We start from the raw sequence: 246,587 nt of genomic DNA on the forward strand, positions 1-246,587 counted from the left end.
TTATTTTGATTGACAGAAGCCCCCCAACCTATTTGCTCCCCTTACTCTCACTTCCCTCCATGCCATTTGCCCACAGACACTCCCATGACTTCTCTATAGCTAGAAATTGAAACAGTTTTTATCACAGCTGTCAATAGCTTCGGCGTTATTACGTTTCCAACAGAATATTTAGAGCTATCCATATGTAGCAAGAGATCCGTATCAGGATGAAATACATTAACCCATATTTAATAATTCCTATCATTGTCTTTCCCTCTTAATGAGAAAATGCGGGGAGGGATTCTAGAAAATACCAGGGTGGTTTTTTTGCATATTGATGGTTATTGCTTTCCTCTTTAAAAAAAAAAAAATAGAACTGTAATTTATTATTCATTGTTAACATGTCTTGTATTCTTAGACTCCTCGCTTTCTTACCTGTTCAGTATTTAAATCAATTGTGAAACCATGTAAGAGCAATTTTATTACAACGTTTTGTATATTCTCAAGTGAAGATTTTAGGTATTTTGTGGTTGTTTTTTAAAAAATTTGCATTCTGAAGGTAAATTTGACTTCTGAAAAATAACTTGAGTCCGTTTGTTTGTCTGCGTGGGTGTGCTTAGCCAAAAGAGTTAATTCCTTTGAAATCACCCATCAGATCATTTCTCTTCATGAAGTAGTTAAATCTGTCTATTGAAAGAGCCAGGTGGGTTTTAAATGACCATGAAACAACAATGAAAATTCCTGAACACTTTTACAGTGTGGTGTGATGGGGGTGTTTTTTTCTTAGCCAAAGACCTGTTTGTTATTTTATTTAAACTGACCATTTCAACACCAGTCAGACATCCTTCATTTTTTCATTTCTCTTCCAATAACAGCAGTCTGGTGTACAGAAGTTAAGAAAGTAAAGAGAATCACTTTTACTAGGCTGAGTGAAGGGGGAAACTTCCACATTCTTAATTCCTGTTCAAGGTTGCCTACATTTCTTTAAGTCAAACTGCTATTAAAGAAAAGAGGATTAAGGTAATACATATCTTTTTATGTATGAATCAAATTTATAGGCATGGCATAAAGCCTTCAAAATGGTATACAGGGCGAAAACAGAATAAAACAGAAGCACAAGCTCTAAGGACATCAAAATCGATTCAATGAACTTAAAAATATATATAAACCATCCATACAAACCCTAAAAAGGAAATTTATTATAAAGGCGATTCTTACCAAACACCAGGAATAACTTTCTGACAGTAAGAGCTGTTCGACAATGGAACAGAATCTCCATCCATGGAGGTTTTTAAGCAGAGGTTTGGATGGCCATCTCTCATGGATGCTTTAGCATTTCACGGGGTTGGACTAGATGACCCTTGGGGTCCCTTCCAACTCTTAAGATTCTATGATTCTATGACTTCCGGCTCCCTGTCCTGTAGCTACATATAATATTCATTCCTTAAAACCCAACTGTAAAGGGAATTGGGGTTGCTCGTGCGTAAGTGGGCTGCTGCTCTAGGCAACGTTGTCTGGCTAAACCTTTCCCTGGCTGGACAGCCCTTTCTCCGTGGCTGTGTCAGTCACTGGCAGAATCCGTCAGTGGGTGTTTGCTGAACTTCTTCCAACATAAAAGCTGCTTGACGCCAAGTCTCCGCCTAGCTTCCCTGCGTGGAAGTCTTCTGCGCAGAGTGGGCGTGGCCAGCGGAGGTCCTGGGCTCTCCCCGCTGGTCTCTGCGGAAGAGTCTTGGAACCATCTCTCTGAAGTCCTTCCCTGCTCCCCTTTCTTCCTGGTGTCACGCCGATTTCCTTCCCCAAAGGAAGTGTTCTCTCTCTCCCTGCTGGTCCCCTCTCCTTCATCGTTGGCGAGCCTTACCTCCACTCTTGGCTCCGATGGCAGTTCCCTGACACCAACCATTCTATCGTCTATAAACCTGCATTATTTCAATATTCAAACTCCGATATTACCAGTTCATTTTCTGTTTCACTCAAAAAGTCCATAAGAAATTTCCATTCCTTAACAAATGTCAGTAATGATTTTTTTCCCCTTGTCTCTAATCAAGCTTCACCATCTCAGCCAGATCCAATCATTTCATCAGCCATTCTTCTGTAGCAGGGGTCAGCAACCTTTTTCAGCTGTGGGCCGGTCCACCGTCCCTCAGACCATGTGGTGGGCCGGACTATATTTTGAAAAAACAAATAAATGAACAAATTTCTATGCCCCACAAATAACCCAGAGATGCATTTTAAATAAAAGAACACGTTCTACTCATGTAAAAACACACTGATTCCTGGTCCGTCTGCGGGCCCGATTGAGAAGTCGATTGGGCCACATCTGGCCCCCGAGCCTTAGGTTGCCTACCCCTGTTCTATAGCTGTGATGAATTTCTTGCGACTTTCTGGGCATAAGCAAAACCACCTTGTTCCTCCTTTTCAAGGGCTCCTGCCAGATTTCCAGAGTCAGTGGCGTGTGATGGTTATGGTCAAAAGGTCAAACTAGGTAAAGGTAAAGGGACCCCTGACCATTAGGTCCAGTTGTGGCCGACTCTGGGGTTGCGGCGCTCATCTCGCTTTACTGGCCGAGGGAGCCAGTGTACAGCTTCCGGGTCATGTGGCCAGCATGACTTAGCCTCTTCTGGCAAACCAGAGCAGTGCACAAAAACGCCGTTTACCTTCCTGCCAGAGCGGTACCTATTTATCTACTTGCACTTTGACGTGTTTTCGAACTGCTAGGTTGGCAGGAGCTGGGACCGAGCAACGGGAGCTCACCCTGTCGCAGGGATTCGAACCACCGACCTTCTGATCAGCAAGCCCTAGGCTCTGTGGTTTAACCCACAGCGCCACCTGCATCCCTCCCTGTTCTATAGCTATGATGAAGTTCTTACGACTTTCTGGGCATAAGGAAAACCACCTTGTTCCTCCTTTTCAAGGGTTCCTGCCAGATTTCCAGAGCCAGTGGCGTGTGATGGTTAGAAGGTCAAACTAGACCAGGGTTCAAATCACCACTCATCCATGGAAGGCCTTAGGCTAGTCACTCTCTCTCTCAGCCTGGCCTACCTCACAGGGTTAGCGTGAAGATAAGAAATGGGGAGGAGGGAGAAATTGAAACAAAGAACATCAGAAAATAAGAACTTTATTTAACATATATATATATATATATATATATATATATATATATATATATAAGTTTCTTTCGCCTTCTAAATTCAAGCAATCACTCGATGAAAAGTGGACATCATGGAGTGTTTATTTGTGCAGAGAGCTTCCTAGGTGTTCTGGGCCAGCCGATTTTTCTGGCTGCTGAGGATTAAAATTCTGGATCCCAAGGAATCTTTGCTGACTCTTCATCTCTCCTGAACGCAGCCAACAATGATCTCATCGTTTGTGTCACAGGCATGTCCTAATGCCCCGGGGAAGCTGTTTATAGCACGTGAAATAATAGCAGATGTGTGATCCTTTTCGCAAAGTCAGTCTCATCCAGGAAACTGACGCACCTCGTCTCAGATTACTCCAGTAATCTTACTCCAACAAAATACAGTTCCCAGGACTCTGTGAGAGGAGCTGTGACTGTTTAAAATGGTTTGATACTGCTTTAGGTGTTTATTGCAGATAGGCCCATAATATTACGTCAAGCAAACGTTATCCCGCACTTCCCAGTGGATTTTCTATTTACAGCTGTACCTTGGAAGTCGAACGGAATTCGTTCCAGAAGTCCATTCAACTTCCAAAATGTTCGGAAACCAAAGCGTGGCTTCTGATTGGCTGCAGGAAGCTCCTGCGGCCAATCGGAAGCCACGCTGGACATTCGACTTCCGAAAATTCTCCGAAAACCGGAACACTCACTTCCGGGTTTTGATCGCTCGGGAGCTGATTTGTTCAGGAGCCAAAGTGTTTGAGATCCAAAGTACGACTGTATTGCAAAAAGTCAAATTTGGAGGGAGAAGGGAGAAGGAATGTTCTGCAAGACCAAATCGGTTTCAATTGCTCAGCTTGAATTTGCCTGTATGCAAATGCATCTCTCCTGAAAACAATAAAAGCTTGGCGCTTTGCCTTTGGGGAAGGGCCATAGTTCAGTGGTGGAACATCTGTGCTGCATGATGCAGAAGGTCCCAGGTTCAAATCCTGCCCAAAACCCTGAACAGGTGCTGCCAGTGTGAGCAGGCAGCACTGGACTAGATGGACCAATGGTCTGACTCAGTATAAAGCAGATCCCTATGTTCCTATGGAGGGACGGACGCAGGTGGTGCTGTGGGTTAAACCACAGAGCCTAGGACTTGCCGATCAGAAGGTCGGCGGTTCGAATCCCCCTGACGGGGTGAGCTCCCGTTGCTCGGTCCCTGCTCCTGCCAACCTAGCAGTTCGAAAGCACATCAAAGTGCAAGTAGATAAATAGGTACTGCTCCGGCGGGAAGGTAAACGGCATTTCCGTGCGCTGCTCCGGTTCGCCAGAAGCGGCTTAGTCATGCGGGCCACATGACCCGGAAGCTGTACACCGGCTCCCTCGGCCAATAAAGCGAGATGAGCGCCGCAACCCCAGAGTCGGTCATGACTGGACCTAATGGTCAGGGGTCCCTTTACCTTTACCTTTATGTTCCTATGGCAGCGCTCCTTGCCTGCTGCAGCTGCTGCTACAGCCTCCCAGACTACCCAAGATAATTTCTCAGCAAGAGAGATGATGGGGCATCGTAAGCATCAGTTCTCATGGACATTAAAACAGTTTGGTCCAGCCTTCCTCAACCCGGTGCCCTTCGAATATTCCTGGGCTCCAACCTGCCATCATACTTGGCTGTGTGGAGTAGGAGAATCCCTCAATTGTCATTTATCTTGGATTGTCGTTTTTCCAAGTACAAATGCTTACGATTGCAGTGTAAGACTGCACACTTGACCCAGTTAGCTGGGAGTAGGCTCCATTGAAAACAGGGGGACTTACTTCTGAGTAGACAAGTGTAAAGCTCCATTTACAATAAAGGAATAAACACTCCACATACAGTATTTCCTAAGAAATGGCTGGCTGCGGAAGCGTTGCAATGAAAGAATTTAAAGTGGATTGGTGACATTTTCCTTCAAAATTATAGGAAGGCCTTTGTGTGCCAGCTTTACCATTTGCTACATTTATTATTATTATTATTATTATACTGCCCTATACCCGGAGATCTCAGGGTGGTTCACAGAAAAAAATCAAACCACAAAATACGCAATCAAAATAAAAACAACTCAATAACACACACACACACCCCCGGGGGAAAAACACATTTTAAAAGAGCATAGGTGAAGGTATTTTATTTTCAGTATAAACAGGACTCTGTTTTTGCACCTACACACACACACACACACACACACACACACACACACCACTTTTAAATTGTTCTCCGAGACGCGGAGGAAAAAGGAAAACCAGGATCAAAACAGAAACCAAGATGACTTCTGTAATTCTCAAGACTGTCCCCGGAAAATCGTGACACTTGGAGAACACGCTGTAGCAGCCAGATCTCTGGCTTAGTCATCACCTTGCAGGCCTGCGATGCCCAAGAAAGTCTTATCCCATGAGTGCCGCCTCATCGAGAGCAAGCCATGGCCAAACTAGTTATTTAGACAAAGCCAGTTTTCTCAAGCGGTGGGTTGGTTGCCATAATCTTCGTTCCCACCCTGACCCCAACCTCAACTGCACTGCATCATACATCAGAAGTGTGTTACATTAAGCACACGCCCAGAAAATTCCCGCATTTCGACGGATGCCATTAGTGCACCCGTTTTGAACAAAGGAGAGGTGCAAAGAGCTTCCCTCTGTGAGCAAGTAGCTATTGTAGGTGCCTTTCCCCCCATTGGATGGGATGAGTTGATCATTTGAGGTGCTCAAACCACGGTGCGATTTTGTCTCTTTCTCTGCCCTTTGAGATGTGTGAGCCCTGTATACCTGAAGGAGTGTCTCCACCCCCATCGCTCAGCCCGGACACTGAGGTCCAGCTCCGAGGGCCTTCTGGCGGTTCCCTCCCTGCGAGAAGTGAGGCTACAGGGAACCAGGCAGAGGGCCTTCTCGGTGGTGGCACCCACTCTGTGTAACGCCCTCCCATCAGATGTCAAGGAAATAAACAACTATCTGGCTTTTAGAAGACACATGAAGGCAGCCCTGCTTAGGGAAGTTTTTAATGTTGGATGTTTATCGTGTTTTTCATATTCTGTTGGGAGCCACCCAGAGTGGCTGGGGAAATCCAGCCAGATGGATGGGGTATAAATTGTCGGACCTTGTGTTCGACAGAGCTCCTCAAGTCCTCCGACGTGATTAACGACCTGAGCCTTTGATGAGGCTCCAGGCATGTTCCCTCATTACACACGCAGGGAAGGACGAGAAATATGAGCTACATTGCAAAGAGTTTTATTTCTAACTACGCAGACAGAAAAGAAACACCCTCTCTCTGCGAGAGCAGAGAGACAACAGAAAAACAAAGGAACAGGAAACCAGTAACATCACATCCGTCTCCTGTCTTCCGTGAGACTTCCAACAGCCTGGAATCTCTGGAATGCAAAACAGAGTCTTGTGACTCCAAAGCACTGCACAGTGGCATAAACAGAAACCAACATAAATAAATAAATAAATAAATATATTATTATTATTATTATTATTATTATTATTATTATTATTAAGCATTATGCCACTCCCATTGCAGCCATTTTGTGACAGGCGCCCACGGCACTTTGTCCCCTCTGGGCCCAAAAAGGTTGGAGACCTCTGCAGTGTAAGAAAGATGCTCTCTCACTCTTCAAAACAAACAGAGAGAAAGAGTGTGAACAGGAATGGGAGGGGAAAAACACATGCAGGAATAAAAGGCAAAGCAACGCCCCCATTGTGGCTGCAGAAGCCAGCCTGGGAGTTGGGGCAGAGGAAATCCCAGGACCCCATTGCTACCAGTCAGAAGAGGAAAGCGATATTTGCAGTTTACGGGTGACTTCTGCAAAGCGAGTGTGTCTGTGTGGGTGTATTTTATAAAAGCAGTCTATCTACTGCAGATAAAACCATCGTCTAAAATGCAGTAGCGCATTGAAAAGTCACTACAGCCTGACAGACCTAGACCCTGCCTTCAAGAGGCCCCAGGAGGCCCCAAAGAGAGGAGAGGCACTTGTGGGATTTTCCTGCCTCAGCTGCCAAAATAAATGGGCTGGACATAGGGATGGGTGAACCAGTCTGTTTTGGTTTCTCTCCGTTTCTCATTTTTCCAATCTTAAATTCAATTTTCCACGGCAGTTCATGATTGCTATTATTTTTAAATCCTCATGAAAATCCATCAGCCTTTTAAGTGCCCATAATCCTAATACACACATTTTTTATAAAGCATGTTTTACCGAACACAATGCAGTTTTCTTTAGTACGCTCACTGATATATGCATTTTTCTGCACGCTTTACCTCAGCGTGTGCATTTTTGCACACGTTACGTGGCTGGAGAACTGCGCTGCACAAACCGGGGAAGGGCAGATTTCGAAGGACAGCTGTGTTTCGGTTCACATAATGTTCTCAAAGTGAGAATTTGGGGATTTAACTTCTCCCCCACCCCCTGTAGGGGTGCAAATATCCAGAGTGTGGGGGTCAGGTGGGATTGCTATGAGGAATTATAAAATATGCATCAAGCCATTGTGTCCGCAATGAAAGCATTGTGTTGACTGGGTTCAATTCATTGACAATAATTTCTGATCAAATCCCACAAGCATCTGCATCTTTGGCCATTTTCTCTTATGTTCATTTTCTACGCCTGACAGGTACGTGTAAGCATTCTAAAACACAGGCCAGTTACTTCATCAGGATCCTCAGTACATAAAGATAGTAGGTTACTTTGATATAGTTTGTTAATCTTAGGGCCAGTAAATAATTTCACATGTAGGTGATAAAGATGCCTGATCTTTCCTTGCCATCCTTTCTCTCCTGTTTATTGCTGTTTATGACCTCCGGGGTTGCTGAATGCATTCCTCCTTTTTAGTCCTGTTTTATTTACCCCAGAAGTATGCATGCTTAAATTAGCTTTTGTAGTTTAACTTTGTCCCCACGTGGGGTTTTTTGAAATGCTCAGAGAAAATCTGATTGGTTCTTACGAACACTGTGTAAAAAGTTCTTTTCACAAAAGTTCTTTTGTGAGTAAAACGACCTGGGCCAGGGGGTGGAGAGACAGATTATTATACGCACTCCTCCCAGAATCTTGCTGGTCAAGCCTCTGTGTGTATTTTATTAATCAGAGTCCAATCCTTCCTTGCTTTGGGAACGCTACACACCCCAGCTGGATAGAGGGGGACAGCCCTGTCCCCGGTTTAGAGCCTTCTTGGGAGTGTGGGAGTTCCTGCTAAGGCACAACTGCTCAACATCCTCCACTCTTGCCTTCAGGAGAGGGAGAAGAGAAACCTTCCCATTTGGGGCAGACGTTCTGGTTGTAAGCTGAGAATTGCTCATTGAACGCAAATATTTAAACCGTGTGAACCGCCCAAATAAATTTTTGTTGCAGAACAAATCCAAAGAGTTATTTCACACCACCAGAATCACCTTTTCTGTCCCATTCCTCCCCATAAGAACCGCCTTGTTGGACGGACATCACAGGCCAACGAAAGCAAGACAAACATTTGAATGCGCTAGCTAGCTGATGCTTTGTAATTTCAGGCTGGAGTGAAGGAAGTGTGCGCATCATGTTCCAAGCCTGTCCAGAACGTTCCTCTGCACCACGCATGTTTCTGCTGTAAGCACTGCGGAAGGAAGCTGAGGTGAGACATGAGACTTGAGTGAGAAAACCACGGGGTTACAGGTCACATTCAGAGAATGCAAAGATGTATCAGGCCAAGGACCCATCTAGCCCAACTTCCTGTTCCAACCAGATGCCCATTATGGGAAGCCTAGAACCTGAGTGCCACTTATGATTCTCAGCACCTGGCATCCAGATATGTTAGGGGTGTTAGGAGAGGGGTAGTACTTCTGGTGGGGGGCATGTCATGTTCCTTCTGGGGTAGCTTGTCCACCTTTGGTCCCCACTCAGCTCTCACCATGTGGCTCCTAGAAGCTGTCCACACAAGACAGTGGCCACACCCTGGGAATGGCTTTGACTGGTCAACTAAACCAGGTGAGGGTAGCTGATGGGACTCAAACCCTCAGTGAGTTGGGCATGCAAAGACAGGCTCCAGTGGATTGAGCATACGAGACCAATAGTGGGTCCATCGGCCAAGAAGGGGGTTTCTGCATGTGCTGTAGAGGGAAGTGAGAGGCAGATGGGGCTCACCCACCTGAGAAGGGAGCCCATCTAGGAGAAGGAAATATCTGATCCTAAACCTCTACTGCCTTGGGAGAACAACAGGCTCAGGAGTAAATCCTACACAAATCTAGAGTGGAGTCCCTAAGATGGTTGGATGGCGCCTTGCATGCCTCCTTCTGGCAACTCCTGCAGCCAAGCTGGTGCCAAACGTCTTGCTCTGCTTTCCTTTGGACCACATCAGCCAGGCCAAGAAGGGGATCTTGTAATCTGGGTGGCCCAGGACCTCCATACACACTGCCCAGGCTTGCACCCCAGGGAGGTCACTTGGATGCTGCAAACGCAGCCATTTGATTTCACCCCCGGAGGTGTACTCCATTTTCTTTTGAGACAGAAGGATGCCAATAGCAACTGCCATTACTGCTGGTACCCACCAATAGCACATGTGTCCAAATTTATTTCAAAGCTTAAAGTAAAGGTAAAGGGAGCCCAGACCATTAGGTCCAGTTGTGACCCACTCTGGGGTTGCGGCGCTCATCTCGCTTTCAGGCCGAGGGAGCCGGCGTTTGTCTGCAGACAGCTTCAGGGTCATGTGGCCAGCATGACTAAACTGCCTCTGGCGAACCAGAGCAGCACACGGAAACACCGTTTACCTTCCCGCAAGAGAGGTACCTATTTATCTATTTGCACTTGACGTGCTTTCGAGCTGCTAGGTTGGCAGGAGCTGGGACCGAGCAACGGGATCTCACCCCGTCACAGGGATTCGAACCGCCGACCTCCTGATCGGCAAGTCCTAGGCTCTGTGGTTTAACCCACAGTGCCACCCGTGTCCCATTTCAAAGCTTAGATGTGTCTAAAATTATTTCAAAGCTATTCAATTTACTACCCAGCATAGCTGCAGCAGCAGAGTAGGAGATGTGCCTTTTCCCTTCTTCTGGTGACCCCACTGTTTCACCCCTTCCCCATTGTCCCTCAGATTGTAGCCCATTTATTTTGCCCCACTGAACTTAATGGGGGTATGGATAATTCAGGCAGCCCTGATCTGCATAGCCCCACCCCTTCATCTGCATGGCCCCACCCCTTTCACCTGCATATCACCACTTGGCTTGTTCTTGCGTGTTGCAGTGGAACTTTGGGAAACGATGGGTGTTCGTGCATACGCGACAACCCTAACCATTTCCCTTCTGTATGTCTTGCAGCTTAGCCAACTATGCCACCTTCCAGGGCACATTTTATTGCAAATCTCATCACCAGCTGCTTGCTGGGGTTAAAAAAAGGAGCCAAGAGGAAAACGCCGGCGTCCGTCAAAGAGATCAGCAGCTGCAGATAGCCGTGCAGCCAAGTCCAGGACTGGGGTCCAAGAATAGAAATAATCGCCCAGGAAAGCTCCTCGCCAGAGAGAAAATGCAGCCGCCGTTTCCTGGTTTGTACTCTCAGGCTAAGCTGAGACCGCCTAGGCAAGCCAGGCAAGAGAACAAGCCCAGAACTAGCTGGCCCCCTTTAAAGGAAGTGGCTGGAAAAGAAATAGGTCGAAAATATGGCAGCCCTGGACCATTGCAAGATGCCGTATTGATTCTGCAATGCCGGAGTGGAGCAGATGGGAGCCATCGCGAGGCCCCGGGAGGCAAATCGATAGCAGAAAGTGCTCGGGCGGAAAAGAAGCAAAGCCAATTACCCAGCGTCCCATTTCCAAAGCACGGTTCGCATTGGATTAAAACAGCAGGTGGGAGCGGAGACTTGAGAGTATCGGGGAAGAGACAGTTGTTCATGGGTAAAAGCATCCCAGGAGCTCAGGGAAGGAAGAACGGACTCAGCATAGCAGAAAGGGCTGTGATGTTCCAAGGCAACCCGCTCAAAATGAAGAAGAGCGTTCCTGTAGTCTCACCTTTAACATCAACCCCTCTGGAGTCTCCTTCTTTTGGTTCACTGCCCTCCCGTTCAGAAGCACTCAGAACTAGTAAAGCAACTTGTTTTGCCGCTTCAGGAGTTACTGTAGCTGATGCTTCTAGTCTTGCAAAAGGTTCTCTCAAGGGCAAGAGGCTTAGTAGTGGATCTTCCTCCAGAACAGGTGCATCCGATGAAAGACATGCAGAGCAGATTTTGCTAAGAGCTGAGCTCCTTCCTAAAGCCAGGGTTCCACTGCCTGCTTTGGCACCAGCAGACAGCAGACAGAAGCTTCCAGAAGCCAGCAAAGGTAACATGTCAATCACTCTGGCGTGCGAAGAGGCTGGACAACTGAGTCACATCAGCGCTAAACCAACAGAGGTCCACAAGCCCTCCCAGGCGAAGGCTGAATCCTCAGTATATCTACCTGAGCACAAAGGTGAGCAAAGCAATGATGAGGAGATGTTGGGTTCTTCTCTTGATTCAGTGGAGACATGCCTGGCAGCTGACCAGGTAAGTGAGAATTCATGGGAAGTCAGGATTGAGTTCCCCGAAAGAGAAATGCAAGCGGTGATAGACCCAGCAAGCTTGCAAAGGCCAGAAAACCAACTTTATCCTGAAACCCACAACAGTAAGGAGGCAGAGAGTAGAAGGGAGAAAGGAATGCAGGCAGGAGGAGATTTAGACAGCATTGAGACACAAAATGGCATTCTTCAAGAGGTCTCCCAAAATAGCAAACCTGAGGAAAGAGCCACCACTTCAGACGAGGAAGCAGAAATAGGTCATTCAGCGTCCAGCTCACAAGCAGAAGACGCTAAAAAAATGAGTGTTCTGCAAAGAAATAACCCACAAGACTCCACTTTGACTTCCAACACAGCACCATTCACTCGTGAAAACCTGGAACCAAGTGGCCTACTTGCAGAAATAGCCAACACAAATGAAGAGATACCAGGAAAGTCTAGCAGTGACAATAATATCCAGCTTGAGGAAGAAACTTTCAGAAGGACCATCCTTCAGGATTCTAAGCTTCAGGTCAAAGACCAAGAAACATTCGACTCCTGTGAGGTCCCACATTTGACTGAAAAGCAAGTGATGGGAAGCACAAAGGTGGCTATGAAACCTCAGAGCGAAGATGGCTCAGGTGCACAGGCCATCTGCATTAAGGAGACCACCAAGGAGTCTGCTAGAAAGCGAAAGGAAAGGAACCCTTTGGCTCGACTTTTTGCTTCCAAAACTCAAGGCAGAGCATGTAAGCAGGAAGAACCAGCAGTGACTAAGAAAGCACTTAAGACTCAATCTGCCTTGGCCACGCTGTTCGGATATTCTTTGGAGAAAGACAAGATCCCAAAGGCATTAGCAAAACCCACAACGAAAACCAGCAGTGAAGAAGGATTATCACTTGTGTGTTTCTCAAACTTACCAAAGCTGGGCACCTGCAAGGAAAGTGAGACCTCAGGTTTTATTCAAGCAAAAGGTTCAGAAGCAGGCCTTCGGGATCCAGAGGAGAATTATGGAAGCCACACAAGGGATGGGCAGAGAGAATGTTCTCCATCCTTGGACAGTGCCAAAGCCTTCAGTGGTGATGCGCTTCCTATAGAGCTGAGCACAGATATTTCAAGTAGCATTGAAGTGGTGCCTGGAATGAAGGGTCTTGAAGTTCCCAAACAATCCAATTTGCAAATGGAAACAGTGCTCTCGGACCACAACAAGTCCTCACTATTTTCCAGCTTTCAGGATTCTCTGGCAACTCCTACAGAGAACCCGTTGCCATGTTCTACGAGCTCCTTGATGGAAACAAAGACAGAAATCACCTCTAGAGGTGATCCCTATGATCAAGATCTACAAAACTTCCCTAACCAAGCTGCCATGGATGCTCAGTATTTAGAAATAAAGGCTGAAAATGTTTCTTTATTGGGCCCTTCGAGAGAAAACAAGGCTCAGTGTGACTATCAAGTTCCTGACATGCTTCTATTTTCTATGGGGGTAGACAGATCAGCAAGCATGGATGGAAGTGGCCTGCAGTCCAGCTCTCTTGATCTGGACACAGGGAGCATGAAAGTAAAAAATGATACTTGCTCTGGTTTAAGCGCTTCAGAAAACATCTCAGAGGTGAACAACCTGCACCAGTTTTCAGAATCTGAGCCCATTAGAGCAATCACTCTTAATAACAACAACACTCCAGGAACTGGAAATTCTGAGATGTTTCAGAACCCACAATCCTGCCTTGAGCTGAGTGAAGATGTTCTCCTCGGACTCCATGTTGAAAAAGCCACTGCTGATGGTTACTCCACTGGAAAAGTGGACATCCCTTCATTGCTTGGATCTCTCCAGCATATTCCAGAGCTCCTTAGAGATACCATTCAGCGTAACACTGAAGGAACTACGGCTGCAACAGAACAATCCCTAGAAGAGATGATGTCAGCAGAGAAGAGTGATGGGTCATCAGAAAGCCTTCTGTAATGCATCTTGAAATGCAGTGTGTTCTACTCACAAGGCAAGGTTATGGGGGCAAAGTCCTAGCAGAGGTGAGTCTGTGGCTAAGAGCGGCAACCAGCAAAGTCCCCTCTCTGGGGTGCTAACTGGCTTGACAGCCCATAATTTCCCAGGTTAGGGACTGGCAACCCAAGAGAGCCCCCCCTCAAGGTCAAAGGTGCAATCCAATGACCTTTGGCCTACAACTCCCATCAGCCCCTGCCAGCCTGACCAAAGGTGAGAGAATATGGGAATCGGGAGTTCAACGGTTGGAAGAAGGCTGGGTTTTTTTACACTTCACGGCTCTGTGACTCTAGGGAAACCGTTAAAGAACACATTATCTGATTCTCTCCACGTTCTCCTTCCCCTCCACCCCACCACCTTAGTTCAATCAGCCCCAAACTCACAAACAACCAATTTAGTGCGTTCTCAATTGTCTCCCCTCCTGCTCTGGAAAGAAAAAAACCCTTAATGAGCATCACTCTGCAAAAAGGAAATTGCTCTCTCCAACCCCGGAGGGAGGTGAAAAATTCGTTTCCTCCTCTTTCCCTGTTCTTAAAATAACTCATTGCAAGATAGGAGGTCTGAGGATTAATTAGATTTCCCTTTGCCTGGGATTGAATCCCAAGGAATTAGTAACAACACCAGGCAGTCGAAAACATGCTTAGCATCTGTTTTTGGGTACCACGTTAGCCGTCCGTTTTTTTCAAAGTAAAGGAATAGCATTTTCTGCTCCCTTTTCCTTAAGACTGAGGAAGTTTCATTTGGGGGGGACCACACCTGGAGTCTCGTTGTGTCAGCAAAGCAACGACCTATTTTTTCCTTACAAACGCAACGCTTCGCCAATGCACGGAGTATGGCTTGCTTAAGGATTTGTGGATGTTTGGAATATCGTTCGGTCTGATGTTGCATTGACTGAGAAAATTTGTATCTCCCCGAGCTTCTTGCTTGATGGCAATAAAGACAAGAAATACGTAAAAATGTGTTTGATGCTAGGGGGAAAACCCACACAAGTTAAATGCTTGCACAGCCATTAAAGGAGTACATGCGCCATCCCGCAGGCAGGCAGAGTTCAGCATTTTACCTTTCCCATTCACTTCAATGGAGGGGCTCCATTCAAGACTCTGGAACTGGAAAGGCTCCAACTTGGCTATCACTTCGCAGGCAACGGTTCCAGGAGAGCAGAATCGGAATCACACATTTTATTTTTTATTTTTTAAATAATATTTATTAAAGTTTTAAAGGTTACAGAAAGAGAAAGCAAAAAACACCATTTTAAACAAAAACAATACAACACATCACAATAAAGAAAAAACAAGAATGAGAAAAAGAAAGAAAAAACAAAAAAATAAAACCCATTAAAAAAGCAAAAAAGAAAAATACAGCGAATCTTCCCATAACTTATCTTTCATTAGCTTATTTCCTTGACCTCCTCACACCTCCCTTTTTTGTATTCTAGTTCGATTATCTGTTTCAGCAAATCCTTTCCATCTTTTCAAATTTTTGTCCTGTAATTTATCTTAATATAATGTAACTTTACTTTCCCTCCTTTCACCAATTAACAGTCAGTTTTTCCCGAATCCTTTATAACATTTCTGCTAAAGCCACATAACCTCATTCCAACATCCTTCTAACATTCATTAACTTTACAATGTTTCTGTAAATAGTCTTTAAATTTCTTCCAATCTTCCTCCACCGACTCTTCTCCCTGGTCTCGGATTCTGCCAGTCATTTCCACCAGTTCCATGTAGTCCATCACCTTCACAGAATCACACATTTTAACTGAGAAGCACCTTTTGCATCATCTTTCCCATTCAGTGGGATCAACATTGCTGCTACTTCGCCTCCTCTAGGACAGGGGTCAGCAACCTTTTTCAGCAGGGGGGCCGGTCCACCGTCCCTCAGACCATGTGGTGGGCCGGATTATATTTGGGGGGGGGGGGAATGAACAAATTCCTATGCCCCACAAATAACCCAGAGACGCATTTTAAATAAAAGCACACATTCTACTCATGTAAAAACACGCTGATTCCATTTAGAAGGCGATTGGGCTGCATGCGGCCCCTGGGCCTTAGGTTGCCTACCCCTGTTCTATAGCTGTGATGAATTTCTTACGACTTTCTGGGCATAAGCAAAACCACCTTGTTCCTCCTTTTCAAGGGTTCCTGCCAGATTTCCAGAGTCAGCGGCGTGTGATGGTTAGAAGGTCAAACTAGACCAGGGTTCAAATCACCACTCATCCATGGAAGGCCTTAGGCTAGTCACTCTCTCTCTCAGCCTGGCCTACCTCACAGGGTTAGCGTGAAGATAAGAAATGGGGAGGAGGGAGAAATTGAAACAAAGAACATCAGAAAATAAGAACTTTATTTAACATATTCTTTCACCTTCTAAATTCAAGCAATCACTTGATAAAAAGTGCAGATCATGGAGTGTTTATTTGTGCAGAGAGCTTCCAAGGTGTTCTGGGCCAGCCGATTGTTCCAGGTGCTGGGGATTAAAATTCTGGATCCAAAGGAAATTGGCTGACTCTTCATCTCTCCTGAACGCCGCCAACAATGACCTCATCGTTTGTGTCATAGGCGTGTCCTAATGCCCCGGACCTTAGGTTGCCTACCCCTGCACTAGAACATCCACATCTTTGGTCTCATAGTTGATTGTTCTTATTTGAAATAGATGGCCGCCTAAGCTTGCCACTGTCTTTTACTGGCCCTGCTCCTGCGCCTTTATCCGAAGCCTGGGACAGAGAAATGGAGCAAGCTACTCTTTCAGGAGAAGAGTTAAGTCTCAGGGAAAGCTTCCCCTGATAAATTTCTGTGCGCTAGGTTGAAGCCGCATGCGGTTAAAGTCACAGGAGCAAAGCCAGCCCTCCTATGATCAGCCATTAAGCCCCTTCACAGTAAAATCAACAGGGTGGTGGGTGGAATTGTTGTTTTCTTCTTAAATCGCCTCTCTTGGCAGAAAGCCCATCAGCAATTTGATTGCCCCTTTGGACTCCAAAGTTTATCGTTCCTCTGTTAGCAAGTTGTGCATTAACTTCAGAGCCATGGGCCTAAATAAGGACACAGAGAGTGTCAGCGCAATTGCCTGTGCAGCATCTGAAGGCAGCATGATGACCATCCATATTGCTTTTGCCACATTTATGTCTTAAAGGTAAGGTAAATGTAAAGGGACCCCTGACCATTATGTCCAGTCGTGGCCGACTCTGGGGTTGCGGCGCTCATCTCGCTTTACTGGCCGAGGGAGCCAGCGTACAGCTTCCGGGTCATGTGGCCAGCATGACTAAGCCACTTCTGGCGAACCAGAGCAGCGCATGGAAACGCCGTTTACCTTCCCGCCAGACCGGTACCTATTTATCTACTTGCACTTTGACGTGCTTTCAAACTGCTAGGTTGGCAGGAGCAGGGACCGAGCAACGGGAGCTCACCCCGTCGCGGGGATTCGAACCACCGACCTTCTGATCGGCAAGCCCTAGGCTCTGTGGTTTAACCCACAGCGCCACCCGCGTCCCTTTTACGAATGCACAAAGCTGCCTTATCGCTGCTTCCGTGCCAGATGATGGGCACGTCTACCAGCCCAGTAATGTCTATAGAATCTGACAAACCACACCTCTCTAGAGTTTCAAAGGCTCTCTCCCAGAACTGCAGCAAAACTTTATTTTTATTTTTTTTAAATAACCTGAAGGTTGAAAAAGGGACTTGGCAGATGTACAGAACACATGTCACCCAAAGAGTTTTCTAACTGCAAAACCTGGTAACTGGGCCTGGAACTTGAAGCATTGCAAACAAAATGTATGTTTCTCCACTGCTGAAATTATTTGGGGAGTTGATCTGGTGGGAAAGTATCTGCACGCGTTTCAGCACTAGACGTGAGGGGGAAATGCAATTCAGTTCACATTCAAAGTGAATATTGCGCTTTCTGAAACATTCAAACCAAGACACATTCATCCTTCAACACTTCCACTTCTCCAAATTCTGAAACACATTTCTAATGTGTGTATATATTGGTGAGAACAACATGCAAAAATGAATTGTGCTGGAGAATGGTGCATGCAAAAAAAAATTGTGTATGTTAGGAGAAATTCACACTAAAATGCTGGTGAATGTTCACGAGGACTTAAAAAGCAGAATTGCACATTGCTGTGGGGAAAATGTGGATGACTGAACCTGGAAAAATGAGAAACAGAGGGAAATCAAAACTGACCATGTTGCCTATCCTTACCTGACATGCAACGCTGTGGCCCCTCTCCATCTTGTCACCTGCTTCTACCATGTCTGAAACTGCTTTCTCATCACCAGTTTGTGGCTAATTTATACAGTGGTACCTCAGGTTAAGTACTAAATTCATTCTGGAGGTCCGTTCTTAACCTGAAACTGTTCTTAACCTGAAGCACCACTTTAGCTAATGGGGACTCCCGCCGCTGCTGCCGCGCCGCCGGAGCACAATTTCTGTTCTCATCCTGAAGCAAAGTTCTTAACCTGAAGCACTATTTCTGGGTTAGCGGAATCTGTAACCTGAAGCGTATGTAACCTGAAGCGTATGTAACCCAAGGTACCACTGTAAAAAAAAATGGTGGAAAGCACTAATAGTAGTTGGTCAAACTTGCCTGGAAGCTCCCACCCTCTATGTACCTCTATAATCAACAGTACCGTTCACAAGGTCCATTCTGTCAGGGGTCCTTTCAAATATTTGCCAGTATCTTCACCTATTCTTCACTTACTTTTGTTTACAATATTTTTAGACCAGTCTTTGGCAGAAGTGTCTCAAAGGAGCGTACGAAAAAGAAAGAGGGAGAGAGAGAGAGATCATAATATGTTAAAATTAATTAAAAACCAGGGACACAGATAAAGAAGAGCAGCCACAAAATGAAAACAGTGAACCTGGAAAAAGCTTCTATTTTACCAAAAGTGCCGTGTAACATAAAGGTCTTCATTTGCATTCAAGAGGACCAGGTGGATAGAAGCTGCATGAGCAATCTGAGGGAGAACATGCCATAGTTCTGGGGCTACAACAGATAAGCCCCTGTTCTTTTTGGGGGGTGGTATTCAACCTCACCTTGATACAAGATGGAATTTCAAGTAGGATAGATATTAAAGGTTGGGCTGTGTCTTTTGGAAGACTATTCTCCTTGAGATGGTCACCCTTTGGGCTGCTTATGGCTTTATAGGTCCAAAACAGTTGCTTGAATTGGGCAAATGGATAGCCACACACAGATGTTTCAAGACACATGAAATATACCAGCCTGAACCGGTCAGAAAAGGAGACTTTATTTAACAGGGATGGGGAACCTGTGGCTCTCCAGAGATTGCTGGACTTCATTTCCCATCAGCCTCAGCCAGTATGACCCTTGGCAGGGATGATGGGAATCGAAGTCCAATAATATCCAGAGGGCGACTGGTTCCTCATCCCTGCTGGATGAAAAGGAATGGCAATCCTGACTGGTGTGACTGGGAGGCTGTTTTAAAGGGGCACATGACCTGCGTTCCCTAGGTGCATATCTGGATCATTGGGACTTGCAGGGCTGCATGTTTTCCTAGGCAACCTGAGCACGGCGGGTGAACAATCGAGAGGTATGCCCACATCATTTGCCAGCTAAAATCTTCCACAGATGTCCCACTATTTCTTTGGACTGCAAGGAGATGTGATGTTTCTGCTAGAGGTATGTACTGTTTGTATGTTCTTTCGTTTCGCCAGCTTCTTTCTGCGCGGGTTTTCCCCCAAGAGCGTTTTTGGACCTAATGGAAAGGAACACAAATAAACATCACATACAGCAGCCCCCAATTGCCCCCCTATCCTCATCCCCACCCATTGCCATCTCTTCCGTGGAGACTTCCAAGCTGTCACTCTTCTGTGGTCACCTGGGGTGAGCAGAAATGATCACCAAGTGATATTCGCAAGCCAAAATAAACTTGCTTCTTTTGCCTTTCCTTTTCTTGTTTACAGTTTGGTAAGCTGGTTCCTCTCACTGGAAGTGAGAGCTGGACCATAAAGAAGGCTGATCGCCGAAGAATTGATGCTTTTGAATTATGGTGCTGGAGGAGACTCTTGAGAGTCCCATGGACTGCAAGAAGATCAAACCGATCCATTCTGAAGGAAATCAGTCCTGAGTGCTCACTGGAAGGACAGATCCTGAAGCTGAGGCTCCAAGACTTTGGCCACCTCATGAGAAGAGAAGACTCCCTGGAAAAGACCCTTATGTTGGGAAAGATGGAGGGCACAAGGAGAAGGGGACGACAGAGGACAAGATGGTTGGACAGTCTTCTCGAAGCTACCTGCATGAGTTTGACCAAACTGCAGGAGGCAGTGGAAGACAGGAGTGCCTGGCATTCTCTGGTCCATGGGGTCACGAAGAGTCGGACACGACTAAACGACTAAACAACAACAACAAGCTGGTTCCTAGCCTAACAGCGATTTCATTCATTCAAGTCCTACCCGTCAATCATAGGCACGCATAGGGCTTAGTTACAGGCAATTAACAGCATAATTAGTAATCACATTGGGTGTTGTTGTTTTTTAAATTACCTATTGCACAGGGGTGGGGATTGTTATCAAGATCACAGTGCAATAATAATAATAATTTTATTATTTATACCCCACCCCTCTGGCTGGGTTTCCCCAGCCACTGGTTTCCCCAGCGTGTAGAGAGGGGATTTCAAACTTTCTCTCTTCTGCCACAATCTCCATGAAATTCTTTGTCCATTCCACTCGCCCCCCTGCATGTTAATACAAACTTAAGCCTAGGTGCTGACGCCTAGACGCCATGGGGTCTTCAGCCCCCTCCCCAATACAATATTTGAGGGACCCAAGTTGATGGGCACACTACATCATTTGATTGATTATGTATGGAGGAGCTTTCCTCCCCCACTAATATTTCATTCAAGTTGGCCCTCCTGAATTTAAGCTTTCCTAGCATTTTTAAAAATGCTATGTATGGGGTATGCGTGGCAAATTTCACAAACATTGCTGGTCAGGAAGAAAAGGTTAAACTGCAATTTCAATAGCAATGATATTGGGGAGGGGGAACCACCTAATATTTTATTTCTTAAAACACTGAACTCACCCACCATTAACCCTGTCACATGGACTCAGGTCTTGGGAGAAAAACCCATTTTACTCAGTGGACTTAACCAAAAAAAGAGAGACAGCACGCTTAATTGTTAAGCATGTAAGGACAAAAGAAGTAATTATAATTTATTAGTTTTCATGTTATTTTATTCTGTTAAAGCAACTAGAAAAAAAATTATGTTGGGAAGATCTCACACAGATGAAAGGAAGCCGCAGGGAGGGGGGGAGGGTTAGGTTGAATTTGGGAAATAAAATAATATATGGGACAGCAAAGGATATAATAGATTCTTATAGAATAGTAATATATTGTAACAAGAATAGAAGTTCAAAAGGAGAAGTAACTGTATTTTTAGTATTTTCATTATTGTAATAGTTGTTATTATTATTTCTTATTGGTAGAAGGCAATGTTAACTTAGATGTCTTCGTTTTGCTGTCTGTATAATTTTCTTAAGTCAATTAAAAAAGAGAGAGAGAGCACAGAGGCAGGGGTGGAGGAGGCGAGAATGGAGCAGACTTAGTGTATGCAATGTGCAAAAAATGTCAACCTCTTAACTTCTTATGCAGAGCTGTTCTAGAATCCCCTGCAACTCACCTCTGACTGGCTGGGGATTTGCCAGTGTCATCCTGGAGATCTTGGTTCCGTGTCTCAGGAAGGAAGAAGCAGAGGACTCCCGCGGCCAGTGCTATGCCTCCAAAGATCACCATGGGAATCGCAGGGTGGAACTTGTCCAGGAGACCCACAAGCGGAGCAAGGATGCCCCCTATTCTGGCAGCCATGGAGCACAAGCCTAAACTGCTTTGCCTGGTGGAAGTAGCAAAACACAGAGAGCGATGCCTGAGAGGAGGCGCAGACAGGTGCGCCCGGCCAGGGGCAAGTTTCCAGAAGTAAAGAAACTGCCCTGTGCATAAGGATCAACAAACATGTCTGTTTTGGTATCTCTGACCTTCTCATTTTCTTCAGTCTCAAATTCACTTCACCGCAATGCTGCACCATAGAATCACAGAATCATAGAGTTGGAAGAGACCACAAGGGCCATCGAGTCCAACCCCCTGCCAAGCAGTTTACGATTTTGTCATTTTTGTGCACTTTTTCACTTCATTGCATGCAATTTTGCCCAGCATACAATGTTTCGCCGGCTATTTTATCAGTCACGATGCATTTTTAAAAATAAACAAAAATCCTTCCAGTAGCACCTTAAGGTAAAGGTAAAGGGACCCCTGACCATTAGGTCCAGTCGTGGCCGACTCTGGGATTGCGGCGTTCATCTCACTTTATTGGCCGAGGGAGCCGGCGTACAGCTTCCAGGTCATGTGGCCAGCATGACTAAGCCGCTTCTGTTTTTTTTTTATATAAATATTTATTAGATTTTCCAATTTTATATAAACACAAAAAGAAAAAGAAAAAGAAAAATATTAAAAACAGAGCAGCGCACGTAAACGCCATTTACCTTCCCGCCAGAGTGGTACCTATTTATCTACTTGCACTTTGACGTGCTTTCAAACTGCAAGGTTGGCAGGAGCAGGAATCGAGCAACAGGAGCTCACCCTGTCGCGGGGATTCGAACCACCGACCTTCTGATCAGGAAGTCCTAGGCTCTGTGGTTTAACCCACATCGCCACCTGCGTCCCTAGTAGCACCTTAGAGACCAACAAAGTTTGTTATTGGTATGAGCCTTCGTGTGCATGCACACTTCTTCAGATGCACACGAAAGCTCATGCCAATAACAAACTTAGTTGGTCTCTAAGGTGCTACTGGAAGGAATTTTTTAATTTTGTTTTCAACTATGGCAGACCAACATGGCTACCTACCTGTATTTTTAAAAATTTTATCTTCACCGTCAGGGTCACGTCCAACCCAAACGCTGGCAAGATGCACCGCCACTGTCTTCACCTTATTTGAGCAAAATATGTAGAGGATGTTTTTTAGAATACAGTGTGGTTTGTGTAATAGATCCTCACCTGACAACAGTGGGAAAGACTTCTGCAGAAAACACATAGGTGGTTGAAAAGGAGGCAGCCAACGCAGACTTGCCAATAACAGCCAGCACCGTCACAATCACAGGGAAGTCTGGGCAAAGACAGGCAGTGAGGTTAGAAACTAGATCACAAAAAAATGAAGGTAAGGCTTTGTTGAAAGACCACAGGCCTAGCAAAATGTCTAATCCAGTTCTGAAATGTCGCCTGTGGTCCTAGGGATATCCAGAGCTACTCTAACCCAGGAATGTATGGGTAGTTGAAAGGTTTTCTGGTGCCCATTTGCAGAAAGACTCTGGTTCAGAGGTAGAGCAGAGACTTTGCTTGTAGAAGATCCTGGGTACAATCTCTGCATTTAGGAGAATCTCAAGGTGTAGTAAATGGTGCTCTACCCAAGCCCCAGGAGAAATGCCATCAAATGCCAGATATTGCTGCGTCACCACATAATGCTAAGCCATTGCTTTATTTTTATTTTATTTCACAACTGCACAATCCATATTTCAGGCCACCTCCTCATAGTCTTCCCCTATTATGGTGAGATGAGTTGTATTTAAGCTACAGCAACTGCTTCTAAGGGACGCTGGTGGCATGTGGTCTAAACCACTGAGCCTCTTGGGCTTGCCGATCAGAAAGTCGGCGGCTCGAATCCCCGCGACGGGGTGAGCTCCCGTTGTTCGGTCCCTGCTCCTGCCAACCTAGCAGTTGGAAAGCACGCCAGTGCAAGTAGATAAATAGGTACTGCTGCAGCAGGAAAGTAAATGGCGTTTCTGTGTGTTGCTCTGGTTCGCCAGAAGCAGCGTAGTCATGCTGGCCACATGACCCGGAAGCTGTACACCAGCTCCCTCGGCCAGTAAAGGAAGATGAGCGCCACAACCGCAGAGTCTTCCATGACTGGGCTTAACATTCAGGGGTCTCTTTACCTTTACCTTTAACTGCTTCTAAAATTTGCATCTTTATGTATAAACTAGCACACGTAATTGTCATGCAAACCAGTGTGCCCTGTTTTGTTTTTTTCAGAAGTTAATCCCTTGAGAGTCTTGGTTCAAAGAAAGGAATGAGAGGGAAGAAAAACAAGGAAAGGAGGAAATGGATGGAAGAGAGGAAGGACACAAAGTGTAAGAAAGCAAAGTTGAAGAGAGAAGCAGCTGTTTACTCAAGCCATGCCTGCAAGGGCATTGCTAGCTACTTAAAAGTCCTGGCGTTCAGGCTCCAGATTTGCCTGTGGCAAATAACAGGGTGGGTGGGTGCACTTTATAGAGCGTCCAGCCTCCTTGTAAGCAACCCTTTAAAAAATTTAGGAGGCATGGGGCAGAAGATCAGGTCCCCAGTGCAATAGACCCAGAGCCTTGTGGTACCCCATAATAACTCCACCAGTGCCTGGCTGCTGTGTTCTCTTCACATACCTCAGGGGATTCCTGAACACACAGCGACACTTCTGAAACAGTCGAAGGCCTGTGGTTCAGACCTTACAATGAGGGATGTTGAACTCCAAATCCCATCACCCCCCGGCCAAGATGGCCAATGCTCAGGGATCATAGGAGTTGAAGTCGGGCTCCCCTTGCCTGCCTTGCAGTTTGCCTTCCGGGTTTTCTTTCTCAAGCAGCTTTTTGTACCTTTTGGAATAGCAGGGATGAGCAAACACACGACTCCGCTCAGGAGGAGCCAAGCAGCCTGGCATTTCTTCCTCCCCATCCACTGGAGGAGGAAGATGCAGGAGGCTCGAGATGGTATTTCCACAGCTCCAAACACAAGCTGGGTCATGTAGATGTCCAAGCCAAAATCCCCCACATGAAGGCTCACTCCGTAATACACAAGACTGTCTGCAAACCTGAGGACAAAGCAAGAAATTACTGTTCATTCTGCATTTATTACTATTGTTCATTTTAATTCCTGGCTCACAGCAGTGGGATGCAGTTCCACAAAAGATTGCAATAACGCAGCCTTGGGTGAAGAATTCAGTTTCTTCAGACTCTAATTTTTCATTTTCAATGGGAGAGCACATTCCTAGCCCTCCAGGCTATGACAGGCAGTGTTTAGAACTGCTGAAACCGACTCTATTTTTGCTGCCTGAGACTAGCCCAGCTGCCCTTCTGGAAACTATAATAAAACAACAACAAACCAAAAGGTCTCATTCAAGATCGATAAAAACAGCCTAAAAACTCTGCCTATAGCATAGGCCGTTATTTTGTTTTTATATCTGGGACACAGCATACGCATTTTGCCCATTCCCAAAAACATTCCTTTGCATACCCTCTAACATGGGTAGGCAAACTAAGGCCCAGGGGCCGGATCTGGCCCAATCACCTTCTAAATGCGGCCCACAGACGGTCCGGGAATCAGCATGTTTTTACATGAGTAGAATGTGTCCTTTTATTTAAAATGCATCTCTGGGTTATTTGTGGGGCCTGCCAACATTCCTCAGATGAAAATAGCGCATTTCTGACTCCTCAAAAACTGACCCTCCTCAACCCCCCATTTTTTTGTCCCCCGGCCCCCGAGCATTTCCACCACCACCAATGGTATACAAAACCCTCCACCATCATGATAAAACCCCTTAATCCCGGTTTTGTTTTGTTTTATTCTTTGGTAGATTTACAAAAAGAAAAGCACACGCCAATGAACAAATTTTAGAAAGGGGCAAGATTAGACGCATCCACACAAAGCATTGAAACAGAAAGAAAATCAGGACTCCTTGTGCTCCACTCTGCTCCCTGTTTCTTCCGTGCCCTCTACTTTTTGTAATTCCAGGACTATCCCTGTAAAATAGGGACACTTGGAGGGCATGCATTTGTTCTATTTGATGGAGAGATATGCATGCAGATGCCAATGGCTGCTTTCCATCACATTGTTCTGCCTGAAATGTGCAGTCACTGCCAAAGGCCTTCTTCCATCCCTTCCCCATCCAAAGTAAGGTGAGCAGGGACTTGAAAGAGGGGCACCCTCTTTGCCGTACCCTCTCCAAGGAGGCCTGCTTGGCACCAACTCTACTGTGATATTTGACACAACTTTTTGTCTGTAAGGTTGGGCAAAGTTTTCGTTCTGCCCGTTCCACTGATTTTCACGATTCCTTTGCAGGTTGCTGCTCTTTCGTTTATTCGACCGTACTTGATATTTAAGAATTGTTTTCTGGAGCGTGTGAACTACGCTTTCATTGCCACCCACCCTACAGGTTTTACTAAGAGTGGCCTTGAAATATTTCAACCAATGAAAGTTAATTCTCAGTAAAGGAACCAAGCCATTCACGGGTGTAATGGGAATTGGGGTTGCTTGTGGGTAAATTCCAAACTGCTCCCAGCTGTTGGGGTAGCTAAACCTTTCCCTGATTTGACAGCCCTTACAAGGCGACTGTCTCAGTCACTGGCAGAATCCGTCAGTGGGCGTTCCCTAAACTTCTTCCAACATAAAAGCTGTTTGACGCCAAGTCTCCTCCTCGCCTCTCTGCGCGGAAGTCTCCTGCGCAGAGTGGGCGTGGCCAGCGGAGGTCCTGGGCTCTCCCCGCTGGACCCTGTGGAAGGGTCTTGGAGCCCTCTCTCCGAAGACCTTTCCTCCTCCCCTTCTTTCCTGGTGTCACGCTTATTTCCTTCCCCAATGGAAGTATTCTCCCTCTCCCTGCTGGTCCCTTCTCCTGCATCATCGGAGAGCCCTACCTCCGCTCTGCGCTCCGATGTCAGTTCCCTGACAACGGGGCAAGAGAAAACTCTGGCCTTAGACCAAACAGAGCCTCATCGGATAGAAGTCAAAGGTTTTTCTATAAGCCACTGATTATTGTATACCTAGAGAACCAAGAACAAGAAAGCTTCAGCTGGTGGTGCCTTTCCATGTAGACATTGGATTTTTAAAATAAAATAAAATACTGTACTGAATTGATATAGTTTGGAATACTTACCAGACTATGACCATGATTAAAGTCAAAATCCTTAGATGTGGCTTCTTGAAAATATCCAGAATATTCCCAGATTTCACCTTCTCTTCTGGAGTGAGCTTCAAAATGTGGAAGACAAGACACAGAACATCAGCCAGAATCAAGGATGGCTGTTCCCAAACTGGTGCCCTGTGGATTGGACTACAATTCCCATCAGACCCATCTGCCAGGACAGCTGTGCTGGCTTGGGCCGATGGGAATTTTAGTCCAAAACAGCTGGAATGCCAGGTGGGTTAGCAAGTTGAGGCAAGACTGGAGAGATTCCACTCAGCCACAAAACTCACTGGGTGTACTTGGACTAGTCTCCCACCCCCAGCCCAAATCTCACAGGCCTATGAGGAATTAGGGAACCATGTGAGCCCGATCGGGAGGACCATTGGCCCGCCAGGTGTTGTTGAAATACAGCTCCCATCATCCCCAACCATGCTAGCTGAGGCTGATGGGAGTTGTAGTTTCACAACATCTCATGGATGTTCCCCAGACTTAATGTAAGCTGTCCTCCATACCTCCTTGGAGAATGGGTGGGATATATATTTTGTAGTAAATTAAATAAAATGAGAAGGCAGCGGTGGTTTGGAGAGGCAGGTGGACAGCTAAATATAGATACTCAAAGTGGATAAAAATATTTTTTTTAAAAGTCAAATGTGTTAGGATATAGTTCCGTTCCACCTTAAAAGGGAACAGGCTGTTGTGTGTCACATGCCTGTTTACTTCCAGCACTTGCTGGGAACTTCTGTTCGTATATAGCTTTTGCATCTCTGCTGTTTTGCTGGAGACAAAGGGAAGCAGACATGTTTTCCTTTGTTCCTGAACTATGCTGAATAAAATGCTGTACATTATGCTTGCACATCTCTCTGTCCGCCTCTTCTGCTGTGAGATGATTTACACACTCTGCTGACAGAGCGTGCACGGGGCTCTAAATGTATCTGAGGCTCATGTTGCTGTTTGATGCTGCTCCAAGGGAGACTGGCTGCCGGCTGGAGCCAGCTGGGGGCCTGCCTGATGCCTACCTGATGCCCCCGTCTTCCTGGCAGTATCCCAACAACATGCAGTTTGATGAGGGACTCAAATATCGCAGGGCAGGGATCTCTCTTTTTTCAATGGTCTTGTTTTCCCTTTCCCCATTGCACCGTTCGCTTTTTCCATATCCTCCCCAGACATTTTCAGAAAAGGAGCAATAGAAATCCCAGGCTTTGCTACCTGGTTGAGTAGGTCTTCTGAGACGGTTCGTTTGTTAATGGAAGCGGCTTTTCGAAGCTCCTTTTTGGCTTCCTCGACCTTCCCTTTTGTCGCAAGCCATCGCGCAGACTTGGGAAGAACCCTGAAGAAGACAAGAGATTGTGAAGCATGGCCAGTGCATTAACCTGGAAAGGAGCTGAGGTGGGTAGTGGTCTGCTGTGCTCTGGTCTGGTCTGGTAGAAACGGGGGCAGACTTTGGTTATACGGCACCCTCAGCGAGGCCAAAACTTGGCACCTCCAAATGGACCTTCTCAATTATGGATCTTCTCCATTTTGCATTCCCTCGGTGCCCTGTGCAGGGGAAATGCCTGTGCCACCCTAAATCTGGTGCTAGTAGAGCCCAGAAGGCAGCCTTCCTCAAACTGTGCCCTCCAGATGTTGCTGGATGTTGCTCCTTTCATCCCTGGCCATTGGCCCTGATGGATGGGGATGATGGGAGCTGATGGGCACCAGGTTGGGGCAAGGCTACAGCAGAACCCTTGGGACTCCATAGCACTGCAAAGAGAACTTCAGTAAACATTAACAGGCCAGAACAAAATCACAGTTATAATGATGCGATCAGGATCCAAAATTAGATTTCGGCCATTAAAAGAGACAAAACAAGCCTTTGAAGAATATGCATGAAGAAGGCATGCACACGAAAGCTCATACCAAGAACTAACTTAGTTGGTCTTTAAGGTGCTACTGGAAAGAAAAAAAAATTTTTTGTTTTGACTATGGCAGACCAACACGGCTACCTATCTGTAACATGAAGAAGGCTGTTTATTTTATCTAGGTCCCTAAAAGGTAAAGGTAAAGGGACCCCTGACCATTAGGTCCAGTCGTGGCTGACTCTGGGGTTGCGGCACTCATCTCGCTTTACTGGCCGAGGGAGCCAGCGTACAGCTTCCGGGTCATGTGGCCAGCATGACTAAGCCGCTTCTGGAGAACCAGAGCGGTGCACAGAAACACCGTTTACCTTCCCGCCGGAACGGTACCTATTTATCTACTTGCACTTTGACGTGCTTTCGAACTGCTAGGTTGGCAGGAGCAGGGACCGAGCAAGTGGAGTTCACCCCGTCACGGGGATTCGAACTGCCGATCTTCTGATAGGCAAGTCCTAGGCTCTGTGGTTTAACCCACAGCGCCACCCGCGTCCCTATCTAGGTCCCTAGTAGATCTTAAAACACAGGGTAGATAGGAGTTGATGTCACCATTTCACTTAATCGTTGCACGCTGTATATTTTTACATGCAGTCCAACTGTCATGGCCTGGTTGGACGCAGTGTTCAAAACTCCCATTGTTCTAGGCGCATTTTGCGACAAGGAATTTCATTAGCACAAGCAGTTTCTGAGCTCTGGGTGCAGTATTCTGCCTAAGATTTCAGATTAAAACTGCAAAGTAGAAGGAAAGGAGGACCTTTTTCTGCCTCCACACTTCCAGCTACCCTCTGGAGAAGTGCCCCTCTTAAGAATATTAGGGGGGGAGGGCAGGGAAAGGACTAGACCATGTGAAAAATGAACATTATATTTTAGCTGCAGTTCATTCATTTTCTGCTTTGTATTCTTGTTATAAAAAAGCGCACCTAGACATTCCGTTGTTGCGCCCATAACCTAGGTTTAAGGTGCCATTTAACTCCTAGCTTTCACATTTCAGTTTCTAACACTGGTTGGACGCAGAAGAAAGTTGGGAGGAACCAGCTCAGAGCCCAGTTGGTTGGTGATGGGACAATGATGAGTGGTTAGAGGGAGAAGAGAGAGGAAACTGGGAGGTGGAGATTTCGGAAGCTGAAAAAGTAACTGGGTTTAGTGAGCAGGAAGAGACTGTGACAGAGAACAGATCAGAAGCAGAGGCTGGAGAGGAGGGGGGCCAAGAGGCAGAGGTGAGTCTGGCTGGTGAAGAGACATGGATATCTCCCCCTCCTGTTGTGACAAGAACTCCTCCCCCCTGGTCTCCAAGAACCAGGAGAGGCATGAAAAGGGTGGAGAAAAGGTTGGCTGCACATGGGCACCGTCTCTGATTGCTTGGGGAAAGCCCTGAAGAGGAAAGGCCTTAAGCAGCTCTGGGAAGGCGGGGACCTTCAGTCTCCACTGCTTCATAGGGGCAAGACTTACTGGAGATGAGTCACTGTGCTCAGTAGACCCGACACTCCTGTGCAGATCCTGTTTTTGCTAATACAGTGGTATCTCTGGTTACGAACAGGATCCGTTCCGGAGCCCCGTTCGCAACATGAGCAGAATACGATTTGCCGCTTCTGTGCATGTGCATGATGTCATTTTAAGTGTCTATGCATGCATGAGCGGTGAAACTTGGAAGTAACCCTTTCCGGTACTTCCGGGTCGCCGCGGGACGCAATCTGAAAACGCTCAACTTGAAGTAAACGCAACATGATGTATGACTGTAAAGAGTTAATTCCAACTTGCTCAGTGCGATTTACAGCCGACTCGCTCCTGTCTCATTTCTGGTCCTTTTGCACACTCACCATATGTAAAAAAAGAGGGCGAATGCTGGAGCAGAGCCAGCAATCTGGTAGAGTCTCCAGTCACGAATGGCGTACGCCAAGCCAGCCAAGGCCATCTGCCCAAGAGCGTTGCTGCAGTGGCTGATGATCATCGCAAGTGGGCGATAGGAAGGCCCGACCCACTCTGAAGCTAAAAGGGTTCAAGTTACAGTCAGTATTTGAAAATTAGAAGACCCTGCCATTGACAATCACTTGCATTTTTTAAAACAACCCTGATTTTATTATTGGCTGCTTTTAAATAACCACGTAAATTACAAGAGCAAAGTATATTTCTAGGTGGATAAGAAAGAAAAGTAACCACAGATGTTGATGACAGTTCAGAAATGTGGGGGAAACTCCTTGTCCCCCCGCCTTGTCCCCCCAGCGCCATTCATGCAGCCACACAGAAGAGGCTACATTGGTAGCAAGCAGAGGAGCATTTTGACCCATGCAAATTAGGAGTGAGTTTTGCATTTCTTCCAGAAACACATCAGCTGTGCGGCCATAACTCCTGCAGCATGGACTTGTAAGGTAAAGGTAAAGGGACCCCTGACCATTAAGTCCAGTCGTGACCAACTCTGGGGTTGCGGCACTCATCTCGCTTTATTGGCCGAGGGAGCCTGCGTACAGCTTCCGGGTCATGTGGCCAGCATGACTAAGCCGCTTCTGGTGAACCAGAGCAGTGCACGGAAACGCCGTTTACCTTCCCGCCGGAGCGGTACCTATTTATCTACTTTGACGTGCTTTCGAACTGCTAGGTTGGCAGGAGCAGGGACCAAGCAACAGGAGCTCACCCCGTCGCGGGGATTCGAACCGCCGACCTTCTGATCGGCAAGTCCTAGGCTCTGTGGTTTAACCCACAGCGCCACCCACGTCCCAACATGGACTTGTACTCTGAGGTTATTTCTTCCCTAGCTGAGAGAGCCAGGGTTAGCATGTTAGACTGGGAACTTGGAGACCAGGGTTCAAATCCCCAGGTGGCCTTGAAGCTCACTCAGGGCTTATCCACACATTCGTCAGCTGGCGCAACAGGTCAGTGTGTCCAGCTGTTAACCGGAAGATTGGTGGTTCGAGTCCAGCCAAGGACAGCTGTGGGCAAGATTCCTGCATTACAGGGGGTTGGACTAGATGAATTGGCATTTGCTATCCAGATGTTTTAAGGGACGTGGGTGGCGCTGTGGGTTAAACCACAGAGTCTAGGACTTGCCGATCAGAAGGTCGGTGGTTCGAATCCCTTCGACGGGGTGAGCTCCACTTGCTCGGTCCCTGCTCCTGCCCACCTAGCAGTTCGAAAGCTCGTCAAAGTGCAAGTAGATAAATAGGTACCACTCCGGCGGGAAGGTAAACGGCGTTTCCGTGCGCTGCTCTGGTTCGCCAGAAGCAGCTTAGTCCTGCTGGCCACATGACCCGGAAGCTGTACGCCGGCTCCCTCGGCCAATAAAGCAAGATGAGCGCCGCAACCCCAGAGTCAGCCACAACTGGACCTAATGGTCAGGGGACCCTTTACCTTTATCCAGATGTTTTGGACTTTGGCTCACATCACTGTTGTAGCCTAAAGCACCTGGAAGACTCCAATTGGAAAAGGCTGGGTTTTGTTTTTTTATGGATGGCAGGGCCTGAACTTCCCCAGAGAAACTTAAGTGTCTTACTTAACGCTGCCATGCTGATACTGATCCCGGCAAAAGCAGCACCCACGATGAATCTCAAGGCGATGTAGAGGTAGAAATTTGGCGCAAAGCCTGCCCCGACACCAAAGGCACCCATGAGGAGGAGGGTGAGCAATATCATCCGTTGGCTTCCGATCCTGGAGGGGGAAAATGAAATGCGGGAGGGAGCTGAGAACTTGCACCTCACAGGAACATAGGAATTTGTCTTATACTGAATCAGACCCCTGGGCCATGTAGCTCAGTGCTGTCAACGCTGACCGCAAGTGGCTCTCCACAGATTTAAAACACGGGTCTCATCCTGCCCTCTTGTGTTGCTGCACATGAAAAGCTTTCCTATCTGCTAGGCGAGAAACCCATAAGGTACAGTGGTACCTCAGGTTAAGTACTTAATTTGTTCCGGAGGTCCGTACTTAACCTGAAACTGTTCTTAACCTGAAGCACCACTTTAGCTAATGGGGCCTCCTGCTGCTGCCGTGCCGCTGGAGCACAATTTCTGTTCTCATCCTGAAGCAAAGTTCCTAACCTGAAGCACTATTTCTGGGTTAGCGGAGTCTGTAACCTGAAGCATATGTAACCTGAGGTACCACTGTATTTTCATTCAAAAGGTATTTTATATCCATAGTGGCTTATTGCAAGATAGATGCTTTTGCTCGTTTTCAGTCGCATCCTCACCTATGATTCGGTACATAACGCACTTTTAAAAAATTTAGTATGTCTAGAGACAATGGGTAAAACAAACACCATTAGCTGTACTGTTGGGTTAAGTGTTTAATGCTGATTGTATTTGTATTTGTTAAAAAAACTGATGAAAATTGTTTTTTTTAAAAAAATGAGGCAGTTTTATAAATTTTGTTGTCCTTTCTGTTCTTATACACATTAAAAAATATATTTTTTAAAGGTTTTGAGGGCCTTTGAACCTGACATAGCTGGGGTGGGGGGCTCAGCACATCTCAATCCAGCTCTGCAAACTCCACCTCATTTAAGGTGTGCCACAGGACCCCCTGAGAGCCTTTCAGATTCAAGGCACATAAATGTGTCGTGCGATTGCTTCTTGTGTTAAGATTCTGGGAGAAAACAACAGATAACCGGGCCTTCAAACACAACCTGATTTTAGTGCAGCATAACTAAACAGCGAGAGAAGCTCCACGCAGCAACTCAAACTGGAAGGAGCAGGCATGCGAGTTTTGGGTACTTCTGCATTCAGGTGGCCTTGGTGTTGCAAAGTGCCTTCCTTCAGCTTCGGCTCATGGGTCAGCTGCGTCCCTATCTGGACAGGGATAGGCTAACTTCTGTCGCCCATGCTCTGGTAACCTCTGGGTTAGATTACCACAATACATTATATGTCAGACTGCCTCTAAAGATGGTTTGGAAGCTTCACCCGGCGTAGAATTTGGTGGCCAGGTTGCTCACCGGGGTAAGATGGCTTGAAACTATAACGCCAATCCTGGACCAACTGCACTGGCCGCCAATTAGTTTCCAAATCAAAGTGCTTGTTTTGACCTATAAAGCCGTAAATGGTTCAGGAACGCAACACAAGAAGGACTCTCTGTATATGACCCGCCCTTATCTTGAGATCATCAGCTGAAGCCCTTCTTTAGGTGTCTCCTTCACAAGAAGTCTGCAGGGCGGCAACAGGAGAACAGGGCCTTTTCTGTGGTGGCTCCCCATTTCCGGAATGCTCTCCCCAGAGAGGCTCGCCTGGCGCCTTCATTATACACCTTTAGGCGCCGGGTGAAAACATTCCTCTGCAACCAGGCCTTGGGCTAACTGAACCATCTTATTAACTATGAGGGTTATTGTTCTTTGTTTGTTGCTGTGTTTCATATTTTTGTGTTTTTATATTGTACACTGCCCTGTGATCCTCAGGTGTAAAGGTAAAGGGACCCCTGACCATTAGGTCCAGTCGTGGCCGACTCTGGAGTTGCGGCGCTCATCTCGCTTTATTGGCCGAGGGACCCGGCGTACAGCTTCCGGGTCATGTGGCCAGCAGGACTAAGCCGCTTCTGGCGAACCAGAGCAGGGCACGGAAACGCCGTTTACCTTCCCGCCGGAATGGTACCTATTTATCTACTTGCACTTTGACGTGCTTTCGAACTGCTAGGTTGGCAGGAGCAGGGACCAAGCAACGGGAGCTCACCCCGTCACGGGGATTCGAACCGCTGACCTTCTGATCAACAAGCCCTAGGCTCTGTGGTTTAACCCACAGCGCCACCCGCGTCCCTGATCCTCAGATGAGGGACGGTATATAAATTTTAACAACAACAACAGGAGCTGATCAGGTGAAACCCACCAGCACAAAAACACAACCTTTACTATATTTTGAAGTGCAGTGCACTTAGCTGATGGTGCTACCCTGGTTGTTGTCCAAAGCTACCTGAGGTAATCTAAACTAAACTGATGGGCCAGTTCACTAAGGTCATAGTGGATCCATTTCTTCATAAAGTATCAGCAGTGGGTTCTGTCTTGCCCTTGCTTCTTCTAGAAATACGTTTTGCCTCTCAGGCACACCCTGAGAATCGCTGCCCACACCCCTCTGACTGGGCGTTCCAGTGTACAACTGGAAGAACAGGAAATGTTTTTTCCGCAAAGGCACATAGAAAGTGCAAGGAGCTAAGCAGGGCACTGAAACTCCTTCTCTGCCATATTTTCCTAAAATTAAATTGGTACACTGCCCTATAGTCCCAGGCCTCAGGGTGGTTACAACACAAAAACACAAAATAAAAAAACAATATACATAACAAAAACAAAACAACCCAATCTTCCACCAGGCAATGCCCATACATTTGAAAAGCCTTGAGGACCAGAAACTTGGTGGTTGTTATTAAAGGGGAAAGTGAAAGATGGGAAACTGCATTGTCAGCAACCAGCTGGAGATGTCTGGATCTGGGACCTTCTGCATCCAAAACAAGTGTTCAATAAATATAATAGGTAAACAGCCTCAAAGTTGTGGGCAAATCCCCTCCCCTCTAAATGACTGAAATACCTGGTCCCCTGTTCACCAACTGCAGATGGAGTGGCCATTTTCTCTCAGCCGCAACATGAAATCTCAAAAGTTATGCTTACCAGTCGCTCAGTGGGCCAAACACCAAGGCTCCCACAAGAAGACCTGACATGTAAATGGATTGAGAGATGTCTTTTAAGTCCTTTCGGTCGCAGACCAAGTTGAACTAAAGGAAAAGAAGAAGAAAACGCCTTTTCCTTCCATCTCCCAGCACTGCATGGTGTATATTATACGTCCCCTTTTCTTAATTTGACTGACTTCATGAATTACAAGCCACGCTCCTCAAAATTTGGCCTGTTTTCCTTAAGTCACCTAGATCAGCCAAGCTCAGGAGAAAAATTATACTGGATAGCTCTGTTGGTTAGAGCGAGGTGTTGATAACACCAAGGTTGTAGGTTTGAGGCCCATATGGGACAATTGCATATTCCTGCATTGTAGGGGGTTGGACTAGGTTAGGGCTGCCAAACGTCCGGATTTTCCCAGACACGACCGGGATTCGGGCAGCTCTGATTATCTCCCGCTTGGACTATTGCAATGTGCTCTACTTGGGGCTACCTTTGAAGGTGACTCGGAAACTGCAAATAATCCAGAATGCGGCAGCTAGACTGGTGACTGGGACCGCATAACACCAGTCCTGAAAGATCTTCATTGGCTCCCAGTATGTTTCCGAGCAGAAATTCAAAGTGTTGGTGCTGACCTTTAAAGCCCTAAACGACCTTGGTCCTGTATACCTGAAGGAGCATCTCCACCCCCATCATTCTGCCCGGACACTGAGGTCCAGCGCCGAGGGCCTTCTGGCGGTTCCCTCGCTGCGAGAAGTGAGGTTACAGGGAACCAGGTAGAGGGCCTTCTTGGTAGTGGTGCCTGCCCTGTGGAACGCCCTCCCAGCAGATGTCAAGGCAATAAACAACCATTTTACTTTTAAAAGACAACTGAAGGTGGCCCTGTTTAGGGAAGTTTTTAATGTCTGATGCTGTATTATTTTTAATATTCGGTTGGAAGCCACCCAGAGTGGCTGGGGAAACCCAGCCAGATGGGTGGGGTATAAATAATAATAATAATAATAATAATAATAATAATAATAATAATAATAATTTGCAGAATGGCATCTGGGAGGATTTTGGCCGATTTGGCAAAATGTCCTGGAAAACCTGGACGTATGGCGGGGGGGTGCGCATTGGGATTTCTGAGTGCGTGCTGTGAGCATCACTCGTTCTGGTCACTTCTCTTCCCCAGATCACGCCCCCCACTCCGAAAGATAGAAGACGAGAAAGTATGCAAACACACATTTTGCATTTCCAGAGGAAGTAGGGGGAAAACTCCACTCTTCCTCCTTCAGATTTACGTACTTTTCAAGGGAGGAAAAGGTAACACACACACCCCTCACCATCTCATGTGCAAGGGGGAGGGGCTAACACAGGCTTAATGGGTGCCAGGGGGAGATCTGAAGGATTTCATTACGCCCCTGGGCACAATGTGGGTGACTCTTGCTTCAGGGAATGCTGGGCATACCGTGTGACCCTGAAAATGCACTCTAGAAGTCACCCTACAATTCTGCCATACTCCAAGTGTCCTGTTTTAAGTAAGGTAAAGGTAAAGGGACCCCTGACCATTAGGTCCAGTCGTGGCCGACTCTGGGGTTGCGGTGCTCATCTCGCTTTATTGGCCGAAGGAGCCGGCACACAGCTTCCGGGTCATGTGGCCAGCATGACTAAGCCGCTTCTGGGGAACCAGAGCAGCACATGGAAATGCCGTTTACCTTCCCGCCGGAATGGTACCTATTTATCTACTTGCACTTTGACGTGCTTTCAAACTGCTAGGTTGGCAGGAGCAGGGACCGAGCAACGGGAGCTCACCCCATCACGGGGATTCAAACCACGGACCTTCTGATCGGCAAGTCCTAGGCTCTGTGGTTTAACCCACAGCGCCACCCGCGTCCCTTTTCCTGTTTTAAGTAGGACATCCCAAATCACAGAAACCAATCCCAGCTTCTCTCTGGATCCCGGAATGTCCTGTTTTTTGGTCCAGCACTCTGGCACGACCCTGCTGATGATGGCCAGAGTGCATCCCTCCTGATGTCCCATTGGGGAGAGGAAAATACTGGAGGGTGGATGTTTCTAAAGGACCAGGGGAGACCCGTCAGTGTAGAAAAGATCCCCAAAGGGAAGGAAGTTTGAAAACCATGGATCTCTCTCTCTCTCTCTCTCTCTCTCTCTCTCTCTCTCTGTGTGTGTGTGTGTGTGTGTGTGTGTGTGTGTGATGTGTGTGAGAGAGGCTAGGGGAGAGCCACTTCACTCCTCAATTTCTTAGGGTCCTGGAGCCCTGACATTTAATCGCTCCATAGTCCAAGACACTCCAGTCCTCAGAAAAATCTGAATACAGAAATCCCTAAGGACCCTCTCAGGTGTTGAGCATCAGAGGGAGTTCTCTTGGGGTCTCGTAAAGGTAAAGGACCCCTAACAATTAGGTCCAGTCGTGACCGACTCTGGGGTTGCAGAACTCATCTCGCTTTATTGGCCAAGGGAGCTGGCGTACAGCTTCCGGGTCATGTGGCCAGCATGACTAAGCCGCTTCTGGCGAACCAGAGCAGCGCACGGAAACGCTGTTTACCTTCCCACCAGAGCAGTACCTATTTATCTACTTGCACTTTGACGTGCTTACTGCCGACCTTCTGATCGGCAAGTCCTAGGCTCTGTGGTTTAACCCACAGTGCCACGTCTTTACCATCCCCCAAAAGGCAAGGGAGCCACAGCCTGGAAGAGGTCATTCTAGGTGGCAGAACTGGGGAACTCCCTCCCCACAGAAGGTGTGTCTCCCATCTTCCCTGTACAGTTCACCTGGCCTTCGACAGCTCAGGTGTTTTGCCTCGGGAGAACTGTCTCTACTCCACTATACTGTGATATCTCGGGTTACGTACTTAATTCGTTCCGGAGGTCCGTTCTTAACCTGAAACTGTTCTTAACCTGAAGCACTACTTTAACTAATGGGGGCTGCTGCCCTGCCGCCAGAGCACAATTTCTGTTCTCATCCTGAAGCAAAGTTCTTAACCCGAGGTACTATTTCTGGGTTAGCTGAGTCTGTAACCTGAAGCGTATGTCACCTGAATCGTATGTAATCCGAGGTACCACTGTACACTGTTTTGTTCTGAATGGTTCCAGCCTGTGTTTTTAAAATCATTTTTAACTGTTTCACCTTAAAAAATAAATAAATAAAGTTTACAATTTTATTGTTGTAACCTACCCTGGGAACTCCTGGTTAAGAATCGCAAATCGTAGCCCAGTTAATTAGGCGGAGTTTTTACCACTGTATTATCAAAACCTCTAAGCGGTTTCCATCACATGTAAATTATATATTAAAACTGCCAATAAAAATGAGATGTTAAAAAGAAGTTAGCCTATTTTTCCCAAAAAAAATAAAATCAGCAGTTTAAAAAATTTACCTCTTGAGATAGTTGCATGTCAAAATGCATGTCAAAACAATTATCCCCTTGGCTGGCCACTCATGTCAATAATTATTTTGTATTGTTCTTACTTTTTGTAGTGCTTATATGTACATTGTGGTACACCACCTTGATCTTTTATACAATCTTGCAGCTAAAAGACTTAAAGAAGGTGATTGCCACTAGTCTATCCACAAGTCATTTCCTGTCCTGTCAGTTTCGCTATCCAGATCTTTAACTGTAGGGATAGCAGGTGAATACCAATGTTGAAATCGCTTTAAAGCAGTCTAGTACAAATCGCATGTGACACACACACAAACACATCTACCACAGAAGAGACAGGACCATGTTTTGTTAACAAGGAATATACTATACTCACCTCTGTTAGCAACGACGGCTTTGGATCTGTGGGGTAGACCCAACCATCTCGGCAGGCTTCTGTGGAATTTTGTCCGTCTTTTATGATTGAATCGATATCGCCTTCCACAGGAGTAAACATGGAGCATTCCTCAAAAGAGCCATCTGGTTTCCTGGGAACAGTCAAGTTCAGCTGCTGCTCTTGAGTCAGGTTTTGGGTAATATTCAGGATCCAGTTCGTGTTGCAGTGGTGAGGCACGTCCATGACAATGAAGACTTGTCCGAACATGTGAAAGGGAGTCAGGAAATTGGGGATGCAGATCAGCAGCACCAGCCATTTCTGAAACCTGCCGAATTCTCCGATCACCTTCAAGATGTCTCCAAATCTGATCATTCTGGGATCTTTGGCAGCAGGTCTGTATCGCTCTCACATCTGGGGACTGAAATTAATCTTTAAACTTAATTGTGGCTATGGATAAGGTGAATAATTAATCAGGCTTTGGCTTCTGATAAACTTGAGGAATCTATCCTATCACAGCAAGCGCCAAGATTAAAAACATACTTTCCTGCAAACGCTTCCTTGTTGTCGCCTTTTTCTGATTCAGTGTTGATATTGTTTCGATTTCAGTATAGATTTCATCTAACCAAAAAGGAATTGAGCTTCAATGTGTGATGCTAAGTGTACACCGTACTTTTAAAGGACATTTAGAGCAGACCCCCCTCTCTCACAAAGAACTTGGGAACCGTAGTTTACCTGACAAAACTACAATTCCCAGCACCCTTTTGTTAACTAGAATTCCCAGAATTCTTGTGCGGTGGGGATGTTGGACTGGTCATGTTGTTTGGATGCCTGATCATTGTCTTACAAAGCAACTTCTCTATTCCGAAGTTAAGAATGGAAAGCATAATGCCTGTGGACAACAAAAGAAGTTTGAAGATGCTCTCAAGGCAAATCTTTAAAAATGTAATAAAAACACCAGCAATTGGGAAACACTGGCCTGTGAGCGCTCCAATTGGAGAACAGCCTTCACCAAAGGCATCATGGACTTTGAAGACACTCAAACTCAGGACAAAAGGGAGAAACGAGCTAAGAAGAAGGCATGTTTGGCAAACCCTCACCATGATCAACTCCTGCCTGGAAACTAATGTCCCCACTGTGGAAGGACATGTGGATCCAGTCACTTATGGACCCTCTGTTAAGACCATTTTCATGGAAGACAATCTTACTCAGCTACGAGTGATCGCTAAAGAAGAAGAATAGTGATAATTGCAAATTATTGCAGAAATGAAAAACCAGGAAAATGAGAAACTGCAAGAACCAAAATTATCAGATCCTTCCATCCCTGCTCTGGAATAAAAGTCTTCACTGCCCAGAGTCAGGCAACTTTTCTATGACGATGCTTTACCACTGAATCTAGGCACCAGGACTATTCCTGAGCTTTGGATGCAGGAAAAAAGCACCCTGTTTCACACCTTTATCTCTACACACACACACACATAAACCTTTGCCAATGCTACTTACTTCTTAACAGCCGTACCTCCTTCCTTTGCACATCATAGCAGGAAAAAAAGAAAAGGAAGTCTAAGGGGGGAAATGTTCCGTGAAGGAAAGCCAGCAACACTGAGGCGGTTGAGACATCAGTAGGAGGTCAACACACCCTGAATTGGGCACCTCCAAGAGAGATTACCATCTTCGCCGGTTAATGTAAACTTGTGCAATATATCAAAGTACTGTTGCATTCAAAGCAACATATAGAGGAAGAGGCGAGGCAAACCTGTTTGAATCGCAGAATTCCAGGTGATCTGAAAGTCAACCAATGGTGGCTGGTGCTCACTGGAAGCTGGTGCCCAGGGCAACTTAATCGGATGAGTGGCAGTGATGTTTTTCTAGAAACAGAAGGACTCAGCCTTGTTCTCTTAGAATGGCAGTGGCACTCAACGAGTTCCAACAAGTTCTGGCTGAAAAGAAAGCCCTGATGAGCAGGGTACAAATAATAAAGTTATTATTATTAGCCACATAAGCAGAATTCATCATGTGAAAGGCTGGGCTGGATGAATCCCAAAACAGAATTAAGATTGCCAGAAGAAATATCAACAACCTCAGATATGCAGATGACACAACCTTGATGGCAGAAAGTGAGGAGGAATTAAATAACCTTTTAATGAGGGTGAAAGAGGAGAGCACAAAATATGGTCTGAAGCTCAGTATCAAAAAAACGAAGATCATGGCCACTGGTCCCATCACCTCCTGGCAAATAGAAGGGGAAGAAATGGAGGCAGTGAGAGATTTTACTTTCTTGGGCTCCATGATCACGGCAGATGGTGACAGCAGTCACAAAATTAAAAGATGCCTGCTTCTTGGGAGAAAAGCAATGACAAACCTAGACAGCATCTTAAAAAGCAGAGACATCACTTTGCCAACAAAGATCCATATAGTAAAAGCTATGGTTTTCCCAGCAGTGATGTATGGAAGTGAGAGCTGGACCATAAAGAAGGCTGATCGCCAAAGAATTGATGCTTTTGAATTATGGTGCTGGAGGAGACTCTTGAGAGTCCCATGGACTGCAAGAAGATCAAACTGATCCATTCCTAAGGAAATCAGCCCTGAGTGCTCACTGGAAGGACAGATCGTGACGCTGCGGCTCCAATATTTTGGCCATCTCATGAGAAGAGAAGACTCCCTGGAAAAGACCCTGATGCTGGAAAAGATGGAGGGCACAAGGAGAAGGGGACGACAGAGGACGAGATGGTTGGACAGTGTTCTCGAAGCATGAGTTTGACAAAACTGCAGGAGGCAGTGGAAGACAGGAGTGCCTGGCGTGCTCTGGTCCATGGGGTCATGAAGAGTTGGACACGACTAAACGACTAAACAACAACAAAGCATTTTGGTGGCTGAAGTTTATGCTGACTAAAAGTTCCGAACGGTTTTTTTAACAGCAGCCCTACAGAAAACACATTACAGTGGTACCTTGGTTGTCGAACTTAATCCGTTCCGGGAGTCCATTTGACTCCTGGAATAGTTCCAAGACCAAGGCGCGGCTTCCGATTGGCTGCAGGAGCTTCCTGCAGCCAATCAGAAGCAGTGGAAGCCGCGCCAGATGTTTGGCTTCCAAAAACTTCTGCAAACTGGAACACTCACTTCCAGGTTTGTGGCATTTGGGAGCCAAGCCGTTCGACAGCCAAGGTACCAGTGCATAGCCATCTAGCCCGGATGTGAATAGGGCCTTATGTAACTTGAAGCCGCTGGGCAGAGGGAGGAAGATGCCTTGGGTGGAGGACATTGGTTGTAAAGAAATGGCAAAAATGGCTAGTTAATTATTTTTGCATCTTTAGCACCAGAGAAGAGGATAGGTGCTTGTGGGATTTTCTGCATCACAGACCAGAAATAACTTGGCATTGGGTCTTGCGCATTTTCGCTTGGGGCAAGGGGTGTGGCAGCAAAAGGTCTTGAAGTAGCTCTGCTTTCCAAGGTTAATGGGAGGCCAAAAAAAAAAAAGGATTTTATTGAAAGATTCCCATGGATGACAAAGGTGCATATAACATCTCTGTTTTCGGTTCATAAGAGTCTTATCTGCAGGTCAGTTACATCTGGTGTGAGACATTGCTATCAAAGCCATTGTGAGGTTGCCAGGGGTGGGGAGAAAGGTGGGAGAGGGAAGAGGTGCAATCATTTCCCTTCTTTTGCATGGTGTATGGGGCACGTTTTGTGTCAGCATCATATGGGTAAGTTCTTCATCTGTTCATTTATTAATTTTCGTTGGCTCTGAGATTGGGGAGCCCGGGGCATGATTGGTTGCATTCGGTTGATTGCAATGAGTTTTGTATGCATGGGGGAATGGACTTTTTGGGTGTTGTAAACCACTGAGCCTAGGGCTTGCCGATCGGAAGGTCGCCAATTCGAATCCCCACGACGGGGTGAGTTCCCGTTGCTCGGTCCCTGCTCCTGCCAACCTAGCAGTTCGAAAGCACGTCAAGTGCAAAGTAGATAAATAGGTACCGCTCTGGCGGAAAGGTAAACGGCATTTCCGTGCACTGCTCTGGTTCGCCAGAAGCGGCTTAGTCATGCTGGCCACATGACCCAGAAAAACTATCTGCGGACAAACGCCAGCTCCCTCGGCCAGTAAAGCGAGATGAGCGCCGCAACCCCAGAGTCGTTCGCGACTAGACTTAACTGTCAGGGGTCCTTTACCTTTACCTTTTTATGCAGGGCTTTTATTCAGCTGGAACTCAGTTCTGGCACCTCTCAGGTGCTATTGCCATTCTAAGAGAACGAGGGAGGTGTTCGTGGTGAGTTCCATTGCCTCTTTTTCTAGAAAAAGAGCACTGTGATAAAGGGAGCCGCACTGGGGTGAAGGCACCCTCTGTTGTTTGTCCCCATGCCAGTTTCAATTTGTTGGCTAGCTTTTCTAGTTAGGGGTGTTTCAGTGGCATGCGGTCACTGGACTAAGGGGAGTAGGCTAGCCCCTAAATGTTCCCCTGCTACTTCCTTCCCAAAGCAAGGGAAGCTTCTGCCTGGCTTAGGGAGGGAGGCACAATGCTCACACACACAATGTCAGGGTGTCACAATGTCACATGCATAACACACACACACCGTCCCCTTGCAAGCTGGCTCTTCCGGCCCTAACTGTTCCCCTATGAAAAAAAATCATCGCATGCCCCTGTTAGGATATAGTTCCATTCCACCTTTCGGACAGGCATGTGGAGCTGTTGTATGTCACATGTCTGTTTACATTCCAGCACAGCTTGCTGGGAACTTCCATTGTATATTGCTTTTGCTATACTGCTGTTTGCTTGGACACAAAGGGAAGCAGACATGTTTTTCCTTTCTTCCTGATGCTGAATAAAGTAAAGGGACCCCTGACCATTAGGTCCAGTCGCAGACGACTCTGGGGTTGTGGCGTTCATCTCGCTTTATTGGCCGAGAGAGCCGGTGTACAGCTTCCGGGTCATGTGGCCAGCATGACTAAGCTGCTTCTGGCAAACCAGAGCAACACACAGAAATGCCATTTACCTTCCCGCCAGAGTGGTACTTATTTATCTACTTGCACTTTGATGTGCTTTTGAACTGCTAGGTTGGCAGGAGCAGGGACCGAGCAACGGGAGCTCACCCCATTACGGGGATTCAAACCGCCGACCTTCTGATCAGCAAGTCCTAGGCTCTGTGGTTTAACCCACAGCGCCACCCGCGTCCCGATGTTGAATAAACGCCTGTAAATATACTTACATATGCCTCTGTCCGCCACTTCCGTTGTGAAAAGTTATTCACTCTGCTAACTAGAGCATGCTCAGTCTCTGAAGGCTTCTGAGGCTCGAGTCGCTGATTGATGCTATTCCAAGGGGGAACCGGAGTTCGCCCGGCTGCCAGCCGGTGGCTGGAGCCAGCTGGGGTCTACCAAATGCCCCTATCTCCCCGGACGCATCCCAACAGCCCCTGGGCTGTTTCCCATGCGGTTTGGGACCAGTGGTCCACATTCACTCCTGTCAAGTCCCTCCAGTGTCTAGTTATGATGCTCCTAGCTGCTGAGAACAGGTGACTTATGAGTTCTTTGTAGTGTGAATGTGGCAAGTGTAGTGATTTCATGCTCTTTATGCAGCTTGTAAAACAGTGATTGAATTGCGCCCCCCAAAAAAACCTCAGGCTTTTATATACATTATTTACACAATGAGTCCCGTCTGATTGGTTGATTCTGCTTCTCTCCTGGAGCCTGAATGGTCTTTCCTGCAGGCCAATCAGTTGTTGCATTCTGCGATCCTACCAGCCTAACAGGCTGATTAACTTCCTCCTGGAGCCTGATTGATCTTTTCCTGCAAGCCAATCAGTTGTTTCATTCTAGGATCCTACTTGCCTATTGTTCTAGGATCCAAGCTTAGTAGATAACAATGACCCTCAAGAGATCCTCAAGGGGCTGTCTAGGGATCCTGGCAGGGGGCATTCCTAGCCATACTTGGAGTTGCTGGCGATTGAGCCTGCAAAACAGGGACGCGGGTGGCGCTGTGGGTAAAACCTCAGTGCCTAGGACTTGCCGATCGCATAGTCGGCGGTTCGAATCCCCGCAGCGGGGTGAGCTCCCGTCGTTCGGTCCCAGCTCCTGCCCACCTAGCAGTTCGAAAGCACCCTTAAGTGCAAGTAGATAAATAGGTACCGCTTTCTAGCGGGAAGGTAAACGGCGTTTCCGTGTGCTGCGCTGGTGCTGGCTCGCCAGAGCAGCTTCGTCACGCTGGCCACATGACCCGGAAGTGTCTCCGGACAGCGCTGGCCCCCGGCCTCTTAAGTGAGATGGGCGCACAACCCTAGAGTCGGACACGACTGGCCCGTACGGGCAGGGGTATCTTTACCTTTACCTGAGCCTGCAAAACAGGTATTCTGCCATTGCTAATAAGGTAGCAATAGACAACAGGCTTCTTCTTCTTCTTCTTCTTCGGCGATCCCTCGTAGCCGAGTAAGATTGTCTTCCATAAACATGGTTTTAACAATGAGTCAGTAAGTGACTGTGGAGGCCAATTCTGGATCCACGCGTCCTTCCACAGTGGGGACATTGGTTTCCGGGTGGGAGTTGATCACAGTGTGGATTTGCCAAGCGTGCCTTCCTCTTAGCCCGTTTCTCCCTTGCGTCCTGAGTTGGAGTGTCTTCAAAGCCCATGACACCTTTGGTAAAGGCTGTTCTCCAACTGGAGCGCTCGCTGATGACGTAAGAGAAGTCACCTCCCTCAAGTGGGCATTTCTGAAAAGTTCCAAAATGTTTGTAAAAGTGGAGGGTTTTTTTTCCAGATTTCAGCATTTACAAGACATGAAAGTGTAAACACAGACAGAAAGGGTAGAGCGGGGAAACCTAGATAAGTTCATTTGTAATCTCTTGCTTTCTGTACATCCCAGTCCGTCATGTTTTTGTTTCTGCACCCAAAGCAACCTACACTGTTTGCTCATCATGGACCAGAACAGAATAGCATTGGCCAGATGTATATATCCCTATTGGACTCTGCCACCTGCTGGTGGGAAGGACAAAGTGCAGTTCCTGCCCAGCTCATCCACAGTTCCTGTCTGTATTATTGGAGCACACTTACCTTCTAAACAGGACCAAATCTCGTTGGAGTTAGCGGTAAGCATTGTTCGAGCAATGGAGACAGGAGGAGTTGCTGAAGTCTTGTGCAAGCTGGCAGACCAGGCAGGCTTTCGTTCACTTGGTTGGGGCAAATGGAGTCTGCTAAAATTGGTTTGTTTTACTCTGGAATCAGCTGCTGGGAAAGCATGGGGAAAGTGTTATATTTTTTATTTTCCATTGTTTAAGCTTAATTACAGGTTAGGGCATGAATGGGGAACCTGTGGCCCTCATTAGCCCCTCCTTGCATGGCTAAAGGTCATGGATGATGGGAGATGTTCCCCGGTCAACATCTAGAAAACCACAGATCCCCCCATCCCTGGGTTTTGTGAATGAACAGGGTTTGCATTGATTCCAGGGCACCAAATACCACTTAACTACCCTGCCTCTGACTTCATTTTTTATTTATTTTACATTCCACAATATTTTTTTATTTATTTTATTTTTATTTTATTTTACATTCCACAATATTTCAACAAAATTCAATCTAAACAAATTCAGCCTACATTTTCTTCAACTTCCCTCCCCGCCGTCACTGTAGCTCCTTATTTTATATCGTAATCTTACAATTACAAATCTATTTACAATTTTAACCTTTTTAACTCCCTTTAAGTTATTTCTTACTGCTCGTGTAAACGTTTTTAATTGTTTGAAATTTCTCTTCATATATTCAACAAATTTTCCCTATTCTATTTTTTAAAAAGTCTCTCATCTTGATCTCTGATTGGTCTGGTAAGTTTCGCCATCTCTGTGTATTCCAGCAGTTTTAATTGCCAATCGTCTCAATCGTTGGAACCGCTTCTTCTTTCCATCTTTGGGCATATTCCATTCATGGAGTCGTGGTAGTATATATAAATAGGTTTTTTTCCTGATCTTTGGGTACCTCTTCCCCAGTTATACCTAAAAGAAAAGCTTCTGGTTTTTAAACTAAAGTTATTTTCAACATTCTCTCCCCCCACCCCATTCATTATAAATCATTTCCCAGAAGTCAAAGGCAGGGGTCAAAGGCAACAAAGCAATAGCCCCAGTCTTTGACTTCAACCCAGAGCCAGAAACTGTCTCAGGCCATGCCTGGGTAGCAATACAATAGACAACAGTTTTACCAAACTGGTGACATAATCCCAAACTGAGATTAGGCTGGGCCTGCAACAATACCGTATGAGAATGGAAAACACAAAAGCTGCACATCTGAAAAGATGGTCCCTATCTCTGCCACTGTTATTTACTAAGCTTGTATCTTAGAACAATAGGCAGGGAGGATCCTAGAATGCAACAACCTGATTGGCCTGCAGGAGCAGCCCAATCAGGCCCCAAGAGGAAGTTAATCAGCCTATTAGGCCAATTGGATCCTGGAATGCAACAACTGATTGGCTTCCAGTAGCAGCCCAATCAGGCTCCAGGAGGGAAGCAGAATCAGCCAATCAGACAGAACATATTGTGTAAATAATGTATATAAAGCCTGAGGGGTTTTTTTTGGGGGGGGGGGTTCATTCACTGTTTTACGAGCTGCATTAAAGAGCATGAAATCACTACGTGACTTAGAGTATATTTCAGGCACTCTCCTAGCCAATGGTATTGCCGCAAGAAAAAACATCTTAAGTGTCAAAGATATACAAAGCAAGTGGCCACTGGTTCAAACGGAGGTCCCATCAGAACGGTGAGGACCCAATTCAAGCTCCGTGTGGGAAACTAATGCAGCATCTGGAGTGGAAATAGAAGTTGCTGGAGGGACTGGGAGTGAGAATCACAACCAGCAGAACAGGGTATCATCCAACACCATCAGGACGTGACATGAGATATCAATATATATCCTGCAGATAAGAAGAGGAAGAGCTTGCCTGATGGAAACCAGAGCATCTAGTTAACAGTACTCCTGAATGTTTAATAATAATAATAATAATAATAATAATAATAATAATAATAATTAATAATAATAATAATTTATGTATACTCCTCCCATCTGGCTGGGCCTCCCCAGCCACTCTGGGTGGCTTCCAAGAAAATATTAAAATACTGTAATACATCAAACATTAAAAGCTTCCCTAAACAGGGCTGCCTTCAGATGTCTTCTAAAAGACATTTTGCCTTGAAGTTACATGGCTTTAGCAGAAATGCTATAAAGAATTAAGTACAATAGATTGTAAATGGATTAAAGGGAAAAATAAGGTTAGAATGTGTTAAGATAAATTATAGGACAGAAAATTGAGGAAGATGGAAAGGATTTGCTGAAACAATCAATTGAAGTGGAATACAAAAAAGGGAGGTGCGAGGAGGTCGCTGAAACAAGTAAATGAAAGATAATAATATTGAAAATATTGGATGTGTTTTTAATTGCTTTTGTCTTGTTTTGTTATATATATGAAGTCTTTTTGTTTTTGTATTGTATTGTATTGTTATCTTTAATTCTTCTTCTTTTCTTTTTCTCTTTTTTTTCTTTTTGTAATTCTTAAATTCTTAAAAAATATTATTTAAAAAAAATAAAAAGAAAAGACATTTTGCCTTTCAGAGTTCTGTAACCTTAGGAACCCATAATATATTATCCGATACCCTCTGCACCCGGCTTCCCTTCGCCTCCACCACCTCCTCATTACAACAACCCCCAAGCCTGCTAACAAATTGGAGGGAACAACCAATTTGGGACGCTCCCAATTGTCTTGCTCTGAGAAGAAAAATCCTTAATGAGCCTTGCTCTGCAAAAAGGAAATTGCTCTCTCTAACCCCCGGCGGGAGGAGGCAGAAACTTTGTTTCCTCCTCTCTCTCTCTGCCTAAAATGAAACGTTGCAAGGTGGGAGGGGGTGAAGATTACCGTATTTTTCGCTCTATAACATGCACCAGACCATAATACGCACGTAGTTTTTAGAAGAGGAAAACAAGAAAAAAAATATTCTAAACGAAACAGTGGATATATGATTTTTGTGGTTCATGCTGTGGCCACAGACGTGTGATCTGACAGTGAGTTTGGAGTAGCCCAATGCAAAAATCCTGAGGATCCATGTGGATCCATGCTTTGTAACCATGTTTTTGCACCACTGCAGCCCCAGGCAACAGTGGGTGCGTGATTTTTTTGGTGCAAGATGTAGCCATGGACATGCTATGTGATCTGATGGTGAATTTGGGGTGACCAGTGCAAAAATCCTGAGGATCCATGTGGATCTGTGCTTTGTAACCACGTTTTAAGTGGGGAGGGAAGGAAAAGCACTCAAGGGACAAGGAGCACGCATGGGGTGTGTGGAGAAGGATGCTGCTAATAATGCCATTTAGCGAGCTGAGTGGGGAAGAGAGAGGGACAGAGAGCCTGCTTGTTTTAAAGGAGCCAACTGGACAGGAGCCGCTTACACTCGTGTAAGCAGCTCCTCTCCTCTCCCGCTTTGCTCCTTTAAAGCAAGCAGGCTCTCTGTCCCTCTCTCCTCCCCACTCAGCGGCTCTTCTCTCGCTTTGCTGTTTCAAAGCGAGCCACGGAGGAGGGAAAGAAGGGGAACCATGGATCCTCTGCTCATGACTGCAGCAGACACCCCCCCCCCCCCGCCACCCGTAGGCATTCGCTCCATAACACGCACAGACATTTCCCCTTACTTTCTAGGAGGAAAAAAGTGAGTGTTATGGTGCAAAAAATACGGTAATTATATTTCCCTTGCCCAGGATTGCATCTCTAGGAACCAGTAACAACAAAAGGCAGCCTGGGCTCAGAGAACACATTTTTGGCACCGTATCAGCCATCCTTTTTGTATGCAAAGAAATAGCATTTTCTGCTCGTGTTTCCTCAAGACTGGGGAAGTTTCGTTTGGGGAGACCACACTTGCAGAGTCCTGTTGTGTCAGCAAAGCAACGACATGTTTCCTTAGAAATGAAACACTTCCTGATGTATGGCTTCCCTAAAGATTTGCGAATCTTCGTTTTGATTTTGCACTGAGTGAGAAAATTTGTATGTCGTCCCTGTGCTCCCCGGTTGGGTTGGGTTGGGTTGGGTTGTACTGTACTGTATAACTCAATAAACAAATGATGTTTGATGAATTTGCCTCCAGACAAATTGGGCTTGTCTGGAGGTTTAGCCTTCCTCGTGGCAAATGTCACAACTTTTGGCGGATAAAGCATTGGGTTGGCTCTTTAGTCCAGTACAGTGGTACCTCAGAACTTAATTCAGAACTCAATACAGTGGTACCTCAGAACTTAATTCAGAACTCAATACAGTGGTACCTCAGAACTTAATTCGTTCTGGAGGTCCGTACTTAACCTGAAACTGTTCTTAACCTGAAGCACCACTTTAGCTAATGTGGCCTCCTGCTGCCACCGCGCCGCCAGAGCACAATTTCTGTTCTCATCCTGAAGCGAAGTTCTTAACCTGAAGCACTATTTCTGGGTTAGCAGAGTCTGTATCCTAAAGCGTATGTAACCTGAGGTACCACTGTACTGGGATTGGGCTGAATTGGTGCATCACCCCAACCTCAAGAAGGTGCAATCTCAGGACACCCTGTTAGAGGGGTCTAAGTGCCCAGAAGCCAAGTGTGGGGCATATGGACCACACAGCTACCAGCAGTGGCCAGGAAGGCCAACTCAGTTGACTTGCATCTTGGCGTGGTCCATACCCCAGGCATGACCTTTATGCTTCTGCCTGTTAGAATATTCCGTTCCACCTTAAGAACAGATGTGTGGATTGTTGTATGTCATATGTCTGTTTACACTCCAGCATAGCACAGCTTGCTGGGAACTTCCATCTGTGTATAGCTTTTGCTTAAGCTGCTTGCTTGGACATGAAAGGGAGAAGACATGTTTTTCCTTCTGTCCTGACGTACGCTGAATAAACTGCTTGTAAATATGCTTTACACAGCCTCTCCCTGCCACTTCTGTTGTGTGTTTACTCTGCTGAGTTGCATGCCCAGCTTCTGAAGCTTCTGAAGCTCTGGGTCGCAGATTCATGCTGCACCAAAGACTGGAGTTCGATCAGCACGTCGGCCGGTGGGCTGGAGCCAGCTGGGGGCTTGCCAATTGCCCCCAATTCCTTAGCAGCATCCCAACACTGCCCCCCAACACTGCTGATAATGGCTATACACCTGTTGCCGGAGCAAAGGCCTGTCTGAATGTGCAATCAATAAAAATGCAGCCAATTTTTAATCCCAGATTGTTGTCTTGTCAAGTTTGCTCCATCTCACCGTTGCAATTGTTTTCGCCCACTGCTAGCGGTTCTGCACTACACCCGCAATCAAGCACAAATCTGGAAGCAGTCACAGACTTACTGCTTCTCTGGCTGCATTCAGGCAGCACATTTTCCTGTGTTTTTCATGGATCATTCTACCGCCATTCACGTGATGAAATCTGGGGCAGTATTCCACTATATGCAGTTCTTCCCTTGGAGGTTTTTAAGCAGAGGTTGGATGGCCATCTGTCATGGATGGTTTAGCAGAGATTGGAGGTTGGACTGGATTACCCCTGGGATCCTTCCATCACAACAATTTTATTATTTTCATGGGGCAATCATGGGGGAACGGGCACACATGTCTATAGAGGGTGGCAGCATGTCCGATGGCATCCGCTGTTGTGCCACACCATGCCCACTGTGTGACATGGCTGTATAAACAATCCAAAGGGTCACAGTTCCTTAATACAACCACGGGTGGCGCTGTGGGTTAAACCACAGAGACTAGGGCTTGCCGATCAGAAGGTCGGCGGTTCAAATCCCCGCGATGGGGTGAGCTCCCGTTGCTCTGTCCCTGTTCCTGCCAACCTAGCAGTTTGAAAGCACATCAAAGTAGATAAATAGCTACCACTCCGATGGGAAGGTAAACGGTGTTTCCATGCACTGCTCTGGTTCGCCAGAAGCAGTTTAGTCATGCTGGCCACATGATCTGGAAGCTGTACGCTGGCTCCCTCAGCCAATAAAGCGAGATGAGCGCCACAACCCCAGAGTCATCCGCGAATGGACCTTATGATCAGGGGTCCCTTTACCTTTAATGCAGTGTAAAAAGAAAGTTAGAAATCGAGCATTATGGCCAGGGAAACTAATGAAATAACCCCCACATCTGAATGCACCCGCTGCCTCTCTTTCCTCTCTAGAGAGACTGTATTTTAAAAAGGAATCAATCATTACTGATTACCCCAAATAGAGGTTGCACACTCTATTTTATCAACATGCAATGCTATTCCATAAACTTTAAGGAAGGCTGGTGAGTCAGAAGAAACCAAATCCTTCAAAATTCAGCTGCTCTTGTTTACTTTAAGATGACTCTCAAAGATAGAAAACGCCTTTCCTTCTACGGGGATGTGTCCAAATTTCAGAATTCGTCGCAATGTCTCCCATTAGGTGTCTGCCATCTTGGCTACTGTTTGGAACGGAATGTGGAAGGAGGTGAACTCAGGTCTTATTCAGAAAGATCCTGTGGCTCCAAAGGAGTGAAATCTAAATCAGAACCACCCATTTTAACCTGGGAACCCATGTTGCATTAACTTCCCCATTATGTAGGATCCACACTGCTGCTCACTTCATCACCCCCTAGAACATCCAGGTGCATTCTGAGTATCATAGTTGCTTGGTTTTATTTGAAACGACTGCCAACAAAGACTGCCACCTTCTTTTACTGGCCCTGCTCCTCTGCCTTTAACAGACGCCTGGTACGGAATAGAGAGAAGAGATGGGAGAAGCTTCCCCTGCTAAATTCCTGCTTGCCAGGCTGAAGTCACATACCATTAAGATATCACTTTTATGATCGGCAGTTAACCCCTTCATAGTAAAATCAACACGATAGTGGGTGGAATTGTTGTTTTCTTTTTAAATCGCCTCTCCTGGCAGAAAGCCCATCAGCAGCTGATTGCCCTTCTGGACTCCTGAGTTTATAAAGTCCACTCCTAGCAAGTTATGCATTAAATTCTGAGTCATGGGTAGGAATATGAACCTGGGGGATATAGGTGCCAAAGGCTTTATCGTATGGGAAGCTGGTGTGGCAAAAAGAAAAAGACCGCTTACCACTGCATAGCGGTTGCAGCCCAGCATAGCCACGATGGTGCCAGGAAAACCTCTGGCACCAGCGCAGGCATAGCTCTTGGAGAAGACCAGAAAGGGAACTTCTTCCCTCTGGTCTGCTCCCTGACTATATAAGCAGCGTCAAACTTTAGGCTTTCACGTTTCAGCACGCCCTACGCAATGCCAAACTTTGGCGCCACCTCTCTGTTCTAAGTCACTGTTGTGGTGCCCTCTTGGCTCAGTGCCCAGTGCAGGCAAACCAGTCGCACTCCCCTAAACCTGCCTTTAATAAAAGCCAGCTGCACCTTGCTCTCTGCCTTAGCTAGTGCCAGATTTCCCAGCCCTCCCACCCTAAGTGTTACGCTGCAGGTCAGCTGGCAGACAACCAGGCAGGCCCTGCATGAGAGCTTGCTGTGGAAATTTTCAGTCGCCATATTCAGAGCCAAGGAGGAATTTGCCTTCACATGATATTGGGCCTGTCTGGGGGTTTTGCCCACCTCATAGCAATTGTCACAACTTGATAGCAGATATGGCACTGGGTTGGATCCTTAGTCAACGGGGGTGTTGGGAGCCCCATGCCAGTCCAAGGAATCAGCTATGCCAGTGGTTTTCAGCCAGTGTGCCATGGCAACCAGAGGTGCCTTGAATGGTGGTCAGGGGTGCTACGGGCAACACGGGCCTCTGTCCCTCTTTCCTTCCCTCTCTCCTCTGATGTCCTCCTGCATCTCTTCCTCCCAAAGGCTTGCACAGCTGCTTGTTGCAGCAGCCCTGGATACAAGCTCCCAAGGGGAATGGTGCCTCTGGGGCTGGCCAGGGGGTGCTGGTTGCCAGTAGTTGAGGCAGCCTTGGAGTAAGCAAGCAACCAGGTCTTGCTGCTGGGAATGGACAGACAAATGGGAGTCTGGGCAGGCCTTTCTTGCACTGACCTTTCTTGTGCTTGCTGTGTGCAATGCCTGCCTGGGAGCTGAGTGCCTGGGGCTGAAGGGGAACCTTTCTGCTAAGCAGACCCAGCTGCCCCCACAGCTGCCTCCCATGGTAAAGTGCTGGCCTCATGCTCACCTTTGGCCAGTCTCTGTTGGGCCACCAAGGCTGGGAGCATCCTCTTTCCAGGCCCCTGTGGGGCAGTGTGAGGAGGCACCTCTCTTTGGGGCAAGTGAGGGGTCAGCTCAGAGACCAGGCTGGTGGCAGCGGCTGCCCTGAGGACTCCCAGGGAAAGGGGAGAGGAGGCTGAGGGAACACTCCACAAGGGAAGGTGTTCAAAAAAGGGTGAGAGACTGCTAGCTCTGCAGGCAAGGGATGACATAACTGGGCACCGGAGCCCCACAAGGCTGCTGCAGAAAGAATGCAGGTGGTCAAGGGAGCTATGGATTCAAAAAGGTTGAAAACTATGCTATGCTGTTAAGGAGATCCAGGGGTGATGCTTCTGTCTGAATGCCCAGACAGGGGCTGGTGGGCCAAGATGGTGCTCACAGAGAGTCACCCCAATTTGATGTATAGGTAAAGGTAAAGGACCCCTGACCATTAGGTCCACTCGTGACCGACTCTGGGGTTGCGGTGCTCATCTCGCTTTATTGGCCGAGGGAGCCAGCGTACAGCTTCCGGGTCATGTGGCCAGCATGACTAAGCCGCTTCTGGCGAACCAGAGCAGCGCATGGAAACACCGTTTACCTTCCCGCCAGAGCGGTACCTATTTATCTACTTGCACTTTGACGTGCTTTCGAACTGCTAGGTTGGCAGGAGCAGGGACCGAGCAACGGGAGCTCACCCTGTCGTGGGGATTCGTACCGCCAACCTTCTGATCAGCAAATCCTAGGCTCTGCGCTTTAACCCACAGCGCCACCCGCATCCCTAATTTGATGTATGCCATGGGGCAATTCTTCATCTTGGTGAACCAGTAGCTGCTGAACACACACCTAACGCCTGCGCCAAAACCTGCTGACACCTGTAATAAAGAAAGTTGTAGCCCTTTTTATCGCCAAATGCTTGCAGCTTCACCATGCCTTAGCCCCAACTTCCTGCGGTTTCACTGCACCTGGGTCAGCAAATCCATATTGTTGATGCCACGTTTGTGTCTTATGAGCACACAAAGCTGCCTTATTTCATGGGCTCATCCATGAGCCCAGTAATGTCTAATCACATCTCTCCAGAGTTTCGAATTGGTGACTTGGTGCACGCACAGAACATCCAAAGAGCTCCCTAATAGGAGAACCTGGTGATTGGACCTGGGACCTTGAGCATGAAAAAAAAAAGCATGTTTTCCTCCACCACTGAGGTTATTTAGAGAGTTGAACTGAGTGCTCTAATGTGAGCAGAGGAATGCAATTCAGTCTGCACTGAAAGAAAAACCAGCAGAGTTTGCTCTTTTTGAAACAATATGCCGTCCTTTGGAACTCGCAATTCCCTAAATACTGAAATGCTGCTCTCCAGCCAAGCGGAGATTAAACATGCATATATTGAAGTGTGCATAGAAATGCATATATTAGTGAAAACAACATACCAAAATGCATTGTATCAGAGAAAGGTGTGTACAAAAATGTGCGTATGAGGAGAAATTTGCACTAAAGTGCTGATAAATCTTCACGAGGACTGAAGAAACTGGTGTGGGAATGTGAAGAACTAGAATATCGAGAGATGAGAAACTGGGAGAAATCAAAACGACCAATTCACTCATCCCTGAAATCTTTGCTAAAGGTCCTTTGGATCCAAGTGGATTTGTTATTTCTGCTAGAAGCGTGTAGTGATGGCGGCTTCTTTCAGTTGGCCATCTTCTGTCTGCACTGGTCCATTTCCAAAGCTACCGTTGACAGCCTTGTTGGACCTAATGAAAGGGAATATAAATAAACATGACATAAAGTAGCCCTCTATCGCCCACTAGCCTCATCTCCACCACTGTCATCTCTTCCTTGGAGACTTCCAAGCCGTCATCCATCTGTGGTTATGGGGGATGAGCATAAACCATCCTGGCTTCTGATTGGACCCCAAAATGTCCCATTTTTTGGCCCCGTGCTCTTGTGCAAATTAGCAATATTGTGCTAGAGCACCGGACCAAAAGGCACTCGTTTTTTGCTCTGGAGCAAGACCAAAATGATAAGCATTCCAATTTTAATCAGCAGGACGTTGGAGGGGATGGCATAGCTAAGCCTGGCAGGACAGCTTACTCTATGGTGTTAACCCCTTCACACATTAACTAGACTTAAGCATGTTGGTTACATGAAACTGGTCACCCCACAATTAGCAATCACATTTGTGTGTGTTTTTAAACTAAGTATGAGACACAGAAGGGGATTGTTATCAAGATCAGAGTGCATGGAGTGAGGAATGCGTTTTCTCCTCTGCCTCCATGAAATGTCCCCCTCTATGGCAACCAAATCCTCTCTACCCCAATGACCGCTCCCCGCGTTAACTGGGGGGCGGCTTTTGCATGGTCGCGCACACACCCCCTGGGGACTACTAGACCCCCGGCAAGGTAGTTGGCTTCGCCGCCCCCCCCCTTGAGCTGGATACCTGGAGGTTCCCGCCTAGCCTCATCAATCAGCCAATCCTGGCGGGGGGGGGTATTGCCAAGGGAATTGTCCAGGTATAGTTAGGAGCACCCACACTAACAATAGAGGGTGTAACTCACCTGTTGGTCCTCAGTCGGCAAACCCCTGAACACTATTGCTAACTTAAGCCACCCTAGCATTTTCTGAAAGCTAATTTGCTTTCAGTGGGGGGCAAATTTCACAAAGATTGTGGCTTGGGAAGAGAAGCTTAAGCTGCAATCCCAGCAACAACTATGGCAGGAACCTGGTACAAAATTTTCCAAAACATAAAACTCATTCATCATTAATGTTGTCATATGTAAAGGTAAAGGTAAAGGGACCCCTGACCATTAGGTCCAGTCATGACCGACTGTGGTTGCGGCGCTCATCTCGCTTTACTGGCCGAGGGAGCCGGCGAACAGCTTCCGGGTCATGTGGCCAGAATGACTAAGCTGCTTCTGGCGAACCAGAACAGCGCACAGAAATGCCGTTTACCTTCCCGCCAGAGCGGTACCTATTTATCTACTTGCACTTTTTGATGTGCTTTCGAACTGCTAGGTTGGCAGGAGCAGGGACCAAGCAACGGGAGCTCACCCTGTTGCGGGGATTCGAACCGCCAACCTTCCGATCAGCAAGTCCTAGGCTCTGTGGTTTAACCCACAGCACCACCCATGTCATATGTAGTTAGGCCTTTATATTCTGGAGAAAAGCCCATAGTCCCCAGTGGACTTTCTTCTCCCCAAAAGAGGGGCAATGTTTTACCAGGACATAACACAATGGGGTGGGGTAGAATGGAGCAGCCTAAGGGCATGCAATGTACAAACTGTGAACTTATATACTTATTATATTTCTAGAATCCCGTGCAACTCACCTTTGGCTTGCTGGGGAGTCTCCTATGTCGTCCTGAAGATCTTGGTTCTGCGTCTCAGGAAGAAAAAAGCAGAGGATTCCCGCAGACAGAGCTGTGCCTCCAAGTATCACCATGGGAATAGCAGGGTGGTATTTGCTCAGGAGAACAACCAGTGGGGCAAGGATGCCGCCTACTCTGCCAACCGTGGAGCACAAGCCTAAACTGCTTTGCCTGGTGGAAGTAGCAAAACACAGAGAGCGATGCCTAAGAGGAGGCGCAGACAGATGCGCCCGGCCAGGGGCAAGTTTCCAGAAGCAAATCAGCCACACCATGCAGTAAACAATTACACAACGGGAAGGAAAGGACAAATATCTCGGTTTTGGTATCTCTAATGTTCTGAGGGTTTTTCAGTCTTAAATGCAGTTCACCACATTTCTGCAGCAGTTTATGATTTTGTCACTTTAGTGCACTATCACACACATTAGAAGTATGCAATTTTGCCTATTGCACCCATCTTTGCAATCAGTTTTGCCAAACGCAATGCATTTAAAATATGTTGTTTTCATGAATATATGTAGCTGTGTACATTGGATGGTGTTCAACTATGCTTTACTCAGAACAGACTCACTGAAATCAATGAACATGCCTAAAATTGGGCTCATTCATTTCATTGCTAACTGCTCTCTCGGGCAAGCATTTTGGTAAAAGGGTTTACCTTCCTTGGGCTGAGTCATATCTTGGGGCACAACACAATGCTGCCCTTTATTTTGCTTCAGAAGAGCATTGGGGTCAGGTCCAACACAAAATTGACAAGCTATACTGCCAATGTCCTGCACTAATTTATAGCACAATATGTGGAGGATTCATATCTCAGAATTTTCAGAATATGCTTTGTACACTGAAGACCCCAGAGTTCAGGCACTTGAATCTTTTGCTTATACCTCCAGTTAAACGATACCATCGTCACAAACTTTCATCATAAACTTTTTATTGTACAAGCCAGAAGGCCATGGGCATCATCCAAAAGCACCAAGAACCACTACATATACAGTAAAACCACAGTCAAATCTACTAGAATTCTTTGTTACATAGAATAAAAGATAGTTCTTATGCAAAATGTACAGAGTAAAGCCCTCTTTGTTGTCATTATACCTGTGGACAAAACTGCCCAGGTAAAGCTGAAAGTGGAAATTCATTTTCTAAGCCCCTATACCCAAGAGATCCTCACCTGATAACTGTGGGAAAGATTTCAGCAGAAAACACATAGGTGGTTGAAAAGGAGGCAGCCAATGCAGACTTGCCAATAACAGCCAGCACCGTCACAATCACAGGGAAGTCTGGGCAAAGACAGGCAGTGAAGTTAGAAACTAGACCACAAAAAATCAAGGTAAGGCATTGTTGAAAGACCACAGGCCTAGCAAAATGTCTAATCCTGTTCTGAAATGTCACCTGTGGTCCTACAGAAATCCGGAAATATTGTCACCACAAATCTATGGGTAGGTAGCTAGAATGGTTTCTGGGGCCCATTTGGAGAGAAGACTGGCAGTATTAGAGCACTTGCTTTGCTTGTAGAAGCTCTCAGGTTCAATTTCTCCATTTTGGAGAATCTAGTGGTGTAGGAAGTGATGCAGAAGAACCTCTTCTGTGACCTGGAGAGATGCCATCAGTTGCTAATACTGGGCTAGAGATTGCTGTGTCACCACATAATGCTAAGCCATCATTTACTTTTATTTATTTTTATTTCTGTATATAGTCCACATTTCAGGTCACTTTCTCACAGTCTTCCCCTGTTAAGATTTCCAGACCCTCCAAATGTCCCTATTTTCCCGGAATGTCATGCTTTTCCTTGGAATGTTCCCAGTGCTTTTCTTCTCGGGGGACGCAGGAGGACGCATACCCCTAAATATTTTGTGATTCTAACTTTGGCCTCGTTGAGGGGCAGTATTTCAATATGAGTAGGAAAATGAGAGTACCCCTGAACATTTTTTTAAAGAAAAAAAAAGGCACTGGATGTTCCTATTTTCATTGGAGAAATGTTGGAGGGCATGGGTTTCTATTTAAATTTTAGTAACTGCTTCTAGATTTGCAAGCATACCTATATACTGGCAGATGTAATTATGCAAACCTGTGGCCTGTTCGTTTTTCAGAACTTAGTCGCTTGAGGATCTCAGTGGAAAGGAGGAAGCGGGAGGACAGAAATGAGGAAAGGAACGTGTCCCCCCCCCCCTTATTATTAAAAAATGGTTCAAAAAAGAAGGGGCAGAAGATCAGGTCCCCAGTGCAAAAGACCCAGGGCTCAGGCCTTACAGCTCCCTTTAACTCCAACAGTGCTTGCCTGTTGTGTCCTCTCTGCACAAACACAAGACAAGTTCTGAGAATATACAGGCACATCTGTGTCCTTCTGAAGCAGCTCTGTATAGCCAGGGGTCTGTGGGTCACTTCTTACATTAGGGATGGGGAACCTGTGGCTCGCCAGATGTTGAACTTCAACTCCCATCATCCCCAGCCAAGATGGCCAATGCTCAGGGATGATTGGAGTTGAAATCCAGCAACATCTGGAGAGCTGCAGGTTTCCCTTGTCTGCCTTGCAGCTTGCCTTCCAGGTTTTCTCCCTCAAGTGGCTTTTTTACCTGTTGGAATAGCAGGAATGATCAAGCACATGACTCCACCTAGGAAAAGCCAAGCAGCCTGGCATTTTTTCCTTCCCATCCACTGGAGGAGGAAGATACAGGAGGCTCGAGATGGTATTTCCACAGCTCCAAACACAAGCTGGGTCATGTAGATGTCCAAGCCAAAATCCCCAACCTGGTGGCTCACTCCATAATACACAAGACTGTCTGCAAACCTGAGAACCAAGCAAGAAATTACCGTTCATTCTGCATTTATTGCTATTGTTCATTTTAATTCCTGGCTCACACCAGCCCCATCGCTCAACTTCAGTGCTGGTTAGAACCAGGGTGCTGCATGTGATGCAGTTCTGCAATGCCCCAGAACTGGACGCAGAATTCAGCTTCCTCAGAGTCCAAATCATCATTTTAAATCCTAGTCCGCATGGCTGTGAAACTTTATAGGCAGCGTTTGAAGTCTCTGAAGAAACCAACTCTTCTCTTTTTTGCTGCCTCGGACTAACACAGCTGCCTCTTGGAAACTATAGCGAAACAACAGCAAAACAGGTGGTGTCAATGTGTGTCATGAAGACTTATCAAAACAGCCTTAAAAATATCCATCTGGGGCACAGCAAAAGCATTTTGCCCATTGCCCCAAACATTCCTTTGTTCTATTTGACCGGTAGCTGTGTGTGCAGCTACCTAGATGTAGATCTCAATGGCTGCATTCTGTCAGACAGCCCTGCCTGAACCATGCAGTCATTTGCCAAGGTGCTTCTTCCTGGACCACCATCATTCAATGATGGTGACTTGAAAAAGGATCACATCAGAGGCATCGTATTTGCAGAACACGCATTCCAGAAGCAGGCTTGCACGACAGCAACTCTGCTGTCATTTTGGCACCTGGCAAAGACCTTTGTTTGACAAGTGGGTATGGTTTTCATTCCACCCATCCCGCTGATTTTTGTGTTTTCCTTGCTGCTTACCGCTCTTTTGTTTATTTGACAGCTCTTGGTATTTGCAGCGTGTGTGCTATACTTTCATTGACAGCCACCCTGGAAGTGTGACATTAAAATATTTTAATTAATAAAAATTAATTCTCAGTGTAGCAACCAAGGGTAAGAGAAAAGTCCTGCCTTGGACAATACAGAGGTCAAAGGTTTAGCCATAAGTTGCTGGTTGTGCTCATTTTATACATGAAGAAACAATAACAAGGAAGTAGAAACAACTGATCTCTTTCCACACACAAAACTGAAGCCACTTGCATATTATATATTGGTTGCTGAATTAATGTACTTCAGAATTCTTACCAGACTACGACCATGATTAAAGTCAAAATCCTTAGACGCGGATTCTTGCAAAGATCCAGAATATTCCCAGATTTCACCTTCTCTTCTGGAGCCAGCTTCAAAATGTGCAAGACAAGAGAGACACATAACATCAAAGGACAGTTTTCCCCAACCTGGTGCCCTCCAGTGGCTTTGAACTACAACTCCCATCAGACCCATCTGCCAGGGCAGCTGTGCTGGCTTGGCCTGATGTGAGTTTTAGTTCAAAACAGCCAGTGTGCCAGGTGGGTTAGCAAGTTGAACTAAGACTGGAGAGATTCCACTCAGCCACAAAACTCACTGGGTGTACTTTGACTCATCTCTCCCCCTGCCCAAATCTCACAGGCCTATAAGGAGGCTAAAGCAGGGAATGGGGAATGATGTAAGCCAAATGTAGGGGACCTGTGGTCCTCCAGGTGTTTTTGAACTGTAACGCACGGGATTCCCCAGCCTTGGTTATGCTCACTGAGGGTGATGGGAGCTGCAGTTGCACAACATCTGGAGAATGTTTCACACACGGTGTAAGCTGTCCTCCTTACCTCCTTGGAGGAAGGGTGGGAATGGATATACATTTTGTTGTAAATAAAACAAAATGAGTTTGGAGGGACAGGCTAACAGCTTAATAAGGAATGCTTGAGGTGGATATGCAACAGATTTAAAAAAAAAATTCTAATGCAGCATGAGAGACTAGAGTTTTGGATTGATATGATCTATTGTGTTTCTGGGGACGTGGGTGGCGCTGTGGGTTAAACCACAGAGCCTAGGACTTGCCGATCAGAAGGTCGGCGGTTCGAATTCCTATGACGGGGTGAGCTCCCGTTGCTCAGTCCCTGCTCCTGCCAACCTAGCAGTTCAAAAGCACGTCAAAGTGCAAGTAGATAAATAGGTACTGCTCTGGTGGGAAGGTAAACAGCGTTTCCATGCGCTGCTCTGGTTCGCCAGAAGCGGCTTAGTCATGCTGGCCACATGACCCGGAAGCTGTACGCCGGCTCCCTCAGCCAATAAAGCGAGATGAGCGCCGCAACCCCAGAGTCAGCCACGACTGGACATAATGGTCAGGGGTCCCTTTACCCCCTTTACCTTTATTGTGTTTCTATGCCGCTTTCCCTCAATATCCTCCCCAGACATTTCCAGAAAAGGAGCAATAGAAATCCCAGGCTTTGCTACCTGGTTGAGTAGTTCTTCTGAGACGGTTCGTTTGTTAACGGAAGCGGCCTTTCGAAGCACCTTTTTGGCTTCCTCGACCTTCCCTTTCGTCAGAAGCCATCGCGCAGACTTGGGAAGAACCCTGAAAAAGACAAGAGTTTGTGAAGCATGGGTGGGAGTCAATGAAACCAACAGTAGGTGGAGCAAGAGCCAATGGAAGGGCAGGGCCAACTAATTCTAGTTGTGGGCTTCTCCACACTTCTGCTTGTCTGCTGCTTCCTGTTTGTCCCATGCCTTCCAGGCAGCTTTGCCCTTGTCCCGCTATTTCCCCATGGAAAATCCGCTCTTTAGGAATAAATCGGAGCAAATGTCAATCAGGAGAAAAGTCCCTTGATGTTTGCTTTGATTCAGTGGTAAAAAATAGAGTTTCCCAGGGGGGAAACAGCAGGGCAAGGGCAAGTCTGGATGAGTCCTGTATCCTCATTCTCCTCCCTGATGCAAGGATAACACTGAGACTAAGAATCTGGCAGGCAGTGTCATCTTGTAAGAAAGAAGGCCTTAAGTGGGAGCCATCTGAGGGCAGATTGAAATTGCTGGGGATGTGCCCCATTCACCTTAATGAACTAGTCTCCTGGGCACAACAGTTCTCATTCAGTTGCAGTACAACCAAAAGGCATTCCCGCAATAAACCTGTGGGAGATCGCAGCCAACCCTAACTGCTAGTTAGTACATGAAGGGGTTAAGGACCATAGAGTTGTATTCCTAGACAGACTCAGGTCTCAGTCCAAAGAGGAAGTGATGCCTCTGCATCATATAACCAATGAAGGAGGATATGTGTGGAAGCTTGCTCCCAATCTTACAGCATGTGTTTGGAACTATATTCTGTATTTTCTACCTAAGAGCATTTTGCCTGTGTTATCCTTGCTGCTGTATGGAACAACGCACGACTGAGACCTTGAATCTGTAAGTAAATATTTTAAAACTTACTTAACAGTGTGTGATCTGCTCATTGCAAGAGGGGTAGGAAGAGGTCAACTGTTGTGTACAGCTGAAAGGCATAAAAAACGGCATAACAACCTATATTCCTAATGCGAGTTCAGTCTCTGCTGCTGCTGCTGCTGCTGCTCTCTCCCTGCAGGAGAGTGTACAAAGCCCCATGTTTTGAATATAAGCATCCAGCCAATTGTTTTGTTGATCACCCACACTAGTGGGTCCACAGGCATTCATATCTTTTCTCTCAGATCTTAACTCAGGGGCAGCTTGGGTGAGAGGTACTCCTTCAAGTATTTTGGTCCCAAGCTAAATAGAGCTTTATCTTGGTCGCTGGCAGATCATAAAATATGACGGATCTTAAAAGACAGGGTGGTTATGAGCCTATGCTACTGTTACTCTTAATGATATAGTATGCTGTATTGTTTTACACACAGCCCCATTTCTGGTTCTTGTGCACACTCACCATATATAAAAAAAGAGGGCGAATGCTGGAGCTGAGCCAGCAAACTGGTAGTTCCTCCAGTCACGGACCGAGTATGCCAAACCAGCCAAGGCCATCTGCCCAACGCCTTGGAAGCAGTAGCTGATGATCATCGCAAGCGGGCGATAGGAAGGCCCAACCCACTCCGAAGCTAAAAGGGTTCAAGTTACAATCAGTATCAGGAAAAGACCTTACCATTGTCAACCACTCACATTAAAAAAAATGAAATCATTTAACCGCCCGGCTTTATTATTAGGTTATTGTATTTTGTTGGAAGCTGCCCAGAGTGGCTGGGGAAACCCAGCCAGATGGGCGGGGTATAAATAATAGAGATAGAGAGCCATGATAGAGAGACTTAGTGGTTCTTAATGGTAGGTGATGTTGCTGTGTTGTATTATATTATCTATGTACATCGATTTATTTTTTGGAGTTAAGAATAGGACTGGGATAAATTGTGTTCGCTGAGCCGGTATTTTATACAGTCTGTATATGATGTTTGTTTGATAATGTGTGGTGTGCTATGCCTAATAAAGGATTTTGAATTGAATATTATTATTATTATTATTATTATTATTATTATTATTATTATTATTATTATTATTAAATAATGGTGGATTAATGTGATGATGTCAAGGAGGAGGCCGGAACACTTGCAGCAGTTACTGATTATTTGGATTGGGTCCCCAGTTTGAGACACACATTTACACAAACACACAAATCATGTCCATCAGACTTCACCTGATGTGCCTGGCACAGCCTGGCTCTTTCCTTAACTAGGCAGGTGTTGTGCTTTCCACCCACCAGACACACTAGGCTCCATCTGTCCCCCAAACAGTCTTTACCCTACCTCAGTCCCCTTGCAAATTGGCTCCTAAAGTGTCTCAAACAAGTGGGCCGTCTCTGCATCTCATTTCATGGTTGGGATGCTTCTGTACAGAACAATGACACTGTACCTCAACAGGGCCAGATTTAGGTTCGAGGAGGCCCTAAGCTACTGAAGATAATGGGGCCCTTTATATGTCCAGCTGTCCTTTGTCAACAACAAATTGTAGCTGTTTTTTGTGTTGAATATATGCTAAATGGTAATTTATGAACCTAACCGTTATCTAAAGCCATTTGCACATGCAGAATGTAGGCACCCTATATATAGAAATGAGCAAACCAGTGATATTTTAGGGAGCAGGCTAGCAGGCGGGGCCCATGACTTACATCATAGGAGCCTACACAACACAAAACACTGTTGCTGTATGTAGGTTTTATTTTATTTGTTTTTTATCTTATATTTTGGAACTGTACATCCAGGTTTTTTTCCTTTAAATTTTTTGGGGGCTCCCAAGAGAGTGGGGCCCTAAGCTATAGCTTGTTTACCTTATACATACATCCGGCACTGTACCTCAACATTCACCTTTAAGCAATGTTACCTTGAGAGAAAATATTTCTACAGTCATATCTCGGGTTACAGACGCTTCAGGTTGCGTGTTTTCAGGTTGTGCACTGCGCCAAACCCGGAAATACCGGAACGGGTTACTTCCGGGTTTTGGCACTCGCGCAAGCGCAGAACCACTAAATCGCGCTTTGTGCATGCACAGAAGCGCCGAATTGCGACCTGCGCAGGCGCAGCGCTGCAGGTTGCGAACATGCCTCCAGCACGGATCACGTTCACAACCTGAGCATCCACTGTATTTGGGGAGGGCAATATATTCATAAAAAGCAAGTTATGCAGGTTGGGTAGAGTAAGGCAGTGCCCCCAACCTGATGCCCTACAGATGTTTTGGGCTATAACTTGCACTGCCCCCCAGCCAGCAAAACTGTGTTTAGTGCAAAACATCTGGAGGATACCAGTTGTGGAAAGATGGAGTGTGATTCTTTTGACAGCAAGGCCTAAACCTCCCCAGAGAAGCGGAAGTGTCTCACTTAAAGCTGACATGCTGATGCTGATCCCAGCAAAAGCGGCGCCCACGATGAATCTCAGGGCGATGTAGACGTAGAAATTTGGAGAAAATCCTGCCCCAACACCAAAGGAGCCCATGAGAAAGAGGCTGAGCAGGATCATCATGTGACTTCCAGTGCTGGAGGAGGGAAATAATAATAATAATAATAATAATAATAATAATAATAATAATAATATCATCTTTATTGTCATTGCCCCCTCTCAGGGACAACGAAATTACTTGACTGCTCCATAAAAACACTAATTAAAACAATACAGTATAGTACAGCAAGGAAGATTAGATGACTTTCAAAGTCCGGGCTTCCCATTCAGGGCCGAGATCGCTCTGGAGAAGAAGCTGTTCTTAAGACGGCTCGTTCTTGTCTTCATCGTCCTGTATCTCCGTCCCGACGGCAGGAGCTCGAAGAGACAGTGACCAGGATGCGATGGGTCAATACAAGATGGGTCAATCTGCAAAAGGGAGCCTACCTCACAGAGGGCTTATCCTTACTTCTGCCTATACCGTGCCTAGAAACCACAGGTCTGAGTGGTTTCCCCCTTGCCCTGCTCCTTTCCAAGGGAAAAACCGCTCTTTAGTCACAGATTGGAACAAATGGTGCTTCAGGGGAAACCCAAATTGCCGTTTGCTCCGACTGAGTGCTACAAAGAGCAGGGGGAGGAAAGCAGGGGGACAAGAGGAAGTGAGGATAAGCCCAGAGTTCTTGTGGGGATGATGATGATTTATATCGTAAGATCTCAGGGCAGTTCACAGCATAAAATACAGGATAAAAAACAAGCAAATGATTAAAAACAAAACATCAAAACCATGACCCACCCGCCCCCTTCCCAACGGCCTGTTTTCTCCTTGCGCCTAAAAATATATAATTAAGGCACCAGGTGAGCCTCCCTGGGGAGCGCTTTCCACAAACAGGGAGCCACCACAGAAAAGGCCCCGTTCTCGTGTTGCCACCCTCCGGGCTTCTCAATGAGGAGGCGCACGAAAAAAGGGCTTCCGATGAGGATTGCAGAAAAGCCTCTCCACCTCCTGAAAATGGAGTGGCCATTTTCTCTCAGCTTCTCCACGACATCTCAAAGTTATACTTACAAGTCGCTCAGCGGGCCAAGGACCAGGGCTCCCACAAGGCCACCCGCCATGTAAATAGATTGAGAGATGTCTTTTAAGTTATTTCGGTCACAGACCAAGTTGAACTAAAGGAAAAGAAGAAAAATCCTTGTACTTCCCTCTCCTGACACAGCATTGTGTACAGTATATCACAAATCTACACTGTTTCTGGTTTTGTTTGAATAGTATTAGCCTGCTCTTTTAAAAAAATTAACTGTTTCACTTGCTTTCATAATGTATACCATTTTATTGCTGTAACCCGCCCTGGACCTTATGCTGAAAGGTGGACTCAAATTTTACCCCACTTTGGTCAAGTCCCCTCACTTACAAGAATATCTTCCCTGGTGAGGTGAATCTCCTCACCCTCATTATTAGTGCTGAGGCATAATTATTATTTTTTTCCAAAAAATTTTTATTAGTTTTCCAAATTTATAACAGACATATCCACAAACATAAAAATAAGACAATGCTCAATGACCCACCCTTGCATCGTGTTCACCTTCTGTTGTCAGATATATCTGTTTTTATGTCCCTGTGTTTTTATGTTTGTACATATTTTATGGGCTAATAGCCGTAAATAAATAAATTGAATTGAATTGAAAATAAGACACTAACAAACAAACAAACAAACATATATCCTAACTGTAGAAATTCCACTTTTGTTATCATTCTTGGGTGACTTCCTCGAATCCCCCTGGCTGAGTTTCCATATAAATCATTGTAGCAGTTTTCCATGACTACTTTCACATAAAATTTACTTAGTCCATTAACCTCCTTCTTTCTTTTCATTTTGACTTATATCCATAGTATTCTACAACATCACATATTTATATCCTAGGCCAATCTGATACTCGCAAGTAGTTCTATTTAATTCATCTTAACATATTTAACCAAATAATCTTGGAATTTCTTCCACGGGGCAGAATTTTAAAACATTCCCGTTAGCTCCAGGCATTCGGTGGTGGAAAGACATTGTTTTTCGCAACTTTGAGAGTATTTGGTGTGTGTGTGGTTTTTTCCCCTTTTTAAAAAAATTATTGATTTGTTATTCGCCATCCTGGGCTCCTTTGGGAAGGAGGGCAAGATAATACTACTACTACTAATAATAATAATAATCCCCTCTTTGGGGAAAATTCCAGAATGCTCAAAAAGAATTGTCCCCTGTGGAGAGGAGAGACAGAAGAGCCGCCATCTTGTTCCAGCTCAGATGATCTCTCCCTCCCCTAACTGCCACCAAATCTGACTACTGAAACATCATCTTCCCTGAGGGAAGGCGATTTCTAGTTTTTAAAAAGTCTCCCAATTTTTTGCTGTTTTTTAACAGAGTGCTAATGTATGCATATTCCTATGTAAACTGCCTTGCGAGGCTCACTTGAAAAGTGACATGGACAATAACGGATTGGCATAACAAGCTACAAGAATTTGCTGAAGCGGCACAGTTGACAAATAGCCTGAGAGGCAACTCAAAACAAAAATTTATGGAAAAGTGGGATAGATATAACATATATGTTCAAAAATAAAGGTGCACTATCCATGCTGCCATTTGATTGACGTTGGAGAAAGACTGAGTTGAGAAATAAGACCAAGGATATATATTGATATAGGAATGTATTAGATAAAATGGAAAGAAATATACAATAATAAGAGTACATTCATTTGTAAAAAAGGAATATACAACGGGATAGACAGGAAGTCCAAAGTGTTGGTACATATGTGATTTTGGAATAGTTTTTTGTCCCTTTTTTCTTTTTTTCCCCTTTTAGTATATAAACTTTGTATACATGTTGAAATTTATAGTATAATAAGCCTTGTAATGTAATATGATAATGTTTACCAATGTAACATAAGAACTTTAATAAATAAATAAAATGCTGCGGGGGGGAGGGGAAAAAATGAAAAGTGACATGGAATTATCTTCATAAACAAACAGATTAACATTTGCTAGTAGCTTTTAGGAGAGCCTCTGAAAACAGGACATTTCTGCCTCTAATATTCCAAATTTATCTCACGTGGGAATTAGAGAAAAATTAATAAAACTTTCTCGTTACCTCACGGAGGTGTCAAAATGGTTAGAGGACTTCCTCATGACCTACAAGGCCTAAAATTTGCGATCTGGCATAATCTCCTTATTAAAAGTAATCCTTATTACCATGGTATAAAAACTGTATCCTAACCAAAAAAGATCACACAGCGGTTTAAACGTTCGCGCCTTGTTATTTTTTTACCTCATTAATGCTGAGTTTCCCTCACAAAATGGAAACCAGGGAAACCGGAAGCAGGGAGAATTCCTACAACTACAAAGTATACTTGAGGAATGCAGGCTGAAGCCATTAATTTCTTTAAAAGTTATCAACTGAGACCTAGACAATTAACAAGCAATTATCTTTAAGAAACATGGACTATTGACATCCATTGCTGTAAAGTTCTGGAATGACTATATGACGTCTTTTCGTCTCTCTCTTTCTCTCTCTCTGGACTGCTTGAATTGTTTCCCTGATTCAAAATCTGGTTAATAATAATAATAATAATAATAATTTATTATCTCCCAGACAGTGGAGTTTCATACTTGCAGAAATCAGATTAGAAAAGTAAGAATGGGAATTAAATAAGCACATCATTCAACAAGGCTTCAACATCAAAGAGCTTCAGGATAACTATCCCATGATATGTAACATCTGGATTAAAAGAAGAGGAATGCCACTAATCTATCCACATTTTGGTACTTTATCATAGGCTCACTGGCTTTTTTTCTTTTCATTCATTCATTTGTTTGTTTGTTTGCTCAACGCACAACAAAAAAGGACATAATTAGCCATAGTGAAAGTACCATCAGTCACGCCTTACATAGAGAATTAATATAAATTTCATAATCCTTAAACTGTAATGGTCTCTTCTTTTTAAACCCGACTTCACTGGCTTTTTAAAAAAAGCATTCCCTGACCTGTCCATTCCCCTAACCAGGTTTTTCGTTGTAGGGACAGCACCAATGAAATCACTTTAGAGTTGTCTAGTATGGTTATCAAGTGATGTGCGCGCATGGACACACCCTTCAGAAGAGTCAGAACCAAATTATTTAACAAGGGCTGTAAAATACCTCTGTCAGCAACGACGGCTTTGGATCTGTGGGGTACACCCAGCCATCTCGGCAGGCTTCCGTGGAATTTCGTCCGTCTTTTATTATTGAATCGATATCGCCTTCCACAGGAGTAAACATGGAGCATTCCTCAAAAGAGCCATCTGGTTTCCTGGGAATGGTCAAGTTCAGCTGCTGCTCTTGAGTCAGGTTTTGGGTAATATTCAGGATCCAGTTCGTGTTGCAGTGGTGAGGCACGTCCATGACAATGAAGACTTGTCCGAACACGTGAAAGGGAATTAGGAAATTGGGGATGCAGTTCAGCACCACCAGCCATTTCTGAAACCTGCCGAATTCTCCGATCACCTTCAAGATGTCTCCAAATCTGATCATTCTGGGATCTTTGGCAGCCGGTCTGCATGGTTCTCACACCTGGGGACTGAAATTAATGTTTAAACACAATCATGGCTATAGATTAAGTGAATAATTAATCAGGCTTTGGCATCGGATAAACTTAAGGAATATATCCTATCACAGCTACTGCCGAGGCTATACTTTCTTTCTGATTGTTCTCTTCTTATTCAGTCCTGGTGTTCCTTTGACTTTAGTATTTCCTCCAATTAAAAAGAAAGTGAGCCTCGAGGCTATGTATGGCTGAGTCCACACCAAACATTTAGAACACTGCAAAGGATCGTGGGAACTGTAGTTTACCCATAATAATGCTAAAATCCCCAGCACATTTAACAAACAACATTACCCAGGGTTCTTGGGGTGATGGGAGAGACTGTGCTTTAAATGTACGTTGTGCAGGTATGCAACCTTAGATGAGTTATAGTAACAAGAGGGGGCCATTTAAAGATTGTTTGCTGCAGGGCAAAAATGAGCGAGGGGTGTTGGCCTCAAGTCTTTCTTGCTGGCTTGCATTTGGTCCAGCGTCCACTCTGTTCAGCCTAGCAGCTGACAGCCTGGAGTCTATCTGAGCTTGCTATAAATGGAGAGAGGAGAAGGAAGGACAAGAAACCTAAAGACCCTGAGGAAAGAGTCGGGGCCTGTTCCTTTATATTTTTCTAAACAAACCAAGGTCTGCATCCGACACTGAACATGAATGCTTTTAGTCTGAAATGGGGGAGTTGTTAGACATTTTTTCCCTTTTTAAATAAATTCCATATGTATTCTCCTGAGTCCATAAACACCCCCAAAAGCCCTGTTTTGCCTGAAGTGTAAAATGGACCAGCTAAGTGGTGCTTTCCTGCCAACCTAGAAGTTCAAAAGCATGTCAAAGTGCAAGTAGATAAATAGGTACCACACTGGCAGGAAGGTAAACGGCGTTTCCATGAGCTGCTCTGGTTCGCCAGAAGTGGCTTAGTCATGCTGGCCACATGACCCGGAAGCTGTACGCCAGCTCCCTCGGTCAATAAAGCAAGATGAGCACCACAACCCAAGAATCGGCCACGACTGGACCTAATGGTCAGGGGTCCCTTTACCTTTACCTTTACCTTAAGTTGTGCTTACCAGGCAATCTTGTTGAAAACTGGAGAAACCCAGAGTTAGAGAGGTACCAGTTTTGGCAGCACAAGTTTGACAAGGCAGCTGAAGTAAATAGATGACTTTAAGGATCATATATGGTGGAACCGCACCATAATATATCAGTTCCGGCAAACACCATTTGCAGAGACTAGTAACATAGTAAGTACGTTGCAAGCTTCAGAGTACACCTCAACTAGCTTCGTTGCTCCTATTCTATAATAAAAAATGCTGATGTTCCTTACAAGGACTTAAGTAGATTTTTGATGGTGGCGGCTCATTAGCTGATAAGCGAGCACTTGAAAACTGGTCTCAGGTTAACATTATCCAGGTGGCACACAAACATTTGGCAAATTGATTTAGCTGAAAAATCAACAGGAATGTAAAAACAGATGGCTCTGACACCTTTTTGTTTTTAGTTATTTCGTATGTTAACAGGTGTAGTCATACCATAATTACCCCCATCAACCCATGAAGACCTATGGCTTAATCTACTGGGTTTCACAGTGAACAGCAAAAGTACTATGATTCTGTCTTATGTTGATATTTGTTATTTGTATGTTCAGAAAACCCTTCAATAAAAATATTTACACTTAGGTACCTTTCAGGGACATCCAAGTGTCACTTAGTTGGAAAGTTACATTGGATTGTCCTGTTGGTTACGGAATGAATGGCTGACTCTCATGGAGAAACCACCACTCATATATAGTATGTAAGGAAGGGGCAAAGCATGCTTTGTGTTCATTTTGGGTTTCAAAGGCGTATCTGCTTTTTAAAAACCCTGTATTCCACCAGCATGTATTCACAATGCCAATGGCTCAAACTATTATCCATTTAATTATTTGATTCATTCAGATACTGCCTTTCATACAAACATCATAGGCTGGTTTATAGCATAAAAATACAAAATAGAAACACAAAATACATAACATAACAACAACAGCAAACAAATACTCCCCCTCCTTCTACAAACACCATTAGAAGGCCATCGATGGTTTAATCAGCCAAAAGTTTGGTTATAGAGGAATTTTTTTTGCCTGGAGTGTACCTGAATACTTCTCAGGACAGACATGCTATATTGGTGTCTCTTGAATACGTAACAGTTAAAAGTTATGGCCTGTGTTTCTTGGGTTTCAAAAAGTTGCCTGTCTTCCCCCTAAAGTTTTTTCAGACATTTAGCTATGGAAACTGTACAAAACAAACGCGTGCGTGCAAACCTCTGTTTTCCTCAGGTACACTAGAACTTTCAAGTACAAGGATAAAGCTGAGACCAGCAGATCACTTCCCACAGACTTGCAAGGCTACAGAGGTCTCCTGATAAGAGAAACACTCAACTATTTCACATATTCATTTCACAAGAGTATTTACAACCCTAAAACATTCCATCCCAGCAAATTCTCATGTTGGAGAGAACATCGGACACTACAAGTACAGCATTTTGAAACAATAAAACAATTGAAAGCTAATAATCCACCAGCTGTAAAAAAGAAAAAGAGAGAGTGCAATGGTTTTTAAGGAGAGGTTAGATAGCCCTCTGTCATGAATGCTGTAGCTGAGATTGCAGCTTTGCAAGTGGGTTGGACTAGATGACCCGTGGGACCCTTCTACAATTCTATGATTCTGTGTATGCAGAAGGTGTCAGCTTCAATCCCCAGCATCTCCAGGTCTGGCTTGATACAATGCTGATTCTGATGTTTTCTAGAAGTCCTACATTGAGTCCAAAGAGATTTACTCCCATATGTGTGTGAGCATAGAACTGCACCCTAAATTTGCACTGCAGCTATTCTGTAAGAAGCACAACCAGATCTATATTAAGATTATCAATGTTCTTTTAAACATGAGTGTATGCTTTTAATCTGCTCATATTACATTCAGATCTTTCAAACCAAGTTATTTTAAGGGGCACTTAATAGAACTGATTTTTTATTTTCATTTTCATTTAAAAACAATTTTTTTTAAACAAAATATTTAAACCAATTATTTTTATCTGCTGGGCTCAGAGTGGGAGGAGAGGAAATTCACACATTCTTCTTGGCAGCTTGGAGCAATCCACACGGTGGGTTAAAGGCGAGTTACTGTTATCCGTTCAGTAATGTCTTCATTCGGTTTTAAACACACATTTCCCAAACTACCGTTGATTCTTTTGCTGGGCCTATGGAGGGGAAAGAAGGTTAAAAGGAGATGATTAAATTCATGCATACGTTTTCTGCTCCAAATGATTCTGAATGGCAGGTGCATCAAGCAAACCTAGGAATTGGTTCACAGAAGCTGCCTCACACAGAGTCATGAAGAAGAAGAGTTTGGATTTGATATCCCGCTTTATCACTACCCTAAGGAGTCTCAAAGCGGCTAACATTCTCCTTTCCCTTCCTCCCCCACAACAAACACTCTGTGAGGTGAGTGGGGCTGAGAGACTTCAGAGAAGTGTGACTAGCCCAAGGTCACCCAGCAGCTGCATGTGGAGGAGCGGGGAATCAAACCCGGTTCACCAGATTGCAAGACTACCGCTCTTAACCACTACACCACACTGGCTCTCGTCATGGTTTTGGGACCATGTAGGTTAATATTGTCTGTTCTCACTTGCAGCAGTTTTCCAGGGTTTCAGACACAGCCTTTCCCAGCCCATTCAGGTGACGCCACATTAGCACTGATGGTTGCAATGTCAGATGATGCCTAACATGTGTGATTCAGCCACAGTTACTGAAGATCACCTGCCATTCATCAAGGCACACATTCATGTACGTTAATAGAAGGCAAACAAGTGGACCTTCTGCCCTGGAAACTGCATGATCGGCTGAGACATGAGATCTGTTTGTGGCATTAGGTCTGTGACACCTCATCTGCACATGCAAGCAAACCCTCAATATTGTGGACCTCCAGCAACAGCAATGCATGTGTGAAGCAGCTTGAGAGGCAGAGTAATCAAGCGATCCACGATGAGATTCCCAAGTGAGAGTAAAAACCTCAGCAGTCAACCTTCTCTTCTGATAACCAGTTCAATTAACCATATGTATAAATGATTGTAAACAATTGCTTGGCCCCCGGCAGGTGCAAAACAGTGTTTTTAAACCACCCAACACTGTTGCTTTAGCTCTGCATTGTTTTGATGGAAGCGGTTAGCTGCCTTGCGGACTCCACACAGCCAGGAAGCACAACCAGGTCCATAACTCAAGCACAAACACATGGATATGGAAAAAAGGCAAGGGAATAAATAAATGCACAAGTCTTCAGAACCAGGACTTGCCTCTGATAGTGTGCAATGTCATCCATGCAATCCGGGAGTTCCTTGCCGCACGTCTCCGGAAGCAAGCAAGCAAGGAGTCCACCAGCCACGGCTGCACTGCCAAACATCACCACGGGGATAGAGGGGTGGTACTTGTCCAAGAGACCAATCAGAGGCGAGATGATGCCTGCCAATCTGGCTGCCATCTGGCACCACCCCACTCCAGTCTGCCTGAGAAGGAAGGAAGACACGTGTGGCGAGTCTTTCCCACAATCCTCTGGAGACATTTACCCTCACTAGATTCAATGTGCTGCCATCTGCCTTATTGCAGGGCAGATTTAAGGGTAAACCATACGTGGAACGAGTCTGCCCTTGTGGCTTGATGGAAGTAGAAACTGTCTCTCATGCCTTGTTACGCTGCCGTTTCTACAGGGATATACGCTTGGTATTTATCACCCCTGCTATGCAAAAATCTCCAAAATGAACCCAAACTTCAATGTCTAAAATCCCTGGCAGAGGACAAGGATCCTGAGATCACATTAAGGGTAGCCAAATTCTGTGCGACTGCCATAAAACTTAGGGAACAAGCTGTGCTATCATAATGATTAGGGTTTTAAATGATAATTTTAGGTTATATATTAATGACTAAGTTTTAATTTAATTTAAGAAGAATTGATTCTTTTGAATTATGGTGCTGGAGGAGACTCTTGAGAGTCCCATGGACTGCAAGAAGATCAAACCTCTCCATTCTGAAGGAAATCAGCCCTGAGTGCTCACTGGAAGGACAGATCCTGAAGCTGAGGCTCCAATACTTTGGCCACCTCATGAGAAGAGAAGACTCCCTGGAAAAGACCCTGATGCTGGGAAAGATGGAGGGCACAAGGAGAAGGGGACGGCAGAGGACGAGATGGTTGGACAGTGTCTTCGAAGCTACAAACATGAGTCTGACTAAACTGCGGGAGGCAGTGGAAGACAGAAGTGCCTGGCGTGCTCTGGTCCATGGGGTCACGAAGAGTCGGACACGACTAAACGACTAAACAACAACAAAGTTTTAATTTATATATTTTTTAACTGTTGCTATATCCTTATTGCCTCTGTTATACCTAATTGCAAATTCAAATGTATCCCTATCGTGTTTTATGGCTTCCTTGATATTGTATGTGGGCTGGAACTAGTCTGTGACCGAAATAATAAAATTCAATATATCCTCTGGAGGGGATCTGGGGGCACTGCGGGAACTAAAAATGGTAGTTCCCAGGCTCAGGAGGTGGCACTGCTTCCATGTGAGCCAGAGGGGCCACATGGATGTAAAAAGGCAACCCACACAAATGGCACTCTCCCTAGAGATTCCTGAAACTGGGATATAGCCCAAGTGGCTTTTTGATTGCCACAAAGCACAGCCAATAAGCACTATGAACAGCCAGCTCCCCTTGGAAGCAGGAATAAGCATTGGCTTAAAACTCTTAGGCCCCCTCAATGTTCAGAGGGCATTCAGCTCTACCCCTGGCTCCTTTGTGACGTTGGGCACTCGCAATCGACTTTAGAAGTTGGCACCTCTGTTAGGAAAGTGAGTGGAGGGTGGAGATTTCACTTGTTTCTGTCAGTCTTTTCCATTCACCCAGTCTACAAGTTTAAACTTACAATCATTTGTTGATTGTATGGTTGGTTTATAAACACAACATGCAGTGCTATTTTTCTAGAAAAAGAGGTCATCATGAACGTTTTCCTTGTTCTTTTAGAATGGCAATGATGTCTACCTGTGAGGTGCTGGAGCCGAGCTCTGGTGAGCTCCGGCTGAAAAAAAGCCCTGACGGCGTGTGACGTTTCTCAAATTTTGCTAGAGAGCCTGGTTCTCCAGACCTAGCAGTCCCCCACTCTCTTTCCACCATTTTGTCATCAAAGCCCATTGCAGTCTACAAGTGCTTGAATTATACAGAGCAGCAGGCTAACTTAAAAGAGCAGACAGGGTGGTGTTATGGCTATGGCTGCTCATATGGGCAACGTCTATTACGTAACACTGCAAAAGGTCGTGAATTATCCAATTTAAAAACTGGAAATGCAACCTTTACATCTGATATAACTCTTTATTTTAAAAAAGCTCTATTACAGGCCCTCTGCATAAATACACCCCGTTTTTGAGACACAATATTTTTTAAAGTACATAGCAAGCCTCACCGGACAATAGTTGGGAACAGCTCTGCAGAATACACATATGATATAGATAAGGAAGCAGACATGATAAACTTCCCGGTGGTGGCAAACAGTGTTACTAGTATAGGCAGATCTGGGGGGAGAAAGATTGTATGTCAAAGAAAAGCCAAAAACAAAAGCAGTGTGTGTGTGTGTGTGTGTTGTCATGCGACCCAGGGCTTCAACAACCCATGCTCAGGGGAAGAGGCCATGGGTACAAGAGGCGCCATCTATATGGGCATGCCACCAGCCTCAGAAGATGCATCTGTTGCCACAGGCATTGCCTTGATCTCTCAATTCAATCTCCTGCTTAAATTGCTGTGTGGTTTCAAATGGGGTTGTTTTCTTGCATATTTTAATCTGGGGTCTTTATATTTTAACTTCTTGTGTTTTTATAGTTTGTAAACAGCTCATTTTAGCATTAAGAGGTATATGCATTAAATTAAATTATTATTATTATAATAAGATGAATGATAAGCCCCTATAAGAGTAGAGATGTCACTCACGAAAGACAGGACTGCTGCTTAGAGGAAACTGGAGCGCTATTGAATGCTCAGCCTGGGTCGGCTGCTTGCTGGAGCAAGCCGAGATTCCAATCAGAGCATCGCCTGACTTCACTTATCCGAACCTCTTTTGAAGACTGGTTTAAAACAGAGCCCATTTGGCAAGTGTTAGCCCGGGGGATGCTAGCCCATCAGGGGTTGATATGCACCTTTTGGGATGACTGCGATGAGAAGGCAACAAGCTCCCCCCAGGAGCAAGGCGGAAGATTGGCATTTCTTTCTCCCTAGCCACTGCACCAGGAAGATGCAGGAGAGACGACCTGGAATTTCAACAGCCCCAAAGATTGCCTGCGTCAGGTAGATATCGAAACCGAAACTGCCCACGTTCAAGCTCAACCCGTAGTACGCCAAACTGCTGACAAACCTAAAGGCAAAGAGACCATAACCATGATTAAAAGTAAGGAGAGTTTTAAACTGGAAGGACACACAGCACTTCCCAAAACACACCTTTGCGATTCCTCACAGTACCCCGTTTTAACTTCTTTAAAAGGTTTTGTGATAGGAATTTTGAGGTCTTAGATATATGGTAATGTTCATAACCGCACGTACATAGATGAGCACAGGAAGACCGACCTGAAGCCATTTTGATTCCTAAATTGAGCAAATGTTTTCTCTGCAAGGTCAAAGTGGAAAAGCCTCCCCATTGTCTTTTCCTTCACAAATCCTGTCTTAAGGGTATGTCTGTGTTTGAGTAGGGTGTGAGCTTATGACCTGGCCCAGGAACTAAGTATTTATCATTACAAAAGACTGGCCAGGCTCCCCAGGCAATCCAATCAAGTAACCTGACAGACAGGAGATAAACAAGGACAGGAGAAAAACAACATTCAAATTTCTGTTTAGACCGCCTTTTCTGTGATGTAGGTGATGTATCTGAGGGGTAGTCTTAGGTTACACCCCTTCTGTGATGTATGTATGATGTTTCTGGGGGGTGATCTTGATCTAGAGGGTGGCAATTTCAAAAGTCTTTATAAGGCCTTGTGCGCCATTTTTCTGGGTCCCTCCTCTCTCCTGCAGGTGAGGGGAGCACCCTGTTGCAACAGATCAATAAAGGCCAAACCTACAGGCTGCTGTTTTCCTCCAAGTTATCCTGGTTGGTGTCTTTGTTTTTGTCCAAGGGAGCCCTCGGATTTTTCCGTTAACATTTTCTAACCCGCATGGATGGGAGTGCAGATCGTTTTGGAAATGCGACTTGGAAAAGGGCATGTAATTTGGGCAAATTACAGACGCCGAGCTTTCGGTGTGGGCTGATGTATGAATAGGATAATATAAAAGGAGACAAAATGCATGGAGATGCTTTCTGCATAATCAAATCGTTGGCCCTTTGGCCCAGGTACTCTTTCCAATCCCATTCTCTGAGATCTAGGAAATACGCCAAGTTGGATATCTGGTCCATCGGACTCAGTATTGTCCACACAATGGCTGTGATTCTCTGGGGTTTCAGGTAGCGTCCTTGCCAGCCACACCTGGAGATAGCGGAGTTTGAAAAGGGAACCTTCTGCATACAGAGCAGAGGCCAGGAACTTTGCACCTTTGGCCTGCAAATGTACTACTGCAAATAAAGTAACCATAGATAACAGGCTTACCAGACTGCTGATAGGATGAAAGTCACCTTCCCCATGTGAGGGTTTCTAAACAGTTCCCAAATGCCTGCAGACACGGTCTTTTCAGGTTTCAGCTTTTGCAAGACATGAAAGTGAAAACAAAGAGAGAAAGGACGGAGTGGGGAAACCAAGTTAACTTCATTTGTAATCTCTTGCTTTCTGGAAAGCCCATCTCAGTTCACCTTTTTTCGTTTGTTTGTTTGTTTGTTTGTTTCTGCATCAAAACCAAACTATAGTTATGGACCACCCAAACAGTGTTGGCCATATCTGTGTCCCTGTAGCACACTGCCCAACTTCTGGAGACACAAAACCAGGACTCGCGTCTTCCAGGACACACTCCCAGGCAAGTCACGTGACCTGTTCCTTGCCCTTGCCCCCCCCAAAAGCGCTTTTGGGGGTGAGAACACAGTGTGAGAGCACGTGATGCCGAAAATGGTCACCACAATCTCTCACACAAAAACCCCGGATGTTCCATTTTTCCCAGGGCACTTGGCAGGTATTCTGTTGCGCTTTGCGGCGAGTGAAAAGAAGCGCAGTTCCTGCCCAGCTCATCCATGGTTCCTGTCTGCTCACCTTCTCAGCTGGACAAGGTTTTGTGGGAGTTAGGGGTAAACATGATTTGCGCAATGGAGACGTGAGGAGTTGCTAAATGGAGGCTGCTAAGGAGTCGGGATGGCTTGGCTAGATTCATTTGCTTGTTTTCCTCTGGAGCCAGATGCTGGAAAAGCATGGGGAAAGTGTTATCCACAGTCGTACCTTTGTTTTCAAACAGAATGCGTTCCGGAAGTCCGTTCGACTTCTGAAACGTTTGGAAACCAAGGCGCGGCTTCTGATTGGGTGCAGGAGTGTCCTGCAGCCAATCAGAAGCTGCGGAAGCCGTGCCAGACATTCTGCTTCCGAGGCAAAGTTTGCAAACCAGAACACCTACTTCCGGGTTTGCAGCGTTCGAGTTACAAGTTGTTCATGAACTAAGCTGTTCGAAAACCAAGGTACGACTGCATTTCTTTTCTTTTGAGCTTAAGTACACGGTAAGATAGGAATGGTGATTCTGCTGCCCTCTGCTAGCCCCAGCCTGCAAGGCTAGCAGTCAGGGACAATGGGAGATGTTGCCCAACCAATATCTAGAGTGCCACAAGTTCCCAGCCACTGGATTAGATGAAAAGACAGTCTAGGCTTTATGGCAAATACTACTGAGCTACCTTTGCTTCTCTGACTTCATCCTAGAGCCATAGAGCTCCACTCCACTCCATGCCTAGGGTTCCAATCTTTTGATGCTACAAGTAGGAGACTTCAGCAATTTAAAATACATTTATCAGTTTCAAGTTTTGTGCTTTTCATTTTTTCTACAACACATCTGCTTTTGAAAATTGAAGTTAGCTAATTTTTTGTGGGGGGGAAGGGTGCAAGTAATTAGCCCAAGATATGTCTGGCACCCCTGAAATCTCTCACCGTTCTGAGATTGGGGTGTACAAAACAATATGGACTAGGTGAAATAAATGATAATTTTGGAAAGAATAGCTGGCTACAACGCCCGGCTTCTCTTACCTCATCTAACAGCTTCAGTGGGATGGTTCGCTTGTTGACAGAAGATGCCTTCTGGAGAAGCTTCTTGGCTTCTTCTGTTTTTCCTTTGGTCACCAGCCACCGAGCAGATTCAGGAAGAATCCTGAGAAATATTCCAACAGGCAAGCAAATTCAGGGCAGTCCATTACATACCTACTAAAAACAAAACAAGAATGGTACGGTGACCTGGCAGACAGCATAGCAGGCTGGAACCCTTGATATACTGCTGCAAGTCCGGACTATGCAGATTTAGATAAATTAACAGGAAGGATTTGAAACCTGTGGGATCAGAGATTCTAAGAGGACTGGAGTAAATATATGAACTCCAGTAATTGTGATGAACAGATTACGCTAGTAGGTTTGCAAGAAGTTTTTTTAAGGTGGATTGTTTGAAATATTACAAGAAAGACTATGAAAAGAATGATTAGTTAAGGACAATTAAATGCAATATAGAAATTTTAAAATGCTGAAAAAGTGATAAAGAACGGAAAATCATCAGAGGTGTTGATGGAAGTCTAAAATATTGTATAAGATGAGAAGATATGGTGTATGACTGTTGGAACTGATATGTTAAAAATCAATAAAAAGGTGTATATAGATATATAGATATAGATATAGATATAGATATAGATATAGATATAGATATACTGCTGCAAGTCCAATTCATAGAACAGCAGAGTTGGAAGAGACACCATGAGTCATCTAGTCTAACCCTCTGCAATGCACCTGTTTTCAATGTAAGCCACCTTGGGGCTCTTGCGGAAGGCAGGGTAAAAACAAAACAAAACACCACTTCAAATAAAAAATAGGTGGGTGGGTGGCTGGCAGCCTGTCTCTGGGACTTGTCACATTCTGATCCAGCACTCACCACAGGTAGAAGAAGAGGGCAAAAACTGGAGCAGATCCAGCAAGCTGCAGCGTCCTCCAGTCGCGAAAGGCATAAGCCAGGCCAGCCAGGATCATCTGCCCCACGGAAAAGGCTACATGGCTGATAATCACCGTATGTGGACGGTAGACAATTCCAACCCATTCTGTAGCTACAGGTGGTTAGGAGAAATTGATTTCAAAGCATAACAAAAAACCAATCATATGAATAAAGCTTTAATTTTTTTTAAAAAAAACAGCTTTTGACAGGGCAGTCTCACAATTTAAAGTTTTGGCTTCAAGTTGCATTCAGTTCCACAAAACCCTCTCTTGATTTTTCCTGCTGGTAGTGCAAAGAGAATTTGCAGCTATTATGTAGGGCACTTGTCTTGGATGTTCAGTCACACATACACACACTCAGCTGCGACTTACTAAAATATTGTTCCAGATGGAAAGCCATTAAAAAACCTATTCCTAGGGCAGCAATATAATGGGTAATAAACCTTGCCCTAGGTCAGTGATGGCCACACTTGGCTCTCCAGCTGTTTTGGGACTACAACTCCCATCATCCCTAGCTAACAGGACCGGTGGTCAGGGATGATGGGAATTGTAGTCCCAAAACAGCTGGAGGGCCAAGTTTGGCCATCACTGCCCTAGGTCAACTGAACTTGGACGGGTTCTTATCTCTCCAATGGGACAAGGTTGACAAGTGGCTGGGGCTGACCAGCTGTCAATCTGGGGTTTATTTTGCATAGCTCTGTGCGAAGAAGCCTCAACTACCGGAAGATCACCAGGGCTTACAAAGACCCTAGGTCAAGGGTGAAAAACATGGTGCCCTCCAGACGTTGAGGGACTTCAACTCCCATGAACCTCAGCAAGAATGGCCAGTGATGGGAGCTGTAGTTCAACAACCCTGGAAGGGTCCAGGGCCCAGGTCTTATGTTCTGACAAGTGTGCATCACAAATGGAACAAATGAAGCTGCTTGATGCAAGATCAGATTATTGGTCCATCTGGAGGGCTTTGGACTTCCGAAAGACAGCAGATCCCAGGGGGCTCAGGTAGAGAAGGATCTTCCCCTTCACCTGCTATTTGGTCCTTTTGTCTGAAGATGTCAGGGACTGAACCTGGGATCTACTACATGCAAAGCACAAGGCTTGACCATTGAGCTATCGCTTCTGCTCACATGAGAGTCTGGTATATCTGTCTTCAAAAGCCATACTTAAGACTCAGAATGCTGTGCTCTCGGAAATGTGAAGCTATTTGGAGCATAAACACCACTCTTGATCTTTTAAAAAATGCAGTCAGAGCAAAATAAAGGCCTCGCTGATGTGATCCAATAGAAATCAGAGCCATACATTTGGCCCCAGCTTAGCTGCAGAAGTTGCCACCCAACTGTCTTAGGGACTGCACTCCAGATTTGTGTAGGGTTTACTCCTTAGCTTTTTCTTCCCCTGAGGATGTCTCGCAAGGCGGCGAGTAATGAATATTCATAATAAACATGATAAAAATAAACATACACCGCACAAAGAACAGCCAGCGAGTGCGGTGGCATGGGGAGATTTCCGAGGGCCGGGTAGAATGGTATTGAGGGCCTCATTTGCCCAAAGAGGAACCCAGAGACTAGGCTTCCCTTTCTGTTTTGTAAAGCCGCTTCTGTACATCTTACCTAAAGCTAAACTGCTTATCACGACTCCGGAAACAGAAGCACCCACAAGAAATCGGAACGCAATGTAGAGGTAGAAATTGGGAGCAAAGGCCGTAGCAACCCCAAACACGCCTTCGATGAGCATGGACAACAGAAGACTTGGCCGCCGACCAAACCTGGGAGAGGAGGAAATGCATTTTGCCATCACTTTCCTTCTCCTAAGACAGTAGCAGAAAACAGGAGGCAGGCACAAAAATCCCTGAGCACAAGGACATTGGTCTCCAGCTGCGCTCTTTAGTCGAGGGATGAAAACACAGATGGACCGGCAATTAGGGATGATGGGAGCCCAAAATATCTGAAGGGCACCACATTGGCGGAGGCTGGCGTAACTTACATACTCCCAACCTCTCCAAAGTGTTACTCTTGATTTCCAGATGTTTGCCTTGTATACTGGTGTGATAGGAATTTTGAGGTCTTAGATATATGTTAAATGTTCATAAGTGTACCAACCAAGCACTTACATAGATCAGCACAGGAAGACCAGCCTGAAATCATTTTTGATTCCCAAATGTTTTCTCTGCAAGGAGGGAGGGGGGTCAGGGAGCCTTCCCATTGTCTCAGGAACTGAGTAATCAGCATTTTAATGGGTGACAGACTATCAGGAAAGGCAATCAGATAACCTGACAGACAGGAAAACAACAACACCTTTTCTGTGATGTAGATATGAGGTATGGAGGGGTGGTCTTGAGCTCCAGGGCAGGGAATTTAAAATGTCTATATAAGGCCTTGCGTGCAATTGTTCTGGGTTCATCCTCCTTTTCTGCGTGTGAGGGGAGCACCCTGTTGCAACAGTTTAATAAAGATCATGCTTACTAGCTGCTTTGCTTCTCAATATTCTCTGGTTGGCCTCTGTTATTTTCTCCTACCAATAGACACAAGATTTACCCACCCTGGAAGAGTGGCAGATGAAGCTGATGGACTATATGGAATTGGCGGAAATGACTGGCAGAATCCGAGACCTGGGAGAAGAGTTGGTGGAAGAAGACTGGAAGAAATTTAAAGACTATCTGCAGAAACACTGTAAAGTTAACGAATGTTAAAATGATGTTGGATTGAAAATAAGTGGCATTAGCAACAAAGTTAACAAGAGTATGCAAAATTGAACTGAAAATGGATGAAAATATAGAGTTATAATATGTTAAGATATAGAGTTAAGATGAACGAAAGAGGGTAAGGATTTGCTGATTTGATTATTTAAATGGGGATACAAAAAGGGGAGGTGTGAGGAGGCCAAGGAAATAAGATAATGAGTTAGGGTTACAAAAATGGATTTGTTTTTATTCTTCTTTTTCTTATTTTATGTATTTTTCTATGTTTCTTTTATTGTATTTCTTTCTTTTTATATGATCTTTTAAATTTATGTTTTTGTAAAACTCCAATAAATATCTTTAAAAAATATATATATATTTTCTCCTACCAATAGGGAACCCACTTAAGGACTCTATATGGGCTCTTGGATACCCCGTAAGGGAAAAAGGGCAGATTTTGTTTACAACACTGGGTTTTGCAAAAAGTGGGACCTGCAAACAGACATCACTGGTGTTTACTAGAATAATAACTAGAATAGAGATAGACTTGTAACCATTCAAGCAACAAGTATACTAAGGTGCCATGTGCAAAACAAAGCCTGGAGATACTGTAAACATTTATCCAGTCTGTACAACGTTTATTGCACATGTAACTTGTTAAGATACAGTTGTACATTTATCCACTCTATGTTTACAGAAACTCCAGGCTTTGTTTTGCACATGGCACCTTAGTATGTTTGTTGCTTGAATGGTTACAAGTCTACCTCTATTCTAGTAAATTTGGTTTTATACTTATAAGCCAGTTTGTGGTGTTGTTGTTTTGTTGCATTGTTGCTGTTGAAGACACGCCCCAAACCCCATCATGAAATTACAGATGTAACAATTTGTGATAAAATTTGACTCTGTCCATTGAGGTCTTAACTGAGACTAGGGACGTGTCTCCCACTACGTGTGTTAAACCCTCCTAGCCTTGCGATGATGGCCATGTTATCACAAATTATACTACTGAGAATAGTTTATCTACGTGCTTTAAACTTTGTAGATAAATGTCATAAACCCAATGAACCTTCTGAGCTTCATGGCCACACCTCTCCGCTGTCTCTGGTTTTGTGCTTGTGGTAGACTTTAGGAGTCTGGTGACACAGGCAGCAGTGCCACAATCACTTTTACCCATTTTTAAGACACCACGGCACTCTAAGGACCAAGCTACATGCCAAAGTTAAATGCATTTATTTATTTATTTTGCATTTAAGGTGCAGGTTTCTAAAAACTGGAAATTGCATTAGCTTGGGGAATCTAATAATTACAAGCAGGGAGGTAAGCAGCGGGGAATTTAACCCATTCCTCCCCTGCTACTGTCCTGGGTAAAATCCTTCTGAAGCTGGTTTTTGGGGATGGGCAGGAATCTCCTGCTGGCTGACCACATTTCTAAACAGCAACACTTTCCCAGCCTACTGCCCCTTATATTTTCTCTCTTACCGGTCACTTAACAGACCAGACACCAGCGCTCCAGCGAGAAGGCCCAGCATGTAAACAGATTGCGAGATGTCGTTTAAATCTTCCCAGTCACATACCAGGTCAAACTTAAGGAAAGAAAAGGAAAGCCACTTTACTTGAAGGGAATCAGGAGAGGGAAAGAATTAAACTTGTACCTTGACAATGGGCACATCTTTTCAGTAACCAAGGCTTGTGCATAGGAAACTGCTTTCAACCAAGGGGTTAGCATACTAGGTCCTCTTAACCCTCTGTTGCCTGCGCTAACAGCTGTCCAAGAATACAGACCTGCTACTTTAAATTGGAAGGACCAGAACTCATTGGTAGAACAGCTGCTTTGTATGCAGAAAGACCTAGGTTCAATCCATAACATCTCCAGATAGTAAACCCGGAAAACCAGGGGAGCTGTCAGTGGAGAACAGGACTATTCAACCAAGGTCCATTCAGAACTTGCAATGAACTAATTCAGGTTAACTAAGTCACTGAATTACCGTATTTTTCGCTCTATAGGACGCACTTTTTCCCCTCCAAAAATGAAGGGGAAATGTGTGTGCGTCCTATGGAGCGAATGCAGGCTCCTTGGCTTCAGCGATAGCAACGAGAAGCCTCCAAAGCACAGAGGGAGCGCTCCCTCCGTGCTCCGGAGGCTTCTCGTTGCTTTCGCTGAAGCCTGGAGAGCAAGAGGGGTCAGTGCGCACCGACCCCCTCCTTCTCCAGGCTTCAGGGATAGCTGCCTGAAGCCTTTGGAGCGCAGCGGGAACTTGCGCTGCACTCCAAAGGCTTCGGGTTCCTTTTGCGGAAGCCGGGAGATCAAGACTCTCCTGGCTTCAGTGAAAGGAACCTGAAGCCTTTGGAGCGCAGCGCGAGTTCCCGCTGCGCTCCAAAGGCTTCAGGTGGCTATCAGCGACACGCCTGTCATGCGAAGCCGGAGGAGGAACAGAAGGGTCTCCTTCTGTTCCTTCTCCAGCTTCGCTGAAGCGGCAACACCCCTTCAGCGACGCGCCTGTCCTGGCTTCTGCCTTAGCCCTGCGCAGCCTCTTCAGGCAGGGGGAGCCTTCATCCCGCTGCCCTGAAGAGGCTTGGCAAGGTTATCCCAGAAGCCAGAACAGCCACACGGTATCCCAGAAGCCAGATCCCTCTTGCTGTTCTGGCTTCTGGAATTCAGAATATTTTTTTCTTGTTTTCCTCCTCCCAAAACTAGGTGCGCCATATGGTCCGGTGCACCCTATGGAGCGAAAAATACAGTAAATCAAACATCTCTGAATTCCACCTATAATTTCCAAGTGAATTGAATGGGAATTAAGTTCCTTTTGTTCTGTAACTTTGGGTGATTTTTTAAAATTCAATTTGCTTTTAATTTTGTATTTGTGTGCACATATGCACACACAATTTTTTTTGATAGCGGCCATTGCATTTACCGTTTTTACTTGCCTGAAAAATGATGCTGCTGTTTAAGTTTAAAGTTCATAATTTGGTGGGAGGGAGCTGGAAATAGACAGGAAGACAAAGAAATGAATGCAAAGCAATACACTTTCCCTGGCTTGCAAAAACACTTAGGGTTGCCAAATTGTGATTTAGCATCATCTGTGGGGCAGGCACTGGAGCTGGGAGTTGTTGTTAATAAAATTTATATATTGCCCGTTGTCTAAAGATTTCAGGGTGGTTCATAAGATGTTGCTCAACAGGAGTCGGCGCCTATGGCTACAGGTGTGGAAGTGAAATGGCTCTGAATTGCGAGTGTGTGGAGTGCAGCAGGCACCACCTCCTGAAACTTCAGTGTGCTCAAAATGAGGTACCTGGTACCATACACAATGCATGCATGGCTAAACTGTGGAAAAGGGGATTAGACAAACTAATGGAGACTACGACCACCAATGACTGCTAATCATGATGGCAATAGATTGCCTCCAGTGGTTAGCCACTGTAAGAACAGACTTTATTTAGCCCGATTCTAAAGCGCTCTTCCTATATTCCTAGGAACAGGAATTTGGTAGTGCTGGCATCAAAAGGCCAGAGGTGGACATGCAAGGAAGTCTCAAAAGCTGTGAAGTCCGCTCCACTTCACTGTGGGGAGGAGTTGCAGTGGACCACGTGGCCACCCACTCTCCTCCGGGGGCAGGGAGCAAAGTCCCGCATTGCCCGGGAGATCCCGGCCACGTCATCGTCCAGCCAGCCAATCCGGTGACTGGGGGGGCGTGGCCGGGAATATTTAAGCTGGGGTGTGAGCCAGAGGGCTTCCTCTTGGCTCGCTTCTTCAAATTCCCTCCCTAGTTTACAGGTTTTCTGCATTGGCCTTGCTATGGACCTCAGTTGGTCGCCATTGAGGGAGGAATTTTTCCACTTGGCAAAACTGGCAAGGGGCCATTTGGTTTTCGCCTACCTCGTAGCAATCGTCACAACTTTGTAAGGTTTTGCGGTTAGGCATTGTTTGACCTTATGAGGGAGGTGTGGCCATCACCTGCCCCTCCAAGCTTAAGGGTATTCCGTTAAAGGAATCGGGGGTATTGATCTTGTCTGAAGCCCGGGGGCGGGGCTAGGGCCATGACACGACCCCGTCGGGAACACCAGGGGGAGCTCCAGTTGTTCTGCATCAACAGGCTCCCTTTTCTGGTGGTTTACCTTAACGGACTCCCTGCGCAACGGGCAGGAGGCAGATATAGTCAGGTCCATTCAATGCCTAAGCCAATACACAGTCTGTAATCAATAAAGTTGTGGCCAAAATTTGCCCAATAACATTAACATAATATCTGTGTCCTGGTGTCTTAATTCTTTACGAGGGGGTGAATGCGGGGTCTGGACATGCAATTAGGGACTCTTCCCACAAGGGCTCAGGAGCTAGAGGAGTAGGACAAGAGTGATGTTTTACACACCGAAGGAAACTATTGACCAGGACGTGTGGCTGTCAACTCTCTAGCTGCCATTAATATACGGCTTTATGTCTAAATAGGCTTCTCTGAAGCATGACGTATGCTGGGACAATCTTATATAAAGAAATAACCAAAATCAGTCGCTGTTGCAGTCACTTCTAACGGTTCAAAAATCACCTTCAGGAATGTACACTTCGTAATGTCTGCTTCCTTGCAATGCGCTGTCTGTGCAGAATAAAAGTGCTGGACTGCGGTCCTGCCCTACGGTCTGAAGACCCACGAGGCCACCACCTTGTTGAAGCTAAGCAGATCCAGGCCTGGATGGGAGACCCCATCACAGTGGGACAGAAATGTAGGTTGCCTTGGGATCCACGAAGGGAAGGAGACAGGGGTATATAGACTGCTTTGAAGCCATTTTGGCATATATAATTGGTATATAAATTAATAAATAACTTAGGGGAAAATTCAGAAGGGTAAAACACAATTTCCAAACCTGTGTGAGCAAGGAAGGCTCTTGGTTTGAAGGATAAACCCACCCATGCCGACACGTTTCGGTAGAATTAAGTCCATATTGCAGGATGGCATCGAGATCCCAGTCCACTGGAGTGTACATGAGACATTCTTCAAATGTCCCATTGGGCTTTTTGGGAAGGGTCAAGTTCAGCCGTTCCTCTTCGGTCAGGTTCAAGCCGATGGCGTTGAACCAGCTTGTGTTGCAATGATGGGGCTCCTCCAGGACCATGAATAACTGGGAAAACATATGGAAGGCGAGGCTTGGCGAGGTTAGAGTCACGAGCACCAACAACCGCCATTGGAAACGCCCAAAGTCTCCAAGAGTTTTGATGATTTCCCCAGTGTCAGACATTGCTAGCTTCTTTCTACCCTTCCCTTCTGTGACTGCAATCTCCCCCAAAGACCTTTTTCACCTAGCCTCTGGAATTAATGTTTAAACCCAAAATAAATGTTTAGATGGGATTTGGCAACAAGGATGGGTATCCACTGCGATCTTTTGACAACATGAGCGCCTCACATTTCTGCAACACTGCTCTGTAACCCATTAACCCGGCTGCCAACAATAAATGACAATATCAAGGGAAAATGCCGTATTGAAAAAGGGACAAGACAAGCTGTTATTTATTCTAATGTTGGAAATGCCAACTAAGGAAATATTGAAAAATAATGGGGAGATGGGAACAAAGAGCCAACAATTAAAGTTGGGCAGAGAGATTACAAATTTGGTCCAGAACTTCTCTTGAGGAAGGCTGGTGTGTTGTGTGGACATTCTCTTGTATCTAAGCATACGTGTGATAGGAATTTTGAGGTCTTAGATATATGTTAAATGTTCATAAGTGTACCAACCAAGCACATACATAGATCAGCACAGGAAGACCGACCTGGAACCATTTTGATTCCCAAACTGACCAAATGTTTCTCTGCAAGGTCAAAAGAAAATGGAAAAGCCTCCCCATTGTCTTTTCCTTCGCAAATCCTGTCTTAAGGGTATGTCTGTGTTTGAATAGGGTGTGAGCCTGTGACCTGGCCCAGGAACTAAGTATTTATCATTACAAAAGACTGGCCAGGTTACCCAGGCAATCCAATCAAGTAACCAGCCAGACAGGAGATAAACAAGGACAGGAGAAAAACAACATTCAAATTTCTGTTTTAAGATCGCCTTTTCTGTGATGTAGGTATGATGTTTCTGGGGGTGGTCTTGATCTACAGGGTTCCTCCTCTCTCCTGCGGGTGAGGGGAGCACCCTGTTGCAACAGTTCAATAAAGATCAAGCTTACTAGCTGCTTTGCTTCTCAATATTCTCTGGTTGGCCTCTGTTATTCTCTCCTACCAATAGGGAACCTATGTAAGGTCTCTATATGGGCTCTTGGATACCCCATAAGGGAAAAGGGCCATTTTTGTTTACAACATACGACATAACCGTGATGAGGAATTGGGGATATTTGCAAGGAGAGGCAAAGAGAGTATGAGAGCAGCATCATAAGAATACAAACCAACTCCAAAAAGCAATGGACTTTTTTTTTATTGATTAAAAATTAGAGAAGTACATGCAGTAAAATACAAAGTCAAAGGGGGAGGGAAAAGGCTGAATATTTTACATCTTTCATTAAAATCTACAGTACACCAAAATCGTGTAGAGGTTCCTGTTATATTAATACACCATCATCATCCCTAAGAGTATCAACTAAGTTTTTAAAAAAATACCAACTGATTTCTAGGTTCAAGTTCAGAATTTACCCAAAATAAAATTTAAAAAAACCCCTCTGATCCATTAAGGGTAAAAAGGTTAGAAATAATTCCTTACCCCCCCCCCCAAAAAATTAAAATATAAAATAATAAAATCATTGGCACTTTGAACCTCAAGAACAAAACAGTCGTCTAGCACTTTTTAGTATCCCAGGCAAAAAAACAAAAGGAAAAAAAGGAAACTATTACCAAGAGACACGTGCCTAGAAATTTCTAACAGCAAGGGGAGTGAAGGCTCATTAAGACAGAATAAAATAAAATTTCAAGGAGAACGGCCAGCATGGATACTCTTGTCCGCTAGACTTGGGTTAGACAGAGGTGGGAGCAAATAAATAGATACTGCATCATTGCACTGGATTAGGCTGGACTCCCGTCCCAGTGCAGAGTACAACAAGGTTCGCACGGCATGCAGGCAAAAGTGAAGTAATACTGTACCAGAATAATTTGGTCTTCATAGCTGAAGACAGGGTGGGAAGTGGGGGGGGGTGCCTTCTACTTGCCCTCCAAGCTTCGCCCACCTGGCTCCTCACCTGAGGCCCATTTTAGCTCCACCCACCTTTCTGAATCACCATCACACAAGGGGGTGGGGCTTGAGGCAAGCCCTGCCCACTTTAGTGGCATGACATCACAGGCTCCGAAGGGACGCGCCGCCGGCCGAAGGCAGGCAAAGGATTCAGGGAATCGAGACTGCGGCGGAGCCTCCGCCACTCCCATCGATCAAGTGGGGACCCCCACACCCCGGTCAGAGACACGCCCCCCCCTCGGAAACAGTAGTCCCGGGACTACTTAGTGTTACACCCCACCCATGCAGGTTTTAAAAGAAAGTAAGAGTTGAGTGGGGGTGAATGTGGTGCTCTCAGAGGGGGCGAGGCGGACAGAACTAGCTCTTCCAACACAGACACTCAGAATTCGAACGGGGCTCTTTTGTTTCACACTCTGCCTCTTTGACACCACTGCGATGTGGCCCTTTCCTATCCTTTCTTCGTTTTGCCTCCACGCTTGTAGCAGTTTTTGCTCGTGACCTACCGGTAGAGCGAATAAAACTACAGGTTTTGGGGTTTTTTGTTTTGTTTTTATGAATTGTTATTTTCTCTTTAAAAGCAAACATGGCAAAAACTTGTGTGTGAGAGAGTGAAGGAAGCTTCTGTCACTGCCGATAGGGTGAAAATATATAAATATAATTGGTTAAATGGGGGGAAAGATTCCAAGAGATGCCTAACTGAATTGAAACCCCCCAACCAGAGTGGGCAAGTGCACACGTCTCTTCTATCAGTTCCCCCCCAACCTGGTGCCCTCAAGAGGTTTTGGATCACAACTGGGCAGATGGAAATTGTGGTCCAAAACCCCTGAAGGCACCAGATTGTGTGTGCCTTAAATCCCAGTTAAGAGGTTAGATGTGAGGTGCAAAACTTGCAAGCTCCATCTTCTCTTTCCCCAGCTTCTTTCTCGGTCGTAGCCACGGTTTTGCAGAAACGTTAACCAGGATCTGCCTTAACCCAAGTTAACAGAGCAGCTTCAGATGCATGCTTGGAAAGTTAATTCCGGTTAAAGCTGGAGCAGAACCACGGATAAAGCCAAAGAAACAAGGAGGGCTGGAATTTGCCCTGGAAAGAGAGTCAACGAGAAGGAAGGAAGGAATCTGTAAGCCAGCTCCAGAGAGTTTAACTCTGGTTAAGAGATTGGCATTGCAATGTGCCGACTGGGCCAATTCCAAGTACATTGGAAGGCTGTAGGGCGAGAAACGAAAACTCAATTCCTTTATCTGGGATTTAAATTCACCCATCACAGACTGCCTACATTTTCTCTACGCTTCAAAAGCAGAGCAGGGATACACGAAAGGCCCAACTGGACTGTGTTTGAAGTGGGGGGGGGAGGGGAGGCCTGTGAGAGAGGGAGGAATCTACACCATTTTATTATTCACATATTGCATTACAAGTGTTGCTTTTTTTCCAAACTAAAAAGTATAATTTATATGTAGAAATTCAAAAAAAACGAAAAAAAAACCATACACATACACACGCACGCACACACCCCACCAGATACTCATTTCTTTAAAAAATACTAAACGCAAGCTATATTGGTTTCAGTTATATCATCTTGATCAAACTCTTGATGCTCACACTGGAGAGTATAAAAAAAAAATCAATTTTGCAAATTCCAAGCAATTAGTGCAGCAAGAGGGACAAAATTGTCCAGAGCTTAATCTTGCCATGTATGAATCTACTGGCAATCTATTTATTTATCTTATTGCTGTAAAAACAGAATAGGGGTGGTTCCATATGTACCAGTCTGTGCAGGGGGGGGGGGGGGAGGAAAGAGGATGAATGCATTTTCTATCTTGAACACACCAAAGGAAAATTCTGAGAACAAGAACAGGAAAGATTTGCTTCGGCTGAAACACACACACACACACACACACACGTACAGACACAAATACAGAACTTCCAACTGCCAGAAGGCATGGTCAACTTTTGTTCTTAGCAACCATGTACAGAGAACATCTGGTTTTATGAATGCGTCAAACCACACATCTACGACTTTGCACAGTTAAACCACCCCAGCCAAACTTTGCATAATTACAACCTCCAGCAACATAGTCTCCCTTCTCAAAAACGGTTGCAGAGAAATATTCCACGGTGAGGGGAAATGTGTATCATTTGAAGAAGCAACCCAAGCTTTGCAAAAGAGTTCTGGGAATTGCAGCCAGCTTAGCAAGCTGAGATTTCCCTTGCCTTCCTTTTTTTGGCAACACGCTCATCTCCAGAGAGACCAAGATGCTCACCCCCAGGGAATATTGGACTCCCAACTCCCTTCAGCCCTGGACAATGATCAAGGATAACGGGAGTTGTGGTTTAGCAACAACTGGAGGCTTAACAAATTAGAAGAGGCTGGCCAACGCATTCCTAACCACACAACTACAATTCCCAGGATTGCGAAGTCAGGAGGTTTGAAACTCACCCAGTGCTGCCACCCAATGACTGTGTAGATTTGTGGGGACGCAGCAAGCCTGATAACAGCATGGCAAAATTCCTGGGGGGGTTGGGGAACTTCTTCCTCTTTTTACAAAGCAGCCCAATATCTAGAGCTATCCAGTCCCACTGCTCCACCCAATCTCCTTTCAGCATGAGACGCCCATCACAAACGTTGTTACGGAAACCACCCCCCGATGGGAAAACAGGGATTGCAAAGGCCAGCCTTCCCAAACTTCCCAGCGGCCAACGCTTTTGAAACAACGGTGATTTGGGCATGGCAGCAACAGCAGCAGAAGTATGCAGAGGATCGACTCAGCGCAATTCTGGCTTGGCGCTTTAGAGCAAGGGTGGGAAGCCCGCAACCCTCCTCTGGGTGCTTTTGGACCACAATTCCATCCCCCCCGATTGTTGCTCATGCTGGATAGGACAGATGGGAGGTGGGGGCAACAACAGGTCCACCACCCCTCCTCTAGAGACAAACACGTTGGAAAGTGGCCTGACAAGATTGTGGATGGTGAAAAGTAACAAAAAAAGCAGCAGCAACAAAACGATACCCTGATAGTTCCCCTTCCCAAATGCTCTATTTTGCATTAATGTGAAGGGGGCGAGGAGGAATTAAGGCTAATCCATTTCTTTCGTGCCGTAGACCCATTAAATAAGATCCCTTAATGGTTTATTGCTAAGCCTAAGGCTTAAGACTCTCTCTTAAGACTTTGTTGGGTTTGCAAGAGCCCATCCGGATTTCTGACATGCTAGAATAGCTTGCCATTCCTGTAGTTTTTAAAGTATTCCCCCCCCCCAATGCCTGGTAAAGTGGACCCAAAAGTGAAGCAAACCCCCTTTTGCAATGGAGCAACAACCACACAGCCACACAGGGGGGATAAAAACCTGATTCGACATAGAATCAAGAAACGGACAGGCACACGAATCACGCCGGGGTAGTTGTTAAGAGTAGTGGAAGCCCCGTGTCGTACTCTCAGTAGTATTTCTGGCTCCTTCTCTTTCTTTCTTTTTTTGTACTTTAAATAGTTAAGGCAATAATAATAATAATCATAATCATAAAAAACTACAAACATGCAGGCAATGGAAGGCTTGGTCTGCACATCTGGGATGAAGGAAACGTGGCCGAGAAGCCAGCTGTCTGCAATGGTGGTGTCGGTGAGGAGGCGCCGCGATGCGACTCGGGAAACAAACGAGGTTAAAGCTTCTAAGAAAGGGAGCTGTAGTTTGGTTCTTTGGCAGTAGTGGTTTTGCTTTTCAGGTTGACAGAAGCGTTCAAGGCTGCACCCGTTGGGGGGGGGAACCATCGTCTGGGAGTGTCGTTTTAGTTAATGCTGAGCTGGGCAAACCCAATCAGCTTGCTGTCGTCGGGGATATCGGAGCCTTCGACGCCAGATGCCTGGAGAACAGAGGGGGCGGGGAAGTCCAACAGCGGTAAGCATCACGGAGGAGAGAAGCTTTCCACAAACCATTTTCAAAAATCGCAAACCATTAACAACAACAACAACAACAAAACCCCAACACCCTGGAATTCTACGTGAAGAAGAATGCCTGGATTTCGCAGTGCCGAGGCAGAGTCGCCACCCGGGCCAGACAGTCGTGGGTCATAGAATCATAGAAGTGCAGAGCTGGAAGGGACCCAAGGGTCATCTAGTCCAACCCCCTGCAATACAGCTTGCTGTCGATTAAACAAGAATAGCAACCCTCGCCAAAATAAGAAAAGAGCCACGGGAAAGAGAAAATTAAGAATCAGTGGAAACAGTCAAATATAAGTAACCCAGCCCTGCAGTAGCTTTGTGAAAAGTGTGGCCTGTAAATATTTAAATATAAATAGTAGCAAAATGATAAATATATCAGAAAGTGGTTCAAAAAGAGCAGCAGTAGCCGGTCAACAAATCTTTACATAAAGGTAGCAAAGGCAACCTGAACCCAGTCTTTATATGAAGAGTCCCAGGGAATCTAAGGTGTGTTTCTAACAGAAGCAAATCAAGCTTCCATATAAGATGGAAGCTGAACCAGGAGCTCCTCTGAAGATACTATTGCAAAAACCGAACTTGCAGAAACATTTGGCAAAGTTAGGTGACCAGTGTTCCCTATGCCTTCCAATACAGGCCACTTGCGGGGCAGAGTTATGGACAAGAGTGACCTGGGACCACAAAGAATAAGGAAAAAGGAGGGGGGAAAGACCCACTACCTCGAGCAAACATGAGGTCTGCAACCTTGCTTTTAAACAAAACAAAGCAAAAAGAGAACAGCTAGAATATGTGAGAGTGATGCCTCGGTGAGAAATCAGAAGTGTGGGAAATATTTCCGTGCCCCCTCCCCACGCACTTCACCAAAGTGACAGAGACTGCCATAGTCCGCTTCTGTTGCACAGTCACCTTGTGAAGTACAGAGGTGTGGGGAGTATGAATGGGGAGACTGTCACGAGTGCAAACGCTGGTGCATATGGACAAGGAAGCAATTCGCTAAAACAGCAAGCGAGACTCTAGTCACAGCAGACCACACTTATACTTTTTTTTATGTTCTCTGCAGACCAAAATTAAAACTCACATCCTTCTGCATTCCGATGCAGCTTTAAGAGAACATGTGAGACACAGAGAAAAGGGCTAGATGGTGGGGGCAAGTATTTCGAAGTTATCAAATCCTCCTTTATCAGAAATGCTCACCACTAAGCATGTCTAAAGCCACCACATTACATTAAACTGTGCCGTTGTGCAGAATGTAGTTCAATTTGGCATTTGCAATATTTTGTCCCGGGTCCCAGTTGAATTTTCAAAGACGTTTTTCCAAAGCAGCATGGAACGCTCCTGTTCAGAATGCCAGCCAGCCAGCCAGCCAGCCATGCCCTCTTACAGAAACTCCATTTCATTACCCCCGCTCCCCCAGATTTTCTTCTCAAGAGACACTTAGCATTCCAAGCCCTCATTGGGCTATTCTGGGCTATTCCCCCAGGCAAGCTGATCTTTCCACCCTGGAGCAAAGATGATGCCAATCTGACTACAAAAAGACTGGCACATGTCCCCAAGCATCATTCACAGAGGAAACGATATTTTAACCCCACTTTTTGATCTGGGTGTATCTAAATTACAAAGATTAATCGCAACTCAACTGATCCCCAAAGCCCCTGAAAATAGACCCCCTGCCTTATTTCTGCTATGACTGCGTGGGTCCCTCACTAGATACCAATTGTCCAGGGATTACTGTTGAAGAATCAGCGCCCCAAAGAAGCCTAGAGCAGACACACCCTTTTAACACAGACCAGGTTAATAAGGGGGGGAAATAGTAAATATACCAGTTTGAAAGTGACAGATCGATTCGTCTGGGGCTCTTCCACAATTTTTTGTAAGTTGGCAGCAACTGAAACGACAGAGGGTGGACACACTCAAAGACGGAGTACTTAAGCATTTTCATTCTGAACAAGCTTCCCTAAAATATTGGAAAAAGATGTCCTAGTTAACAATGAAGGAATTTCCCCCTCCCTGTCCTGGGAAGGAATACAGCAACTTGTATCCACAAATCCAGTATGGGATTAAGGTGAACATGAAATGCGCACTATTACCTATTACTAAGTCTCTGCCATCGACAAGCCCAGCCGAGATGAGTTCTTGGGATACCCCATCCGCAGTATCTGGAAAGATTGTAATTAAGAGACCATCACATCTGCACACAAGTGGTCTAAAACAAATTCAGAGTTCACAATTTGCAGGCATTTACCTTTTTCTTCTTCTTTTTAGATTGGTTTTATATTATGCATCGTTCTGCATTATATTTTACTTAAAATGCATTGGATGGATTGTATACAGAGACGTGGGTTAGAATAATTTCTTTAGTGAAAACAGAGCTTCTAAGGATCCAACCCTACCTAAAAGTAGTACCTCCTAATCCCAGACTAATAGGATCGAGCTGGGACTTCTCATTTGGGAAGAAAAAGCGCTCTGTGTGTTCTCAGAGGAGTCTGAACCCCAACTCTGATTAAGTCCAACCACTGAGCCTAGGAAGGTCGGCGGTTTGAATCCCTGCGACTAAGCCGCTTGTGGTGAACCAGAGCAGCGCACGGAAATGCTGTTTACCTTCCCGCCGGAGCAGTACCTATTTATCTACTTGCACTTTGAAGTGCTTTCGAACTGCTAGGTTGGCAGGAGCAGGGACTGAACACCGGGAGCTCACCCCGTCACGGGGATTCGAACTGCCAACCTTCTGATCGGCAAGTCCTAGGCTCTGTGGTTTAACCCACAGTGCCACCAGCGTCCCTCTGTGCAACTACCATAAGGTTAAACACAAAACATGCAGGTGGAACATCCGTAGCATGTCTGCAGCCACAACAAAGGAAGTTGCCTTATACCAAGGGAGGCCGCGTCTAGCTCAGATGGGCTATTCTTGCTGCCAGTGGATCTCTGTGGTTCCAGAGTGAGGGATCTTTCCTGCTTGGCGATGCTGGAGATTCAACCCAGAACATTCTGCACCCAAGGTTACTCAATAACTTCCAGCACGTTTCTCTTTCCCGTACCCATTTCTCACCTCTCCCAGGGGTGAACTCGAATCGAATGTCGTTGAGTTCTTTCTTTGAATTCCTGTTGAGGAAGAGAAGAGAGATGAAACACAAAGCCATTTATTGTTTTTACTCTTACTTTTTTACTTTAGACGAAAGCAAGGACGGTGAACGAAAAGCCTGGATTGCAGATCCCAAGCACATTTTATCTGGCCCTAGCAATGCTATGCCAAATACGATAAAAAGGAGGTCTTCCCACAGTTTTGTTTGTGTAGAAGGATGTTTTTACATCCTGTAAGGATGACCCACAATTCAACTTTACATCTCTTTCAGATTTTTCACGTCACACGTAAATGCAAATATTTGTTAGCGAATCATATACCTGAGTGCATATGCTCTTTAGCTGAAGTCCTTAATGTTAGAGCAAATACATTATGGGGCCTGAGCACTTTTCATTAATGTGTTCAGAGCATGGATGGAATGGGCCTGGGCGCAGGCATACACAAGAAGCAGAAACCTATTCTAGATAGTATTACCTATTTCAGTATGAAATGTTCTAAGGATTACCGTATTTTTCGCCCCATAGGACGCACCGGCCCATAGGACGCACCTAGTTTTTTGGGGGGGAAATAAAGGGGGGAAAAATCCCCCCAGGTGTGGGGCTGGGGCGGGGGAAGCCCGAGCTTCCCCCAACCCCAGCCCCCAGAACAGCCTGCTATCCGCTAGTCGTTGGAGAGCCGCGCGGCACACCCCAAGCTTCTGGGTGCCGGGAAGGTCTCTGCTAGCCGTGGGAGAGCCACGCGGCTCTCCCACAACTAGCGGAGCGCCGCGCGAAGCCCGAAGCTTGGGGCGTGCTGAGCTCAGCGCGCCCCAAGCTTCTGGGTGCTGGCGAGGTCTCCGCTAGCCGTGGGAGAGCTGCGTCTCCCATGGCTAGCGGATAGCTTCCTGAAGCCTGGAGAGCGAGAGGGGTTGGTGCGCACCGACCCCCCTCGCTCTCCAGGCTTCAGCGAAAGCCTGCATTCGCCCTATAGGACGCACACACATTTCCCCTTCATTTTTGGAGGGGAAAAAGTGCGTCCTATAGGGCGAAAAATACGGTACTTTTGAGTGGTCTGAACAATGAACATATTTTCATACATTTTTTAAGCACTACAAATATTACAAAGATATATACTCTTTGGGCTGTGGGTGTGGCTATGCATGGACCATCTGTTTGCAGCCCATGTCAATTCTCCATGTGTTCTTTCAGAAGTCTGTTCCATCCCATTTCTACATTAATTTGATTTTTTAAAAAACAAAAAAAACAAAACTGTAAGATATTTCCTTAATAAACACATTCGTAACAGTATTTAGTCTAGAATACGTGTTTTGTATTTCGGGACACATTTCACTTCAGTTTTTGAGCAGAGGGCTTTTATTGCAAAATTTGAAGAAGCACAGAATCCAAAAGGATATTTACGTTCCGATCTTGTGTATTAGTCTGGGTGGTGCAAATCCGGTCACAGCTGGCTTAAAAATGTAAAACTGAATCGACTTTTCCACCACTCCCACGGTGTGGTTTTGTTTTTAAATCGCATCGTTTCCCACAGAAGTCGTGAGGTCGGAGTATATTCAAGCCTTTGACACATCTTTAGGTATGTGTCAGGGAACTGTCATCTGAGACGAAGGAGGTGAAAGGGCTCATGGAGGGTGAGAGAGACCACTCAGCGGAGGAGGGGACCAGCAGGGGGAGAAGTGGAGTTACAAGGGAAAGTGAGTCGGAGGGAGGGCTCAGAGATACTTCAAGCGAGAACAGTGGAGAGGTTTCAGGACCTCCCGTAGGGACACCCACTCCTCGGCGGAAACTGTCACGCCGAGAGTCCAGAAGACGCGTTTCCGTTAAGGAGCTTTTATGCTGGAAGAAGTTCCGTAAACGCCCACTGTCCGATTCAACGAGCGATTGATGGAGCCATGCTTAAGGAGCTCCATCACAGACAGAGGTTTGGGAACTCAGCCAAACTCTGAGGGATCAGGATTTTACGCACAAGCAGCTCACCATCCCATCACAGCAATCGGACAGTCCCTGAAAGCAGCTTGTGCAGAGAGGCATCATGAGCAACCCAGCCGGAGCCGGAGGAGCAGCAGGAGCTGGAGAAGGTCCAACTCTGGAAGAAAGGTGCAGAGTTTTGGAACTCCAGCTAGCAATGCAAACGGCGAGGCTAGAAGAAAGGAGGGCGCAGGATGCAGAAAAGGCAAAAGGCGCTACACTAGCAAGAAAGATGCCAGGAATGGTGCAGAAGTTTGGGGGGGACCCCAGGAACTACCAAGCCTTTAGGACAGAGATGCAGTATGCTCTCGAACTGCAGTTTAACGACTTTCCCGATGAGGCATCGCGAGTGGCGTTTGTGATTGGCCATCTCGAAGGGGGGGCGAGAGACTGGGTCCGGCCCCTGATGGCAGGAAATAGTGACATGCTGAAGGACGCGAGGAAGTTTTTTCGCGCCATGGATTTGATGTTTTCCAGCGAGATTGAACAGGGACTGGTGCGCAGACAATTGATGGCTTGCAAACAGGGGAGCCGATCGGTTCGTGAGTACTGGACTGAGTTTACAATGTTGATACATAAATTGGGGTGGGACCTATCGGCGGAACCCATTCAAATGCTCTTTGAAGAGGGGCTTTCTTCGGCGGTGAAAGACGAACTTTCCCGGGCGCCCAGGGCGGAGTCTATGGACCAGCTGACCAAATCAGCGCTGACCATTGGAGCGCGCCAGGAGGCAAGAGCCTTGGAGAAGCGGGAGGGGAAAGGAGAGTGTTGGAGGGATTTCCGCATTCCAGAGATTCCAGAACCCAGTTTCCCGCCCGGAGAGCCGATGGAAGTTGGAACAGCGCGCGCGCGCGCAGTTTCAAATCCCAGTGAAGGGAGGAAGAAGGAGGGAAAGAGCGCCAAGAAATGTTACCTCTGCCAGCAGCCAGGTCACTTTGCCAGAGTCTGCCCGCAAAGAAAGGAATGGCAAGGGATGGCGGGAGCTGTTGGGGGGAAGGAGGAGGAAGTCCAGGAGCCAGTAAAAGCCAACGCCTGTCTGCCACTGTCAGGGCACTGCAGACAGGCCAAGGAGCAGTAAAAGTGCCCACTCCGGAACCTCCAAGACCAGCTCTAGTAATAGAGGTGCTGCTAGAGCTGGCAAACGGATACCCACTAAAGACCAAGGCGCTGTTGGACTCAGGCAGCTCCTGTAATTTTATGAGCAAGGAGTTTGCAGCTGAACACCAGATACAGACACTCCCATTAAGCAACCCCCTGCAGGTCACCACGATCGATGGGAGGGAGCTGTTGGGGGGAGAAGTTAGCCTACAGACCGTCCCAATGGTTATGAGGGTGGCAAGGCACACTGAAAGGATAGCGTTCAATGTAGCCACCCTGGGAGGTGCGCCAGTCATTTTGGGAATGAGCTGGCTAGCGTTGCATGACCCGCTAGTGGGCTGGCATCAGAGAGTGGTCTCCTTTGGGTCAGCACATTGCCTGGAACACTGCAAAGAGGGAAAGGTGCCAGAAGGGGCAAAAGCCTCCCTAGCAGGGATGGAAGTGGCGGACAAGGGGAAGGTGCCCAAACAATACGCTGACCTGAGCAAGGTCTTCAGCGAAAGGGAAGCAGATAAACTACCACCGCATAGAGACTTTGACTGCCAAATTAACCTGGTCCCTGGGGCCCAGCTCCCCGTGGGCAAGCTGTACGCCATGTCAGACAGGGAAATGCAGGAGTTGAGGGAGTTTATTGACAAAAACCTGAAGAGAGGTTTCATCAGAGAGTCCAGAGCGGTGGGGGGCAGCCCAGTGTTTTTTGTGGACAAAAAAAAATGGATAAACCGAGATTGATCGTGGACTACCGGCGGCTAAATGCCGTGTCAGAACCAGTGACTTTCCCCATGCCCAGGATTGATGACATTTTGACCAGGGTGAGGAAGGGAAAGATATTCACGAAACTGGACCTGAGAGGAGCGTACAACCTGATACGAATAAAGAAGGGGGATGAATGGAAGACAACGATGTTCACCCCCCTAGGGGCTTTCGAATATCTCGTTATGCCCTTTGGATTACAAGCAGGCTCCGCCTGTTTTCAATCGCTCATGAACCATGTACTGGGACCTTTGCTCTATAAGAATTGCGTGGCCTTCCTCGATGACGTGCTGATATATTCAGAGAATGAGGAGCAGCATGTAAAGGATGTCAGGGAAGTGCTGAGCCAGCTGCAAGCAAACCAGTTGTGGGTGAAATTGGAGAAGTGTCAGTTCCACGCCAAGGAGGTGGAATTCCTGGGGTACCGCTTATCAGACAAGGGATTAGCCATGGATCCAGGCAAGGTACAGGCGGTGCTGGAATGGAAGACACCGAAAACGAAAAAAGATGTGCAAAGGTTCTTAGGGTTTGGAAACTTTTACCGTAAATTCATCAAGAACTTTGCCCACTTAACGGCTCCCATCACGGACTGTCTAAGCAGCAAGAAGAAATTCGTTTGGACGGCGGAGGCGGAGCACGCTTTTGAGGAATTGAAAAAGGCATTCGCTTCGGAAGAACAGCTCCTGCATGTGGATTTACAAAAACCCATGAGAGTGGAAACTGATGCCTCAGACCGGGCGGTGGGGGCGGTGCTGCTTCAGCCAGGGAGCAATAAGTCGGAATGGAGACCGTGTGCCTTCTTTTCGCGTAAGCTGAACAAATCCGAGAGGAATTACACGGTATATGACCGAGAACTACTCGCCATTCACGAAGCGTTCCGGAGATGGAGACACTTACTAATTGGCGCACAGCATAAGGTGCAAGTGTGTACGGACCACAAGAATTTGGAGTATTGGAGAACGGCACGAGTGCTCAACCAACGACAAGTGAGATGGGCCCAGGAGTTCTCCAAATTCCATTTTGAAATCTGCTATGTGCCAGGTCCAGAAAACATCAGAGCGGACGCTCTCTCTCGCAAACCTGAATATTTGGAGGGGGAGGGAGCGCCAGAAGAGAGACATATTATCCCAGAGGACCACTGGGTGTGTGGTGCGGCCTGGGTGGGGCAAAGAGAACTGGTAGAGGGAACGGTAAATGATGAGTACGCCCAGGAGAAGCTCAGAGGTTTAAGGAGAGAGGGAGAAGACCCCGGAGGTTTTGAAGAAAGAAACGGGGCATTGTATTACAAAGGGGCGCTATATATACCCGAAGGGGAATTGAGGGGGAGAGTACTCAAACAGCTGCACGACAATCCCACAGCGGGGCATTTTGGGCAACACAAGACCATGTGGTTGGTGACCAGGGGGTTTTGGTGGCCCAAGGTGAGGGAGGATGTACGGGAGTATGTGAGAAGGTGTGACCAATGCCAGAGAGCCAAAGGAGAAAGGCGGGCACCAGCGGGGTTATTAGAACCGTTACCCACACCAGAACGACCGTGGGAGGCGGTGTCGATAGATTTTATGACTGATCTGCCCAAATCCCAGGGGAAAACCGCCATACTAGTCGTAGTAGACCAGTTAACTAAGATGGGTCACTTTGTAGCTTGCTCACATGCAGTCACGGCGGAAGAGACAGCAAAATTGTTTGTAGAACATATTTTTAGGCTGCATGGCGCCCCCTTGAGGCTGGTTTCCGACAGAGGGAAACAGTTCACGTCCAGATTCTGGAGGAAGCTTATGAGCTTGTTGCACGTAGAGGTCAACTTTTCGACTGCCAGGCACCCTGAGACCAATGGGCAGGCGGAGAGGGCAAACGGTATCCTTCAACAATACCTGAGGTGTTATGTCAATGACAGAGAAAACGATTGGGTCGAAAAGTTGGCACTAGCGGAATTTGCTTACAATAATGCAGAGAATGTGTCCACAGGGATGAGCCCCTTTTTGGCTAATTATGGGTGCCACCCCAGGGCGTTTCCAGGGGAAGGAGGAGAGAGATGGAGTGTTCCGGCCGCTGAACCTTTTGTAGAAGAAATGGAAGCGATCCATCGTCAACTCCAACACAACTTAGAAAGGGCCAAAGAAGAATATAAGAGGCAGGCAGACAAGAGCAGAAGGGAAGGTGAAACAATTAGGGTGGGGAGTCGGGTCTGGCTATCAACCCAAGGGTTGCCGTTCAAGGGGAGTTGCAAGAAATTGAGACCCAAAAGATTGGGACCATTTGAGGTCATCCAACAGGTCAACCCAGTGGCTTTCAGACTCTGGTTACCGAACCACATGAAACTGCACCCAGTATTCCACAGGTCATTACTGTCACCATACAGGGGGGAAGGTGAAGGGGTGTCCACACGGGGGCCAGCCATAGAAGAAAGGGAAAGCCGCAACTATGTGGCGGAAATCATCGACTCCAGGTGGAAGGGTAATCAGGTGGAGTATTTGGTCGCGTGGGAAGGGGAACCGGAGTCGGAAAACACCTGGGTGAAGGCAGAGGAGGTCCATGACGAGGTCTTGATCGAAACGTTCCACCAAAGGTTCCCCAGGAAACCTCAGACAGTAGCGAGGTTCCGGAGGGAGTACTTTGGCACCACCGACGATGAGGAGGAACTGGAGGGATTCAGGGAATCGGAGTTGGAAGGGGGTACAGACTCTGAGGAGGAGGAGTACTTGGAAACCGGGAACAGCAAAAGGTGGAGGGAAGTGTTCGAAACTTCGGAAGATGAGGGAGGTTCCTTCAGGGGTTTTGCTCCCTCGCCTCCCGCAGAGGAGGGGAGGGAAGGGGGTGAAGGGGGCCCTAGAGGGGAGGTGGATGTCAGGGAACTGTCATCTGAGACGAAGGAGGTGAAAGGGCTCATGGAGGGTGAGAGAGACCACTCAGCGGAGGAGGGGACCAGCAGGGGGAGAAGTGGAGTTACAAGGGAAAGTGAGTCGGAGGGAGGGCTCAGAGATACTTCAAGCGAGAACAGTGGAGAGGTTTCAGGACCTCCCGTAGGGACACCCACTCCTCGGCGGAAACTGTCACGCCGAGAGTCCAGAAGACGCGTTTCCGTTAAGGAGCTTTTATGCTGGAAGAAGTTCCGTAAACGCCCACTGTCCGATTCAACGAGCGATTGATGGAGCCATGCTTAAGGAGCTCCATCACAGACAGAGGTTTGGGAACTTAGCCAAACTCTGAGGGATTAGGATTTTACGCACAAGCAGCTCACCATCCCATCACAGTATGTGACCATGTTGTTCTATTACTGGGTTCATCAGTTGGCACTGCCTGTTGACAGGCGCCTTGGTTCTCTCTGTATAGTTACTTTAATGAACTGTGTGCTTTTCCGATGCAAAAATTAAGCCTCAGCCAAAGAGTCTTGCCAAATTGCCGTATTTTTCGCTCTATAGGACGCACCTGACCATAGGACGCACCTTGTTTTAGAGGGGGAGAACAAGAAAAAAAATTATCCCTCTCTCTGCTCATCTCCCCTTCAGCGAAGCGGCAGGAGAAACCAAGCCCCTTCCATTTCTCCTCCCGCTTGGCTGAAGGGGAGCTGCGCAGCTCTCCCTCTCTGCTGAAACCAGGAGAGTCTTGCTCTCCCGGCTTCAGCAAAAGAAACCTGAAGCCTGCGGAGCACAGTGGGAACTCACGCTGTGCTCCGAAGGCTTCAGGCGGCTATCCCTGAAGCCTGGAGAGCGAGAGGGGTCGGTGCGCACCGACCCCTCTCGCTCTCCAGGCTTCAGCGAAAGCAACGCGGAGCCTCTGGAGCACAGAGGGAGCGCTCCCTCTGCACTTCGGAGGCTTTGCATTGCTATCGCTGAAGCCAAGGAGCCTGCATTCGCTCCACAGGACGCACACACATTTCCCCTTAATATTTGGAGGGGGGAAAGTGTGTCCTATAGAGTGAAAAATACGGTAATTGGATTTTCTTGGTGTGAAATCTCGAAAAAGAAATATTGTGCTCCAACAAAGAGGTCCAAGGTACTAAGCCCGTTTCCTAGAGTGGGGTGCTGAAAAGCTCCCAAGATTGAAAATATTAACAGCAATGATATACTTACAGGTGAGGAGAATTTAGGTCATACATGGCCATGGAAAGTTCATGAGATCTGAACCCACCTCTCCTTGGGGCCAAGTCAAGCCTCACCCAGTGGACCACAGAGAGAGCAAGGGTGGATGTCATGGTGCCTTTGAAAGATGCTGATGAACTCTAATTCCCCATCAAACCTAAACCAGCAGCAATGCTAGTTGGGACTGATGGGAGTTGCAGTGCAACAACATATGGAGGCTGCCATCTTGGAAACCCCACCCCAAAAGCCTCTCCTGTCAAGGATGGGAGTTGAACAACAGCCAGGTGATTTAAGCCTTTGCAAGAACATGCTTACCTTAACCTTAGAACGAGGCTGATGGGGACTTTCATTTCCTCTTGCGCTGGGGCTGTTGCAGGAGGTGCCTTTGGGGGGAAAAAGAGGAAGGGCCAACTTTTTTAAAAAATAAATAATTTTTTGTTTTTTTTAAAAAAAATCAATGTGCGTTTTGTGTTTTAAAAAAACAAAAGCATTGTAAGATGATCAGGCAGCAAATTTTGGACAGGCAGAGAGCAAACAAATGCAGTGACGCAGAGATGGAACTGATTTAAAAAAACTCCCTTGGGACGACTCGCTGGATGAATTTTATTCAGTGTTTCACGACTGGCAATATCTCAAGCAATATTCCGTAAGGCAGATCTCTCTCCCTGCCCCCTCCCAAAACACAGGCCTCTTGTGCCCCGAGTCAAACTGGCTACTGATCCGGTGGGGTTAATTTATGACTACTTATTATTTTGGCATCTTATTGTAGTACATGGCTTCACTTGTTTGTTTTAATCATTTGCTCCGAAGGAACCTGTTGTTGTTTTTTATGTTTCTTCCTTTATTAAACCATTTTTCCACACGATGGTTTGCAGCTCTCTCAGGAACTAAAGCACAGAGAAATCCGGCGAGGCATTGATCCAACCCAGAGCAAGACAGTCTTCTTAAAAAGAAGCAGCAGCAAAAAAAGCCTTTGCCCCACCAAGGAAAATAAAATCACAATGAGTAAACAAGACTTTCCGCAGAGCACATACTTACTGCAGGTGCTATACTCTAACATGGATTGAGCATGTTCAGCTTTGTACACTGGGGCAGGGGCTGATGGGTGGCTGCCCCTGTTTGCAAGGACTTTCAGGCACCTGCCAACTCTATTCATTTCAACTTACGGTAGGTCTGAAGAGCTTGTTATTGCATCAGCGCCCTCTTCGCTTAACAGCTGATGTAGTTCAGGGATGGAGAACAAATGGCCTTCCAGATGTTGTTGGCTCCAACTGCCACCCAGTCAGAGCAGTTAAATACGCAGGCCAAGTGGACAAATACTTTGAGCTGGTATAAAGCAACTTCCTATGCCTCAAGATCTCCCAGGGTGGTCCCACAACAACTGGCCCAGCCTAGTTCCACAAGAGGAGAGGTGCCTACAAGCTTAGAAGTGGTACCTTGATATACAGGAGCCATAAATGGAGCTGGGGGGGGGGGGTAGAAGAAGATAGGACATGGGTGAGACGCAGCCCACAAATGGCTGCCTAGGTCACAATGGGGATGCGGTTAAGAGATTCCCCGAAATCCTGCGCTGGGGAGCCACATCGCGCTCCCTTGACGTCAGCGAGGCCACAGCTGCCGTACCTTCCAGCTGCTGGGAAGTGGCAGAAAAGAACAACCACGCACATTGAGGGCTTGTTTCAAAGCAGAGGCCGGGGGCTCCCTCAAGCGTTTAATTGCTGGGCCTGCTCACACAGAGAACATCTGCAGACCCTAAGCCAAGTCCGTCCTATTTAATTTCAGCCAGCTGGAATCCAGGAACGTAGGGCGCCAAGGTTTGTCTCCCCAAGATTAATGGGCTGTCAGGGAGAGAACAGGAGCCCTGTGAGCGCAGAGGGGTTTATATATAGCCTCCTTCCCAAAAACCCATGAAAACGCTTCTAGGAAAGACGCTGAAGCCCTCGAGTGTTGCTCTGGCCACAAATCACTGCCGGACCATTCCCAGCAGGCCTATTAGGATCACGGGGTGAGGAAGCTTTCCCCGCCCCTCCAGCCTTGCAGGCCTCACCCCGGCTCCAAGGACAGCTATTTGCTATAATACATGAGCAATCGCCGTCCGACTGCCTCCAGAGCACCCGCAAGCTGTGGGACACGCTCCAGAACGGGCTGGTTTTGGCAGGAGTTCACCCTGAGTGAAGAAAGCCATCTCATTGGCTGCTCCTCCGCCGAGTTCCACGCCCTCTGCAAAAGGCAGGGCTTGCATTAAAACACTTTGTCGCCTGAAAAGCAGAGGACATTGGGGTGGCGGTGGTTTTTGCGGCAGAAAGGTCCTAAGGGCTCCGTCTCTCCAAGCAGCCCTATAGGGTAGGCCAGCTGCTCTCGATCCCATCTCATGGACCAGGAGACTGGTAAAAAAGAGGGACAGCTAAACCACCTACTTTGCTCACGGCTGAAGGGACATTTCGGCCAGGAGCTTTGCAATTCACAGCTTCTTCGCCAGAGAGAATGCATGTACTTGTTTTATAGCCAAAGCAGTCTGGGGAAGGCTGCATGGCCAGCAGCTGCTTAACCCTTTTCCCCGCTGGTCTTATGGTGTGGTTTAGTGACTCAGGGGTCAGCAAACTTTTCCAGCAGGGGACTAGTCCACTGTCCCTGAGACCTTGTGGGGGGCCGGACTATATTTTGGGGGGATGTTTAACACATTTGTGGTGCTGTGGGTTAAACCACAGAGCCTAGGACTTGCTGATCAGATAGTCGTGGTTCAAATCCCTGCAACGGGGTGAGCTCCCGTTGCTCAGTCCCTGCTCCTGCCAACCTAGCAGTTCGAAAGCACGTCAAAGTGCAAGTAGATAAATAGGTACAGCTCTGGCGGGAAGGTAAATGGCGTTTCCGTGCGCTGCTCTGGTTCGCCAGAAGCAGCTTAGTCATGCTGGCCACATGACCCGGAAGCTGTACGCCAGCTCCCTCGGCCAATAAAGCAAGATGAGCGCCGCAACCCCAGAGTCGGCCACAACTGGACCTAATGGTCAGGGGTCCCTTTACCTTTACTATGCCCCACAAATAAGCCAGAGATGCTTTTTAAATAAAATGACACATTCTACTCATATAAAAACACGCTGATTCCCGGACTGCCCACAGGCCAGATTTAGAAGGCAATTGGGCCAGATCCGGCCCCCGGGCCTTAGTTTGCCTACCCATGAGTTAGAGTGCCAAAGTAGGACCCGGGAGACAAGGGTTCAAATTCCCACTTGTCCAGGAAGCTCCCTGGACCAGCCACTGCCTCTCAGCCTAGCCTGCCTCACAGGGTTGCTGTGGGGATACACTGCGAAGGAAGAGAGCTCTGTGTGTCGCCTCGAGCTCCTCAGAGGAAAAAGTGGGATATAAATGCAAAAACGAACTGTTTCCGCTTCTGGTGGGTCTTCCCCAGAGGCTCTTGGCCTTACCTGCGCAGGTGGAGGAGCTCCTGCTGCAGGTGCCTGAGAAGCTGGAGCAGGGACAGCGGGAGAAGTTTGTGCGGGTGCTTGTCCTGCAGGCTGAGGTAGTTGAGGCGGCTGGGCCGGGACGTTGAGCAAAGGGCTTGCCGGCTGCTCCGCTGGCGGAAAGAGCTGCAAGTCAGAAAGGACAGAAGATGGGTATGGGAGATCGAGGAGGGCCCGCCTGCCAGAAATACCAACGATGAGCTGCTTGTTTGTTGACTTATTCAGGCAATTTCTTTTACCGCCTAATTACAATTGTCCCTAAGCGGTGAACAAGTAACAGGGCATTGTGTAAGTAAGTATGTAAGTACATAAGAGCCAGTGGTGGTGTAGTGGTTAGAGTGTCGGACTAGGACCTGGGAGACCAGGGTTCGAGTCCCCACTCAGCCATGAGGCTCACTGGGCCACTGCCTGTCAGCCTAGCCTACCTCACAAGGTTGTTGTTGTGGGGATTGAATGAGGAAAACCCCGTATGCTGCCTTTGAGTTCTTTGGAGAGAAAGGTGGGGTATAAATTCAATAAATAAATAAAATAAAATAAATTCAACACAATAACAAATAAAATAAAACAAATGCAACACACTGAAGGTAAAAACCAGCTACGAATTTGTGACCGAATGAAGCAAAGATAACTCAATTATTATTCCAAAATGCTTGAACACTGCCAGCCCAAGGAACAAGTGATTTAAAGCTTCTTTACGAGTCCTTGCTGTTTATGTATCAACTCATTGCCGCTTATAGCAATTCATATATCCCTACATTTAATGCATTGGTATGCAATACTGGCCAACTCCACAACCCTCTTGGGCTTATGCCTACAGGACAGAAGATGCTTCCATCTTCCTCATCTCCCTTTTTGGATTTGGATTTGAAGAGTTTGGATTTGATATCCCGCTTTATCACTACCCGAAGGAGTCTCAAAGCGGCTAACATTCTCCTTTCCCTTCCTCCCCCACAGCAAACACTCTGTGTGGTGAGTGAGGCTGAGAAACTTCAGAGAAGTGTGACTGGCCCAAGGTCACCCAGCAGCTGCATGTGGAGGAGCGGGGAATCGAACCCAGTTCACCAGATTACGAGTCTACCGCTCTTAACCACTACACCACACTGGCTCTCAGGAGCCTTTCCCCTTTTTTCCAGAAGGGATTTCCGTCCTCCCACTGGAAGGGGAAAATACATTCGCCAGCCCATTGTGCCACACTCCCCCACCCTGAGCACTTGCCAGTGGCACTTAGCCACAATTTATTACTGTCTTACATTCACACCCCACCGTTCCTCTGTCACAGAACCCAAGGCAGTGTGGTTCATTGGCACTCACACATCCAGGCACCTATACCCAGACCTCTTTCAGCTTCCATAAGCTGGTGGCTTTCCATGAACTTTCAGAACATGCTCTGGATTTTGTTACGAACCATAATTTAAAAATGACAATAATTTAACTGGCTTCAGCAGTTATCATTCCATTACTTAAAAGTCGAGATTTGTTTGCAAAAATCGCACGTTGCGTGTATCTATGTATATAAAATGCCGCCTGGCAATTGCTTCAAGCTAGCAACACTTATTTTATTGTTCTGAAGCGTGGCCGCCCCACTTTTAAGCCAGGATTAGTCAGTCTGTAGGTCAGTGCTCTGTTAACAGAGAGCTAAAACATTACCTTAATTGTTACTATTATTTGTGCGCATATAATGAACTTGGCACTTCTCAAAACAGAAGACAGGCCGGTGCTTCAAGATGCATGACTGGTTAATAACTCACCTCGGAATTTTGTGATGATTCTTTCACTCTGGGCGACTAAAAGGGGAAGAAACAGACAAGTGCAATTAGCATGCAACGCCACAACCGATGTCGTGCCCTTGAAACACGGTGAAAACGGCAGCTTTTGGCATAATTTCATTTTAATGTGTTCCAAGTCTAACTGCGGGCAGTAATTCTTAGATCCCAGAAGATCTTTGAAACAGAGGAGCTCAGAGGTCTTAAGCTGGTGAGGGTGTTGCAGCAGGGGTGTCAAAATGGTTTACCATTTGTTTTTAATAAATAACAGGAGTGCCTTCCGTTCGAAATGCTTACTCAACAGTCTTGCTCCTGCAAAGCATTAGCAATGGCTATGAAGACTTAAATGGCAGAGAAGCGCTCTTTTGAAGAGAGAGATTCTCCTGTCCTCAGAGAGGTGGTATGTGTCTCCTCATGTTGCCAGAGTTCATCTTCTGATAGCCACAGCCAGTGTGCAGAATGGTCAGGGCTGATGGGAAATACGGAGATTCCTTGTTTTTTATGATTTATGTATGATATACCTCTGTAAAAATTTAAGTTGAAAAACCAAATAAATAAATAATTTTTATTTATTTTTTTTACTGAGAAACGCTCTTGCAATCCCATCAATGCATTAACTGCACCCTTAAAACAGCTTTCGCAACAGAGATTGTCTTTCAATTCCGGGGCTAATTTTAAGAAGCAAACGGTGACTCTTGGTGCCCACCCTGAGCTGTGAAATTGCCGCTTTGCCTTCTTCACTCTCTTCGTCGAGCTCATCGTCGCTCCACTCCCAGTCGCCATCTTCCGTCTTATGAAGGCGCCCGCTGGAGCCAGGGACTCTTCGGACCTGTATTTCAACAAAGCCACCATTAAAGTCACCGACAGAATTTCATACAGAGAATTCTAGCGTGGCCTTTCTAGTGCAACCAGAGAGCTGGTCAATGGAAAATTTAAGAAGCACAGTTTGCAGATTCCCACTTCAAACTGTTTTAACTCGTACCTTTTTGGCTCTTTCCGTGATGGTTGGGGCTCTCTGCAGCATTTTTTCTTGCAAAAATTCTTTATTCTGGAAAAGAAAGGGAGGGGAATCAAATCGACGCTTTGCAACTCCTGTTCCTCAAAGGCCACCGTTTGGCTCAAGCGTCATCACTTATGTGTGTGTGAGAGAGATAAGCTCTCAAGTTACTTGAAAGGGAACGAGAGGGTTCTTTGATACAAGTGTTGGAAAGCCAACACATTAGATTCTTCCTAAGAGTAGTCCGTGCCACACTCCTTAGAAATTATCCTGAGGTGGTTGTGGAGAGGTGAGTGCGTCAAGGTTTCAACTTCACCACAAGAGTTTTCAAAATCCATACACAGCTGCCAGGAGACTGCAGGCCTCCCCCTGTCTTAAAATGCTCATTGTGTCTTGTCTGCAAGAGCATTTGCTCTGACATAAACCTCCTAGGTCAGGGGTAGGCAAACTAAGGCCCGGGGGCCAGATGCAGCCCAATCGCCTTCTCAATCCGGCCTGCAGACGGTCCGAGAATCAGCATGTTTTTACATGAGTAGAGTGTGTCCATTTAATATGCATCTCTGGGTTATTTGTGGGGCCTGCCTGGTGATTTTACCTGAGTAGAATGTGTCCTTTTATTTAAAATGCACCTCTGGGTTATTTGTGGGGCCTGCCTGGTGTTTTTACCTGAGTAGAATGTGTGCTTTTATATAAAATGCATATCTGGGTTATTTGTGGGGCATAGGAATTCGTTCATTCCCCCCCCCCAAAAAAATATAGTCTAGCCCACCACATGGTCTGAGGGACGGTGGACCGGCCCATGGCTGAAAAAGGTTGCTGACCCCTGTCCTAACTCTTTGCAAACTGTGGGAGAATGCTTGCTTCTGTATGTGAAGCAAAACCTTGTGAGGCCTGGGGCAAGGTCTTCTCTGCCCCGACACCACAATTTCCAAGGTATCCCATTCTGCCTCACAACATTACTAATCTTCAGGTGAAAATACTTCCCCCATTTCTAAATTTTGCACTGTTGACTTCATACATTTTTCTGTGTTGTACAGGAACAGACCTGGTAACTGTTTTGATATTCCCATTTGGGTTACTTCATTTTGAATAAGTGTAAACTGCCTTGAGTGTTAAGTCTCAATCAAAGCCAAAAGAAACTCTGCCAGATTTGCCAACAGATTCCAAGTCAGTAGTTTCATAATCAAGGCATTCTGACTTCTGCACAAGGAAAGGCCTAATGCAGAAGTCTTCAACATTTCGAACTTATCTTAAACATTTGGGGTCCCATTCCCCCCCCCCATTTATTTTTATGGTGCTAGTGGTGCTGGTGTGACTCACTTTAGATCAGGCCACAAGATCTTAAGTCCTGGAAGATCTTAAGGCAGACGAAATTCCACTGGTGAATAAAACCTGGGAGGAATCTCTGCTGTAATCAGCTCTTATTACCTGCACACCAGTAAACTGCTCCTCTCTTCAAATATATTATTTATTGATCATTTGTTCATTTATTTAAAAGGTCAAGCTAAGTTCCTACCTTGGCTTTCTGGAAAAATTTGTGCCTTAGAAGTTCAGCAGCTGTTGGTCTATTAAAAAAAAGAAAAGGAGGGTGTCATTAGAAGACGTCACAAAAGTTGCTTTTTCTTGCTGCGCCAAAACAAGATTGTAGGAATCTTTAAAAAGCTGGGCGCCATCTCTGATAGAAGAGGCCAAATTGGATTGTGGTAGAGATTGCTGTTTCCTTCTGATGTGTACATCTTAGTTCAATATTAACAGAAGCTCCCAAGATCTGGACTTAATGTGCTTTGCTAAGGGGATGGGTATGAAACTGGAACCCACTGACCACGAACAAGTCTGCAGTGGCTGAATTAAAAGTAAGAAGAAAAATGTGCATTGAAAATTAGAAGTAGTGTAGAAAATTGCTTTTCTGCATTCCTTGCATTACAGTGGTACCTCGGGTTGCATACACTTCAGGTTACATACGCTTCAGGTTACAGACTCCGCTAACCCAGAAATAGTACCTTGGGTTAAGAACTTTGCTTCAGGATGAGAACAGAAATCGTGTTCCGGCGGCGCGGCAGCAGCAGGAGGCCCCATTAGCTAAAGTGGTGCTTCAGGTTAAGAACAGTTTCAGGTTAAGAATGGACCTCCGGAATGAATTAAGTACTTAACCCGAGGTACCACTGTACTGTGTCTCCCACTCTCACAAGCTTTCATCAAGCAATGCTGGTTCACAATGGGTGGAAACAAGACGGTTTGCCGCACACCTTTTCTCGGGGTCTTTTTGCAAGCACAGTGAAATCATCTTCCTAAAAGACTTTCCATACTTCTTCAGCATCTCCTTATCCTGCACACCTGTCTCTAGCGAGGGCGGATCGTTCTGTAGCGTCAACATTAAGACCTGAAACAATTGCACCCGTTAGAAGCACCAAGACAAACCTCAAGTTCATTTAGCAGGCACTGTCACTTTGAAAAAGATGCCATAGCCTCTTTGAGCAAAAGGAAGGTGGCAAGTAGCCTATAGCCTTCAGCAGACAAACAAGGTAAGCAAAAGGTTGTGGAAGAATAGGTACATTAAAAAAAAAAAGACTTGCTGGATTCTGCTGGGGTGATGTCTAGTTCAGCATCCCAATTCCCAAACCACTGAGAGGTTATTCTGGAAAATCTCCAGGGAGGCTTGAAAGCAACTGCCCTCCTCAGCTCCAGCATCTGGAGTGAGCAGCAGGAATGTCTTCCTTAATTTATAATTTAGCACCCAAAACGTCTATCCGGTAGTTTCCAAAAAGAGAAGGTCCCAGCTCAAAATGCCCGGCAACTTAAAAATAAACTGCAATTAGATGAACACATGTTTGGGATTAAAGCCCCCCTCCCCCCGCTTTTTTATAGGAATAATGCTTTTGGAAAGAAAAAAAGACATAGGAAAAAAACACACAAAGTGTTAAGGACGGGGAAACCAGTTCAGCCAGGTGAAACCACAACATCAGACATCAGTGATGGAATTAGGGGGTGCTCCTGCTAACGTTACTGTAGTTCACTTTGTTTTGCCTTCTTAGTTTGGTCAAAAGCCTCAGTTGGTCGAGGGTTTGAGGACTACTGCAAGCTTTTGGCGTAAAAGCTAGGTCACCTCCTGCTTTTAAATTGTTTGATTTTATAGTTTTCTCTTAATTGTGAATAGGGCTGTATCGTTCCTAAAGCTCGCTGCTTTAAGGGTTTCCTGAAGGTCAAAAAGCAGCGTATAAATTGAAATATTAATGATTGCATTAATTATTGAGGCAAGAATTCTAGATGCAGCCGGGGAGGGACCATTTGGAGATGCTGGATAAAAGAAGGAAGGTTTGAAGAAAAGGAAAGAGGGAGGAGTTGCGGAAGAGTCTACATGGGAATCCAGTGAGAAATCAAGGACTTGCTTGGCATGGGGAGTAGATTCAGAAGGGTTGAGCTGCTGAGTGTCTCAAAAGCAAGTGATGATGATGATGATAATAATAAAAAATTATTTCCCCAGCCACTCTGGGCGGCTTCCAACAAAGTATTAAAATACACTGGTCTGTTAAACATTAAAAGCTTCCCTAAAGAGGGCTGCCTTCAGATGTCTTCTAAAAGTCAGATAGTTGTTTATTTCCTTGACATCTGGTGGGAGGGCATTCCACAGGGCGGGTGCCACCACCGAGAAGGCCCTCTGCCTGGTTCCCTGTAACCTGGCTTCTCGCAGTGAGGGAACCATCAGAAGGCCCTCAGTGCTGGACCTCAGTGTCCGGGCAGAAAGATGTGTGTGGAAACGTTCCTTCAGGTATACTGGGCCAAGGCCGTTTAGGGCTTTAAAGGTCAGCACCAACACTATGAATTGTGCTTGGAAACGTACTGGGAGCCAATGTAGATCTTTCAAGAAGAGAAGATCAGCAGCAGGCAGGCAATTTTTTCAGGAATTTGACCCACCATCACAAATCTTCTCATTGAGGAACCCCGGATTAGTTTCTGCAAGCCTCAGGGTTTCCTGTTGGTAAAGCACAGTTCCAACCTACGTATGCCATGATGCTCGCTCTGCATTCTGATAATACAGCGTTGCTTCGTGCTTGCCAACTTCCTTCCACATTGACAAAACTCAGGCTTCCAAAGCTCTCCCCACTGCCCCCCCCTGCAGGTTACCGCTTACTTCCAGAAGCAGCACGTTCTAGGATGCTGGGTTTTTTGGGGGGTGGGGAACACAGGTGATTCCTAGGAACCAACACTGTTATCTGAACTAGTCAATCAGTGACTCACCTTCATGGGTGGGTATTTGTGGTAAGGAGCTGCCCCTGTCGCGAACTCGATTGCTGTGATTCCAAAACTCCAGATGTCTGCCTTGAAATCATAACCTCTCACCTAGAAAGTGAAGAGACAGTTAACAAGGCATTTCTTTTCAGTTAACCTACATGGGCCTCCAGGCTTTTCCTGCATTCTTGGTCACAAAACTGATCCAACTCCATGCTAACGGTAGATTGGAATCAAACCTAGAAGCTCTGTTCTGCTCTGCTATCACCAAGCAGAGATAATCCATATCCCAAGAAAGCCGTTTCTTTTCTGGCAATGAGTTATTGCCAGGCATCTTATCCAGAACACTGAGTTTCTCTCCCAACGGCAGAGAAAAGACACTGCGTATTCTCTACACTTCAAGAGTTTTGGCCAAATGGGAGGAATTAACTGCCCCTGGACTCGTCGAAAAATTGACATCTTTGCAAATGCCATAGGAGTGTGTTGCTTCACTAACTCAGCACTGCTCTGGAAGGAAAAAGCTATTTCTTCCACTAAAAGAGTGCTGGCTTCATACTGTACTATGCAGCTGGAATAGGCGGCCGGGGGATGGGGGAGAGAGAACTGTCCCAAATATAAGGAAACGATCCCAGATTCTTCTAAAGAAATATTAACACAGCACCTTCAATGAGCTTCGTATAATAATAATAATAATAATTTATTATTTATACCCCACCCATCTGGATGGGTTTCCCCAGCCACTCTGGGCGGCTGCCAAAAAAACACTAAAATACAATAATTCATCAGATATTAAAAACTTCCCTAAACAGGGCTGCCTTCTAAAAGTCGGGTAGTTGTTAATTTCTTTGACATCTGATGGGACGGTGCTCTACAGGGCAAGCGCCACTACCAAGAAGGACCTCTGCCTGGTTCCCTGTAACTTTGCTTCTCGCAGTGAGGGAACCACCAGAAGGCCCTCAGTGCTGGACCTCAGTGTCCGGGCAGAACGATGGGGGTGGAGACGCTCCATCAGGTATACTGGACTGAGGCTGTTTAGGGCTTTAAAGGTCAGCACCAACACTTTGAATTGTGCTTGGAAACGTATTGAATGCACTTTATCATCTTTATTTCCTTTATTCTCCTAGCTAGCAAGAGCAGTGGTCAGGGATGATGGGAATTGTAGTCCAAAAGCATCTGGAGATCCAGGTTTGGAAACACTGATCTAGTTCGACCCCCTACGATGCAGGAACATGCAGTTGCCCCATATAGGGAACGAACCTGCAACCTTGGTGTTTTCAGCACCACACTCCAGCCAACTGAGCTATCCAGTTGTCTGCCAAAAGTCCTTAAGCAGAAGTTGCAGGTGAATCATTCTGAACAAGGCTTTTCCCTTCCCTACCTGCTCCATGACTTCAGGTGCCATCCAGCAAGGGGTGCCCACGAAAGTTTTCCTCACTTTGTTGCGGGTGATGTCGCCGCCAGTGGCTAAAAAAGCACTAACACCAAAATCTGAAATGTTGAAAAAGAATTAAGTTTTAAGGAGCAGTTTCTGAATGACACACAGACACACGGCACCCTTTGGCCATTTGCACTGCATGCTTCCCAGCCGTCGCTCCACTTGATCTGCGAATGGGGCAGAAGAAAATAATAATAATAATAATAATAATAATAATAATAATAATAATAATAATCTATTATTTGTACCCCGCCCATCTGGCTGGGTTTCCCCAGCCACTCTGGGCGGCTTCCATAGAAAACCAAAAATACACTAAAATATCACAGATTAAAAACTTCCCTGAACAGGGCTGCCTTAAGATGTCTTCTGAATGTCAGGTAGTTATTTATCGCTTTGACATCCGATGGGAGGGCGTTCCACAGGGCAGGCGCCACTACCGAGAAGGCCCTCTGCCTGGTTCCCTGTAGCTTTGCTTCTCGCAATGAGGGAACCGCCAGAAGGCCCTCGGCGCTGGACCTCAGCATCCGGGCAGAACGATGGGGGTGGAGACGCTCCTTCAGGTATACTGGGCCGAGGCCGTTTAGGGCTTTAAAGGTCAACACCAGCACTTTGAATTGTGCTCGGAAACGTACTGGGAGCCAATGTAGGTCTTTCAAGACCGGTGTTATGTGGTCTCGGCGGCCGCCCCCAGTCACCAGTCTAGCTGCCGCATTCTGGATTAGTTGTAGTTTCCGAGTCACCTTCAAAGGTAGCCCCACGTAGAGCGCATTGCAGTAGTCCAAGCGGGAGATAACCAGAGCATGCACCACTCTGGCGAGACAGTCCGCGGGCAGGTAGGGTCTCAGCCTGCGTACCAGGTGGAGTTGGTAGACAGCTGCCCTGGACACAGAATTGACCTGCGCCTCCATGGACAGCTGTGAGTCCAAAATGACTCCCAGGCTGCGCACCTGGTCCTTCAGGGGCACAGTTACCCTATTCAGGACCAGGGAGTCCTCCACACCAGCCCGCCCCCTGTCCCCCAAAAACAGTACTTCTGTCTTGTCAGGATTCAACCTCAATCCATTAGCCGCCATCCATCCTCCAAAATCACAAGTGCTGAGAAGTTACCCAGTTGTTAAGTTTGTCAAGCCAAGTGTGGCTGGGCCAGGGAACAAATTCATGTCTCTGCTTTAGCTGCATAGTATTGCTATCTGCTCTCAGGCAGTAGTCTGGTCTGAAGTGAAACGTGGCGACTTGCACACCTATGATAAAGACGTAGGAAGCCAAAACAAACAAACAACCTCTTCTATTGCACGGGCACCCATCTAAAGAAGTACCATAGAATGAACAAGCCACCAACAGATTTAGGAGACAGGAAGGATCCACTTTTACGAATTTTAAGGTAGCCAAGATTTGTGATTCAAGCAAGCATTTTAAAATGTATCAGTTGTCAAGAACATAAGAAGAACCCTTACTGGATCAGGCCATGCAAATCATTATCAGTTGCAAGAAAAAACACAAGAGTGGCAAATCATTAAACTGTGTGTCAGTGTGAGATGGAGGGAAACCCACCATTTGTGAGTTTAGGAGAATTCAGTTTTGTCAACAAAGGTTTTGTTTTTAAAAAAAGGAGGGGGAAAGGTTTCCATACCTTATGATTCTGGAGACAGGATTGGAAAAATACTGACAATGTCTGAATGAATTATCAAGAGCTGAAGGGCTTGCTGTAAATGCTTTCCAGTGGACAGGGATTGGATTTCAGCACCCAGCACAGCTACTTGCCTCACAACTGGAATGCAAGTATGCCAGAGCATTCCCACTGATTCTGATAAGTTGCTGAGTGAACTCTCCTTCACTGGAGGGGTTTAAGCAGAGGTTGGTTGACCATCTGTCATGGATGCTTTGGTTGAGATTCCTGCATTTCAGAGGGTTGGACTGGATGACCCTGGGGGGTCCCTTCCAATGCTACAATTCCATATGTGCCGCTGCTTATGTAATAGTGTGCGCGCACAAACACTCACCACACACTCATCTACACAAAGGAGGCATCAACAGGCTTGGGGGTGGGGAATGCCAAGATCTTCAGAAGTACAAAAACGTACTTGGAGCTCCACAAAGCAGCCTAATGAGAACTGGCCATGCTCAGCGGCCACAGTATGATGACTGAATGGTTGGGGTGAGGGGGGCAGAAATCAGAACATAGCAGCCCCCATCACATAATTCCAAAATCCCTATCAGAAGCAGTAGGGGGAAGTTTGCGAGCTTGAATGTTTGCAGAGGTGGCAAAAATTCAAGGCTTTTACTCGGTGAAAGCAGGATGTTAAAACTTGAGTTTGGGGCACATAGTACCAACAGCCCTAGCAATAATGCCAGGACCCTACAGACCCTCAGATCCCACCCCTTAAGTGTCACCCCAGAAACCCCACATCATCCGATCACAAGATTTTTGCACTGTTGCTTCTCCGATTATGCACAGATTTATGAAGCTTCTATTGTTTCTAAGAACAAAGAGAGGGGGAGGAGTCAGATATCTTGTTCCGAGACAAATCTGCCTTGCATGGAATGCATGCATTTTAAGCAGCCACACATCACAACTGCAGCATACTAATTACCCTGTCATACTTCTTTTCAGCCAGTTGCAGGATGAAAGAGAGGGCAGGTTTTACAAAGTATTTCCAAACCAAGGGGAAATGCGGCAGAATACTGCGGTGTCACCTTCAGTCGCAAAGGAGAGGGTGTAACCCAGGAAGTGGGTCCTCTCAGCCCCGGCTGGCGATGCGGGGACTTCCTGTGTGGAAAAGAAGCTGGCCAGAGTCAGGCCTTTCCCCTTGACCTTGCTAGGCAGATTCTCTCTCTGATTTAGGCCAAGTTCTGCCTGAGCCACTAAAAAGCTAACACACTACATTATGAACCCCTAATTGGGGTTCCACATTTCTGTTCACTCCCCAAGGAGAACTGCAGCCTTCTGTTCATGGAGCTACAATGGTAAACGTCATAAAATCAGCCATGAGAAGCCCATCATTGTAATGTTAAAAGAAAAAGGGGAAACGGCAGAGGTTCACCAGCGACATTTGAAGCTCCTCAGCTCTCTAGATGCCCACTCCCAAATCTACCAAAGTTCTCGTCGTTTAGCAGACGTCTCACCACAATGAATGGATTTGCTGTTGTGGATGCTACAAGCAAAACTGTCAAGGAGAGAAGTCAATGCTTTGCAGAGAATCCCCCCTCAATTAAGTATTATGCAAGAAGTCTTTTTATAGGAAATAATTAACTCACTTCTCCCTGAAGTGTGGACTTGCATTTACAGGGACGTCTTCAATGCAGAAGAGTTTCCTAATATTTGCACATTTAGACTGTCTAAACGTAAGATCACTTTGACAGCACAAGAAATCAACTTTTATTCCAGGGGGAGGAAACATACAATTTAAAACTGTTCGTCTCGAATGCCTGAGACAACTTGTCAATCCAGTAACTCACAGGAACAAAGGAAGCTAACTTACAGAGAGTCAGACTATTGGCCCATCCAGCTCAGGACCACCTACACTGACAGGCTACACCTCTCCAGGGTTTCAGGCAGCAGACATTCCCATCCTTACCTGGGGTATACTGGCTTTTGAATTGCCACCAAGAAGGACAATCTGTTGCAAAAGCAATATATCCTTGGAAAAGAGCTGAAGAAACTCAATCTGTAGAAGACTGAAGAAACTGAAGAGCTGAAGAAAAGAGCTGAAGAAACTCAATCTGTAGAAGATTGGGCAGTTCCAAGAGTAGAAGTCATATTTTACATCGTCGGATGCTTTTTTCTGTTGAAGTTGCCTGGTGCTGTCTTTGCACAAGGCAGCTTTCTACGTTTACGTAGCCCCTCTCGGAGGGCCTGCCAGTAGTGGAATCTTGTGCATTCTTTATTTCTGGGGATCCACAGATGTCTTTCAACCATGATAGCCAATGGGAATTCACGGGCTGTGGGTCTTGAAGGCAGTAGCAAGATACCAGCATCTTATGATCTTTGTCCTAAGCATTTTGCCAAGGGATGGGAAATCAAGTTGCAGACCAGAGTCCATTGCCCCATCAAGGAGAGCTTAGCTTATGTTCTACAGCTAATCTTCGGCCTACCACTCCTTTAGACCCCCAGGTATGTAGCCAAGAGGCTGAATGAACTTGCTTCGCTCTGAATTAAAATATCCCATCACAAACAGTAACTTCAGAAAACCCAAGGGTTGTGTTCAAATCCTCTGCAGAGACACATGCAATATGGTGCCTGTCACATTCACATCTTTAAACTGAAGGATGCTCTAAAATAGGAATGGGGGACCTCTGGCCCTCCAGAGGTTGCCTCACCACCCCTGTTCATTGGCTATGTTTGCTGGGATGATGGGAGTTGGAGCCCTAACAACCTCTGGAGGTCTGCAAAGGTTGGATGGCCATCTGTCACTGATGCTTCAGCTGAGATTCCTCCATTGCAGGGGGTCAGACTAGATGACCCTTGGGTCCCTTCCAACTCTACAATTCTATGATTGAATAAGTCTACACTAACTCCCTCACCTACCCTTCATGTGAACAAACCTATAACTATACTTAATTCTATAGTTTTGTGTATTCAGACAGAAACACAATTCATGCTAAATGAATTTTGCAACCAGTATGAACAAATGTCCATACTCTTTACTTTTTTTTTTTTTACTGCTGACATACATTATCTTTGCAGCCATGAAATGCAAATAAATAAATAAATTAATAAATGGGGAGAAAAGGAGAAAAATAATCAGGACCAAATTCTGTGGCTTTTCTGAGCTTAGGCTCTATTGTGGCACTCGCACAGCTGCTTAGTCCAACACAAACAGACCCTTCAGTAGGTTCTGCCTTTATCCAAATACAACATGAATGGGGCACATGACTGTTTTAGATAAGATTATCAAAGGACGTGGGTAAGGACAGGGTTATTAACTCTCAACACAAAGACCCTTATAGGGCATAGGCAATAGATTTCCGGTCAAAGCATCATTAAGGATTCAGGAGGTTGCTTAAAAGGCAAATCTAGTTGCTTGTACAATCATTTTGATATTGAGATGATCTCACACGGCTAAGTGATTCTGGAAGAGGATGAAACAAAGAGGCAGGCAGCCTTAATTTATACTGCAGCCAGTGCCCACTGAGTGTAAATTGATAAACCTCTGCAGATAAAAGGCGGGGGGAGCAAAATGCCCCCATTCAGAAGAATCCTTGAAAGAGCTCTGTTGTAATAAACCACAGAAGGTCCATAGATTGGGGGATCAAAGAGGTGCAAGACAAAGCCTTGGTTCATACGCACCCCCCAAAATCCCTGCAATGAGAGGAGCCTTCCTTTCCTTTATTGGAATTCTACGGAGAGGAGGACCCCCCCCCCAAATCTTTCAACACTGGAAACCAGACAATGCAATAAAGTTTTTGGGACCAGCTCTTTTTCATTTCTCTTCTCCTTGCCTCACTATCTAGCCTCCCAAGCAATGTTTACTGGCAAGAACACAAAGAAAACTCTTGCCAGACAAGGTGAGCAAAAGGGGACCCAAGGAAGGAGACATCTGACACAGGCAGCGTAGACAGAGCAAGGGAAGGCTAGCAGCGAGGGTCTTCATCTGACAAAACCGGGCGGACCCAAACTGCTCTCAACAAGGCTTCCTAGACAAGAGCAGAATCGGACAGCAAGCAAGCCACTTCAGATTTTGCAGTTCGAGGGTGTGATGGCACAGCAAGAGTGGGAAAACGTTTTCAGTCCGAGGGCCACACTCCCTTCCACGGAGCCTTCCGGGGGCCACATCCCAGTGGTGGGCAGGGCTATGGGGAAAGTGGGCGGAGCAGCAAATTTTCATTGCTACCCTAACGTGGTAGGCTAGTTGCTACATACAATCAACACACCTCTCCGTACCCTTCATCCAGGTGAGCAAGGGGCATTACTGAAGTTCAAGGACACATTCCAGCCAGGGGAAAAGATTTGAGGTGTGAAGCACAGCCTGTGTGGGGCACAGCCTGGGGAGACTTCCCAAGGGCCTGATAAGAGGCAATGGAGGGCCACATTCAGATTCCAGGTCTAGAGGCTCCCTACCCCTGGTTCACCCTAACAAAGCTGCTCCACGCCCACCTTTGACAACCAACTCTTGGGGTGGGAGGGGCTGATGCAATGCCCTTAAGGGTTGGGCATGATGTGTTCACACCCCACTGACTCCCCGTGTTGGAGGGGGAACCAGACACCTATGGCACATTGTTTCCCCCTTCCTCCCCATGCCACGGTCTTCAGGGTCATAGAATCATAGAGCTGGAAGGGACCCCAAGGGTTTTTAAGCTGTTCTTATTATATTTTGTACATCGCATTGGGAAATACGTGGAAGGCGATTAACAACCAATTAATTATAGTGGAGCTACGAGTTAAGAGTTGGAAGGGACCCTGAGAGTCATCTAGTCCAACCCTCTGCAATGCAGGAATCTCAGCTAAAGCATTCATGACAGATGGCCATTCGACCTCTGCTTGAAAACCTCCAAGGAAGGAGAGTCCACAACCTCCCAGGGGAGTTCATTCCACTATCGAACTGCTCCTACTGTCAGAAAGTTATTCCTGATGTTTATTTGGGATCTCCTTTTTTGTAACTTGAAGCCACTGGTTCGTGTCCTACCCTCCAGAGCAGGAGAAAACAAGCTTGCTCCCTCTTCCATGTGATGTTGAAAGATGGTTGTCCTCAGGGTCCTCTCTCTGGCATGGAAGCAGAGAGCAAACTACATGGCAAATAATAACAACAATGATAATGACAATGATAATCATAAAAAGGTTCACCTGCAATCTGGACCGAGCCATCTTCTCCTAGAAGGATGTTTCCAGCTTTCACGTCCCTTTTGAGGAGCAGGGAAGGAAGAGGAAGAGACAAAACAAAAAGATATACACAGTGAGTACAAGCTGTGAAGTGCCCCTCCATTCTCTCCTGCCACACTCTGCTTCATGATCCAAACATTATCTTCTCAATGCAAAAGGCCATTGCTGAGGCTGTAAATACTCAAATTAAAGTTCTACCCGCAGAGAGAGAGAGAGACCTAAATTTGGCAAACCTGCGAAAATTATGGAAAGCACATGCAACAAGTTTAATTATCTGATAAGGTCTGTTCTGCTTATAGCTCAGCAAATACAGTGGTACCTCGGGTTAAGAACTTAATTCGTTCCGGAGGTCCGTTCTTAACCTGAAACTATTCTTAACCTGAGGTACCACTTTAGCTAATGGGGCCTCTCGCTGCTGCCGCACCGCCGCCGTGCAATTTCTGTTCTCATCCTGAAGCAAAGTTCTTAACCCGAGGTACTATTTCTGGGTTAGCGGAGTCTGTAACCTGAAGCATCTGTAACCCGAGGTACCACTGTACTGCTCACCTGATTTATATGAAATAAGGTTGCCCCCCTGCCCTATAGGCATAAAACCACTGAGCCCCATTTCCCCAGCCCCCTGTAGCTCTGCAGCCCCTTCGGGGGCAAGGAAATATGCCTCCTTCCAAACTTTCACCACCTTCCAAACTTTCACCACTTGGATATCTGCATCAGAAGCCCTCAGTTGAAAACCGTGCTCCAGAGGCCAGCCTATCTCAACTTTGGGTCCCTGGAGATTGTTGGTCTACAACTCTCATCAGCCCCAGCCAGCATAGCCCAATGGTCAGAGGTGACGGGGCATCTGAGGTCCTACCTTTGGGAAAGACTGATCTAGGTCAAGGGCTACCCAATACAGTGGTACCTCAGGTTACAGACGCTTCAGGTTACAGACTCTCCTAACCCAGAAATAGTACCTCGGGTTAAGAACTTTGCTTCAGGATGAGAACAGAAATTGCACTGCGGCAGCGCTGGGCCCCATTAGCTAAAGTGGTACCTCAGGTTAAGAACAGTTTCAGGTTAAGAACAGACCTCCGGAACCCGAGGTAACACTGTATAGCGTCATCTAGTTGCTGATAGACTCCAACTCCCATTGTTTGTCTCTGCTTCCCTCTCCTAACTGGGGTGTTTTTTCTTCTGAGATCAAGCAGGTATGGCCGTTGGAGCAGAAACCTGTCTTCATGCATGCCTGATGATCATGTATCCATTCGTTCACATTCACAAAAGTTTAATTAATTTTCATAAATACTTTTGCTCCACCTTTAAAAAGAAAAAAACCCAAGGCGGCATAGGAAAACAAACAAACAAGTGGAAAGTGCGTAAAATCTACCCCACCAGTCAAACACACTTTAGGATTAAATATACAAGCAACCATGACATTCATTTGATTTTGATCTGGAATTATGCTGCAAAGCGCAAGAAGCTGGTTTCTTGCAGAACCCTGTCCCCTCCCAACCGCTGAATGCTCCTTTTGTGAGCTCAGCGAAGCCGTCGTACGCAGAAAGAAACAGCTGGTCCAACTTTAGCAACCTGGCAACCTCCAGATGTTTCCAGCTACAACTCCCATCAACTTGCTGGTGGGAAGCATAGCTCAAAACATCTGCAGGGCCCCGGGAAGGTGAGGGCCGGGGTAGTTCAGCGCCATCTCCTGTGACTTCTCCTTTAGCAATCCTGTGCAGTGTTCAAAATTCACCAGGCACATTTTGCACCTGGCTATTGGCCACTTGTGACCATGTGAAGATGCCTGGGTGCCTGGATGGGGTCAGCAAACTTTTCCAGCAGGGGGCCGATCCAATGTCCCTCAGACCTTGGGGGGGGGCAGACTTTTTATTTTATTTTTTAAAATGAACAAATACCTATGCACCACAAATAACCCAGAGATGCATTTTAAATAAAAGCACACATTCTACTCATGTAAAAACACAAGGCAGGCCCCACAAATAACCCAGAGGTGCATTTTAAATAAAAGGACACATTCTACTCATGTAAAAACACACTGATTCCCAGACCGTCCGCGGGCCGGATTTAGAAGCCAATTGGGCCGGATCTGGCCCCCGGGCCTTAGTTTGCCTACCCATGGTCTCTACCATCTGGAGGTGCCTGCCTGGGAATTATTGGATGTTGAAAAGCAACACATTCTGGTCATTACTATATGCAGTCATAATGAATTGCAGGACTAAAAAGTCATATTGAAAAATACAACTTTCAAGCCACCTGGCCCCAAAATCGCAACTAGGCATTCCGTTTTAGTGACTGTAACCCTGGTTTAAGGAGCCATTTGGCACCAAGCTTATATATCTGAGTTTCTAACACTGATCCCGGAATCCCAAAATGCCTTCTTGCTCATTTGGATGCAAAGCCGATGAAATGTCCAGCCTTCCCACCATGGGTTTAAAGACACATTTATGGCCAACGCAACGCCAAAAGAGCTTCCAGAACTTGCAGCAAAACTCACTGTGTACAAATTAAACGACGCAAGCCACACTCCAACGAGCTTTTTTTAAATAAAAAACACATGGACCAGCTTGCTTAATATTACACAGAAGGAAACTTCATTGTATCTCTTTGTCCGTGGCCCATCTATTTACTTCCAGCAAGTGCCAAAGAGAAGCAAAAGCTTTTGTCCTCAGAATAATGGCTCTATTATTTGTTTTCATTTTGTTTCATAACCCAGGGAGAGGGGGAGAGCTTGGTTCCTCTCCAGAACAAAAGGGAATTTCCATTGAACGCTTCAGAATTCTTGAGGGAGCACCAGTGATGTCCCAGCTCACCACAAATCTTCCCTAAGAGGTGAAGACACCGATCTTCAAAATTTTGGAACCACTATTCGCTTTTTTCCCAGCATGGCATACTGGCTGCAGGGGTTGTTTTCAGTTACTGGTACAATTTATCAGAACCATTTTTAAACGTTGCTTAATGGTGTGTTGACTTTTATCATCTGCTCTGCTGTTTTACTTTATTATTATTTCTAACAGTTTATTTCATGTTTTCCCGCATCGTAACAAACAACTTTTGGTCTTCTTATTGCAGATGGGTTTTGTTTTGCTTTTCATGATGTGTAAACGATGCTTACAGTATGAGAGACAGTGTGCAAATATTTTAATGAGGAAATCGAGCCGGACCCTAACTAATGGCTTTGTTTGAGCTCCAGAATATGAGACCAGAAGTCACAAAGCACCATCTCTCTCTCTCTCTCCTTAAGTATTTCCCTAAGACATAAGACGAGTCAGGTAGGTAGCCGTGTTGGTCTGACGCAGTAAAAATATATATATATAAAATAAAAATTGTCCAGTAGCACCTTAGAGACCAACTAAGTTTGTCCTGGGTATAAGCTTTCATGTGCATGCACACTTCATCAGATACACACACAACTTATTTTTGTGCATGGACATATGTGTGTGTATCTGAAGAAGTGTGCATGCACACGAAAGCTTATACCCAGGACAAACTTAGTTGGTCTCTGTTATGTACTGAGTTGAATAGGATCCAAACTGCAGCAGTCTGATTGGTCCTAGAACAATAGGATTCAGAATGCAGCAGTCAGATTGGTCCTAGAACAATGCAGCAATATGATTGGTTGGCAGGAACCACCCAATCATGCTCCAGATAGAAGTGAATCCACAACCTGATTGGCTTACAGTAGAATTCCGGAATTAGCCAATCATGTGCAGCCCATTGTGTAAATAATGTATATAAAGCAGATACCTTGAGGGGACTTTCATTCATTCCTCCTCACCACTATGAGCTGAATAAAGAGCATGAAATCACTTTGCGACTCTGAGTATATTTCACTGGCGACGAAGGTGGGATCCCGCTGAGCTGACTGCCACACACAGCACCGCAGCACCGCCACCTGCCGCACCGCTGCCTCGCACCGTGTATCCAGGCTTCAGCTCCGGGACACAAGGAACTCAGAATGGCAACCGACAGCAGCTTCTCGCCGTTCAACCCAGCATCTGGAGACTGGGAAGCGTATGCCTCCCGTTTCACCTTCCTCCTAGAAGCCAAAGGGGTCACCGATGAAGAAGACGCCAAGAAGAGGGCGATATTCTTCAGCGTCTGCGGAGAGGAGACGTTTGAAATCGCCCGGGCTCTCCTTGCACCCGAAGACGTCGCTACTGTTCCATACAAAACAATAATGGAACAGCTGAAGGGGCACTTTTCGCCACAGCCCTCTGTGGTGGCTCGTCGAAATGCCTTCTATGCAAAGCGGCAAGCCCCTGGGGAAACCATAACTGGGTTTGTGACCTCTCTCCGCCAAGCTGCCCGGTTCTGCAACTTCTCAGAGCTGGAGAACATGCTTCGTGACCGCCTCGTCGGTGGCCTGAAGGATGAGAAGCTGCAACGACGCCTCTACGCTAAGAAGGACCTAACGTTCCAGGTCGCTCTGGAGGAGGCCCTGGCAACGGAAGCTGCCGAGAGGTCGACGCAAGAGGCACGGCCGAGCCAGCCGTCCCAACCGAGGGTCCACCACGAAGACCTCACCGACGACTCAGGATCCAACAGGGAGGAGGTGCACCGAGTACAGCAGCGCACTCAAGCAGCCCACATACCACAGCTGCCTCGACGAGAAGCAGGGAACTGCGCAAGCTGTGGAGACAGTCACGAGAGGAGGACCTGCCGTTTCCGCAACGCAGAGTGCAGGCAGTGCAGAAAATTGGGACACATCGCCCGGGTGTGTCGAGCTCGGCCCACCCGACGCCAGGCATCAGATGACCAATCCAAGAGCCCCAGGTCCCGGGGCCCAACACACCAAGGCAACTCGACGGAGCTCACGGACTTCCAGGTATACCAGTTGCCCCACCCCAACGTAGAGAAAATTTATGTAGAGGTACAGATAGAGGGGGCCCCATGCCGCATGGAGCTAGACACGGGTTCAACTCTATCCATAATCTCGGCAAGGACCTTAAGGAAACTGTGTCCTACTGGGGGTCCCAAACTCAGGCCGGCCCCATTCACCCTCCGGGACTTCCAGAAACGTAAGGTCCCCACAATGGGGGTGGGGACCTTCAGGGTGCAATACCAAGGGCGGACGCGGCAACTGGACTTGCTTGTGGTCAAGGGCCCCTACATTAGCTTACTGGGATTGGCATGGTTTGGACCACTGGGGCTAGCCGTCACCGGGGTGAACCACACGAGCTTACAAGTGGACGTGGACGCCATATGCAAGGAATTTCCGGGGGTTTTTGATGGGAAATTGGGACAGTATACGGGCCCCCCCATTGCTCTACAGCTTGACCCCGCAGTACGACCAGTCAGGCTCAAGGCCCGCCGGGTCCCGTTCGCCCTGAAACCCCGTATAGACGAGGAATTGGACCGACTCGTGGAGCAAGGCGTGCTGGAGCCGGTGCCTAATGCCCCCTGGGAAACCCCAATCGTCACACCCGTCAAGCCGAATGGTTCGGTCCGCATCTGCGCAGACTACAAATGTACCATAAACAAGGCCCTCACGGCCCATGCATACCCAGTGCCAGTGGTCAGCCATGTCCTTGCCACCCTGGCTGGGTCGAAAATTTTTGGCAAGCTGGACTTGGCCCAAGCATATCAACAACTGCCAGTAGATGAGGCCACAGCAGAGGCACAGACGATTGTGACGCACAGAGGAGCGTTCAGGGTAAAGCGGCTGCAATTCGGTGTCAGCGTGGCACCAGGCATATTCCAGAATCTAATGGACTCTCTCCTTAAAGGGATTCCTGGCGTCACCCCCTTCTTCGATGATGTGTTGATTGCCGGGCCCACACCAGAGGAGTTTGAGGACCGCCTCCGCACCGTTCTGCACCGTTTCCAGACGGCGGGTCTCAAGGTGAAGCGGGAAAAATGTCTACTAGGAGTGCCTCAGGTGGACTTTCTGGGATTTATGGTGGACGCAGAAGGGGTCCACCCGACTGGGGACAAGGTACGGGCCATTTGTGATGCCCCAGCGCCCAAGAACAAGACTGAACTTCAGGCCTTCTTGGGACTATTGAACTTTTACCATTCCTTCCTTCCCCACAAGGCGGCGGTAGCGGAGCCCCTACACAGACTCCTGGACAAGCGGGCCCCTTGGGTGTGGGGCCAGCGCCAGGAGGCCGCATTCCAGGCAGTCAAGGACTTGCTTGTCTCAAACTCGGTCTTGGCACACTTCGACGAGAGGCTGCCGGTGGTGCTAGCATGCGACGCCTCACCCTATGGCATTGGCGCTGTCCTGGGACACCAACTCCCGGATGGAAGAGAGGTACCGGTGGCATACTTTTCCCAGACACTCAACGCAACCGAGCGGAACTACTCGCAAATCGACAAGGAGGGTCTGGCAATCGTGAAGGGAGTAAAAAAATTCCATGATTTCTTGTACGGGCGGCCCTTCACCGTGGTGACTGACCACAAGCCCTTGCTTGGCTTGTTTGCCTCCGAAAAGCAGACCCCCCAAGTGCTGTCTCCTCGTGTCCTCAGGTGGTCAATTTTCCTTGCCAGCTACCAGTATGCACTGATTCACCGCCCTGGGAAGGCGATGGGCCATGCGGACGCCCTCAGCAGGCTACCACTACCGGAAACAGGCCCCGACCCAGCACCTGCACAAGAGGTTATGAGCCTGGAGCTGCTTCCCGACCGCCCCATTCAGGCACAAGAAGTTGCACACCATTCCAAGAAAGATAGGGTCATCTCCCGCGTCCTGGACTGGGTGTGGAGGGGATGGCCCAGCAGCAGCCCCGGGCCAGAATTCGCCGGCTACACAACCCGCAAACATGAACTGTCGGCCCACAAGGAGTGCCTGTTATGGGGAAGCAGGGTCGTTGTTCCCCAGCCCCTCCGCAAAAGGGTCCTCACAGCCCTACACGAGACACACCCAGGGGTAGTAAGAATGAAGGCCCTTGCCAGGAGTTATGTGTGGTGGCCGGGGATCGACGGAGAGATAGAGGCCTGGGTCAAACACTGCCAGGCCTGCCAAGAATCCCGCCCAGATCCCCCAAGGGCCCCAGTCCAGTCCTGGGAGTCCGCCCGAGCACCATGGTCACGCCTGCATGTGGACTTCGCTGGCCCCTTTCAGGGGAAAACATTCTTCATAGTGGTGGACTCCTACACCAAATGGCTGGAAGTCGCACTGGTACCGTCCACTTCTACGTCCGCAGCCATCCGGGTACTACGCAGGCTGTTTGCAACCCACGGGCTCCCTGACACTCTCGTCTCAGACAACGGGACTGCATTTACGTCAGGAGAATTCCAAACCTTCACAGCGCAGAACGCCATCCGCCACATCCGTTCGGCGCCATTCCACCCTGCCACCAATGGCCAAGCAGAACGCATGGTGCGGACCACCAAGGACACCCTTCGCCGCATGACGCAAGGGGATTGGGAGTACCGCCTTGCCACATTCCTCCTAGCACAACACAGCACCCCCAGCTCAACGACTGGCCGGAGCCCCGCTGAACTACTAATGGGTCGGCGCCTTGCAATCAGATTGGACCGCCTTCACCCCGATAGAGCTCAGGATGAGGTAGTGGTGGGGGAAGGCAGGAACCCCCGGACCTTCGAGGCCCAGGACCCAGTGTACGCAAAGAATTTTGGGGCAGGCCCAGCATGGGTACCCGCCACAGTCACCAGGGTCACTGGTCCCGTGTCGTACGAGGTGCTAACGGATGGGGGGCAATGCTGGCGCCGCCACTGCGACCAGATACGGCGACGATTCCCGGGAGAAAACCAGGAGGAGGAAAGGTCAGAGGAGTCCCAAGGGAACAGAGGGGCAGTGAGGCCCATAGAGCAGGAGGGGCCAGCAGGAGAGGCAGAATCAGTAAATACAGAGAGGACCCGCGAAGCCAAAAGGACACCGGAACCAGAACCACGACTGAGCGAGCCGGTTGCACCTGACCAGACAGGCCCATCACAGCCAGCATCCTTGGAACATGAGCCAGAACCTGAACCCCGGACCAGGGAACACCCCAGGCCGCAACGCACACGTAGGCCACCGGCGTACCTCGAGGACTATGAATGCGACCTCCCGGGCAGGACTGGAACTTAGAGGGGAGGGGTGTTATGTACTGAGTTGAATAGGATCCAAACTGCAGCAGTCTGATTGGTCCTAGAACAATAGGATTCAGAATGCAGCAGTCAGATTGGTCCTAGAACAATGCAGCAATATGATTGGTTGGCAGGAACCACCCAATCATGCTCCAGATAGAAGTGAATCCACAACCTGATTGGCTTACAGTAGAATTCCGGAATTAGCCAATCATGTGCAGCCCATTGTGTAAATAATGTATATAAAGCAGATACCTTGAGGGGACTTTCATTCATTCCTCCTCACCACTATGAGCTGAATAAAGAGCATGAAATCACTTTGCGACTCTGAGTATATTTCAATCTCTAAGGTGCTACTGGACAATTTTTTAATTTTTATATATATTTCGACTGCGTCAGACCAACCCGGCTGCCTACCTGACTCTAGAACCATGGAAGGCACCACATTGAACCGCATGAAGTGGAAGTCCATCAACCTCACAAAGAAACTTGCACTGGTACAGACTGATATCTCCTTTCTGACTAATTGCAAGAACCTGGACATTATACCTAAGGGTCTTAGAATTAAGAACCCTCTACGATCCACCTATCCTAGATATCTGAAGAAGTGTGCATGAACACAAAAGCTTATACCCAGGACAAACTTAGTTGGTCTCTAAGGTGCTACTGGACAATTTTTTTATTTTTTAATATATTTCAACATAAGAAGAGTGTGCTGGATCAGGCTAGCAGCCAACTTAGTCCAGCATCCTGTTCTCACAGCGGTCAATCGGTGGTCTAAGTGAAGATGTTCACAAGCAGGGCCTAAGCACAAGAACACACTCCCCTCCTGCTGTTTCCGGCAACTGGTGTTCAATAAAAACCCATGTATTCAGCTATAGCCATACCCAAATCAGACTGCAACCAGCCCACTCCACACTTCCAATAAAACCCATTTACTTGTTTTCTCCTCTAATCTTGGGGAAAAACAGGGAGAGTGCACTTAGATTCACCAAAAGCACAACACAAATGCAGGACGTCAGTTTTCTTTTTCTTTTTTAATGCTATTTATAGACCAAGGAGAGATAATATGTTCCGCTGCATTCTTAATGGCTGAGTAATTGGCCCCCTCCAACTCCAAACATTACTGCCAAAGTAGCAAAAGCTTGTTAGGCTCTTTCCAATTACAGTAAACCTAGACATACGCCATCCATCTTTCCTGTGCATTGTCTGAGCGCTTAGTACAAATGCACGGCTGTCCAAGTGGGCTAGAGTCATCTGGGCATAATGGCTAATGTATCTGAACTGTAAACTATAAATTTCCAATGGCCTAACTTTTAATTTGGCCAGAGGAAACGATGCCAAGAATCTATACACAGAAACACACGTTAATTACCGTTGTGTGTGAGAGAGAGCATGCTAAAGCCAGCTCCTAAGATGCTGGGCTGACTATCAGAATATCCGGTTGCACTTCTGTGTGACCACAAGACAGAACTCTGGATGGACATTAGAGCAGACTTGATATATTTTTAATATAAAATTTATTAGAGTTTATAAAGAAAAATGCAAAAGATTATTGTCAAATATTTGTTGTTGTTGTTCAAACAAAAACAATCCAGAGGCAAAACAGAGAGAGGGGGAAAACAAAAAAGAAAGAAAGAGAAAGAGATAAAGAAAAAGGAACTGCAAAGGAATTAAAAGAAAGAAAGTGGAAAAGAGAGAAAAAGAGAGAAAAATGAGAGGTAAGTATAGAACTTCTGATTCTTCATCTGTCCACTATATATAAACATTATTCACTTCATCCACTCCAGTATCACACCTAATAAAGCCACTTTCTATAAACAATTATCTTCAGTTCTCAAATCCAAATGTCACTATTTCTTTTTCAGTCTATGAGTGGTTTCTAACCTTTAGTAAATGTTAACAATGAATTTCTCTTATTAAGCATGTCAATTTCGCCACCCCTGAAGCAGATGTGATTCTTGACGGCAGGGGTCACTAGTGGCAGGAGCAGCCCTGCCACCCCAATGGCGCCTGCATGCGCACCCTTTTGCTTTGCCCCACATAACTGAATGGCAGCCATTTATTCCCATGAGGAACAGGAAAGAGCCACACCTGGGGCAGTGTTACAGTGGAGCCAACCATCCAGTTGAACATTGGCTTCTATGCCAGACATCCTTTGCCTCTGCGCATATCCAACCCAAGAGCAACTAATTCTTCACCACACTGATGGGAGACGGAGTCCAGAGTGGCTGGGGAAACCCAATCAGGTGGGCAGGGTACAAATAATAAAATTAATAATAAAATTTTTATTATATCTAGAGCAGGCATGTCCAAAGTCCATTTCGGGGGCCTAAACTGGCCCACCAGTCGGTTTAATCTGGCCCCTGCGGCAGTTTATTTCCTGGGGTAAAATCCTAAAAAACCCTCTACAACTTCAACCCTAAAAAATAGCTCAACTTTTTTTACAACTTTGGGGTAAAATCATTAAAAAGCTCAACAAATTCAGTCCTAAAAAAAAGGTTAACAACTTTGGTTGGCCCTTTGGTCAGCCCTCACGGCCCTTCATTTCATCAAATATGGCCCTCTTTGAAAAAAGTTTGGACACCACTGATCTAGAGGAAACCACATGAGCGAGCCTTGTGCTGGGGGTCTCAGCAGATGGCTTTCAACTGGAAGTGCCAGGGATTGAACCTGCGACCTTCTGAATGAACTGCTCTGACTCTGAGCCATAGCTGTCAACTTTCAGATTTGAAAATAAGGGATCAGCAGCCTCGAAAATAAGGGATCAGCAGCCTCACCTGTCCCGGGGACAGTCTACAGGATATCTAACAATCTGGGATAGCAGCGGGAAACGGCGCTGGAATAAGGGAATTTCCCGCAAAAAAAGGGAAGGTTGACAGCTATGCTCTGAGCTATGGTCTTTCCACAGTCGAAGAGCAAACTTGGTTAGCCTTATCCATAGTTAAGGTCGGTGCCAACACAGCCCTTATCTGTGAGGTTAAGGCCAAGGGGAGGGTGGAAATCCATTCCCCAAGACAAGAGGGGGCCAGAATCAAAAAACCCCATGAACCCTTCAATCCCTCCATCGTGGTTAACATCATGTGCCTACAGCAGCCCCTACGTTTCTCAAGGGCAAGAAAGAGTAACGCTGTTAACTGGCAACAAGTTTCAATCAATTTTAAGCTCTGGAGGCCTTGAAGCAACACTAATAATAATAATAAATTGTGTTCGCTGAGCCCGTATTTTATACAGTCTGTATATGATGTTTGTTTGATAATGTGTGGTGTGCTATGCCTAATAAAGGATTTTGAATTGAATCATAATCATAATCATAATAAATTTTATTTATACCCTGCCCTCCCCAGCCAAAACAAGGCTCAGAGCGGCTAACATCAAATATATAACATATTACCATAAAATCAAGCAACCAATTAAAATACATCCTAAAATCAAATCAGAATCAACGTGAAATCTAATCAGATGGCAACCCGCAAATTAGGGATGGGCACCTTAAATGCTCACCAGGCCTATCTGTTTATACTAATCTTATATGAACCTGTGAGAAAAGTTGAGGGGCCACTTTCATGTAAGTTCTTATGAGGAGAGAGGGGGAGTCAGACTGGACCCCGGCCAAAGGCCTGGCGGAACAGCTCCGTCTTGCAGGCCCTGCGGAAAGATGTCAGATCCCGCAGGACCCTGGTCTCTTGTGACAGAGCATTCCACCAGGCTGGGGCCACAGCCGAAAAGGCCTTGGCCCTGGTCAAAGCTAGTTTAATCTCCTTGAGGCCCAGGAGACCAAGAGAGGAGAGGAGAGACTGGGTTCCACATCCTTATGCCAACCTCCCCACTAATCTTTTCTCCTGACCTCCTTGTTCCCACCAGATTTCTCCTCTTACAACTCCATCTGATGCCGGAAAGAGGATGGGGAAAAGAAAAGAATCGCAGGAGACAATGGTTAACACAAGAGTTGCAGGCCTTGATAGTCTCCATAGCAATTCTGTGGAGAATGGATTTTCCTCTTCTTCAAAATTAAAAACACACACACTCCCAACTGCAGCATCTGTGAGCAATCTTGTCAAAGCATTACTCAGGATCCCAGAAATATGAGTCGGCATCCAACAGGGGAAGAGCCGCGTTCTGTTCCTACGCTTCCGGGGGCCTTGACCAATCTTTTGAGAAATCAAATATTACAGCTGACATTTTTCCAATTTTGCGCAGCTCAGATTTGGAATTTCTGACATGCAAGGAGGAGAGATTGGAGAAAGGAGCGCATTTAAGCAGTGGGAAAATATATATCCCTGCAGGGCTCTTTGGGGGAAAGGGAAGGTTTTTTTAAAAAAACTAAACAATTAAAATAGTATGCATAAATGTCAACACTTTACGACGACAGGAAACTTCATAGAGCAGAATGGAGCGAAAATCGCGATGTCTTGAATTACTCAGATTCTGGAAACAATATTCTTGGAAGGTGTATGTATGCAGTCAGGAAAGGTTTTCCTCTGTCTTCCCTGGGATCACCAGGGATAGCCAGACTTAGGGGAAATATAAAACAGAAAAGCAGCCCTGTGGGATCAGAACACAGGCCAGCACACAGGGCTGGGAATGCTCCCTGCCCCAAAACCTGCAAAGCCGCTAAGCTGGCTGGGCCAATTGGTCTGACTCTGTGGAAGGCAGCATCCTCTGTGCCACTCTGGGAATCTCCAAAGCAGAGCAAGGTGGAAGCAGCCATCCCTAGTGGTCTTCAGCACCCATTAGGCAGAAATATGCTACCACTGTCCAAACAGGGCACAAAGCAACCGTACCTAATCCCAATCCTTTCCAACGAAGCATATGAGCTGGTGATCGATGCCGTGCCTTATGAAGAACACAAAAGCAAGAAAAACACAAGCTTGCAGATGTGCGTCTCCTACAGCCACACATGTTGATGATGGGCTACATCTCCCATTGCCAGGGCTGGGTGTGCCCAGTGTTAGAAACTCTTGATATATAAGCTAGGTGCCAAATGGCTCATTAAACCAGGGTTACAGTCACCAAGGGACGTGGGTGGCGCTGTGGTCTAAACCACAAAGCCTAGGGCTTGCCGATCAGAAGGTCAGTGGTTCGAATCCCCTCGACAGGGTGAGCTCCTGTTGCTCAGTCCCAGCTCCTGCCCACCTAGCAGTTCGAAAGCACGTCAAAGTGCAAGTATATAAATACGTACTGCTCCGGTGGAAAGGTAAACAGCATTTCCGTGCGCTGCTCTGGTTTGCCAGAAGCGGATTAGTCATGCTGGCCACATGACCCGGAAGCTGTCTGCGGACAAATGCCAGCTCCCTTGGCCTATAGAGTGAGATAAGCGTGCAACCCCAGAGTCGTCCGTGACTGGACCTAATGGTAGGGGTACCTTTACCTTTACCTTTTACAGTCACCAAAATGCCTAGTTGCCATTTTGGGGCCAGGTGGCTTGAAAGTTGTATCTTTCAATACAATTTTTTGGTTCTTGAGATTTGCTCTGATAGTGCAGATAAAATACCACAGATAGAATTCTACAGGGTGTGTTGCTGGTGTGTGAAAACAGGCAAGATCCAAGGATCCCCGGACACGCACCGTGTGTTGTCATGCCATGCTGCATGGAACTGATTGATGGGAGCCAGAGTCCAACCGCAGCAGGAGTCCAACAACATCCGGAGCAGCCACAGGATCCCCCTCCTCTGCTGCAAGAGATTTAGGCCCTGAGTCTACCTTTGCTCACTTTCAATGGTACCCAGGTCAGCTTTCAGAATGTCCCAAGCAAACCTCTATATTTCAGCCATGTTGACCGACTTTAGAGAGCACCTGTGTGTAGCCCCAACAATCCGGCATACCAAAAAGGAAAACCTCCCGAAGCTAAGATGCATTTTTTGAAAAACAAAAACAACAACACGCATAGTATTATTGCTTCCTCTCCAAGCTTGTCAAAATATTCAGTTACACAAGAGCTGATCATAAGCTCAAAGGCATCCAGGAGAGAGAGAGAGAATGAGAGAATGAACAAGAACTTCCATCCAGTTAAGCTAACCATGACTGGCTTGTCAGAAAGCTATTTAAAAAAAGAAAAAGCAGCACCACCTGAAAGGGCTTAAGTTTCAAACTCTGCCCAGTAACTTCCCAGCAGCTCTCCCATTTGCTTTGGTTACAGATTATAGAGGATCATCCATCAAGCAACTGGACACATGATAATCCATGAACAAATGCAAAGGCAAGTCAAGTGTCCAGAATTGGGAGTGGTGCAAAATATTTAACACATCAACTGACGCTTGTCACTCAGGCCTGGGAGTGGGTCTCCTTTTTCCCCTCCTTAGTCACAGAACACACTCCGTGGCCTTCAAAGCCTCTGGGATTAACCGCAGTGCAACACACCTCTGGCACACCAGGGCAACCTTTGAAGACCAAGGAAGAGTTTGCAGGTGGTACAGAGTCCATTACCTGGATGCTCAACAGGGATTGCTCACCTGCAGCACTTTACACAGGAACATAAGGTGCTGCCTTCACCTGAGTCAGACCTTTGAACCACCTAGGTCAGGACTGCTTACACTGGCTGGTGGCAGCTCTTTGGGGTTTCAAGCTGTGAGTTTTTCCCAATCCTACCCGGAAATACGGGGGATTGAACCTAGAACTTCCTGCATGCATGGCAGCTTCCCAACTGGGCTGTCTTCCACAGCAAACAAAAGTTCCCAAGCCAAATCTCCCCTAAACCCTTGCCAAAGAAGCTTGGGGGAAATGTTGCTCATGGCAAGAAGCCCAGTGTTAAGGAAGAGAGAAGTCACTTGCATCAGATGGTGGGTAATTCTCCCTTATCCTGTTTAGGGCTGGGCAATATATCAATATATCATCCAAAACCGGTTTGAAGTCCATATTGTGATTGATTTCATAGTTTTTGACCTGGCAATACATTGCGAATCATGATGTGTTTGGGGCTGGGCGATATATCGTCGAACAACCAGCTTCAAGTCCATATCATGATGCTGGTTTCATAAATTTTGACTGGACAATATAGTGTGAATCATGGTGTGTGTGTACTCTACAAAAATCACGATGTGGGGGAAACCATGAAGCCAGCCAATGCTTCTACATACTTATTTCAGACATTGAAACATATCAGTATACTGCAATGTTTAGCTGGTGATATATCGCGATGTTGAAAACCAGATATCGCCCAGCCCTACTTTATCTCAGATGTAGGGAACTGAACTGGGCCAGTTGGCCAGGTTCTTGATTCCCCCACCCACCGAAGGCCAACTTTGGCAGTTGATTGGCGGCAACTGCAAAGCCTTTTTGAAGTTCACTTGCAGGTGTGGCTGCGATCCAAGCTACACCTGAAAGTGAACTTCAAAGGAGCTAACAGTGATCCCTTAAAGATGCCCCTGTCCAAGAAAGCACACCTTCAAAGGCACTTGCTGACAGCACCAATCAGCTGGCTGCAACTGACAGCGAGCTTGCAAAGGAACGATCAGGTGCTCGCTTTAAGCTCTTAGTCGTTCCTTTGTCCTTGCCTGCTCAGAATCTGTTGCTGGGTTAGGGGCAGGTGGCCACGGTTTGGGGAAAACAACCTGGTGGGCCAGTTGGACCCAGACTAGGCCTAATTACACCCACAGGCCCAGCAAGATTTAACTGATTAAATTTGAGGCCGCTCTGAACTTTTACGCATTATTTCATTTGCTGCTGCAGTTTTTGTTGTTGTTCTCTTTTAAATTGAATTACTTTTATTGTGAAAGTCATATGCTATTCTTTGTGACGTGAACCGCCTTGAGAAGGCCAAACAGCCCTCAAAGACAGCAAACAAATACCTAAATTACTCCCCGCCCCCTTTTTGTTAATACCCTGAACTCCTGTAGGAGGCCCAGCAAGTAACTAGCTAATGCAAGATGCTATAAAGTGTACTGGGTCCTACACACCGACACCTTTAAGCTTGTAGTAGGTAGAACTTATACTTCTCCTGCCCTTGAAGGCTTGAGGGAGGGTAGTGAAACCAGTACATTTTTTAAGGGTAAAAAATAAGCAAATATGGCTTAATCTTTGAAAATGTTAAGACAAGAAAGCCACATGTAGCCATTTACTCCATAAACTTATATTTTAAAAGAAAGGAGAGTGTTTGAATTAACACTCATCTGCAGGGTCTTAATGTCTCTCTCTGTCCCTCCCTCTCTCACACAAACACGTCAGGTCCCTGCCGATGCACTCCTTTAACAGCTTGACCTGTTCTTCCCACCATCTCCTCTCAAAACATACGATAACTAAGGGGGAAAGCAGGCTCCACTCCAGAAAGACACTCCCTTCTCACTCCGCCAATAAGCTGGGTGCCAAATTTGGTCAGATGTACTAAAGGCATTTGTCCTGCCTCCACGCCATGGCTCTGATGGTACTGGGCTGCTTTTCTGCTAAAGGTGTGAGCTATGACTCAGGCCTTCCGCTGCACAGGCCCCGAACAATCGTTTTATTGTGCTAACTTGGATAAGCTGCTTGGAGCTTATTTCTTCCACAAAGCCTTGAAACTCCTCTTCCGATTCAGCTCCACGTCTAAGCAGGCAAGCAGACGCACCCCAAGAACAACGTCTGTTTGGAGCTGGTCCGCAAGGGGGGGGGGAAGTCTCTATACAATGACAGCTGTCTTTGGAGGCACCCGTGCACTGAAAACTTAACACATAAACCTGGCAATCGTGGATGCAATTGGCAGTACTTCTCAGCATGCAAAAAGCTGAGAGAGGGGGAATCCAGAAATTATCAAAAGAATGGCCTGACCAGTGGAAAATGAGAGGGTGGAAACATCTTCGAGTTTCAGAAATGCATTATTTCATAGAATTACCGGTATTTTGCAATGCAGGTTGTAGTCAAAGGCGGAAAAGGCTGTTGCTAAGTGGGGAACCACTGCCAGCCAGTGTAGACAGTGCTGAGCTTCATGGACCAGTTCAGCATTTTATTTTATTTTTTAGAAGCAGAGACAATATTAATAAAAAGAAGCCTTCAAACTTCAGGAGGGAAGTGTATGAGGGCAGTAAATGGCTGGATATTAATTCCAGACCAACAACAAGCAAAGGCAAAATGTGTCAGAAGTGCTAAAGTGGGTGCAATGCACAGGGGCACTCCCAAACACTGGGTCCTGTATTCAAAACGTGACCCAGGCTTGCAAGGCGGTTCTAGAAAGAGAGTGTGTCAAGTTTGCCTCTGCCGCTGCTCTTAACATATCAGATGAAAACAAATGTGACCTGCCTCACACACACAAAAGGAACAGACTGGGAGGCACGTTGATCCCACAAGAAGCACGATATAAGACAGCAAGTTATAAATGCAGTAAGAGATCCACCTGTGGATTTGTCCGTTTTTATGCAGGTATTCCAGTCCTTCCAGCACCTCCTTCAGGATCGTGGCTATCACGGGTTCATCCAGCACTCCGCTCTTGTGTTCTCCTTTTGCCACAATGTGCTTAATAACATCCAGAACAGACCCTATATGGAAGGGAAAAAACGTGTTAGTAAAATTGGGGGCAGCGCTTGATTACACCACCAGTTATCTCAAGATATTCATCCTCTCATTTGCGTCCAGCTTCATGTAGTTGATAGGGAATGGGTGACTCGTAAGCCACCTAATGATATTTGCACCTCACTCAATGAATGCTCTTGAACGCCTTTTGATGGGCTTACCTCTGTGTCCCCAGCACTCAGAGTAAGCCCCCACGGAACATAGTTCCTGCACAGCTGCCAGTTTGCATTGGCAAGTCCTGATAAGTTACTTGTGTCATGGCTCAGTTCTAGAACATCAGTGAAACCACAGTTCAAGGAAGCTTTGCCTGCAGTTTGGTGAACAGATGAACAGCTTGCAGTTAGCTGGGAAGCCAGATTCAGAAACCATGTAGGCTGGCAAACTGTGGCCTGTGCCAAGTGTGGTTTGTTCTGTTCAAACATTCTGCCAAGCCAGTGTTCCTGCCATGGCTCTGCCTCCCAATTACTGAATGCAGAAATGGCTGAGAAGAAAGGCAAACAAGCAGCTCCAAACCATGATCTGCCTGTTATATGTGCTCAAACCGTGGTTTGGGTGCTGAACGATGGGAGTATACAAACTACTGCTTGCTATATTTTTGCCTGCATTTGGACATTTGAGTTTAACTATGGTTTAGCCTTGTAAGTATGATCCCAGCACAGGTGTGCGTACACACCCATGTGTGAGAGCAAGGATATTAAACTATGGTTTGGACATAATGCTAAACCATAGCTTAGCTTTCCCTTGGACTGTAGTGGCTGGACCACACTATCGAAAGAGTAAAAGGAGCAAGGAAAGGTTGATAGAAAGGAAAGCAGGGGTGGGGAACTTGTGGCTCTCCAGCTATTATGGGATTCTCAGCTCCCTTCAGCTGAACCTAGCACAGCTCATGGGCAGGTATGTTTGGAACTGGGTATCCCATAATACCCGCAGAAGCAGCAGTTATGCAGCCTTTGAAATAAAGTATCTTGCGTGAGACATTTAAGCAGGTAGAATTAGGGCTGAGCTACCAGTTCTGCCCAGCACCTCCCGTCTCTCTTTCTCTTTCTTTCTTTCTTTCTTTTTCTTTCTTTCTTTCTTTCTTTCTTTCCTTCCTTCCTTCTTTCCTTCCTTCCTTCTTTCTATCTCTCTCTCTCTCTCTCTCTCTCACTTGAATGCAACTTGTGTGATGATGCTACTAAATCAAAGTGTCGGCAACAGTAATTTGTGGAAAGGATTTAGGAAATCCAGCCAGCATCCCCAAAGTGTGCCAAGAGCTGGTCCTAATCTAGCTTTTAAAATATATATATTTAAAAAGGTCAATAAAAAACCTTAGGGTGCTTATAGGCCTCAGATATTGCAGCAGCAATTTAATTTGGAATAAAAGTTACAGAGAGTTCATTGTGCTTAGCCTGGGGATTAACGTTTCACGGTGGGGGAGACTGCCTGCCCAGGCTTGTTTCGGGGAGTTTCAAAAGCCTAGAATCCTTAAGACTAACCCCCATTGAAAATTAAGTTTAAACAGTATTTATTTTGGATTGCCGATTAATCCAGAATGACAGTTAGCACCACTAAGACCCGATAAACATGTATGCAGGAAGGGGAGGTGGCTCAGTCTGGAACCAACCCGGCCTCCTCCTAAACTTTCTACCCTGAGGTGATTTTTTCCTACCTCCTTTCGACTGCTGAGGAATTCCTGCATATCCTCAACCAAAACCCAGAGCACCACACAGCATTACAGTGGTACCTCTGGGTGCGAACGGGATCCGTTCCAGAGCCCCGTTCGCAACCTGAGAGGAATGCAACCCGGGTCTGCGCACGCGCGGGTCGTGATTCACTGCTTCTGCGCATACGCGTGACGTCATTTTGCGCGTCTGCGCATGAGGCGAAACCCGGAAGTAACCCTTTCCGGTACTTCCGGGTCGCTGCGGGACGCAACCTGAAAAGATGTAACCTGAAGCAAACGTAACAAGAGGTATGACTGTATAGGCCTTGCACTGAGGTTGCGTACACACATACACACACTACTTTTAAAACACATCTGAAGCACATTATTTCCCTCCCAGAATTCTGGGCACTGTAGTTTGCCCCTCACAGCAACTATAATTCCCAGCAACTCTTAACAAACCACAGTGCCCTGAATTATTTGGGCGTGTGGAAATGTGTGTCAAAGGTATGGCATAGACAAGACGGCCTTAGTGCTTTCACATAAGCACCCACACACAGCCTTGACCCCCCCCCAAGCGTTCATCAGTGGCTCAGGACTGTGGCAAGACTAACACATGGTGCTGCCAACTGACCCAAGAAAACTGCCTGATTTGCTCCTGTGCTTTTCACTTTGCGGAACGTTTTAAAATCAGTGAGCTGAAACAGCAGGAAACCACCTTTAAAAAAAACAACACAAATGGGGGTGTTTGTTTCTGCCAGTTGTCCAGACCTATTTTATTTGCAATATTTATGTGTTAATCCAACAACCAATTTCTGGGCTGATTATTGTATTCTAAGACATAACTAGTAGTAACACATCAAACCATATTCTCTCCCTTCCTACACTTTCTTCTTGGAAAAGATATTCCCTTCCTCCAGCTGGGGGAACAGGGATATATGGGAGCACATTGTATTTAAGCAGGAAAACTCCAGCTTAATGCCTTGCTTGGGAGAAGGCTCTGAAATCACCCCATACTTAGAATGACCAACAGCTCCTCAATTTAGTGAGCTAGGAGCAAGCCTGGTATAATGAACTATGCTGGGTTTGGAGCAGCAAGATCTGGGTACAAATTCTTGCCCAGTCATGAAGGTCAGCAGGGGGCGCTGGGCTAAATCACTACTTCTAAGCCCAACCTGCCTCCCAGGATGGCCGAGAGGATAAATATGGGATAATCCCCACGTGTGCCACGTTGAACTTCCTGAAGGAGGAAGAGGGTTCAAGTGCACCACTATCCACTGCACTAGTTGAGAGCCAGTGTGGTGTAGTGGTTAAGAGCAATAGACTCGTAATCTGGGGAACCAGGTTCGCGTCTCCGCTCCTCCACATGCAGCTGCTGGGTGACCTTGGGCCAGTCATACTTCTCTGAAGTCTCTCAGCCCCACTCACCTCACAGAGTGTTTGTTGTGGAGAAGGAAGGGAAAGGAGAATGTTAGCCGCTTTGAGACTCCTTCGGGTAGTGATAAAGCGGGATATCAAATCCAAACTCTTCTTCTTCTTCTCTTCTAGTTGTCCCCAATCCAATGCCCTCCAGGTGATGTATGGCCAACAACTCCCATCAGCCTCGTTGGCCATGCTCTTGACTGTTTTGGCTGCGCTTTTTCTGAATCGTTAGCAACTCTACAAAATGTCTTAAGCCGCTCTGTGTGTGTAGATCAAGGGCAGCCAACAAGTGTAGGACTACAACTCCCATAAGCACCAGCCAGCACTGCCCAATGGTCAAGGATAATGGGAGTTGTAGTCCTACATCATCTAGAGGGCACTATGTACATAATTCTTAGATGGAAGTAACAATAGATAATTCGCTACAAGGCAGCCTCTTGTGTTCCTGGTTTGAAATAAACCATAGTGGAACTCCTCAGCCCTCAACCCTCCAAAAATAATAGCTTCAAGAGGTTAATGCCTCAACCTTGCAAGAAGCAAATAAAGCAGGCATCATTAAAAGCATTTTAAAGGGAAGATACAAATATAGATTGAAGGGGAAGATAACCAAGGCATCCAAGGAAAATACTAGGCCATGAGATGAAGCTGGTACCAAACCCAGCCTCTCCTAAGTGTTTGGAAACATCCAGGTTCAAGATTAAGATGCTTAAGAAGTAATGGAAGCATCAGAAAGAGTGCTCCTTAGAAAAAAGATTCAAAGGCACAACCAAAAGCCTCTGACATGTTCTTCACTGTTTTGGGGAAGCTGACAAGATAATGGAATTTCAAAAAAGCCACCTCCTTGCCATGGCAAATGCCATGTGAATCACCAAGAGATAAATGTTTATGCCTCCAGGACCCACAATAACATCTGAAAAGGCGTATTTATGCTGCCTCATGCATCACTGAAATTGCTAGTTAGCCTCCGGTTGCAGACATATGTTGGAAATAAAAATAGGGCAAGAGGCAGCGAGAAGGGGGAGTGTTTGTGTGTGTGCAGACCTAAGTGGGTATTCATGGGCCACTCAGCAGGAAAGCAAGTCATGAGCAGAATGAGAAATGCGAGAGGCCGGAGACTCCTAGCTCCCCCCCACCCCAAAAAAAAGAAAAGAAAAAAAGAACTGTTTGGATTAGGATGTGCAAATGTTGAGACACAGCCATGGATGCAACAGGCACTGGTAGCTATAATAAACGAATGAATGATTAGGATCCTGGCTTCCATACCTGCTTTTCACTAAGGCAACCTGCCCAGTTTAATATGCAAACTGCCTTGCAAAGGTGCGTCTAGACATTATGTAGCCGCACCAAGACACATTCTCAATGAACTTCATCAAGCCCCCTTCAGCCCCCTTAATAATGCTCCCTGAAGGGTTGTTCATTTTCAGTGGTCCAATTATAGGCACTTCAATGCTATTAATCTGTGCAAAGCTGTGCTTGAAATGGGTTTCTCCCTTCTAAAGCCAACCAACAGCAATGACATCAAGTTTCTGGCCCTCATGAATTGCAATTATTTATTTATTTGTTAAAACTTCTTCCAGAACAGAATGGAGTGGCATTTCCAAAAAGTGAAAATGTAAGGTGGATATAAGTATAAATTAAGCTATGAGGCTCAAAGAACAGCCCTATCCAGGAAGTTTATTATAAAGCAGAACCTATCATACCCCAGCTCAAGACATACTTCAACTTAATTTTGTTGAGCCATTCTTTAACTTGTCCATATATTAATCCAGAGAGGCTTCACTTTTCCTGCCCTAGAGAGAGGGAGTTTTACGGAGTAGTTAAAATTCTTTTCCAAGGAGAGGAAGTGACACACCCTGAACTCCCTGTGGGAAAGAGATGATCGCAGTTAACAAGACACACGGGGAAAGAAATGTGATTTAGAGAAAGTTATTAGACAGTCTGCAGACTGAGAGCGAAACACTGCTTTGGCCTTCAGTGACTTCCTCCTTGCTTATGAAGTCATCCACTGACTTGGGAGTTTCATAGAATCATAGACTTGTAGAAGCTTTTCTCAACTGGCAGAAGAATCTCTGTTGTGAAAGCTATTCTGGAAAACTAACCTGCTTATAAAACTCAAGAGGGATTCAGCTCTAAAGCTTTGGAAACCCCAAGACAACTCCCTTCCTCAAGGGAAGGCTGCTTCACACATAGCAAAAATCCTACACAGAAGGCACTTTGATGTAGGGAAATATGTAGTATGAAACTTATATGTAGACCACTCCACTTCAACCTGCACACCAGCTACACACTATTTCCTACACACAGATCACTTTTAAACCAGGAAATGTGCCGAGTTTTAAGTAGCTGATCTGAAGGAACTAATATTCAAGGCTATCTGGGTTAGAATCTGAGTTGATGAGGATGGCTTGCAAGCCACATTCCCTGACCCCTTTGCTCGATGCAGGAGGTCCACAGCTTGAGCATCTCCAACAGCTGGCTGTCTAGCCTTTGCCTGAAGACCACCAGGGAGGGAAAGCCTACCGACCCCATCAGGTTAATCAGTTCATTGTCAGACTGCCCTACCATCAAGACGCTGTCTGTCATGGACAAAGGTTCCAAAGCAGGCAAGTCAATGCAAAGTAGGGTGAGATGGAAATGACCAGCTTGAACACAAATTCTAAAGGAATCAATTGGTGTTCCTCATTGCTAGGCATTAGAGTTTTACAGCAGGAGGGAGAAACAGAGAGAGAGAGAGAGAGAGAGAGAGAGAGAGAGAGAGAGAGAGAGAGAGAGAGAGAAATGAAAGACGCACAGTCATCACTCAAGAACCTTTCCCTTCCCTTCTTTTACCCCTCCCTCTTCAAATGCCAGGTAAAAGAGACTTAACGAGATAATTAAGGGAGAGGAAAAGGTCAATAAAGAGCTGATTTATGACACATGCTGGAAGAGCCTTGCGTGCGTAACTAAGAACTGCACTCTCTCCGAAGACAGGAAGCAACGTTCCTCAGAAAAGGGAGATAGAATCTGAAGTTGCTGCATGCGGGGAGGCTGCCAGCTTAACCTCGTGGGAGTCTTGACAAATTGCAGCTACACCGAGGATCCCAAGCAACAGGTCTGAACACCAAAGCAGCAACAAAAGAAAGAAAGAGGGTCCAAGAATAGGGATGCCAACTGATTGAGACCATTTTCACCAACTAAACTTGTGCCTTTTAACAACTCAAGTTTAAATGCATACCAAGAAACAGGTAGTCTACCAAAAATAAAAAGTGGTTCTTGAAATATCCTACTCTGCTTTCTTCATCCTTTAAAGATGTGAAGAAAAGTCAGGTCTGAAAGAGCATCAGTTCCCCTCATCCCAACCAGGTGAAACAGATTCTCCCTCCTCAGTCACCTTCCCTCAAGCTTTTCTGGATTATCAAGTAATCTATTAATATTCCTGCTATTTTCACAAGATGTCTCTGGCAGGGTTGAGTGGGTAGGTTTAGCTAGGGCAGGGGTCAGCAACCCGCGGCTCCGGAGCCGCATGTGGCTCTTTTACACCTTTGCCGTGGCTCCGGGGCGGATACTAGCAAGGGGAGGAGGCGCACTGTGCGCCCTGACACTCCCCACTGTGGCGGGCGCTGTACTGGCTGTGACGTCGCATAGGGGCGGTGCGTGCGTTAGTCACGCACCGTCCCGACGTCACCTTCCTGGTTTTGCGGCTCCCAGGTTTTTTTTCTTCGGAAACGGGTCCAAGTGGCTCTTTTTGTCTTAAAGGTTGCAGACCCCTGAGCTAGGGTATTATTAATGTCTGCAAGTGAACACAAGCCATCCTTTTAATTTCTACCAAAAAATTAAAGGTAATTGGCCTAGATCCAAAGAGCATCTGGCGAAGTTGTGTTCAAACAGGGCTTTGCAACCTCTCCAGTTTCCTGCTAGAACCAACTGCTCCCTCCTCTGCCAAGAGCCATTCCTGGGGGTTACAGGACTGCTAGTGTCAGGGGTGGGTGGGAGGAGCAAGAACAGAAGTTCTGCTCAAATAAGGGGTCCTCGTACCATGTAGCTGTGGCCATGCACTGCATTCACACATTTCCAAATCACTTCTTGGTTAAGGTAAACCATACTTTATGACATCCAAATAGGTCAAACTTTGGCGCAACCCATAGTTTGTTTCTAAGTCTAGTTAGTAGGCAAGCTACAATTTGTCATTTATGGATGTAGGCAAGCTACAATTTGTCCATTATGGATGTCAAAACAAACTATAGTGTGCCAAACCAGGAAGTGAGGCAATCTCAAAGACTCATGGGTAGTTTGCAGGCCTCAGACATAATAATCATGATCTTTCTTCTTCTTTGGCGATCCCTCGTAGCCGAGTAAGATTGTCTTCCATAAACACGGTTTTAACAATGAGTCCGTAAGTGACTGTGCAGGCCTATTCTGGATCCATACGCCCTTCCACAGTGGGGACATTGGTTCCCGGGCGGGAGTTGATCACGGTGTGGATTTGCCAAGCGTGCCTTCCTCTTAGCACGTTTCTCCCTTGCGTCCTGAGTTTGAGTGTCTTCAAAGCCCATGACACCTTTGGTAAAGGCTGTGCTCCAACTGGAGCGCTTGCAGGCCAGTGTTTCCCAGTTGGCAGTTTTATACTACCTTTTTTAAAGATTTGCCTTGAGAGAGTCTATAAACCTTTTTTTGTTGACCACCAGCATTACGCTTTCCATTTTTAAGTTCGGAATAGAGTAGTTGCTTTGGAAGTCGATAACCAGGCATCCGCACAACATGACCAGTCCAATGAAGTTGATGTTGAAGAATCATTGCTTCAACACTGGTGATCTTTGCTTCTTCCAGTACACTGATATTAGTTTGCCTGTCTTCCCAAGTGATGTGTAAAATTTTTCGGAGACACCATTGATGGAATCTTTCGAGGATACCCAAGCTATGACTAGGGCTGGGTGTTATGTCGCTATATCGTCCAAAACCGGTTTGAAGTCCATCTTGTGATATCAGTTTCATAACTTTTGACCTGGCAATATGTTGTGAATATGATGTGTTTGTGTGCTATGCAAAAATGACAATGCAGGAAAAACTGTGAAGCCAGCCAGTGCCTCTACATAGTTCCATCCTGTCTGAAATATCAGTATAACACGATGTTTATCTAGTGATATATCGCAATGTTGAAAACGAGGTATCGTCCAAGCCTAGCTATGGATTGGCATTAAATGTGAGCCAAGCAACTGTATTTGGGAATCACTCAGGTTAAAATAAATAAAATCTGACAAATAAAATTATCAATTATTTATTAAAGCTCTATTTAGATGCCTTTTTGAAAAAGGGTAGGATATGCTTTATTTTTAAAAAGTGAAAATTGCTACTCAGTGTTAGAAACAAAAATACCTCTTTGAATGTTTTGAAAGTCCCTTTTACTAAATTAGAACCAAAACAACCTGAGAGCACACACAGACACACCTAATAACCTTATACTTACCTCCACTGAGAAGCTTCATCACTAACCAGAGTTCATCTTTCACTACGAAGGAAGTATAGTAAGATACGATGTTCGGATGATGGCACTGACTCATGGCTTGAATTTCTTTCTAAAGAAGGGGGTGGGGGAGAAAGAGAAAACTGCTGTTACTATTGTTGTTGTTTTTAAAAAACCATGTGCTGAGTGCTCTATGCAGAAGTAGTGGAGTGCCCAGTTTTGGGGCAGAGTGCTTAAGACATGTGTAAGATGAACCCAGTCATGGCGAGCAAGTGAAGGGGTCAGGAACTGGCCATAAGAGCTGAGTTGCGGAGTCAGCACAAAACACAAGTCACAGCCCTTGTTACACTCCAGTGCCGGGTTGTCTCCAAACTTGGACTACAACTCCCAGCATCCCTAGCTAGCAGAACCAGTCATCAGGGATGATGGGAACTCTAGCCGCAAAACAGCTGGGAGAACCAAGTTTGGGAAAGCCTGCTCCAGTGCTCCAAGTTGCAGGTAGGCTGCTGCATGTCTGAAGGCTCAACGGTGTTTTAAAAAAGGATCCCCGGATGCAGAAAAACTAGTATATTAAGAAGCATATGAGCCAACTCCTAGGGTAGGGTTGCCATATTTCAAAAGCGAAAATCCAGACAGAAAAGTTGTTGAGTCTTTTTTGGGCAAAGCTGTTGAGCTTCTTGGCAAAATTGCAAGAAATGCCATACACCCGGACACTGGTGGTCGAATCCCAGCTGTGTCTGGGAAATTCCAAATGTATGGCATCCCTATTATATAAACTGAGGGAGAAAATTCATCTGAGTCTTTGAAGGTGGAGAAATCTGGATGAAGAATGCAAGTCGAGAAAAACAGAGACAGAATTCTAGAAATATGGTGCCAAGATTATGCATATTTAAATTCTGCTCATTTGGAAATGTTTTGTGCGGGGTGTGTGTGGCGTCAACGAAGTGTTGCAGTGTCCAGTGCTGCTGTGCAAGAGGCTGACCTGTTACCCAAATACTCCATTGCATTTCCCCATCTCCCCCTTCCAGTTTCCCATTTCATTCATATCGCAGTATGAGCACAACTATTTCCCCCCCACATTAGATTCCCCCCCCTTTAAGTATATACTTCTACTAATCTCGCCTTCCCATCTCCTCACATGCCAACACCTCCATCATGTGCAAGAGTGGTGCCATTTTGGCTCCATAAAGAGAAGCGCCTGCCAAGAACTAAGGTTGCTATTAACATATACGATGTATGGTGCTTGGTTTCTTTGCGATATTATTCTCTTCTATTGGTTTTCTTTTTACTGTTTCCATTCAATCTTCCTTTGAGGTACAAAGAACTTAGAAGAAGCGGAATTTAAAACAAAACAAGCAAGGTTGTTTACAAAACAAAACCAATACGATAAAATAATGATAATAATATACACAGACAGATTTCCCACCAAGGATTTATACTAAGGGTCAAGTGCCTGGGGACACCCGTGTGAACCGGTGAGCTTTTAACCAGCCAGTGAGACATCTGCTCTACAAGTGCCAACAGTATCTCTTTTCAGAGAAGTTGGTGATGTGCTGCAACCAGGGACCCCCCAGGCCCCACCTGGCCTGTACCTTTAAAGCAGTATAACACAACTTAAAACACTTATCGCTTCACCCAAAGGATTCTGGGAAGTGTAGTTTGCTCAAGGTGCTGAGCTTTGGGGAGTAAACTCCCCCATTCCCCTCACAGGGCTACAGTTCCCAGAATTCCCTAGGAAAAATTCCCAGACTCTTAAACCACTCTGAGAATTGTAGCTCTGTGAGGGGATTAGGGGAGTCTCCTAATAATAATAATAATAATAATAATAATAATAATAATAATAATTTATTATTTATACCCTGCCCATCTGGCTGGGTTTCCCCAGCCACTCTGAGCGGCTTTCAACAGAATATTAAAATACAATAGTCTACTAAAAGCTTCTCTAAACAGGGCTGCCTTCAGATACACAAATCTCTTCACCTTTAACAAACTACACTTCCCACGATCCCATGGTCACCAACATTTTTGGGCCCATGGGCATGTTTGTAAACCAGAGGCGCTGTTGTGGGTACCACGCATGCACCCCTCAACCAAGCACACACCAGAACCTATTTGCTCCTTTCAGGCCTGATTTCTTCTACGGTGGGAGGGATGACCACATACTCCGGCACAAGCTTCTCGATAGAAAGGGAAGAGATGCATGAAACAACCTTGAATAATTGACAGTCTTCTCCAGATTTCAAGATCACAGCTAGGTTGACAGAAGAAGTGGGGGAAGTACTGCGGCTATTAGGAAGGAAGAGGCACTTAGCCATCTGCAATAAGGCTGATTCAATAATGGAAGGCAGAGGATAAAAAAAAAAATCTGTAAAATGGAGAAGTAAAGATATGAATTATTAATGGAAAGGATGCTGCCTTCCTTTATTTCTGCAAGACTGACAGAGCTGAACACACGGGGCAAATCTTTCATGGCTCTCAATTCCTTCGGTCTCCCCTCATGAAAGTTACAAATCTTGCAAGGGTCCCAAGGATCACATAAAGCAGGCTTCCTCAACCTTAGGTCCCCAGATGTTGCTGGATGACAATTCCCATCATCTGTTAGCAGAAGGGCAGCAGTCAGGGGGAGAAATGGTTGGCTCCGGAGCTAACCATTCTTCTGACCCCCCCACAAACAACAAGAATCGGAAAAGTGTGCGAATGCCGCCTCGTCTATTTCAGGCTGTAACTTATCACAGCAAACCTAGCGAGGCGAGAGTCTCCAAAAACAACTTTCCTCAAACAACCAACTCTTGAAGGCAGATAGGGTTCCTGCTCCTAGAATGGTCCTAGAACACAGCTACCACAAACACTAGTGAGTTACACTGCATCATGGGTTATATTCACTCTTCTTAACCAGCCAGAATGATGCTTCAGATAATCAAAATCTCAAGCTTACTTCTTAATGCCTATAGGATTGCATCTTTTAAAAATCTATCAGGTAAATAGATTTTTTATTTAAAAAAACCTAAAACTTTTGACGTACTGGGAAAAGGTTCCTGATTAACTGAGCATTAGATCAATAAAAATTTGCACAATTAAAAGGCTTCGGATTGCAAGGACTATCTTGGAAGAGACATCACCTCATGCGTGAGAAAGGATGACGAGAAGGCCTCTCAGGAGTGTGCCTTTTACACCACACCTGCACCACAAAAGCTTATTGTTTTTACTGGCACAAAAATTTGCTATCAGTCCATCAGCTAATATAATTGCTGTCATCGGCTGACTAATCTGAAGGGCTGCAGCTCAGAAGTAGAGAATCTGATTTGCACACAGAAGGTTCCAGGTTCAATCCCCATCATCTCCAAGCAAGGCAAGAATGGCCCCTGCCTGGAACGCTGGAAAGACGCCATCAATATAGACAATACAGATTCAGGTGGATTGATATACTGATTCATATATGGCAGCTTCCTGGGTCCTACTGCCTGTCTCCCACGCAACCTGGCAGGACCTGCTCCTCTGGACAGAAGGAAGAGGCAAATGTAGAACGCCGCTTCCTTGCAGCGGCCGGGGCTTTTCCTCCAGCCCAGATGTCGAGGCTGAGCTATAATAAGAGCAGACATCAACCCGCAGAGTAATTAAGACTGCTCAGGCATAAGCTTCGGCAGACTCGAATCCCGAGGACTCTCTCTGCAGAGTTGCACGCAAGGGATCTCGGGGTTTCTACCTTTCCATCTCCAGAGGCCCAGATGTAACAGCTCCTCCAAAATGAAAAAGCAACATGGAATCTACTGTTGTGCTCAGGGATGCACAAGTCACCCACGTCCGCCAGACATGGATGGGAAACTCTTTCTAGGAATTTTAGCTCTTTCATAGGAAAGGCTGCGCAACCCGAAAGCATTTGCTGAATACTCCCCCCCCCCCACCGCCCCAAAGAGACCAACAGTCGGACCATTATTTTTACGCATTAGTACATAATCTCAGCAGTCCTTGCAAAGATCCAATCTTCTGTTTCAGGTGCACCCTAGATCCTGGGAATAACCGAGCAGAGTTTTCCCCCCTTTGAATATCAGACCCCAAAGACACATCAAACACTGCATTTTAAAAGCCATTTCACTGCTATACGGCAATGGTTCCCAACTGGGGGTCTAATACCCATCAACTTCCCAGGACGTCCCATTTTGGGGGGCCACGACTCATGCAAGAGCACAGCCTGAAAGATGCACATCCCAGATTTGCACTGGGACTTGCTGGAGGGTATGGTGGCACCATTCACACAACAAAAACTACCACATAGAGACTAACCTTTTTCAAAAGTAGGTGGTCCATGGGTCGGCTATTTTGGGAACCATTGCTATATAGCAGGGGGTCAGCAAACTTTTTCAGCGGGGGGTCAGTCCACTGTCCCTCAGACCTTGGTGGGGGGGCAGACTATATTTTTTGGGGGGGGGGAATGAACGAATTCCTATGCTCCACATATAACCCAGAGATGCATTTTAAATAAGAGGACACATTCTACTCATGCAAAAGACGCTGATTCCCGGACCGTCCGCGGGCCGGATTGAGAAGGCGATTGGGCCGCATCCGGCCCCTGAGCCTTCATTTATAGCATGAGACATCAGGATGGAGGAGCTGCTGCTCTAGAAATACAAGTCAAAAGCTCCCTTTTCCAGTGCTCTTCTTTTGACACTGGACACGATCCAGCCTGAAACCCTGGAGAGCCACTGCCAGTCAGTGTCGACAATATTGAGCCAGATGGATCAACAGTCTTAATTCAGTATAAGGAAGTTTCCTGTGTTCTGGCTCCCAAGAATTATGCACATTCCCAACATCAGCCTGAATGCCACTCTTGCGAGAGGGGTGCACTCAACTATCCTGCCCACCTGCAACCCCTACCTTCACATCCTGTCTACTATATTCCACAAGTGTCTGCCACGATTCGCTCCACCCCCACCATTTTGTGGAAGACCATGCCTACACCTCAATGATCTTTTCTTCTTCTTCTTCCCTTTTTCCCCTTGCTCTGCCTAACAGCCAAGGTGTCCTTGAGTTACTGCGTGCATATTTCCATACTAAATCCCCCACGCTAATCCCTGGTGTGGGCAAGCCCCAGCTTTCTAAATTTAAAACACTGTCACTGTGTATGAAGATGGCATTCATCTAGAAATGCACGCCTGTTAATTATAAACACGTCGCCGTCGCAAACCGCCACATGACAACAAGGTGTGAGGGTCACAGGAGGCCGCTCAGCCCCTCGAGTATATTTTGAGACTTTAACGGCAAGTTAAGTGCTTCCAAAAATGCCCAGCAAGCTCTTTTCTGAGTGGGGGGAATTATCATTCCAAGGCAGGCTTTTACAACCTGGTGCCCCCGCAGGGATTATGGGCTGAAACTCCTCTATCAGACCAAGCCACCATGGCCAATGGTCAGGGATGATCTGAAGTGCCCTGGGATGAATCTGAGAACTGTAGAGTTGGAAGGGACCCTGAGTGTCATCTAGTCCAACCCCCTGCAACGCAGGAATCACAGCTAAAGAATCCTGGACAGAAGGCCAACCAACCTGTTTTGGAAGTCCACCACCTTCCAAAGTAGCCTGTCCCACTGTCAAACAACTCTTGCTGACATAGGTCTTCTAAGGAAGGCTGTTTCAAACAATTTGAAGGAGGATGCCTTTTCAAACTCAGTTTCTATCTAACGTTACCTCACCCCTCAAAAAAAGACCCCTATTCTGCATCATACTTGCAGCACCATCAACACCCCCAAGGCCTAACCCATCAGTTAATTTGGTTATAAGCAAGTATTTTTTATAGCTTCAAATCTATGCCTGCCTTGCAACAGTGGTGAGAAACTGCAGCTATCTACCTATCCTTCCTTGCACCCCACAAATTCTGGATGGAAACAAACCCAGTTAGGGGGCAGAGGTCTTAAGAAAGTTAGGGGGAAATGTACAAAGTGCCAGAAGATCAAGCAAAGTCGAAACTGAAGGGAGCCATGCCTGCTGTGGTTGCATTAACTTGGGGCAGCAAGTAATAGTAAGGGGGCCTTAGCTTCCCAGCTGACTGGGGAGAGAGATGGAGGGGATCAAAGCTTTTGCGCCTCCACCCACAACAAGACTTAACACACCCCAACACAAAATCTGCCTATGGTTTCCCCCCCCACACACACCTTTTGGTCTATTTGACCTCCCCAATACATTATTCTCTGCTCCACCCCCACCCCACCCCCCAGCACCACCAAGGTGGAAAGGCCAGGGCTTTTGATGTGGCACAAAAGCTAGGATTGTGTTGCCTAGAAACTGGATGGAATGTGTTGCAAGCTGGCAACTGGGCTTGGATTCCCCCCTCAATCAGCAGAATAAGCAAGGAGAGAAGCACTCAGAGTGCGCAAGAATGGCTGGGCTGTGGAAGAGGCACCAATTCGACCCCTCTCAATTCATCGCTCTCTCTCTCTCTTTCTAGAGTTAACTAGATTGCTCTATTAAGTTGGTGTTTCTTCAAGGCAGTGATTTCCCAAAAACAACGTCTTTAGAATGCATTAGGGCAGTCACTTGATTAAAGAAACCTTGGGTGACGAAGTGAGTCACCTGCTTACATCTGCACACGAGTTAAATTGAAGCCCGCACCACGTTAGAAGAATCATTCCTGCTCGTGTGTTTAATCAAGAGCACTGACCACCTGTAGTAGTTAAGTAGTACCTGCGTGTGTGTTTTTTAAAAACTTTAAGATCCATTGCTCAATCAATTATGCAAACGTTTCCAAGCAAACTATTTTTAATCAGTGTAACCAGGCAATTAAATGCCGCAGTGGAAAATTTTCCAGCACTTTATTTTCCCATGGAAAATGTTCCACTCCATAAATTCATTAATAATTATGAAAGGATGTCAGCTGCAAGTAAAAATTAGGCAAGCCAGGCAGTTTCAAAGTTTTAAGCATTGTTTACTAAACACAGGGCATCAGAATGTTGTTGTTGTTTTTAATTAAAACTCAAAATTTCCAATGCAAATTACTCTAATAAAATAAGGAAAGTTTCCTGGAAAACACTGGAGGCTAATTAACCATTCCATCATGCAGGGCAGTTTCTCTGGCCCAGCTGGCAAGAGCGGTGTGTTTAGAAGAGATATGTTTAAATACACTCACAGCAAACCAAGTGGCTTTGGGGAAGGCTGTTAAATGGGAATACTAAAAAGCAGGAGCAGTTAAGTAGTAGTGTGGAAACTTTGTCCATTCTTTGCCAAATACACCATAGCTGTCTGGTTGCTCAACAATAAAAATACTCTGCACACGCTCAAGATGGTGGCACCAATTTTCGTTCACATGTGCTGGGGATCAGGCTTAGCCCCAGCTCAAACTAAGTCCTGCAACAACCATTCTGCACCATCACGATTGCCAGATCTGGATTTCTTGGAGGCATCTATCCAGCCACTGCTGGAGAAAGAAAACTGGGCAGATCTTTTTTTTAAAATCTGCGTTTGTCTTGATTATTTCACCACTATCATCCATTATCAGGAGGAGGACTGGCTGGCTGGGAGAAGAGACCCAAGAAACTATTGAAGGTGGAAAATTCCCATCTTCCTGATCCTGACAGGGCGCAGCTTGGATGCAATATTAAAACTTTGTTTGTTATGCTTAAGTCACTAGGGGAAGAAAAGCGCAAGGCTCCTTCCCCCAACGAAAAGCCCGGTAAACAAAGCGCGACTGCCCATCAGGTCACCTAATTGGGACCTCTTGAGAAGAAAATGAAGCAATTCATTGCTGCCCCATTCATTAGCCAATGAAATAGGGGGCTGTTATGGAGGACTGGGTCAGCTGGAGATTAAATTATTTAATTAGGAGTTTTATCTGTGTTTTCTGCTGCAGAGCTTTCTGAATGGTTCTTTGAGCCCTGAGCTGGCAAGTGTCCAAGTTCCAACAGTATGTGTGACTACTTTAGCAGGAAGGGACTAAAGAGGAGGGGATGGAGCCGAATGGTACAACGGATGCAAAAGGCATTCAGACAGACAGGCTCGGCCTCTAGGTTTTGGGTGGCTGGGTGGGGGCAGCGTGGCTCTGGGCAAGCTGCTCTCAGCAGCCTCTCCATCAGTGGCATCGTGCCGCCCCGCCCCCCCTTACGGGCACCGCAAATGTGATTCATCTTTACGGGATCGAATCACTTCCCAAACCTGTATACACCTGAACCAGATCTGACCCGTGACAACTTACTTCACAGTTGCAGTGGAACTAAAGCCCACAAAACTGAGTGGTCTCACTCCCTGAGAGGCAGTGCAGGAAACACTTCACAGTCTGGGGGAAGGAATGTGTTCCTCCAGGCCCCTCCATTTGGTCTTGCAACCTTTCACAGGCCCTGTTCCACACTCTCAAGTGCTTTTTCCTGGCAGCAATGTGTCCTTAAAGGGTAATGGGGAACCCTGACCATTAGGTCCAGTCGTGACCGACTCTGGGGGTGTGGCGCTCATCTCGCTTTATTGGCCGAGGGAGCCGGCGTACAGCTTCCAGGTCATGTGGCCAGCATGACTAAGCCGCTTCTGGCGAACCAAAGCAGCGCACGGAAATGCCGTTTACCTTCCCGCCGGAGCGATACCTATTTATCTACTTGCACTTTGATGTGCTTTCGAACTGCTAAGTTGGCAGGAGCCGGGACAGAGCAACGGGAGCTCACCCCATCACGGGGATTCGAACCTCCGACCTTCTGATCGGCAAGTCCTAGGCTCTGTGGTTTAACCCACAGTGCCACCCGCGTCCCTTGAATTATGATAATATTCCTTACTTGCTAAGATGGGGTAGGGGCGCAGAACCCTTTTCCGTGGCTAGGATTAAGGCTGGGCAACATATCTATATATCGTCCGAAACCGATTTGAAGTCCATATCATGATAGCAGTTTCATAATTTTTTGTCCGGTAAATATATGGCAAATCATGGTTTGCGTGTGTGCGCTATGCAAAAATCATGATGCAGGGAAAACCGTGAAGCCGGCCAATGGCTCTACATAGCTCCATCCTTACTTCAGACATTGTGAAAGATCAGTATATTGTAATGTTTAGCTGGTGATATATCACAATGTTGAAAACCAGATATCGCCCAGCGCTCCTGTTCGCCTCTATATAATTCCATCTTTATTTCAGACTTCATGATATATCAGTATAATGCGATGTTTAGCTGGTGATATACAGTCGTACCATGGTTCTCAAAGGCCTTGGTACTCATACATTTTGGCTCCCGAACGCCGAAAACCCGGAAGTGTTTCAGTTTTCGAACGTTTTTCAGAAGCCAAACGTCCAATGTGGCTGTCGGCTCTTGTTTCCGGGTTGCCTGCGCCAATCAGAAGCCATGCCTTGGTTTTCAAACGTTTCGGAAGTCGAATGGACTTCCGGAACAGATTACGTTCTAGAACCAAGGTATGCCTATATTGTGATGCTGAAAACCTGGTATCGCCCAGCCCTAGTTTGGATGTAAGAGCCACATCCACTGCCATAATAATAATAATAATAATAATAATAATAATAATAATAATAATTTATTATTTATACCCCGTCCACTCTGGGTGGTTTCCAACAGAATATTAAAATGCAATAGTCTATTAAACATTAAAAGCTTCCCTAAACAGGGCTGCCTTTAGATGTCTTCTAAAAGTTTGGTAGTTATTTTTCTCTTTGACATCTGGTGGGAGGGCGTTCCACAGGGCGGGCGCCACTACTAAGAAGGCCCTCTGTCTGGTTCCCTGTAACTTGGCTTCTCGCAGCGAGGGAACCGCCAGAAGACCCTCGGCGCTGGCCCTCAGTGTCCAGGCAAAACGATGGGGGTGGAGACGCTCCTTCAGGTATACTGGGCCGAGGCCATGCCAGTGTTTGCCTCTGGCCACACACCCCCATGCCACACAGCCAATACAAGGCTGCTCATGATGGAAAGCGGCCCTCAACGTGAAAATGGTTTCCTACCACTGATCAAGTCGTCCCCCCCTCCATCCTTTTGTTTCCCGCAATTGTACAGCTTTCTCCTATGCAATCCAAGGGTGAAATCCTACCCACAAATCCAGAAAACCTACACACAGAGAGAGAGAGAGCAACCACAAGATTTTAACACTTTTTCAAATGTTGCTTACAGTCATGAGGTCTTCAACTTTTTCCTTAAAACAAAAACAAAAAACCCCCACAAAAACCCAGCACAGTCACAGAGAGTCTAGCAAATTGCCTGCACGGGGGGGGGGGGGGCGGGACTCCTCCGCCAACACAGAGCAACAGTGATTTATAGACCCTAAAATGAATTGTGGAAGAAGATGGATGGGATTTTTGTACCAGAAGCTCATCCATGCTGGTCTGGCATTTCTCAAGGTTGATCCGCTTGATTGCCACCTTTTCTTTCTTCGGACTACAATAGGCTGCTTGCACCACAGCTGTTGCTCCACTGCCTGGCAGAGAAAATACAGAAAAATACAAAGTTAGGAAGAAGCTGCTAAGGATGCTGCCGAAGTAGCATCTTTTTGCGAGGAGAGGTCTGAAATATTGACAACTACATTTTTGAATTCTATTAATTTATTAGATTTATGGGCCCTTCTTTCTTCCAAGGAGCTCAAGGTGGTGCGTGTGCTTCTCCCTCCCTGCAATTTATCCTCACAACAACCCTGTGAGGTAGGTCAGGCTGAGGTCTTCATGACAGAGTGGGAATTAGAACCCTGCCCTTCCAGGTCTTGGTCCAACACTCTTAGCCAATAAACCACACTGGTTTTCTTTGTTTAAATACATTCACAAATAGTGCTGCTTTTGAACACTGTTGGCATATTCAAATTGCATATTCTGCCCACAAACTTACAGGAACCCCATAGTCCTGCTTTAAAATAAAAGATTAAAAAAAAAGATAAATTACTAGCCTGCCAGTAACTCCACCCCTCTTGCAGATGCCAGTTGCACTTCTCTGATGGGCCCTCCATTTCTTCTCCAGTGGCCAGCTCAAATGTCAGCATGCAATTGCTTTTTCAGCTATGGCTACCAGGCCAGAATTTAAATCAGGCATGGGCAAACTCGGCCCTCCAGATGTTTTGGGACTACAGTTCCCATCACCCCTGTCCACTGGTCCTGTTAGCTAGGGATGATGGGAGTTGTAGTCCCAAAACACCTGGAGGGCTGAGTTTGCCCATGCCTGATTTAAATGCAAGGCTCCATATCTCACTTGCTCCCCACTACATCCATTCTTACCCGCCCCCCAACTATTAGGTTGCAGAGCAAACAAGGAGACTTGCTAGGGATGACCTTCTCCAAAGTATTAAAAAAAAAATAATGCAACAAGACACACATGTGAATTCTCACTTTGGCAGCGACTGTGGCACACCATGGATTTTCCAGACCAAACTTAAGGCGGATCGCCAGGCTGCCTTAAGAAAAACGTTAATAAAGGCATAGCTGCAATTCCTGGGATGGCTGAGCTGCTATGGAATTTAAATTGTAACATTCCTCAAGAGAGGCAGAGCAAGTTTGAAGGTATCACTACAGACACAGCATACCAAAACCACATAGCTAATAGCAAGAAGAGTGAAAGGTTACAATGAGGAGACAATGAGGAAGCTGTTGTGAGGCAAGGGACAGTTTTTTGAAAGGGGAGACAAAGCTTCCCAAAGTCTTCTCTCACACCCTTTTACAAGGCCAAGCTGACTTGACAACAGTTTTGCTGCTGAAGCTAACCAGTCCTGACTTATATATACTTCCCAGATGGTCACCACTTTAGCAAAGGAGACCAACACTGAGGCAATGCAATGCGCAAATCTCCCAATGCAAACTAACATGGGATTTGGCGTCCTCAGAACCTGAGTGGGGTTCCTAGCTCTCAGGACTGAAGCAAACACAAAGTCCAGAAACTTAAGTCAGAAAACCCCTAGCAACAGTCCTGCATGTTTCTCATCCCAACCATCAAAATATTTCTCTCCCTCTTGAACTTTCTGCTGCTGTATTCCCCTCTCCACCCCAAAACACTTCCAGCCCACCTTTATATCATTTGCACAACCTCAGGTCTTGAAAACTATTCATTTATTTTGCTCATTTTTATTCTGGACACAGGACTGAGAGTGGTTGCACTGGCTTTAAAGCTGTTTTGATCCATGCCTATTAGGAACGCTAGTATCTGAGAGATGACCTAGGTATACACACACCCCACAACATAACCCTCTACATGTGCCCCCTTGCTACTGACAGCTCTGGAAAGCAGCAAGTGAGAGAGTGACAAGAGCCCTATGCCTTTTGCCACGTGTGTTTATTTACTCGCAGCACTATTAACATGTTCAAATTAGATTTGCCATTTGAAAACGAGCAATTATATTCCTTCCTTTCCCTTCAGCCAGGCTCCCTCCTGGGCCAATTTAAAGGGCACCCAAACTATTCAGCGTTAATTCCCTGGGATGGAGGGAAAGCAATTCTGCCGTCCCATTTCCAGCACACAGCGACCAGATCAGAATGGTACACCATTCCTCCTTAATCGCCTGCAGCTGTCTTGATGGAAGATGCCATAATAAACGCTACGATCACTGTATCCACTTCTCATCTTACTGCGGCTCAATGCTTTTTTATTATTTTTATTATTAAACAGGAACTGCTGTAGTCAAAATGGGATCCCCATTCCTCCTTTGCCTCTGAACTGCCCCTTCTCCAAATATTAGTGGCCAGTTATAAATAATATTTTAATTGGCTAGTGTGCCACTACCCCAGCAGTTTTCAAAACTGTGTCACACTTCTCAATTGCCAAAAGATGTCCAGGCAATGAGCTGACAAACCTGCACCAGAATAAAACTACATTTGTAGTGGTCAGGACTGGATGAACACATCTGAGATTTACTAAACAGGAACTTGTGACCATATCTCATTGGGCTAAGAGAGAAAAATAATAGAGAACTTTGCCTTCTAAAAAATGCTATTAAAACAATAAATGCTGTTCCTTGCAGTGTAGCAGGTGGGCGGACGGGTTAGTCAAAAGCAATGGTTTAAGAGCCAACGTCTCTTTTCAATAAAGAGATTTAAGCAGCTGGGAGTCATTCAATCTACTTTTTCGGAGGGTTACGATATAAAATCATAAACCTGCAACTTCACGGCAAACCATGGCATAAAGCTAATTCCCAAATAACTTTGTAGAAGAGCTCCTTCCACATACCTGTACTGTGGCTACATATATCCAATAGGGCTGGGGGATATATCGTCCAAAACTGGTTTGAAGTCTGTAACCATTTCATCATTTTTGACCATGGCAACGTATCAAGACATATCACAGAGAAAGTATCTTTCAACTGAAATTAAGACGTTTTCATTTTTAATGACAGACCTCGCACAGATTCTAATATGCTAACATACTAGGACTCTGCTTATTGTGTTTCTAAATGCCACAGAAACCCAGCATATCCTTCAGGGATTTCAAGTTTTATGCCATTCTGAAGATACAGGAGCAGGTTAATCAGATTTGCGCCATTTTGCCAAGGCTCTCCAATCTCTCATACGTTTCCTTAGATGTAGGATAAAATCCTTCCAAAACTCTCTCCCCCCCCCCCAAGCAACAATTATCACTAAAGGTATTACACACTGTGTGGACTTTTCAATGAGTCAAACAACACTGGGGTGTTATTTTATGTCAATTTCTCCTCAACTTTGGTCCCGAGAACTGCAAGCCTCTTGTAAAGTTTCCATATTTCAGCTGACAGTGACACAAATCTCTCCCTCTGTCTTGTCACAACATATGTGTCATTGTGCCACACTGTTAAGAAATAATATGCGTCGCATTATTTCTTAACAGTATGTGACTGGAAGAAACGCACACTGATTTGTGTTGGGGGCGGGAAGGAATTCCTGAAGAAATTTCTCAACCCTTCATTCTCTCAATGAGTCGCTTTCCGCATGCGCAGAAGAGAAAATGCTTCTTTGTAAATGTTTTCCAGGACTGGCCCTCAACTCACTCCCCGCTTCTCTACAATCCTCATTTAGCCCTCTGCCCTTAATTTTTGAAAGGGCGGAAATTTCATCTCTCGGGCTGAAGGCCCTTCCGCCCCATCCAAGATGGCTGCCGCCATTTTATAGCCATGACTTCAGAGAAACAGGACAATAAAACGCCACATGACCTCTCACTTTCCCTAGCTTCGCTGTCGGTATTACTCAAATTCCTGACCATGATTCTAGGCTGGTCTTCCCCAACCTGGCACCCTTCAGGTGTTGTCGAACTATAATTCCCATGCTGGCTGGGGCTGAGGGGGGTTGGAGTCCAACAACGTCCAAACGGCGCCATGTTGAGGAAGGCTCTCTTCTAGAAGTTTCCCTTCTATGCTCACCCACTTCCATTAAGTGGAGTTTCAAAATATCAAACACACACTTCATGGTAACCATAGTTTAAAACCATCAGGGCCAGAAGCCTTGAAGTATTTTTAATACACATATTGCTTTATTTTTGCTGAATTGATTCCATAAGCTCTTCAACAGTCCACTCTTAATTATGGGTTATTTAAGCCATGTTATTTAAGATGTGTAAACATGATAATGTCTTTACAGCCCTCCTCAAAGGATCTTGGGAACCCCTCACAGATCTACGATTCCCAGCACCCCCTAAACTACAGTTTCCAGGGATCTTTGAGGCGGGTTGTGCTTTAACTGTGCCTTAAACGTATGGTGTGCAGGCAGCCTAAGAAACTGTTAACATGGCTGCTTTTTAAAATAGAAATCACCTCGCCCTGAGGAGCACAGAGAAAAAGCAGAAGCCTCCTGGTGAGCTGCCATTAGCCAGCTCCCAAGAGTGGCTCCTGCCTTCCCCAATTTCCACCACAGAAGCTTTTGAAGAGCTCTCTTTGCCCTGAGGGAATAGAAGAAACAGATACCGGCTTCGTTTAAAAACAAAAACATTTGTCTTTTCGATTTGACATTCTTGTAACAATGACCATCAATAAACCTCTTTGTAAGGTCCGCGTGAAAAGCAGAATAAAAAGCTTATGAAATAATATGGCTATTCTAATGGCACCTTTGTGGGGTGTTATTAATATGCCAGCATATATTGCGCAGTTTTCTTTATTGCTCATAGCCAGTGCATTATGTACTTTTCTTGACGGGGGGAACCGACTCTTTCCAAAAGCAATTTGCCAGCATATGAGCTAATAATTTTCCTGGCCTGTCACAAGCTGCAAAATGTTTGGGTTTAGTACACAAGTATTTCAAAATATGATGCAAGAGTTCTACTGCCTAATTTCCTTTACTAGATTCAGCTGTTATACATCAATCCTGTTATTTTTTTCATTAGCGATTCTTCTCTTCCAAATAATGCTAGTTTTCCCAGTTCTTCCGACTAGTCAAATACGTTGCTGTAGGAAAATAAGAGCAGCTCTGTTAGATTCAACTTCGCTGAATGCCCCGAGTTCTAGTATTATACAAGGAAGAGAAAAATTATACCCTATCTGCTTTCTCTACACCCGTGCATCACTTTTTACACCTCTATCATGCCCCCTGCTTTACTTGTCTTCTTTCCAAACTCAAAGACACCCCGAATTTCCTCAGCACTGCCTCCCTAAGTAGTACCTTGCTTCCATCCTATTTCGTTTTTTTAAAAAACACATCCACATGCCTGATAACTGTTTTAAAAAATGCAATTACACCTAATGATTTTGGTCATGTTTCACATAAATTAAACCACCAGTTGAAGTATTAATGACCTAGCAGGTTAAGGAAGGGGAGAGATTAAATAAACCCACCAGATATAATAACTATTTCCTGAATGGACAACGTATTGCATATAGAAACATATAAGTAAAGACTTGCATGGAGGGAAGGCAATTCATAGAATTGTCTCCACAAGTCTCCAAAGGTTGCAAACCCTTACACTGCATAGCAGATATTAAATATATTAATATAGATTTCACTTTACGTCAAATAAGAACAAGCAGAAGGAAAGGCGTAATATATTAGTTCAAGCTTACTCACTAACTCCCGCCTCTAATGTGCAGGTTTCTGAAGTATCAGTCAATGAAGTTCTTCTCTGTATTCCCTTGTGCAATAGCCTCAATTTGATTAATTGATCAGAGAGCTGAACCATTTCCTCTTCACATCTACCAATTGCTATTTTAATTCCAGAGAGATAGCTGTGCTAGTCTGCAGCAATTTAGGCCCGATTCAAATGATGCACTTACCCGATGGCTCCCCCACAGCAAGAGAAAATTAATAATAGAATAACAGAATTGTAGAGTCGGAAGAGACCCAAAGATCCATCCCCCTCCAATGCAGGAATCACAGCTAAATAATCCCTGACAGATGGCAATCAAACGTCTTCTTGGTCACCTCCAAGGAAGGAGGGCCCATGGCCGTCTGAGGAAGTCTGTTCCACCGTCAAGCAGCTCCTACCGTCAGAAAGTTCTGTACAGTGGTACCCTAATTCTCAAACTTAATCCGTTCCTGAAGTCCATTCCAAAACCAAAGCGTTCCAAAACCAAGGCATGCTTTCCCATAGAAAGTAATGCAAAATGGATTAATCCGTTCCAGACTTCTAAAAACAACCCCTAAAACAGCAACTTAACATGAATTTTACTATCTAACAAGACCACTGGTCCATAAAATGAAAGCAATAAACAATGTACTGCAGTCACACAATCAATCAATCAGTCAATCAATCAGTAGCTGAACTGGGTTCCGCACAGTCACAAAAACAAAAGAGCCACAAAAACGCAAAATAAATGGAAAAAATAGACAGACCTCAGTGTAACACCCAAAACGGTAGTGTGGCACTCAAATTGGAAGTGTAACACTCAAAACGGAGCATGTTCAGCTTCCAAAAAACGTTCGCAAACCGGAACACTTACTTCCAGGTTTGCAGTGTTTGGGTTCCAACTTGTTTTTAGTACCAAGGCGTTTGAGGTACCACTGTAGTTGGAACCCCCTTTCTTGTAATTTGAATCCATTGCTTCAGGTCCTACCTCTGGAGCAGCAGAAAACAAACTTGCTCCATTTCCCTTGTGACAGCCCTTTAGACATTTGAAGGTGGCTACGATATCACCTTTCAGTCTTCTCTTCTCCAGGCTAAACATACCCACCTCCCTTCTCCACATGCCTAAGACTTATGTACCCTCCCTCTGCTTCCCAACTACCCAACATGCTGCTCCACCACGATGCTACAGGCTTAATGTATCAATAGGACACACAAAATCCACCATGTGCAGGCCCAGGATGATTCCCGGATATCAATCTGCTGTTCAGGCTCACGTACATTGGGTTTTCACACAATGCTCTACACAAAAGTGGGACAGGACCACTGGGGCAAAAAAGGTCATTTTGTGGGAGTGATCAACAAGAGTATCATTGCATTTTGGCCGAAAGCAAGGCCCTGTGGCACCTTAAAGGTTAAAAAATGTGTATTTAGCTCATGGGCATCCCACAGGCCACTGTAAGGACAGGATATTGGACTAGATCAGCCTCTAGACTGGTCTAGCAGGGTTCTCGGTCAGTCTAAGGGTACAGTCTAAACTCTAAAGGAACATGAAGCAATGGCCACATTAAAGCTAAGCAAGCCTGTGTTTTGCCAGCACCTTGTTGAGTGACTACCTGGGAACCCCATGTCGTATTTGGTTCCATGGTAAAAGGGAGACAGCATATAAATGTAAGCAATTACAATGGAATCTTGGACTTGAAAGCATAAGCCTGCTGATTTTAGCTATAGAGTAAGGCTTCTTATATTTTTGACATAAGCTGATGAGTGAGAATCTCAACCAAACATGGCGGCCAATCTGATATGCTGTACAAAACATGAATGAGTGTGCCTCGATTCTTGGTAGGGACTATGCATGCCAACCGCACCAACTCAATTCAAAATCCATCAATACAAAGGCAGCAACAGTATGACAAGGAAGAATTCTGTGAGAGTGTGAAATACGTAGGCAGGGGCAATCTGGTAAGCATCATTCACGTGGGGCTGCGTCCAACAGAGTCACTCAGCAGACAGTGCGGCTTCTGTTAGCATATAGGGAGGGAAACCTTCTCAACTATGTGGTGATAAGAGTTTATTGGTTTATTTGTTTCCGTCTTTACTTTTATTATCATTTCCCTTTGTAATTGCAGCCTGTATAGTGGTAGCACAATATTTGAGATTAGTAACAGCAAATTTGATACGGGAGGGGTATTCTCATATTTGGTTGGTGGCCCTTATGTAAAAACTTGTCAATTGAGGGAAAGGAAGAGTTCTCGGAGGGAAAAAGTCTTATGTGAAATGGTTTAGTTTTATTAAATATTTTTCGGTCAAAGAGGGTGATTGGCTTCCTCCATCAACTCGTACTGCTTTATTATTACAGGCTGGCTGAGTTAATTATTTTCCCTTCTTGTTATGCTTGGCTAGTTAATTACATAAAAGACAGCTCCTTTTATTGCTTCACTGAGTGTTTATTTGTTCATGTGTTTACGTATTGTATATTTGCGGGAGATTTTCTGCTGTCTGCTTGTTTTGGTCTTACGTTTGCTGTAACCAAGTGTATAGGTGTATATGCTCCGGGTTTTTGTTGTCTGTATTTCTTTGATATGGAAAGCCTTGACAAACTGTTCCTAAAAAACAAAACAACAAAGGTACTTTGTGGCGAGAAAAGAAGACAAAAACATACACGGGAGCACAGTAGCTACTGGCCATGATGATTAAACAAAACCTCCTGGCTCAAAAGCAGTGTATCTCTTAAATACTGGGAGCTGGGGAGGTTATTGCTTTCATATCCTGGTTGTGGGCTTCCCAGATGCACCTTGCCGGTCACCGTGAGGAACAGAAGGCTGGTGCAAATTGACATTCTTGTGTTCATTTACAGCAGAGATCTGCTGCAAGGACATTGAAAGAAGGGAAATGACTACATGGAGAATGCTGAAATGCATATGGACAGATCATCCAGTTAGAGATGCAGCACACAGAACGCACACATCTGGTATTTATGCCGCTACATCAAGAAGCAAATCTTACTCATTGAGTAACCGAAGGAAACAAGTCTTGATCAAATAAGATTAAGCAACACAAAGCCACAAATCTCATGACAGTAGCTAAAGATTGTTAGTCACTGAATTAAAAAATAATAATGTTAATGCTTTATGTCCTTTTAATTGGCACGAATAGCTGTCTTGATTTCAAGAAAGCAAAGAAAAGAATGCCAGATCATAAAATCCTTGCAATTTTCTTGGTGCTAAAGCATGGAAAGTCTCTGCTGCTCCAGCAACTGGCGTCCTTTGTTGCTCAACTGCATGGCACTCCATAGGCAAAGCATCAATATGGTTGAGGTGGTGCACTAGCTAAAAAGATCCCTCCCAGCTCCACTCACAGGCAAGACAGTTCCATCTCAGGCTACAGCTGGTCTGGCTATTCTAGCTTGTACCAGAGCAGCTCAGGCACCTTGCTTCCCTCCCTTGCAATACTTCATTCAGCTCTGATTCTGGAAACCTTAAAGCAAAGCAGCCCTAACTTCACCACAAAGGAGAAATATGAACCCAACTAAAATGCAGTGTTACATATCCAGAGCTGTGCTCACAAGTTTCAAGTGCTCAAGCAAAATAATGATTCTACCTGTGATGTAAACTTAAATTCTGCAAATTTATTATAATGTATTCTACCTTTTGAATTATTTTGTGCATTTCTGCCTTGCTATTTCTTTGTAAAGGTCAAAGAAATATGCAGAATTTTAACAACTTCTTGCTGCTATTGTTTTTTAAGGAAGTTAAAAATTCAGGTCTTTGATCTGCACAAACAATAACTTTCTAAAGTCGTCAAAGCTGGTATCACTCCGTGCTGCTACTCAAGTGCAACAGCCAGGCCATTCAGTAAAGGGTTAAGTGGTTCTGAAGGAACCTGACCTAAGAAAGGTAAAATTATTTTCTCCCCGTATCAGACACTGTCCTTGCTCAGTTTGTTATCATGAAAGTAGTACATATGGGGAGATCAAGATTTGAATCCTGCCTCAACTGCGAAGATTCATTGGGTGACCTTAGGCCAATGAACCTAATCTACCCCATAGGGCTACAGTAAAGGTAAAATGGGCTGTAGGCAGTGTTCAAAATTACCCAGCCGCATTCTGCACCTGACTGTCGTCCACTTGCGACTTGACATCTTCGCCATCTGGCGGTGTGTGCCTGGCAATCATTGGATCTTGACTGTTTTCACACACTAATATCACATCCTGCAGAATTCTATCAGCTATATTGTATCTGTAGAATGAATTTTAGGGATCAAAATGCTTTTTCTGTGCAGCCTGAGCAGGAGGAGTAAACAATGTTATAGTTAATTGTAGCTTGTCTCCACTTACCCCACTGCCCTGCTCATATTCTCCAATATATTGTGAAGGATATTCTTACGCTATGAATGGTCTGTGTCAGCATTAAGAAAAGCAGGTCAGAATAAGCAAATATATATGCAGACTGTCCCTGGATCAAGTGACTTTTCTTTTGAAGTTCTCAAAGTTGTCCTATGAACTAGCCAGATGTTAAACTAATCATCAATCACAGTCAGCGCACCATTTGAAAAATAAGACTTTAGAGCTGCCTTGTCCAAAATGGCAACTAGACTTTCCATTTTGGCAACTGCAACCTTGCTTTAAGGAGCCATTTGGCACCTAACTTATATATTTGAGTTTCTAACACTGGTTGAACGAAATCATGTATGTTTCCACCTGGTCAACAGTAAAAATCATCATCATCATCATCATATTTTGAGTCCAATATTACATTTTGCACTCACTGACTCGTGCGTGTGTGTGTGTGTGTGTTGCACACTGCCCAAATGCATTCATTCACACTAAACCATGGCTGGCAAACTAAGGCCCGGGGGCCGGCCCAATTGTCTTCTAAATCTGGCCAGCCGACGGTCCGGGAATCAGAGTGTTTTTACATGACACCGGTCTTGAAAGACCTACCTACATTGGCTCCCAGTACGTTTCCAAGCACAATTCAATGTGTTGGTGTTGACCTTTAAAGCCCTAAACAGCCTCGGCCCAGTATACTTGAAGGAGCATCTCCACCCACATCATTCTGCCTGGATGCTGAGGTCCAGTGCCGAGGGCCTTCTGGCGGTTTCCTCATTGCGAGAAGCAAAGCTACAGGGAACCAGGCAGAGGGCCTTCTCGGTGGTGGTGCCCACCCTGTGGAATGCTCTCCCACCAGATGTCAAGGAAATAAACAACTATCTGACTTTTAGAAGACATCTGAATGCAGCCCTCTTTAGGGAAGCTGTTAATGTTTAGCAGACCACTGTATTTTAATACTTTGTTGGAAGCCGCCCAGAGTGGCTGGGGAAACCCAGCCAGATGGGCGGGGTACAAATAATAAATTACTACTACTATTATTAGTAGTAGTAGTAGTAGTAGTAGTAGTAGTAGTAGTAGAATGTGCCCTTTTATTTAAAATGCATCTCTGGGTTATCTGTGGGGCATAGGAATTCGTTCCTCCCCCCCAAAAAAAATATATATAGTCCGGCCCCCCCAAAAGGTCTGAGGGACAGTGGACCGGCTCCCTGCTGAAAAGGTTTGCTGACCCCCTGCACTAAACCATACAGGGAAAGGAATAGACGCAACCCTGGCTATAATCTTTGCCTCCACCAACAGCTGCTGTCTTCACATGCAGAGGATCTCCAATCTAAGTCCACAGAGACGCTGCAGCTGTTAGTCACTCCAGGCTAATCCCAGATCATGACACAGATATAATGCATACCTTGTAAATGGAATGAATCAGAGCCGTGCTGAGTAATAGATTTTTTCCTCTTTTGGGCCCTAGATAAAGCAAGGACATTTCACAAGGGGATTTCCTCTCTCTCTCTCTTTAAAGCATTCAGCAAACAGCGGTGGCAGGATGGCACAATGCCCACTAGAGTAACTCAAAGAGTTTTTCGTGGGTGGTTTTCAGGCAAAGAATCAGCATGAGGAAGTGTTTTTTTAACCCAAAAAAAGGAGGGGAGGGGAGAAACCACGAAGTAGTTTCCTATTAAAAGTGTTTTGTATCAATGTGATTTGGAGCAACATTAGCAGTTTGCCAACTTAAAGGTAGCCGATTCTCCGTTTGCATACTGGTGCAAGGTTTAAGGTCTTTCACCAAGAACTCCAATATGACAACTCAAAGATTCCGCCCCCCCCCCAAAAAAAACAACTACAGTGGTACCTCGGGTTACATATGCTTCAGGTTACAGACTCTGCTAACCCAGAAACAGTGCTTCAGGTTAAGAACTTTGCTTCAGGATAAGAACAGAAATTGTGCTCCGGCGGCGCGGCGGCAGCAGCAGGCCCCATTAGCTAAAGTGGTGCTTCAGGTTAAGAACAGTTTCAGGTTAAGAATGGACCTCTGGAACGAATTAAGTACTTAACCCAAGGTACCACTGTACAAGCTGCAGGACAAGGATGGGAGGGAGGCACGAAGCGGTGAGTGGGTAGAGTGAAAGTGGTTTTCTCTCCCCACCCCCCCACAAATAACTGAGCATAACAAAAAGACAGTGGAGGGGGAAAGAAACACAACACCCAGGAGTGCAGGTTTCCTAGAAAATTCTGAAAGGCAAAACTGGTAATTTCTAGAACTAAGCTGGTAATTTCTAGAACCGTGGTGCTCAAGCCATTTTCTCTGAGCTTCAGAGCAAAAGATTGCTTGGGCCACACTGAGTTTTTTTATTGATAGGAAATACATTGGAAAACAAAAAAATCTGAGTTTCTAACGCTGTCTCCTACCACACCCTTTGAGAACCACTTGCCTTAGAGTGTTGTCCAATTCAGTCAGGTTATTTTACTTGTCAGAGCAAAACCATTTGGAACTGCCAAGCTTGCGTAATATTTCCAATTAGCATCCATTCATTGTTACTAACAAAATTACAAAATGGAAAAAGACCTGGGAATTTTTCTGCCCTATCTCACCCGCAAGATCCATGACCTCTCACCTTTCCTCCTATGATTTACACGAGTTCTTTGCAGAGCTTTTAGTCACAGCCTGCAACGGTTGAGTATTTCAGTGCTTTCAGGAATTCGAGGGTCAAGAAGGGAGGGGGGAGAAGGTAAGAAGGACGAAAATAAGAACAAGCCCATTCTTCTCGCCCAATTGTCAACATGTGTTTTAACACGTAGTCCAAAATCCTGAAGCAATCTTTGAAGACCAGCAGCCAGTTGCAAGGGAGACAGTCTACAGGAGAAATAAATTAATATGATTCTTCCCCTACTAATTATTTCATTACCCTTCATTACATAAAAAAGAGCAAACACACACCAAAATAATCAGTCCCGATTCAGACTCCTTATCCCTACTATGTAACCAACATGTAAAGGTAAAGGGACCCCTGACCATTAGGTCCAGTCGTGGCCGACTCTGGGGTTGCGCCACTCATCTCGCTTTATTGGCCGAGGGAGCTGGCGTACAGCTTCTGGGTCATGTGGCCAGCATGACTAAGCCACTTCTGGCGAACCAGAGCAGCGCATGGAAATGCCGTTTACCTTCCCGCCGGAGCAGTACCTATTTATCTACTTGCACTTTGATGTGCTTTCGAACTGCTAGGTTGGCAGGAGCAGGGACCGAGCAACGGGAGCTCACCCCGTCGCGGGGATTCAAACTGCTGACCTTCTGATTGGTAAGTCCTAGGCTCTATAGTTTAACCCAGAGCGCCACCCGTGTCCCAACATGACAAATGTTTAAATGGACAAACGTTTCTACATCTCTGCAATTCCAACCTATGCACTTTGCTATAGCTGAAGGACGCCATCGCTGGATTCTGTATGGGGACAGAGCTTGTCCATGGGGGGGGGGGGGGCGGTGCGGAATATGCCTGAAAATTTACCTAGCTACTTATTTGTCTGACCCATTTATGAGGACCTAAGAGCAGCCTTGTCCAAAGATTTAAATCTATCAGTTGAAAGACTTACGGGGCACTTGATTAACTTTTCTTAGGGGGGGACACTTCTGAAAAGGCGCCCTGCTTTGCCTTCAGAGCAGCATTTTATATATATTACATTTAAATCTCATAACTAATATCTCTATTCTTTTCCTATTTTGTAACGTTTCATATATTTCTCCTTGCAAAACTTATTGTAGTCCTACTAGCGTAATTTGTTGATTACAATTGCTCTTCAAATAGTTCATATACTTCTTCCAGTCTTCCGTAAATCTCTGGTCCTGCAGGTTTCGAATCCTTCCTGTCATTTTATCCAATTCTGCATAGTCCATTAATTTTATCTGCCATTCTTCTTTCATCAGAATTTCTTCTTGCTTCCGTTTCTGGGCTAACAATACTCTTGCCGCTGTTGTTGCATATAAAAACAATTTGACATCCTGCCTATTAATATCTTGACCTGTAATACCAAGTAAAAATGCTTCTGGTTTTTTAAAAAAATGTATATTTCAACATCTTTTTCATCTCATTATAAATCATTTCCCAGAAGTTCTTTACCAGAGCAGCATTTTTAAGGAGGGAAGTTTGTGGGGACGACAAGTCAAATTCTTCAGTGGAACAATTTTGTATTTGACAGAATGCCCAGTTTTAATCACAATTTTTACTGGGTAATAGTACATTTTGCTTTGTTTCACGCATCTTGTTTTGTAATGGCTTCAGCTACACAAATAAAACTAAAGGAAACTAAAGGAAATAGGCCCCAACTTAGCAGCAACCACTTACGACCAAACTACACATTACATGGGACATGCAAGCTACCACCAGCCAAGGCATCTTCAGTAGAACTTAGCTGAAGCAGCCAAGCCATCCAATCCCAATCAGGTTTCCCTGCCTCCCGCTCCACTTCATTTGACCCCCCTTGCAGGCAGCGGAGAAGCAGAGCATTGGCATCACACTGTACGCCTTTCCTAACCAATGATGGCATCATAAAGCTCAGCATCTTTGCATCAGACACTGGCTCCAGGGGACTTGGTCCCTTTTCATACTGTGAAGCTGTCTGTGCAAGCCTGCAACATTCATGTCAGAGACCAACTATGCTTAAACAGAAGCAGACCTCTTTGGCAGGTTTGTGCTCCTACTTCCCTATTACAGTACGGACAGCATTTGATCCAAAGCAATTTCCAGAAGAGCAGTATCTTGTCTTGTCTGGCTCCAAGTTTTCTCAACCTAACTCACAGACATGGTGCAGCTGTCCAACACAGATCTGGGAACGAAGGCGTTTGAAAGCTGCTGGAAAAGGAACATTTAAGTGCTCTTTTCCCTTCTTCTAAAATTTGAACCGATAGGTTCTTTTTCCTCTTCCTCCCCACCGCACCTCTTAAATGAGTCATGTTACTTGTGATTGCTGTAGAAGCCAGACAAAGGGCACCAGCCCTATTCACCTGCTGCTGCCTCCACTAAAAATAAACAGCATGGATTGGACAGCAGGCGCACACATGCAAACTCCAGACCATCACCTGAGGAACAGGACAGACAGATAGCAGAGCAACGGTCTCAGTGGTGGAGTTTGACCTTTAAGTGACTCATTTGCTTATGAGAGCCTGCCAGGGCTGACACCCCAACGCTCAGCCACGATGCGCATGGGAGCTTTTTCTGAATGATGAAAACGGGACAGTTAACTTGTCAAACTACTAGCCCAACTGAATGTAACACAATTCCTTATCTCCAAGGTATTGATCACATAAACATGGCAGCCAGGAGAGGGTTTGCAGTCACTCACTATTTTACAGGGGAAAGAGACAAAGTGGGTGCCATGGGACAGCCTACTGAGGAACCAACCAACAATATTGGTTCAGAATTCAGAAGTCTTCAAAGGAGAGGCTGTGTCACCAGTATTTTCCAAGAGGCAATTCTTCCACAGCTCTGATGCATAACAGCAGCTACCATAGTCCAACAAACCAATAGGTGGGCTTGGAATGCCCCATCTGTCCTCAAGATACCTCCAAGAAATGTAAAGACCTCCAACACTGACATGGATGAAGACTCTCGCAATGAGGGTGGTTCCATCCCTGACCTTTCCTGGAAAGCCATCTTCTAGGACAAGGATAGTCAAGAGAATACTCCCCAGATGTTGAAAGACTCCAACTCCCATCAACCTCAGCCAGCAATGGCCAGGAATTATAAGAGTTGCAGTCCAACAATATCTGGAGAGCACTATGTTGGCTACCCATGCTCACAAGCCTAATGTGCTTGCCACACACTGCTCTCATGGGCCTTCCATTGTCTTCACTTCCCATCTCCCCTGCCTTCACATTCTACTGGATTTTTGCATGCACCCTCTTACAGCACCATTCATCACCATCACCCTGTCTATTCCCTTCTGGCGCTGTAATCAGCTACCATCCCCATACTTCACCCTGCTGCATCTTTCCCAGAGATCTCACCAAAGTGCCTGTTGATTCTCTTGGACCTCTCAGTGGCTTTTGATACCATCAATCACAGTATCTGTGATTGCCTGGTTTGGGGCCCAGTGGCCCTACATGGCAATGATGGTGCTCTCACTTGGATGGTTGACTCAAGAAATTATTACTCTGGGGGATTATTGCCCTGACCTATCTCAGTTATGCCATGGGGTTCAACAGGGCTCCATTTTATCCCCCGGGCTATCTAACACCTACCTGAAACCACTGGGAGAGGTCACGAGGGGTGGGGGCTGGTGTGTCACCAATATGCGGGTGACACCCAGCTCTATATCTCCTTTTCATCTAATCCAGGTAACTCAGTGGGTGTTCTGAACCACAGCTTTGGCATGGAAATGGAATGAATGACAGCCAGTGAATGGAGCCTCAATCCTGGGCAAGGCAGAGGAGCTGTTAGTGCAGCCTTTGCCAAGTTGATCTCAAGAAGCGGAACTAGTGGGTGGTTCATCTGCTCATTTAATGGTTAGCATTCTGCTCCATCCATCCAAAGAGGAGGTTTGACAACTGGGGATGCTATTCGATTCAGCACAGTCACTTTCATCAGCTTTGGCAGACAGGCCAACTGCAATTTTAGTTGGGCAGAGATAGCCTTACAATGGTTAACGAGGTTCTGGTAACCTCCTAGTGGGTTATTACAGCAACACAGTGATATGCATGGGGCTGCCTTTGAAAATGGGTCTGGAAACTTCAACAGGCCTAGAGTGTGGGGCACCAGGGTTATCGTAATTGGGGCTGGCAGGTATGATCACATCACACCAGGCTCCGTGACCTGCACTGGCTTCCAGTCAGGGATATGGGACGGAAAAATCTCATGGGGAAAATTCCATCTTATATGTTCGTTTGTAACAAAGAAGAGATGCCAACTGCAAATAAAAAAATTACCGTATTTTTCGCTCTATAAGACACACCAGACCACAAGACGCACCAGACCACAAGACGCACCTAGTTTTTGGAGGAGGAAAACAAGGGAAAAAAATATTCTGGATCTCAGAAGCCAGAACAGCAAGTGGGATCGCTGCGCAGTGAAAGCAGCGATCGCTCTTGCTGTTCTGGCTTCTGGGATAGCTGCGCAGCCTACATTCACTCCATAAGACACACACACATTTCCCCTTACTTTTTAGGAGGGAAAAGGTGAGTCTTATAGAGCAAAAAATATGGTAGGCAAGCAGGGCAGTTTCAGAAAAGTTCGGCTTTTTAAAACAACGCGAGTGGAACGAACACGCTGAATCAGATCACTCTGGTGGGCATTGTAACATTTCCCAATGCAAACTGAAAATGTTGATAAAAATTCACAGTAGAATTTTACAATTCACAGCTTTCTGGAAAACCCACACCCTTAATTTCCAAGCCCAATTCAAAGCACCCTTAAAGCCTCCAACAGCTTGTGACTAGCTTGGATCACTTCCAGTCAGGTATCCCTCTCTGGCCCTTAAGAATAGATCTTCAGCAGATGTGCTTCTCCAGGTTTCCATCCTAATGAGTCAAGGTGAGAGGTCACCAGGAGGAGGGCCTTTTGCAGTGTTGGCACCCCAGTTGCATATTATTTTTCTTAGAGAGGCTCATCCGATACTTCTGTTATGGTCTTTCCAGTGCCAACTAAACATCTGTTTTTTGGTTTTTTAAAAAAATCCCATATCTTTAAATTATATAGTTTTGAGGAGGGGACATTTCAGATCATTGGCACTAATCCATGCTGGGCTTCAGGATGCTTTTATAAAATTGTTTAGATTGCTTTGTGTCCAATCACTTTTTTAGACTGACTTTGCTGATTCTGATAAAACCAGAGGACTTGGTTGATGAGCAGTACAGAGGTGTCACAAATACATAGCAAACTTCCTTGCACTTGGGACTAGGGCTTCCTTTAGCTTTGGGCACCAACTCTATGGACCCACCATCCATTCCAAGGTCACAAGCACTGATGTCCTCCCAATGAACTCACACCCCAAGGCGGGGGAGAAGAGTCACCACACAAGAGCAGGTGTCAAGATGAAGGGCGACAAACACTGTATCAGCAATGCATTATGAATTTGCAAGGCTGCACCAACACTAAAATGGTTACTTTGCAAGCCCACAATGACTTCCACAATGCAACAGACCCTCCAATCTCCCAGCAGCTAACACCTCCTCAAGAGTTTTGACCTCTTCCTGAGTGTTACAGATGCACCTCCGAGCGCTGAAATGCGAGAGCGTCTGTTACAGCAAACTAAAGAGGCAAAGAGGAAATATAAAAAATGAAAATTCTATTGTGCACCTTGTATCTCCACAGCTCCAGCAAGAGAAAGTTTGACGGAGAGCAAGGATCCAGTTACAAAAACCTTAAACGATAGCAGAGCCACACCCCCAGAGCTTTCAAACCACAGGTATTCAAACCACCTCATCCCTCGAGCATCATTAACAGGGAGAGTAGCTGCAGGCCTGCAGATACCTACAACCCAGTATAAAGTCGCAACACATCATTCCCTTCGGAGAAGACAGAGATCCCAGGAAACCCTACAGCGCTAACACCAACAGATATCATCTGTAGAGCTTTGTACAGGAACACACACATGCAGGAGTAGGTGTACTGAACTGGTAGCATGTAACTATAGCTGTGTGCCTACAAAATAAGATCCAGGTATTTGAATTGTGTACAAAATGGGGTGCATACAATGGTATTATGCATGAGAACACTCCACTCAAGTGCTCCTTCACCTCCAAATCAGGCACAGATTTATTACATTTATATCCCACCTTTCCACCAAAGAACCCAAGGAGTCATATATGGTTCTGCTCTCCCCCTTTTATATTCACAACAACCCTGTGAGGTGGGTTAGGCTAAGAGATGGTGACTGGCCCAGGGTTAGCCAGTGAGCTTCAAGGCTGAATATGGATTTAAGCCCTGATCTCTCAGGTCCACGGTAATCACTTCAGCACACTCCAAATTCCACAGAATCTCATACATCTACCACAGCCAAGCAGCTCAGGGCACACATGTTCACGCATGCACAAACACCTTAGCCCCAACTTCGCATGAGAAAGCATGACTCTCCCACCTAGCAAGCTCTACAATATTTTGAAAAGCAAGAATGCCAATACTGAAGCTTTCCCCAGATGCAACTGACATACACCATGAGCTCCCGGGAGACACACATGGTCCTCCAGATGAATGAAAAAAAGGCATCCAGAAAACTATTATTTCCGGAACTGGGTCACCCGCCAGCACCAAAGCACACGTGCGGCAGGCGCAACACATGCAAGGCCCCCACCTCCAAAGCACCACCATCCAGCACCACCCACACAGCTCCAAGAAAGAGGCTTGCCTGTCACCACTAAGAGCTGCCAGACACACATCCTGACATATATACACAACCTGCACACGCCCGTAAGCACACAATGCCCACTCTGTGCTTTTCGTTGCATGAACATGACACATGCAATTCCCTACATTAATTTGGTTCTTTCCGGGCTGCAATCCAGAGCACTATTCACAACCCCTTTGACCTCAGCAAGACTTGTAGCCAGAAAAGGACATTTAAGATAGGAGTCAAGGTGTGCTATACATATATTTATACACACACACATGTATATATGTGTGTGTATATATATACACACACACATACATACATACATACACACATACAGTACACATCACAGATATAATTTCCACTCCGCAAGCACGACATATAAGGTGCCCACAATGCTTGGCTCAGAAGTGTTTCCTCCCCAGGGCAGAGGACTCCGTTTCACAAGGGAGGCAACCCTGTCGACACAAAACAGTCACTGTAAACCCATCTGGGCCCTTTGGCCCAAGATTTTAGGAAAAGAGCGGAGCAGAGAAAGTGTCAGATGCCCTGAGACAGACCTGGAGAGGCCAGCCCTTCCCAGACCCACGCACTCCCAAGTGCACACGCGAAAATGCCAGGCAGAGGCACACCCCCTTGTGCTCCTCTCCTCCAGCTGAAAGGCAGGATTAAATGCTGCACACGGGAGTCCCAACACAGAGAGAGAGAGAGGGAGAGGGAGGAAAGCAACTCCTAGGCACACACACACACACACACGGTGCAAAAGTGCAGCCCCCCTAGAAAATGCAAGATCCACCCTCCTCTTCCTTGCATTTTGGCCACGCCAGGCCTAGCTGGAGAGATCTGGGGAGGGAGCAGCACCCCCGCCGGCCTCCTCGCCCTTCCCACCCCCCAAGTGCCCGGCCCCACTCACCGATCACCTCCTGCAGCTCGTAATCATCCTTGTTGATGGACCAGGGCAGGGAGCTGGAGTCTTCAGCAGCCATGGCACCAGCAGCTGCTTCCCCCAGCACAGGCAAAAAGGAAAAAGGGAAGGCTGGCAGGCCTGGCCCCCAAAGGCAGGGAAGTGGGGAGAGAAGGGGGGAGGGAGAAGGAGACCGGAGCCTGCCTTGAGTTTTCCCACGCACAGCAGCCTGCCTCCTGCTCCCGCTTCCCTCCTCCTAACAGGGGCCAAACTTAGCCTGCTCTTCCCACCTGCCCATGCCCAGAAGCGCGCGGTGACGTCACCCCGCACGGCGCGCGTCTCCCTCACGAGGTGGGGGGGACGCCGACGCCATCTTGAGCGTGGCGTCCGCTTGATTAGTCGCTTACAGTATCTTATGAAACAAAGGCATGACTTTAGGTTGTGTGGGGGCTTTTTTCCTGATATATATAAATATATGTATATACTCCACGAACGGGCCCACCGACTCCCGTTCTCCCGCCCGGCGCTGGGTTGTACCACGAGTGCGGAAAGGAGGCTGAGGCGATGGGCGCCGCACCCAAGATGGCGGAAGGCGCATTCTTCGTCTTCGCTCGTCTCGAACGAGCCGGGAAGGAACCCCGCCCCTGTGGGGCTGGGCGGCGCTGATTGGTGAGTGGGCGAGGTGGGGATGGATATCCTGCCGGGCATTGGCTTGCTTGGGTGTCCGTCACGCTTCGTTCCCGCCTTTGTCCCTTGGCAGGACTTGGTTGCTGGGGAGGAGAACTGAGATGAGCAGGGGAGGGTTTGGCTTCATGTTGCCTTTTGCTGGGAAGGAGGAAGAGTTGAGCTGGGTTGGGTAGGAATGCAAAGCATCTGCCAAGCTAGGAACTGTAGCTCGGAAGTTCTCCGATTTTTGCTCAGTATTTCAAATGCTGCCACTTGGGCAAAGGTGTCTCTGAGCATGCACAGAGTGCTTTTCTCATTTAAAAAAAAAATCTCTGTAAAAGGGAAGCCTGTTGAATGTGCATAGCTTCTCCCTGTTGTATTGTAACCCTGTTTTCTATCTCCTTTTCTCCATGCAAACTTCATTGTGTGCAGAAAATAATTTGCAGAGCTTTGAACAACATCTGCTAAGACTTCCATTAAAAGTCTGGCGTTTGGCACAAGCCTAGTTTTCAGGTGTCTCTTCATGCCAAGAGACCTGTTCAGATGAGCCAGCCGTTTAAAAAATGATGATTATTGTATCGTTTTACTGACACATTATTTTCACTCGCAATATTTTGTTGTACGCTACTTTGGTATTTTATATCAGCTGTTTATAAATATTTCTTTAAATAAAAATAAAAATAAACAAGGCCCTAGTAGGGCTTGTGCCAGTTCTCAAAAAGACCAGTCTTAAAGCAGTATCATTGCACTTTACACAGTCATGGCTTTCCCTCCAAAAACTGCTGGGAAGTGTAGTTTGTTAAGGGTGCTGAGAATTTTTAGGAGAGCCTTGTTCCCCTCAAAGAACTACATTTCCCAGGATTCTTTGGGGGAAGCCAGGACTGTACAAGGTGATAGGATACAGCTTTAAATGTACAGTGCAAATTAGGTCTAAGGGAGTGATGAAAACCTCCACTGTCCGTATGTATGATCTGGCCAGATTGTGATGTTTAGCGTGCTGGTATTTATTTTTGTACTTACTATAGTTATTTAGATAAATGGATAGGCTGCTTAGTCAGAAAACTCTCTTAAGTGTTGTATATAATAACATTATTCATGTCACAGCTCAGGACCCAAATAGCTGCAAGATAACCTTTAAAGCCTGCCCTTGCTTTAAATTCAGCATAAGAGGCTTTCCTGGTGATCCCTAGGTAGGAGGAGGTACATGATCCCCTTTGAGGAAAGTGTAGAGACAAGATCAGGCCTTCTCGGTGGTGGCTTCCCGATTATGCAATGCTCTCCCCAGTGAGATGTGCCTGGCACCATCACAGTCAATCTCTAGGTACTGGGTAAATATGTTTTTATTTATCCATTTTATGTTATTGCAGGATGAGCTCTTATAATCAATAATGTATTTTGAGATTTTGGTGTTTTTTATTATTATAAGTCACTTTGAAACCATTTCTTCTTTTTTTTTGTAGTAAGCAAACAAATATATGTAACCAATAATGGTGATGATGTAAGTGCCCAGAGAAGGGCCTTTTCAGTGGTGGCTCCTTGCATATGGAAATCTCTCCTTTCTGAGGTGTGTCTGGCTTCATCTCTTTATTGCTTCATGTGGTTGGTCAAGAGATGCTTATGGGGGAGGAGCAACTGCTGCTACTAGTAACTATCATTCAGTGAATAGTTGTGCATTTCTTAATGGGCTGTGCTATTCTTGCGGATTTTATGTATTCTTGCCTGCTTGTTTTTCTTGCAAAGCACCCTGTGGCCAGTACAAATGGTGGCATATAAATCATCTAAATAAATAAATCACTCTGTACCTGGGCAGACAGGAAGTAGATCTGGATCTACTGGTATCTTTGGGTGATCCGCAGTAGGTAGGCAAGGATTTTTGACTCACAATAAAAAAAAAATTTTCCTTCCAGTAGCACCTTAAAGACCAACTAAGTTAGTTCTTGGTATGAGCTTTCGTGTGCATGCACACTTCTTCAGATACACTGAAACAGAAGTTGCCAGATCCTTCTATATAGTGAGAAGGTGGGGAGGGGTATTACTCAGAAGGGTGGTGGGAATGGGTGGTTGGCAGATAGCTGTGATGAGCCTGTTGACGACTCTTAACGACTGCAATAGGTCTTACAGGAAAAAGCAAGGGGTGAGAAGGTGAAAAATGGCTTTGTCATGTATAATGAGATAAGAATCCAATGTCTTTGTTCAGACCAGGTCTCTCCATGGTTTTAAGTTTTTAAGTTCAGCTGAATTGCAACTCATTACCAAACTTAAAACCATGGAGAGACCTGGTCTGAACTTTTTAAGTTCAGCTGAATTGCAACTCATTACCAAACTTAAAACCATGGAGAGACCTGGTCTGAACAAAGACATTGGATTCTTATCTCATTATACATGACAAAGCCATTTTTCACCTTCTCACCCCTTGCTTTTTCCTGTAAGACCTATTGCAGTCGTTAAGAGTCGTCAACAGGCTCATCACAGCTATCTGCCAATCACCCATTCCCACCACCCTTCTGAGTAATACCCCTCCCCACCTTCTCACTATATAGAAGGATCTGGCAACTTCTGTTTCAGTGTATCTGAAGAAGTGTGCATGCACACGAAAGCTCATACCAAGAACTAACTTAGTTGGTCTTTAAGGTGCTACTGGAAAGAAAAAATTTTTTTTGTTTTGACTATGGCAGACCAACACGGCTACCTATCTGTAACTGACTCACAATAGTTTAACAATAGCACACAAAAAACCCCAAAACATTCTCTGACTCGGCCTGCCTTGCGGTAATGTCTTACTTATGCCTCACTTTTTCCTCACCTGTAGAATATTTGTATTGTCTTTGCCCACGTATTTTGGGCAGATTGCTGGCCAACTTTAGGGTTTTATGTTAGGATCCTTAAATTGTAGTAACGCCAATGTGTGTGTTTATACTGTATACAAATATATTGATATATTGCAGTACTCACCCTTTTCATAAAACAATCTAAAACTATTACAAAAAAAACAACCCCAGAAGTTTAATAAGATCATTAAGGCATTGTCTGCCTCATAAACTAAAAGCCTTCTGAATTGAAAAGGTATTTAACAATGTCTCAACAAATGAAACTGATTTGTAAAAATGTAACATGGGGAGGGGGAGAATACGAGAGGGAGACATTGCACACTTGTGTATATCAAGAAAATATTTAATTTTTAAAAAAGCTAAAAAGAAAAAAATGAAAAAATAATAATGTGAGGAACAGTGAGGAAGGTGGCACATTTCATGGGGCAAGGTATACCTGCACAGGTAGCGTATTCCAGTGTGTTTTTAAAAAATACAGGTATGCTGCCTACTACCCCAGTCTCGATATAAGAGGAGCCCTGTTGGATTAGCATCCTGTTCTCACAGTGGACAACCAGATTCCTACGGGTGTAGAAGAGTATAAACAATGGCAGTTGTAAAATCCCCACACCAAATAAACAGATAAAAATAATAAACAAAACGGATAGCCCAGTCCATCCATTGAGCCATCGTTTTTTGCATCTCGCTCTGCCTCCCCACCCTAAGTGACCATTTTGTGTCTGGTTCCACTTGGGAGGGACTTCATAAAATTCAGAGTAGACCCGGCTAGACTAAAGTGGGGTTGCTCCTGCTAGGCTAGCTATCAAGGCAACCTAAAGGTAAAGGGACCCCTGACCATTAGGTCCAGTTGTGGCTGACTCTGTGGTTGCGGCGCTCATCTCGCTTTATTGGCCAAGGGAGCCGGTGTACAGCTTCCGGGTCATGTGGCCAGCATGACTAAGCCGCTTCTGGCGAACCAGAGCAGCGCACGGAAACGCCGTTTACCTTACCGCCAGAGCAGTATCTATTTATCTACTTGCACTTTGACGTGCTTTTGAACTGCTAGGTTGGCAGGAGCAGGGACCGAGCAACGGGAGCTCACCCCGTCGCGGGGATTCGAACCGCCAACCTTCTGATCAGCAAGTCCTAGGCTCTATGGTTTAACCCACAGCGCCACCACAGGGCAATCTGCTCTGCCTTAAATACCTCTGTTCTTGCAAATGTTCTTGCAAATGGCCCTAAATTGTTTCTTAATGGGCCTAGATTGGCCAGGTCAGGGTTTTGTGGGGTTTTTGTTGTTGTTGTAGTTGTTGTTGTAGTATTGGCTCTGCAGCTTGTATTTCTCCCTTCACATCCCAAATAATCAAAATCCTACCATTTATTAATTTCTAGGATTTAGGGGAGCCCCCCCCAAAAAAACCCTATAACAATAGAAGAATGAACGTTCCTTAAGAAAGAGCCTTGTAATCATTGCTGGGCTGCAAGAGTCCCAGGTAACCAAACCTGATCTGTCCTGCTTTCATTTGTTTCAAGACTTGTGATTGTTTATGTCACACCAGCATAGCTGGAAAGACCAGCTAGTCTGGCAGAGAGGACCAGTTACCACTGGTTTTGAGTTATCACTGGCTGGAAAGCAAATGCTGTTTTCTTGGTTCTTTCTCCCTGTTTCCGTCAGTCTCAAATGTTTTTTTCCTCTCTATTAGTTATAGAAATAGTTGGATTCACCTTCAGGTAGTCGGAGAGTCTTTGGGGCCTCCAGACTGCATTTTTAAAGAGGGAGTCGAGCACGTATTGAATTTTAGGTATGCATAGTTAAAGCTCTCTCTCTCATCCTAGCACAGCAGATTCACATTTTTAAAAAACCAACAACATTTTGAAGTTTGGAAAATAACAGGGAAACACATTGAAAAGTGTAGGGCGGGTGGAAAACAGCAAGACATGTAAAACATCCTACAGACAAATCCAGATGAAGGCTCGTTGTCACATAACCTTCCTGCGAACAAATCAGGACAAAGGCTAAAAACAACAACCCACTGGACATAGCTGAACTGTCTCTTGGTGGAAACAAATCAGGAAAAATGCTGAATAAATAGGTTATCTGGGGGAGATCGGAACGGCAATCCACTGAGAGCATGCTGCAGAATACACCTGCAGAAATAACTTGCCTCGCCACATATTCTTGAGGATAAAAATGGGGAGATAACATGGGACCCTGAACTCTAGAGGACAGGTGCAATTCACCGTAATAAAATAAATAGCAGACCTCAGGTTCAAGAACCTTCAGTACGGAAAAGGAGAAGTGGAAAGAAACCACCATATGTATGCGTAGTCGCACCCTGGTACTCACATTGCTTAATCACCTCGCACGATTGTTTGTGTGTGGCATGCTAGTTCCGCTTGCTTCCCAACCGGAAATGTGCTGGATTGTCCACAATTTTATCCTTTGGGCCAGTTGCCAAAACTGGAAGGTGAAACGGTTTGAGAAATGCCAACGCAGCGGAGCGGATCTTGCAAGTTGTGTGCATGTTTGCTTTTTACTCATCGGCTGACTGGGCCACCGTATTTTTCGCTCTATAAGACGCACCAGACCACAAGATGCACCTAGTTTTCGGAGGAGGAAAACAAGAAAAAAAATATTCTGAATCTCAGAAGCCAGAACAGCAAGAGGGATCGCTGCGCAGTGAAAGCAGCGATCCCTCTTGCTGTTCTGGCTTCTGGGATAGCTGCACAGCCTGCATTCGCTCCATAAGATGCACACACATTTCCCCTTACTTTTTAGGAGGGAAAAAGTGAGTCTTATAGAGCGAAAAATACGGTATTTTGAATTGTTTGTATTTTGCTCGCACGCCAATATGTTTAATGTTTGTTTTATAATGTGTCATCCATCACCAAGGGCAGTGATGGGGGAGCCTGTGGCTCTCCCGGACGCCACCCCCATCAGAGATGATGGGAATTGTAGTCCAGCAATGAAGGCCTGAAGGTTCCCCACCTCATCACATGGGGCAACTGCCCCAATAGAACTACTAAGTAAAATATGAAGCAGTGGCTTGGTAGCATTTTCCAGGGCGCATTATTCTGAGACGCTGCCTGTGTGCGCATCAGTCTCCATGCTGGAGCGTGCAAGTGCACAGGACCAGATTGCTCTTCTCCCCTGTGCCCCGTGCTCTTAGGATCACTGACCACATGAAGAAGAAGAAGAAGCTGCTCTAGATGGTATATTCCCTCAAAGTTTCTGGAACACGCTCAGGATTTGAACTTAGCAACCTTCAGTTTGTGGGCTTAAGGCGCTGGCTGTGGCAGCCACTCTTTCCCCAGTGAACAATGCCTGCCCTGTTATTCCGCTCACACAAAAAGAGCAAGCGGCTTTTGGCAAGCGGGACGCCTGACCTTGTCACTGGGCCTCCTGGTTTCCATTGAAGGGGACGTTTACAGGCTTGTTAAACAAGAGGGCTCCATCTCCATTCGCAGCCCAATGAATCCTGCAAGGAGCTGGTGGACTCGGGGGTTTTTTGTTTTGCTTCCCACCCCGCTCTGTGCTTAATGAAACAGTAAAACATACTCTATAAAGCCCCACCTCAGTGTTCAGAGCAGAGCCTTTGAGTTCTCCCTTGACTCTCGATGGGGTTTTGCTCAGCCATCGGCTCGCAGGGCAAGGCTTCCAAAACGGGAGCCAACGCTGAGCACAATCTCTGCCAAGGAGGTTTCCTGCACCAATTATTCTCTGTAATGCCGAGCCCTTCAGGCCGACTGCTCTGTTAGCCTGCCAGGTTATTTTCCCATTCATTTCTCGCAGGCCTTTCCTAACACCACCTAACCCCACAGCCCCCAAATGCATAATGCACACCGGCTGTTATGAATGAAGACTGTATTTAATTTGTGTGTGCTTTTATCCTGAACGTTGGCACTTTTTATTTTCAAGGAAGAGAGCAGCAGCAGCGGCAGCAACTCTGCCAATGTCCGTGCCCTAGTAAAGGTCCAGCGCCAATTGTAACCCTGGCACATCTTGTACTTATAGAAGCATAGAATTTTAGGATAGGAAGGGATCCTAAGGATCATCTTCTAGTCCAACCCCTTGCAAGGCAGGAAAATGCAGCTGTCCCATACAGGGATCGAACCTGCAACCTTGGTGTTGTCGGCACCATACTCTAACCAACTGCACGATCTCCTGGTTGCCACTGTTTGGTGGTAGAGCATCTGTTTGCAGGCAGAATGTTCTGTTCAGTCCCCAGGATGCCAAAAATACTGAGCTGGAGGGACCCAAGGGGGTGGGGGTGGCAGCTGTAATGGACTAGCTGGACACAGAGGAATGGTAGGAGGCAACTGGGGAACCCCCCCAAGGGAAGAAGGCTCAGAGCCCAGGGAGTGGTGGTGGGACAACGAGAGGTCATCGAGAGCAGACTGGGAGGAGGTGGTGCCAGAAGATGAAGAGGTAACGGGCCTTAGTGAGCGGGGAGAGTCTGTGGCAGAGAGAAGTTCAGAATCGGAAGCAGGAGAGGAGGGAGGCCAAGGGACAAAGATGACTCAGGCTGCTGAAGAAGCAAGGGTGTCTCCCCCTTCTGCTGCAACAAAATCCCTTCCCTCCTCATCTCCCAGGACCAGGAGAGGTATGAAGTGGTAGGAACAAAGGCAGACATAGTCTCAGATTGCTTAGGAAAGACTCACAAGAGGAGGAGACTTAGGAAAGTTGGGGACCTTCAGTCTCCACAACTTCTTCATGGGGCACAATCTACCAAGAAGAGTTGCTGTGCTCATTAGACCTGGCATACCTGTGTAGAGATCCTGTTTCTTCTAATAAAGAGTTCACTTCGCTTATTCTGTGGTTTGTTGCTGGCTTGCTCCCAACAGAAACATCCAATGTCGAAGAGAAAGGAGTCTCTGTCCTGACTTCTCCATTGGTTCTGTCCACAGACCAGATATTTTTTAAGCCACAGGCTGACAACTCTGAAGCTAGGGGAGCTTGGAAACCTAAATCCAGGTGGCTAACCTGTGGGCCCCTCCCCAAACTCCCATTAGCCCCAGCCAGCATCACCAATGGTCAGCGATGGTGGTGCTTGCAGTTCCAGCTGCACCTGGAAGGTCATATAGTAGCCCCCCCCAACTCCCCGATCTAAATAAAGGAGACTATTTTCTGGATCACCTTGCCAACAAAGGTCCGTATAGTTAAAGCCATGGTTTTCCCAGTAGTGATGTATGGAAGTGAAAGCTGGACCATAAAGAAGGCTGATCGCCAAAGAATTGATGCTTTTGAATTCTGGTGCTGGAGGAGACACTTGAGAGTCCCATGGACTGCAAGAAGATCAAACGCATCCATTCTTAAGGAAATCAGCCCTGAGTGCTCACTGGAAGGACAGATCGTGAAGCTGAGGCTCCAATACTCTGGCCACCTCATGAGAAGAGAAGACTCCTTGGAAAAGACCCTGATGTTGGGAAAGATGGAGGGCACAAGGAGAAGGGGACGGCAGAGGACGAGATGGTTGGACAGTGTTCTCGAAGCTACCAGCATGATTTTGACCAAACTGCGGGAGGCAGTGGAAGACAGGGGTGCCTGGCGTGCTCTGGTCCAGGGGGTCACGAAGAGTCGGACATGACTAAACGACTAAACAACAACAACAAATTTTCTGGATGATGGGACAATATCCCTGAGAGATAAAAAAAAAAACCCCGAGCTTCTCCTTGACCTCTGGTTGATCTTCAGCCTTCCCCACGGGAGTAGCAATCTCGCTTTCATCTCATCAATTCATACGGGTTTGTTGGAGGGTCTCCTCTCTTAGTGCCTTCTCAGCAAATTTGCACACTGCAAAAAGCTTTTCCCTCCTCCCCTCCTTATGATGTGGCTGTTGCTTAAAGGCCAAGGACAATGTCACTGAGCTGAGTGACGGCTGCTAAAAATAGGCGCATTTCTGTGTATAGAAAAACCGAGGAAGGATCAGAATCGAACACATGGGGGGAGGGGGGAGGGAGGGAGAGAGAGAGAGACCCGGTATGCAGGAGCGAAGCAGGGAATAAGGGCCAATAATGAAATTTGGGAGCATTGCCAGAAAAACGAAACAAGGACAACCCACCTATCAGAAGACTTTCTACTGCAGTGTGTGTTGGGGGGAGGAAACAAAAAACAAAAAAACAAAAACCCACCCATTTAAAAATTACTTAATTTTTTAAAGTTGTGTCTGAAAGGTGAGCGGTAGGATGGAGACTGTAGAATGTGTACAGTGGTACCTCGGGTTAAGAACTTAATTCGTTCTGGAGGTCCGTTCCTAACCTGAAACTATTCTTAACCTGAGTTATCACTTTAGCTAATGGGGCTAACACAATTTCAGTTCTCATCCTGAAGCAAAGTTCTTAACCTGAGGTACTATTTCTGGGTTAGCGGAGTCTGTAACCTGAAGCGTCTGTAACCCGAGGTGCCACTGTATTTCATTAACAGCAATAAGGGAATTCTGACTGCATGGCCTTATCCCCCTCCAAAAGCCTTTATCATATAATAAAAGATGGCAGCTTCTCACTTTAGCCCCGTTTCTGTCCCAGATGTTTTGGCCTGCAAGAGGAGAGGAGACCCTCCAGGCCTAAGGATGTTGCTGGGCTACAGCTCCCATCATTCCTGATCTGTGGCCACGGTGGAAGGGGCTGATAGAAGTCGCAGTCTAACAGCATTGGGAGAACTACAGGCTTCCCCCTGCTCCCGATTATAATAGCTTTGGGAAATTGCTGTGTTGGCTTTTAAATCATATCTAGCGCCGTTATGGGTCACTGATTGGTCTGATACTACTCCTACTACTACTACTTTGTGATTTATTCATTTTTTAAAAAACTTTGCCTGAAAATTCCTCACCCTTTAACTTCACATTTCTCCTAACATGCAAGTTTGCCTAATATATGCAATTCTGCAACTTCCCCTGCTATAATGTATTTTTGTATTTTTTTGTATATATATATAATTTATTTTTTATTAAGTACAAATTAGAAAACATACATATTTACAACAAAAGAAAATACAAAAGAAAAAGAAAATACATATAACCAAGGAAAAAAATTAGAGAATATTTTGTCTCTTTTCATATTTACAGTTATTTATACCTCTATAAAATGCTATTCACAATAAAGGAGTGAAATGAAAGATAATATATCTGGAAAAAAAAGAAAGAAGTAAAAGAAAAGAATCATAGGTGAAAATTTTTAAAAGTAGATAAGTACCGTATTTTTCGCCCTATAGGACGCTCTGTCCCATAAGGCGCACCTAATTTTTTTTTGGGGGGGGGGGGAATAAAGGGGAAAAAATTTATTTCCCCCCCAGGCGCAGGGCTGGGGCGGGGGAAGCCTGAGCTTCCCCCGACCCCAGAACAGGCAACTCTCCGCAAGCCACGGGAGCCCAGCGCCGGGCTCCCGCGCCTTGCAGAGAGCTGCGGGAAGTCTGGAGAGCGAGAGGGTTTGGTGCGCACCGACCCCTCTCGCTCTCCAGGCTTCAGCGAAAGCCTGCATTCGCCCCATAGGACGCACACACATTTACCCTTCATTTTTGGAGGGGAAAAAGTGCGTCCTATGGGGCGAAAAATACGGTATTCACTATACATAGCCGTTTCCATCTATATGCTATAATGTATTTTTGTATATCGCTACTAATACCTGCATTCTATTCTTTAGCATACACATTCTTCTACACACTGCTCAGCCGGAGAACTGCACTGCTAGATTTTGGATAAATCTCGAAAGATGGCTGTCTTTCTCTTTGCATGCTGTTTTGGAAAGCGCACATTAAGTCAGTTTGCCTTTAAACACAAACTGAATTTATTCCCCCCCCCTCCATCCCCACACTGCAGCCCCCTTTCAGGGCTGGGTGCAAAACCTACTCCCCCAGGCTGAGGATGGAACCAACCTCTGAATAGTTATGGAAGAGCTTCACAGCAGCTGAGGTTTCAAAACGAATGACTATATTAGGAAGAAAGGGATCTCGTCCTCCAATAAGGTCGAGGCTGCTCCTGATACATCCAAGAATGCGTACCTCTCGGCTATTGTAGTCAACGCTTATGCCTTTCTGAGCATGTTGTATGAGCATGCAGGCTACACCCAACTAGGCCTGGCTTTACCCCAAGAGAAGCAAGACGAAACAGCCAAATGATTAAGTCCCGTGTAATAAGAGATTGGCCAACATTTGCTATATGACAAAATGTTAGCTGGTTATAAGAACAGCCCTGCAAGATCAGGCCAGTGGGCCATCTAGTCCAAGCATCCTGTGGCCAGTCAGATGCCTGTGGGAAGCCTGCAATCAGGATTCGAACACAAGAGCCACTCTCCCCACCTGTTATTGCTAGCAAAAGGTGGTTTCAGAAGCATTCTGTCTCATTCCCTCATACCTAAGGCACCGCCTCTACCGATATGCCCCACAGAGGATCTTAAGGTCCATAAATAGCAACACCCTAGAAGTCCCAGGCCCTAAGGAAGTCAGATTAGCCTCAACCAGAGCCAGGGCCTTTTCAACACTGGCTCCGGCCTGGTGGAACGCTCTGCCTCATGAGACCAGGGCCCTACAGGATCTGATTTCTTTCCGCAGGGCCTGTAAGACAGAGTTGTTCCGCCTGGCCTTTGGCTTGGAATCAACTTGATTCCCTCCCCCTTTCTTTTTTCCTTTCTCCTTCTGTGTTGGAACTCCTATTTGGGGACTTCCCTGACTTTTTTCTGGCCCATGTAGGACCAGTCTGGATAGTTAAGCCTTGGTGAAGACTTGACATTTTTATCCCCCCAAAAGTTTTTGATTGAGTTTCCACTGAAATGAAGCTGCATTTTAATGTTATATTTTAATCTTGTTTTTTAAGCTGTATTTCAATAAATTGTTTTTATACTTGGAGTTAGCCGCCCTGAGCCCAGTCTTGGCTGGGGAGGGCAGGTTATAAATAAAAGTTTATTATTATTATTAACGGTGGAAACAGAACATAGCCATCATGACAAGTAGCCACGGATAGCCTTATTCTCAGCCTTATCCTCCATGGAGGTGAAACCATCCAAGCTGTGAGCCAACACTGCCTCCTGTGAAGCAAAGTTCTTAGTGAATCAAGTACTTTATTTTATCAGTCCTGAATCTCCCAGTATTCCGCTTCACTGGGTGTCCACGAGTCCCAAAAAGGGAGGAAAACATTTTTGCATCCATTTCCCCCGTGGCATACATAATTTTATAAACTTAAGGTAAAGGTAAAGGGACCCCTGACCATTAGGTCCAGTCGTGGCCGACTCTGGGGTTGCGGCGCTCATCTCGCTTTATTGGCCAAGGGAGCCGGCATACAGCTTCCGGGTGATGTGGCCAGCATGACTAAGCCGCTTCTGGCGAACCAGAGCAGCGCGCACAAACAGTTTACCTTCCCGCTGGAGCGGTACCTATTTATCGACTTGCACTTTGACGTGCTTTCAAACTGCTAGGTTGGCAGGAGCAGGGACCAAGCAACGGGAGCTCACCCCGTCACGGGGATTTGAACCGCCGACCTTCTGATCTGCAAGTCCTAGTCTATAAACTTGCCTTCACTCTAAACCAGGGTTTCCCAAACTTTGGTCTCCAGCTGTTTTGGGGCTACAACTCCCATCATCTCTAGATAACCGGACCAGCGGTCAGGGATAATAGGAATGGCAGTCCCAAAACAGCTGGAGACCCAAGTTTGGGAAACCCTGCTCTAAACTAAGGTAAAGGTAAAGGGGCCCCTGACCATTAGGTCGAGTCGTGGCCGACTCTGGGTTTGCGGCGCTCATTTCGCTTTATTGGCCAAGGGAGCCGGCATACAGCTTCCGGGTCATGTAGCCAGCATGACTAAGCCGCTTCTGGCAAACCAGAGCAGCGCACAGAAACACTGTTTACCTTCCCGCTGGAGCGGTACCTATTTATCTACTTGCACTTTGATGTGCTTTCGAACTGCTAGGTTGGCAGGAGCAGGGACCAAGCAACGGGAGCTCACCCCATCACGGGGATTTGAACAGTCAACCTTCTGATTGGCAAGTCCTAGCCTCTGTGGTTTAACCCACAGCGCCACCTGCGTCCCAACTAAGAAGTCCTAAATGCTGCAACCTTTTCTTACCAGGGAATTGCTGCATTCCCTTTATCATTCCGATTGCGCTTTCCCGAACCCTTTCCAACTCTAGTGTGTGTTTTTTTGAGGACATGTTTTGGTAACCTTGTTTGAGCTACTACATTGAATTATATACAGGGCTGCCCTTTACTAGAAACAGTTGAGGCTGTTGAATGTTGCAGCTAGATTGCTGGGTACGGAGACTTACCTTGCCCATTTTAAAACAGCCACGCTGGCTTCTGGTTCAATTCGGAGCACAATTCAAACACTGGTTTTTCATTTCTGTGTCCTCTAGATGCTCTGGATTACAACTCCCACCAGCAGCGGCCAGCATGAGCCATTGTTTCCCCCAAAAATATGGCTACCGAGGGCTGCTATAAAGTATGTGCAACTCTGCACCCATCTTACAATTGCTAGTAAGCATTTTCTAAACCACAAACAGTTCCCCCCCCCAAAGGCAAACAACTAAACCAAACCAGTTTATTACCAGTGTTTTCGAAGTGGCTAAACCAAGGTTTTAATACAAAGCATTCTCCTTGACCTTAATGTTAAAAATACATTTACAGTGGTACCTCGGGTTACATACGCTTCAGGTTACAGACTTTGCTAACCCAGAAATAGTACCTCGGGTTAAGAACTTTGCTTCAGGATGAGAACAGAAATTGCGTGGTGGCGGCGGAAGGCCCCAATAGCTAAAGTGGTGCTTCAGGTTAAGAACAGTTTCAGGTTAAGAACGGACCTCCTGAACCAATTAAGTACTTAATCTGAGGTACCACTGTACATCTCTTTTTTCTTAAAAGAGCTCAGAATAGTGCTGGGTCCTCACATCGCAAACCTGGGTGGTTGGTTTAAGCCGAGATAAACACAAGAGCAATCAGCTTGCCCAGGGCCACCCTAGACCTACATTTGAACCTGAATTCCTCAAAGGCAGCACTCTGCCAACGATAGGTCAACCCGGGGCTGGATTATTTAAATGTATGCACAAAGGTAAATATACAAGAAAGTGCCTCAACATTCAGAAATTCAGCAGTGATTTAGGAACAAGAATCAGACCAAAGGCTCATCTCCAACGTCCTGTTCTTCCAGTTGCTTTAGGGCAGGGGTCAGCAAACTTTTTCAGCAGGGGGCTGGTCCACTGTCCCTCAGACCTTGTGGTGGGCCGGACTATATTTTGAAAAATAATATGAACGAATTCCTATGCCCCACAAATAACCCAGAGATGCATTTTAAATACAGTGGTACCTCGGGTTACATACGGTTCAGGTTACAGACGCTTCAGGTTACAGACTCAACTAACCCAGAAATCGTGCTTTAGGTTAAGAACTTTGCTTCAGGATGAGAACAGAAATCGTGCTCCGGCGGCACAGCGGCAGCAGGAGGCCCCATTAGCTAAAGTGGTGCTTCAGGTTAAGAACAGTTTCAGGTTAAGAACGCACCTCCAGAACGAATTAAGTACTTAGCCTGAGGTACCACTGTAAAAGCACACATTCTACTCATGTAAAAACATGCTGATTCCTGGACCATCCATGGGCCGGATTGAGAAGGCGATTGGGCTGGATCCAGCCCCCGGGCCTTAGTTTGCCTACCCATGCTTTAGGGGAAGCTCGCAAGGAGATGAATGCAAAACATTTTGCCCACCTGCGATTCCCAGCACATGGTTTCCAAGAACACAGCCATTATGGTGGGCAGCCATTCATAGCCTTGTCCTCCATGTATTTTTAGTGGCCATCCTTACACCTTGTAAGATCCACAGTTTAACATGTGAAGAAGTGGGGGAAAGAGTATAAACCATTTTGTGATTGCAGAACTGAACCATGCAATCATGAGGGGAGAGGATGACTGTGCAGTGCTATTACTGAGAAGTTAGTTCCACTGAGTTAAGTGGTTTAAGTGCATACCCAGCTGCAGTTTTCAATCGTTATTTTCTTTGAAAACACAGTTCCCTGTTTTCTAAGTAGCTGTCACAGTCTCTCTCGTTCATATATAATGATAGGAACTATTTCAAAGTGCATGGGATCTGAAGGAAGGTCTCTGCAACACTCAGGAATGTAATACAACACAAGGACAACAGACGATGTACCAATTTAGTTTTACAGACATCACATGGGGTATTATTCCCTGCCCAGGAATAATTGCGCTGCAGCCCACTTCTTTGGAATGCTGAGAACCGCCATTTTGTAAAGAGCTTGCGTTTATCTTAAGATTCACCTTTCCCTGGAAGGAATACCAGTGGCAGAGCTGGACACTGAGGTCCAGCTCCAAGGGCCTTCTGGTGGTTCCCTCACTGCGAGAAGTGAAGCTACAGGGAACCAGGCAGAGGAGCTTCCCGGTAGTGGCACCCGCCCTGTGGAATGCCCTCCCATCAGATGTGAAGGAAATAAACAACTGCAGTCATACCTCGGGTTACAGACGCTTCAGGTTGCGTTTTTTCGGGTTATGGACCCACCTAAACCCGGAAGTACCAGAACGGGTTACTTCCGGGTTTCGGTGGCCGCGCATGCACAGAAGCGCTAAATCGTGCTTTGCGCATGCGCAGAAGCACCAAATCGCAACCCACGCGTGCACAGATGCACCACTGCGGATTGCGAACGTGCATCCCACACGGATCACATTCGCAACCCGAGCGTCCACTGTATCTGAATTTTAGAAGACATCTGAAAGCAGCCCTGTTTAGAGAAGTTTTTAATGTTTGATGTTTTTAATATTCTGTTGGGAGCTGCCCTGAGTGGCTGGGGAAATCCAGCCAGATGGACGGGGGTATATTATTATTATTATTATTATTATTATTATTATTATTATTATTGGCAAAACCACAAAGAGCCTAAATACCACAAGCAACTCCAGGGCCAGCCTACCCTTCTTGTTTCCCACAGTATTTGGTAAGCAGAGGTAAACTGCCCCTCTCTATGGAGGTTCCATTCAGCTTTCGTGGTTTAGAATTATTCTGTTTGGGCACATAATATATCCTCATCCTTGGACATGTCTCTGTACATAGATGGATACGGAATGCACACCCAGAGAAAAATCCAAGGATTAACCGAGCACCCATTCCTCCCCGTCTTTCATTTCTGGAGGTCACAGGAAAAACATTTTCAGGGTGGCAGGGTTGAGTAGAGTTCAGAAAATTTGGAAGCAAGCACGCAGTGGGCTGAGTTGAACTGGAAATGGTGAGCAACAGGGTGCGGTTAGAATACCCAGCCAAATGCAGCCTGTGTAAACACATGCAAGGAGAGGTAGATCAATCAGGATTTTTTTAAAAAAATAAAAAAGAGCCTCAATGAACTCTGATCATTGAAGAGAAGAGTGGATTTGATATCCCGCTTTATCACTACCCGAAGGAGTCTCAAAGCGGCTAACATTCTCCTTTCTCTTCCTCCCTCACAACAAACACTCTGTGAGGTGAGTGGGGCTGAGAGACTTCAGAGAAGTGTGACTGGCCCAAGGTCACCCAGCAGCTGCATGTGGAAGAGCGGAGACGCGAACCCGGTTCACCAGATTACGAGACTACCGCTCTTAACCACTACACCACACTGGCTCTCCTACTGTCTCCCGCGGGCAGCCTCCCAGATGCAAACTCGAGACACGTCAACTAGGAAATGCAGCAGAACTGTTCTCTAACTCAATTTGCCCCAACGAAACTAAGGCACTTTTATTCTGACTTGCCACATTATTTGGAGAGAATCGTTCCCTCTGTTGATGTTCAGCCTGTGTCTGCCTAAGCATGTGTTCCAAAATGGCATCGCGCGCACAAGGAAGGCTTGTGGGGACCCCAAAGTTTGCAGAAGTACCAAAAAATGTGTAAGGGAAAGAGAGGATTAGCCTTAAAAATAAAAGGCCTGAAGGGGGCTAAGCATGTTCCATCACAACAAATGCTGGTTGCTGGACAGAGCGAAGAGAAACAGAGCAGCTGCAATCCTGAACAGCAGCATTCCAGAATGTGCCTTTTTGTTGTACAACCCACTTGTTTTCCTTATAATATCCACAATTTATCTTCTGTGAAAATGCCCTTATTCCTATCGAGCTATTGTCAATATTGCTATCTGGGCTAGAACTCATGGAAATGTTTGGCACAGCATGGGACACATCTATGAGATCTCTTTTTGTGTTTTTATAATAGTAGAAGACTGGCTAACCCCTGGTCCTCAACTCAGCGCTCGTACACTCATTCCTCCCCTCGCAAGATCCAGTTAGTCAGTTACTTCCTGGCTTGCAGCAAACCTGGATGGCCATCTGTCAGGGATGCTTCAGTGGAGATTCCTGCACTGCAGAGGGTTTGGACCGATGACCCTCTTGCTTCCCTTCAACTCTATGATTCCATAAACTATGGCTTGTGCTTCCCCTGCAAACCATTGCTTCAGCTCTAGTTTTGCAGAACAAGCACAAGCCATAGTTTGCTGGTTCAGATGCAATGGTGAATTATGGCTTGTTGCAAACCAGGAATTAACTAATTAAGCAGAGTATGTGGGAGGAGCATGGAGAGCTCGAGAGCCAAGACTCAAACATGTAACACCAAACCATGATGTGCCGTTAATCGTGATTGACTGTTGCTGTTGTTTAGTAATGTCTGACTCTTCGTGACCCCATGGACCAGAACAAGCAAGGCACCCCTATCCTCCACCCTCCCGCAGCTTGGCCAAACTCATGCTGGTAGCTTCGAGAACACCGTCCAACCATCTCATCCTCTGTCGTCCTCTTCTCCTTGTGCCCTCCATCTTTCCCAACATCAGGGTCTTTTCCAGGGAGTCTTCTCTTCTCATGAGGTGGCCAAAGTATTGGAGCCTCAGCTTCAGGATCTGTCCTTCCAGTGAGCACTTGGGGCTGATTTCCTTCAGAGGGCACAAGGAGAAGGGGACGACAGAGGACGAGATGGTTGGACGGTGTTCGCAAAGCTACCAGCATGAGTTTGACCAAACTGCGGGAGGCAGTGGAAGACAGGAGGGCCTGGTGTGCTCTGGTCCATGGGGTCACGAAGAGTCGAACACGACTAAACAACAGCATGCAAAGAATGCAAATGACCATTGCAAACGTATTGCAGCGCAAACATATTGTTTGAATTGTAGGGGTTCCTTCCTATCCACAGCTTCACAGGCAGGCAGATTTTTGGGAAACTCAATGGACCCAAAGAGCAGAAAATCCCAACGTGCTTTTCAAAGTGCTTGGGCAAGGTTTAGGAAGCAGAAAGCTTGAAAGAAAACAGAAACCACAGTTTCAACCCACTTCCCCCACTGGCCATTATAAAATGTTGAGAAGTGCTGTGGCACCCAGAGTCAGGCAGTGCTTTGATTAAAGAGAGAATGGATTGGATTGGCAGGCTGTTGGTCCAATTCTAGGCATGCAGTTGGGGTGAGGGCAGGATCAAACACACCTTGGCAGCTGCCTAAGATCCTTCAGGAATGCCCACCTCAAACTTAAACCCCTCCGTAGGAATGCCCACCACATACACTTAAAATAATTCTCCACCCCATGACAAATGGCAGGCAGGGAGAGTTGCGGAATCTGGTTATCCTTCTGTACAATAGCAGGTTTAAGTTGTGGATCTTGGGAGACCAGTGATCCATCTCTATTTTTTAAGGCACTAGGAACTCAGGCTTGCCAGAAACAGGATACTGGGGAAGGGGACGTTAGTCCATTTGTTGGTTTGTGCTAGTAAAAAAAAGGTTGCTGTTGAGTTGTCAGAAAGAGAGACACTTTGCAGAAGATCACCGCCATTTTGCGAGCCGCAGCTGTTGAAAGCTTTCTCCCGCCCGCGTTCATTCTTTCTCAATTCCCCTGTTTCGCAAGGAGGAAATCAGCTGAAATCAGGAAACGTCGACCCAAAACCTCAAGAGCAGCTTCAGTTCTCAGTACTTTCTAGCCCTCCTTTTTAAAACGGACTGGCTTCTGAGGCACGGGGTTGTTTCGGAGATTCGGTGAGGCAAGGGTTTAGCACAAGTCGACAAAGGCTAAGAAAGACTTAGCCCCTCCACTTCCCTTCCTCAAGACGCAGTTCAAGTCACGACGCAAGACACTCAGCCTCACGGCTTTGCATCATGGGACCAACAGGGACTTGGCCAGCCGCATCCAGAACCATTTCTTGGTGCAGGGGTTGGTGTAGTCGCAAACTGTAATGAACCTGAGGATGCTCGGGAACTCCTTCTTCATGCTTTTGCACTTAACTGGAATGAGGCACTTGCGGCGAGCTCCTGAAAGAGGAAGCCGACATGGGAATGTGACATAACAAGAGATGGCCTGAGACCCTCTTCCTCTCTCCTTCACAGAGAGGCAGGAAACAGGTGCCCCCACTTTCCTTTCTGAGCTCCAACGAGGCTCTGCGTCAGAGCAGAGTCAAAATTTCTCAGAAAAACTTTTTCTGAGAATTTCCCTTTTACCCCTTCCTCTCCACCCCCCCGTAAGGGACGCAGGTGGCGCTGTGGGTTAAACCACAGAGCCTAGGACTTGCCGATCAGAAGGTTGGCGGTTCGAATCCCCATGACGGGGTGAGCTCCCGTTGCTCGGTCCCTGCTCCTGCCAACCTAGCAGTTTGAAAGCACGTCAAAGTGCAAGTAGATAAATAGGTACCACTCCAGCGGGAAGGTAAACGGTGTTTCCGTGCACTGCTCTGGTCCGCCAGAAGCAGCTTAGTCATGCTGGCCACATGACCTGGAAGCTGCACGCCGGCTCCCTCGGCCAATAAAGCGAGATAAGCGCTGCAACCCCAGAGTCGGCCACGACTGGACCTAATGGTCAGGGGTCCCTTTACCTTTACTCCATCCCCCGGACACACACACACACACACACACACACACACACACAGGCTCCAGGGTGCCTCACGGGAAGTGGATCATAAATTTAACAAACAAGTAGCAACAATATGGATCAGGTAGGCCATGCAGGTGTTTACCTGGGGAGAGGCTGAGGGCAAACTTGGTCTGGAAGTCACAGGCTTCGCTATCGAGGTAGTCATCCGAAATCACTACCACCATTTTCCGGCACCTGAAGTTTTTTTTAAAAAAACACAGAACAGAGAAAACACGTTTGTGAAAAGTGAGCGGACAACTGAGAGGATGAAGCCTAGGCAACTGGAAGTGTTCTGACCAACAGGGAACGGGGCGTTTTCGGAGCTCTAGATACGGCCTAGTGCAGTGGTCCTCAAAGGAGAGAATGGCGAGAATGGCGGGAACATTCAAGGACAATCAATACTCTGTTTTGAGAATGACTCCTCCTCTTCTGTAGCTGCGTTGTTTTATACTTCCTGGATGTCCCGTGATCACATTATAAAGCGGTTGTGTTTTATGTTTTAAATCAAGTTGTTTCTTTTTGTTTCCCAGTGTATTTCTTGTTGATAAAATATTCGGTGCGGCGCCAGCAAACTTTCATTCTGAAAGTGTGGCCCAGAGAAAAAAGATTAAGGGCCTCTGGCCTAGTGGGTAACTGGGGAGCCTGAAAGATGTGTGGGTCAAAGCACAAGGCACTCCATTTCCTCCCCACCATATGCACATCTTCTCTTAAGTCCCCGCACATCTGCATCTACCTAGTCCCAATACTTTAAAGTGGCGAGAAACATCTTAATATAGCCCCAAAACTGCATCCGACCCAAACTTTAAAGCAGAGCCTGACTATACGAATACGGACTGTAAAGTATTTGTCAGCCTCTCCTCCTCTTCTTCTCTGTGACCATATGCAAAGGTAGATGGTGTTGTTGTTTAGTCGTTTAGTCGTGTCCGACTCTTTGTGACCCCCTGGACCAGAGCACGCCAGGTACTTCTTTCTTCCATTGCCTCCCACAGTTTGGTCAAACTCATGCTGGTAGCTTCGCGAACACTGTCCAGCCATCTCGCCCTCTGTCGTCCCCTTCTCCTTGTGCCCTCCATCTTTCCCAACATCAGGGTCTTTTCCAGGGAGTCTTCTCTTCTCATGAGGTGGCCAAAGTCTTGGAGCCTCAGCTTCGGGATCTGTCCTTCAGTGAGCACTCAGGGCTGATTTCCTTCAGAATGGATAGGTTTGATCTTCTTGCAGTCCATGGGGCTCTCAAGCGTCTCCTCCAGCACCATAATTCAAAAGCATCAATTCTTTGGCGATCAGCCTTCTTTATGGTCCAGCTTTCACTTCCATACATCACTACTGGCAAAACCATAGCTTTTACTATACGGACCTTTGTCGGCAAGGTGGTGTCTCTACTTTTTAAGATGCTGTCTAGGTTTCTCATTGCTTTTCTCCCAAGAAGCAGGCGTCTTTTAATTTCGTGGCTGCTGTCACCATCTGCAGTGATCATGGAGCTCAAGAAAGTAAAATCTCTCACTGCCTCCATTTCTTCCCCTTCTATTTGCCAGGAGGTGATGGGACCAGTTGCAGAGGTAGATAGAGATCCCAAATCTCCAGCTTACTGTTACACAATCTTAGGAAAAGCTGCTCTCTCTGGCTGTCTCCATCTTAAACATCACTGGGCTTTGAAGACCATTCATTCATTTAAAAATGCACAGACCACATTCTCCCAATATCCAGGTGGCGCCTGGGAATGGCATACGGTAAGGAATCAATTGCTGTAAATTGCAGGAGTGTGTGTGTCAGGGATTGCTGTTGTGCTCAGGTCCTGCTTGTGAGCTTGCCATAGGAAGACTTCTAAATGGAGATCTTCATTCCACTTGGTATTTCTATTGGATTTCATTGGTTTTATGTTCCACCCGCACTGCTGGCTGACTTGCCTGCCTGCCGTTTTGTCATCATGCTGGAGTTGCTACTGCCACCAACAGGCAGCCATGTGAACTGCAGCATGACAACAGCCTTACAATTTATTTTCTATATGACACATGCAGGTGGGTTTTTTTTTTTAATGTAACTGTTTTACTTAATTTATATCCTAAATTGCTTTGGGATGCCTCACTGGAAGCAATTCATAAACAAAATAAATAAATATCAGGTATCCAGTTGGCCGCTGTGAGAATAGGATGCTGGACTGAATAGATAATGATAAAATCCATTAAATTACAACCTTTTCAGCACCGATTTCATTCTCAGTTTTTTCTGGGCTGTTCTATTCTGCCAATTCCTTTTTTTATCACTACTATTTTTACTGTGTAGTTTTTTGAGGGGTAGTGTTTTATTTCTTTTTATTCAACAAAACCTCTAGACCACTTGATCAAAAAGAAATGAAAACTCTAGGCGATTCACATAAAATAGCACAAGATATTATTTAAAACGCCAGTAAAAAAATCATACTTTAGAAACAAGTAGATATAATAAAAAATACATTGTGAAAATGCCCTCGGCAGCCAGTGTAGTGTAGTGTAGTGGTTACAGTGTCAGTCTAGGACCTGGGAGACCATGGTTCGAATCCCCACTCTGTCATGAAGTATACTGGGTAACCTTGGGCTACTCACTGCCCCTCAGCCTAACCTAACTCATAGCAATAGATTCTCTCTGCCTGCTACTTGTGGGGATTAACTGAGGGAGAGAAACATGTAAGCCACTTTGAGCTCCTTGGAGGAAAAGGTGGGCTATAAATTCAATTATGAATGAATGAATGAATAAAATAAGTGTTGATGGGCAGCATAAAAGTCCCTAAAGCAAATAAATATTACAGCCACCTTTTCCCAGCCTTAAAGTAATACAAAAGGAATGCAATACGTTTTTAAAAACTAGACTTGTTAACTAGTTCCTAGTTATTCTAGATTGCTTAGAATAAAGGTATTTACCAGCTGATTGCTGATCCCTGTTCCAACAGGTTACTGGAAAAAAGCGGCAAGCTTTGTAAGGTCTCAGTTGTTTCAGAATGAATTGAACAAGCAGTTGTATTGGGAGTTGCATTCTTTTAAATAATTTTATTTAATGGGGGGCTGTTCGGGGGCAGAAGGCTGAATCCACTGTTAGAGCGGATCCACTGAAATCCAGGGGCATGACTACTTCTATTGATTTCGCTGTCTACTCTTGGTTTTTTCTGCTTTACTGGTTAAAAACTTTGTAACGGAAATGTTCAATAGATGTTGAAAACAAAACAGAAAAACAAAAACAAACATTCATTCCTTAACTGATTCTTGCTTTGTACATCCATTTGTAATTAAATTTAACATGACCTCCGATCTTCCCACTGTGTTCCCAGATTAAATTCCTTAAATACATGTGATTTAACTTACTATAAATTTTGTTTTATAAAATTATCCAATCAAAACCTGCCAACAGATTAATATTTTTGACAATGTTCTTTTACATATGTCCCACTTTGCTAAATTTTTCGTCAGTAACGTCTCGTAACCTTGCTGATAGTCTCGCCAGTTCAACGTACTCTCTTATTTTATTTTGTTAGTCTGATTTAGATGGGATATCCTCTCCCTTCCAGCCTTTGGCGATTAGAATTCTGGCAGCAACCATACACATACATAAAGACTCTCCTGAACTTTTTTGGGATTTCGTGATCTTTAATTCCTAGTAGGAAGGCTTCAGGGTTTTTTTAAGGGAAAGAGCATTTGAACATTTTCTTAAGCTCGTTATAAATCAAGAGTCTACTCCTGAGTAGAACTTAGCTGGGAACAAACCCAGAGAGCTGCGGGAGGCACAATGGATATTTCCATTGCTGCCCACCTGGGTATATATTCCTCAACTCACCGCGTCTCTATAAGTTCGCTGGTGATGGACCAGACGCACGTTCCGGGGAGGACATCCCGGTCAAACACACAGAGCTTCAGCTTGTGCTCTGTCTGTTCCAGCTCTTGGATCATCTCTTGCACAAAGTGAAGGTCGTTCGGGCAGTAACAGATGAAGGCATCAAACATCTCTACCGTTTGTCCTGAATTAAAACAACAACGAAAACAACACTAGATGAGATTATGCATTCATTTATGCCAACTCTCAAGAGACTGCTATCTACCGTATTTTTCACTCTATAAGACACACCGGACCACAAGACGCACCTCGTTTTTGGAGGAGGAAAACAAGAAAAAAAATATTCTGAATCTCAGAAGCCAGAACAGCAAGAGGGATCGCTGCGCACTGAAAGCAATCTGGCTTCTGGGATAGCTGAGCAGCCTGCATTCCCTCCATAAGACGCACACACATTTCCCCTTACTTTTTAGGAGGGAAAAAGTGAGTCTTGTAGAGCAAAAAATACGGTACTTTCAGAATTAAAAACTGGCAGTGATCTGCCCCCTTTTTGGGGGGTTCAGCTCAAAATAATTGTTGAGCTTTTTTTAGGGAGGAGGAAAGCCCCATTTTGGGGGGAATTCCTTTTTGGGGGGTTAATGGGCGTGGCAAGGGGGTGGGGCAGGAGGAAAGGGAGCCAGAGATCAACCGCGATCTAACAAAACCTCGTGGGGAACCACCAGTAGATCACGATCGACCTGTTGGACATCCCTGATTTAGGCCTTCATTGCATTAATATGCCCCCTTTTTCTCAAGGTGGCAAACATGGACCACCCCCCTCCTCCTTTAAACCCCACAACAACCCTGTGAGGTAGGTGAGGCTGAGAAGCAGAGACTGGCCCAAGGCCACCCAGTGAATTTCATGGCGGACTGGGGATTCGAACCCTGGTCTCTCAGGTCCTAGCCCAATGCGCTAACCACTATACCACACTGGCGCGAATGGAGGGAGCGGGGAAGTGTTACCCGTCTGAGCCAGCCTTGCACACACGTTCTCAAAAATTACCGTCCCCCGGCTCACATAGAGCTGTGAAACGTCCTCAGACTTAAAATTGCTGTATACCTTCCCTGCTAGTCACCTGGAGGATGTAACCGCTCTCCACAGGAGAGCAGGAAAGTAGCTGCTTGCAAACCGCATGTTGTAACAGATGCTTGGCAATCACCATATTTTTCGCTCTATAAGACGCACTTTTTCCCTCCTAAAAAGTAAGGGGAAATGTGTGTGCGTCTTATGAAGCGAATGCAGGCTGCGCGGCTAAGCCAGAAGCCAGAACAGGGAGAGGGAGCGCTGCGCAGCACTCCCTCTAGCTATTCTGGCTTTTGGATAGCCCCCGCGAAGCCTCCGTAGGGCAGCGGGACGAAGGCTTGCGGGAAGTGGGGGGAAGAAGAAGAAGAAGAAGAAGAGTTTGGATTTGATATCCCGCCTTTCACTCCCCTTCAGGAGTCTCAAAGCGACTAACATTCTCCTTTCCCTTCCTCCCCCACAACAAACACTCTGTGAGGTGAGTGGGGCTGAGAGACTTCGGAGAAGTGTGACTAGCCCAAGGTCACCCAGCAGCTGCATGTGGAGGAGCGGGGAAGTGAACCCGGTTCCCCAGATTACGAGACTACCGCTCTTAACCACTACACCACGCTGGCTCTCGCTGGGAAGGGACAAAGCGTGCAACTCTGTCCCTTCTCCCACCTCCCAGAAAAGCCCCCAAGAACCGCGCTCCCTTTAAAGAGCGCACGGTTCTTGCGGGAGATGGGGGAAGGTACAGAGGGCAGCTTACCCGCGCAGGGAGAGCCTTCATCCCGCTGCCTGGGAGAGGCTTCAGCGGCTATCCCAGAAGCCAGAACAGGTTTCTGAGATTCACATTTTTTTTTCTTGTTTCCTCCCCCCCAAACTAGGTGCGTCTTATCATCTGGTGCGTCCTATGGAGCGAAAAATACGGTACACGTAGCTCAAACTCCATTTAACACATTGCTCTACAGAGCACCCTCCTCCAGGAAGAATTCTAGACAGGCCGATGAGCTATGCAGGCGCCTCCATGGGCGGTAATACCGAGGTCAAAGAAAAACTTGCTTGCACATGTCTTCCCTCTTAGTTTAGCTGCACGTTTATCGTCGTGTTGCTGTGCTCAAGGGTTACACTGGTTTCCCAAAACGCAGCATTTTAACTGTTTCTTTTTTCAAGAGTGTTATTAATTTCCCAGTAATAAGCATTAGCTACCATGATATATATTTTTTAAAAAAGAGTGTGATAGATTGTGCTCATTTTACCTGGTGCTTTTCTCTTTGTTTCTTTTTAAAATAATTTCAATTAAAGATTTTCTCTGTTTGCAAAAGTATGCGCATCAGTCTATTTTTTCAGGTTATAAAGTCTTTTCTGCAGGTCGGTTACGTTTAATATGAGACTTTAGCGTTGTATACGGTATTTTACCTGGTGCTTTTGAATAGCTGCACAGCAAGCAAATTCAACAGGTGCACTTCAAAGAGGTGCAATCTGTGTGAGGCCGGGAGCTTTACCTGTGAATTTCTGCCTGCTGCAAAACCGTTAAAAGGTTCAGGAGCCCTGCCAGAAAATTAGGCGCCCATCAACCCTAGCCACAAAAGGTGGGAAAGTTATCTCATTTCCTCTTCCTTTCAGTGGCTGCATAAACACTGTTCTCTCTCTCACACCCAGACCATCTTTTCCGAATCAAATAATCTTATTTGGTCCCTTACCATTCCCGCCCCGACCTGGCCACAGTGATCCATGCGACGGTCACCTCCAGGCTTGACTACTGTAATTCGCTCTACGCGGGGCTGCCCTTGAAGCTGTCCCAGAAAGTCCAGCGGGTGCAGAATGCTGCAGCGAGGCTCCTCACAGGGTCTCTGCCATGGGAGCATATTCACCCAGTGCTTTTCCAGCTGCACTGGCTCCTGATGGAGTATAGGGTCAGATTTAAGGTGCTGGTTTTGACCTTTAAAGCCCTTCACGGCCTAGGACCCTCGTACCTATGGGACCGCCTCTCCCATAAATAGCAACAGGTCCATAAATAGCAACACCCTAGTGGTCCCAGGCCCTAAGGAAGTTAGATTAGCTTCAAACAGAGCCAGGGCCTTTTCAACTCTGGCTCCGGTCTGGTGGAACGCTCTGTCTCATGAGACCAGGGCCCTGCAGGATCTGATTTCTTTCCGCAGGGCCTGTAAGACAGAGTTGTTCTGCCTGGCCTTTGGCTTGGAGCCAATTTGATTCCCTCCCTCCCTCCCTCTCTTTCTTTTTTCTTTTTCTTCTCCACCTGCAATGAGGCTACATTTTAATATTTTAATGTTTCAATATTTTAATGTTGTATTTTAATTTTGTTTTTAAGTTGTAATCATTCAACTTGTTTTTATTATTGCTTGTAAGCTGCCCTGAGCCTTATTATTATGGTCTTTTCCTTTTCTTTTACCAAGGGGGTCATCTTGCGTAGTGATGCCCTGCAGTTCCGATGACCTTGCGATGCTGCTGTCCACCGCCGGGACCTGAACGGGCCTCTCTGTCTCCTCCTCCTGTTTCCTCCGCAGGTACTTCTTGCAATCTTCTTCTGCAAAGAGTCATAGAACAATAATAATAATAATAATAAGGCCTGTTTCTGGGTATGCTTCATTTGCGGTTCGGGCCTGTCCGCACGACAGCCTCCTCTGCTCAGTGGTAAACCACAAACACAGGAAACATGGGCTAGAGGGAGCAGGAGGAGGCTAAATCTCTCTTCCTGGGCCAATAACCTAAAGCCAATGATGGGGACTCACACAAACTGACCCTGAACCAGCTCAATCTCTACACCCGTTAAATTGGCTAAAATGTATAAGGTAAACAATAAATGTTGGAAATGTAAAGAAAAAGAAGGAACATTTCACCATATGTGGTGGGAATGTAAAAAGGCAAAAAACTTCTGGGAAATGATATACAATGAGATGAAAAAAATGTTGAAATATACATTTATTTAAAAACCAGAAGCTTTTTTTATTGGGCATTGTAGGGGATGATATAAATAGAAATGATTGTAAGCTGTTTTTATACGCAATGACGGCAGCAAGAATATTACTGGCACAAAAATGGAAGCAAGAAGAATTACCGACGAAAGAAGATTGGCGGATGAAACTGATGGACTATGCAGAATTAGATAAACTAAAGGGAAGAATTCGAAACTGGCGGGACCAGAGATTCACAGAAGATTGGCGTAAATTTACGGACTATCTGAAAAGTAATTGTGATGATCAGATTACATTTGTAGGTTTGCAGGAAGTTTTGTGAGGTGAATAATTTGAATTATTGCATAATTGGATGAAAAGGACGATGTTAGTTAAGATAATGAAAGGCAATATGAATTTAAGAAATGCAGAAGAAATCATAAAAATGGGGGATCATCAGAGGTGCTGATGGAAGTCCAAAAAATTGTATAAGATGTGAAATTTTGTGGTATGTATGACAATTAATATGTCTTAAAATGAATAAAAATTATTTTTAAAAAAAGAATCAGCTCAACCTCATGCAACTAGCATGCAGAGGTCAGGTGAGTATTGCATGAAAGTGGAGCCTCCATGTCCTGGGGCAGTATACCTCAGATTTGCAAGATCTTGGGGGACAGCAATGGAGAGGGTGCAGATCTCCACCTGCCCTGGTTGGGAACTTTCTTGTAGCAAACACTAGGCTGCCACTGGGGACAGACAGAGGGGTCTGGATTTGTTAGGCACTGGGGAACACTCTGGGGCAAGGATAATGAGCCTGGGCTCCCCAGGTGTTATTGAACTGCATCTTCCACTATCCCTGAACATTGGCCATGCTGGTTGGGGCTGATGGGAAACCAGGGTGGATAAAAATCAATGATTTAAAAAAAATAAAAATAATATTTTTTTATTTAAATCAGATTTTTTTTAAAATTTAAATTGGATTTTTAAAATAAAATGCTTTTGGAGGAAAAAGTCTTTCTATTGAAGTTACATTATAGTCCAAAGACTATTCATTAGGAAATAAAGATTTGTTTTAAGTTTTTCATGTGTGCTAAAACTCAGTCTAAGTTGTTGTTTTTTTAACTGTTTAACCACATCAGTTAACAAACATGGATACATATGCTATGTTATTGTCTTAGTTAAATAAATTGTTTAAAAAATAAAAATGATTTTTCTCCTTCCAATAAAGTACAGCGGAAAAGTTGTCCAAATATAAACAGTTAACTTATTAAACCTCACAATAATTTCATAATTATTTGTAAAAACTACTCTGAAAATTTAATATTCCAAAAATGAAACCTTCATTTGGTTGTAAATATTAAGATTATACCAACAAGAATGAGTCTTTCTGTTAAAAAAATGATTTAAATCAAGTCTTACTGAATAGTGATTTAAATCAATTCATTTTAAATCAAATCTACCCTGTGGGAAACAGTGCAACAGCATCTAAAAATGCAGATTGAGGATTGCAGGAGCAAGCACAACCTACAGCCATGCAATAGAGGCAGTGTGGTGCAGTGGTTAGAGTGCCGGATTAGGACCCTGGAGACCCGGGTTCAAATTCCCACCCGGGAATGAAGTCCGCTGGGTGACCTTGGGCCAGTCACAGTCGTCTTTCAGCCTCACCTACCCCACAGGGTTGTTGTTGGGACTGAAAGAGGAGGGGCAGAGCCCAGAAGGGCCAGCTTGATATAAAGGCAGGATATAAATGCAGCAAACAAAACACAAAATGATGCCAAGCTTTAGATTTTGTTGCTGCTTCAAATATCAGTCTCTAGTTTGAAAGTGAGGAGGAATTAAAGAACCTTTTATTGAGGGTAAAAGAGGAGAGCGCAAAATATGGTCTGAAGCTCAACATCAAAAAAACGAAGATCATGGCCACTGGTCCCATCACCTCCTGGCAAATAGAAGGAGAAGAAATGGAGGGAGTGAGAGATTTTACTTTCTTGGGCTCCATGATCACTGCAGATGGTGACAGCAGCCACGAAATTAAGAGACGCCTGCTTCTTGGGAGGAAAGCAATGACCAACCTAGACAGCATCTTAAAAAGTAGAGACATCACCTTGCCAACAAAGGTCCGTATAGTAAAAGCTATGGTTTTCCCAGTAGTGATGTATGGAAGTGAGAGCTGGACCATAAAGAAGGCTGATCGTCGAAGAATTGATGCTTTTGAATTATGGTGCTGGAGGAGACACTTGAGAGTCTCATGGACTGCAAGAAGATCAAACCTCTCCATTCTTAAGGAAATCAGCCCTGAGTGCTCACTGGAAGGACAGATCGTGAAGCTGAGGCTCCAATACTTTGGCCACCTCATGAGAAGAGAAGACTCCCTGGAAAAGACCCTGATGTTGGGAAAGATGGAGGGCACAAGGAGAAGGGGACAACAGAGGACGAGATGGTTGGATAGTGTCTTTGAAGCTACAAACATGAGTCTGACTAAACTGCGGGAGGCAGTGGAAGACAGGAGTGCCTGGCGTGCTCTGGTCCATGGGGTCACGAAGAGTCGGACACGACTAAACGACTAAACAACAACAAGTTTGGGCTCTCATTCGTTGGTGATGCTGTTGTGTTTTTTGTAAGGATGAACAAGCCATAGCCAGGTAGAGGCACTCGGGAATGCAGCTGTAAAAAGGTAAAGGGACCCCTGACAGTTAAGTCCAGTCGCGAACGACTCTGGGGTTGCGGCGCTCATCTCGCTCTGTAGGCCGAGGGAGCTGGCGTTTGTTCGCAGACAGTTTTTCCGGGTCATGTGGCCAGCATGACTAAGCCGCTTCTGGCGAAACCAGAACAGCGCACAGAAACACCGTTTACCTTCCCGCTGGAGCAGTACCTATTTATCTACTTGCACTTTGACGTGCTTTTGAACTGCTAGGTGGGCAGGAGCAGGGACCCTTCAGCTGTACAGCTCCCTAAAATTTCTTCAGCGAAAGAAAGAAAGAAAGAAAGAAAGAAAGAAAGAAAGAAAGAAAGAAAGACTTGTTTTCTCTTGATGAAGCAAGCGTGTTTTCTTCTGGTAGGGGATTCAAGTTACAGTGGTACCTCAGGTTAAGAACTTAATTCGTTCCGGAGGTCCGTTCTTAACCTGAGATACCAGCTATTTCTGTTCTCATCCTGAAGCAAAGTTCTTAACCCGAGGTACTATTCCTGGGTTAGCGGAGTCTGTAACCTGAAGCGTCTGTAACCCGAGGTGCCACTGTACAAGAAAAGAGATTCTGGCTAAACATCACAAGGATCTTTCTGATGCTAAGAGCAGAGAGCTCAAACACCCACTGAAAGGTCTTCCAGTAAGAGCTGTTTGGGAGTGGACTCTCCTTTAATGGAGGTTTAGAAGCAGAGGCTGGATGGCCATCTGTCAATAGTTGGGATTCCTGCACTGAAGGGGGTTGGACTAGATGACCCTCGGTGCCCCTTCCAACTCTATAATTCTATGATCCTATGTTTTTAGGTTTAATAACAACAACAAAAGCAGCAGCATTGCAGTAACACACCCGGAACCAAAACAGCTTCAAACAGGAGTGCTAAACAACGAGGAAGCGTCAAGAAGGAAACAAAACCAAGACGTTAGGAAGAGGGAGGAAGAATATCAGTGGCCATTTCCTCTCTCTCTCCGGGAAACTGCTCCCTTACAGGCAGAAATCCAACCCGCGACGCCCCGGCGCCCGGCGGCTCCGAGGATGGGCGCAAAGCCTCCTCTGTTGGGAACTGGGTATTGGGGCGCAACAGAAAGGAGAAGCCGTGCGTAAAACAGGGCGCGGGGAGAGAGAGGTGTCCCCCCTTGGACTGGGGCAGAGGGGGCATCGACGGGACGGGGGGAGGGCGAGAATCAGGGGCAGAGGGGGCATCGACGGGACGGGGGAGGGCGAGAATCAGGGGCGTCCCCGGGCCCTGTTTGCTCACCGATGCTGGTCCCCAGGTCAGCCAGGACGTCTCGGCGGCCGAGGAGGCGCAGCAGCCCCAGGAGGCGGCCCACGGTGGCGCCGCCGGGGCAGCGCTTCTGCCAGTCGGCCAAGAGGCTCTCGGTGGGGTCGGCCTTGCCTTCGAAGTGCTTGATCTCCAGGTAGTCGTAGCCCAGCTCCTCGGCCAGCGCCGTCCAGTCGGAGGCCACCGGGGCGCGCGGGTTGAGGAACAGCCCCAGGCGGCGGCGCACCGAGTAGTTGAGCGCCACCAGCGGCACCGAGTCTTCTTCCGACGGGGAGGACGGAGACGCGCCAGCGGCGCCAACAGCAGCAGCGACCTCCGCCATCGCTCGCCTGGCTCTCTCGCGCCTCGCCACCTTCCCTTTCCTGTCCCCGCGGCCGCTTTCGCAACTTCCCCGACGGGGCGGAGCAGGAGGAGGAGATGATGAGCCTCCAAACCGGTTTCGCTTTTGGTGCCGGCTCAGCTGCGGGATGCATCCGTCCCGCAGATTGGAAGATTCAGAATAGATGCATCTAGTGGTTAAAGCTACGGGACGCGCGCTCCCACGAGAGGCAGGGATGTCCACGCCAAGCTAGACGGCTCTAAAATTGTTCTTAGTTATTAAAATTTGAGTATTGTCCTTAGCCCAGAGCTTTCCAAACTGTGTCGTTACAGCTGCAGTGTGTAGGTTTGTCCCGCGAACGCTCCCCACGTTCCTCCCGGGGATTGGAAAGGGGTTAGTTTAACCGACAATTTGCAAGTAAAACTGAATTACTGTGTTGTGAAATGATGCGTGCAAAAAAAGCATGTCACCATCAGGAAAAGTTTGGAAAGCTCTGCCTTAGCCGAAAGATTGCAACAAGGAAATAGAACACAAAATACAAAACAAAGATAAACAATAACCCCATTCTCTCCAGCACACAGTTATTATTTATTAAATTTGATAGAGGAGAGAGCCATCCATAGCTATTGAAAAAACTTCCCCACCCCATTGAACTCTGGGGCTGACTGCCCTGCCAGCAAGCTTCATTGCTTCGTTTGCAAAATGTTTATCAATGGATGGTAAAAGAAAACTGAAAGAAACTCAGAAAAATCTTGATGCCGAAAGCAAGTTTATTTGTCATGATCATTTTTTAATAGCCCAGACCATTTTTGTGGTAGAAAACAAAGCCCATGCTAATATCAAAAACTATTTTCTGAACCTCACGCTTTTCCCCAAAGGTAGGACACCTAGCTAAAAAGAAGACTGCATTGCACAGCATTTAGCACAACTGATTTGTAACTCCTATGTGAGTGATAACTTTAGACTCTTCCAAACAACCTGTTTCTTCCATTATTCATACTGATTCGCTTGCACGACGTTTATGCAGGGGTTAGAATATATCCAGGCTTTATTGAGCAGTTGTTCTGATTTGTTTGCAGGGTGTTAGTACATCTTCCTGCTAATCCTTTTTTCCGCCTCCACGTTTTTCAATGCATTTCCTATCACTTTCCTAACTGCAAAAGTCTGTTTCTTTCTTAAAGCCGCTTTGTGGCACAAGGACGACAGAGCACTTTGATCTGATTTAATTGTGCAACCCTAAAATTCCCCCAGAATGCACTGGAATCCCTCGGTTTGTTTTACAAAGGGGCGGCCATATTAAGTTTGTCAGAATAGCAAGATTCCAGAGGAGGCCAAATTTTCAGTTTGAGTAGCTTTTGCCTCTGCAAGCCTTCAAGTTACACACACAGCTTCGCCCAAAAAATGTGGCCTACCACACCACAGGTTTCCCAGCCCCTGAAGAGCCAAAAAGGGTTACCAGATATACCCAGTAGCAGAGGCCCATTGGGACCCTTAGCCTCTGGGTCATTTTCCCAGGAAACCACAGCCACTCCCCTCAAGATAAGTCTTTGTTCCGAGAAAAATAAAAATCCACTCCTCTATCTTTGTGCTGCTTTGGGGTGTACGGAGGACCTTTCTTTCCCTTCAGAGCGGGACCTTGGCTGTTCTGCAAGAAAGAGGGAAACGGTCAGGAATTCTTACATTTATTACCATTATTATTATTATTTAATTTGGTTTCTTACCCGCCCTGCACCAGAAAGTCCCAGAGCATGTTACAGCAATGTACAATGGTTGAGAGTACTAGACTAGGAGCTGGGAGACCAGGGTTCGAATCCCCACTCAGCCACAAAGCTCACTGGATGAGAGCTTGGGCGCTTCCCTGCTTCTCCCCCTAACCTACCCCACAGGACCGTTGTGAATAAAAGGGCAGAACCGTGTATACGATACAATAATCTTTATTGTCATTGTCCCATACAGAACAACGAAATTGAAAAAAACTACTTCAGACATTCAAAAACCAACAAGCCTGCTATCCCAGCCTGGTTAGCCCCCTAAAAACTCTGATACCCCATAATTAAATACAATACAGTGGTGCCCCGCAAGACGAATGCCTCGCAAGACGGAAAACCCGCTAGACGAAAGGGTTTTCCGTTTTGGAGGTGCTTCGCAAAACGAATTTCCTATGGGCTTGCTTCGCAAGACGAAAATGTCTTGCGAGTTCCTGCGGGGTTTTTTTCCTTTCCCCCCCCCTTTTCCCCAAGCTGCTAAGCCGCTTATCAGCTGATCTGCTAAGCCGCTTATCAGCTGATCCGCTAAGCCCGCTAAGCCGCTAATAGCGCTAATCCGCTAAGCCGCTAATGGGCTTGCTTCGCAAGACGAAAAAACCGCAAGACGAAGAGACTCGCGGAACGGATTCTTTTCGTCTTGCGAGGCACCACTGTACACTCCCATAGAGACTACCTTAAAGGTAAAGGGACCGCTGACCATTAGGTTCAATCGTGGCCGACTCAGGTTGCGGCGCTCATCTCGCTTTACTGGCCGAGGGAACCGGCGTACAGACTTACTACTACTACTGCTGCTACTATTGTTATTACCCACCAGATGGGTTTCCCCAAATACTCTGAGCAGTGCATATAAAAACATAATAGGTCAATATATATATATGTGGATTTTCCCTGGACAAGTGACTTCTTCTTTAAGCTCTCAAGGTTCTTAACCTAGCTCAAGGTTGCCATCTGAACTAGCCAGATGCTTAAAGGTAAAGGTAAAGGGACCCCTGACCATTAGGTCCAGTCGTGGACGACTCTCGGGTTGCGGCGCTCATCTCACATTATTGGCCGAGGGAGCCGGCGTACAGCTTCCGGGTCATGTGGCCAGCATGACTAAGCCGCTTCTGGTGAACCAGAGCAGCACACGGAAACACCATTTACCTTCCCGCCGGAGTGGTACCTATTTATCTATTTGACTTTGACCTGCTTTCAAACTGCTAGGTTGGCAGGAGCAGGAACTGAGCAATGGGAGCTCACCCAGTCACGGGGATTCGAACAGTCAACCTTCTGATCGGCAAGTCCTAGGCTCTGTGGTTTAACCCACAGCGCCACCCGCGTCCCAGAGACTACCTTACACTGCATTTAAAACCAAAATCACATTTGGATAGAAACTGTACACCGCTTGGTGCTCCTTGGAGCAAAAGGCGATATACAAATGTGAGAAATATTAAAAAATCAGGTAAAACAAATTGCAGTCCCTAGAATACGGTGGGTCCCCAAAAGGTATTAAGCCTCTTTTGAAAAGTTTATAGATTGCCCTTCATCAGAAGATCATAGGGCGGTTTTTAGCCGTGCACAGGGCAAGGCAAGTAAGATTGACTGACTTAGCACATACCGGTTTCTGGTTGATGTGCCTGCTCCACTCCCGGGCCATGACGACTGGCAGAGGATAGGTGGCCCCGAGGCTTACGCCAGCCTGAGAAAGGGCAGCGGTGCTCAGGGCCCAAGGGGTGTGTACGTCTCCTCCTTTTATGCCCTGCAATTCCGGAACCCACAGTCGGACGTAGTCTCCCTGCAGAGGCAAACAATTCAGTCTGGTCCTTGCCTGTTGCTGAGGCTCAGTGAGAGAACACCTGCTCGGAAGGCAGGAGATCCCTGGTTCAATCCCTGGTGACTTTCTTTTTTTTAATTAATAATTTAAATTTTATTAGTATTTTCCACACAACAACACAAAAAATATCGAAAAATAATACAAAAAAACACAAAAACCAACATACAAAAAAACCACAAATCCATATCTTACAAGTTAATAAAGAAAAGAAAAACAAACAAACATTGACTTCCACCAATCCCACAACACCTCCTTTACCTCTCATTGTGTTTTCCTGTTTTCCTTATCATCTCTATCCTAGCATTTAGCTATAAATCCCTCTTTCTTTTCCTTTCACTTCACAAGGTTATTCCAGACTCAGCCAGATTTCTGTCCTCGAACCTTGACTTTTAAGGTATTCATTTAAACCCTCCCATTGCTTTTTCACTCTGGCGTCTTTTAGTAGGGCTGGGAATGTCGCCTTTGGGAAACCCTGGAAGCTCAGACACAGCACTGAACTGAACGGACCATTCATCGGAAGTGGTAGAAGGTTGTTGCATGCCGCCACCCCAATCTCTGAGAGGCGTGAGATTCCAGGGGTACCAAGTGCCTACCCAGAATTCGCGATTCCTTTGGAAATGAGCAACAGCAGAGACTGTAGTGTCTTTAGGCTAGATGGGTTATTCAATCAGATTCAAAGTGCTGGCTTTGACCTATGAAGCCTTAAACGGCTCAGGACCGCGATACCTTAAGGACTGCCTTTCCCCCACATAAACCAACCCAGACCCTGCCTCGTCCTCCTTCATGTGCCTCCTTCATGACAACATGAGAACGGGCCTTTTCTGCAGAGGCCCCCCGTTTGTGGGATGGCTCTCCCTCACCTTCATTATCCACCTTTAGGTGCCAGGCGAAAACGTTCCTCTTTGAGCAGGCCTTCGGCTGAATGACGTCTGATGCTCTTTTAAATGTGTTGCGGGAGAGGGGGGTGGTTATTGGTTTGTTTTTGCTCTTATTTTTATTCAATGTTTTGTGTGTTTTTTTTATATTGTACTTTTATGTTGTGAACCGCCCGAGATCTATGCGTATAGGGTGTCATACAAATTGAATATAATAATAAAAAACACACAAACACACACACACACACAACCTGAGTCTATGATGGAGGGGTTCACAACATCAAGACACCAAATGGGTCTTGTTTCTCCCCTAGTCACAGCCGTGAATTCACACAGAAATCAAACATCATGGTCTGACTCTCCAGCTTTCTGCTTTAATTCTGGGTCACGTCACTGCCAACTCTCAACTCCGGCTTTTGCCTTCTTCTAACTATCAGCCAGTTGATGGAGGATCACACAGATCTATTTCCCTTTGTCTCCCTTAATAATAATAATAAATTTTATTTATACCCCGCCCACCCCAGCCAAGACCGGGCTCAGGGCGGCTAACACCAGGTATAAAACAATTGATTAAAATACAACTTAAAAACAAGATTAAAATGCAGCCTCATTTCAGTAGAAACTCAAATCAAAAACTTTGGGGGGGTGAAAACATCAAATCTTCACCAAGGCCAACTATCCATACTGGTCCTACGTGGGCCAGAAAAAAAGCCAAGGAAGTCCCCAAATAGGAGTTCCATCACAGAAGAAGAAAGGAAAAAGGACAGAGGGGACGGGGATCAAGTTGATTCCAAGCCAAAGGCCATGGCCCATCGCCCAGGCCATCGCCTGAATCCAGGAAGCTAGCCCGTCTCACCTTTTAATCCTTGCTGAATCCAGGGGTTAGAAGGGTCTCTGTATACCAGGCACCCCCAAACTCGGCCCTCCAGATGTTTTGGGACTACAACTCCCATCATCCCTAGCTAACAGGATCGGTGGTCAGGGATGATGGGAACTGTAGTCCCAAAACATCTGGAGGGCCGAGTTTGGGGGTGCCTGCTGTATACAGTCCACTCCGTCCCCCCCCCCCCACAACTCATAACACTATGTTCAAAGATCTAACGATCTGCACAGTATCTCAAAGGAGGATTGCAAATACTGCTTCGGGATGTGAGCTTGTTAGCTGATGCATGGACACATGCATTGGGCTCATAAGATCAGGGGCCATTAGCCCCCAACCCAAGGCCAGCGCATGCTCCTTCACTCAGACTCGACGTTGTTCAGTAGGAGAGTACACACAAAGGTCTCAAATCCGCCCCCTGGCACCGGCAGTTAAATGATTTTAGGTCCACAGATGGGGCCAGGCTTTGGAGAGAGAATTTCTATCAGTATGCTAGCTCCTTATAAAGCCAGCAAGGCTATCAGCCCCCAGTACGTTGGCAGCTATCAGAGATGCTCTATTTTATATTCCTCTGCACTTACCACCAGAGTGCAGCCATACAGAGAAAAATACTCTGTATGAGCCTCTCCACCTCCACCTCCATCAATGGAGGAGTGTCTCCACCCCCATCGTTCTGTCTGGACACTGAGGTCCAGCGCTGAGCGCCTTCTGGTGGTTCCCTCGCTGCGAGAAGCCAAGTTACAGGGAACCAGGCAGAGGGCCTTCTCGGTAGTGGCACCTGCCCTGTGGAACACTCTCCCACCAGATGTCAAAGAGAAAAATAACAACCAAACTTTTAGAAGAAATCTAAAGGCAGCCCTGTTTAGGGAAGCTTTTAATGTTTAATAGGTTATTGTATTTTAGTGTTTTGCTGGAAGCCGCCCAGAGTGGCTGGGGGGATCCAGCCAGATGGGTGAGGTATAAATAATAAATTATTATTATTATTAATTATTATTATGAACTTTCCTGGATTGCTCTGTGCCGCAGTCCAAACTGGCTAGGAAAGTGGAATCACACATTTGTTGACGTTACAGGAGCCAGAATCTAGTACTAAAAGAGTTTTAGAACTAATTCAAGAATTTGGTCAGGTGGCAGGATTTAAATTGAATAAGACCAAAACTAAGGTTTTAGAGAAAAATATGACATTGTTTGAAAAAGAGAAATTTCAGAATGAAACAGGTCTGTCTGTGGTGAGGAAGGTGAAATATCTGGGGATTAACATGACATCTAAAAATGGGAACTTATTTAAAAATAATTATGAGAAATGCTGGTCAGAAGTGAAAAAAGATCTCGAAATATGGTCAAATTTGAAGCTTTCCTTGATGGGTCGAATAGCAGCTATAAAGATGAATGTATTGCCTAAAATGTTGTTTTTGTTTCAAACATTACAAATTGTGGACAAGATGGAATGTTTTAAGAAGTGGCAGAAAGATATTTCTAAATTTGTCTGGCAGGGCAAGAAGCCTAGGATAAAATATAAGATTTTAACTGATGCAAAAGAAAGGGGTGGCTTCGCCCTGCCAGACTTCAGACTCTATTATGAGTCAGCAGCATTCTGCTGGTTGAAAGACTGGCTGCTTCTTGAAAACACAGACATTTTGGACTTAGAAGGTTTTAACAATGTTTTTGGATGGCATGCATATTTGTGGTATGACAAGGTTAAAGCTCACAAAGCGTTTAAAAATCACATTGTTAGGAGATCTTTGTTTAATGTTTGGACTAGATATAAGGATTTACTGGAAAACAAAACCCCAAGGTGGTTGTCACCAATGGAAGCGAAAGCTCAGAAAAAAATCAATATGGAGGCCAGTTGGCCAAAATATTGGGAAATTTTGGAGCAAGAAGGAGATAGACTGAAATTGCAGAGTTTTGAGAAATTAAAAAACAAAGTCCGAGACTGGTTACATTATTTTCAGATAAGGGAGGCATATAATTTGGACAGGAAAATTGGCTTCCAGGTGGAAAAATCTAAATTAGAAACAGAAGTGCTAGAACCTAAAACTAAAATCATGTCAAAAATGTATAACTTGCTGCTGAAATGGAATACACAGGATGAAACGGTTAAGTCAGCTATGATTAAATGGGCACAAGATCTTGGACATAACATCATGTTTGCTGATTGGGAACAGTTATGGACCACAGGTATGAAATTCACGGCATGTAATGCCTTAAGAGAGAATATTATGAAAATGATATACAGGTGGTACATAACCCCAGTCAAGCTTGCAAAAATATATCACTTGCCCGATAATAAATGCTGGAAATGTAAGGAAGTTGAAGGTACATTCTTTCACCTATGGTGGACGTGCCCAAAGATTAAGGCCTTCTGGGAAATGATTTATAATGAAATGAAAAAGATACTTAAGTATACCTTCCTGAAAAAACCAGAGGCTTTTCTCTTGGGCATAGTCGGCCATCTGGTGCTAAAGAAAGACAGAATTTTCTTTATGTACGCTACAACGGCAGCAAGAATACTTATAGCAAAGCACTGGAAGACTCAGGATCTACCCACTCTGGAAGAATGGCAGATGAAGTTGATCGACTGTATGGGACTGGCAGAAATGACCGGCAGAATCCGCGACCAGGGAGAAAAGTCAGCAGAAGAAGATTGGAAGAAATTTAAGGACTATCTACAGAAATATTATAAAATTAATGAATTTTGAAAAGATGTTGGTTTGAACTTTGGTGGGGACTAGCTGTTATGATAAAGATAATGGGGATTATAATGGTTTATGTTATTAAATTTAAAAAAAAAAGCTGAATGGAAAATAAGGTTTTATTTTAAAAGGAATGTTAAGAGATTAGGATTTGCTGAATTAATAAGGTGAACTAGAGAACAAGAAGGGGAGGTATGAGGAAGTCAAAGAAATATGTGATTGAAAAACTGTTATTGAAACTGAATTGTTTTTAATATTTTTCTTTTTCTCTTTTTTGTGTTTATATAAAATTGGAAAATCTAATAAATATTCATTTAAAAAAAAAAAGGAAAGTGGAATCACATATTTGAGGACTCTGCCCATTAAGTAAAACAAAGCACTTCCTTGCAAATGGAAAGCTAGCCTTCCAGGGTTTTAACCTAGCCTTCTTCCTGAAATGCTGGCTTTATCGCTGTCAGTCTTACTTAGAGATGTGAGGGGTTGGAATTGAGGCCTTTACGCGCTTCCAAAAAGATGCTCTGCCACGGAGGTCTTCCTGCTCTGGCCCCTCCCCAGTTTTGCTGGGTCGTTTAAGAGAACACACCTCTCACACACTTTAATGAAATAAAATGGTTGACCATACCAAATTCCCCCTATTACGCCTGGTGGTATCTCATAAAGCCTAACGCAACAAAGGAAGCAGGATACTGTGTGGTGTTCAGTGTCAGGGTTTCCCAGCAAGAACCTACGTTGCTGTCGTAATCCAAGCCTTGTTTAATCATGTTGAATTTCCGGTTCTCCCTCGGATCGTTGCCGACTCCAGCGCTGTACAACCAGTTGCCATAGTTGCTGCAGACATCATAATCCACCTTGAATTTAGGAAACACATATACATATATGTGTATATATATATATCTATATATCACAATGACTTGTTAAAAAGGGCTTGATCAGATATTCAATGCAATCCTCTTCCTTTTCTGAGATGGCTCCCAATTTGCTAAAGTTGCATTGACGATTCCAAGGGATTTCGGGAAGGTATCTTGACCTCTCAGCTGTGCACGACATGAGGTGCTCAGCCAAAGATACATTTTATCTTTAGGGAAGCTTTTAATGTTTGATGTATTACAGCATTTTAATATTTTTTTGGAAGCCACCCAGAGTGGTTGGGGAAGCCCAGCCAGATGGGTGGGGTATAAATAATAAATAATAATAATAATAATAATTATTATTATTATTATTATTATTATTCAGTTCTTTGAAGAAAACATCCTCTGCCCCTGGCTTTAGCCCAGCTGGGTGGCTGCCGCTAGAGATTATTATCTTTATTAAGCCGTTTATAATATTCTAATAGATAAATAATAAAACACACCACACACCTATATCTCCACAGTGCCTGTGAGGCTGTGCACACTCTACAATACGTCCTCCAAAGACTCACGCATTGCATTATTCCTGCATTGCAGCGGGTTGGACTAGATGACCGTCAGGGTCCCTTTTCCAACTCTACCATTCTACGACTCCTGGGAACTTATTCCAATCCTGCATACCTCTCAAAACCCAGGGTGAATTCCAGCAACCAGCTGGCCTTAAGATATAAGCGAAGTTGCTCCCATCTTACCAGCAGGGACTCAAACCATTCGGCTCCCATCCTCCAGTCCAAACCCAAATCCTTGGTCAAGAAACTGGCCACATTCTGGCGCCCTCTGTTCGACATGAAGCCCGTGGCAGCCAGCTCACGCATGTTGGCGTCGACAAACGGAACCCCCGTTTTTCCTTCTGCAGGAACAAGAAGTCACACAGACACACAGACACTTTTGTACAGTGGTACCTCGGGTTACAGACGCTTCAGGTTACAGACTGCGCTAACCCAGAAATATTACCTCGGGTTAAGAACTTTGCTTCAGGATGAGAACAGAAATCATGCGCTGGCGGCGTGGCAGCAGCGGGAGGCCCCATTAGCTAAAGTGGTACCTCAGGTTAAGAACAGTTTCAGGTTAAGAACAAACCTCCAGAATGAATTAAGTTCTTAGCCTGAGGTAAAGGTAAAGGTAAAGGGACCCCTGACCATTAGGTCCAGTCGTGGCTGACTCTGGGGTTGCAGTGCTCATCTCGCTTTATTGGCTGAGGGAGCCGGTGTACAGCTTCCGGATCATGTGGCCAGCATGACTAAGCTGCTTCTGGCGAACCAGAGCAGCACACGGAAACGCCGTTTACCTTCCTGCCGGAGCGGTACCTATTTATCTACTTGCACTTTGATGTGCTTTCGAACTGCTAGGTTGGCAGGAGCAGGGACCGAGCAACGGGAGCTCACCCCGTTGTGTGGATTCGAACCGCCGACCTTCTGATCGGCAAGTCCTAGGCTCTGCGGTTTAACCCATAGCGCCACCCGTGTCCCTGTATAAATACTGAGATACTGCTTCATTCTGCAAACCGAGAGGCGGGAAAGAGGGCTTTCGTGCTATAGTCCGGGCCTTAACATTTTGGTTTCCCCACCTATATAATCTGAACGAATCAGCACTTCAAATCTTATTTGAAAGATGGTGATGGACCAGCCGCCTGAGGACAGCAGGCTAGCTGGAGAGATGGAGGGTAGCCTAGCTTAAGGGACTCAGGAGAAATGGGGGCACAAATGCCACCCACCTGCCTGCTGTTCTGCAGTCCAAGGCAGTTGTCTCACTCTGTGGTGGCTGGTGCCAATTGGGTCTGGTAGGGCCGGAGATAAGGAAGCCAATGGTGGGCGGAGCCACAGCCAACGGTGGGCGGAGCCAACTCAGGCTACAATAAACACTAGGCTTATTGCCTCAATTTTACAGGTAATAATATCGTTTTCTAACGTTCTGTTTACACCGCAGTACCTGTTGCGCTATGGAAATGCAGCCTTTTGATCAATATACCACTAGGTCGTGTTAAATTGTAAACTGCAGTAAATAACTTAAGTTTGGGAGGCTGCCCCAGATTCCATCATGCGGAATTGCAACGCAAACATCCTGAGTTAATGGGATTGCAAACAGGCTTTTTAATGCAGGCATAGGCAAACCCGGCCCTCCAGATGTTTTTGGCCTACAACTCCCATCATCCCTAGCTAACAGGCCCAGTGGTCAGGGATGATGGGAGTTGTAGTCCCAAAACATATGGAGGGCCGAGTTTGCCTGTGCCTGTTTTAATGGAAACAAATCAACAAGGAAATGAACGCTGAGCTTCCTCTGTGTTCCCAAGAAGTGGATTTTCCCATCTTCCTCCCTTCCTTTCTTCCTACATGGATTAAGGAGGAGGAAGTTGAGGGTGGTTGTATGTAAGAAGGCAGGCAGGTTTGGGGAGAGATGCCGGAGGTCAGGCAGAGGACCAGCCTCCACTGTGACCAACCTACCCTCTAATGGACCAAACTCCACTGGTTTCATTCTGCCTAATGGTAGGGCTGGCCAGGGCCGGCCCAAGACATTTTGGCACCCGAGGCGAACCACAAAACGGCACCTCCCTCTGCCAGTTGAGATGAGAGAGGGGAGTGAAAATCGGAATTAAAGGAGAAAGTGATTATCAGCGTTGGAATGAGTGGGGTAGGCGACGGTGGAGGAGAAGCAGGCGATGGCGCATGTGCCAGCAGATCTCTTGCCCCTCATTGGTTTACTGACCTTTCCAAGAGTCAAACAGTTTGGGGTCCTTCTTCCAGGGAACCTCTTTATCCTGGAGCCCTACGTGGGGAGACAGGATTGGCTGGGCATTAGGGGGCATTGTCGGATGGCAAGGGGTTTCTATTCCAGAAGTGGCAGCTGGGATTTCCCATACAAGACTGAAGGTCTTCAAAGAATCCTGTTCAGGCACAGCTCTGAGACTTGGGCTGCCATCCAAAACCAAGAGGTACAAAGTATGCAGATGTACTTTTCTCAGACTAGGGTTCACATTTTTCTCCTGCATATATTTAGGGAATGTTCATCCATTTATTTATTTATTATTATTTTCCTTTCTGGTGGCAGGGTCTTGAACAATTGCTGTTTAAAATGTGACCCAGCTTCCTCCAAGCCCTGAATAAACACATTTTTCTTCAAGTTGCACCCAGGCTGGACTTTATTGCCCAAGTTCAATAAAAAAAAGTGAAGAGGAACTTCTCCAGCGCTAAGGACCCAGTGCAGATAATAAACGACCGTATTTTTTGCTCTATAGGACACACCGGACCATAGGAAGGGGAGAACAGGGGAAAAAATTTCTCCCCCTCTCTGCTCAGCGCCCCTTCAGCGAAGCGGCAGGAGAAACGGAGCCCCTTCCATTTCTCCTCCCGCTTCGCTGAAGGGGCGCTGTGCAGCTCTCCCTCTCTGCTGAAGCCAGGAGAGTCTTGCTCTCCCGGCTTCAGCAAAAGGAACCCGAAGCCTGCGGAGCGCAGCGCGAGGTCCCGCTGCACTCCAAAGGCTTCAGGCGGCTATCCCTGAAGCCTGGAGAGCGAGAGGAGTCAGTGCGCACCAACCCCTCTCGCTCTCCAGCCTTCAGCAAAAGCAACGCGAAGCCTCTGGAGTGCAAAGGGAGCGCTCCCTCTGCGCTTCAGAGGCTTCGCGTTGCTATCGCTGAAGCCAAGGAGCCTGCATTCGCTCCATAGGACGCACACACATTTCCCCTTAATTTTTGGAGGGGTAAAAGTGCGTCCTATAGAGCGAAAAATACGGTACATCTTTGGCTACACATAACTGATATTGTTGAGTCAACAGCAGAGTGGTAAAACCCAAGAGCAGGACCCAATGGAGACAGATGCATAGGCAGCCATGGGGCTGCACTGCGAACCTTGCATTTTCTTGAGGGATTACAAACATGGGGGTTTTAATTGCTCTTTTAACTGATAAGATCTGAACGAATTTGCCTAGGAATAAACGGGAAGGAAGAATTCTTTCCTTGTATTTGGATCAGGGATGAGGAACCTCTTCCTTCCCGAAGGTAGCTTTCCCTCTTGGCCAACCTTCTGAGAGGCCACATGACCCTGGTGGGAGGGGCCAGTTGCAGGAAGTGGGCGTGACACAAGCAAAGTGGGCGTGGCCACCGATGTGGCAGGCGTCAGCCATTTGTGAGTGTGAGGTTTCTGTTTTCCATCCATGCAAGAAAGAGGCCTGGCTCCTTTCCACCATCTTGACCAGAAAGGGCAATTCACTCACTTACCTCTCACAAAGAAAATCCTCCTGCCGTATTTCAGGGCCACAAACCGAAAGTAATCCCTCCACACCAGTTCAAAAAGCACCCTGGGAGAGTAAATACACACAAACACACATAGGTATTACAACCTCCTGCAATGAAGGAAACTCAGCTAAATAATTCCTAGCAGACAGCCATCCAACCTATAATAATAATTATAATTATTTTTTATTTATATGCTGCCCATCTGACTGTGTTGCCCAGCCACTATGAGCAGCTTCCAACAAATTATAAACGTTAAATTTTTTAACCTTTGTTTTAAAACATCTGGGGGGCATCTTGTGTGAGGGTTTTCTTTAAAAATTATTTTTCACTTCCCTCTCTGAACCTGCTCTATCCACATTCCGCACTGTCAGTTATCTCATTCCGTGACATCACAGAAACCCAGCCAATGGCTGCAGAGTGATGTATGTGTGTGTCTAAGAAAGAGAGGGAGGGGGAGAGGCAGGCAGAACGTGAACAAGAGGATAATTTTCTCTCTCCCGTGTTAATGTTTCCAAAGCAGGCCATGTTGTTTATATCCTACCAATAGGTGCTCTGATTTGCTGTTCTCTCTTTTTCGTATTTCCGGATCTGCTCGTAAATATACCGGGGCGAGATGCAGCCCACAGCCAGCCTAGAAGACAAATCAAGGATGTCATGAGGGATGTGATCTCTGAGGGTGGAATGCCATCATTTAGGTGATGGAGCTGAACTCAGAACATCCACTGTTTAATTTGAGGCATAGCCCATCTTAAGTGCATAACGACATGCTCGATTACCACCACCTACTCACATTGATTAAATCCGAGTTCATATTTAATTAAATCAACTTTAATTAAGTTGATTTCTATTACTTGCGTATCACGTGGCTCTGAGCTGTGAGGTTATGCAAAGCGGACCTTCCCGTGGGCTTTCGTACAACATTGTCATAGATGCAGGCAAAAAAAGCATATCAATAGGCAATTGGGCTGCTCTTTGTCCAAAGCCACATTGGGATGCACGTTGAGTGACGCCCACTGAGAAGGCAGATGTCTCTGAAACAGGATTACCCAATCCTAAGCGCATGAAGACATTTACCAGGGTGCAAACTTGGTCGAATAATCCACTCCAATCAATCCGTTCCGTGTCTCCTTGTACGAAGCGACTAGGTTCTGTGCAAATGGACGTACACGTCAGGCATTTACAAGGAAACATAAAAAGTGCTTTAAAAACAGCAACACTTTTTCTATAAATGCAAGAGATTGCAAATTGAACAGTGTAGAACGAATCTATGAACATAACGTCTGAGACAGAGATTTCTACATCTAAGAGAGCCCTCTAGTGGCCAGGATCGGGAGTTATGCAGCCATGAAATGAATGAAGTGGGCAATTCGGAGGTTTCCATTATTTATATGGGGGTGGGCAGGCAGGTTTGTGTAAATTAGATCGCCAGATAAAGAACCCTTAGCAAGCCATAAGGTCATCAGTTAGCTAACTAATTAATCGAATAAATCTGAAGAAATGTGCAAGTGAATTAGCAACACTTCAATTTCAGGGAAAGCCTTCCCTGTTTGCTTTGTCCAGGCCAGACCATCATAGGAGAGGCATTCCTGCCCGTTTTGAGAAAAAAGAGGGAGATAGCTCTTCTAAGGAAGCACTTTCATATTGCCCTTATTAAATAAAATTCATTTTTAACACATACACAATTTGCAGCCTGATTAATTGGGGTGGGGGGGTGTTGCGTGACTTTCAATCAATACAAAGATCTCAACAATAGTTAAACAGCTAATCTCTGCGACATTTTCCATTTTAAAAATACCATATTTTTTGCTCTATAAGACTCACTTTTTCCCTCCTAAAAAGTAAGGGGAAATGTGTGTGCGTCTTATGGAGTGAATGCAGGCTGCGCAGCTATCCCAGAAGCCAGAACAGCAAGAGGGATTGCTGCTTTCACTGCGCAGCAATCCCTCTTGCTGTTCTGGCTTCTGAGATTCAGAATATTTTTTTTCTTGTTTTCCTCCTCCAAAAACTAGGTGCGTCTTGTGGTCTGGTGCGTTTTATAGAGCGAAAAATACGGTAAATGCCAAGGGAATTTGCAACAGTAAAATGACAAGAATAAAACAAATAAAACAATTGCAGAACAAGGGTCCCTAAAAGCTGTCAGTAAACAACACCGCAATTCACTAAATCAGAGGTGAAGAACGTCAGACCGGGGGGGGGGGGGGATAGAGAGTCCCTGAGGGCCACCACCTGGCCCTCAAAACTCTCCCCTGACCAATACCTTCCACTGGCCCCGACTCATGCCTCAAGAGTTTTGGCCCCGCCGAAATGTGTCCACGAATTTGGATCGTGCCTCTTGCTTGCCTTACATGAAGGACAGAGAGGTGTGCATAGAAACTGGCTTGCTTTTCAAGCTAGTCTTCCTCTGTTGCCTCTGGCCCTCAGAAGATTGTCCAGAAGGGGAATGCGGCCCTTGAGCTGAACAGGGCTCCGCAGTCCCCAACTAAAGGTTACGCTCCATGTTTGCATGTGTACACCCCCCCCAGAGGCGGAGAGAGCAGACAGATGGACGAGCAGGTAAAGCTCTCTTGCGCCGAGTCAGAACATCGTTCCATCTAGTCCAAGATTGTCTGCACGGGCCGGCAGCCCCTTTCCAGGGTTCCAGATTAGGACTGTTCTGCAACCTTGCTAACACAGACTTTTTAGCTAGAGATATTGGAGGCTAGGGACGCAGGTCGCACTGTGGTCTAAACCACAGAGCCTAGGACTTGCCGATCAGAAGGTTGGCGGTTCAAATCCCCACAACGGGGTGAGCTCCCGTTGCTCGGTCCCTGCTCCTGCCACCCTAGCAGTTCGAAAGCATGTCAAAGTGCAATTAGATAAATAGGTAACACTCCGGCGGGAAGGTAAACGGCGTTTCCGTGCGCTGCTCTGGTTCACCAGAAGCGGCTTAGTCATGCTGGCTACATGACCTGGAAGCTGTATGCCAGCTCCCTCGGCCAATAAAGCGAGATGAGCGCCACAACCCCAGAGTTGGCCACAACTGGACCTAATGGTCAGGGGTCCCTTTACCTTTATTGGGGGCTAAGCCAGGCTGCCCCCCTCCCCGAACACAAAGCACTGTCTCTCCTCTCAAAACCAAAACAAGCCCTCTCCCAATTCTACAATTCTATGAATTACCGTGTCCCAGAAGTAATGCTGCAGCCTCATTAAGGCCTGTGTCTCTCCTCCGCCGCAAGGGAAGGCAGTGCGGGGATCGACTGACGGATCTGCCGAGGAAGGGGGAAGAATCAACTTGAGCAAAAAGGGGGGGGGATTCCTGCCCTGAAAACACCCTCCAAATCCTGCAGTTAGGGGTGGGGTTGGCTATCCAGTTAAACAAAGCAGGATTTGCAACAAAATGCTGCCGTTCTCCCATTTAGATGGAGATGCTGTCGAGATGCATCCAAGGGAACGGGGGCAATTTGCAGGCCCCCACCTGGCCCCAACCCACCGGCCGGCAGCCGGGCAAACTCCGGTCCTTTCGAACAGCATCAAACAGCGACTCACAGCTTCAGAAGTCTTCAGGAACTTGAGCACGCCTTAAGCAGCAGAGTGAATAACCCGCAACAGAAGCGGCGGACAGAGGCATAGGTAAAGCATATTTACAAGCATAGTTCAGCATAGTTCAGGACAGAGAAAAACATGTCTGCTCTCTTTCATGTCCCAGAGCAAGAAGCACTAAGCAAAAGCAATACACAAATGTAAGTACCCAGCAAGCTGTGCTGGAATGTAAATAGACATGTGTGATGGCCTGGGATTCAGACTCGGAGGCTGAACCTGAGGAATCCCAGCCTGCACAGGAGTCCCCGCCTCCAGAACCAGCTGAGTCGGGGCTGGGGCTTGAACCTGTGCTGGATCCTCAGGTGCAGGCACCAGCTGAGTGTGCTCTGGCTCCCGAAGTGATGGAGGACCCATTGCCTGCAGGTGCTCCACTCTCAGCCCCGTCAGAGGAAGCTGAGGTTGCCTCTGGGTCTGGTAACCCTCCAGCCTCTCCTGAGCTGCAGAGGCTCAGGGCAGAGAGGCGGAGGGAACAAAGTTCCCGCAGGAGGAGCACTTGCCTCCAGGCCAGGAGAGGTGAGTCACCTGTGGACCAGAGCCGCCCTGTGCCTCGGGGCAGATAAAAGCCGGCCAGCCCCAGTCCCGGGTTGCAGGAGCAACATTGTTGGTAGCCTGTTCCTGCCTGCACCCTGTCCTGCTCTTCTGCCAGAGCTCCTGACCTCACCCGACTCCCTGCCTTGGACCCTGCTTCAGCTTTGACGGACGGCCTCCATACCGCACCCTCGACCTCGGATTGGATTCGGACCTCACCACATGGTTAACCCTCGGGACCAGCACAACATGTAACATACAACAATCCACATATCTGTTCCTCTTAGGGTGGAACAGAACATCAATATCCTAACATCTGCTGCCGGGGTGGGTGGAGGATGGAGAGATTTAGCTGTGATTCCTGCGTTGGAGGGGGTCAGACTAGACAGGGTCGTCTTTAGCATATGCGGCACCGGGGTGCAAAAAACCGCCCATTACCCCCAATGAGCTTTTTTGCAGCTCATGCCACTGCAGGAGGAGAGCAATCCCTGCAGAGGTTTGGGAGGGAAGCTGCATGCCCACCAGCCACCTGGCGCCCCCCAGAATTCGGCGCCGAGGTGCCCTGCATCCCTTGAAGCAATGGTAAAGACGGCCCTGAGACTAGAGGACCCTATGATTCTATATGTGCATAAGCAGTGCCAATTCCACCATAAACACCGGTGCAGTGAAAAATGCTGGGCGAAACCATCCCTACCTTGCATCCCAAAATCTTCCAGTTTGGGGATGTTCCCTTCTTCCACGCCTGGAGGCAAAGGCTTCAGCTGAGTGGCCATTTGCAGAAGAGGCCGGACCTTCACCTGGGACTCCACGGCTTTCCGGAACTGGGTGTACACATCGGGCAACCTGCAAAACAGAGTCCCACTAACATATCGAGGGCTACAGGTTCCCAGTCACTACTATAAGGTCAGGGCTAGGGGCTCAGCTCACCTGGAAATGTGCTTGAAGGGCAGGTCGTCCCGATGATAGAGCGTCGACCCCCAGAACTTCTGGGCCACCACCCCCTGCTCAGAGCACACCTGCAGCAGCCCCTTCTCCACATCCAGCTCTTCCTTTGTCGCCTAGAGTAAGCGGGAAGCAAAAGAGAGAGATTCTCCCATCTGTGCAACAACTGCAACAGTGAGCCAGCAATAAATCACACTGTGCATCTTGGAGGAAATAAGGATTTGTTTTAAGTTTTTAATGTGTGCTAAAACTCGGTCTGGTTTCTTTTTTCATTGTTTAACCACATCAGTTAACAAACATGGATACATATGCTACAATGTTATTGTTTTAGTTAAATAAATTGTTTAAATTGTTATTAAGGAAATGATTCTTTTTCTCCTTCCAATAAAGTACAGCAGAAAAGTTGTCCAAATATAAACGGTTAACCTCCCAATAATTTCATAATTATCTATGTATTTCTAATAGTATAACCAAATCGGCAATTTTTGATATAACTGTAAAAACTATTTTCAGTTAATTTGTTTTCGTGACTGTGTGGATCCCAGTTCAGCTACTGATTGATTGATTGATTGATTGTGTGACTGCAGAAATGGATAAAAGCCCCCTATCCAAACAGTGACTATCATCAGTGCAGGTAAGAAAATTTTTTTTAATTTTTATCATCTACAATACTGTTTTATAGTACCATGGATTATAGTCCATTGATTATTGCTTTCAATTTATGGATCAATGGTCTCATTAGACAGTAAAATTCCTGTTAAATTGCTGTTTTAGGGGTTGTTATTTAAAAGTCTGGAACGGATTAATCCATTTTGCATTACTTTCTATGGTAAAGCGCGCCTTGGTTTTGGAACGCTTTGGTTTTGGAACAGACTTCCTGGATGGATTAAGTTTGAGAACCAAGGTACCACTGTATTGGCTATTCTGGTTGGGGGCTGATGGGAGTTGGAGTCCCAAGGATATCTGGAGGGCCAGAGATACCCCATCACTGGTTTAAGCTCTGAAACCGTGAGAGATCTTTCCTTACCTCTTCGTGGAAGACCACGGCAGCCACAGAACCGAGCTGGGAAATAAGATCGCAGACGACATCTTCCGGCTTCCCTTTTCGCACCACCAGATTACTATGGAGGAAGAACGGCCAGCAGAAAATTAAACAGCAGCATGATCCTACTTGGCCACATCTGCACTTAAGGCACTGAATGCAGCACTGTACCACTTTAAACAGCCACGGCTTCCCCCAAGGAATTCTGGGAACTGTAGTTTGCCGAGACTGCTAAGAGTAGTCTGAAGACCCTGATTCCTCTACAGAGCTACAATACCCAGAGTTCCCTAGGAAGAAGGGGTGATTGTTAGACCACAGCAGCTTCACCTGCAGACATTAGCAGGAGAGAAATGCCTCCATGCTGTGAAAAGCTTCATCAGTTAAATCCGGCAGATCAAATTACGGTTGCGAGCGCAGGAGCGGATCAGGCTGCCTATCTCTCTGGTCTGCTGGCCACTGTACTAGAAAGAGCATTTAGGGGATGAAGTGCAGCTGTGTCTGGAACGGCAAACTGCATCAAACGAAGTACAGTGGTACCTCGGTTTACGAACTTAACCGGTTCCGGAGGTCCGTTCTTAAACCGAAACCGTTCTTAAACTGAGGCATGCTTTCCTTAATGAGGCCTCCCGCCACCAGTGCCTTCCACCGTTCGGCTTCCGTTCTTAGACCAAGGTAAAGTTCACAAACTGGGAAACCACTTCCCGTTTTGCAGAGTTCGTAAACTGAATAGTTCATAAACAGGGCTGTTTTTAAACCGAGGTACCACGGTATACACTGGGATGCGGGTGGCGCTGTGGGTTAAACCACAGAGCCTAGGACTTGCCGATCAGAAGGTCGGCGGTTCGAATCCCTGTGACGGGGTGAGCTCCCGTTGCTCAGTCCCTGCTCCTGCCAACCTAGCAGTTCGAAAGCATGTCAAAGTGCAAGTAGATCAATAGGTACCTCTCCGGCGGGAAGGTAAACGGCGTTTCTGTGTGCTGCTCTGGTTCGCCAGAAGCGGCTTAGTCATGCTGGTCACATGACCCGGAAGCTGTACGCCGGCTCCCTCAGCCAGTAAAACGAGATGAGCGCCGCAACCCCAGAGTTGTCCACGACTGGACCTAATGGTCAGGGGTCCCTTTACCTTTACCACTGTATACAAAAACGGGTTTCGAAACTAGCACTGATGAGGCTGCACACACCTGCCCTTTTTCTTGAGCGTCTCCCTGAGATCTTCCACACTCTCCAGCAGAAACTTGAGGCGATAGGGGCCAGTCTTGGGGAACTGATAGTAATGGGTTTCCGCGTAGTGCCGGGCATCAAAGCAATATAGAGGAATGACAAAGTCTGCGTTGCTGTGTGCCCAGTGGAGAACCTGTGGGGGCAGACGGGATCAGCATCAGAAACACAGGAACACTCAGGCCCATTGGTCCATCTAGCTCAGTATTGTCAACACTGACTGGCAGCAGCTCTCGCCTTCCTCATTTAATCCCCACAACAACCCTGTGAGGTAGGGTTAGGATGGTGGGAAAGCAGTGGCTGGCCCAGGGTTACAAAGTGAGTGTGCTGGTCCCGAGGGTTAACCGTTCGGTGAGGTCCGAGTTCAGTCCGAGGTTGAGGGTGCAGTATGGAGGCCGTCAAAGCTGAAGCTGGGTCCAAGGTGAGGTAAGGAACTCTGGCAGAAGAGCAGGACAGGGTGCAGGCAGGAACAGACTACCAACAATGTTGCTCCCGCAACCTGGGACTGGGGCTGGCTGGCTTTTTTCTGCCCCGAGTCATAGGGTGGCCCCAGTCCACAGGTGACTCACCTCTCCTGGCCTGGAGGTGAGCATCCCTCCTGCGGGAACTTAGTTCCCTCTGCCTCTCTGCCCTGAGCATCTGCAGCTCAGGAGAGGCTGGAGGGTCACCGGACTCAGAGGCAACCTCAGCTTCCCCTGACGGGGCTGAGAGTGGAGCACCTGCAGGCAATGGGTCCTCCATCACCACAGGAGCCAGAGCAGACTCAGCTGGTGCCTGCACCTGAGGATCCAGCACAGGTGAGGACCCTTCCGGCTCAAGCCCCAGCCCCGGCTCAGCTGGTTCTGGAGGCGGGGACTCCTGCGCAGGCTGGGATTCCTCAAGTTCAGTCTCCGAGTCTGAATCCCAGGCCATCACAGTGAGCATCATGGCCAAGTGGGGATTTGAACCCTAGCCTCCTAGGTCCTGGTGTGACACTCTAACCACTACACCACACTGCCCAGCTAGCTGTACCAAGGGCCCGCATTCATAGAAGGTGGCACCTTATGCTTCTGACTTCCGCAGATGAACACACCCACCCTATCCGGTTGCGCTTCAAAGAGGCTTTTGCTTAGGGAAAGCACAGGGCTGCCTCCTCCTCCTTGGTCCCTGCGCTTCATAACAAGCCCCGCCCTGTTCCCTCCCCCGCGCTGTTTGATAACTTAGCTCGTGACGTCACGGGCACTTCAAAAGCAGCACATGGGGGAGGCGGGGCTTCGAGCGCCAGCGGCAAAGTTACATAAACTTCGGAGCCGCGCTTTCTGGAGCGCAAAAGCCGGACCGGCGAGGCTCTTGGAGAGGTCCTGCTCTGGCCAGCCCAGCGGGGCGCGCTGAAGGCCGCCGAGGGTCATTCCCTCCCGGCTTCCCCCGGACCGAGGTCCCCCTCCTAGACAACCCGTGTGTCTCCCAATTGCTTTGCTCTGGCGTTGTTGGGGGGGGGGGTTCCCGCGATCTGCCGCTTTGCTGCGCCCAGGGCGCACCGTCCGAGCCCGTACCTCGTTATCGTGGTAGCGCAGGTCGTTCCGCAAAACACACAGGGCTGTCCTCAGCGCGGCCATGGGGGCGATCGGAGCCTGCTGTAGCGCCCCGGCCTTCCACTGCGAGGGGGCGGGAGGTGCCCAAGCCCCGCCGCCCACAGGGGAGGAGCCGCACCCGGCTTCTTTCCGCGGCGCACCCTTTGCAGGACTCCCTGGAGAGGCGCGGGGTGGTGGGGTGGCGTGTTTTAACCGCGCGCCTGGCGCGTTCAGAGGCCAAAGCGAAGCTGTGTGAAGGGTCTACTCCGGGGCAAGGACTGCGGGGCAAAGGTCTATGACCGTTCCCCCACGCACATAGCAGAATGAGCATGAGGGTCCCCAAGCGCTGCAGGGATAACTGCCCCATTTCTTGGCATCCGTCGGGAGACAATGGAAGGGTGCGTTTTTGGGCAGTGGCGGACCGACATTTCGGGGGCCTTGAAGCTTGAGCTGTTATGGGGACTCCTTTTATCCTCAGTGGGGTTCCACGACAGATCACATTTTAAAAATATCTGCTGCATCTCGTAATTTGATTAGAATTGCTCTGCTGGGTTATCTCACCTGTCAACAGGTGTGAATAAAAAAAAATCCAATGCCTTATATTTTCCAAGTTAAGGGTGGGTGAAAATTAGGGAGAATTTTATACATGCATGATGCATCATTTAATGATGAAATTGGGCCTACCAGACCCAAAAATGTTAAGCAAAGTGGACTAAAGTCACTTCTGGGGCCCCTCTGGCCCCTCATTTATTTAGTGCATTACCATCTGAAGACATGAAGACCCTCACATTCGGCCACTGTGGGAGATAAGGGGTAAAGGTAAAGGGACCCCTGACCATTAGATCCAGTCATGACCGACTCTGGAGTTGCGGTGCTCATCTCGCTTTATTGGCCGAGGGAGCCGGTGTACAGCTTCCGGGTCAAGTGGCCAGCATGACAAAGCCGCTTCTGTCGAACCAGAGCAGCGCACGGAAACACTGTTTACTTTCCCGCTAGAGCGGTACCTATTTATCTACTTGCACTTTGATGTGCTTTCGAACTGCTAGGTTGGCAGAAGCAGGGACCAAGCAATGGGAGCTCTCCCTGTCACGGGGATTCGAACCGCCAACCTTCTGATTGGCAACTCCTAGGCTCTGTGGTTTAACCCACAGCGCCACCTGCGTCCCTGGATAAGGTTTAGGGCCAGCCAGATCTAGCTCCCCATCCCTGGATTAAAGGATTCCAGGGATTGTGCTTTCACAACCAGAGTGTAAACACAAAGGAGAGGGGTAGCTTATGCTGCCTTCACTGGTATGCAGACTGATGCTTCAGTGACTGCAACTGGGATGCTTAAATAAGTTACTGAACAATTTCCTCTCAAATTGTGTGCTGTCACTGGAAATAAATTGCCATTAGGGAAAGACTTCTGTGAGCTGAGATTACTCATCCTGCAGGAGCGGGTGCTTGCTGCAACTCTGCATGATTCCCTGAAACACAGAACAGCCTCCACCAAGTCAGATAATTCACTCACACACGTTCCTTTGGGATTTCAGCCTTTGGGATTTCAGAGCTTCCTTGATTTCCATTCCATTGTTCCTATAATTAAAATGTGCAGAGCAACTGGGTGACTCACCAGCTAGTCAGAGGCTGATTTGATTCATTCAAGCCGGCCTCGAGAGTCTATGGTTGCACAATGAAGTTTTATATTTAGTCATGTTTGGACATGGGAAACAATGTCCTACATGGATACTTTCACATGCACGTTGGTATTTACCATCAAGTGATGTTGTTGTTTAGTCGTTTAGTCGTGTCCGACTCTTTGTGACCCCATGGATCAGAGCACGCCAGGCACTCCTGTCTTCCCATCAAGTGATAGCTGTCCCTTTTATCCTACAGCGATGGACAATGTTACAGAGTTGGTTGCACTGCGGAGCTAAACTAACACAGTCTGACAGCTATATGAAGCTTTTGTGTAACTCAGCCCTCCAGTTATGTAACTGGGCCTTCGCTATATTTACCGTACCTGTTTAAAAAAGCTTACCTGGGCCTTCCTATACTTAGATGCTTGAATAAGCTTACCTGATGTACCAACAGGAAGAAGATGGCAAGAATAGTCCCTCTCTCAAAAAGTATATTTGGAAAATAAAGAATGCAGAGTATTTTCCAGACTGGAAAAATGCATTATACATTTACTAGCAGGACCCATCATTTGTGTGACAATAATTGCACAAAGCTATGTTGATTCTATCACCTACATCTAAGCACAATGATCATGGCCTGTATTTTGTTTCCCTTCCGACCTCAGAGCTACCTTTTATCCAGTATCCAGTACTCACACACGTGTGTGTGTGTGTGTGTGTCTGTGTGTACACTGCACACTCAAGAGTGCATACAGACATTGGGATTATTGTTTTGCTGGTTATACCGCTAGCAATTCTGCTGCAGTTTATCATGTTTCTTTTGTACTGCATTACTTGTGTTTGGGAATGTGGCTTTTTGATCAACGTGCCACCAAGCTGCGCCAAGTTCGCAGCAGTGTTTATGATGTGACACAACAGCAGACTGTCGTAGGGCATGTCACCGCCCCTCAAGTACATGCATGCTTCTTCTGTTCCCCCAGGAAGAACGCAGGAAAGAGCTGCATTCTGGAATCCTGCCCCCAATTCCATCCCACAATTTTCCAGGTTAATGGGGTTATTTCGGGAAGCAGTTAACCCAGAAATGTGCACTAGATTCTGCTAGATTCCAGAATTGGCTTTCCGCCATGTGAAAGATCACATAAAATGTGAAAATTATTTGAGGCAGGAGATGTCATGAAAATGGAATAAAGTACTGCCTCATACCCCTGTCTACTCATGGTAACATTCAATGATTACAAAGCTTACGCCATAATAAAAGGTGTCAATCTGTTGCAGCAAAAACAAGGACTTAAAGACTATCACAAGTGCCTTGCTGGAAACTGGTGTATGCTCACCATAAATCTCTCACCATGAATGGATATGTCAAATGCCAAATCATTAACCCAAATTTTGGTATTGTTTAAATCCTAGATATTGTCCTCATTCTTCTGTGGGTCTGAACATCCACCCTCTTGCAAAGTAAATTTAAGCATTCTTTTCTTAAAGCAAAAATTATTCATGTTTCCTCTATCCCTGTTGATTTATTCGACTTCCTATTTGCAATGGAGCTATATTTAACACTTCTACCATATTTGTATTGTTCACCAGGGAGGTAATCGTCTCATCTTAAAAGTCCGCCTTTGTTCACTCGCTTTTCACGTCTGACGTAAAGTGGCTTGAGTAATGACTTACCATAAAACAGCCTGATTTGGGCAATGTAACTTCGTGTGAGATGGTGGGAAGGCTAGGACGATTCATTTGGACAACAATCACAGGGGAAATTAAGGCAATTACCTCTGACACTGAACTAATGATTTGGGAACTTTAGCCCAAGGAGGCTCTCAAATGCTCCTCTCTGCTGAGATTGCGTGGTGCTGATACTGCCAAGGCTGCAGGTTTGATCCCCGTATGGGACCACTGCGTATTCCTCAGGGTCCCTTAAAACTCTACAATTCTATGATTATGGTTTTTCCCCAAAAACAATTATTCATTTTATAACACAAATAAACAACACAAACAGAAAAACAAACAATACAAACAAATTCTTGTCGTATCCTTATTTTTTCTTAACATTGTTAGGGGAGCTTCCCCATCTGATTTCCATTTTACCTCATCTTTAGCAGTTTACATATATAATAATTTTAAACCATTTTTTAAAATCACACTTACTTTTACGATAATAATCTTCACATTTTATCCTTTACCAATAATACTATTTTAAAATACACTATCTTCTACTTCTAACCCAGCAGCTTGTATCCACTTCCAAAGCTATTCTAAAGATTCAAATATGAACATATTTTTTTTTCAAATATTCTTTAAACTTCTTCCAATCTTCTTCCACCGTCTCTTCTCTCTGGTCTCGGAGTCTCCCGGTCAGTTCGGCAAGTTCCGTATAGTCCATCATCTTCATCCCAATTCTATGATTATGAGTTCGCATAAGAGCAGAAATCTTTTGCCCAATGTGGAGCTTGAACCCACAGCCCTGAGATGAAGAGAATCATGCTCTTTAAGAGTCGTTGGTGGGCGGGGCCATAGGCAAAAGTGGGTGGGGCCTTGAAGGTAAACTTTACCATTGGACAGTAAGCTATTTTTCTGCACAGACACCTTCCTTACGCACAGACAAGCAAGAGGCATCATCATCGGAGTTCAAGGACAAATTCAACCCACTTGGGGTGCGAAGCAGGAGAGGTGGTCTGGGGGTGAGTGAGGTCTGGGTACAGTTTTGAGGACCAGATAGAAAAATCATGGAGGTCTGCATTTAGACTTTGGGCCTCACTCAACAACTGATTGGTTGTTTTGGATTAGCGCCTGTGTTTTTGTTGGGTACCATTCCCTTAGTTGTTTTTGTTTCCATGTTTTGAGGAACAAAAGCAGTTCACAGATAAATGGTCCCATGGCCAATAACCCGTTCCTTTAATATTGCACTCAGAATTGCACTTTGTGTATGTCCATCAAGGTAAATGGACCCCTGACCATTAGGTCCAGTCACGGATGACTCTGGGGTTGCGGCGCTCATCTCGCTTTACTGGCTGAGGGAGCCGGCGTACAGCTTCCGGGTCATGTGGCCAGCATGACTAAGCCGCTTCTGGCAAACCAGAGCAGTGCATGGAAACGCCGTTTACCTTCCTGCCAGAGCGGTACCTCCTTATCTACTTGCACTTTGACGTGCTTTCGAAGTGCTAGGTTGGCAGGAGCAGGGACCGAGCAACGGGAGCTCACCCCGTCGCAGGGATTCGAACCGCTGACCTGCTGATCAGCAAGTCCTAGGCTCTGTGGTTTAACCCACAGTGCCACCCACATCCCTGTGTATGTCCATAGTGACTGAGTAAAGGTGAAAAGGTAAAGGACCCCTGGATGGTTAAGTCCAGTCGCAGACGACTTGGGGGTGCAGCGCTCATCTCACTTTCAGGCCAAGGGAGCTAGCGTTTGTCCACAGACACCTGCTTCTGGCACAATGGGGCACCGTGACAGAAACCAGAGCACACGGAAATACCATTTACCTTCCTGCCACATCAGTACTTATTTATCGACTTGCACTGGTGTGCTTTCGAACTACTAGGTTGGCAGGAGCTGGGACAGAGCAACGGGAGCTCACTCCATCGTGGGATTCGAACCGCCAACCTTCTGATTGGCAAGTGCAAGGGTCTTGGTGGTTTAGACCACAGCGCCCCTCTCTTGCTCAAAATAGAACAAAACTACAACATAAAAAATAATAAATAATTAAAATAATGATATAAAAGGGTAAAGAGTTATGTTTTCTGTAGGTCAGAGATAGGCAAAGGTTTCCTTGCCGTCTTGGGTATCTTTGCATCCAGATAATATTTATGTTCTTCCTTCAAGGACACAAGACACTTCTGGTTGTGTGCCAGTGTGTGGAAAAGGAGAACGTACCCATTTTAACCACAATATACTTCAACAACACGTTCCTCTTAGCTGCTTCCCAATAGGCCTAACTGCAGCCCAAAATGCAGAGGCAGCAAAAAACCTCATACGTGAACTGGCTCAAAAAAGTGTGGTTTACGGGTTAAGTTTTGTCAAAAGGCAATTGCCAGTAGGTGTCGCTGAAGGATGAAGTTTCATTTCTGAGTTTTAGGTCCTTTCTCTCTGCAGCTTTCGCTGTCAAGGAGGACAAGCATCACTCCCTTTTCTTTGGAGCAATGTCTTTGTTTTGCAGGATTTAAATACTAACCATCTAGAATCAAGGCCGCGTGTCTTTCATTCCTTTGCATTCCCCCTCACTACATCTTGAGGATCTTAGAGCTGAAATAGAAATGATTCACGATTATTTGTGCTCAGGGTGGTTAAGTGTGATTTTCACTGCTATTTGCAGCTCCCAAACTTTCAGGGGGCGGACACACTACTTTGTTTCCAAGCAGTGCATGTCTCATATTTTCCTGCTGAAATCCATTTATACCACAAATGTTCTAGGTTCTCCTGTTTTTGCTAAACTAGAATCCAAGAGTGTCCCTCCAGACTTTGGGGGAGTCTTGCAGAACAGCCAACAAAGTGGAACGAGATGTAGATGGTGCACTCTTATTGCATCAGATTTTGCAGGATACATGTACAAAAAACAAACAAACCCACAGCCTAGTGGAGGCCTTAGCATAAAACACATATACAAACAAATTCCTTTCCAGCTCTTGTGCCTATGGAGAGGCTTAACTGAAAATGTGTGCAGTGCCTAGTGCAGGGGTCAGCAAACTTTTTCAGCAGGGGGCTGGTCCACTGTCCCTCAGACCCATAGCTGTCAACCTTCCCTTTTTTTGCGGGAAATTCCCTTATTCCAGCGCTGTTCCCTTCTGCTTCCCGCTGCTATCCCGGATTGTTAGATATCCTGTAGACTGTCCCCGGGACAGGTGAGGCTGTTGATCCCTTATTTTCGAGGCTGCTGATCCCTTATTTTTAAATCTGAAAGTTGACAGCTATGCTCAGACCTTGTGGGGGGCCGGACTATATTTTGAAGAGAAAAAAAAATGAACGAATTCCTATGCCCCAGAGATGCATTTTAAATAAAAGCACACATTCTACTCATGTAGAAACACGCTGATTCCCGGACTGTCTGCGGGCTAGATTTAGAAGGTGATTGGGCCGGATCCGGCCCCCGGGCCTTAGTTTGCCTACCCATGGCCTAGTGAGATCTAAGAAGCGAGACAGGAGCAGTACAGTGGTACCTCGGGTTACATATGCTTCAGGTTACAGACACTTCAGGTTACAGACTCCGCTAACCCAGAAATAGTGCTTCAGGTTAAGAACTTTGCTTCAGGATGAGAACAGAAATTGTGCTCCGGCGGCGCGGCAGCTGCAGGAGGCCCCATTAGCTAAAGTGGTGCTTCAGGTTAAGAACAGTTTCAGGTTAAGAACGGACCTCCGGAACGAATTAAGTACTTAACCCGAGGTACCACTGTACTCAGAAGGCAGAGTTTAAAAACCTTGTGTTAACTCCTCACCTCTTCCCAGCAGAGGTAGCATTCACGAGCAGTGCTTAACAGGAGACGTGTAGATTTGCTCAAGATATTGACATTGTGGAATCCAGAATTATCTGCATGCAGAATCTGGACACACGGGACATAGCTCACTAAAGTGCAATGTTAAAGACTGTTTAGGGGGTGTCGGGAAAGGAGTTATTACAACCGGGATCACTGCTGTCATTCGGTTGCCCCACAGAGACCCTTATTAAAGGACCAGGATTTGCATCTATATAAAGCCCTAAACTTTGTAGCCCCCCCTTTTCGTGCATCCTACAAATTGCTTACGCTTTTGACTCTGCCCTGCTGTATCAAAGCAGCACTGAGCCAGTCCTAAACTCATTATTTAAACCAAACAAGAGCTCTTTTTAACTAACCCAAGCACCTGACGTCCCGCTCATTTGCAACAAATCCCCATTTGCTTCAAAATGATCTCCCCGCAGGAAATTTGGAGGTTTTCCCTTTGTAAATAGGATGGTGAAGGGGGGGGGTATGTGTGCTGTGGGGGGAACCGAGTCACGGTACGGAAAAACCACAGAAAACAATCACAAGCCGATGGGCCGCTTACGCACAATTTAGTTTATAAATGGATTTGTGTGGAAAACGGCTGCTCTGCTCCACAGACAGCAACCATAAATCTCTTATCTCAGAAGCCATATGTTCCCACTTCCTCGCTGGGAGGTAAAATAAGACCCGCTCTGGTTTGGAAACAAGAGGCAGAAGTGGTCAGCAGACGACAGTACTTAGAGAACACTGGTTTTAATTAAGGAGGCAAAGAGTTGGTTCCTCTATCCAACAATTTATTTATTTATTACAAGGAGAAAGAGGAGAGGTTTTTTTGGGGGGGGGGGCAGTTGGAAAAACAGCCAAGGGAAAGCCACCCACCACTGAAACTCTGGGAGATTAAATATAGCTATCCATGAAATTTACCTAGTAACTACATACCCTCCAACATTCCTCTGATGAAAATAGGGATGGCCTATTCCATAATAATAGGGACGCGGGTGGCGCTGTGGGTAAAACCTCAGCGCCTAGGACTTGCTGATCGCATGGTCGGCGGTTCGAATCCCCGCGGCGGGGTGAGCTCCCGTCGTTCGGTCCCAGCTCCTGCCAACCTAGCAGTTCGAAAGCACCCTTAAGTGCAAGTAGATAAATAGGGACCGCTTACCAGCGGGAAGGTAAATGGCGTTCCGTGTGCTGTGCTGGCTCGCCAGATGCAGCTTGTCACGCTGGCCACGTGACCCGGAAGTGTCTGCGGACAGCGCTGGCTCCCGGCCTCTAGAGTGAGATGAGCGCACAACCCTAGAGTCTGGCAAGACTGGCCCGTACGGACAGGGGTACCTTTACCTTTTTATTCCATAATAATAATGATGATTTTAACATTTATACCCTGCCCATATTACTGGGTTGTCCCCGCCCACTCTGTTTCCAACATCTATAAAAACATAATAAAACATTTAACAAACTTCCCTATATGAGACGACCTTTGGAAGTCTTCTAAAGGTTGTATATGTATAGTTACTACTTATCTCCTCAGCTCAGGGGTCGCATAACTCCATATCCTCCAACATTTCTCCAGTGAAAATAGGGACATTCTAGGCTCAAATCAGAAACTGGGACGGCTTCGGTAAATCCAGGACTGTCCCTGGAAAACAGGGACACTTGGAGGGCCTGCAACTATGTTTTTAAAAGTATGACAAATAACGGCACTATTAATGTTCACTCCAATTTTTCAAGGGGCGAGGAGTTCCAGAGGTGCAATGCTTACCCAGGCATGGTTTCCTTTGGAAAGAGGGTATTGAAGGGTTATAAGCCACTGGTAATACTTCAGTTTGTTTACAAATGTGCAGGCTGAGCATAGATGGATCTCCTTCTCATCCCTGACTGGTGGCCGACCAACCTCTGTTCGAAAACTTCCAGGGATGGGGAAAGCCCGCCACTAAAATGCTTTGAGTGAGCAGGAACTCTGCAGATCTTAAACACTGGAGCTGTTGGGAGCGCAGACACCCTGTCAGGGAGAGGGAGGGAGGGAGAGAGAGAGACAGACAGACAGACAGACAGACAGACAGACAGAGAGACAGAGAGAAACAGTGGATGTATGATTTTTGTTGTGCAGGCTGTAGCCATGGACATGCTATGTGATCTGATGGTGAATTTGGGGTGACCCAATTCAAAAATCCTGAGGATCCATGGGTTTTTACCTCTCCGCGTCCCAGGCAGCCTCCTTTATCTCTATCGTCCCTTATCTCCCTCCCCGATCGCTTGCGGATCAGCTGCTTCCTTTTAACACCCACTTCCCTCTTTCAAAAACAAAACAAAACATGATCTGCACTGCAATTCAGCACCAGGGACCACACATTCGCCCCATAAGACGCAGACATTTCCCCTTACTTTTTAGGAAGAAGAAAGTGTGTCTTATGGAGCGAAAAATACGGTACTTACTCCTCTGATCAGTTCCGGCTTTTGCCTAAACCAGTGTGTCAGCTTCGTGTCCCAGAACAAAATGCCCACTGCCTGACTTTGAATGCAAGTTTATACTTCCCCAGCTGCCGCAAAACCCCACAAAACTTAAGTATGCAGACTGCGGGCCTTTAAAACAAGTTCAAAGGCCTCCTTACCCTGTGTCCAGGGCATCTCTCTCTCCCATGAGAAATGAGTCACCACAAGGAAAGGTTCCTTGGCACTCCTTTCATCTGCAGACTGGATCTGCTGTTTTGCTCTATCTTCTCGGAAAGTGGGGTTAGCCAGGAGGAAGGACAGCACCAGCGCGCAGGAGACAATGCGGAAACCGAGGACGTTGCCACTGTTGTGATTTGGCGGAATCGTATTTTCCGGGCTAATGTCAAACGAGAAGATGCAGCGGGGATGTTTGTGCTCTTTTCAAACCAGATATTTTTGTGTGTGTGTGTGTGTGTGCGTGTGTGTGTAGAGAGAGAGAGAGAGAGGTAAAGAAAGGGACCCCTGACCATTAGGTCCAGTCGCGGACGACTCGGGTTGCAGTGCTCATCTTGCTTTATTGGCCGAGGGAGCCGGCATACAGCTTCCGGGTCATGTGGCCATCATGACTAAGCCACTTCTGGCGAACCAGAGCAGCGCACAGAAACACCGTTTACCTTCCCGCCAGAGCGGTACCTATTTATCTACTTGCCCTTTGTGCTTTCGAACTGCTAGGTTGGCAGGAGCAGGGATCGAACAACGGGAGCTCACCCCGTCGCGGGGATTCGAACTGCCGACCTTCTGATCAGCAAGCCCTAGGCTCTGTGGTTAAACCCACAGCGCCACCCTCGTCCTTTAAAATTGCACTGTACATTTCTTACAGTAGGGCCAGGCCGGGCAACTTTCTTCAGCCCAGGGCGGGATTTTCTCCCGGGCTGCGTGTGCGGCCAAAATCGGGCAGAGCAATGGACGAGACTACAGTTAAGGCTACATCCCACCAATGCAAAAGTCAGCCGTTCCTTCACCCTGCCCCAGAATCTCTCCAACCAGGCAAGCAAGAGACTTCATCGCAGTTCAAGGATGTGATTGAAGCAGGCAAAAGCTCTGCAGGGGCCACCAAGCAGGGGTGCTGAGGGGGCATGGCCAAAGAGAGTTCCCAGGGGCCAGATCGAAGGGCCTGGAGGGCCACATTCAGCTTCAGGGGCTGTGTCCCCCACATTCTGTGCTAGGAGAAGAGAATGGCATGATTCAATATTATTATTCTCCTTTTCCAGGCAGAGGAGCAGGGAGACAAAGGGTGCTTCCAGCCAGGTGTTTATTGTGGGATTATCCATTTCTTAATTGAATTATTCGTTTTATCTTGCCACAGGCAACCCAAAGGGGCTTACAACCAATGCTGCTCCTGCCTTTAAGGTGTTTTCTTCTTCTTCTTTTTACATTATATGCATGCCATTGGCATCCAAAATTCAGCCCCTCATTTAGTCAAGATGTACCCTTTTGGAAGAAAACCCAGTGTTAAA

General features: G+C 46.2%; 8 protein-coding genes across 12 annotated transcripts in view; 2 read left to right on the top strand and 6 right to left on the bottom strand.

Moving 5' to 3' along the window:
* The window catches only part of XIRP1 (xin actin binding repeat containing 1), a 14,251-nt gene extending 13,692 nt beyond the window's left edge, over positions 1-559 (top strand). Inside the window, exon 3 of the mRNA XM_083579055.1 lies at positions 1-559. This exon is cut by the window's left edge and continues 8,619 nt beyond it. The gene's annotated coding sequence lies outside the window, so the exon portion shown is untranslated.
* A 7,711-nt stretch (positions 560-8,270) lies between these two features.
* On the top strand, positions 8,271-14,514 carry LOC310745965 (uncharacterized protein). Its single transcript, XM_083579356.1, has 2 exons — positions 8,271-8,698; positions 10,377-14,514. Exon 2 carries the CDS (start codon positions 10,582-10,584, stop codon positions 13,519-13,521), a length of 2,940 nt encoding a protein of 979 aa, XP_083435482.1. The 5' UTR covers positions 8,271-8,698; positions 10,377-10,581; the 3' UTR covers positions 13,522-14,514.
* A 3,582-nt stretch (positions 14,515-18,096) lies between these two features.
* Positions 18,097-40,349, bottom strand: LOC310746088 (solute carrier family 22 member 13-like). The gene is made up of 11 exons (XM_083579799.1): positions 40,197-40,349; positions 38,697-39,114; positions 34,941-35,044; positions 31,860-32,014; positions 30,193-30,361; positions 27,693-27,813; positions 26,457-26,551; positions 24,184-24,398; positions 22,556-22,664; positions 21,189-21,398; positions 18,097-19,265 (listed from the first exon to the last, which is right to left on the bottom strand). The coding sequence occupies exons 2-11, from the start codon at positions 39,066-39,068 to the stop codon at positions 19,184-19,186; spliced, it is 1,632 nt and encodes a 543-aa protein (XP_083435925.1). The 5' UTR covers positions 39,069-39,114; positions 40,197-40,349; the 3' UTR covers positions 18,097-19,183.
* Positions 40,350-55,177: 14,828 nt separating this feature from the next.
* Positions 55,178-71,829, bottom strand: LOC310746085 (solute carrier family 22 member 13-like). Its single transcript, XM_083579795.1, has 11 exons — positions 71,288-71,829; positions 69,797-70,214; positions 66,685-66,788; positions 65,564-65,718; positions 63,632-63,800; positions 62,197-62,317; positions 61,012-61,106; positions 59,726-59,940; positions 58,324-58,432; positions 57,117-57,326; positions 55,178-55,542 (listed from the first exon to the last, which is right to left on the bottom strand). The coding sequence occupies exons 2-11, from the start codon at positions 70,166-70,168 to the stop codon at positions 55,449-55,451; spliced, it is 1,644 nt and encodes a 547-aa protein (XP_083435921.1). The 5' UTR covers positions 70,169-70,214; positions 71,288-71,829; the 3' UTR covers positions 55,178-55,448.
* Positions 71,830-72,117: 288 nt separating this feature from the next.
* On the bottom strand, positions 72,118-89,494 carry LOC310746086 (solute carrier family 22 member 13-like). Of its 3 annotated transcripts, none has more exons than XR_014540485.1 (10): positions 88,892-89,494; positions 85,517-85,620; positions 82,971-83,125; positions 81,308-81,476; positions 80,422-80,542; positions 78,859-78,950; positions 77,425-77,639; positions 76,698-76,806; positions 74,544-74,749; positions 72,118-73,451 (listed from the first exon to the last, which is right to left on the bottom strand). XR_014540485.1 is itself a non-coding variant. In XM_083579796.1 (10 exons), the coding sequence occupies exons 1-10, from the start codon at positions 89,261-89,263 to the stop codon at positions 73,361-73,363; spliced, it is 1,638 nt and encodes a 545-aa protein (XP_083435922.1). In that variant the 5' UTR covers positions 89,264-89,485; the 3' UTR covers positions 72,118-73,360. The 3 variants fall into 3 exon arrangements, 2 of the variants coding, with proteins under 2 accessions (XP_083435922.1, XP_083435923.1); XM_083579796.1 differs by having other exon boundaries at positions 74,544-74,753; positions 88,892-89,485; XM_083579797.1 differs by lacking the exon at positions 76,698-76,806 and having other exon boundaries at positions 88,892-89,491.
* A 921-nt stretch (positions 89,495-90,415) lies between these two features.
* On the bottom strand, positions 90,416-181,540 carry OXSR1 (oxidative stress responsive kinase 1). 3 transcript variants are annotated; one of them, XM_083579770.1, is made up of 18 exons: positions 181,229-181,540; positions 161,048-161,160; positions 150,787-150,895; positions 142,104-142,245; positions 124,739-124,794; positions 117,901-118,010; positions 116,532-116,633; positions 114,542-114,675; positions 113,812-113,860; positions 112,281-112,346; positions 112,005-112,127; positions 111,284-111,319; positions 109,500-109,661; positions 106,393-106,460; positions 98,151-98,203; positions 97,192-97,260; positions 96,925-96,989; positions 90,416-95,028 (listed from the first exon to the last, which is right to left on the bottom strand). In XM_083579770.1, exons 1-18 carry the CDS (start codon positions 181,299-181,301, stop codon positions 94,954-94,956), a joined length of 1,605 nt encoding a protein of 534 aa, XP_083435896.1. In that variant the 5' UTR covers positions 181,302-181,540; the 3' UTR covers positions 90,416-94,953. The 3 variants fall into 3 exon arrangements, with proteins under 3 accessions (XP_083435896.1, XP_083435894.1, XP_083435895.1); XM_083579768.1 differs by lacking the exon at positions 181,229-181,540 and adding an exon at positions 165,436-165,544; XM_083579769.1 differs by lacking the exon at positions 181,229-181,540 and adding an exon at positions 163,884-163,998.
* An 18,224-nt stretch (positions 181,541-199,764) lies between these two features.
* MYD88 (MYD88 innate immune signal transduction adaptor) lies at positions 199,765-213,611 on the bottom strand. Its single transcript, XM_083580011.1, has 5 exons — positions 213,198-213,611; positions 208,760-208,894; positions 205,314-205,494; positions 201,616-201,707; positions 199,765-200,917 (listed from the first exon to the last, which is right to left on the bottom strand). Exons 1-5 carry the CDS (start codon positions 213,541-213,543, stop codon positions 200,763-200,765), a joined length of 909 nt encoding a protein of 302 aa, XP_083436137.1. The 5' UTR covers positions 213,544-213,611; the 3' UTR covers positions 199,765-200,762.
* Positions 213,612-214,290: 679 nt separating this feature from the next.
* Positions 214,291-235,702, bottom strand: LOC310746101 (cryptochrome DASH-like). The gene is made up of 14 exons (XM_083579830.1): positions 235,548-235,702; positions 233,979-234,151; positions 232,783-232,876; positions 231,741-231,871; positions 231,508-231,656; positions 229,863-229,951; positions 227,781-227,854; positions 227,248-227,337; positions 226,689-226,768; positions 225,182-225,241; positions 223,171-223,328; positions 222,299-222,418; positions 216,904-217,080; positions 214,291-215,185 (listed from the first exon to the last, which is right to left on the bottom strand). The coding sequence occupies exons 1-14, from the start codon at positions 235,608-235,610 to the stop codon at positions 215,075-215,077; spliced, it is 1,569 nt and encodes a 522-aa protein (XP_083435956.1). The 5' UTR covers positions 235,611-235,702; the 3' UTR covers positions 214,291-215,074.
* Between the last annotated feature and the right edge of the window lie 10,885 nt (positions 235,703-246,587).

This window comes from Podarcis filfolensis (genome assembly GCF_964270895.1).
Source record: "Podarcis filfolensis genome assembly, chromosome: 12".
In the NCBI taxonomy this organism is placed as follows: Eukaryota; Metazoa; Chordata; class Lepidosauria; order Squamata; family Lacertidae; genus Podarcis; species Podarcis filfolensis.

Bases quoted from the DNA above. Each gene is read 5' to 3' on its own strand.
- LOC310745965 (XM_083579356.1), top strand. From the start codon at position 10,582: ATGCAGCCGCCGTTTCCTGGTTTGTACTCTCAGGCTAAGCTGAGACCG.
- LOC310746088 (XM_083579799.1), bottom strand. From the start codon at position 39,068: ATGATCAGATTTGGAGACATCTTGAAGGTGATCGGAGAATTCGGCAGG. The intron at 26,552-27,692 runs GTAGCAAAGCCT...CACATTTTGAAG, and splicing joins CAGAAGACCTACTCAACCAG to CTCACTCCAGAAGAGAAGGT. The intron at 22,665-24,183 runs GTACAAAAAGCT...GTCTTTGCCCAG, and splicing joins CATCCCTGCTATTCCAAAAG to ACTTCCCTGTGATTGTGACG.
- LOC310746085 (XM_083579795.1), bottom strand. From the start codon at position 70,168: ATGATCAGATTTGGAGACATCTTGAAGGTGATCGGAGAATTCGGCAGG. The intron at 66,789-69,796 runs GTATTTTACAGC...CTTTTCCTTTAG, and splicing joins AGCCGTCGTTGCTGACAGAG to TTCAACTTGGTCTGTGACCG. The intron at 57,327-58,323 runs GTGAGGATCTCT...TACTTCCACCAG, and splicing joins ATCTTTCCCACAGTTATCAG to GCAAAGCAGTTTAGGCTTGT.
- LOC310746086 (XM_083579796.1), bottom strand. From the start codon at position 89,263: ATGTCTGACACTGGGGAAATCATCAAAACTCTTGGAGACTTTGGGCGT. The intron at 80,543-81,307 runs GTGAGTGCTGGA...AATATTTCTCAG, and splicing joins GCCCTCTTCTTCTACCTGTG to GATTCTTCCTGAATCTGCTC. The intron at 77,640-78,858 runs GTAAGCCTGTTA...CTTTGCCTTTAG, and splicing joins TTCATCCTATCAGCAGTCTG to GTTTGTCAGCAGTTTGGCGT.
- OXSR1 (XM_083579769.1), bottom strand. From the start codon at position 163,965: ATGATGAAATGGTTACAGACTTCAAACCAGTTTTGGACGATATATCCC. The intron at 106,461-109,499 runs GTAAGGCCAAGA...TTCCCCCCAAAG, and splicing joins GAGCTCCTCCACCTGCGCAG to GCACCTCCTGCAACAGCCCC. The intron at 98,204-106,392 runs GTAAGCATGTTC...CTTCCTCAACAG, and splicing joins AGCCTCGTTCTAAGGTTAAG to GAATTCAAAGAAAGAACTCA.
- MYD88 (XM_083580011.1), bottom strand. From the start codon at position 213,543: ATGGCGGAGGTCGCTGCTGCTGTTGGCGCCGCTGGCGCGTCTCCGTCC. The intron at 201,708-205,313 runs GTGAGTTGAGGA...AAAAAACTTCAG, and splicing joins AGCGAACTTATAGAGACGCG to GTGCCGGAAAATGGTGGTAG. The intron at 200,918-201,615 runs GTAAACACCTGC...TTCCTCTTTCAG, and splicing joins TGCCCTCAGCCTCTCCCCAG to GAGCTCGCCGCAAGTGCCTC.
- LOC310746101 (XM_083579830.1), bottom strand. From the start codon at position 235,610: ATGGCCGCGCTGAGGACAGCCCTGTGTGTTTTGCGGAACGACCTGCGC. The intron at 223,329-225,181 runs GTCAGTAAACCA...TTGTTCCTGCAG, and splicing joins ACTGTTTGACTCTTGGAAAG to AAGGAAAAACGGGGGTTCCG. The intron at 215,186-216,903 runs GTATGTGCTAAG...TCTTTCTTGCAG, and splicing joins GGCACATCAACCAGAAACCG to AACAGCCAAGGTCCCGCTCT.